The sequence below is a fragment of the Manacus candei genome, unplaced genomic scaffold (genome assembly GCF_025592945.1).
Source record: "Manacus candei isolate 608988 ecotype Guabito, Panama unplaced genomic scaffold, ASM2559294v1 h1tg000014l, whole genome shotgun sequence".
Classification (NCBI taxonomy): domain Eukaryota; kingdom Metazoa; phylum Chordata; class Aves; order Passeriformes; family Pipridae; genus Manacus; species Manacus candei.
Genome location: NW_026138062.1, coordinates 40,072,272 through 40,343,395, shown reverse-complemented (window position 1 = coordinate 40,343,395; position 271,124 = coordinate 40,072,272). Strand labels below are relative to the sequence as shown.

At 36.5% G+C, this 271,124-nt stretch overlaps 3 protein-coding genes across 11 annotated transcripts; 1 reads left to right on the top strand and 2 right to left on the bottom strand.

Annotated features, from left to right (window-relative positions):
• Positions 1-22,394: 22,394 nt before the first annotated feature.
• LOC127467655 (collagenase 3-like) lies at positions 22,395-32,806 on the bottom strand. Of its 6 annotated transcripts, XM_051779847.1 has the most exons (12): positions 30,988-31,101; positions 29,793-30,141; positions 29,451-29,692; positions 28,225-28,373; positions 28,007-28,132; positions 26,860-27,021; positions 26,158-26,275; positions 25,443-25,576; positions 24,949-25,108; positions 24,141-24,244; positions 23,447-23,552; positions 22,395-22,867 (listed from the first exon to the last, which is right to left on the bottom strand). In XM_051779847.1, exons 2-11 carry the CDS (start codon positions 29,913-29,915, stop codon positions 23,452-23,454), a joined length of 1,419 nt encoding a protein of 472 aa, XP_051635807.1. In that variant the 5' UTR covers positions 29,916-30,141; positions 30,988-31,101; the 3' UTR covers positions 22,395-22,867; positions 23,447-23,451. The 6 variants fall into 6 exon arrangements, with proteins under 6 accessions (XP_051635807.1, XP_051635809.1, XP_051635808.1 ...); XM_051779849.1 differs by lacking the exon at positions 29,793-30,141 and adding an exon at positions 32,752-32,806 and having other exon boundaries at positions 22,395-23,552; positions 30,988-31,104; XM_051779848.1 differs by lacking the exon at positions 29,793-30,141 and adding an exon at positions 31,730-31,812 and having other exon boundaries at positions 22,395-23,552; positions 30,988-31,104.
• Positions 32,807-73,201: 40,395 nt separating this feature from the next.
• Positions 73,202-86,651, bottom strand: DCUN1D5 (defective in cullin neddylation 1 domain containing 5). Its single transcript, XM_051779877.1, has 8 exons — positions 86,230-86,651; positions 83,528-83,610; positions 80,812-80,882; positions 80,315-80,406; positions 75,337-75,445; positions 75,138-75,242; positions 74,246-74,348; positions 73,202-73,513 (listed from the first exon to the last, which is right to left on the bottom strand). The coding sequence occupies exons 1-8, from the start codon at positions 86,307-86,309 to the stop codon at positions 73,458-73,460; spliced, it is 699 nt and encodes a 232-aa protein (XP_051635837.1). The 5' UTR covers positions 86,310-86,651; the 3' UTR covers positions 73,202-73,457.
• Positions 86,652-87,370: 719 nt separating this feature from the next.
• Positions 87,371-257,136, top strand: DYNC2H1 (dynein cytoplasmic 2 heavy chain 1). 4 transcript variants are annotated; one of them, XM_051779783.1, is made up of 89 exons: positions 87,373-87,820; positions 90,191-90,361; positions 91,292-91,427; positions 91,745-91,863; positions 92,421-92,565; positions 93,333-93,565; positions 93,802-93,936; positions 94,040-94,153; positions 94,351-94,462; positions 94,603-94,727; positions 96,153-96,328; positions 97,751-97,946; positions 98,980-99,075; positions 100,845-100,997; positions 101,108-101,206; positions 103,231-103,370; positions 103,461-103,689; positions 104,137-104,264; positions 105,497-105,612; positions 106,820-106,947; positions 109,934-110,083; positions 110,845-111,050; positions 111,975-112,130; positions 112,222-112,336; positions 112,877-113,047; positions 113,226-113,608; positions 114,346-114,478; positions 114,569-114,686; positions 114,849-114,961; positions 115,052-115,171; positions 116,667-116,817; positions 118,316-118,518; positions 118,966-119,148; positions 119,438-119,620; positions 119,733-119,956; positions 120,506-120,621; positions 122,560-122,759; positions 123,405-123,669; positions 124,006-124,213; positions 124,578-124,707; positions 126,246-126,401; positions 127,286-127,545; positions 128,194-128,440; positions 129,128-129,279; positions 129,796-129,940; positions 130,986-131,088; positions 131,492-131,638; positions 131,759-131,883; positions 133,026-133,274; positions 134,062-134,170; positions 135,174-135,287; positions 136,123-136,265; positions 138,385-138,466; positions 138,894-139,048; positions 140,730-140,867; positions 143,169-143,282; positions 144,719-144,879; positions 145,033-145,156; positions 145,724-145,845; positions 146,733-146,819; positions 148,153-148,279; positions 150,010-150,151; positions 150,697-150,806; positions 153,210-153,308; positions 165,968-166,091; positions 168,990-169,153; positions 170,460-170,579; positions 172,531-172,665; positions 173,309-173,452; positions 175,087-175,176; positions 177,113-177,178; positions 179,287-179,337; positions 181,425-181,502; positions 182,614-182,745; positions 184,126-184,198; positions 186,931-187,091; positions 188,987-189,112; positions 192,399-192,509; positions 194,329-194,484; positions 196,427-196,502; positions 197,965-198,176; positions 200,009-200,113; positions 217,379-217,495; positions 225,290-225,499; positions 228,400-228,489; positions 244,883-244,992; positions 245,325-245,406; positions 251,847-251,963; positions 256,558-257,136. In XM_051779783.1, the coding sequence occupies exons 1-89, from the start codon at positions 87,623-87,625 to the stop codon at positions 256,714-256,716; spliced, it is 12,897 nt and encodes a 4,298-aa protein (XP_051635743.1). In that variant the 5' UTR covers positions 87,373-87,622; the 3' UTR covers positions 256,717-257,136. The 4 variants fall into 4 exon arrangements, with proteins under 4 accessions (XP_051635746.1, XP_051635744.1, XP_051635743.1 ...); XM_051779782.1 differs by having other exon boundaries at positions 87,374-87,820; positions 131,471-131,638; XM_051779784.1 differs by lacking the exons at positions 244,883-244,992; positions 245,325-245,406; positions 251,847-251,963; positions 256,558-257,136 and adding an exon at positions 237,923-238,429 and having other exon boundaries at positions 87,372-87,820; positions 131,471-131,638.
• The last annotated feature ends 13,988 nt before the right edge of the window (positions 257,137-271,124 follow it).

Here is a 271,124-nt window from a genome sequence, read left to right as displayed (position 1 = left end):
CATGCAGACATGCAGATGACAGTGGTGACCCTTGGCAGCTTATGCAGCACCAAAGCAGCCAGAATGAGTCCAGGAATACTGCTCATTTCTTCCATTAGCTCATCAGAGACTCAGACTCATACATCCCATATTACCAGCAGTTAATTGTGAGCTCAGAGACAAGAGTGGGTGCTTTCCCAGGAAGACCCTTGCAGTAGAACAGAGCATTTCACTGAAAGCCTGCCAACATCTAGGCTGATACTCCTCCACTGTTTTCCCTCTGACAGGGTAAACTGTATTATCCTGTGGGGTCTAGCCCAAGTGCCAGGATCTTTAGCAGATTTGTTAAAATTCTACCTGGGAATTTTTCCATTTCTCATTTTCATATGATTAAGATTCCATTTAGAAATGTCATTCCAGTTCTGTTTGGCACTTTTTACTTATGGAAAGAAGTGGAAGGATACTTAACATAGTCATGTAAACAATTGTCATTAACTGTTTAAACAATGGCAAATTAGGTCAAAGGAAGCTTGAATTAAATAAGCACACACACGCACACACTATGATTTCACCTCCTAAATTTTTAGAAGGATCTGTACATGTCTTCTTTCGCACCTTCTCTTCACCTATACTGTTTCTAAACTCTCTTTCTTTAACCTACCTGTGCCAAAGAAGCAGGACATGGTATAAAGGACTTGGACATATCCAGATATGGAAGAAGCTGCTGGTTTTTCTCACTTGAATTGAATTGGGAGATACGATTCATACAAAGGGATTCTGGGACTTGAGGAACAATAACTAAACAGAAAAAGACACAAGCCCTTTACATCATTGTATGAGATAGTCTTTGCTAAATAACAGCCAGATCATAGGAAATAAGTGGTTGAGGAAAATAGGCAAGGAGAAAATTTGTGACATGGAAAAAAGCAGGTCTGCTATTAAAAGTCTCAGGGAAACCAGAGAATATTTACTGAAAATGAAACACTTTCAGTCTAAATGAAACACTTTCAATCTCTCTCTGTAAGACAGTATTTTGAGAGTATTGAAATAGAGCCTGAAATAGGTATTGACTTGAATTCCCTGATTTTGCCTGTCTATCCATATATTTCAATTTATCAGTGGGATCTCTTCATCCTAGTTTTATAATATGGAGCTGCTAATAGTAATAATGTTAGTTACTTTTCTGCTTCATCTGAGCATTTTGTCCAGGTTCTATTGCAAACTGAGAGATGGCATGTAGATATAGGCTCAAAGGCTGATTTTAATTAAACAGAAATTCAGATTCTTTTTTGATGTCTGTATCCTCCTCTTGAGTATTATCAGCAATAACAAAGCTGAAATCACTTCCGCACTTGTATTTAGTGTATAAACAAGTTCCATAAGTTGCATGTCATTTCCTTTCAGCAATGTGTGACTTGGTAGCTTAAAAGGCGTGGTCACAAAATGATTTCAGTCCATTGGTGTTATATCGTCCATCAGTGAACAAGAGTTAGGACAGAATCCAATGCCCAAGAATTCTGAGGTTTGCAGAATTAAACTGGAATACAAAAGTTTGCAATTATGGCACCCTTATTTCATAAGTGGCAATATATGGGAGCCATACTCTGAATTTAAACATGGCCTGAGCAGTGGGTGAGGCAGGAAGCTCTGTGGTTATGAGACTCAATTCATTCACTATTTCCTCTTTACCACTTGAAAATTTAGGTAATCAGTTACAGCCAATCTTGGTCTTTAGTTCATGTTGTATATTTTAATGTTGGAATTTCATACAGTATCTGTTTTCCTTCTTGTGTGCTTCTTAAGTAGAAAGTCTTCTGGGTACATATGACTTGTGATAGATTCAACATACTTATTTATTCCAGCACAGAGATTAGAACAAGCCTTTTAAATAACGATTAATGAACTTGACCAGTGCTTGGTGCAGTCTTAAGCTTCGTGTGGCAGGGGTCTATTTTTTGAAGGACACTTGTATATTAATAAACTTTGAATTCACTGACATCTTCATATTTCTTTGACTCTTTTTTGATCTGGATATGATCAACATTTTATATAGTGGTCTACACTGATCTTTAAATAGCTGCCAGTAGACTATGAGTACCAAATATAAGTTTTACCTTTGTGGCTTACCATCTTTAGCTGGAGATCAACATCATTTGTGCAATCCATTATTTCTTTATTTTGACAAATGCTTGTTAGAGAGTGTATAGTATTCCAGCCATCCTCCTCTACCCCCCTCTAAAAACTCATATGTGTGATCATCATATACATTGTAGACATTTGGGAAATATTAGTATGGATATAACAGCCACACAGTTTTTTATCTTGTCCTCACTGTAGATGCCTTATGCACTGGCTCTGACCTCTGAGTCAGGCTTTGCCAAAGAGAGATGGAGGTGGTAAGGGAACATACAGAACAGTGGAAGACACCATGATTTGATTCAAAATTCCTGGTGCCTCCACCACTGACAAAACCACATATTTTTCAAATGGCCCATACTTCTGAATCAAATGGCTTCTGTGCTTTCAGAGGGTACAAAAATCACAAGGCGGTGGTACCTCCTGTGGAGCTGCTCACCTGCTCAGGCATGCCAATAACCACCTCAGAGCCTTGCTCCAAGCAGCCCTGCACTCCCAGAGGTTTCACCTGGCAGAAGAATGTCTTTGAAAAATGTGATGAAGAGGGAAATCTTTAGATGCTACCAGAGCAGACAAGGGTGTAATTCATCAGCCTTGTAATAAAATTGGCAATTAGAGGTTTTTGGAGATGTTCTGACACACAGTGTCACAGACCAGAGGGCAATTCCAGACATGAGAAGCCAAAAGAATTGAATATTGGTTGTATGTCTAAAAGATGGGAAACATTTACTTAGTTTAAATTCTTGTAAAAGAGAAAAAAAGGCTAGTTAAGTTTCAAATCACTCCTGTAACAATGCTGACTAGTGAGGGTGTCGTCGTTTTGCATTTGTGGCAATGCTAAGCTAAAAGTAAATATTCAGCTTTTCACATCTCTATTAAGCCTGAATGCCAAAGAATACTCTTATTTTGAATATCAGTTCAAATAATCAAACACAGCAGTTAACACACTAAACTGCCTTGGAACACCATACCAAAATGTTTCTTGTCTAAAAAAAAAGGATGATTTTTAATAAATACTGCAACTATTAGATTTGAAATCTATTAAATTGATATTAAAAATTACTTTGAGCATATGATTTTTGTAGTTAACAGAGAACCACTTATGATCTCAGGAATGCAGACTCAGGCCAAAGTTAAATTACTAATTAATATGTCACTTTCTAACAGTGTCTTCCTCCAGCTGACCACTGCCTGCCTGCAGAGGGATTACTGCGCTCTCAGAACATCTAGCTGAGGTATTAAAATGAATTCAAGTTACCTCATCCAAAATAAGTTGAACAGTTAAACCTTTGTATCTTTAATTGTTTGATCAAAGTGATCTGAGTGAGGTGTGTCAGGGAGGGATGGTCTCTGCTGCAGAGCAGAGAGAGGGGTTGGTGGGCATCAGTTTCTCCAGCTGTCACTGCTGGGGATGGCACAAGAGCCAAGTTTGCACGGGCAGTCATGAACTTGGACAGGGATTAGGTTTCAGATGTTAAATTAAATTACTTTTTCATGCTCGCAGTGTTCTCAAGGAATTGGACTCACAAGAATTCATTGGAAATGATTATCCAGTGGCCTCCAGCTAACTAAAAAGACACAGTGTAGGCTTATCAGGATGATGCGTCACTAGAGTTTCGTAAGTCGTGATCAAAGTCTTTTCTCTCCAAAGTTCCTTAATTATCTTAATGCCTCACATGCTGAAGACCCACTAAACTGTTCCCAGATCTAAGAGAAGCTGATCAGGTGTATGTGAACAGGAGGAAGTTCTGTGGGTTGTCACAGAGGACATTTGAGGAATGAAGCAATAGGCAGCTGCGTAATTCATAATGACTGATTTTTCCCTAGAACATGCATTTACAACACACATAGTGCTTGTCAGTGCATCTCCTCTGTCCTTACTGCAAACACCTCATCATAAACCATCATGATTTCCAGATTGTACATGAGCTTCTTGAGTGGAAGACACTTCATCCAGTGCCCCGAGTACTTTCTCAGTAGCTATGGAAGGACAAACTAAGGAAGACGTACACAATGCCTTTCAAAGATGAGTTGGAAACCAAATTACATGGCTGTGCTGAACACCAAAATCCTCAGAATCAACACACACACACAGTTATAGCACATTATGATCTCCCTCCCAGTCACTACTCTACCTGCTGTCAACAGGTCAAAACTTGTCTTTCTCTTTTTTCCAGAGATATCTTTGGAATTATTTATTTTCCCAGAGAAATTTTGGTTAGCCTTACCTGTCTCTTACTAACAGTTTCTCAGCCCCCAAAATAGCAACTGTCTTTGCCTATGGAGATTGCATGATGTACCCATAACTAAACACTAAATAAATAATCTCATATTGCATTTGATTCTGAAGTCACCTGCTTCTCTTTCACAATCCCCCCCCCCAAAAAAATTTCTGGCATGAACATTTTGCTATCTAATAAGAATTTCTTTTATCCATGCTATTTAGCAAATGGATACCTACAACATTAAAAAAATAGTAATCAGATTCAGATTAATTAGAATTCCAAATATCAGAAAGCCATGGGGAATAGGTTCTAGTTTTTTCAATATATTTTGGACAATTTTTTTCACATTTTTGTGTTTGTTGAAGTGGTTACTGATCTTCTGACTTGCATTGCAAAATATAGGGTTAGAATTGCCCCAGGTAACACATAATTATCCTTTCAGACACTGGAATTCTTGAAGGAGCTACACTGTGGTCAATTTGTCATTGTAACATCCAAATTTTTTTTTTTTTCAGAAGTGAGATGATGTGTAAAATGGATTATTAGTTCATTCCTCTAACATCTATGTCATATAGTCTCTCCTCATTCTACCTGAGAACTCAAATAATATCTGTGAAGCAATTAAAAAGTCAATAAAATAGAGAGAGGTATTATCATTCTAATCACAGGAGATGTAAAATGAATAAAGGGAATAATTTCTTTGTTGTTCAGATATTATTATTGTTAGTTGAAGACATGAAATGAAAAGAGAGAAGGAACATTTAAAATTTTGATTTCTCTCTATTTTTCAGCTGAAAAACCTCATTCTTTTGACATGCCAATATTCTACAAGAACCAGGTTGATCTTCCTTTATGTTCTGGAAAAATGTAAAGGTAAGGAACAGTTCAACCCAATGCATATTGCAATACATCTGAAACCAGCTTCTAATACAACATCTAACAATTGTTTCCATGGTTTATTTCTTCTGAAGAGAAGTATTCTGTATCGCTTATTCTCAAGTCTTGCAAAGAAAGGACTTCTGTTTCCTCTGATGGGATAACACTAAGAAAAGTGTCATTGACATGAAAGATTGCTCATTTTATGTAAAGTGAGCAACAATCTGGTCTGAATTTTTGTTGGTGTCACAGAGATTTCACAAACGGGAGAGTGAAAAAAATTCTCCTGTTGCAAAAATGGCTCAAACATGGTTCAATTTTAATAAAAATCATAATTGGGTAGAAAATGAAACAAATTGCTGCCCACTTAAATAATTCCAGACAATATGAATTAGTCACTGAATTTGTGTTAACAATAATCGTACAAGACCCTTAAATTATTAATAGAGAATATTTCATTATTTCTCAAACATAATATTCTTGGCAACTGCTTGGTTTTTTTTCCTACAACAACAAAGTTTCTTTCCCTTTCCCTTAAAAATATATACTAGTCAAATACACTCAAAATTTCCCACATTATATTTTAGCTCTTCCAAACTTCTACACCCACTGTTACTTCACATATTTAGAAACCAGTCAAAAGCTGCCCAAAGCTGACAAATAAAGGGAAAGAGCTTATTTACAATAAATTTTAAACCACATTAAATGTGGAAGTTGTTGAGTGGCAAGAGCACTGAAAACATTTGAGGCCAGTTTTTCTCCTGAACTTGGCAAATTTTAATTTCTGGTTTTCACTTCTTCTTTTTTTTTTTTTTTTTTTTTTTTAATACTCTTAGAATTAAGGCATGAAATCCAATCAAGTATATATTGCTTGTAAAGCATATTTTAAATTTAGCTGGAAAAAATAATTTTTTTTCTTAAAACACAATATATGAAGGAGTGCTAATGTTCAGCTAAGTGCTCAGAAACAGAGATACATAGTTGCTAAACTTCCACTAGTACCACAGATGATACACACACCCATCCATCCATCCATGCTGTTTACCTATGAACATACCTCATATATAAAGCAACACAGTGAACGTAAGCATAGGCATGTAGATGGGTAATTATGGTGAAAGAATAAAGTTAGATCTCTGATGCTTCTGTCTAACAGGCTGCCTTTCCCACTCTTGGATCAGAACATCCTTACCACCAAAGTATTATATCACAGATGAATAACCACTCATACACACAAAATACTGAAACACAGCTCTAACAAAAAGAAAATGAAAGCAGCAATCTGACAAAAACTATCATGTAACTTTCCAAACTGCAATAACCATGTCCATCAGAGCAAGGGGAGACCAACGCTCAAAGCTGGACTTGTGATTTCTTCTATGACAACTAATGAGAAAACCTAAGCACAATCTGTGTGCCCAAAAACAGATGGAGAGCAAGGAGAGATGGACAACTGTAGCAGTTGCTTGTATACCTTGGCTCGTCCTCTCTACCCTAAACCTTTTGTAAAAAAATTAATAAGATTTCTGGATGCACAGTTGACCTTGGAGAGGAGAAAATTTACAGGTAAAGAGATTAGAAGGAGTATATATTCCTCCATTGAACTAGCAGAGCCTGAAGGAGGAAGGACATGAAGGAAGGTCTTTGTAGAGGACTGGAGTACATTGGTGCAGTCATGTCCTTCATTACTACTAAGACCCCAGCATACTAAGGATGAGCTTCATTTATACTTTCATCTGTGTAAAGGCAGGGATGGAGTTTGTTGGTAGTGTAGCTTCCATTACTCTCCAGAGGTATCTGGAGAACAGAATTCCCTCAAACTGCCAGAAATAACTCCTTTGGGATGACCTGAGCCAATCCTTAGAGTTTCCTCTGTTTGTCCACTAACCATAAAAAGAATTTTATAACAGTGAGATAAATCCTTCCACAAGAGACATTTCACATTTTGGTGCAGCCGTACAAATAATTTTGTATTTTTCCTTTTAGTAAAATAGATAGTGCCAAAACCAACTAGTTGTCATGATAACCACTGAATCATTAGCACAAGGAATGGTAAACATGGACAAGAATGTGTTCTGCTCACAAGCAATTTATAGGAGAGTCAATCTGATCAATTATAGATAATAGTGTTATTGGTATAAGAATAATAATGAAAAAAAGGCAAAAGCATCTTGTTAACTATTTAACAAAGAATAATGTGGAAAGTGTAATAGGATTTTCATTGTCCTATGACAATAAAAGAACCATATCTACATAATTTTTCTGGAGACCTTTCTAGGAAAAAAATCTCCAGTGCTGTCATTGATACCACACTTCATTTGGGGAATTAAGCAGAATGCACCAATATATCTCAGTCCCTCCCAGCAGGCATTTCAGGAAAGGAACATTTAACCTAAATTGTATTGCTGGAAAGTAATTTTTTCTCAGTAATCCATACCAGTTTTCTTGAAGGTAATTCTCTTGCAAGAATATTAAAATGGTGCATGACTCAAGTGTTTGTAATTTACTTAGCACAGTGATTCAATTAGCAGTATCTGCTTGAGGCTCTGTTTGGAGCAAAGTCTATGGGGAAGAATTTGCATTTCTCTGAAGCAGTCACGTACCCACTTCCACACCTGGCAGAACTGATCTGGTGGGGACTGAACAAATGCCCAGGAGACATAGGTCTGTGGGAATGAGGAAACAGGGGAATATTCTGAAAATCACATGTGCTCTAACAAAGGCCTGGGCACTGATCCTTCCCAAGAAGTAGCTGAGGCCAACAGTTGTTCCAGGAATTTGCTTGAGAGAATATATTCGGTGTGTATCGCCTTGATTCTGAGGAACATCTACATCAGTAAATAGTGCCGTTGGTATTAGTGCAGGTGAGGCAGCACCTTGTGTGTCATGTAGGCAAACATGACATGTCATGCCAAGCTGGGAGCAGCAGGTGGATGACAGCAGCCTCTGAGGACACCGACCCAAGTTAATAAAGACAGTCACCCACTGTTCCTGGAAAGTATGGTGCGCCTTGTGGCCTCCTACAGCTGAGCTTTCATGCCTTCCCTGCTCTACAACAATGTTTCGCTGGTGCTTTCAGTGGGGGTGCCTGGGTGTGCCCACAGGCTCTGCCTGCAGGGTGGCGACTGGCACTGGGGACAGGCTGAGCACCAAAACCCACGGTCAGTCATTCGCCACCCTGTCCTTGCCAGCAGAGCAACCTTGGTGTAGTCTCTTCTGATGGACACAGGCAATATTTTCCCCACAAGCCATGGCAGCTGCCAAAGATGGGAAGAAAATTAAGTTAGAAAAAGGTTCCTTCCCTACTTTTCCCAGTGCACTACTAGCCCCCATACCAGGAACAGAGCCTGCCTTCCGAGTGGCTGCCACCCCATACAGGGTCTCATTGCACTTGGCAGAGACACCACTGCCCTCTTCTCCTAGGCCCAGAACAGAGGAGATGGACTGACAAGCTCAGATGTAGTTTTCTGAGATCTCACTTTAGAATACTTAAATGGTGGGTTTTGGCACATTACTATTTACCGGACACCTCTGCAGAAGAAATACCAATCCTATAGCCAACTGATGTAACATTTACCTATCTGTAAATCTGAATTTATCAATTGCACAATACTGATGGGTCTGGACTGTTTCTTCTATTTGTAGTAGCACAGGTTATGTGAAAAAACACAGAAAACTGAAAGAGATGTAATCCAGTAATTCCTCTCCAGAGATCTACCTTTCCTCTTTTACTTTCCTGTTATCAAAAAGAGCAAGAGTTTGGCTTATTTCTGTCTTCTCCCACGTGTCTACCCTATTTTTCCAAGAGCATTATTGACCACAGAGGCTTTCTGAATCTTTCTGTATCATTCATTTTTTATGTCCTCAAGCGTAGTTTTAAAGCATTAGTACAATGGAGATTCACTTATTCAAAACAATTGCTTAGAAGCTAATATATTGCTTTTCTTCCTTTTTGCTACTTTGTTATGTATTTTACACATTCTCATGAATCCTTTTTATTTCTCTTTTGCATAATACTCTTGAATTTTAACTTGAATTTTTTTAACTCAACTCATCTTTAATTTTTGACTGTAAACAAAGACACCAAACATTTCAATGCTGAAGACTTTTAAATGTATTACACAGTATCTCAGAACAAGATTCCAAGGACAGAGTTAGCAATAACATGACAGAACAACAAGTGTGAGTGGAACATAATTATCTGCACGTTTGGGCAGATATAAGAAACCAGAAAGGGATGATCAGTTTGCCTTAAGCATTATGATGTGATGGAATAAAACCAAGCAATCCAGTTCAAAAGAAAAGCAATTTATCTGGATCATAATTGTATGCAGTTGAGTATCTGATTGCTGTTCCTATGTAGATTCTGAACATATTCTTTGGAATTCTTTTAGAGAAATAAAGGCTATGAAAGTGATCTTCAGGAAGGAAATCGAAAATTGAATTCCCTTGATGCTGGATCTCTCCTTTTGAATGATTAGCGTACAGAGGATGTCATTCATTTCACTCTAAAACACACATTTAAAATACTTTAATAGAGTTTTGTAAGAAGATTCTGCTGCTTTGCTTTAACTGTAACATAAGATTAAAGGTAATTAGCATGGGTCTGAACATTTTTGTTTAATCAGAAGGACTCACCCTAGCTTCCTAAGAAAAACAGTTGCAGGCTCCAGATGAACCTTGGTATTATAGTCAACACGGTATTTACCAACAATCATTGCCCCCATTATGAAGTATTTCTAATTTGGCTTTTGCTTTGCTAAGTACCAAGAGTATTAAGGAAGAGCTGACTACAAAATGTGTAATTGCACTGACTAAGTAACAGCATTTTAACTTTCATTGGGCAAAATCAATGAATCGATCAGAAGTCAGCTGGAGTGAAACATTCAGGTACTAGAATGAGAGATCTGAATTTTCTGAGTCCAAAGGCTAAAAGAAACTAGATGCCCAAAAAATAAAATCTTCAAGAATTACTTCAGCATATCAATAATTATTTGATTTAAAAAAAAAAAAAGTAGCTGAGGTGTTATATGTAAGGATCAGAAACCTGGCTAAATCTAAGTCTTCCATAAATGTAGATTCTTAATAGATTTCATTAGGTTAAGAGCATAGGCATTCAGTTTCCTTATTACAGTCAATGAAGAAAACCAGATGCTTTCAGACAGAAACTGAGATGTTAGTAGTTTGAATCACTTTCTGCCTATCTTTCTTCATTGACTATATGGGAAGCAGAGGATAATGTTACATCTGGCTTCATCAAGAGGCCTGAGGTTAATTGGAATGAAGGCTCTAACTGAGAGGTTAGGAAATACAGGGATAAAGTAAAAGCTCTCAAACCAAATTAGGCCTTGAAACAAAAATTAGGTAGCAAGAAAAATGTCAATCTTGTAGAGAGATTAAGAAAAGAGAACAAGAAGAAACAAAGATGAAAGGTGTAAAGTGGGATAGAAATTTAGGATATTCTAGGTATGGCTTGAAAGCAAAATTTTTCATTCCACTTTTCAGTAGGAATACTGACACTGAATGTAAGACAAATACCAGGCAGGTAAAAGGAGGTAGGTATGGAGTAGAAAGTCACATTTTTATGCTGAAGTATAATTCAGAGAAAAATAAATGAAATGAAACTCAAAAAAAAGTCAATAAGCAAATGCTGGAATAAATTTGTTGAAAAGGGGTGACAGATAATTAATAAAATTTAAGAAATATAACACCCATATAGGATGTGATGAAACAGCAATCCAGGTGAAAGAAACCCTGTTAATCCAACCATAGTATGCAAAGCATTAAATGCATTTGAAGGTGATGATAACTAAACATGGAAGCTAACAAAATATATGTATGGCATGAACTTAACAAAATAGTGTGATCAATGAGCTTCATATCCTCCTTTGACTAATGCAAATGTTTTTATATGCAATGTAAATGTGTTAGATCACATTTTCTTGGCTTCAGTAAAGCATTTGAAGCAATACCAAAGGAAAATAAGTTAAAATGGAGAACATGATGGTAAGAAGTAGAACTACAAGGAGAACAAGGATCTAACTACAGAGATCACTACATGGTATGCTAAGAGAACTGAAGATCTTGAGAGACTGACAAAGTCATGGGATCTTTTTTCTTTAGTAATATAACTTTAGACTAGGTTCCAAAAAACTAACTCAGAGGCATCATCAGTACTCAAGAAGATGATGCAGGATGACCCTGGGAACTCATATACAAGAGAAAGTCTGAAACTGCAAAATATGAAATTGAAGACTGTCAGGAGGCTGATGTGATTCCTTAATCATAATCCTTCTAATACTCTCAAAGACTTTGCCAAAGAGGTGTTTTCATCACCTGTCAGTACTGAGATTTCCCAAAGCATCAGATACAACACACTTATTGAAGCTGTAGAGATCTTCCAGATGTTACACCAGATGCAAGACACTTTTACAGTATGTCCATTTGCCTTTTCAGTCTTGTGAGGATGGAGCTTGTGCCATACAAGTCCCCTCCACTTAGACAATACATTTTGTGTCCAGAGAGCTGAATGTTTCATACTCGAGACAAGAAAAAAGCAACAAACAAAAAACACTTATGAAAGATACTGTAGTAAATTATACCAATCCTTCCTAGCTGGTATTCTGAGTTTATTGCTCACAGTCTCTTCAGAATCCTTTGTACAGTATCTTTTTCCTTTTGCTGTGGCAAACCAGAGAACTCAGTACCCTGACAGGTATCCTGTCAGATGGTGCTTACTGTGCGTGCGTGTTAAAATATTATATAACCTCTGATGTGAATCTCATTCACACAACATCCCTTATGTCCTAGGACCGTGGGGTTTTGTTGTTGTTGGGGTTGTTTGTTTGGTTTTTTGTTTGTTTTGTTTTGTTTTTATTTGTTTTTGTTTAAATTATAATTTTTAAAATTAAATAAAAAATTAATATTAAAAATGAACACTGAGTTATATATTGATTAGAAAACTTCTGGGATATACATAAGAAAATTGGTATCTTCTTTTTCTTTCATTCTGCTTATTGTGTTCAGCTAATTTTATTGTATTTTTACCTATGTTAGGAACAGCTGAGTCACCTTTAGATGCATAAATTTATCTCCATTGACTATACGGAATGTCTAGACAATTTGACCTTCAGATGACTAAAGTCAAGTAAAAATTAATCCTAAACTAAGGGTCCCAAAAGTAATAGTCTAAAATGTATGATATTTCAGGGGCTAGTTGAAACAGTTTTGGTCTAACTTCAGTTTCTTCTCTCCAGTCAGTCAAGATTCTTATTCATTTATGCATATGCCTCTAAAAAATTTAAACCAATTGAACTTAGTCTTCCCCTCCCCTTTTATCCCATTTTCTCATTATTTCAACTTCTAACAAACAAAAAAAAGAAAAATAAACAAAAATATTTATTCTGGTAAAATAGTAGACTATGTGTTAAGAAGCTGGTCTCCATGCAGAGAGGGTCTGTGAAGTGGACCCCAACAACATCCCAACACAGCATCACAGAAGCCCCTTGGCCTCCCAAAGGCTGCCATGTGCTTACCGGGAACATGTGCCCAGCTCAGACACGAGGAAGATCCCTCTTCTTAATACCATATTCAGTAGGTCATGAGGGCTCCAGCCTTTTACCTCTGCTATGGCTTGGTCCTCAATCTGCTCAAAAGGACATGCAAGAAAAAGTGAGCCACTGTTGAACTGTAGAGATGATTAAGCAATTTGTACAACTTTAGGGATACCCCAGGATGACGCAGAAAGAGAACAAGACTGAAAAATAATGAGAGTCCTTTAGGTAATGTAAATCAGGTTTAGCTTATGAATATGAATGAAGCATGTTGTCTTTATTTAGAGCGTTGATACCTTCAATAATCGCCAAAGACTTTTACTTTCCTTATATGTTTGGACAGCAAGTTAATATTTTTATTTTGCATTGTTTTGTGGTTTTGTTTCTGTGATAAGAATGAAAATTGTTTCATTTACGTAACTCCTGGTGCCAGTATCACCAGCAATATGACTTGAGGAAATGGAATGAAGCTGCATCAGGGGAAATTCAGATTGGACATTAAGACAAGGTTCTTCACTGAGAGAGCTGTAGGTCAGTGGTATAGACTGCCCAAGGAACTGGTCATGGCACCAAGCCTGCCAGAGTTCTGGAAACTAATTGTGAAGCCACTGGGGTTTTCCCTCAGATTAATAAATAATTTCTAAAACCAAACTAATTCTTTTAACAAAATAATTTATATCTTTTCAAAAGAGGAATTTATCTTTCCTCTCACAGTCAATCAGTTCTACTTGAAAGATACATCAACTCTCCCTTCAGCTCAAATTGAAATTTGTGTGCATGATGTCTGTTATTTGACAGGTGAAACTTGATTCAATGAATGAAAAGAAATTACACTAATTCAGAAGTGATTCAATGGATAGAAAAGTATTCATTATTAAAAAAGAAATAATTGCTGCAGTGTACTGTTTCTGCTGTTTTTTTCTCACAGCTAAGTATGAAAAAGGAGTTTTACAATTTATCCTGTAGTTCCATTGCACAAAAAGTTTTCCTTCTTTCTGACAAGCTTATTTTCTTTATTTTTTTTCTGTAATACCATGGAAACATTTCACCTGGTCTGCTGAAAAAAATCTTTATGCAAGCACACATTGTTTTCTGGATTTGTACTTTCTCTTAAGAGCCCTGTAGGTTCTCCTGTACCTTCCTTCACTGACTAATTCTATTTTGCAATCTTTCATTAGAAGAAATGTGCCCCTTATGTTCCATCATCTGCCATCATGTGTTATAACCTGTTCACTGCCAGGTGTTTTGGGGACAAGACTGTAACTGCGAAGGACATTTGCATTGCAGCTCCTTACCTGCAGGTGTTTTCTGCTGTATAATACTTGAGCCTTTGAAACTGAATGACATGAAAAATTTTAAGGCACTTGGAGCTGGGCAAGGGGGAAGAAATGAGTTGCTTAGTGAGATGCCTGATTCATGTCATTTATGTGACAGCAGAGCCCAGGGGATCCAATCAGAATGGGGGTCCTGCTTGCTTCAATGACATTGAAAGGCAGATACTGCTACAGAAATCACATATAAACACATTGTCAGGCTAGGGACTAAAGCTGCTCTTTCAACACTAATCAAAACTATATTAATCTTCACGCAAGTCCTAGCAAGCATTATTTCCTGTTACGTGATACACCATAGGCTCGTGTGTTTGTTCTTTTGCTGGGTGCAGAAAGGCCCTCCAGGTCTTCAATATTTACTCCATGCCATCTGAAGCAAGAATACCTGACACAACAAATGAGAAAGGGTTTGTGGCAGCTGAAAGCTGAAATAAAACTAAATTCGTGCAATCTGCTCAATGGAAACATCTAATGATTCAAAGTGAGGAAGTAGACTAGTCAACTTGATCATGCTAGACAAGTACTACACCCACACAATAAATCTGGGATGTTCCCAAGAACAAAACTCAACAATTACTTATTATGGTCTCCAATATCAGAAATAACTGAAAATACTGCTGAGCAGTATGGAACAGCAGTATGGATCTTTCTCAGATCTCCACAGAAAAATTGTTTGAATTTGAATGTATTTTAACTGTTTAAGTAACAATTAAACATAGTCTCAGATACTCCAGAAATGTAACATTTTTTTAATTCTTTCTGTTAAAAGCTGTGGAAGTGACCGCAATGACTCTGCCTGTGAAGGCACATCTCTGGTATCATCATTCTACCACCAACTGGCATGTTTGCTCTTTGCTTCTTATCATTGTAATGGGAAGGAATGAAGACAACACAACAACCCAAAGCTGCTTCTTAATTAATCCCACACATGGGGCTACACAGCTTTCCTTGGCATTGCTTGTGTTGAGTAGCCACAGAAATGTTTTTCAGGAACGTACGTTATTTAAAACTGAACAGAAAGTCCCAGTAAATCTTCCCTTTTGAGAGACTTGAGAATGCAGGATCTGGTAAACCAGCTCATGGAAAATGTTTACTGTTTATGTAAAAACAACTCATCCTTCATCCTCTGAAACTTCAAACAGGAAGAGTTCAGCCTGACTCTGGAAATAATCCAGAGAGAATAAACAGGCAGGCTTGGAAGCCTTTTCTCTCTGCAGCTCTGCATAAAAGCCTACCACTTTCTTAGCAGAGGGTCCAGTATAGACGATACTTTAAAAATAAAAACTTATTAACCAAGCACTCTTTGTATGAAAACCTGAAGATAAAATGTCATGCCATTCAGTGTTATCTATAAGAAAGCCAGGGCCCTTAAGCATCTTCCCTACATCTAAGAAAAGCCATCTGGGAGTAATTCCCAGCTCTCAGGTACCTGGATATGTTTCAGATTCCTCTGGGAATCAAATCAAGCACAAACTATATCTACCATAGAAAGGAAACTAAGCAGCAAAAGACCTGCTCTACATTTCTTGTGTAAGTGGGATGCATTATAGCATTGAACTGCCCTGCAGTCCAGGCAGTCTGAGACAGTTACCTGTCCTCACATCCTCTGGCCATCACTTGCCTCCTTCCCTTCCCTACTCCCTGCCAGGCCCTCTTCATGGTGGGCCTTCTCTCTGTCTTTGCTGTTCTGCCTAGTGCCTTCTCCAGCCAACGGTATGCCATTCAAACATGGGGAAAAGGAATACACTACCAACGGGCTCTGACTCCTGCAGGCTGGAGCTCTGTTCATGGGCTACTGCAGTTATACCTGCCAGCTCAACGTGCGTTGCATCTACGTGGAGCATAAACTCTTTGGAGGAGAAATTGACTCATCACAACTGAAGTTACGAAGACTGTTTTTACCTGGTCCACAAGAAACAGTATGCCTGTGCCAAAACAGAAGTTTTACCTCACGTTCAGTGGCCCCTAAAAACTGTCTCTGCTTCTTCTCCAGCATTTCAGAAGAAGCCAGAATCCCTTCTAGTCATTCTCAAAGCAAGTCACGAATGATACAGTAATTATCCTATCATATAGGCTTGTAGTATCTGTGTTGACTATGCAGACACAGAGTATGTTGTTGTTTAGTCATCACACACAGAGGAAGTGAGGCTAATTATGTCACTGAGACATTTTTAAAAATAGACATTTTACATGTGAACTATTTTCAGCAACAAATGGCAATGCTAGAAATAATACTGCGAATTGTTTTGATTATTTCATCTCATCAAAATTTAGTCTACCCTCTCTGAGCCTAAACACATCTGTGCCACCTACACAGCTGTGGTTGTTATAAGGTGTGTCGGGCAGTGGTGGTGGAATTACAGCTCTGTGATCTTGTAGCCTAATCTGTGATGATTAATCTACCCCTGCATTTCAGCATTGGACCAAAAATGTGGGTCTCACATATTTGTAAAAGTTGACTTGATGTTTCTTGCTCCTGAGAGTTTTGTTTTTACATATCCTCCCTTGTAAGGATAACAGCATTGGTGAGTTTTCTGGTAACAGTAACCTTTCCCCTTTCCTGTTGCCATAGTTTGTTCCTATCCTGTCCCCCAAAGTCTGCATTCCATACATTCATTAAACCTCTACCCTGTCATAGAGTAGGTTGTTTTCACAAATCCTTTACTTCTGAGAAGTGTATTTTCAGGCTGCATTTCTTCCCTTCTGGATGTTTTTAAACTTATTGTCTCAAATCTGGCATAGGTTGTCATCTCAAAATTGGCATAGTAATCTGCAGGGGAGTACCCCATGGTAAGATACATCAGGGAAAGGAAAACAATTGATAGTTTCACAAAGCCCTCTGTCTTTGTCTAACACTAATATCTGTTACTTTATTCCCGAGTGATTCCATTATAACAGGATGGCTGGGGTTTTTTGTGATTCAATACTGGCAGTAAGTGTTGATACATATTAAACTTGTAAGTCTCTGACCTTCAATAAACAAAGGATATGTGTTTATTGAGAAGATGGTAAATTGCAGATAACTAATCACTGAAGCAATATCTATGATGTCATTGACTCCTGCTTATTTGTCTGTAATTTTGGAGGAATTTCTTAAATTTGTGTTCCCATGGCTTGCCCTCCCTTATTAGATGGTATCTCTGATAACAGAGGTTAAAGTAAACCTGTTATAATAAGTAAAAACAAAATATGTCTATAAACAATAAGGTTATAAAGTGTAGAGAAAGAGATTGATGATAATTCAAGAAATATAACGACCTGATTCAGTCTGACCTGGATATCGTGTCTCGTTCTAGTCACATAGACTTACAGAACAGAGAGCAAGAAAAAATGTCTGCCAAAACTGTCAGGAGAATTAAAAAATATTACTCACATCAAAGGACAAGGAATTGTAACATCAGTTTTAAAGTTAAAACAAAAAAGAGGTCTGCTAAAGATACATAACCAAGCAACTTACAGAAAGTAGGTGCTCTTATTTAGTTTTTTGATATAAGAACAATGACACTGGTTAACTAGGGAAATAGTTTAAAAATACATCACAGAGAAGTAGCCTTTCATAACGAACTCACAATATCTGTTGAGTTTACTGTATTATTTTAAATTTGAGATTCAGTGGAGAATACAGATATTAAGAAAGCTTGTATCTATGCAAGAAAGAATAAAGAAAAACAATGAAAAATTCAGCAGCGCTTGAAATATCACATGACAGGGTCTTGTTTACTCCTCATTTCGATTATGGATAGAAAAAAATAGGACCACCTGAGATGGCCTCTGATTTGGACAGCTTGGTACTGCTGATATTCTGCAATGGTAATAATTAGATCCAAGGAGAAATGTCACTCTTTAAACACATGTCAATATAATGCAAGTCATTCCTTGGAATGCCATGAAAATTCTAATGGAGAGCTGTGAATTGAGCAAGAGGAACCATAAAAATTACAATTTCCAGTGTTTATTTAAGGCTGCACGCGCAGTCCCGGTTTGTTTGAGCCTGAACTTTTAACAAGCATTTTCCTTCTCGAGTTGATGCTTGTACAGCCTCTTACAGGGAGAGTGAGCACACATCCGATATTCACTTGTGCATCAAGTCGCCTGGCCACATCCTCACTGCCCTGGTGAGTCACTTTGTCAGGCTGTCCCTTGTTGAAGCTGCGCTCCGTGGCTCTGCAGGCACCTTCTAGTGGGCCTGGGACACCTGTACCACAGTTTGCCTTGGGAGACTTCAAAATGACATCTTATCCCATAGGTCCTTGTAGCTTTCCATGACCAAGTTTTTCTGGTATTTGTCTCACCCTGTCTTCTCTGCATCATGGATGTTTTAACCCAATCATGCAGCTCTGCATGGTTTACTCGCTGTTATATCACCCATGCGCTATAGCAAAAGATCGCATCATTTGGGCCAGGGGTAAGATTTATAAGATAGTGGGAAGGATACTATGAACTCTAGACCCTTCAGACACGGCTGGTTCCCAAGAGGATCCCACAGGTTCCTCTTAAGATGGCAGGCTCTGAAGAGGGCTGCATAATTTTTGTGTTCCTGTGAAGAATATATTCAGACAACAAAATCATGCCAATATAAAAAGGAATTTTTCCTACTTTATTCCTAGGGAGGTAGCCCCTGCGATGGGGAGTGTTGTAATAATGTCATTTGGGATGAGAAAGCAACACTTTACCCTGGAAATGACCTATCTGCCTCTTTTAAGAAGGGCAGAACAGGATCATGTGAAGTCCAACAGAGACTACACAGTATGGATATGACCGTTCTGAGTACACTGCTCCATAAGCCTCCTCCTGCCTGGTGGTAGGACCCTGGTGTAGTCTGTGCAAAAAGTCAAGACAAAATTTGGGTGGCTAAGTCAGATATACATAGAAATGCATCATCTGGTATTATTATGGCAGTTTGAAATTTGTTACGTGACATGTACATAAAAAACTGAAATCTGGTTCTCTGTTGCCTGGTAAGAGTTTTCTTCGAGGAAAATGTTCTTTCATTCATTTTCTGTGACTAAGAGCGCACCCTCTGTAGCACAGCACATGGGACATGTGGTGTACAAAGTTGAGGGGATAGGTGACGTGAATGCCAGAAATACTCCTGAACAGCACCGACTGGAAATTCAAATTGCAGTGTGTTATCAAAAGGCTGTGACTCAAACAGATGTACCAATCATATGAAGACTGTGTTAGGTAGAAAAGAGGAAGATCCCAGGCCAGACAGAGTCTCTGTGGGCTTTGTACTCTATGCATCATCTTAGGGAGAACTAGTGAGGTTTTCCCTGGAAACATTGGTTTTCATGAGAAACAGCATAAACATCAAAAGCAAAAACTGGTGTGGACTCACAGTATGTGCAGACACTTCACTTTGCGCAAAAAACTCTCCAAATATAATTAACAGAAGGTCTTGATCCTACATCCCAAATGAGCATTCTGGTTAGTAGGCTGTCAGCCTTTCCAAAGATTACTGTTTAATTGTATATGTGTAAAGGGAAAATATCTCCAGCAGGACAGATGAACAGACACTTATCACGACATAAGTGAATGTGCAATTCTTTTTCCTAGACTGAAGACTGAGGTCTAGACCCTTGTTTAATTCAATCTGAGCAAAATACTGAAACAGTAAGTTCTCCTCCCCAGACTCAGTAAGTATCTTGAAACACTATGTTCCCAAGAAGCTGGAACATGTCTATGTATGGATATGAGTAATTTTCCAGTGAATGAGGTTTTGCATTATACCTAGGGCATTGCACTATTCCTAGGAATTGCGTTATTGTTAGAACAAGTGTGGGGAAAGGGTTAACATTATACAGGAACATATCCATGGAAGCATGGGAAGTGTAGTGTTTGTGCCACGCCTCTGGAAAATGACTCTACGGAGCATGCCCATTATAAGGGCTCGCTCAGGACTGTGGGAAGTACCGCGCGTGAAAAAATGAATTTACAGCTGCACATGAATCTCATTTGTCGGGGAACTCAAATGCTACAAACAGGAGTATCCTGTTTTAAATGTATTGCACTGAATTTGAGAAAAGACTAAAAAATTAGTAGTCCTGACAGTGAATATATCTGGAAGTTTCCTGAACATTGTAATATCCTAACCTGTTAATCAGAGATCCACATTTCGATAGAATAAGTCATTAAATTCTACTTATTAGTATTGGAGGGTTTTATATCTTCACTAAATGTAAGAATTCACTGTAGTTAGCTGTAGCTTCTTCACTCACTATGTCATTTTTAGTTTTGTGCAGAATCTCTAAGAAGTAAAGCTGTCACTGCCATCTAGTGTCTTTAGAACAGGTTTCTGGTAACTGTACTAAGAAAAAAAAGAAAAGCGTTTTCATAAGACTGAATTCCTTCTCCGGTTTCTCAGCTACTAGTAAATCTCAAGTAGTTCATAGAAACTTGTAAACTTTGGAAAGTTTAAAAGATGTTTGCTTACTTTTTTTTTTTCTCTCCTGGAATATATGTTTGCATCCTCTAAGTTCAACTTGTTCAGGATCATGTAACCAGCAGAGAAACTAGCCCTGAGGAGTATCTGACAGATTCCTTTTCCTGCCTTATCCTTTTCCCCCCTTCGAATGACACATTAATCAATAACAGTTCATGTACTATTAGGTGAATTTGTGTAGTTCCACATAAAAACTAGGAACCTGGTGTGAAGTTATTAGTTCTGCTTATATTACATCCTGTGAGACATCTGTCTCAGCCTCTCATGATCCTTTCCTCACATCTCAGGAAAACTGTCAGTTCAGTCCCTCCCTTGGGAAAAAGACACTTTTCAATTCTTGATGGTCTTGGGAGACATCCCACCAGGCATCCATTCAATGTTATTCTCATGTGAGGGCAGTGGGTCCCAGAGTATCGGGTACTGTGGAGAGTGTTCCTTTTTGACTGACAGCAGCAGCAGAACCCCTCTGGCTCTGATCTCAACCTTCCCCTTCCACAGCACAAGCAGTATTTTCCATTTTTTCTTAGCAAAATGCCAGGAAGTGACAGCCTGGTACTTTTCTTAGCTGAGGTAGAGCTAACCGCAGAACAGCTCCCATCTCTTGCTGGGGGTGAAGATGCAGAAACTGGAGCTGTGGTTGGACTTGTGCCGAAGACTTCTTCCAGTCAGCCGAGCAGCAAACAGGAATCTTTCTGTTTGGGCTGGGTAGCAGCTGGATATGATCATGCTGATGGCTTTTGAAGTTCCAGCTTTCTATGCAGTACCTTTGTCTCCTGCCAAGTGTTTAACATTAACAGTAATTTGCATAGATATGAGAGACATTCCTTGACATCTCCTTACTTCCCTGTCCACCTTTGCATTCCCTTATCCACTGTGGCTCATGTCCTTCGAAATTCAGAGGACTCAGACTCAACAACTAGCCCTTGTGGAAGGCTCATTATTATTTTGACACAATTTTCCAGCAACTCTTTATACCGAGAATAACAAGGACTAAGTTTACGTGTCCAGACCCTTATTTCATTTCTGAGTAATTAAGTTAAACTGCAGCCCAATACCTAACATTATTTTTTCAGGCATACTGTGTCTGTCAAAAATGATTTTTATATATAATTGAACCAATTTTTTTTGTTATGCAGTGACTTTCCCTTTAGCAGTTTTTTCAGTATTTTATCATAGAACAGAACTTTGATTTTAGTCCACTTTAAGTTTTTTCATTTGTAAAGCTTTTTTCCAACTCCATTCCTGTGCATTTCTTTTACACATATTAAGGTCTGGAATTCATTAGTTCTCAGTTTTATGTTCAGAAGAGACCTCTCAATCTGTTAGGTTATATCAACTAACCATCTATGTTATGTAAATTACAGAATTAACCTCATCAAGTGGATAAGCCTGGTAATTTGAGTCTGTTTAAAGGTATTAATTGTTGATGGGCTTTACTTGGCAGGCCTGGCTGATTGATTAAGTTAGGGATTGGTTTTGAGAAGGCAGAATAGGACAATGTAGTTTCAATTAATTATGAACATTTAACATTCAAATTAACAGGGAACTGATTTTCCCAGTATTTCTTAATAATTTCTTGTTCTCTCCATAATGATAAGGACTAATTCCAATTTTATTCTTATTTTGCAAATTTGAGGAGTCTTTCCTTTTTCTTCTCTTTCTGTTTTTCTCTCCTCCTCTTTTCTATAGAATTAATTGCCTTGGAGGAAAAAAAAAGTAAATCACATTTTTAAATAGAGGTGAAAATGTTAATGAATAGAATGCACAGGTTAATGTTCCTGATTTCTTTTGTCCAATAGCTCTATCTTTTATGACAGGCAGAATATGGAATTTTAATAAAAGTAATTTCACAATGTCAGCTTATTTCTTCAGTTTATTTAATATTATTTTCTAAATTTGAAAAAATATTCACAGTCCCATATAATTTCCATTGATTAAAAAACCAAACCAGACCAAAAACTTACAATGTACCGAAGCAATTGATATAGATATTAAAAGAGTAACAAACATGAAAAAATATATTCTTTTCCATCTTTTGATTTGGATGTTCAGGTTCTCTTCTGGCACAGCTAGGCATAACCTCTATAGACGTCACTTCAGTTTACATAAGCTGAAAACATGGGCTGTGATACCAGATGTAGTATCATGCAAGTCTTCAACCTGCATGATTCTCTCTCTTGTTGCTGCTTCTTTCTGGTTTCCCCAGTATCATCCAGGCTGATGATTTCTGCAGGGAGTAGTTTTCCTTTTTCCTGTTTTCTGTCTCCTTTGGAATGGCACCTCACTGCTTCTGTACCTTCTCCTTGTTCTAACGATGACATGCATCTGCTTCCAATGAGACATTTCTAGTCAAATGGGGATACTTTCAAATACCTTTGAATTCCCTAACTTCATTTGTGTGGCCTGGTGTTACCTTCTCAGGGAGTCACCATGCAGTCCTCACTCATTCATTACACACCTGAATTCCTAGTACATTAAAAGGCATTTCAAAAAGAGATGAAGGATTACTTTAAAAATATAATGCTCCTGGGTTTATCAGGTGTATTTCTTGGGACATGCTAGGAGATCCTTGAAAGATGCTAGACATGCTCAGATTACCAGGAATTAGTAGTGTTCATGATCATGTGTGATGTATCCAGCATCTCACTTCAATACTAGACAAACTTTAAGTGGTGCAATGCCCCTTGAAATGCCAGTGATTTATTTTCTCCTTTCCTATTAAGTTAATTCAGTTCCAGACTGGCATGCAGCTGTATAGTTCCATATATACAGTATACATTTGGTGGTAGGTAGCCCAGTGCTTGTCCATGGAACCTTGCTGTCCTCTAGTAAACCTATATGCCCACATTATTATTATTTCCATGTACTACAAGCTGCTCTGCAGCCTATGACATGGCACTCAACTGTAATTAGCACCAAAATAGGGAGTTAGTGTGCAGGACACGGACAATTCTTTTGCTCCAGATGCTGTATTCAAACTGCAGTTGTCCATTGAAGAAGTAGAGATAACCTAAGGAAAAGGAATGTTAAAATCAATTAACACAGAGAAAACAGTGTTATCATGTTAAAATTATTGTTAAAATAGAAATTATCTTATTTATCTTCATTTTTAATAAGTCTTTTAAATGCAACATTTTAGTATTTAGAATGCTGAGCTAAATTTTATAAAGATCCTCGTTCCATTTGCCAGACCTGGATCAGAGTTTTAAAATAACTGATATTCTTTCATCTTGTGTCAAATTCTGCATTTAATTACCTATACAGAACTTGCTCAAGAAAATACAGTGTTTGCATGTTAATGGTTAAGTCTGACTTGGAAACACTCCTTGAAAAGTTGGATGGGAATAGGCTCCATTTGAAGGAACAGACGCATAATAATACTTCTGTATTAAGCATATCACTTTAGTTTATGTGGAGCAAGGAGGCAGGCCTTTTTTTGGCCCAGAGCATGATTTAGATTAGAAAACTGATTCAGCCAAGAAAAGAAGTGTTGATGTGAAAAAATCAAAATTACAAATGACAGAGTTTTCCGTAGGACATTAATCTCAATTTTCAAGGCCAACTGATTGTAATCAAGTTTCTTTATCAGATTATGTACCATTTCTTTCGTAGACCGCATCCACTTTATCACCAATTCCTGCGAATTCTTCCTCTATCAGCCTGGGGTAGCCTGCTTCCATAACTTCTGCCTCTTCATCATAACTATATTAAGTATAAAAGAAAAAAAAATCAGAGGATTTAAGCAGCCTGGGAGTTTGATCTGTACCCTTTATATGCTTTGAAGTTACTCACACCTGAAGCAGCCAGCAGCCTTTAGATGCTTTCTGTCCAGTGCAATAATGAAACTCAGGACAATAAACAGGATACACCTCCACCAGAAGTGGAATAAACACTAGAGTTTGTAGAGTTACATTTTCAGAACTGATCTATGAAGTATGTATTCCATGGAGATTATTGTACCTGGATGTACTGGCACTACAAGCCTATCCAGAGGCTGCTGGCACTGTGAAGTGATGATAGTGTCTTAATTATGCATGAGACCTGACTGTGAGCTGCACTCGTAGACAGAAAAAACCAGATACCCTGTGGTGAGACAGATTTCTTACTCGCAAAGTACTGATACCATTTCATGTCACACAAGCAACTCAAGGAAGCAAGATGGGAATTTTGTCTTGCAGACATGACCACAAATTCTCCTGGATCAGAGCACTTTATTCTCCCTTTCTTTCTTTCACTCATTCAACTTTTAAAGTCTGTGCCCATATGTTTATAAAAGTCTTGCATACACCTTTACAAGATTGTACACAGCTATAGCAACAATGAAAACCACAGAGCCAAGTTCCTGATTTGAACCAGCCAGCTGATCTTTTGATACGACTAGGGACACTGATCTGTCTCCAGCTTACCTCCAGTACTTATTTCCAGTAAAAAAGAGAGTCTTGCCAGTGTCTTTAATATGGACAGCTGCATCTATTCTTTTCATTTCTCTTGGGAATCCCATTTCATATATCTTTTTAGGAAAGTCTTCAACTATATCATAGCCATTCAAAGCCCAGACTTTCTTTCCTGAAAATAAGAACAAAGTATAGGTGAGTCTTTTGTAAAGACAGCTTTGAGAGCAGAATGAAATGAGGATGCTGTGACCCCTATTTTTATACAAAAATAAATTTTTAGGTCACATACTTTGAAGGTATTAGACTATTTATGCTATGATCCTATGCATTTGGATTTAATTGTACATCTCCTAATTCACTGAAAACTGTATAGATGTGCATGAGGTGAAATCAGCAGTTTGTTTTTTGAGTAAGGAAGTAAGATGTTTTGTTCGTACCTTTACACCACCTACTGAGCTTAATTAAATATCTATATTTTTCTACCGACAACAAAATTGAAAGCTCACCCTTAAACATAAACACAAGATCTTTGATGGGATTTTCATAAGCTGCATCTATTTTATTTGGAAGCTCTGGCCAAAACGACTTAAGTAACACCAGTTCTGCCTCGACCATCTGAGGGTGCAGTCTCCAGAAAAACCTAAGTCAGAAAAAGAAAGCATATTTTATGTTTCCTGTCATTCCATAAAATAGCAGTATTTTTGATGTGCTATAGTAAAAATTAGTTACTGATTAATTAATTTTTTTTCATAACATAGAATATTTAATACAAAGAGCTCCTTGTAGACCTTTCCTTTCCTCATAGTCATCTAGTTGCAGATAATTTCTGTCACTCCCACAGTGATCATCTCAAACAATAACAAATTTAGAATAAGAGAAACACAGCTGTCCCATGTAAAGTTTCTGAAGATAGTACCCAAATACATATTAGTAGATTTGTCCATGTTGAAGAAAGTCCCGTGAAATGAAAAATGTGTACAAAAAGTGTCAGTCTTCAGCCATATTATCTTCACTTGAAATTACTGGGCTGTGAAGTCTGCAGTTGTATTATAATTCCTGCTTAAAAAGATATATGATGTAGTTTCTTAGAGACATCTATATTGATTTGTGATCTTTTAAACTTATGTTCATTCAAATCTTTAGTAAAAAACTGAAATGGTGTTTTTGCTTCCTGAAAATTTTATCCAGTACCCACCATCTGTAACATGGAAGCCTCTTTACCTGTCCTTGAAGACCAGCATCTCTCCACGAAGTTCTGTTATTGCATCAAGTGATAATTCTACATCACATTTCTCTGGTGTTTTGGGATGTTTTGGGTTGGGATCTTTGTCTCCAGCACCTGGAACCATACCATATGATCTAAGCTTGACAATGTTATTTTCCTTCTGTTGTTCACAATATTGAATAGGACATGGAAGAGTTCCCAAAGAGCATGATAAATACAAACATAATATGCAAAACATTTATACTGGGGAAAGTCTATTTTCTCTCTTCTGTAGCCAAATACTTTCGCAGACTTTGCAGTTCAACTGTGCTGCCAAGACGTTAAATGGACTTTCTTGCTTTATCTCAAGTTTTAAAGGTCCCCCAAAATTTTTTTTCTTTCCATGATGAAACATAGATAGTTCTGTTTCTTGCTTTAGACTCTATTTTACCTTCTCTTTTGAGGCAGGTCAAAAAGTATAAAGACTCTGCCCTCCACCCCCTACCACCAGAGGAGACAGCACAGTGACCAATGGTCCTTTGTAGTATTACTTCCTTTTTTTCTTTCTGAACTATTAAATCTAAACCTCTTCTGTTCCAATTAACTGGTCTTAAGCAGTGATGACTGGTGTTATTGAGCATCTGCAGCTCTATAGTAGCTGTGCAGTGCATGTGTAACAGGTTATAATGATACAGGAGATATATATTATATAGACTTACCATAGAGTTCTTGGATCCCTTGCACATCATCATCAGGAAGAACAAAACCAGTTTTTCCAGTGTATGTGTAAATTGGAAACATCAAAGCTCCAGGGTCTCTAGAGTGTTCAAGTCCCAGTGAATGACCAAATTCATGGGCGGCAACAAGAAACAAATTATAGCCTATAAAAAAACCACAGCAAAAGTAAATGTATATCTCCTTGCATCACCAAAGGGGACTTGGAGTAACCAACTACCCTTAACACCGTGCTTTAACATATAGGACAATGAATGAGACAACTGAATAAATGGAAAAATTATGCGTAATCCATAAAATCATAGAATGGTTTGGGACCTTAAAGATCACCTACTTCCAAATCCCCTGCCATGGGCAGAGACACCTTCCACTAGAGATAATTGCTTGCCTTTTTCAAGCTACCATGGGTTCTGCATTAATAAGGGCCTAATCGATTTAATATCTCATAGCTGGTGTTTAGCCTAAATCTTATTTGGCAACATTGCTATCTAGGCAGATTTAGATGTCTTGAAATTTCTTAACAACACAGGAAAGCTCTGGGGTGAAATCTTGGTCCTACTCAAATCAAGAACATTTTTTGATTGGGAATTCATCTGCAGTAGAAAAATCCATATTATTTTCGGTGTTGCAGAAATTAGCTTTAATGGCAGCAGGGTGAGCTAATCCAGTGCTGAAAAAAAATAGTTGGGTTTGTTTGTTTGTTTGTTTTCTGTTTGTTCTATTAAAGTTCTGTCCTGCATAGGCAAGGTAATGAATTTTCAAGGTAAATGCAAACAGATAATTTGCAGCTGAGTTATGTGTTTTCTATAGGTGTCAGTAAGGCACTTCCCATCAGTCTGTGATCAGAACTAGCTGACCTTGACCTCAGTGAAATGCCAAAATGAAAAAATCCCTTGTTTGTGGCATTTTTTTAATCACTTCACTTACGAGCTTTATATTCTAGAATTTATGCTAGGCACATGTAAAATTTGTATTTATGACTGGAGGTTAAACCCAGCTTTCTGTGTGTGAACAGTGAAGATGACAAAGAAACAGTGAACGTGACAGGCAGAACAAACTGTTCACAGATATCAAACTGGGAAAAATTCTCCATCTATCACCATTTCAAATAATCTCAGGAACTTCTGTTACCTTTAGAATCATCTGACCAAGTTTCATCATCATCAAAATGGGCATCTCCTCCATAGTCTGGACCCGGGGGAAAAGCATGAGCCAGTAATCCAGAGGGTCCGTCGAAAGGGTAAAAGTCACCATGTTCTACAAAACAAAATTCAAAACAATTGAATTAATTACCCCATCTTATTTGGAGGAATACTACTATAAAGTGAAAACAATTGGTTCTGTGTTACCTTTAGTGCCAAAGGAGATCATGATATCAGCTATACCGCTTCGTATTCTGGTGAAGTTCAGTGGTGTCACATCCGACCAAACTTTAAATGCTTTTTTAAAAGCTCTGTCTACTTCAACACGTCTCAGATCTGAAGTGTAATTCATAATTCTGTCAAACAGATTAATATCTTCAGTTAAACTGTATGAATTGAAGAAAGGTGCAATGCACTTTTATCTGACTGTACACCTCATTAAAAGTTTTTGCTTTTTTTATGTTCTTATCACATAACAAAGAGCTCGGCAGCTGCATATGGTATTAAAAAAAACCCCAAACAAACCATTTCTATTTTCATTAACATAATTCAGAGACATTTAAAATGATCCAACATCTGTCTTTAATTTTTTTTTATATACACCAGAAGATACAGAAAATGACAGATATATTTGATATTAAGTCAAATCATGTCAGTAATTTCAAACTTTTTTTATATGTCATATAAAATATCTCATGACCCTTACTTCCTGGAGGAGCAAAATATAATCCAAAGAGATTTTTATAGGCTAGAATCATCCATATTAAATTAATATTTATCACTAGATACCAAACTAATAGAGTTCAGTGATTTCATATTTGGAACTGCTAAATAAACTCAGGCTGCAGCTTGCCAAAACCCTGGGCTGACAACCTTGCAGAATTAAAGGACAAGGAGCTACCATGTGAACTTTCATCACCTTCCCTTCCTAAGGTCAACTTTTGGGGGTCATGGTATGGTGATTTGTCTGACCAAACATAGATATCTCCATCTAGAATGTGAAACTGAAGAGCCTGCTCTCACAGCCACATTGCAGAGACTGGTTTACATCTACATTGCTTTGTCCAGGACAAGACCTCTGTGAGGCAGACACTAAACCAGGTCCAAACAGGTCACAGGAGTGACCTAGAGAAATGCATGATCTTAGTCCCTACTCTTCTTTCATTTGGTTGGATGAGGATTTACTAACTTACACCGTACCAGCTTTCCTCCACAAAAAAGTACAATGGAAAAAATTGATGTTTACTTCCTTGGGCTGCAGTGTGAGCTGAGGGCACCTTTCCAAAAGTGAGGCTGTAAGGGTTTTAAACTACAACATTAATTTTGTCAAACTCAGATGCGTCCTTCTCACATCAACCTCATATACTATCAACCTATTGGACAAGGCACCTGGAAAGAAGGTAATAACAACACTCAAAATACCGTGAATTTACCTGTATGTCAAATTCATTTTTGACCATTTGAGTTTTCTAGGGAAAAAGTTATATTCCCCCACATCTGGGACACCACATCTTGGTTTCTGCATCAGCTCATATGTTTCTTCATCTAGTTTGCCTGTCACCTCCAAGCCAAAAAAAGCTTGCATTTCCCGAAGTTTAGATGCCACTGTGTTACCACTCTTTCTTATTATGCCAGCAGGATTCAGACGGAGGTCATAGTGAGTTCTGAGATAGCGCTAAAAAGGGGAAAAGAAGTAATAAGACTAGTTTCCAAACAGTTGTAACTACACAACTTACTATTTACTAGACATGTGAATTAATTATTTTATACTGTACCTCTGCAAACTGAAGGTCTTTCTCTGTGAATTCATGGCTGTCTTCGAGGGGAATAGGGATTGTCAGGCAAAAGGACAAACCCAACAAGAAAAAGAAAACAGCTGAAAGTCTTGATTGCATCATGTTGGATTTCTGAAATCTGTAGCCCTGATGTTTCAGAGACCAGTTACCTTTACTTTTATAGTCCCAGCCAAATGAGTCACCACTTAGGACAAGTTAGAACTTCCTTGTCACTTGAAGTAAACATGCTTAGACAGCTGGTTTTTCTCTCCTCCCCAACACTGTGGTTTAGGCATCCGTTCTCCAACTGAGAGCTCTGAAACTGCATCCTTATATAAACACAAGGTCTCTGAATATTGACATAGGTTGTGGGATAAAATGGGCAGAAGCAAACCACACTTTTTGATTATTTTGCAGTAACTTACACTGGCAATAACTGGCAACAATGCTGCAATAACTTACTCTTCTTTGCTAGAAAAATTGTCTTTTTACTATTTGATAGACAATAAAAATATAAGCTTGATGATTTTTAAAATAAATTCTGTAACTTTTGAGTAGTTACACTCACGCAACAGAGATTTTTAACAGTCAAACTGATCACACACACTTCAGTTATTAATAAATGTTGCCTTGGTTGATAAGAAATAACATTATAGAATATACAATATAATATTTTGTTTCTTTGTTTCTGTAAAGAACTATAACTCCAGAATATTAACACAAGTTTTATTTCAGAGATCCTTACATAGAATTACAGAATAGTTTAGTGCCTGTGATATACTAAAAACCAGAAATGCTAAATATCAGGAAATAATTTTGAATATTAAAAAATATTTAAAAATATTTAAAATTAGTTAATTCAATTTATCTTTCTCAAAAACCAAGAATTTAATTTACTTTATGAGAGAATCACAGCCAGAGACTGATGAGACAGCTACTACTCTGAGAGAGGCAATTTACCAGCTACAGGTAGGCAAGGAATCTGTGTGTCTAGAATAACAGAAAAATGTGATTTTTGATTTATGAGGTGGATTATAGGATAAATCTGGCATTATGACAGAGATAGTAATTAATATACTTCAAAACTTAGAGATTATTTATGTCTCCCCAGGGTCACTACAATCTCAGCTTCTGCTAAAACTTGTATGCTGACAAGCATGGGTCCAAGGGGAGATGCTCTTTCTGCTGAACTCACCTTCTTCTTCCATGAATGCTTTTTTTCCTGTATGGAAAACATGGAAAACCTCAGTCAGCTTTCTGGTAGACACTGGTAGAGGCTTCCTGGAATACACTACCCTCACATGGATGTTGCCTTGTTGACAAAACAGGAAAAGGACACAAATCACTGAGGTTGAATGTGTAAAAGCTTGATTTGTTACTCAAATAATGATAGCCGTTTGTCTCATGATGACAAACAGCAAAAGCAAATAAAGCTGAGAGGAATTTGTTATGTAGGCTATTTCTGCCTCACTGCCCATCTCAACCAGTGCTAAATATGGTTACACCAATTAGGAATAGACAACTTCTGTTAAAGCAGTTTGTATATTCTCCTTTACATTGTCTGTCACCAGTGCTGAGACTTCTTTACTCAGCAATGGTGGCATAAAGGCTGTTAATTAGGTAATTCCACTTTCTTAAGAATGACAGAGTCACAGAATCAAACAGTTTGGAAACGATCTCTGATATCGAGTCCAACCCATGACCCAACACCAGCCTGTGAACTAGCCCATGGCACTAAGTGCCACATCCAGTCTCTTCTTAAATACCTCCAGGAATGATGACTCCACCACCTCCCTGGGCAGCCCATTCCAATGTCTGATCACTCTCTCTGTAAAGAATTTCTTTCTAATGTCTAACCTAAACTTCCCCTGGCACAGCTCAAGAGCAGGCCCTCTTGTCCTACTGCTGATTGCCTGGGAGAAGAGACTGACTCCCACCTGGCTACAACCTCCTTTCAGGGAGTTGTAGAGAATGATGAGGTCTCCCCTGAGCCTCCTCTTCTCCAGGCTAAACAACCCCATGTCTCTCAGCCACTCCTCATAGGGCCTGTGCTCCAGTCTCTTCACCAGTCTTGTTGCCCTTCTTTGGACGCACTCCAGCACCTCAATATCCTTCCTGAACTGAGGGGCCCAGACCTGGACACAGTACTCAAGGTGTGGCTTAACTAGTGCTGAGTACAGGGGCAGAATCACTGCCCTGGTCCTGCTGGCCACAGTGTTCCTGATCCAGGCCAGGATGCCATTGGCCTTCTTGGCCACCTGGGCACACTGCTGGCTCATGTTCAGCTTCCTGTTGATCAGAACCCCCAGGTCCCTCTCCACCTGGTTGCTCTCCAGCCACTCTGTCCCCAGCCTGTAGCACTTCATGCGGTTGTTGTGGCCAAAGTGCAGGACCTGGCACTTGGTCTTGTTAAACATCATACCATTGGATTAAGCCCATTTATCCAGCCTGTCCAAGTCCCTCTGCAGAGCCCTCCTACCCTCCAGCAGACTGACACTCCCCCTCCACTTGGTGTCATCTGCAAATTTGCTAATGGTGCACTCAATCCCCTCATCCAGACCATCAATAAAGATATTAAACAGGACTGGGCCCAACACTGATCCCTGGGGGACACCACTAGTGACCGGTCACCAGCTGGATGCAGCACCATTCACCACCACTCTCTGGGCCCGGCCCTCCAGCCAGTTCCTAACCCAGCACAGAGGGCCCCTGTCCAAGCCGTGGGCTGCCAGCTTTTCCAGGAGTATGCTGTGGGAGATGGTGTCAAGGGTTTGCTGAAGCCCAGGTAAACTACATGCACAGCCTTCCCCTCATCCACCAGGTGGGTCACCTGATCAAAAAAGGAGATCAGGTTGGTCAGGCAGGACCTGCCCTTCCTAAACCCTTGTTGGCTGGATCTGATCCCCTGTCCATCCTGTAGGTGTTATGTGATTGCACTTAGGATGATCTGCTCCATAACCTTGCCAGGCACCGAGGTCAGTCTGGCAGGCCTCTAGTTTCCCGGGTCTTCCTTCCAGCCCTTCTTGCAGATCAGTGTGACATTTGCCAACTTCCAGTCATCTGGGACCTCCCCAGAGAGCTCTTCCGCCAGTTCCCTCATCACCCTAGGATGGATCCCATCTGGTCCCATGGACTTGTGAGGATCCAAGTGGCTCAGCAGGTCACTAACTTCTTCCTGCTGGATAACAGGGGGGCTATTTGACTCCCCGTTGCTGCCTACCAGCCCAGGAAGCCAGTTGTCCTGAGAACAACATATCTTCTTGCTGAAAACTGAGGCAAAGAAGGTGTTGAGTACCTCAGCCTTTTCCTTGTCTTTGGTAATTGTTCCCCTCCATGTGCAACAAAGAATGGAGGCTTTCCTTGCCCCTTCTTTTGCTATTGATGTATTTATAAAAACACTTTTTGTTGTCCTTAACAGAATTGGCCAGATTAAGTTCAGATTGTGCTTTTGCCTCTCTAATTTTCTTTCTACATGACCTAACTACATTCCTAAACTCTTCATGAGTTGCCTGCCCTTTTTTCCGAAGGTGATGGACTCTCTTTTTTTCCCTAATTTCCTGCAAAATCTGCCTGTTCAACCAGGTTGGTCGTCTTCCCCACTGGCTCACCTTCTGGCACATAGGGACAGCCTGCTCCTGCACCTTCAAGATTTCCTTCTTGAAGTATGTCCATCCTTCCTGGACCCCTTTGTTTTTAAGGGCCATTTCCCAAGGTACTCTCTGAACCAGCCTCCTCAACAGGCCAAAGTCTGCCCTCCAGAAGTCCAGGGTAGAGGTTTTGTGGACGCCCCTCCTTACTTCACTGAGTATTGAAAACTCTATCATTTCGTGGTCACGATGCCCCAGATGGCCTCTGACCACCACATCTCCCACCAGCCCTTCTCTGTTTGTAAATAGCAGGTCTAATGGGGCCCCAGCCCTGGTAGGTTCATTTATCAGCTGCAACAAGAAATTATCCTCCATACACTCTAGGAATCTCCTAAACTGCCTCTTCTCCACTGTGTTGAGTTACCAGCAGACATCCAGCAGCTTAAAGTTGCCCACAAAACCAAAAAGTTCTCCCCACAAGTGCTTGAGGATGAGCAATGAATCCACACTGCTGATGCTCTTACTGCACTGCATTCCTTCCTAGTGCAGACTGTCAGATTATGTATATATCTCATTTCTTTCCTTCCAACACTGATATTTGCAGCATTGCTTTCATTAAGGTTGGGGTATTCAATTGTCAGATAAGCAGAGTTTATAGTGGATTTTGCTTGCTTTGTGTGGAGCTTAGCAGCAGTGGTGCTGCCTTATCATACTTTCTGTGACTGTAAGGAATGCTTTCTGGAGACCATGAGGGTGTGAGTGTCACTGTTCTTCAGAACAGTACCAGACATATCTCAGAAATCCATGATCAAAATGAATAGCTTGAAAGTCCACAGGTAACATATTTGTGAATTTCAAAGTCTCTGAAATTAGGGGTTTGTACCTAAACAAGCACAATTGTATACCATCATTTGTATATCACTGCCCTTTACCAAACAGCTCAAAGTTTTTTATTCTGTGTCAAGTCCTTAAACCACTACTCTTTCTCAGCTCAGATATTGGAATATTCTGGAATAGGAGAAATTAATTTCCTAACCAACTGTTACTGCAAAAATGTGATCAGTCCATCACACTTTAGGAGAGGATGATCCCAGATTATTCCTAAATGGTTTCAGGTTTGCCTTAATAAACATAGTTCAGTCAACTGCTAATTAAAGGTGAAACGAAATATTCAGAGAAAATATTTGAATTTTATAAATGTGGAATAACAAAAAGTATTAGCTAGGCACAAAAGTAAAATTAAAAAACAGTGTTAGCCTACCGAATGATGCTCCAAGGATGTATGGAGCTGTGTTCTTTAAAATCCTTAACTGCAGTTGTCAAAGCAGTAGTAAATATAATTGTATTGCATGAAGAGAATGATATCTTAGGCAGGGATGGACGATTTTTCATTTTCTGTGATTTTTTTTTTACATAAATGCTCTGAAGTCCTTTGAAGTTCACTATGAAAACTCTGTCAAAAACTTTGGGTTTGGTAGTCTTCAGAGAGCTGTCCTGAGATATTTCCAAGGAATATTTGAAAAACTGGACAAAGCAATTATAGCAAAAACCTAGAACAAGCAGCTTTTCTGAAAACAACTGATCTTTGTGTAAGAAGAGATGCTCAAAGTTGATCTTTGCTACTGTAGGACAATGAAATGAACAAGTGGAAGGATAGTCCACCATATTGAACAGATTCTGCAAGTGAGTAGAAAAACATACAAATAGAAAAAGAAGCAGGGAGTCTGTAACTATTTTGTCACAGAGAGTAAAACAAAATGCTAAATGAAATTGATTTCTGAAAGATTGCAACGAGGCACCTGAGAGTATATTATGGCTGAATCGTGTTTTCTGAACATTCAGTTAAAGACTTTGGGAGTCCTGGACATGTAAATATACAGAATCCAGTATGTTTTCTCACACATTTTATTCCTATTTATATTACACCATAGTGGCTAGAAGCCTATATTGAGGCATGGATTTTTGTCTTCTGTAGACAAACTGAAGAAACACTGGTGAAAGACTGTGCAAACAAGCAAATAAAAGGGGCAATGGAAATGAGCTGTATTCCCCCTTTTTTGGAGACTGCACCACAGATGTAGTGTATAATTTTTTTTAAAGGAGAGACAAAAAGTCTTGACTGGGAACTAAGTACAGACCTCTGAAATTGCTATTACTTTTATATACAGTGACTCTTTAAAACCTCCAACAAGTGAACTTTTTAAAACCAGCAATGATAAATGATGATGTCAAAGCCAGCCAGTGTTGGGCACTGTAAGATATGAAATCTGTGGCTGAGGTGATGCCACTATCTGAATTTAAAAAAATGAAGAGAAGTGTAAATGAAGGTAAAAACAGTCAGCAGTGGTTCACAGACCTTGTGCTGACCCCAGAGCAAACAAGCAAGCATGGAAAGTTATATTTGGAAAGCACTGAAACCCACAAAACTGCTGAATAGTAAGATTTCAACAAGCACTGCAGAATTTCTGCAGTTCTGGCATCTTGTGGGTGTGGGTAAAGTTAGCTGAACTGATGGTAATTTTTCACAGGCACAGCAGAGACTGGAATAATCATACCAGGGTTCCCCCCAAGGAAAAATGGAGGAGGAGGGATAGGAGATGTGATGAGAAGAATGAAGCAACATTTAGATATTATTTATTTGAAAACAGGAATTGTGCCAGCCATATGATTTCAACATATAGTTTGCTACCACAAATAATTGAAAGGTGTCATGTTTTGATTTACAGTCTGTGTTTGGTGCCCAAAATAGCACTATTTAGTGAATGTGGTGAATGTTTTGTGACCCTGAAACAGCAGACACTTCACTTAAGACAAATAAACAAAAGTCAATGGTGCCATTTGTTAATGTTTCTTACCAAAAGGTAGTTGTATTTCAAGTGGAACGTTTCCAGTTCCTGGCGCTATGCCATCATATTTCAATCAGCTTCCTCCGGGAAAAACCAAGTTATTCTGAGGCCCATTGTGCAGATGGGTAAATGGAGTCCCAGAGTAGTTCCAAACACACACTCTGGCTCTGCCTTTCCAGGTGGGACTCCATCTGTGGGACCTGTTGCAAGAAGGGGGCCAAGACCTGGGATGACAAGGGATGTTATACCAACCTGACTCCTTTTTATAATAAACAGCAGCATCTCTCTGCCATTTACTGGCAAAAAGGTGCAATTGGGGTGCCCAGAGGCATTCAATATGGTCCAGTGCCAGAAGCAAGAAATATATAAACATCTTTCCAAGAGACAATGGCTCTTGTTTGAATGTGACCATGCAGACCCTGTTGACTAGATGCAAAGGGCACCACAGATTGACTATCCTTTTCATCTGCAGAACTAAATTTGGGCACCCTCCTGGGTGCTATGTCTAAACTCTCATCATAAACAAAGAAATCAGTGCATTCACTAAACCCTAGAGAGCAGTTTAGCTTATACAAAGGTAGACAACTTGGTATTATTTCAGTTGCCCACATATAGATAGCTAAAGTTGTTTGAAGGACAGAGAGCTCTCATCGGTCCTGTGTCATATCTGACAGTCTCATGCAGATATTTTGTGTTCCCCTTTGCATCTCAAATGGCACTAGATGCCTTTTTTCAGGCTGCTGTGCTGAGTCCCTCACAGCTGGGCTCTGCTGACTCTAGTGGAGCCCCATCAACTGATAACCACAGAGATACTTCAGTTCAGGTGACTTTTTCTGGAGTAGAACTTCACGCCCAGTTTCTGCTGATGCCTGAAGAAGCCAGGAGCTATCATGTTGCAGGTGTTTGTTGTGTTGCTGTGCAAAGTAGCAGGTCTGCAGCTGGCAGGAAGTTGGGCGATTTGCATCCCTTCCAGGACAGTGCTCTTGCTCACAGCTGCATCTGATCTTGGAGAAACAGGGACTCCCACCTCATACTGACAACCAAACTGAAAGGGAGAAAATGCCTCACAGAGGTGTATGAATACAAATTTTCTCTGTCCAAACAGCTTCTTCATAGGTAGAAACTTGTCAGATTCAGGACAATTTCCCCAGAGAATTTCCCCAGCTGTTCCATGCAAAGCAGCAGCTGCAAACCGCAGGAGGTCAGGCCGTGCTTTGCTCCTCCCTACCACTCTGAAAGCTTCCCAGGACTGAAATTTGCCTCCAGTTTTGGTCTAACCATTCTATATGATCTATCCACAACTTTTTCTCCTTCTGTAGGATGCTAAACTACCTTTTATAACTTGGCTGTTGTTGCCTTTGCAATGGCAAATTTTTTTTGCATATGCAGTGGTATGTCACTAGATGCTCATCTACTCAAGACTTGCTCATTTGTTGTGCTTCTTGCAATCAGAATAGTATCCAGGCTGCACTAACCATTTGAGGAAGATATTTGTAGCAGCCACTGTAATTGCATTTTATTAATTCTTGAAAGAAATAGATAAAACATTTTAAAAAAAGATAATTATTTGAAGAATGATTGCAGCCATTATGTTCTGGTTCTTTCAATATGGTTACTTTATTGTTTTGTAAAATGTGGTATCCAGTTGTTAAAGTCCAATCCTCTTTGATTGGGCTTTTTCAGACAATACATACGTATAGGGTTTAATGCTTAATGCAAAGTTTCTGCACTTGAAATTATTTGGAATAGATATTCCAATATATATATATATTGTATTCCGTATAACATGCAATTTTGATCTAGCACAGTGATGTAGCAATGTCCTCAAATCACAATGTAAGTACAAATTGCATCTAGCAATTAATTGCAACACACAGCTGAATCACATACAAATGTGATAATCAGTCTCTGATAGATGCTCACTGTAATGACACTGGGTGTCCACAGTCTCTGGAATGTAACACATAGGTTGAATCCAACTCAAGATTCTTGCTCTCTTCAAAGTTCTTTGGCCGTTTTTCATACTCAGTGTGGTGCTGAGCCACATATAAGCTGCCCCCACATATACACCCCCGTGCTGCCCTGTCTAGCTCAAGAATCTATTTTGCACTCTTGATTAACTCAGAGATGCACAGTTACACATCCAGCTGATCCACTCAGCAGATGTAGTGTCCAGGCCCAATTGTGTTGAGACAAATTCAGCTTTCTTTGCAACACCGATGACCAGTCCCTTTTAGTATTCTTCCCTGCGATTCATGAGGACATCAACCTTACCCATTGGTAAGCCTTCTTTCATTGTAAGGGTTCAGTGCCTGCTCATATCAAGGTCAAGAGATCCAGTTATCTCTACTACTAGAAAACTGTAGGCAAACAATTAGTTTATGAGTTTGTGTCTAGCCAACAAAATTTTGCTCTAATGGGAAGGAGCTGGTCAGCAGTACAATAAAAAATAAAGGAAAATGAAACCCCAGGAATCTAGTTCAAAGGTAAAAACTTAATTTTCTAATTTTTTTTCCCTTGATACATCCATCACCTTACACTTATTATTTTAATCTTGATATTTAAGATTGCAAAGAGTCTCAAAAATGTATTTAAAGACTACCTTAATAGCACTGTGGCTCTCTAACACCCATAATTAGGTCTTAGCATGCTTTGATGTATTTTATTTCTTGTGTCAACCCAGAAATACGTACACTGTGTCCTTAAAGCATTTTAATTTTAGCTCTTCCATCATGGCAAAAAATGTTCTCTGTCTTGTCAATTTACTGTTTTAGTACTTTGCTGTAGCAACTTCAGCCTTGAAACTTAAGATCTCTTATAGCTGTAATAAAAATCAGCATTAGGGACAAAAATGTATTTGATGATTTACTTATAAAGTAATTCAACATTTCTTTCTAAAATTTTGTACACTCAAGAGTTTGAATAAATTGCCTGAGTAAAACAGGAATTTTGTATGTTGAATGTCTAAGTGGAGTTTGAACTTTAAATTTGTCGATTCTACACCTTCAGCAGGGAAAAACAGCCCCTTCAGGAGAGTGAAATAAAAAGTAATGTAATGTCCTCTGAAACATTTAAGTTCAGACTACTTATTATTTATGAAAATTGGGGCTAGGAGCCCAACAGAAACATATAAATGCTTTTCCTGCCTCCACAAGCCCTTTTCTCTGACGTATGTAAACACATTTACTATTGGCAATGAAGACTCATAATTTCTGACTTGGTTTTCTATTGATTACTATTTAAGAGCACTATATCTTCTATACCTCTTAAGTAATAACAAATCATAAAAAGTACTGTCCTTACTGGACCTACACATGTCAAACCAGTGATGTAAGGTATTGTAAGACAAAATGCATCAGAGGAAGAGTGCAGGTGAATTATGTGGATTTTGAGGGGGGAGAGAAATCCTCTCTTCAGAACCAATGAGAAATACAAGAATTGTGTCCATTGTTCACAAGATAATGATCTGTACTGAATGAGGTATTACCTGATACCTTCCAGATGAGTCATTCATTAAAAGTACAGCTTAACTGAACTGTATGTCAGATGCCTGTTATTTTTCCAGGACAATACCTACTCAAATTTTCACCTGGGTGCCCATAAATTTCTTTTCAGGATCAAAGCCTCCCATATATGCAGACAAGTAGTTCAGAATGATGTCAAGTAAATGAAAAAATTTGCATTGACATTATCCAAAAGAGACAGCATCACAAGCCCTAAGGACATGTGCTTGTCTCTCACAGACATACATGGAAGTGAAGTTTACTGTAAATTTTTGATTTGTAAGGAGTTTTATGAATAAAACCATACATTTAAAAACATTTAGGAAAGGAAGTATAATTTTTAAAGCCCTGTTTTTTCCTTGCCAACTACATTCATGTTGTTTATACAGCTGGGTTTTTTAAAAGCAGTTTCTCAACTCCATTGCAAAAGCTCTTGAGAATAAGGGGGACCTAAGCTAGAAGTCTGATGCATACAGTTTAAGCAAGTGCTGAGCTTAAAACAATGGTTTGAATTACTGGTAAGGGATTACTAAAGGTGGATTTAAGAAAATTCCTAGTGCTATCCAGCGAAGTGCATGTTTTCAACTCTGAAGTTACATGACAGAAATAAATGTCTAATCTTTTTTCATTACAAAGAAATATAATATAAATGTACATTTAATCAAAAAACTCTCTCCCCCATATTGATTAAACTCAGAGTAGGTCACCAAATTGGTGGAGGCTGGAACACTTGCTCTGTGAGGAGAGGCTGGAGATCTGGGCTTGTTCAATCTGGAGCAGAGACAGCTTCAGGGGAACCTAGCAGCAGCCCCAGTACCTAGGGTGAAGTTTTAAGGATTTGAAGCCAGGCATGTCGCTGTGGTGAAGAGCAAAAGGGTGACTGGCAGTGGATGTTAACTGAAACAAGAGGGGTTCTGCCTGGGTATAATGACAATCCTTTTCTCCATGAGGACAGTTGGGCAGTGGCACAGAGTGCCCAGAGAGGCTGTGCAGTCTTCATTTCTGGAGTTTTTCAGCACCACCTGGGTGAAACCCTGAGTAGCCTGGCCTGACTTCAGAGCTGACCCTGTTCTAGGCAAGAGATCAGACCAGAAGCCACCTGAAGTCTCTTCCAGGCTGAATTATTCTGTGAATTTTTACTTTAATATAAGTAACCAAACATCATAGTTAGGTATTTTGAAAACATTTTAGTGAGTATGCTCCTAAAGCTTCAGCATCCTCCAGTTTGTTTAGTCCACTTTTCTCTAGCCAGATGTGAAGTGGAATTTATTATATAAACAGATTAGAAAATATCTGTGCATAGTTGTGTCAGAATCTTTCCAGTTAATAAAAAATCTGGCATCATATGTTGCTTGGTTCCCTTAGCATAAAGAATGGAAATTCCTGTCTGAAAGTGAACCATGACAAATGTTCACTGAAAGTTTCACAGAGCTTATGCCTCAAGTTGTGCTATTTCTTTATGTCTTTGCGATGCAAAATAATTTATAAAACCTGTTCAAAGTTGACATAGGAAACTCTGGCTATGAAAAATACTTCTATTACAGTCAAATAATGACACCATTTAAATGGTTAAAAGTGTGATTTGTGTATTGTGTTTTCCTATAGTTCTGGATGAGGAAACAGGAACATCGAAGCAAAACTTTTTAGCCTTGTCTAAAAACTTAACAAAATGCTATGAAACATCAAGATTTTCTCTGAAGATTGCTTTTCTATAAAGAATTGTTTGAAACTAATCCAATAATTCTGAATTAAACATTTTTTAATCACTTCTGTTTAGGAAACATCACATGTAACAACTCCCAACTTACACCTGAAAAAAAGAATAAGTGTTGTTTCTGTGCAGTATTAATCTGTCACTGACTTCCAGAAACTGAAAGTCTTCAGACTGAAGAGAATGTTACAACATGGCAGATCTACTTTTGGTTAGTAGGGAATTTGACCAGGAGAAAAAATTTTACATCTATGCACCTAACAAAGTAGGAACTTGAGATTCACCCATATTCCAGATGAATGCCCTTGTCCTTTACTAAATGGCTGAATCAGTTCCTCTTGCCTTTGTGTGAGAAGGGATCAGTCCAGTTTTTAATCCTGTCTGATGGGCTACCTAATTAGAGCACAGAGCTTTGATTGTACCATTAAGTAAGAATACTTTCATTCAGTTTTGCTTAATTGCTTCAGTTTCTCCATTTAACATACAAATGACTAAATGACCTATCTATCTTAATATTCTCTTAGCAATGACAATAAGAGAAAACACCTAGGGAGAACATGAGTTTGATGAGTTTTTGACCAATGCTGGCTGCTTTCACAATCTTCTGTAATAGCAAATTCCAGATATTCACTTACTATTCTATGAGATGTTTTCATTTCTCTGTTTTAAATCAGGTTCTGGCAAGCCTGATTGAATGCCCCATACCCCTAATACTGTACAAATTGGCATATAACAACTTTATATTCTGCTGTTGATGTACCTTCACAATTTTGCAAATTTTAGTTATATCAAGATTTTGATCTCCTCCAAACTCCTAATTTTGTAGCTGGTCCTTTCATTTAATAATCGATATTGTCTTTCTGGGTACTTTCTTCACTGTCATATCCTTTCTGAGATTTGGAGAACAAAACTGCACAAAGCTCTCACGAATAGGACACAGGCAGGTTTGACATAGAGACAAAATTATGCTCTCTGTCATTCCTGCTCTCAGTACTTATCCTGATGGTGCCCAGCACTTTGTTGACTTCTTTTGGCTGCCACTGCATACTGAGCCTTGATTTTCAAGTGGAGATTTATTCTTGTACAGTTCATTCTTGCTCTTGTGCAATAGGCAGTTTACCTTCCAAATCCTGAAGCGAGAATGAATGTGAACTAACAACAGAATCAAAGCTGACATGATTTCAGATTTTTAGTAGCAAGAAAACAACTCTAGAAGTGCACACTGTCTTCTAACATTATCAAAACATATGAATTGTTTTACCTTATTGTGCATTTTTAGTTGCATTCCTTCATTATCATTTACAAGAAAAGAATAAATAACAGGAAGAAAAGATCAATTTCCCACTCAAAGCTGACAGGAACAAAAAACCCCATGCGGCTAAACAAACGGTGACTTAAATTATAGGATATATGATGCATTGTACACTAGATAAATGTGTGGGGTTTTCCTAAGACTGTGTGAATAACTGATGTTTTTGCTCAGTTGGAATAAGAAAAATTAAAAACCCCACTGATTTGGTACGAAGTTTTTTGTGTTTATCTTTCTTGTTAGAAGGAAAAAACCACCTTTATCTTTAAAGAGAGCTAGACTTAAGCAAAGCCAGTTTAAAACCCATAGTATTAGTATTAGTATTAATACTATTAGTATTATTAATTAGTGCAGCCATAAGATCCAGGGAAGTGATCACCCACTCTGTTTGGCACTTATGAGACCATATCTGGAGTGCTGTGCCCAGGTTTAGACTTTTTAGTACACAGAAGAGGTTACCAAGATGGTTAGGGGCTGGAGCACAGGATGTAAGAGGAAAGGCCAAGAAAGTAGAGTTTGTTCATGCTGAAGAAGAGAAGGTGAAGGGAAAGACTTAGGGTTACCTACAAGTACCTGACAAGAAAATGCAGAGAAGATGGTGACAGACTCTCCTTGGGTGTGCACAAAGGGCAGGAGGCAATGAACGCAAACTAGAGTGCTGGAAATTCCACTTGAGAGTCACGAGAGATGTAGGATGTTTGAATGGGCTGCCCAGAGAGGTTTTGGTTCTTTGTCCTTGGAGGCATTCAAAATTCAAATAGTCAAGTCCATAAGTAACATGGTCTCATTAAATATGAGCCAGGGGTTGACTGTATGACCTCTGAAGGTCCCTTCCAACCTAAATTAACCTATATTTCTGCAGTTCTTTGAATGACAGTTATTACTGATCCTGTAGATCATTGGAAGATCTTTCAGAAGGAACCTAGTATCTTCAGGTATGAACTGCTGAGAAATGACACTCAGCACATTGCTCATGGTTTGCTGACTTTTGTGAATCTAGTCTGGATCACGTTTCTTCCCTGGGTCAGATTTGTGAATATTATCAGGTCCACTGAAATTGTAATTTTTAGTGAAAAAATATTTGTCTAAAATTTTTTTTTAGCTCTGAGCTTCAGAGTGTTTCACAAGCATTAGATGTTTAATCCTCCTATATATCTATTCCTTAACTAAGCAGTTTCATTCAGGGTATATAGTAAAATTGAGAAAGATTGGTCCCAAACTTCGAAGTTATCTGTCAGTTTCATTGCATTCATTTCTGGCGCTTTGTTAAGTACCTCAATTTGGTCCTCAAATCCAGGTCAATGAAAATTCACTGGTATGTGTATAGAGGAGGATCCTAAGAGTATTGGTGAAATCCTCATTAAATATTAATTTACAGACCAGTAACATCAGCATTAACTCATTAATGACGGTCACAGATTTGAAAAGCCAAATTCTAGTGCATGATGCTCAATTAAAGTTTGCAAATTAATTCTTTAATCAGTAAATATGACAAAAAGATATCCACTGCTAATGGTTTCTCAGTGCAATCTCCATGTATTCATAGTGTGTTGATACTACAGCTCCAAATAAATATCAATTTGACAACCCAAAATACATATATCTTTGGTAGATTTCTTCCTTTAAATTCTATGCCAGGATCTCTACTGATTATTCTGTAATAAAGTAGAAATTCAACATTCTGTGATATGCTTAGCACATTCATTTGAGAAGAAAAAAAATTGTTAAAGTGACTAAAAGTTGTCCAAGTGGCTAAAAATGTATTGAAAATGCTATAAACAAAGGCTTCGTAAGAGGGTGGAGTGTTCAAAATGGGCTATTCTTAATGCCTTCATTCTAAAATTTAGATGTGTGAGTTAGCACCATGTATATGAGAGTTATAAAATGGTTGGGAACATAAAATGAGTAGGCACGTTTCCAAAGCTAACATGCAGTTGTTATTGTGCCCACTTTAACCCAGGAGAATTGAAACTGGGATTTGATAAGACTTGGTTGATGGTTATATGAGTCATCTAAAACTATGACTCAAGTCTGAGCCTGAAACTCAGTCGGTATTTTTAGATTATTAAAAAATGGGGAGACAATTGAGGCAGGGAACTCCTTTGCCTTGTTTACCTAAGGAATGGGGAGTAAGGTGTTTCCCAGACACTTGAAAGCAGAGGTCTTTCCAGTGAGTCAGTAGTGGATTTTCCACAACAGCTATTAAACAATAACTAGAAGCATAACAACAAGCACCTCAATTCTTAAATGAGCTGCAAGTTAAAGGCTCAAATTAATCTCTTCTAAATATTGTCTTTCTCTTTGAAGCAATGCCGACTTCAACTCTGCCCTCACACAATAGCGTGTTGTCATTTTCTCAAATCCCTTAGCCAAATGATCCATTTGATATCATATTATTTTTAGTGTCCTTTTTTCATGCACATGGCTGTAGACAGACGTTGCTCTGAACAACCTCTAAATCTCTTTGAAAAGAGTCAAAAAAACTGTGTTAAACTATCTGGAAGATATACTTAATTTATTCACACTAGTATTTGCAGACAACCTATATTGAATATATATGGTAACATGCAACCAACTTGCTCATTGTATCAGAATTGTTCCATAGTGCCAGGGCTCTGATGAGTCAAAGATTTTTCTGGTTAAATAAAAGATGTGTTTTCTAATATGATCCTATGCAGACAGTAATAGTAACATGATAATTATTCAGATATTTAGATACTCAGATATTCAGATATTTATTCAGAACTATCTTGTGAAGAATTTGGATATCTCTCCATGTCATTGGACTTGGCTATGTAGACACTGAAAATGTGTAATGGGGAAAATCCTGCTCAGTTTGGCCCAAATACCTTTTATCTTGGAACATTCTGTTTAGAGTAAGCATTTTCTGTTTCTATAACAGAATCTGGTGGTTCAGCCCTGACATTATCACAGAAGCTGCAAAACACTTTAATCTGGACATTCTTTGCTGATAGTAATGAAGCTACAGAGATGTTGATTTCTCTGAGTAGCTGACAAGTACCAGTACAATATTTGAATAGTGCCTGACTCAGACTGAAACCAAACCAAGTCATCACAAGGGGTAACCTTACTGTCAGTCATCTGTATAGGGTAAGTGGTTAAATTCCGATGCAATGACCCCTGTCTTGATTAACAAAGGGCAGACCTCCAATGCTAAAATGTTGAACGTGTACAGTTCTAGATTAAATCCCAAACCTGAGATGGTAGGACTGATACACATACTATTACAGTGGGCATGGTACAGGGGAGAATGAATAATATACTAATGAAATTTTTGATAGCAGCATTTTAAGGATAGGTCAGTCATATATTCTCCTTAATAAAAGCCAATGACCCAACAGTTATGAATAAAACAGTTATTACAGTCTACACTGTAGCATCCAATTAAACAGTTAGTTGAGGGGACAAGAAACTTTCCTAAAACATTAATGTGCCTTGCACACTGTATTTATAAATATATTAATTTTTTTAATGCAGAATGAAAGTTCCCAAGACTATCTCATTTTACATAAACTCAGATTTTAGACAGGCCTGGGATCTGAAAATGTATAGAGATGCAATAAGGGAGACCAGGTTTGCTAACTAGAGAACACCCTATGATTTAGGCATTAAGGACACAGGGCATTCGGATGAAGCAGTGAAGGAAAGCAGATAACAATGTACAGTGTTCATAAAGGGGCACAGACTTCTAAATAAATTAGTCGAATTAATTTGAGTGATTAATTTGAATGACTGTCATGGGACCAAGGAAAAAGGATTTGATGGAATTACTTCTTTATCCTGCTCCTGTGAAAGATGCTACAAGTTGTCCCAAGTACAGTCCCAGACTCAAGCAGAGTTAAAAAAGCAGCAGTATTGCTAGTGAATGTATTTATTTTTCCCACAAACAGAAGACACAGGAGAAAAGCTGATTTATGTGTTGAAATATTTTCCTCATGTATTTCTGTTTTCCCCTCCACATTTCTCTTGAAGGACTAGCACTTTTTATATGAAATTATGTATACACTAGTTGAAATTCACTGTGGAGGAGCATGTTAAAAATTAGGCTCTTTGAGAAAGATATGGCTCAAGAAATTTTGCTTAGTTAGATATTGGAAGGTAAGTTCACAATTAACCCTTTGTTGATAAAAACCCCTTCCTAAATAAACATAAATATAACAATAATAGCAAAACACAGTGCAATTGTGTTCTTTATCTGAAACCTCTATCAAGAACAATTAATATTCTTATTTGTTTGAAATTATTAAAACTAGAAGGGAAAAAAGGGATGATGGAAGGAAACTATGGCCCAAAATTTGGAAAGGTGAAATATCTGCAATCCTAGGTGTCCTAGAGCTGACCATCCATATTATGTCAGGAAATGAAATTAAATAAAAAGTCCAGTAAACACAACACAATTCACATCCTGGTACTGGACTCACAACAGCTAGAAATAAATAGAATAAGCAAAAAATATTTAATGACACAGAAGATCATGATTTCTAAGGTACCTTGAACTTGCTTTGTTTTGTCCTCCATCGGAATGAGTTTTTGCATTCCAGTGAAGAAATGTTTATTGCCTGTTACAGGATAAGACATTTAAAAACATTGGATATGAAAACCTCAAATCTTACATACAGCACTACTCATCACAATTTAATGATAAAGAAAGGAAGTGAAACAGTCACATTTATAGCAGCCCAACAGCTGTTAAACTACATGGCAGTTCCTACATTGTCAAGCCAGAGATGTACTTACTGAAGCATGTGTTATGAGTGGCTGTAAGTTCATGAAGTGCTCTCTCTCTAGGTCTGTGGCTTATGGAGAAGCTTGCAAACTTCAGAAATGTGGATTCAAGTTTAGTATATAGGCCCCATAGTTAAAACCCAAGTGTACGAGATTAAATGCCCGTTGAAAAGCTTTACCAATAAATACAGGAATTTGAGCAGTTTAAATACTGAATCAAGGATGAGCTTTTGTGGCCAAAGGGAGTATAAAACTATTGAGTCAGGGCAGTATGCTGTTCTCAGCCTCTGGTATGCGGGACAAAATATGGGTTAATCATCACATAGCTGTTTTGGCTAATAGAATTGGACATTTTAGGTAAGACTGAAGTTCTTGTAGAGGTTGCAAATGTTCCAGGACAGATCCTCTTGGCCATTTATCAAATCAGGGGAATGATGTCTCAAACATCTGCTTGGTAATACAGAAGCTGAAATGTGATGGAGTTGAAAAACTGCATTAAATATTAATAACATTGACAGTGCCTTAGAACTAATCATAGAGATTTCAAATATTTTTATTTTCTATTTGATTACCAGATGATTTAAAAAACATAGGTTATATTTTGAGTTTCTGGGCTTAATTAATGATGGTTATGGAAGACATTTAATTGTTTTAGATATCAGAGGTGATATTTCTATTCAGCCAAAGATAATACTTGTGCATACTATTACCAATATTTATGTTGTTCTAAATCAGTCATGAACAGAAGCCCATAAAGAATTTAAAACACCTGGCCTTAATACTGATGCCCCTATACATGTGAGTTACAGGGAAGGTCTTCTATGATATCAATGGATATCAAGTGAAAACTTAGAAGTGGAAAAAGAAGACAGTCTGAAATAGGAGGGAGATTTTTCAGAGTGATGAAATTCTACAGAGAAATAGGCTCAAGAGCTGCACAAGAGAGCCTTTATTGAGTATTAAATAATTTCTCTTTAGATCGGTATTTTGCCCCTTGGACTTCAGTAAATCTATATTTTGTACACATATGATCCTATATTTCTGTCATATCACCTCACTGATGTAAGAAACCAACAAAGAGTTATAAGATATGTAAAATTTTTCTTGGCTAACATGGTATATTAGTCTTTTTATCTTTAATCTTCCATTTACAATTATAGTATTTGAAGTGGGATTGAGAACTACATTTTCAGACTTTATCTTGGAAAAAGATACTAGAAAAAGAACAGATGATTTATAAACTCTTTGTTGTAGTCTGTTAAAATAAAAGATAATAATTCCATTGATTTTTTTTTTAATTCCACAAATTAATTTGTAGTAACTTCTTTGGAGTCCCATCTGGATAATATTTTTTCCATCACATACTGAGAACTTATTTTTCTGAAAGAAAAGACGGTGAGAGTACAGTCTGAAAAAAGAGATTTTAAGGTTTTGTAGGGCACATTAACTCCCAGTGTCATTCCAGCAGCTGCTGCAGAATAGCACTGTAGGTTTTCTCCTGCCTACAGATGATTTTGATATGTGCAGTTGTGGAGAGTGACAAGAATGAGAAGCAATTTGTGGCTTTAGTTCAGTCCTCATTTTGGGAAGTAAGGAATCAGCTAACTTTATCTTTTTTCTTGGCAGGGCCTAAGAAGGAAGAAAATGTCATTAGGTACTTGGGTAAATTCTTCCTTTATTCTAGCTCTTTTTTTTCCTACTGAATTGCTACATTGGTATTGGTAAAACTATCCAGGATGAACTGAAATTGAGATTGAGAAAGTCATCGTCATTGAATATCCCTGCCTTTCCCCTGTGCTGCCCTCAGGAAGTGGAAACTACAACTGTAATACCAAGTCACTTGTAAATAAAATGTTTGCCTTGAAATAATTTAGCCAGTTAAATAAAAATAATTCATCTTGTGACAGTAGGGAGCTATATAATCTTAGCAGAGAACAAAGCTAAAATTATGACCAGTTGTAGCAAACTCAGCCTCAGGAGAAGGGGGCCGGAGTGGCTCAGCCCCCTTTGAGCCCAGCATGGGCTGGCAGAAGATTCCAGAAGGTGCTGCTTTTTTTGGGCATGTCACAGGGAGTCTGCAGCCTGGGCCAAACCACAGCTATGGGAATGGCTTGAATGGCTTCCAGGCAGACTGCGTGGAAATCTTGCCTGTGACCTACTTCTTGCAACACAGAGTGCATAAACTTACCTCCCTACCTGAGCTCTAGAGTAATTTCCAAGAATCATTTCTTAATACTTTTCTCTTGATTTCCCCTTTTCTTTCCTCTCTCCTGCTGGCTGGCCTGAGGGTACCAGCCTATGGTGGTTTATTCCCCATCCTGTGCCTCCCTAGCCCTGTTCCTTCCTAGGTGGGCCAAACTTCATTTCAAACACCATTTAAGTACAAAAGTTAGTTTTCTCACAATTAAGGGTGACAGGATTATATTCCTATAAATCATCCAAATGAACTAAGATATTTATATTCATACACCTCTCTCCAGGGCACATTCTCCGCAACAGCAAAAGCCTTCTTGGATTCCCTGACTTCCTGCAGCAGGATCTGGAAGGCTTTCTTTATGGGAGGCCTTGGTGTTCTTCTTACCATACCCAGAGCAGTGAGAGACAGCCCTGTTCCCGCAGAGCCTGAGATGGAGAAACTTGAAGACAGGAGGACAGTGCCAGCAGATGTAGCAAAACCCTGAGTTCTGACAGGCACCTCCGTCACAGCCACAGGGCAGGGCACTCCCATGGGGGGACTCAGTGAGAGGAACAGAAAAGAAGTTCATCCTCATTTTATGAATAAGATGTTGTCATAGAAGGAAATCAGCAAATACAGGTTTCTGTTATGACCAGTAATTGTTTTTCATAGGAGAAGCACTCCACTAGTTACAAGTAAATCTCGAAATGAAGCGTTATCAGCTATACTGTCTGCTGGTTTGGTCATGTGGGGTAACAAAACATGGACACTACTGCCCCAGAGCGTGGAAATATATGTAAAATAAAAACATAAAACCATGAACATCAATTTTTCTTGCAAAGAACCATGAAAAACAAGGAAAATAAATTTCCCATGGAATCTCTGTATGTTCTCTTTTATCTCAAGGGTGCTGTTTATCTCAATTATTATCTTTTGTTGAACACGGGCTGCTTTCTCCAGTTTCCTCTGAGGGTATCTCCAATCTCCTCTGAGAGTATCATATTTTTGCTGAGACCTCTACTCCTGTTTATGGTTTCCAAGCATTCCAAGCAATTCCAAGATTTGTTTCTCAATAACAGTATTTGGACATCCCACTGGACTTCTGATTCTGAATTTTACCAGAAAATTAACTTGAATACATCAGTCATAAAAATTTCATTGAAGGGCCCTCACAGCCCCAAAATCACAGTTACAGTTAAGCCCTGCATGATGTGGATTAACCCTTAGCAAAGGCTTAAACATAATCATGTGGTGGTGAAGTGCAGATATTGGACTGTGAGTTATAGGACTGGTGAAGCAGCGATGCTGTGTGGGCATGTCTGTGCTGTGTGCTGCTCAGGGCAGAGCAGGAGACACCATTCTAGGCTATATTAATGGAGCAGTATGGCTCTCCTGCATTTTATGTGCTCTTTGTGAACAGTGTGGTATATAAAGCTTCACAGCAGACACAGAACAGAGTTATGTTTTCTGGACATACCTATGGGGGTACATCAGAAAAGACTGGGAGAGGCAGAAGAAACAGTCATGATGGCCCGTTTGAGAAGGCTGGCTTGGGGATGAGTGTGTAGGGAGGAGAAAATGCAATGTCAGCATACTTTGGCCTGATACCAGGTAAATTGAAATCTTTTCTAATCTGCTCTCTCTCTGGAGCTGTGGACCTGTTACATCTCACTTGGTAGCCCCAAGGCTGTGTCATACCTCTCCAAGAAATAAACTGCGAGATGTTCTTCCCTGTCTCACTACAGGGAGTGTAGTGACATCCAAAATCTTATCCCACTATCTTGCTGCAAGATTAATTCTTAATCTGTATAGGGTAGCATGCTGAGTTGGCAGAGGGGTTGGAGCACTGACCTGACATTAGGCTCTGTAAATCTTGTTCTTAAGCATTATGTAACTTATAAGAAGATTTTTGGATAACAGCATTGGTTTCAAGTCCATTCAGTACGGGAGTTGCATTACAGACTTCTGAGTGGCCCTCACTGCTTTTTCCTGTTTTTCAAGCAAAGGGGTTTTTGTTCCTAGAAGCAACACTTTTGCCAAGAATGGTAGCCACAAAAAATGCTGTTTACATCACGAATTCAGAGGGTACAGACAGCAAGTCTCCCTCTTGTCAGGGTAGAGAAGAAAAGAAATTTGAGGCTCTGGGTCACCTTAGTGGGGAGGTTTGAGTCAGCGTGGGAAGAGTCCACCACAAGGAACACAACACTAACAGTGGTTTTGCTGCTGCCAGTAAGGACCACAGGGTGCCACAGAATAGAGCATTTCTAGTCTTTCTTTTGTTTAAGTGAAAAATACACCTTCCTCACCTAAATAAACTTTGCCCAGTTTGAGAATCACAGTGACTATAAACAGCAGAACTGACAGTAGCTGCTGACAGTAATCTGAACTAATAACAAAGAAATCAGCTGTATGGCAAAGAGGAAAAACATGCCAACAGACAAATCATTAAAAGGCAGGAGGAACCAGAGAGTGCTTCTAAACATTTCTTCAGATTTGTGTCATTTGCTGTCCTGTTTAAGCTCTACAATACTGTTGGAGAGAAAGCAGGTTTGTACAACTACAAATTCATTGTGGGCTCAATCCTGCCATGGTGCCCAGCAGCAGAGCTTGCAGTGTGCCAGTGGATCTCCTGCAGATGTTAGGAGCAGGAACACAGTATTCTTCACTTCAGAGCTGAGTCCTTTGCTAAGAATAACTCTGATCATTCTGGAGAGACTGATTTCAAGTCAATCATAATTTGTTTCTCATCTATTGCATTAAAGTCAAAGGATCCAGACTGATTTCAAGTCAATCATAATTTGTTTCTTCATCTATTGCATTAAAGCCAAAGGATCCAGCACCTTTATATTCCCTAATCTGCAAAGCACATTTTAGCCCTTCAACTTTTCATGACATGTAAGTTGCAAACTTTGCAGTTTCTTTCTTTTTTCCTTCTTTGTTTAGTTGTTATCTTCATAACTGAAGTTGCCTCTGATCCCTAAAATCCTCTGAAAACCTTAATGAGAACACAGGTTACTATTGGGTTTCTTGCCCAAAGTATTTCCTTCCTTTCTTTTACTGTGTATCACTCGGATGCCTCATCTGACTTCTAAGTTCCAATAAATTCCAATAGTGTATAGACTTCATCCCTTTCATACTTTTATTCTGCTATTTAGCATCCTATAGAAACATTAGCATTCTATTAAAGGCAGTTAGTTATTTAATACAAATCACTAGTTGTTTTTCAAATGAGGCAGAAAGTATCCCTATCTGTTTTTTTCAGACACAGATTTGAGTAAATAATTATTTATCTGCATCTCAGATGTATTTTTTTTATAGAATTCCTATGGCTTCTACCTTACTAAATTTTACAAGGTTCTTCTGTATACCTTTAAATGTTTGAGAGATCTTTGAAAGTGAAAATAAAACATGATTATAACTGTCAAGAGAAATTAACGGTGATATCATGTTACATCCACTTATGCATAAGTGAAAACGTTACAAAACAAAACATTTGGATTAAAATAAAGCTAAAAATTTACTCTCAGATCTTATCACTCATCTATATCATTACCTATCAACTGCAGCTACTCTATATTGTTTGTCACAGTTTTCTTCTCTCTGCTGTATAGATTATAAAGTTGGTTTTGGAAAGAAGGAAGGGATGAGAGCAGTGGGAATAAGAATAATTGGTTTCAGGAAAGGAAACCACAACAAAATCAAGGAAGTGGTTGAAGCAATCTTTTGAGAAAATAGCCTAAGAAAATAATCTAAGAGTGTAGGACAGAGTTAACTCTAAGAGAAGCAAGTAAAGTATATAAATTGTAAAGGCAAACTCTTCTGAAGCAAGAGAACTGTCAAAAGAGATACAATTATATTTGAAGATACCTGAGAATAAGAAGGAATTGAATAAAAGTGGAAACAAACACTATGAAGTACGAATGTAAAGTAGCAGCAATAGCATTTGAGCATAAAATGAGAAAGATTAAAAGATTAAGACATTAAATATTGTTGGGAATCACACAAAGCAACAAGATTAGGTCATATAGTTAAATTACAAATAAAAGAAAGACAAAGGAAACTTGACTTTGCTGCTTAGCAGGTGAAGGAGCCAGGTGTGGAAGTCGATCATCAATGTATGAACATCAGCATGTGCAGGTAAGAGCACAAGGGGTTCCCAGTGAGAGTAGGAATTCCATGTATCTTTATTCAACATTTTCACCAAAAGCTTGATGGATGAATGGGGAGTGTGACAGTGTGACAGAATCTGTTACCACATGTGCTTATACATGTCCTGCGTGGTTTTCTCTATCAAGGAACTTGACCATCTCTTTCTGTCTTGGGGTTTGGGGTTTTTTTTTGTCATTTCTTTGCAAGATTGTTCATTTTGTTTTGGGGTTTTGTATGATTGTGGTTTCTTGTTTTGTTTTGTGGGGTTTTGTTTGGTTGGGTTTTTACCTTTTTTTGAGATATGTTTCTTTGCTGTTAAAGGTACAGAGGCACCATACTTGAGGTGCTGCAGGATTTGACAAACTCATGAATATATTTGTGTCTAAGCTTCTACATAACCAAGCACAGATGAGCAGGCTATAGCAGCATCAATGTTGCGCAGTTGCTCCTGGAAAATGTCTTGTTTTTCTGTGATAGAACCTAAAACATTAACATGAATGTAAACATGAGAAAGGCACTGTATAACCTCTGGCCAATCACAGAAGTATTAAAATTGGAAAAGATCTCCAAAACTATTGAGTCCAACCTTTGACTGAACACCACCTTGTCAACCAGACCATCGCTAAGTGCCATGTCCAGTCATTTCTTGTACACTTCCAGGGATGGTAACTCCACCACTTCCCTGAACAGACCATTCCAATCTTGAAAACAGTTTCATTGAAAAAATTCTTCCTTATGTCCATCCTGAACCTCTCCTGACACAGCTTGATGCTGTCTTCTCATCCTTTCACTTGTTGCCTGGGAGAAGAGAACAAGCCCCCTCTTGCTACAGCTTCTTTTCAGGTAGTTGTAGAGAGTGATAATGTCTTCCCTGAGCTTCCTTTTCTCCAGGCTAAACAACCTCAGTTCCCTCAGCCACTCGTCATATGACTTAGTCTCGAGACCCATCGCCAGCTATACCAATAAATGGCATCACATAACTAATGAAAAAGCAATCATCAAACAAGGTCTAATTTTATCAGTGACTGTATGCTTCAAATAGCAGTTACTCCCAGTCAGGTTCATAAAATATATGCAGTCAGGTCTAGATTCAGAGTATAGAGCTGTTGAACTGAAAACAGGCCTATACTAGGTGACCTAAGTTAGTGACAATACTGGAAGGGTGACCACAAGCTGCTGGACGCTGCTCCCACCACAGATCTGAAGACAAAGTTGGAGTCACAGAAAAAGGAGAAACCCCTTGTGTGTCCTCTTGCTAGAATTTTTGTTTAACTTGTGAGCAGTTGCTGCTTCCCCTCATGTCAGTTACAGATGCTGAAAATTCCCTTATTTTGCAATTTATGAATATTCTCAAAAGAATTTTCAAGGAGATCTTATGAAATAATGTACAGATGGACTTTGATTTATTGGATTTCTTACATCTTTACCAGTCCAGATTGCTGTACACCATCTCTAAGATCACAAGCTCTCACTTCACTCAGGAACATGCGGTTACTTATTGTGCCAGAATAAACTAATGACTACATGAAATGATTACTCTCGGAAACTACCAGTCATAGTGAAAGGAAGCCATTTTGGATCCAGGACTTTTGTGTTCATAAAAACAGCTACTGGCTTCTGTGTTCTGGCATGCTGAGTAGTACTTGCAAGTCAGCTCTGTTTAACGATGATTTTGGGAGTCTCTCAGTGTGCTATGGAAGATGCTGGTGCTTAGTTGTCTTTTTTAGTTATATAGATCCTACAGTATAGCTAATAGACCAGCAAGAAATACTAACACTTCATTTATGGATATATATCTTTGCCCAGGTGGCACAGAAAATACATGTATTTCTATAAATCAAACCAGTGACACTAACAATCTGATCTTGTCAATGCTTTTGAGTAAAAAATATATATGTATTAAAAATAATAAATATTTGGTCTTCCTAGCATTTCAAATCATTTGCCCATCATGATACACAGACATCGATTCAGAGTTGTAAGTGAGATAATGAAGCTGACAGCCACTGCTGAGAGGAAGGATTGCTAAGGCCCACAGTTTTGTGGAGGAGCTTTGCCTTCTATCCTTTCAGTGTATTTTAAGAAGAATACTGCATATAGGATATAATGTAGGTCCAATGGTCAATTCTTTGTTCATCTTCTTCAATGCACTAGGTAGGATTCAATGTAATTAATACAAAGGGCAGACATACAAGAGGGAATGTTTTTCTCCTCAATTATCAATCTATAACATTATTCAATAAATGAGAGTCATACTGAACATTCAGTTGCTTAGCAGTGGATATTGCAAACATTTTACCTTAACTTTAGCTCATATGGGCTGAAAACTTCCATTGTTCTGCTTTTTCTCTGGAATCCTTTCTCATCACATACTTTTGGAGTAAGGTCAGGTTTTGTATTAAAAAACAAACATTCACTAAATTATGATCTAAGAATAACTGTAAAAATATTAAAATGTGTGTTTACCAGTATCTTTAGAGCTTCCCCATGGTTGTGCTAATAATTAAGTCTGTTCTCTTTGGGAAGAGATTTTTCAGATGTTGGCATAATGTCAAGCACTACCAACCTTACCCCTAACAAGCTAATTCCAGGAACACCTGAGAACAAAATTTTATTGTTTCTATCTAGAAGTATTTTCAGTCAAAAAAGTGGATGTTGTAAATAGAACACATTAGATCCTTCTGGGCTCCCATTGATGGATGGGAGCCAAAGAGAACTGTCGATTACAACTATGCCGATCACTTAAAAAATGTCCAGGTATCTTCATTCTTCTCAATGGCATGGAAATAAGCTGATTATCTGGCTTTGGCCAAAACTTGTGCTCTTGGTTGTATGCTCCAGGCCCCAAGATATAAAGATGATAAGAATAACTGGGCAGTGACATATGAGCTAAGAACTTTGGTTCCTTAGGAATTATAAGACTTTATGGACACAGATCTATTTCCTACTGTTTTTTTTTTTCTAACATGGGATAATGAGCCACCTTGTCAAAGGTATCTAACAATTCAGACTTGCACCTAACTGGACTTTTAAAAATGAGGAGGCAGCAATGGAAGTTTGGTATCAAAGTTCTATACATATCTGACACCCAGCTGTAAGGAAAACACTGGCATATTTTTAAGACCAGTCATGTTCACCAATTCAATTACCAAGTTAAGGCAAATACTGAATGGAAACCTCCAGGAAAGATTGACGTTTGTAACTTCAAAAGCCTGTATTAATGTTTCTTACATCTTAAAGAGTACCCTAACTGCTAGTGATTTCAGTAGGAATTCTACATTATGTCCACCTTGGTACCTGAATACCCTGTTAGTCTCAGAGTTCTGTCATATGTTAACTTTTAATCTCCCACAGTCTTTATACTAAACTGATTTAGTTGTCTATTTTTTGTAAGAATAAGTCTACCAGATAATATTATCATATTGTTATGTCAATTATGGAGAAAATATGACAGATATGAAAATAGACTCTTTTAGACATCTGTTTTTAATAAAATAAATGTTATAGGGGTTAGGAGCACAAATTAGTAAGTAGGCATGACAGTTGACTGACTTAGCAGTCAGCTACCTATGAAGATAGAATATAGCAAGAAATGTAACCACAGAAATTTGACTCAAAAACATATTATTAAGCTTCTGGTGCCTTTTATTACCAGGTAATTAGGACTTCTTAGTGTGATTTTTTTAAATTCTAATTTATTCAGTCTATTTTTTGAATGTTGCAAAGTTGCTTCTATGACACCACTTGGGAGACTGTTTCTCAGACAAACAAATCTTACATTTTCAATACTTTTGCTAATAGGTCTTAAAATAATTCAATTCTAATTCATGGTTCTTAATAATAATCTAGAATGCTTCGCTACACCTGTTTTTGCACTTCAAGTTTATTTTTGGAATATTTATTCTCTATACTAAGGCCTGCAATCAGCTAGACTTTTAAATGTGTTCTGTATTTTCTTAAGCCTTGAGTGTGCAAACACTTTATACATGCATAGAAAAGCTATATGTATATAAAGATAAGCCCATGTTAAAATCTTTTGTGCAGCAAATCTAGTTGTTCTATTATACTCTCTATATATATTATCCAAACATTTTATAAACATATACACATATATAAAGTGTTTATATACTATAGTTAGGGAAAGGGAATTATGCTCAAGAAAGACATCAGGATTAATAAACTCTGGGTTTTAGTCCCATGTCTGATCAATTGTATCAGTGGAGAACCGTCCTTGAAGAATGAGTCTCTGTGTCTTTACACATATAAACTACTCTGTATCTGTACAGGGTGTTCAGTTCCTGACAGAAAAATACCCAGTACCATTTGGGAGGTCTCCGTAGTGCCTGAGACCCCCAGGCAGAGCAGACTAGCACAAGGCTGTGTTTATACCAGATTTTCCCTGTCTTAGTGCAGGGGCTACAGGCTAGGTAAGGCTCCACACAGCACCTAAAGTGACACTGCCAGAGCCTGTTTCTAGACACCTCTACCCTGCTCTGGGCAGCCATGTGTAAGCTCACTGTCCATGCACAGGGACAGCAGACCTCTAGGTATTACAACTGGGATTAATATAAACATTCAGCACATTTTTCCCAGGTCCTGTGTCCTGCCTGCCAGTATCACGCATCTCCACAGCATACCAGGCTGTGAGACAGCCCAAGTGGCACCAGGTCAGTGTGTCAAACCCCTCAGTGGCTCCCTGGTACTGAGACACCACACGTACTTTGTACCCTTATGCTGAGCTCCATCTCATCCTGCCACATGGCAGTAGTTTTGTTTATTGTTTGGAAACTTCCCTAAAACACAAAACTATGCAATTTTCCTATCTGTTTCTCATTTCCATTAGGAATCAGTTGCATATTCATCACAAGCTGCATAGCTCAGCAGTTGAATCAGCAGGGGAAAGAACGGTATTCTATTTCCTTTGAAATTCTGTCTACTGCAGCATGGTTTGACCACTTAAATCAGTACACAACTCAGTATATTATTCAATGTTTTCTAAAACAATAAAATCTTTAAATGTCATCCCTTCCTTCTGCTAGGAAGTTTGCAGAAGCACTAGAATTTTAAAGTACCCAGATGATTGTTGACAATATTATATTCTTGCAACAACCATGCCATATTAAAAAGTGCAGGATGGAAGTCAAGAGCAAAATGCGACTATATGGACAGGAACAGAACAGTGGTTTAACTTGCTTGTCAAACTGGTTTTATGGTTTATTTCAGTCCCTATAGTGGCAGTGCCACAGTTAGTCTACTATATGTAATTATACAGTGAGTACGTGAAGTGTTCAAATTCCCAGATTGCTTTAAATTCTTATTTTATTCTAGCAGTTGGGGTAGAGTTCCACACGAATTCTTAAGATCAGATATTTAAGATCATTGAACACTGGAATTTTGTTATGAAATCCTAGTTCATATTGATATACCACATTAATAAAGATGGAAAAGTAAGAACCATATTTTAAAATTTTTTTTTCAGCATTTCCAAATATTGGTACGAAGCAAATCCCAGTTCAGTGGAACAAGATGCTATGCTTTTTGTCCAAATAAGAGAGTATAAGTTTTTTCCTTCTCATATGATCATCATTTAGTTATAAGTAGAAATAGATATTGAATTCCATTCTAAATCTTATTTTCAACTTGTGGGGTTTTTTTTTCTTTTGAGGTTAGGGGCAGATCTATAAGTGTTTATGTTGTTAGGTATCGAGGTGCTTTGAGAAATGCCTGCTTCTGTGTCCTGTTGTGCTAAACACTTCGTGTTAAACACACAGGAGACCTTCACAGCAGGCTTTCAGTCAAGCCTTTACACTTGAAAGAGAAAAAAAAATGATCCAGAGATTCACTTTGTCTGTATCCTTGAGTTCTGCAAAGAAACCACAGAACCGGCTTATCTGAGGTGGTTTATCAGCATCAGAGGCGTTCATAAGGTACTGAATTCCGCGTTCCAAAACGAGACAACCCAGCAGCTCCTTTCAGCGCGGCAGCGGTGCCTGCCCTCCGCTGAGGGTCACGTAAAAGGCTGGTTCCGTCCGCGGTGTCCCGGTGCTGGAACAACCGGGAGCGGGAACGGGCATCGGTGGGGCCACGGCGCCCCCTGGCGGTGCTCGGCGCTGCCGCGCCGGCTGCGGCCCCGGCCCGTTCCGGTCTCTGCGCGGGTCTGACAGAGAGGCACCGACTGGTTGGAAACGCCCACGGCGCTACAGCGCTGCTCCGGTGCAAAGCAGCTATTTAGCATCAGATTCTACTCTTGGCGAAGGAGCTAAAAGAACATTTGCCTCCAGATCTGGAGGCATTATCTTTCCTGGGTTAGAAGTCAGGAGGTTGTTGTTATTTTAAGAATTACTCTACTTGCAAGTCTCAACAAATATAGAAATATCTTATATCCATTTGGTGATTTTATTTCAAAGTACAAAGTCGATGCATAAGACTCTTTGCCACCAAAATTCTTACCTTACCTATTCTACCCTCACCTATTTTTTTCCACTAAGTGTCTGCACCTACTTTCTGTCCAACTTTTGTCTGCTATTTCATCCCTCTTTAAATCAAGAATTACTTTGAGTCCCACACTGAGACCCAGGTAAGTTTGTCTGTTAGAGGTATGTTCCCATTTTCTGTGTTTAAATCTTGTATGAATCATAGAATACGCTGAGTTGGAAGGGACCCAGCAGGATCATTGAGTCCAATTCCTGGCCTTGAGCAGGATTCCCTAAAAAATCACACCACATGCCTGAGTGTTGTCCAAACTGAAACTCTTCTATTGATCCAAGAGAATCCAGATGGCAGTGGTCACTTAATAAGCTTGTACACCTCCAGAACTTAGAAATAGTTCTGGAAAAAATAGTTTAACCATGAAAATAGTCAAACTTTGTCCATACCACTGGAAAACACTGAAGCTGTGGTCTTTTGCTAAGTATTTTCTGCTGGAAAACCATGAACTCCATGCCTTTCATTTTTTTTTATTTCATGATTTCTTCATTTGTACATGTAATTTGCTTCTTTGAGTGGGACAAATACATCATAAGGACAGGAGCAACCAAAATTAACCTGGTTTGAACCTCTGGGTAACACTGTGAAGGGATGATTATCTACCTGGGCTGTGTGCAGTGTGGTCCCTTCAACAATGAAAAAACTCACCTCCTGAACAGAAAAGCAAGGAGTTTCCTGATAATGTTACTTCAGAAAAAAAAGTTCTGCATGAGATAAAGGAACTACTATTACAGGAGAAATTATGTGAAGTTTTTATTTATTGAGAAGCTTCACAAATGAAATGTTCCTTAGATTTTTTGAATTATATATAAAGAAACAAAGCAAAGGTAGGATTTTCTTTGAAATCAGCTCTTTTTATAAATATCAGATCAAGCCATGGGAGCATCTAACACTTTGTCCTACATAGATAGCAAGTAAAATTCACACTTAAGCAACATTCATTATGCAGCAGAGTTAAGAAACCCAGCATAGCCAGAATAGGCTAATCTGAATAGCAGAAGTGGGCTGTGTAGATGTGATTCTTCATGTGAAGTAATTTCTCCTGCTTTTGTTTTATTCTATTTTACTACAAACCATAGAGAAAAAAAAGTTCTTAAAAGTTTCTCTATGTCTATATGTCTCCTAAAATAGAACAAAATTGCAAGAGACAGTACAAAAATGATGAACGTAAATGTGTTTGATCGCACTCTTAGTGTTGTTAAAAGAATCATGTCTTTCTCCCTTGTGGCCTAGCTTCTCCTACCTGTGACAGTTCCTTTAATCTGTTAATTCCATTTTTATTACAGTTTCTGAATTTCTGCAGACCTTGGGTGCTTGTTTCATGAAAAACATTAAACTGAGATGGACTGGATCAGATCTCCAAGGAAATTCCAAGTGCTGAACAAAGTAGTTTTAGAAACTCTTTCTTCTGTACAGAGCTAATCCAGTATCCCCTGCTTCAGTTTGGTTGCAGGACAGCTAGAGACAGCATCTTCCACAGATATTGGCTAGTGACCCATCTGCTCTAGCTTCCAGTAGTCTGATGAATGAACTCAGTGCCTCTGATTCACTGTTTGCTCAGCTGACAGATTATGCTGAATATGTTCAGTTATAAACCTTATTTCTTCTGTTGAACTGGACTTATGAATCAGAGTCAAAAGTGATGTTGTAGAGTCAATTCAGAGTGTGCCTAAACCCCCTTTGGTAGAGAGTGCACTCATCAGAAATCTAAGCTCTGCTAAAATGAATATTTAAGTCTATATATCTGAGTTTTCCTAAAAGCCATAAAGGCTTACTAGGTTACTGGACAAAAGGAAGACCAATATCTCTGTTTGTGACTGTCATTTTTGTGTGGCTCAAACAATTAGGTAATATTCTGGGATGCCTCATCCATTTTGCCCAGAAACAAAATAGCTCCAACTCCCTGAACTGCCATTGAGATTAGATGTGATCTAGGCATCTACTTACTCAAACATGTCAAATGCAGCAGTTCTGGGGACACCCATCAGCAGATATTTGGAGATCTGGGGAGCCATTAGAAAGAAGCCTGGGTCCCTTAAAGCTATACTCACCTCTATGGTTAGATATTGCATCTAGGTATTCAAACTACTCCTAAAGGCTTGGGAGTATCTATGTGCTGACTCCTATATCTTTTGAGAGAGATACAGGACACTAATATCTGTTGAGAGAATTATGTCCTCAGGACCTCCCTAACATACCCTGAACACCAACAACCATTGGAAGAAACAAGAAGCTTCATTTACATATACAGAGTTTTAAGGTTCAATTCAGGGGCATAGGAAAACTACGTTGCTTTTGCACTACCACAGCACTCTACAGACCCACCTCTGTCCATTACACACAGTCCTATAAGACACTATAATGATATATATTTAAAGAGCTGGAAAGAAGTATTAAAATCTCATGGCTGTAAATATTGTGAAGCAGTATTTCTTCCTTTTCTCAACAGTAATCCCACTTTGCAGAATCTCTTTCAGCCTCTACATTTCCCCACATTACTGCAGTTAGCTGTGCTTTGTGCTTGTGTTACATGAACATGTTTACAAGTGTATTCCTTTATCTCTGATCTCAGGTATATCTGCATGTTCATGATAGCCTAAAGATAGCCCTTCCCAGGTCTCTTCTGAAAAGTGTTTTAAAATCTTAGTCCTACTGATAAGTCTCTGACATTGGCTTCTTGGCATGTGTAGCAGGACTCATTGCTCTTTTTTCTAGCATGTATTTTGCCAGGAGACAGTCTTAAAGATTGATGGGCTCTTGTCCCATTAAAAGATTCCACAGATCAAAGTTTAGGTGTGGATTTAATTTTTAATGAAATAAATCTGCATTTAAAAAAATTGCCTTTTAAAAAATCAAATTGTGCTCATGTACTGCAGCATACACAAGATGCTTGTTAAATGCACATTCTCTAATCAGTAGATAAGCGCTTGCTGATTCTAGTTATATTTACCTAAAAGTCAACTTGCTAAGCTGCGCTATTTAAAGCTCCAAATCCTTGCTCTGCGTTAAAACTGAAAATAACCTGTCATGTTTCAGTATTCCAAAATATGTCACATTTTCCTTGAAGTCAAAAATAGGAGAGAGTAGGGAGATGATTATTTCTACTTTCGTCACAACAGCAGCTTACACCAATGGCAAACATAACAAAAGCCCATTGTATAAAGTAACACAGTTCTATTAAACCTAATTAATTTTTTTGTAATACCCTCAGATCAAAAATACATTATTTACACACATTTTGACTAAATAGTTTAAAAAGAGGGAAAGCCATTATTTCAAAATAAAAACTTCCATTTCAGTTCAACTTCACATATCTCTCACTTAATTTTTTTAAAAATATTTTTGAAATGATTGTTCAGATTTGGTGCCACTGATGAAAACCTGAAATACTTGAACATGTTTATAACGTAGAGTCCACGTTCAATATTTTTGGTGGGATATTTTTTTAACTTGCTATAGCTAGAAACCAACTGTTTCAATAGTTTTCCAAATTATTAGTTATTAATACTCTCTCTGCTCTCAGTCTCTTGAATCAAAGAATTTTGCTTGACTATATCTAGCAGATTATTGCAGTTAGGTTTAACCTAATATTAACCTAATATGGTTTCTTATATTACCTAATGAGAAACCACTACTTTATTTTTGCTTTGTCCACCTTTTTTCCCAATGGTTTCTCTATGCAGAGAAAGGCTGAGAAAAATTATATGCAAAGTGTAATTCTAATGAAACAGAAACATTTGACTTTGATAGTAGCCAAATTTAAATATTTCTTTGAATGACAATTGATCCTCTAACATCTTTTGCTGAAACTAGGAAGAAAAAACCACAATTGTAACTATAGAAGCATAACTTCTCCAAGATGTTTACAACACTAATTGATACAACATACTGCAGTACTGTTACTTTAGTTTATTACACTTTGTTTCTAAAGCTTAGCTTCCAACTACATAATTTTCCAATCAACTTATTCCATAAAATGATAACTATAATAAAACTCTTACCTCTAGACCTAGTTTCTCTTCATTTAACTATTCTGAAATTTTTCTTCAGGATTTTTCCATTAATGTACTGGAAAGACACAAATTACAAAGTAAGGAAGCAGGATAGGGAGGGACAGAGGGGCACCAGATTTCTTGGTTGCGGGTGTCATTTCTAACCTTTGTCTACAAACTTGTGTTGTGTTTGTAAAAAATTGTAAATTTACTTTTTTAGCATATTGCTAATTCACTGTAGTTTGGCCATAAACATCAAACACTGGCAACATTTGTACCAATAAGGAATATTTAGTAACAACAGTAAGCACATACAACCCAGGGGCCAAATGTACTTCAATATAGGTAAGATGTAAAGCTCTCCTCTGCTTGTTGAAAAGATAGGCCAATAAACAAATTTCTAGACAAAAGTTGCAAGCAGCAGTCACAAGTATTGAGGCCATGTTACTGAGAACACAGCTGTGATGGGCAAGGCATGTCTCCAGGATGAAGGACCACCGCCTCCCTAAGATCCTGCTTTATGGTGAACTTGCCACCAGCTGCCGCATGAGGGGAGCCCCGAAGAAAAGATACAAGGACACCCTGAAGCAACATCTCAGCCTTGGCCATATTGATCACCATAACTGGTCTACTCTGGCCTCCAATTGGGAGGTCTGGAGACACACCATCTATAACGCTGCTGATGCCTTTGAGAACGCACGCAGGATCACTCTCGAGGAGAAAAGGCAACGCAGAAAGAACCGTGTCTTGCAGAATATACCACCTAAGGAGTCTTTCTGCTGTGCCTTTTGCAATCGGATATGTCTGTCTCGTATTGGCCTCATAAGCCACCAGTGTGCCTGTAACAAATGTGGATAGAGCCTTCCCAAACCTTTGTTCGTGAAGCCCAGCCATGATGATGAGACAAAAGTACTCCACTATCCTTAGATGAAATGTTGAATGATGAGGAGGGCTACAGAATACTAGATAAATGTACAGCACAAATTCCACCTGTACAACTGAGTCCAGGTCCTTTCATTTCTCCTTCTGAAGGCATAAAACCCAGAGAAGCTTTAAAAGGAGTTCACTGGTCTTATGACTCCTGTGGACCCTGTTAATAATTGGGAAACAACCAGCCATTAAATGGTTTCCTCTTCCTAACAGCCACCAGAACACTATTTAGGAGTTACATTATTACAAAGGAAAAGTGACATTTTTCAATATTCTCATCTTAGAAACAGGCCCTTCATGTAGCATGTTAAGAATCTATATCAAGTAATGCTCCAAACTTGAAAACTCAAACCAGACAATTTTGTTTGCATAATAACTATATCAGCCAAAAGCTAACTATCTCAGACACTGCCCAACACTTCCTTCTATTTCTCTCTGCCTTACCGTGCCCCCATTTTTAACTCTGTGAAAAGGTGGCATAATGTAATGTGACAGTCTTTATTTCTTACTGCAATATAACAAAAGAAAATTAAAAGAAATGCAGCTAACCTCACACTTGTTTCAAACTATAGCCCAACAGCCCAAGCCCAGCCTGCAACCCACCACAATCCACCTGGTAATGCTCAGCAACAGAAGCTTAGCAATCAGCATGCACTAGTGACTGCACCATTTCAGGGGTAGCAGAAAATTAATTTTAAAATACATTATAAAATCTAGGAGAGAGGGGTGTAAAAATAAATGTCTTGTCAATCATTAGGAATCTAGTTTCTGTAAAGATAAAATCCTAAAACATTTGGAGAGCTGGGCCTCTGTTATTTACTTCCAAAGGGCAAAATTTAACAAAAATAATTGTACAACTTGATTGGTATAATTGTTAGTGAACTCAAACTATGCTAATACACATCAGACCTTTGCAATAAAGTAGGCCAAAACATTCAAGAAACATATAAACTAAGTAATAAGTGGGAACAAGGTGATTTTTCTCTCTGGCATTTGTTAACATGAATACTAAAAACAAGTTCTTTGTTTAATAATGTTTTTAAGGAACACTGAGCAACTATAGATGATGTACTCAAATGGAAAAAAATATTTAATATTTTGATTGCAGGAATGTTCTAGTTAAAAGACAAGCACTATGCAAAGCATAAGCACAGTATTTATTAGTAGGACAGTAGTGTCATTTGTTTGGGACAAAAGTTTTATTAACAACACAGTACCCAGTACAACGAAATTGAAGCCTTACATGCTAGTACACTAGCTGTCCCACAAACTCTCAAACTGATAGGAAAATAATATTCTTTCTGTTATTAAACAAGAACTACAAACATGTTCCTTGATGAACAGTGAACTCTTAGGAAAAGAAAATAAGCATCAAAAAATAAAACAGCAAATTAAACTCTGTTTTGAAGCTTATTTACTGCTTACAAATAGCTACTGACACCAAGACTTAAGAAACCAGTGACTTTTCCATTGAGCTAAGCAGCATACTTGCTATCTTGCAAAACTATGTGAAGAAGCCCCACATACTGTAACACACTACATCGTTAAAGTCATATCCTTGTATATACATATCCATATGTATAATTTAAGAATTATACATAGTAATGAACTTCAGTTCAGCACCTATTCAGCCATACAGCATAGGCACAGCAATATCCTTACATGATGTAACACATGACCTAAAATCACAGTGCCATAAACAATTTAGAAACACTGGCAAAGGGTAGGCCTTGGGAGATAAATATCCCAGTTGTTCACTCAAGTGTCAGTAAGAATTACTGTCTTCCCATGAACACTGTTAGGTTTGGCATCTCCAATTCTACGAAGACATTTTTCCACATTGGAATATTCATTCTCTAAGCCAATCATTACCATATCAAAGGGAAAAAATCCCAACAAACCAACCTCAAATCATACAAATAAAGTCACTGGGTCTGGAATAAGCTTACTGAAGATTCAGAAAGGAAAAAGCATTTCACTATCAAAAAACTTTAAACTGGCTCCTAGGACAGAATCACTCAAATGCAGGAAAAAGCACCATCAAGGAAGATTTGCATGGGACAGAAAGGTGACCAGCCACTTCCAGAGTCCCGAAGAAGTACACATGCTATAGGACAGCTAGAAGAACCAAACCTCCTTTCAGCTTCAAAGTCTTTCTGGGCAATTTCCACCATGCTGAACAGTAGATGGGAAACATTTATGTACTTATTTTTATATGTAAAAATGTGCGTGCAGGTATACAGACTATAAGTCTGAAACACGGAGAGACCATCCCCTGGTTAAACCAAGAAGTACGGAAATACAGGGGAAAACAGTAGGATATGACAGTATTTTATTTTGAGATATACTTCCTATTCTTTGTCCCATGTGGCATCAATATTTCCATTTCACATCACTGCAAAAGCACAGTGCCATGATCCATGCCCAGTCCTTGCAACTCCAGCACTTTGTCTTTGCTTTGTATTATTACCAGTCCTGACGCAAAAAAAAACCCCAAACCATCAAATAAGCATGAGGGGAAAAAAAGCATTTTGTTTTGTAGATAGAATCAATACCTCAAACTACTACACAAAAGCATAACCCTGAATCAAGTGCCAGGTATGCAGAGAACCTACTTTTTATATAATGTTCCTCTTCCTATTGTTGCTGTAATCTGAAAAAAATTCAAGTGATTAAATTTCTCATGGATTAATAATGATTTATTTCAGATGTGTTCTGACTCATTCATAGAGGTGCCCCGACTAACATTTTGCCCAAGGTCAAATCATCATATGCTGAGCAGTTTGAGGATGTAATATAGCTGTTGAAGTTTATCATATTTCTTTGTAAGTTTTAATTATTGAGAAACATTACATCACAGGATATAGTTTCTTCTTTCATTAGAAAAACTGATTTAGTTAACTGATTTTGAAAGCAAAAATAATTTCACATGAAGCCTATAATAGTTAGCAGGTTAGATGCCCCATCTACCATTTTGTTGTATGATAATTTAAATTACTTTAATAGGCACAACAGCCTTTCCTGAAATATTCTAATACTTAAAAAAAAATAAAAGAAGAATCACCTCAGTGCTAGTATCAGAAAAAAAATTTAGCTAGCTAGCAATTCTATGTTCTAGCCCTTTAATTCACTACCATAAAATGAATGGTGAAAATAAATTAAATAATTCTAGAAACACTAAGGAAAAAACTAAGTCGTATATTAGCTATAATTGAAATCAGCCAAAAATATCTTTATCTTATAATCAGCACAAATTCACTACTGAGCTGATTAAAAAAATATACAGCAGACAAACCCTTGAAATATGAAGTCATTCTTTTTCCCCTTAAATTGTCAAAATTAGGGAAAAGTTTAATTTAAAAGCTGAAAAATTTTACATGTTTAAAGCATCTTTATCAAAAGGCATTCTCCTTTCCAGAGGAACAGGACACAACCACAACATTTTAATAACTTACAAAGTAGTAAGTCATTCAATAAAAATACATTGGAACCAACTTGAATTAAGAAATAGTACTTGGCTTGTTAAGATAAAAATCTGTCCACTGCAAGGCCTATAAAACAGAAATCCAGTAACTTACATCTCCTGTCATTGCTATTATGGTCACTATTCAGAGAAAAAAAACTAAGGAGATTCAAATATGTGGAGAATGTCATACTCTGATTAACAAGGACAAAAACAGGAACAAGATTAATGTTTAGAATCTGGATGAAGTGACACACAAGTCTGAGAAACTGATTCATTTTGGCGACAAGCCTGGCAGTGGCTTAACATAAAAATTAAGATAACGTAGGCAACATAATGTTGCACTTACACGTTCACTCTTTAACGCACTTATCTATCACTACAATGTCCTTTCTCACAGAAAGGAATACAGAAAGAATAATACAGAAGGGTAAAGAGAAGTAACAGAACTCTTGCCATCACCTTGTAGATGCAAGATGCCTGCTGTGCATATACCACTGAACTCCTACTGACTCAGGAAGGCATTAGGAAGTTCACTATGAAAAGATGATAAAGCAGAACCTAGGAGACAACAAACAGGCATTGCCTTAGGCCTGAGAGAGACTGAGGGAAGACTGTTCTGAAGCAGGTATGGCATCAGACCTCAACAACTGGAAAGTGTCAAGAGGGGAACAAGCTGCATCTGCAAGGAAAACAGTGTGATTAACTCAAACATATGACAGGATGTTATCTTGGATCCTTTCTGTAACTGTCTCTGAAAGACCCTATGGAAGAGTGCACTAGAAAACATTAAGTCCTTTCTGAAAATACAGATGAGTGACCAAAGAGATACAATGGGGGAAGGTGAAGGGAGGCATCTGGGAAAGACAGAAAAACTCATTCTTTCTTCATTCACATGCATTGCAACAGGTTGTTGGAACAGTGTTCATCCAATGAATAATTAATGGCAAGTTATTTCCAAGACCATTATGTTCTATCAGCACCTAATAACATGGGCTATAATCAAGAATGGTGTTTGCTGTTGCTCCCAGTTGAGATAAAGTTCTATTTTATACATCTGCACACAGAAGCAAAGAAATTCTTCAGTAAGGCTAACTTAACAATTAGACTGATCCATCTTGCTGGAATTAAGTCTCTCAGTGATTTTAAGAACAGTTACACATACTCAAAAACACAAAGAAAAACTAAAAGAGGCAGCATGACAAGAAGAATAAGTTTTCTGCCCTATGACATACCATTTTATTCATCATACTTAACAAAGCTAAACCTGTACAAGTTTGTACATATTGCATGGAAAGAACTGTTCACTAGCTCAAAAAATGACCAAAATTTCAGAAACATTAAACTTAATGGTCCTTTTGCAATTTTTGTGCAGTCAGTATCAATATATCAGCTCAAAGCTTTTGAGAGATACAAAAAAACCCCCCTGAACAATGGCCATAGAGACCACATTTGGCCAAGACAAGTACCAGGTTGGTGTCCATAGTCATCTCAAATGCCAAATTCAAAGTCTGCTATGTAGAAGTGTGAAACTACAGCCACTAGTAAAGAATTAGATGTTTAAACAGAAAAGATAAATTGGATCAAAACTACATAAATATATATGTAGTTTATATACATATACAGATAAAGACATAGGTAAACATAAATGACTGTTTAATTCAAGATCACATTTTTACACAGGAGAAATATTACATTCTGATCTACCAGTATGGCTTTTTCCATGAGCAGGTGAGTGTTTTCAGATTTTAAACCAAACTGTTAGTTGTCTAAGAACACCAGGAGTAATTAATTATGTTAGGAAGAATTAATATCAAGAAATGAAAGTGAAATCAGCGTGAAGTTCAGAACGTTAAGATAGACACCTTTGATTTAATTATTTGTCACACTGTGGCAGCATATTTCACCTGTTAACTCTCATCTTAAAAAACTGAAAGATAAGGTGTAACTTTTTTCTTTTAATTCAATAGACTGAAATGCACCTGAACAAAACAAAAAGTTGAAAGGCTAAAGAAAACATTTAGCAGAACTCAGTTTTGATTTGCAGACATGCACAAAATTGAAAAAACCCCAAACAAATTGACTGTTATTGGCACTTATGCCAGCCAGCTGTAAGGTAAAGTAATAAAAGACAGCTAATAAAAGTGATCTGCTCACAATGAAACTGTACAAGCCATTAATTCATATTGAAACAGTAAGTCTGATTGTAGTTTTGAGCACAAAAACATAACGTAAAATTCTATTTTATTCAAATTTGAAAAACTATATTGATTTTAACTAGTTTAAATACATTCATTCCCAGTTAAAGTTTTACAGTAACTGATGATTTTCAATCACACAGACAACCAAGTTATAAATCCCTGAAAAATGGATTTATTATAGGAATACTGATAAAACCTTAACAGCGATACAAATGATACATCACATAGTGTATTACACCTTAACAGTAAGCACTTGATCCCCTTGGATTGGTAGATGCATCACTCCTACTTTTTCTAGTCTAATACCATCCTCTAGGACCAACTGGTTTAAACTGAATTCACAACTGTTTGCAGTTACCTAAAAATGATGATTTTTTTATCGCACTATAAAATATTCTCTTCTAACCAGTATTTCAAAACTTCTGGAAAGAGAACATCCCAGTGGGGACTGAACACGGTACACAAGGAGAGTAGTTCTGGTGAATTTGAGAAAGTCATTTCAGAATCAGCATCCCTGAAGTGATTTAGTATACAGCAGTACTTCCCTTGACATCAGTTAATTGGTGCATGTTTATCTGCGCATCTTAGGACTTTACTGTACCAGTAGGCCTTGGGACTCTTGAAGTTAATCTCATTCTGGCACAAACTTTCTGTGGGGTTGGGCAATTTGCAAATGAAAGGCACTCTGTTATGAGTGAAATCAGAATTATCAGCAATGCAAATGGGCAACTTGTAACACACTGAAGAGAAATGACACAGCATACGTGAGGTCTAAAGTTAAATACTTCCTGTTAAATAAGTGGAAAAATATGTAAAACAGCTGTAGTGCATCTGTTTGCATGCACACAGACATAGCCATTGTACAAGCAGAGATCTTCCAAGCATCTCAACTGTTGTTTGTTTTTCCCCCGATGCTTTTTTCCACTTGGGTGAAACCAAGCTTCTAAAGTTCAGCATGACTTGCAGGACAGCCCCTGGCCCACCACTGCACTGCTTTCTGCAGCCCACAGCAAGCAGATCTGGAGTGTAAGTTGTAAGTGTGGTCCTCAGTAGCAGAACAACAGCACAGGTACACACCACTACTTTGCACCCCTGCTTATCATTTCTCCTCACACCTTTCCTTTTCCTTTTTCTGCTCTCCTTGTAAAAAAAAAAAAAAAATCATCTTGGGAATAAAGCTTTCCTTAAGGACAGGAAAACTCATGCTTGTTACTCTGACTAAGGGATGTGCAAAACAGAAGTCATTTCCCTGAGGCAAAGATCTTCAAGTCATGCCTAGTTTACATTATTCTTAATTCAAGCTGTTGAAATATTTGGCACATTGAGGCCTTGATCACTGACTGAGTCTCATGGCATTATCACAGTCTATATTATATATTTATATAATACAGTAGAAGTTACAAATGCTTCATTCAGTCATTTTGTTTTGGTTTTTCACATTTATTCATTAAAATCCCTTTCCTTCTCAAGGGTGGTGTTAGGCCTTCTGGGCAGGAAGGTAGAGTGACAAATTCCTACTGTATTTAAAGGTTGCAATGAATACTGAATGCCTAAAAGGGCAATTGCAGTAGTTACTGGACTGAAAACAGAGTAACAGGGTGAAAATTAATATCCTGTTACATACAGCCTGTTACATGGTCACAGGTAGGTGATTAAGTAGTCTCTTCTTGACTTACATTATAAAAAACATCCAGGGAGAGAAAAAAAGTCCTGTTGTGAGTGCTTCCAGTCTAAAACACATAAGAAGCAAACCTTGAAACCAAGTATTTCCAGCTTTCCCTTTTAAAATATAAATTGCACTTTTATACAAAGCAATCCAAAGTCTAAATAGTAGTAAAGGTCTGGAACTGCCTTACTGTACCAAAGAGTATCTGTGTTCACATCTGAAGTACAGGCAACTAGTTTTCAGCCATTCTGCACACAGAGCCATATGCTCTATATCTTTCTGCTTTAAAAGGGCCTGCCATTAAATGCCATGCCACTGGGTGGGGAATGAACAAAGAAATAAAAAACAATAACAGGAGTTTAAGGCCTTTATCTCCACAAGGAGCTGAAAACTGTGGCACAACCCATGACCAATACGTGATACAGAAAATAGCACACTCCCACCAAAGGCTTCATAAATCAGTCATTCTTTCTAACGTTTGCCACACAAGACAGTCATACCATCAGCAAGCAACAGTGCCAATTAAGCATTTTTAAGGTCTTCAAAAATTCACAGAAAGGGCACTTCTGAGAAAGATAATCTTACAGATTTGGTTTCAAAAATAGACACCACACTCACACTCAAGGGACATTCTTCACTTTTAGGCCTTTGTCACAAATCTGAATCTTTATTGTTCTGAAATAAATGCTATAAACATAAGACTCAAATCAAGAACTCCAACTTTCAGTCTCAGAAGAGGTGTGGTTCAATGCCCATATCACATGTAACAAGAAAGTTTCCTTAAAAAGGAAAAAAATCACTGTAAAGTCTTTCTTACGAACGAAAATGCAATCCTTTTTCTCATTACTTTGTGTACAGGCGGGCACCAAAAAAACTTTTGCATTTTCTTTTGAATTCTTGCTATGATGCTTGACGAACTTTTTGCCATTCAACAAATTCATCCAGAAGCACAGGCCCTGCAAATGGATGAAACTTGGAGTTATATTTGCCCATGTCTTTCAAATATCTTCTCTTAAAGTATGAAGGTTAAAACTACTGTTTTAGGAAACATTCATGTCAATCCTATGGCCAAATGCTTGTAGACTACTACAATCATTCCAACCCAAGGGTGGCAAAAAGTGCACAAAAAATGGTAGACAGAATTATGGAAAAAAGTGTTCCTGATATCTGACAGGTGCACTGAACTGAACGGAAAGCATAAAAATAAGGTTATATTGTAAATCAGCACAACTAAATCCTTCTTCCTAGAGCTTTCAAAATTGTAAATAATTAGAACATGTACCAAAATGGAATTAATGCAATTCAGTCATAGCATCACTGACTACTAGGTGTGTTCAGTTCCAAGTACCAGCAGGTAGGCAACATAATCCTTAAATTGGAGTTTATTATACATTAGTACAAAATGAGAGTTTGCTGTTTATAGTTGTACTTTCAAGTCTATAGTTTCATGCAGCAAGCACCTTTACTAGATCCTCATTGAATACAAGCTGGTTCAAGTACACCATCATACCACTACAACTAATATCTGCAGTTTGAAGATGGATGGTTATCAAGACTGTTTTCCTATGCATTGCTGGAGAATAATTACTTTATACCTTACAGTATTGTTTCTGTTACAGAAATGTGTTTTATGGAATTTTAAAATATTGTGCTAATAGTTGAATAAGCAAAACATTAAGAATACTTACATGCACCATCTTCATCATAGTTGCTAAGATCTGCATGGACAGTTCTGCTGAACTCTAGTACATTGTACCACTGATCCTTGTTCATAACTCTATACTTCGATTGCTAGGGAAAATTATTTCAGAACATTAAAATGTCAAATGGTGTTTGGTACTGTTGCATCTCATTTATCTCATTTTATCTTCAATCAGTTCCTAATAAAGAATTTAATGGAGAACAATGGCTACTATTTACTTGGTTTTTCATTTTTAAAAATACTACACATGTACATATTTCTTAGTTATGAAACTACATAAAATGATTTCTTGAAAGATCAGAGCAAAATTGAAATAATGTGGAATCAGGAAGTTACCACTCTAAGCTTCAAAAAACTGGTAAATTTTTGTCTGAAGTGGGGCATATCTAAGATCTATTTCCAGACAGAGCTATTTAAAAAAAATATCTTCTTTTCTCCAGGGTACAATACGTTATGATCATAAAGACATCTACTTTGCAACATTGGTACTGATTTGAAGCCAGGGAATAGTCTCAAGCCTAGCATGTTTCACAACCTACACACATCCACATGACTCATTCACTTACAGCTAAACTGACCAAAATCTTCCAGAGACAGCCAAAGATCAAGGTATCTACATACTGTATCTGAACAAAGCAAACTTGAAATTCAGCAGAGATGCAGCTGAAGAAACTAATGGAGACTATTTAATTTTAAATTTATCTTTACAGTATAAATATATATATATACAGCATACAAGAACACTGTTTCATAAGCACATTGAGCAAGGGAATGGGAGCAATATAGATGTATTCTTGAGTAAAACACAAATCCTGAAATCTTTTCACAGAACACTCCAACTACTATGCCATCATTCAGAAAGTCAAGGAAACTTGTACCTCCAGGTATTGATAAAATACTGAAAACAGTGGCCAAGTTCTTCCGAGCAGAAGAGCTAACATGGACTTCGCAGTATCAATATCAAGACTTCGCTGGTCTTTTTCCTAAGGTTGATTAAAGAAAGCACAGGAAACCATTCAAGTACAAGCTTGCTGAATAAACAACGTAAGAACTTTTCTAATGTTCCAGTAGTCTTACCCTTGCAAAATCAAAGGCATATCTGTAGATATTCTTAAAGGATGAAATGTCATTCAACTGTGACCGCAAGAAATCAAATTTACTCTGTAACTTTTCTGTGCAGTCACACCTAAAATAAAACAAAACACAAAACCCAACAAATAACATTAGAAGCTCAAAACACAACATTTAGGCAATGAAAAAAAAGGCCAGCAAACAAAAAAATTAAAGTTACCAAAATGCAATCATCAGATATACAGGAGTAATACTATAAAAGTGACTTAAAGAATATTGAACACACTTAACATTTGCAGTTGACTGAAATGATGAATTCTGGCTTCTGTAAGTTTTTTTGTTTTAACTATATCAGCAACATAATATGTCTGCTTTACTTCTCAAATAGTAGTCTTTTTATGTCATAGTCTGCAATGTACACTCATACCCAGCAGTACCTGATCCTTCAATCACTATGAAAGTTTGGAGAAAAAGAGTATTCAGTGTGCATTAAGTGGCAAAATCTAGCAGGAGTGAGCTGGCACTCTGCAAAACATAACAGCCTGCTCATATTTTATGACCAATAAATGCAAGCTCTGATAAACCTACCACCTGAATTAGTCAGTAGCTATTCAACTAAAAAAATCAAGGTCTGTAGGAGAATGTCCAGGTCTGCTAGTTGACAGGATAATAGTTTGGTAAAAATAACCCTTTGGCAGAAAAGATCTCCATGTATTTTACTCAGCAAGGAACTTTGTTTTCAAATAGAAAATGGGCTAGATTTCCCATAATGGCAAAGGAGAATGTAATTTACATTTGCTAATCCTGCAGGAAAGACTCACTCAAAAGAACAGTTGTTACGTCACATTTTATTCTTATAAAATAGCTGCCATGATTAAAAAAAAAAATAAAATTAAATAATCTACCTTTCCTTGTATCCTTTGTGACAGAAGCAATACTTTCAGAAATGCAGAGGTACATAAATACTTCCTTTGGTCATGTGTCCCCCTTTTCGCAGCCTGCCTCTCAGAGAATACATCTGCATCTCTAACAGCTCCACAAGGACTTGTCACATAGGCCCACAGCGAGGGCCCTTCTGGAGTACCAAAGCAGGTTGCTGAGATGCTGTACTTTGCCCACAGCTGATACTTCCTGTTCCCCAAGTCTACCAGCCTGTGTATGCACAGCTGTCTGTCTGTCTGTCCCTCTCAGACTTTGACAAGAGAAATGTAGCAATTCCAGTTGATGCAGCCTTTTGTTATTTCTTGTCTCTAGCAGTATCCATCTAAAGCAGCACTGAGTCCTAGCCATGATCAGTGCTAAATAAATAAAATTATTAGCTAATTAGGCTACATATTCAGATGACAGAACTAATATATTCTGCAATAAGCCATACATGAAGTTGAAAAGAACTCTAGTCAAAAAAGTTTTGGTAAATTTAATTGAAGATAAAATTACTTTTTTTTGTCTTCAGCAATCTAATTGGTCTAACCCTTAAAACAGCATTATGCTATGCTAGAAAGGAATCTCATCTTACATTCATATCTCTTCTTTCCATATTCAAACCTTCATACTTCCAGTAGAATGCCCTGTACGTCTGAGGACAAATCTACCTATTTAACATCTACGTAAATGCTCGTGTTGTTAGTGTACTAGTGACATATTTAAGCTACTTTTAAGGTGGGTTTACAGCACATTTTGCTAAATATAGTTTACTGAGATTTACCGTACCATCGGTAAACACAAATTTCAACATGTTTAAATTTCTTACAAAACTGTTAAAATTGTTCAAATTATCACAAATTTAAGTGCAAAGTAAAATGCCAGTTATTGTCTACTGTATTATTGGTTATGTGTATTTTAATGAAGAAGTGATTCTTCTGAAAAAGTTGGTACGAAAATGTGCAATTATTAAGCCTCAAGACTCCTGAGCTATTTATTATCATCATTTAAAACCAAACAGTCAAACAGATCACGCTGAGACAGGCACCACCAGCCTCTGGATCCCAATGCAGGGACACGTCTCTGTTAAAGCCATTCTGTACCTGGCCATAGACTTTCTTTCCAAAGGAAGGCAAGGAGTTGTCAAACTCCTCTTTTACAAAGATACAGCTGCTTGTGCAGTTGCACCATAAACAAGATGACTGAGGTCACCCATACTTCGAATAATCTAACAATCAGAACAACCTTCTAATTAGCACAAATGAATTAACACTAAACTTCTGTAGAGACTAGAAAAACATGTGATTTCTCATTCTGCCTTAACTGAAAAATAGCATTAAATAATGGTACCTTCAAGGTGAACAAAATTAGACATTAGCTTACTACATTCTCATCACATCCCTATGGCACATTTATAACAAAACTTAAATTAGCATCACAAAGCAGATGTATTTTAATCTCTGTTGAGGTAAAGAGATCATTTGAGGCATAGCTAAAATGGACAGTGATGATTCAATAACTCCTACTCAGATATTGAAATGTTTTATATTTCATAGTTATTCACAGAGGCTTGTCTTTTACTAAAGAGAAAAATCAGTAAGATGTATACAGAAGTTAAACCAAAAGCATTTAATGGTAGTATACATATTTCACCCTAAGGAGGTGTTTAAAGTAGCCGAAATATATTGCCCAGTAGAGGTACTTGTTTCTCTGTGCTCTCTATGGAAAGAGTTTCAGGCATCCAGCTTGCACATATACATGTACATATATATGTATATGCACACACACACACACATATATATGATAAGGAGCAGAATTCACCCTACATACACAATCTACTAGAAACTTCACAGCTTACTCAGGGAATAGTCTCAAGTCTAGTATGTCTTAAGTCTCATAAGTTGCTTAAGTCTCATAAGCTGTTGTTTAGTGCTCAGTCCACTCTTAATTTTGACAGGGTCTACCTTGTCATATATTTTTCTCACCTCTAAAGAACAAACTTCAGTATGTTACGAAACTACACACAAAAAGAATGTCACTTCAAGATTCAGGAACCCAAATGCTGCCATCTAAACTGTATATTAGATCTAGGTGGTTTAAGCTTTAGTCTTGTTATTCATAGAGGAATAGCCAAGCAGTCTGTAAGAGCAATTCAGGTAACCAGTCACTAGGTCTTTGGGCAAACTGAATACCTCCCTAGGCTTCGTTACATTGACTAGATCTCCAAATATTGCATTAAGAGTTTAAGAAATCCAGCTCTTACATATATACCACACATTTAGGTGTCTTACTATGGAGCTGAATTCTACCCAACCCTATTCACGCAATTAACTTATGTGACATTTCACATATTTTGAAATAAGGACTCTGTAATATAACTGACTAGAATACACTCTGGGCTTTTAATGCATTTACATCTTATTTCTTCATGCAAAAAACTATAAAAATGCTGTGCAAGAATGTAGTAATACTTTATTGCTTGGAGTATAAAATCTTTTTTCTTCAAAACTTCTGTCAAGCCTTTCCAGAGAAACTAGATTCCCCCATTCCAGACAGAATCTCATAATATGATCCTTCCTTCCCAGCAAGGAAGAACAGCACAAGTCTACAGATTCTTATTTTCTTTTATCATGGTTTAACCCTAGCTGGCAAGTAAGCATACACAGCCACTTGCTCACTCCCAGTCAAAACCAGCACCTCTTTTTAAGCCAATGCATCTTCAGCTGCTTTATGTGTCACTGCTTCATCCAGCTGCTTAGCCTACAGCCTGCTTATTAGAGCACACAGGGGAAGTAGAACATACAGGTTAACTGGTTTAGGCTTAGGCAAGTGGTCTGATCACAAGCCTGTTTATATAAAAATGCACAGCAGCACCATATTTTCAGTCTTAAACACATTTAGGCTACAGCATGACCAGTTCCGTTCTTAAAAGAATCAGAAGATTTCCAACCACAGAGGATTATTAGAAACAAAATCTATAACATTGGCTCGGAAAAGGTTCCTGATTTCATACATCTTTGTGTTTGAACTCTATGAGACTGGTTAACTCTTGAAAGCTTCAATTTGGGCATAAAAATTTAGTGCTTCAGAGAAATGATCAATACCCACTCACCATATCTGAAAAACTATGCAACCATAATTTAATCTCTGTCATCCCAGATTTCAGGTAATTTACTCATACCAGCTCTTACTAAATTTCTGCTGATAGTCACAAAACAATCAAGGCACCTACCAGAAGCCTGATCCCAAATCAAATGAGAGCTAAGAGTCAGGTCAAAGTAATGTATCCTCTGGTTACTTGAAACTATGGAGTATCTGCCCAATACAATTTCCCAAACTAATTCAGAACTGACAGGGCAATGGTCAAATCACCCTCTCTTTCCCGCTGTGCTGTAGCTGCAATAGTAGTTCCCTGACATTTTTAATATTAAATGCAGTGTCATAATAAGCCTCTCTTAAAACACTCAGATACCATAAGTAGTTCCATGAAGAACAAACAAGAAGTAACAACTGAACTAAGCCTCGCAAAAAGCTGATTAGTTTAACATAAGAAACAGTCTTTTTAGGCAGAACATTAATTCAACAAAAATTCTAGCTAACAATAGAGTAATAAGTTAATTTATAAATTGAAAAGGTGTTATTTAAACAAAGCATTAACCATGGTTTCTGACACGCATCTAATAAATAACACTAATAGCCAAACTATTATCAATGCTGTCCTTATCTACAAAGCTTAGAAATCAGTAAAATCTGTCCAGAATATCAGTGCTGAACTACGCTTATGCGCATTTCCAAATCTACTTATCTGTCTGCTAATTAGAATGATATTTTAACATATTTTTGTAAGAAAAATAAGCCACCAAAACCTGACTTATTAGGTTTAGACAATAACTTAATTATTTGAGTGAACTCATCAGATTCACTTTGTAGTTGTTGACCAGACCTAAAAGCAAGCACTTCTGTATCTTATTGCCAATGTACAAGAAACAGAGCAAGAATAATTAAGCTACTGGTACAATTATAAAATTAGAACATTCTATTATATATATAAAAACACTCTTACTGTAATGAGGTCATTCCTTTTAACCATTCTTCCTTGGTAAAAAATCCCATGCTTTCAGCCTCTAGTTTCCAGGCTAAAACTAACATAATAATCTAGGGAAAGCAAAAAAAAAAAAAAAAGGGGGCAGGGAGAAAAAGGAGTCAGTATGTAAGAAAAGGTTAATTTATTGATGTTCAAGAATAAAACTCTTAAGCATTCAAACATTCTAGGAAGTGTTGCACATGCTTGCACTTTATATTTATTATTATTAAATAATTCAGCTACATGCAATTCTCCCCATAATTTCAATTTCTGAAAATGAAATATTACTATAATAAAAAACCCCCAAAACCTCACACACCGAATATAATTGATGTATTCAGCTGAGATATCTTAGAACAGCTCCTAAAAGCAGGAAGATGAACTCTTCACTTAGTGGAGTTAAGAGTTTTACACAGAACTTAACCTCACCCAATATCCTCTTTTAAAATGCTATTAGCACCGTGCAAGAAACTTACATTTTCAGGCTCAACACCGATGTCTTCACAGAACTTTTCCATTCCTTCAGGACCCACAACTTCATCAGGACCTTCAAAGTCAAAACCACACTAGACTGAAATCTAAGTAACATTCACCGCTCACAAGGGTTATGCACAATAACTAGGCTATACTGCACACAGGCAGTTTTAAAAACACTGAATTACACTACTAAGAAGTTTTTATGTTAGAGCTATTCTACCACTGCAGTGTGGAGATGTGTGTTACGTACTACACCACAATGTTTGTGTTGTGCAACCTCCCTACAAAAGCAGACAAGCCATTGTAGTTTTTTATGTGAGTTTTCAAAAGACTCCATTGAGCTTCCTATTTATGTAGCTCAACTTCAATAACTGTGGCAGTCAATTATTTTTAAGACAACTTGGTTACCACTACTCTGTGCTGAAATTACTCTATGAATAATGTTCTTGGAAAAATTAATTTATGAACAACAAAAAATTTAATTCCATCTGAGCTATTACAGATATCACTCTTTCAATGGTGCTAACATTATGGGTTTGCACTAACATAGAAGAGGGTGAATCTGCAAATAATATAAGGTTATTTTTATAATGCTGAGTAATATGAAGAAAGTAATAACAATAAATCAGAGAAATGCTAAGTGTGTTAGTCATGTACAAGGTAGAAAAAGGTTTACAGTTGCAATGAAATAACTTGATTCAGACCACAACAGTTAGTGTTATGCTGTCACTTCTCCATTTTAACACAAAAAAAGCCTCCAAAATGCAGCAAAATAGCACATTTAAAGAGCGCATAGAGAGACACTCGACAGCACTTTCTTTCTCTAAATCTCTTTCTGGTTTCAGTTATTTCCACTAAGCCTGTTCCAAAAATGAGTCCTACTGGGCAGCCAAATATTATTAGAAGGCCTGTTGACACAGTATTTTGATGTGTCTTGGATCATTATGCTAACATTGTTTTAACAAATATGAACCCATGTAAAAGGAAAAGGTTTTATCTTCTAAAACAACATGTAATTTTATGATTTTTTGGCAAGTTTTACTACTTATATGTAGACAGAGCCCTTGATGATACTTTTTTTCACTTCATCTGTATCTGCTGTGGTTAGTGTAAGCAGAATTCTTTGTAAGAGTTTGAATAATGCACTTTGAATAACTTCTCACTGTGAGATAAGAACATTGTCAATAAAAACCATTGAGAATGGCTACTTATACAGGAAAATAAAATGCACCTGACATTTAAGATCATGAAACTGTACCTCTCGAAAAATATTGCAAAGAATATTTTGCCTAGGTAAGCAAGGCAAAACACTGTTACACAGAATGTGTTAAAAAGAAATACAAGTTTAAGTTATGAAGAGAAACACATACAAGGGTCCACTGGTAACGACAAGTATAAACTTGAATCAGTGTTTTTGGTCCAGAAATCATATGCACAACTCATATATATATATATATATATATATATATATGTATGTATGTACATACATGTCTGCATGTGTGTGTGTGTACATGTGTGCAGTTTTATCTTTCAATGAAAACATTTAATGTCCAATGTGGCATATTTTGATTACTGGTTAACTAATGAAGTATAACCTCCCACACTCAATTCTTGACTCAACAACAAAGACAAAATTTCCAGACATTAAAAGTAAGCACAACCATATTTACTGGAAGAAAATTAACTGAGAATTCTTATTTTCCTCAGGAAAGACTCTTTAATCCAGAGGTGCAGGCCTCAAACTTAAATTAAAAAGCAGATTACTAGAAATAAGAATAGCTCATTGCTGTGGAAAGACTGTAAGGAAAATATCAGTCCTGATAAATATAGTCAAACTAATTGCTGGCACATAAATCAGCAGTTTGTTTCATATTGAGAAGTGACCATTAATGAGTTTTAATTACTAATCAGTTATGATGGATCTAAAGTAGTGACTAGACAAGAAATTAATAACAATTTACAAATCCTGATTTTGTAACCATATATTTGGTAAATAAATAGCAGTAATAGTGTAATAAATTCTGCAAAATACACTGCATATTCACTGAAAGCAACTATTACTTGGATGGCAATTCTGAGTTACTTAAAAGAGGCTACTTCCAATACTTTTGGAATGAAACATTTGTTAATTAGAATATCAAAAATGCTAGGACAGATTCTCAAATAGGAAAAAACAGTATAAGTATCTATTATTTTGTTTTATGAAAGAGAAAACTATGAGACTTAAATCATGAGCTATAGCACTAGCCTTGCAATATGATCATAAAAAGGATCTAGTTAGCTAAATAAGCTTCTACCTAAACTATCTCTCGATGTCCTGACTTCTACTTGACAATTTCAAAGGAAAGAAGCAGAATCACTCAGCATATCCTCATTCAACACTGTACTGCCCAACATCAGGTATTTCATTTTAAAGCTATCATCATCATCATGGCTAGGCTTCACGAACGAAGATTTGGGAAAGGCTCTATCCACATTTGTTACAGGCACGCTGGTGGCTAAGGAAAGCATAAAGTCAAGTAAGAGAAAAAGAGCAAATACTGAGAAGGTACTAATAAAAGCTATACTAATTCAAGTGTATGTTATAAGGAAGCAAATATGGACATTTTTCTGTATATATCAGCACAAAAAAAGTAAACTGCAAATAGTATTTGATATATTGCTTTGTTTAAAACAAAACTTTATCATTTTTAATATGAATCCATTGCACATTACCTGCATATTCATAAAACCAAGCCAGGCACTTTTTGCTTGAAAAATGTTCCTCTCCACCTATTAATTTACCAGACGCTTGTGATCTGTAGTAGCATATAGAAACACAAGATGAACAGCATTATTTTAATGAGACTTGGGAAAAAATGTAAAATTAAATTCCTAAATGTTTATTATTAATTCAAACTATTTAAATTGTTTCACAAAGTCCATATACATAAACAATGAAGCTGAATATGATAGCAGGCAACTGTCTGTCATCCTATTTTAAAACCTGGAACACAAAACTACCTTGAAATGCAACCACCTCATAACCCAATTTATTGCAACTATTACTTTTTCTGAAATGCAAGAGTACTGTTATCTTGTAGATAATAAACAAAAAACTCCACATACAGATGGCCAGAATATCACTCCTCAGTAATTAAAATGCCTTATTATCTGCTTATATCTATACATACAGGCATTTAAAGTTAGGTCTCTCTAATAAGCAGCATGATCTTCAAGAGTGCTGAAGGTCAATAGGAGTTGCAGAGTTTGACATATTTAAGTGTCAGCCTATTTATAGTTAAGCATTGAAATTTGGGATGAAAACTTGATTGATTTGTTTACACTAAACATGTAACTAAGTACCTGTAAATTCTATAGATGTCTGGTACATATACCAGAACAGTAGTGTGCAATCTGTGTTAAGACTGAAGCTGCTCACCACACACAGCTTCCCCACTACATTGCCTTCATTATGTAACATACAACCCAGTTTGCCTAGGAAGTGAATTTTCATAATTCATCATTCATTAAAAGATGCACAGAATAACTGATTTACTCCACTAAAAACACTGACCATACAAAAGTACCTTTAGTCAGTAAGGAGCTTCAGCACCTTTCCAACACATGCTCTAACAAAACACTAGTTACAGACTTCTAGAACAAGCTCAGATTATTTCTAACGATGAGATGAGAGTTAATCATATGAGAGGATTTAAAATTATGCAGCTCCCACATTGCAATTTTAAAATTAAGACATCAAGTAGTAAAATAACAGTTCAATTCTGAGAGGGGTGACCAACTTTAACTCCTTTAAACTGTATCGCTTTAAGCGTCACTGGAAAAGAAAGCAACGCTCTCCAAGATGAAGCCTTCTGTGCTGAAAGCTAGAATTAAAGGTGTCCTACAAACATCCATCCAACTGCCACTGGGAACACAAGTCACCAGAAAGAAACCGTCATACATATGCTATTGCTTATTGGCTTTATACAGGTTAACACAGATCTATTTGTAATCGCTGCTTTTACTAAAGAATAAACCAATAAATCGCTGTATAAGAATGTAATGACAAAAATGCTTGTGTATCTAACATTTTGTGATCAGCTAGCATGAACTCTCATTTACATCACAGTTTTTGCCCAACAACTGCTAGCTTCCTGTAGAATCTCTTTTTTTTAAGGAGCTATCAAAAGATTTATTTCTTTTTAAGTAAAAGATATTAAGATCATAAAATTTTGGTTAAAAATGTTCAAGAAAGATGAACTGAAACTGAACACATGCAGAGAAGACCTATGATAAGCAAGGAAACTGAAAGCTGGTATTACAAACCAGAATAATTTAACTTGTTTTTAGGTTGTAGTTGAACAAAATGAAGTATGAAAAAACCAGAAGCACTCCCTCCAAATGCACTCTGAGGCAGAATCATGAGGGAGGAGTGTTGCATAGAACAGAATGCTGGCACAAGAATAGTTATTAACTGGCTATGAATAAACTGACTGAAACTAAAAGGTCACTAATGACCACAGAAAGCGAGTTCTGCAATAGTTATCCAAAACGAACAGTCATAGCAAAATAAGAGCCTGAGTACTTCTAAGATCAAGCTCAGTCAACCTGTGAGAAAGGCTGTACACCACAGTTTCTTGCAGTAGCCATTCCTGCAGTGCTGATTTCGTAAATCCTTTTTATCCCTAGGGCTTCACCACATTATTCCTAACTACTGGTTTACTGATACATTTAACAAGGTCTAACAGATGAAGTAGGTTAACAGTTACTTTAGAGAAGCCACATTGTAAAGCTCCTGCTACACCACACTAATAGCTTATAATTTTAACAGTATCTTTCGGGTATCATGGCATAAAGGAGCCTTTTAAAAATAGTTAAGAGACAGGATGCTTCAGACTTCTGTATTTATTAGAGAAATTTTTCCTGCTCTTCTTTTCGAGAGTGCTGACCTATCCTTCCAATTCACTGCAAAAAAACCCCACAAACAAAAAACAAACAAACAGCCCCCAAACACACACACACGTAAAAAAAAAAAGAAGAAAAAAAGGACGATTTAACGCAGACACTCTGACCACTAGCAAACGTAAAGCGAGTGGCGATCGTAAAGTGAGGAGAGCTGCCTATCTCAGGGAAGTAGAATGGATATGGGGTCAAATGTCAGCACTGACCCTACAGGTACAGCCCAAGGCAAAGCCAGCCGGGAACGGGGCCGTTCCGGGTCGTGCACAGGCCGCACGCCGCGCCCCGCACCTGCAGGGCCCGCGCCAGGACGTGCCCGGCGGCACGGCCCAGGCCCTGCGCGGGGCCCGCGGGCCGCACACGCCTTACCGCGCCCGCCGCCCCGGGAACCCCGGCGGTGCCGCAGCCCGGGCCCCGCGGGAGAGCGGCCCAGCCCCGCGGCCGCCGGCACCGGCCGCCGCGCCACCAGACGGTACCTGCCAAGTTTACACTTCTTGAGGCTGGTGTCGTCTGCCGCCGCCGCCCCCGAGGACTTCCTCTTCTTCTTCACCGGCATCGTCCTGCCTCGGGGCGGGGCCGCCCCGCTACCGGGGCCCGCGGCCGAGGCCCCCCCGGGCTCACTCCCCCGGCCGCCGCCGCCTCCCGAGACCGGCGGTGGAGAGACGAGAGGAGCCCCCGTCCCGCTCTGCTCCCGCTGCTGCTCCTGCCCAGCCCCTCCGGGCGCTGCCAACCCCGCTCGCTGCGTGCAGACGCCGCCGCCGCCGCCGCCGCCCTGGTGCGAGAAGCGGGTGTCGCGCTGGGGGCGAGCACGGGGAGCGAGGGCGAGGAGCGGGCAATATCGGCTGCGGAGCGAACGGCGAGAACGACCCGGACACAGACGGCGCCGGGCAGGAAGTGGCAACGCCGCGGGGCGGGGCCTCGCCGGGACCCGCCCCCGAGGGCGGGGCTGCCGCACGCCCTTCCCTCCTGCAGCAGGGGCAGCTCGGGAGCTGTGACTGGGGGGTGGTGGGGCTCGGCTGGGTCAGGCCGGTGTGCCCCTTACAGCCGAGCGTTTGCGGTCACATAAACGGGACAGCGCGAACCCTGCGTTAGTCACCAGGGACCAAGGGGCGCCGCGAGGTCCCAGCCCGCCTGCAGGCCCGTGGGGAGGCCGGGTGGGCAGCGCTGAGGACGGGCGCGGGGCTGCGGTAGCCGCCTGCTGAGAGGTGCAGGCGGCGGCCGAGCCCAAGGACAGCTGTTGGGGGAGACCCTCTCTCGCCTGGACAACCCCCTGGAGGAGCAGCTGTGAGCGCGGATCAGGGCGTTGATCGCTACGCCCGCGCTGACCCACGAAACCACGGGCATACAAGCCTGGGCTCCCGGTGGGGGTCGCACGGATCCCTAACGGAGCAGGAAGGGCTGTGGGAGGGTGAAACACCCCAAGTACTGCGGCGGCTGTGACACCGTGACGCAGCTGATGGCAGGAGAGGTGCTTCGGTGAACCCCGAGGAAAGCCCGGCAGCACGTGTGGGCTACTGCTGCGGTGGTGAGACGAGCGCGGGGCCTTCTCCGCCTCCGCCCCTCTCCGCCCACTGTGCCCGCCGACCGCCGAACGCGTCACCGCCGCCTCCCTCCCTCCCTCTCCCGCCCCTCCGCGGGCAGCGGCCCTTGCCGGGCGCCACTCGGCCCGACCCCGCCTGCGCGCTGGGGCCGCCATCTTCGGTCACCATAGTGACGGCTCCCGGGGACGCCAGTGCGCTCCGGGCCTCTCCTCCTGTGCTCCGCCGTCCTTCCCGCCAGCTCTTCTCCCGGCAGTCCCTCCATGTGCTCCCGAGGGGCTCTGGATCCGCCTCTGCCTTGATCCTGCCTGACGGGGTGCGCCCGGCAAGCATGGCCGGGGAGGGAGACCCGAGGAAGCGCTTTATTTCAGCCACGGCTGCGAACTACTTCGGGCTGGATCCGGCGGGCTGTGCTACCCTGGCGGCGGGGCTCCACTCCCGTCCGGAGCTGAGCAGCTTCCTCGACGACGGCAACGAGTTCCTGCTCGTGGTACAGCACTCGGGCGCGCAGCTCACCACCTCCAATAAGGTACCGTAGTGTCCGGCATGGCCGGGTCCCGCGTGTCCACCGCATCCCGGCGTGCGATTGGGAACGCAGAGCCCGCAGTCATCCCAGGCTTACTGGCGGTAAAGACTGGTATCAGATTTGGGAGACATCTCCCTACTGCGAATATCTGTGCAGGTCTCTGTGTCTGCGAGTTACTGGCGGCTGCCGTGTTTTTAACCCCGGTCGGCTGCGAAGTACCACTGAGTGGCCCCCACCCCGCGGTGGGGAGGAGAATCGGAAAGCAAAGGTTAAACCCCTTTTGGGGGTTGAGATAAGAACAACGAAGTAAAATATAATAACAGCAGTATAATAATAACCCACTACTAATATGCTAGTAATAGTGTTAATAATTGTAATGACAAGGGGCGAGAGAGCCCAAGTAGAATAAGCGATGCAAAAATATAGTTGTTCACCAACTATGTCCAGCCCATTCCCCAGCAGTGATTGGTGCCTCCTGGCCAACTCCCCTCAGTCTATATACTAAGCATGACACTCTGTGGTATGGAATATTCCTCTGGTCAGTCTGGTTCAGCTGTCCTGGCCATGCTCCTTCCCAGCTTCCTGTGCACCTCCTTACTGGCAGTGCACGAGGGACTAAAAATTCCTTGACTTCAGATAATCATTGCTCAGCAACAACCAACAGATCAGTGTGTTATTCTCATTCTAAACCCAAAATACAGCACTGCCCCAGGTACTAGGAAGAAAATTAACTTTATCCCAGCTAAAACCAAGACTCTGGCCCAAGAGTCTGTGAAGACCATATGGTTAGCTGGTGATCCGTTTTTCAGTGGATCGTACCCATGCTGATGCAGTTTTAGTGTGCTGTATATTGTCGCTGTGTGAATGTAATGCAGCCTGGAGGATGGCATGTTATCTTACTGCAAATTGCAGGTGGAGTCTGTTGTATGATTTCTTCCTGGTCATGGGTGTATGGAAGGATTGTGTGGCCAATGTCCATGCAGGGAATGTGACCCAGTATATGGCACAATGACTGATATTTGACAAGTCCCAAGGTGGATGTTTGTCTAAAGCACGCATTTTTCAAACTGATATGTCCATCTGTGAGCAAATCTTAGGTTACCTGTGTGAAATATCCTGCCTTGAGTGTTTGTGTTCAGTGAGTGACTCATCTGAGTGATACCATGTGCACTGAATGTCACTATATAATCAGACCATGGTGTAGTACCTGCTGCACAGAGTGTACAGGCAAAATGTGGGTCTTGGCATGTGTCCTGTCGTTCTGCTGTGAGACCAGGGATGTGGTGTCCCTTATGTCAGTGACAGATCTTTTCTGCACTGAAGATGAGTGTAATGTGTCCTTAACGTGTGAATTGTGGACCAGTAACTTACGTGCCTCTTTGGTTAAGACTAGTGCATTCTATATTCAGGCAAAAGTGAACATTTATGTGTACCAATTTTGGGGGTTTGCTACTGAGCCACTGTCTAAAATACAAAGCAGCTTTCAGCATCTGTGGGAGATCAGATTCATATCAGTGCTACACTGCATAGCTGTTATCTCGGTGAAGATGTCTGCATGTGTTGAGCTAAAGAGCTGATAAGAAAGCAAAAACTGATACTGTTCAGTAAAACTGAAAGCTGATCTTCCTATCCCTCCATTTCTTTTAACAGAAAAGAGCGTACAGATGTTTATAATTGTGCAGAATTTGAGATTTCAGCTTGCCTATCTTCTTGCTATTGATTTATCAAATGTTTAATAATATTTTACTGTTTTATGAATTCTCCTCAGCCACAAATCGTTTCAGTAATTGATTTATGGCAACATTTGGAACTTTACCCATAAATTGGGCTGTGAAGGGAACATGAATTGTGACTGATGACTAATGAAGGACCATACCTTTCTCTATCCATGAGAAATCAATGAATTGCAATAGAGTTACGTATTTACAAACTCAGGAGAACAATACCGAATAGTTAGAATATTTAGAAAAATATTCCCAAAGGTATGTCGCATAAAAATACAATTAAAAATATGTATATTTTTCTCTAGGCACAAGACAGAGTTTCTGTTTTGTCTACAGAAAGTGGGAAGTGGAGTTTTCAAAATAGAGTAAGAAAATATGGTATTTACAGACATTATATGCTGAAAGAGGCTTTATGTGTTTGATGTTGGAAGTCAGGTTCCTATGGGCTCAGAAATGAGTATAATAAAAATTTTCATTTTCTGTGCAAATCAGATACTACCAGAATGTTATCAGAGCCCAAAGGGAGTAATATGATATTTTATATTTTTTTCTTGATACAAATTGTTTGTGTAAATGGTGTACATGATTTAGTATAATATGCAGTCACTGACAGTTTTCTAAACAAATCCTGTGTTCCTGATTATTACAGATTGAGGCTACTGATTCAGAGAATAACGTGTTGGTGTTCTTTAAGCTGAGACCTGATGTAATTACAGAAGATAATCTTCATAGTAATATTCTTGTGTCATCTATGCTAAATTCACCAATTAACACCCTTTATCAAGCTGTACGTCAAGTTTTTGCACCAGTGTTACTGAAGGTGAGCAATATACCAATTCTGTGGATTTATACTGAGACATTGAAATTCCATAAGATGTTAACTAATTTTGAACTAAATATTTTAAGAGATTAAACAAGGGTGATTGTTATTTCTGAGTTATAGAAAGTACTTCACCTCCTATCAGTAAGGAGGAGAGGAGGATTCTGGTCATACATATGCCTGACTGGAAGCATGGAATACATTGTGAAGGGGTGGTTAATGAAGAAAATAACTCCTTACCTCCTTTCCAACAGTAATGCCAGCGTTGTGTCCTTTACTTGTTTTTAGATACTCTTGGAGTTTGTATGAAATGCATAGGTCTGTGTCATGCATACTGTGATTCTTTAATAAGTGGCAGATAGGTACACTAGACTCTAGGTTAATTTTTACACCTGCATTTTTCATAGTTTTTGCTTTTTTTTAAATTTTCGGTGGCTTTTTCTTCTGTTCTATTGAAGAATATTGTGTGAAAAACCATGGCCACTATATTTCATAAGCTGAACAAGTGGAGTTTCAGCACTTAAATATTTTTAATTTATTGTATGTGAGAATGTTAGTAAAATAATGTTAGAAAAACACAGCAACTTTTCGTATTTGATTCTAGCAATTTCCAGATTATGCTATAGTAGTCCAAATTTATTTAAGACAATTAACTAACAAATGATTTTGAACACATTTTCAGAGTGCCTTTATAAAGCCAACAACTGACTTGATTTTGTGATAAAAATGTTTTTTTTTGCAGTATTATTCTGAATTGTTAAATGAAGAGAATGAGGTCCTTTTCTTTGACTTTAAGAAAAAAATATTATTACATTGTCCTACCATGTGGTTGGTTACTTAATCTGATTTTTTTTTTCTTTTAAGATTAATGGGAGGAAAATAGTAATTACTCAATCATGTGAGTCACAATTTTTGAAATTTTCATTACAGGATGAGAGATGGAGTAAAACATTTGATCCTAAACTCCAGAAACTTTTAAGTGAACTTGAAGCTGGCTTGAGTACTGCTCTCAGAAGATCAGATCCTAATTACACAGGAACAAAATTCTGTGAAGATGATGTGCGAGGTTTGTTTTGCAGTTATATCTTTTTATAATTAATTTTAAATTAGGACTAAATAATTTATTTACAAGTTGAATTTTTAGACTTCCCGGTGACTGCATAGTGTGAAGTATAGCAGGCTGTGGTTAGTAGATGGAATTAGTGATGGTTCTACCAAGAGACCGGAGTTGACCTTTACACTGTATCTAGTCAGAATCAGAAGTTGAAAGATATTTACATAACTACATAGTAAAAGCCTGCTTTATAAAGGATGTTCTGACTGAAAATATTTTATAACAATCAATTTATTTCATATATAAATATTTTCTGTTGTTATTTGCAGCTATACTTACACCAACAGATGAATTTCAGTTCTGGATAGAATGTGCTCGTCATGGAAGTAAATGGTGTAGTAAAGAGAGAGCTTCATATTTTAAAGACCTATTTGAGGACATTGCAAAAGTATGTTTTATTTTGTGCAATCGGCGATATATTTCTAGATTTAGTAAAAAATATTCTTCCCCTGAAATTTATGTCAGTATATGTACATTCTTTTTAAATATATGAGTATATAACTATTTAGTTATTTTTTCTTAGGCAAAATTTTACTTTAAATGACATTCATGAAGTTTGTAGTGACAGTGGTGCGTGAGGATGCCAACATGTAATTGGGAACAGATTTGACCATTGAGTACTAAGATCTGCTGTAGAAATACAACAATATTCTACAGTTTTTGAACTAGAGATCAACTCATAAGGTTGTAAAAAGGACGATAATAGTACTATCATGCAAAAATTTTAGCATCCATAAAATGCTTTCTTGAACAATGCTTCAGATATCAATGAATTCTTCACATGAATAAACTTACATAAATGCTTGTTTTTTAAGAGGATTATGACATATTCTTTTATGCAATAAACCCTAGGAAACTATACCGCTTGCCAGCTTCAGAAACTTATAAATGTTTCTACAATACTACTTGCAAAGTAAACATATTAAGGGGCATTTTTTTTTCTAGGATTATTACAACTTGGATACTCTATCATTATTTGAAGCTGTGGATTTGGTGGAGAGTACCAAGGATACTGTTGATGGTGTGTGGAGACAAACAGAACATGATCCTTATCCACAGTCACGCATGCATAATCTCTTGGATGTAATAGGTAAACCTTTATGCAGTCTTTATTGAATGAACAGTTGAGAAAAAGTAGAATGATTCCTTGAGCAAAAGCCTTCTTCCTTGTAAAGGCACCAGTAATAGCCCACAGCATTAAGGTGCTTACTTCTTATAATTATGATCCATGAATATTATTTGCCTTCTAGTATGCAATAATTCAACCAGTTCTGGTAGATGCCTTCACACATGCTTGGGAAGATGATAGATAGTAAGAAGATGGAGGTGGATCCATTTCTGCTGGTGAAGTAGATTTGTCATACTTCTGTTGCACTCCCTCTTTCTCTCAGAGGAGAAAATTTATTTACATAAACCCCCATTTAAAGGTTGATTTCGTCTTTGTGGAGATGAGAGCAGGATGTGCAGAGAAGTTGCTTCTTCTCATTCCCTCAACAGCAGCCCCACGTTTGGGGACAGGCAATAGGCAGTGAGTTTGCTGCTACCAGATATGTGTGTGCATGAGGGCAAGGATTGCAGGGGGAAGTCAGGTACTGCCATTACTGCTGATAAGGACAGGTGCTTGTGTGTGGAATTCAAAATCCAAATCCATCAGCTTCTGATATTGGAGTAACCTCTGTTTAACTCAGAGATATTCAAGAGATCTGTTGAATCTAAAACAATCCGTTATTGGTACATTTGTGTGGTTTGAAATCAAGACATTACACTAGTTTTTTAAAAATGTAATTGGAATGTGGCGTAGGAATTATTTTAAGCAAACATAACATCTTGCTTTTCTATACATTTTTTGTCTTCTAGGTGGCTCGCTAGGTAGATATGTTCAGAGAAAATTAGCAGCTTTGAATTTGTGGGAGGATCCTTTTCACAGTGTTAAAGAAAGTATAAAGGCTGGCATCTTGATTTGTGAGCAGTGGGTATCAACTTGTGAATACTTAACTGGACAGCTGTGGCAACGTTATACTCTACATCCATGGAAAAATGAGAAATATTCCCCTGAATTGCTAGCCAAACTTGGCAAACGTCTTGATGAGGTAGAGATTTCAATTATAGAGATCAGTTTCATTAGACACAGAATTAAACAATATTGTTTCAAGTTAAAAAGAGAGTTAAACACTTTTATAATCTTTACAGAGTCAGATAGCATTCCATAATCTATGTTTGCCTGAGCCTTTCAAAAGTTTCTTGTAAAAAGGAGAGAGATTGGTATTTCTAAATGTAAGTTTTATGTAGAACTACTTTGGATATATCAAATACTTTTTCCCCATAGGTGCTAACTGTTAGAACACTGCATGAAAAACTTACATTCTTTTTGCCAGCTGGAGAACAAAATTCTTTACATCCTGCTCAAGTGTTTGAACCCTTTACTGGCCTAAATCCTGTACACTACAATCCTTACACAGAGGTATAATGCTTAATTTTTAATTTTTAATTTATTCTCATTTTTTCTGTGTCTTTCTGTGATGTATATGGATAGTCCTAAACTAATGTGAACTCATTATCTCTAGCCATTATGGAAAGCAGCCATCGTTCAGTATGAAAGAATTATTGCACCAGCAGAACAAAAAATAGCAAGCAAATTGAAGAAATTTATTTCAGAAATTCAGGACAGTCCTCAGCAGGTATGGGTATTTTTGTAGTCTGAAAATTTTCCTGAAGATCAAGTTATTGAATTCTTAATTAGTGAGTTTAGAGCACAGGAATAAATACTTAGAACCAGAGACAGTACTACTTATAAGCAGCAGTAATCAGTAGTGTCAGAACATGTTCATTTTTTTTCAGTAGAAAGCAATAACTTCTTTAAAATTTCATATTCCAGCTTCTTCAAATATTTCAGAAACATAAGGAACTGATAAAGCATCCAAATATAAGCAAAGAATTGCTTTTTGAAAGGGAAACATTGCTGGCAGGACTTCAAGATTATGTCAAAGGTATTTAATTGCTTTTTTTTTTTGCAAATACTAGGATCCTTTATTCTTGAATTATGTCAGTATAACTATTATATTTTTATAACTACAACTAAGGTTGTTCTGTTAGATTTCTGGACTAATGAATCTTTTGCTTGTATTAGACTACCAGACAGACTTTGAAACTCGATGCCATGGTGTACCTGGTGATGTTTCTGGACCACTGTCAGGCAAGAACCTTTCTGAAGTTGTCAATAATATTGTGTGGGTACGGCAGCTGGAACTGAAGGTAACAGATTCCACTACTGTTTAGAGACAGTATTATCATAGAATGTAGGACACGGTATTTGACATTTTTGTGGGGAATTCCACACAGAAAAACTGTGGGCTTCCCAAGAGTTGCATAATCAAGATTCATTCTCAATGGTGCTACTTGCTAAGTTGAATTTTATTAATAGACCCAGAGGACAGTCTTTTTATAATAAACTGAGCTGCCTGCTTTTATGACTTAATTTTTTTTTTTAAAAAAAGCCCAACAACAAAAACCCCCACAAACAAACCAACCAAAAAAACCCAAAAACCCCCAAAAACCCCAAACCCAAAACCAACTAACCAAAAAAAACCTCAGAGAGGATGAATTTTTGTTCAATTTTACCTTCCTGTTTGCATTTTTAAATTGTATTTAGGATTCATAGGTAGCCAGATTCTGACATCATAATTCTCACTTGTTGTTACCAACCTGTGTATTGTCCTCTTGAAATTGAAGGGATTTCTTAGTAGTGCATTTTGAGTTTGCGCCTGCTGGGAAATTTACTACATGGACAGTAAAACTTTTACTTTACAGTAAAAGTAAATGTACAATTCAGTGTTCTTTTACAACAGATTGTGTTTAAAACATATTTGACCGACTTATGTTGGTTTTGTTAGTTTGTATTTACACTTTAGTTGGAAACTTTGAATATTTTTTGGAAAGCATTGACCCATGAAAAGCAAAATGCTTTTTGTGAACCGAAGTGCCATCTACAATAACTATAGATTTTAATGAGAACAGAAGTTATTTATCCCAGAATAACTATTAACGCAGTACTATTACCCCATTTTTTTGTCATTTACCTGTGATTTGCAGAAATCTTCAGCTGAACATGACAAGGGATGGAGGCATTAAAGGTGTTACTTTGTTATGTCCCTTGCAAAGAGAACATCAGCAGCTCAGGTTTATTTCTTCTGCTTAGTCTACCAAAGACTTAGCTTAGTTTACATGTATCACTTTTATGTCTGATGTAAGTTGTGCTAAATTTTTAAGTTGCTCTCAAATCTCCACTGATTGTATTGACTGGGATTTTGATTAATTTGTCCACACAAAGATGTGAAACTCTGTTTCAAATACCTTTGAGTACTGTCATGGACCTTTTAGATACAATGGACTCATGGGAGATCTGTACCTTTATGGAGTATTAACTGAAGACCAGGTGGGATACTCTGAGGTGTCTTAATAGTGGTAGACACCTGCGGTGGACAAGTTATTCAGACCCAGTTTACTGTAATGAGAATTTGAACATCTGGGACACAAGTCAGGATTCACTTCTTTTTTCAATTTTAATCGGTTTTTCATCCCACTTGGATGTTTTGTAATAGTGATTTTTATTGTGGTGATTTATCTTTTCTGATCAAATACTGGGAAGTTAAGCTTCTTTTCTCTGCGGTTGTGTTTAAGGTGGATGATGCTATCAAGCTGGCAGAGGCCCTTCTGTCTGACTTATCTGGATTTCAAACTTTTCATCAAAGTGCAGATTCTTTTCTGGAACAGTTAAAAGTGTATGAACAAGAGCAATTTGATGACTGGTCTAGGAATATCCAGTCAGAATTATCAAATTCCAAGTCAGGACTTTGGTAAATACATTCTTGTTTAAATAATGTTTATTAAATAAATTATGTTTATTAAATATGAAATCTGTAGTGTGGTGTAATTCATTAGAACTCAACAAAGGAGATTAAAAAAAATACAGAATTGAGAATGAATGGAAAAACAGAATAGAAGAATTTATGACAATTTCATCATCCTGCCAGTCTTGGTTGGTAAGGTGAAGTATAAAGGACAGTGTTAATAACAAATCTTGCAGTTTCTGTTAGCATCTGGAATGAAAGACATGTTTTGTTTGCTTGCTGTTATTACTTGTTATCCACTGTAATCCATATAGTGATTATATATAGAAACCAGATGAGATTAGAGAATAGCTGTGATATACAGATGACACATGTAGAGTAACAACTTAATTGTTATTCACAAGAAATTCTGCAGTCTAAATAGGACAGATTAAAGAAGAGTAAGCAAATCTGTTTAAACTTCATGAATTATGTTCCCCAAAATAATGACATTTATTTATGGGATATTAAAATATATTTTACCAATTTTTGTTTTAGTTTATTGGCCACATAGCTTCTGTGTGAATCTCTTGTGTTGCAAACTTCGTTTGGAAAGAGTTTGTCTACAGTTTCAGAGGATAAGGAGTTGATACTTATGTGAAAACTTTTATTTTGCGAAAAATGCTCAAGTATGGCAAATAACCAGATTCATCACTCTAATATAATTATATATAAACTCCAATATAATGGAGCCATCTAATTTTATTAGTACCATGAAATTTTGTTACTGTGATATTTTAAAAGATGTCATGTGATTAAAAGGACAAGAAAAGAGGTAGCTCACTAAAAAAGGGGAATACAATGGATATGGAAACTAGAAAAAAGATGAGAAAAAAAGTAAAAATGAGTAAAGCTGAAGTTTTTATGAAAGAAGCCTTGAAGGATGGTAGTAGAAGCATTACTAAAGTAGAAAAAAAAATGAAGTAAAATCTGAAGACAGGCTGATGTTCTTATTAGTATTTGGTTGCATATATCAAAGTGCTTTACTGATACAAGTCCTAGTTCTTGGACTGATTCCCTCAGATTATTTTTCTCCCTTTGTAACGCTGAAGACTGGGGCCTGTAAAGTGCCTGCTTGAGAGATTATGATGGATACAGTGTATTTGAGAAATACTGTCTAGCTGTGAGCTACACGTTCACTATTGTCACAAAACAGAAGGACTTTGTAAGCAAATCCAATAGGCATTGTTAATTTCTTATTGTCTTCATTGGCTTTGAATTAAAAGAAAGGTTACTGGAAAAAATTCTGAGTAAATTAAAATGTTAATAAATGTAGAAAAACATAATAGGGTGACATCAAGCTTTTTAGAATAGTTTATTATGTTAAAATGCATCTAAGAATGGATAAATATCACATTACATTCAGTAATCTGCTTTATTTTGGTTCAGTATCCAAGCTAATAGCCCTGTGATGGAGTTGGATCACATTTCTGGAACATTGAATATACTTTATTCTGATCGTTTGGTGACTCTCTTAAGAGAAGTACGTCAGCTATCAGCACTTGGATTTGCTATACCAACTAAAATACAGCATGTTGCAAACACTGCACAAAAGTTCTGCAAGCAGGCAGTCATCCTTAAACAGGTATAAGATTAAATTAATAACTTCGTGTTCTGACTTCCCAGCTTTAGTTTGTGGAATTTTTCTAGGCTGCTGTCTTTTCTGTCTTTGTGGTTTCTTGAACAAATTAGCTAAGTCCATAAAAGAAAACAAAAATAAAGAAATGCTTTACTATTTCAGAATGTATCTTCTTTTGAAATATAGTATTAAAACTGTGTGAAGTTACTGCATGAATATACAAGAATAAGACAAGTAATTAATTGATCACCTGATTTTAGTCTCAGTTTTTGATTATTGTGACTGAAAGGAAAATGTCATAAAATGAAGCAACTCGTCCTCACCATTGCTAGTTTTCAACTGAAAATATGTTAATAAGTATTTTAATGGAAATATGTGTAGGTTTTTTGGGGGGAGTGGGTGGTGTATTTTTTTGATTGCATTCAATGCTACGAAAGTTTTTATTCACATGAGGTGTCATTGATAGCTGAGATACCCGTACAGCTAAGGCAGAGATGACATAAGACCTGCAAGATACCCACACATCTGGATCACTTACAGATGCCCAAGTAGAAACCTTACTTATGTCAAAAGGCACTAAATGTTTATGTGTGGACAACTAAAGCAAGTTGTAGGGTATACCTCTTACTCCAGCTGTCCATCTGGAAGTAAACAGATATTTTTAGCTCGTGTCATATCCTGGCGGATGTCATTGATACGTGAAGGTCTCTGAAATGGCACTAGATGCCAACATTTGCATAAAATAATGGAACTAATTCACTTATAACAAATCAGAGACTGAACCTATTTCACTTAGGGTGAAGCATAATCACCTCAGATGTGTAAGAAGCGGCCTTTTTTCTATTAGAATTCATTACTAGAAGAAGATAGAACCACATTAGCATTATATGTATATATTTCTAAAAATTTTACTTGTGTAGTTAGTTCTCATTTCTTAATGAGATTGATTGGGCAATATTTTCAGGAATGTTCTGGGTTACAATTATTTGCATATAAATATTTTTATCTGTTCTTGTACATTTAATCTCTATTTTTACAGGTGGCACATTTTTATAATTCTATTGATCAACAAATGATTAAGAGTCAGAAGCCAATGATGTTACAGTCTGCTCTAGCATTTGAACAGATAATTAAGGTGAAAGAATTATCCTCTTTTTGTATTTTTAATTTCAATGGTATCTGTTCTTATTATGTGCCGCTTTTTTCTGCGTTTATTGCTGGACTTTTTAACTGTAGCCTTCCCATCCAAGCAACACCACCTATTTAATTAATGTTTATTGAAATCATTTGGCCTTTTTTAAATATATATTTTCATTTAAACAACTGCTTACTCCTTTTTAACTTGGATATTAGCATAATATACTCTCTCAGGAATTATTTTTAGTGTTTGAATTGCATCTGAACTATGATATGGTCAATTCCTCAATAGTTGGTAACATAACTCCTGTGTTAGCTGTTGTAAATAATATTATTTTGATCTGCTTAATAAGATTGGCATATGCTTTATTCTGGAGATAAATTAGTATTAAGGAATGGTTTCACTGTTTTGTCTATTATTAAACCTCTCTGGATTTTGTAATTCTCTTGAATATCTCTAATTTGTGTTTTGAGCAGGTTAGAAGTAGCCAGCTAGTTTCTGTTTTAGGCTAAGAACAAAGAATCTGTGCATCTATCTGATTATTGACTTATACATGCAGTTTGTTACAGTGGGTTGCTATTCAGAAATAATATAGTTGCTCTGAGAATAGTGTTTCTTTTCTTTTCTTTTTTGCTAGGAAGTTCACTGCCCTTAGGTTCTTTTAAGGAATTTGGGTCAATTTGGAGGACTTTATTTTAATTTTTCTGCTTTGGAGGGACAATATGAACATTACTACAATCCACATTTTTTTTAACAACATATCTCTATTTTATGTCTGGAGAAGCATGTCTATAATGAATTTCAGTTTACTGGTTTTTCTCAGTTTCAAGCACTCCAGCCTGTTCTAATGCTCTTACAATGTGAGAATGGCTCATGAATTATAACATGCCCATAAACTCTGTATTGGAGAACGGTGCTGCCGGAGCGAGCATTACAGGAACAATTGGAAACTCACTCCTGAGAAACGTTTTGCAAGACAGATTATAAGAACTGGGGCTGGGAGTAGAAGGGATGCTTGTGTTGGGATTAGTTCATAAAAAATGGTGAAGACTGCAAACCAAACTGTAGATTCAAAAGTGTCCTGGAAAAAGTTCCCAAACTGTTAAGTTTTGCTTTAGCTGATTATAGATTATGCTACAGATTCTTTCAGTGTGCAACCCCTAAGATAGTGATGGTGCACAGGTGTTCAAAACCACAACATACTCTCTCCTATGTAATGTGATTTCTACCCTGCATCTTTTAGGAATAGATCTAGCTCTGGAACTTCAGATGCTTTTGTCTTCTGATTTTCTACTGCATAAAATCACCAGAACCTTGATAAAAAGCCCAGAGAAATGAAACTTCCCAAATCTGCTTATGTGAAGTTTTACACTGTAATTTAAAAAAAAAGTATTTAATGATAAACAGATGAAGTTGATTAGCAATTATTAGTGTCACATTTTTGGTTTTGGTCTGTGCAGAACAAAGAGAGAGAAATTTAAGATTTCCTTTCATCTTGAGCTGTCTGCTTATGTTTGTGGGGCAGAAGTCTCAACATAATTTATTTCAAACTCTGTTAAGAGTCTGTCATTAATCCTGCCCCAGTGCATTGATGTAGCTATAATGCTATGCCTACATGTCTGTGATTTGCCAGATTATTTTGTCTCTAATGCAGTTAGGGAAAGGAAGGTCCTCCATTTTTTACTTTCGCATATTATCACTTCCTGTATACTAGCTGGTAGACTATATTTGTCAATAAATCTGACAAAGTTTGTATGTTTTTAAAGCATTCAAAATCTGGTCCTGGAGGAAAAGCTCAAATAACATGGGATAATCCCAGAGAACTGGAAGCTTATATCCAAAAACTTCAAGCTGCTGCTGAACGGCTTTCCACTGAAAATAGAAAACTAAGGAAGTGGCACACAAACTTCATTGAAAAGGTACATTTTCCATATGAAATGGAAATTGTGTCTCTTATAGCTTACCTAACCCTTTCTTTCATTTACATGGTGATGAGTATGTTTATTATTCCTTAAAATTCTTTTAACAGGTTATATCGCTTATGAATATTGATCTACTTCGGCAGCAGCAGCGTTGGAAGGATGGACTCCAGGAACTCAGAACTGGTTTTGCCAGCCTCGAGTCACAGGCAGGGTTTCATTACCACACTGCAAACTGTGAACATTTGACTTTTCAACAGTAATCAAAATTAAAGACTCAAACATGGCATGATTGAATTAATTTTAATTAAGGAGTTACTAGCTGGGTCAGGAAAACCAACTGTGTACTGGTTAATGTCAGGTGTGAGGTAAAATCTCAGATGAGGAGGAGGAAGGCAATCTTTTTGATCTCACACTAGTCATAGGAGAACTTTTGGTCAATGACATGTGTTAGATGAAGAAATGGAAAAACCTTAGATAATGTAGATCAGTTATGTCTGAGCCATTAATGCAAAGTAAAACAAAGAAATTGGTACAGATATGAGTGATCCCTGGATAGAATAGAACAAATGTATAAAATTTAGAATTAAAATGCATTTCTACCTGAAATAATGAAAAAGATAAGTTTTTTTTTTGTTCACTTATCAACTGTCAACTTTTAGAGTAGAATCACAGAATCATTTGAGTAGCAAAAGACCTTTAATATCATTAAGATGATAAAGATTTTGTTTAAGAATGTTTAAGTAGGTAGGTAATATTACATCACCTAATCTATTTTGAGGTATTATTCCAGTCAGTTTAATTTTTCCTATAGCCTTCAGCAATCAAAGAACTGTATTCTTAGATGGATGTGTTGTTCTTAACCTTTCTAATGCAAACCCAGTTGGTATTTGCCAGTCAAATAAATGCAGTATCTCTACAGTATTTTACTTATAATTTTGTTTTCATTTTCTAAGGATAATAAGAAAAATAAATAAGTGTATTGATTCCACTTTTAGTTTGTAATTTCTTTTGAAGTTTAGTTTGCAGATTTTTATTTTACGAAAATAATCTATATTTGCCTCAGGATCTGTTTGAAAATTGTTTTCGTATTACAGAATTTTTTTAGATGGAAAATTAACAAAACTATATTATCGACTTTGTAAATATTTTTGACTGAAGTTATAAAACTTAACCAAATATATCTTTTTCACCGTCCAAAAATTACAAGATGGTATAGCCTTACTCCTGTTGTCATCAAGATTTTACATATTTCTTAAACCCTATTTATGATTGTCTGAAGGCTTAATTGAGACAATTTCAGATTTTCTTAATCTGTAGAATCTTTCTGTTGGAAGAGTTCCTCTGGGCAGCCTTGAATTGTAGGGCAGGCCTTAAGTGTGTAACTTTCTGCAGCAGCCCTTGACTGCCTCGAAAGCCCTATCTAAATCACTATTCAATTAAACAAGAGAACCTGTTAAACTGGAAGAAGCTTCTAATTTCTTCTCTAGCTTATGTTGTCCTTTTAAAAATCCCTGGACTACTTGTAAGAGACCATTTACAGACTTGATAGATAGAGATTTACACTTTCTTACAGTGCAGTGTAGCAGATTCTAACGAAAGTCTGAATTCTTTTAGATAAAATCTTTGCTAACTTTGTAGTTAACATTGGTCTGTGTAAACACACAAAATTTTTTTTAAATACTGTTTAAAAGGTAGCTTACATTGTAATATAGGTTTAAATCTCTCATTCAACCAACTCTTTATCTTATTTCTAGCTGAGTCCTGTGCATTTTAGAGTAACCTTGAAGAATCTTATAGTAAACCTCAGTGAAGTTCTTATACTGAACTGCCATAGAGACTCATTGATTTGTGTTTTTTTTTTGTTATTCCTATATTAATTTGAAATAAATGCAATAACTCTAGATCTTCCTAATGTTCAAACTGGTCACATTACCAAAGAATATCTTGAGTTAGAAAGGTCCCACAAGGACCATTGAGTCCAACCCTCTGCTCTTCACAGGGCTACCCAAAACTAAACCATATGACTTAAGTATGTTGTCCAGATGATCCTTAAACTCTGACAGGCTTGGTGCCATGACCACTTCCCTGGGAAGTCTGTTCCAGTGGTGTGATACTTCAGTGAACTTTACTGAGGTCCTAGTCTTCAGACATTGTACTGTGTGCAGTTTCAGCTTATAATTGTGGTTTGAGAAATAAAATAAAATAAAAAATTAACATTGTTAAATTTTAGGGTTTCAAATCGAATGATATGAAAGCTTGGAGACAACACTGGAATCATCAACTTTACAAAGCTCTGGAGCATCAGTATCAAATGGGCTTAGAAGCACTCAATGAGAATTTACCAGAGATAAATATTGATCTAACATTCAAGTAAGATTTTTTTTTTTTGCCTTATAAGAAAGTATTTAGGCTCAGGTTACATTAAAATATTAATTTTTCATTATCTGTTTCACTTCTTAGACAAGGCCGGTTGCAATTCAGACCTCCTTTCGAAGAAGTACGAGCTAGATATTATAGAGAAATGAAGAGATTCATCTCTATTCCAAATCAGTTTAGGGGAGTAAGTGAAGCAGATGATGAATCTATATTCACTGTTATGACTGAAAGAAATGCAAATGGATTTCTGACTGCTTTCAGTAAAGCAGAAGATTTGTTCAGAAGGCTGACAGACGTTTCTAATCAATTCAAGGTATTTTCAGTATTGGACTGACTCATACTTTTTTAATCTTAGATTTGTATTCGTGTATGCTTCGGACACCCTAGAAATAATTGAGCATTGACGTGTGCATTATTGTCCTTTTCTGCAAGGCATATAAGCAAAACCTTAGTAAGTTGACCCATGTTAGTCAACCACTTAAGCATATGCCTACCTTGAAATATATGTACAGTTCCCATCGAAACCTGTGTATTATAGCTGTCTTTTCAGTCCTGCTGTTTTGATTATCCTGAAATGTTTGAATATGTAAAACCATTTTGTATTTCCTGATTTTTGCGCGAAGAGAATCTCTAGGTAATTGAAGGGGCACTAAGGTTAAAGAGAATGTTGCTTGAAAACATTTTAATATTATTGAGAAACATTTTTTTTTTATTCTGGAAAATATTTCTTTTCCATGAAATGAAAAATGATGTTGGGAAGGAATGGATCGTAATTGGCCAAGTAGATATGGAATCTTTGGTGAAGACGCATCTTTTTAGCAAGCAGGACTGGGAAAAAAACTTTAAGGCATTAAAAGTGAGAGGGAAAGAAGCAGAACGTCTTCCAAGGTATAGTGTAACTCTATTCTTTTGTTTGAACACTGTATTCTATCAGATACTTTAAAGGTAGTAGTAAAATAGAGATTTTCTCTTTACGTGGAGATATAGATAGAACTTCTAGAGTTTTTAAAATATTGATGTACTTTTTGAATGTTTAGGTTTTCATTTTTCCATTTTACTTTTAGACACTTACTGTCTTTTATCTGTTCAGTCTTCTCTGAAAACTTTTAATTATTTTGTCTGATATGATGGGAAACTCCATCAAAATTCAGGGCTGATTCTTAAATATTACAAAGTGTGATATTTTTAAAAATCTTTTAGCTAAGTCCTGTACATGAGAAATATGTATGGCAGTTAGCAAACGACACAGTGAATGTTTATACATGAAATAATTCCTGTATTGAAACATTTGATTACCTCTTATAACTTACAATTTAAAACATGCTAGTGTAGGCTTTTATTCTTACATATATTCCCATGGAACTTACTGTGCTATATGGTTAGAGTTCTTAAGTGAAACTAGAAGGAGTTGTTTTCAGAACAAGGAAAAAGAGGTGACATTTCATTCTGGAGAATGGACTAGTAGAACTTGTTGGCTAAGTGATATTCTGAGTAGTAAAGATCTCGTCAGTCTGGACAGGCTGAGATAAATAGAAGAGAAACTAACTGGCTGATATGTCTTATAGCCAGAAGCAACGTGTTGCTAAGAAGTACTATGAGTTGAAAATATTGGTATGAGGGAGGATACTCTGGAAAGTATCAAATAAGGTAGACTTTTTCTTAGTGTTCTTTAGGCATCTACTTGTGGTCACTGTGAGATATTAGATGTGGGGCCTTAAAATGACTCACTATGACTTTTCTTCTGTTCTTAGGACTATTGAAGGCAGGGTTAGTAAACTAATGGAAATTTGAGATTTAAAGACATAAATGTACAAATAATGATAGTATTTTTCTTTTGATTATGGTAATAGCCTTTTTGAATTTTGTGGCGCTGGTTATATTTAGAGAAGCAGAGCATTGGACCTCAGTCCCCATAAAACTGCATATATGTGCATAATTGGTGTAAATATTTCAATAGTATGAGTAATTTTCCCAATAAGCTATGACTTTTAGTTGTAGAATTATGAGGCAAATTTTTTATTAGGCAAAAAAATGAGGGTAAACTATAGATGCGCATAGATCTTAGACAGACTGACATTTAGGTATGCTACTGAATATTTGCTGTCTTTTTTTTCTTGAAGCACTGTCAGGATAGATTGTTTAACTGTCAATTGCAACCCTGTCAAAACTGTAATTGATGATTTCATCCAGAAGTTGTATGATGTTCTAGTCATTTCTTTGAGGAAATGTATTCAAGGTAAATAACTTCAATGATAGTATTTTTGGGTTTGTTTCTATTGTACTTGGGGACATTTGTGTTAATGTAAATACTCTTTTAAAGAAATATTTTACTCTCAGACACAGTGAGCTGCAGAAATCACAGTGCAGAGAAATTAATCTGTTACTACTGTGTGCTCCTCAACATTACTTTTTCACTACAAGCCTAACCTAAGACCCTTTGATGTCCATGTGTGTCTTTCCTGTTCACTTGCTTAGGCCGCATCTCTTCCAGATGTAAAAGAATACATGTGAACGTTATTTTGCGTGTTTATTTTATCTGAAGGAATATTTCTTTGTTGTTTCAGAGAGGAAAATTTATTTGATGTTTGAGAGAGGAAAGTTACTTAGGTGCTTGAGGAGACATCATAAAATGTTGTAATTAAAAATACTAGATTTTTCTTTTACAAACTGAAATGCTTCATGAAGAGTCTTGAATAACGTAGACTTATTTCATAGAGTTACTTGTCACTTAGACTGTCAAAACACAGAGTGTTAAAGAATGTAAAACATTTCCCTAATTTCGGGTTGTCTATCTATATCTTGAGGAGTAGGACAAAATGGAATAATGTGTAGATGATGAGAAATAACCATGCTTTGTGCTTTAAAGCTAACAATCATCACAGGAAATACAGAACAGGGGTTATGCAGAAATGTACAGCTTCCTTCTCAGTATCAAAAAAGATCTACCTTGGTAGGAAAACAGAACATTATAGCTTAATCAAGCTTTTGTTTTTGAGTCTTTTCAATATGTAAAGCAAGGTGGCTTTAGTTATTTACCTTCTTTAAAAGAACCTAACCAAAACCAAAAAAAAACCCCAATAACCCCCTGAAGAACTCAAAGGCAATTTTAACGTCTGTTTCTGTTTACCCAAAAAAAGACCTATACAGCTTTTGAAAGTATATAAACAAATACCTTATGTATTTATGTTTAATGTTCAGAAGGGGCTCTGATACTTATGGCCTAAATCATACATTGAGTGCAGTGGTTTACATTTAAAAAACTATGTGTAAACACAAATGTGCAATTTTTGTTGAGGTAGTATGTAAGATTGGAGTCTGCAATTTTTTAAGCAAATACTTTGCATACTTATGACAATGTTATATGATTGTGCATTTGTCTGACTTGGATATTTAAAACTACCAATATTTTCTCCATGATAACTTTGTTTTCCACCATTATGTAGCTCACCTTTGTGATGTTTCTTCATTTCTCACCGATGCCATGGAAACATTAGTGATTAGGCCCCAGACTGTAGAGGAAATAGCAGAAGACAATTTAAAATATTTAAGCCTACATGAACGAAAAGAAGGGGTAAGATACCATTTTATCATATCTAGAACAACAGCTATAAAAAATGCAATTACTTTCTAGTATGAAAACTTACATTGAATAATAACTAGTATAGACCATGCAGTGGCCATGCAGGGGCAAGGCAGTAGTCCATGTAGCACAGTAATTTGTGTCCAGCAGTAGAGTGGCTTACCTATGGGAAAATATAAAATCGGGACAGAGTATCTGATACTTGTCCTTACTTCTAACCTCCAACCAGAACCTTTTTGAGTTTTATGTGGTTCCTAAACATATAGTAACACTCAGTGATTTCTTCTTGACAGCCTTACCTCATCTTCTCTTGATTGCAAATACATGTTTGACATCCAAAATATACTCTGGTAAAATGTAGATCAATTACCCATTACATGAAGGACCCTTTCTTTTATATTTTTTTCACCTGCCATTTGCTAACTTCATACCATTTATGTCTTATATTGGAGAGATATGGACCTTTTCATGACACATGATTGTATTCTTCTTTTTTGTGTCTGGTATCAGCTGTGTCTCTTCTAGATTGAAGAGTGTTAGTTTACCTAAGCTTTTCTTATGCATAAACCCACACATAACTTTGATCATCCTTGTTGCCTTTTGGTAAGTCCTTTCTTTCTGTTTCACTTTTCTGTGGGACCAACAGAATTTTTTCAATGTTTAAGATATGAATAAACCATGGATTTATATGATGAAATAGAAATATTACCTCTTTTATTATTTTTTTGACTCCTGTGACTCCTAACATTTGATTTGCTTTCTCCTGCTTAGATTAAGCTGACATTTTTTTAAAATTAGTTGTCATAACCCCAAGATATCAAACCTGAAGTTCAGTTGTTAGCTTAGAACTCAACTTGTACATGTAAAATTTATTTTTTCATGTTTACATCACTTCATGGCTGTCTTCCTGAGTTTTTGTCACTGGTATCATTAGCCCCTATTTCTTTTAAGTTCATTCTGCAGTACTTCACAGGTGAAGTATTTTAATGCTTGAAGTGACATAATATCATCAGTAAACTTTATCATGTCACAGGTTGGTCTCCTTTTCCAACTCTTTTATAAAACACCTCAAGCAGTCCAGCACAGGTACCTACAGAATTCTGTGGGTGACGTTTTCCCATTGCAGGAACTAGCTGTCTCCTCCTAATGCTGTTCTCTGTCTTTTACCCTATTAATTATCTGTGCAAGGCCCTTTGTTCTTTTATCAAGGTTATCAGTTTTCCTTAAATGCCTTAGGTGAGGGTTTGTGTTAAAAGCTTTTTGGAAATATATGATTTAATTTGGAATATATGATTTAATTTTCCTTCATCCATACCCTTACTGATGTCCTTAAAGAACTCCAGTTCTACAAAATTGTGGAATTCTGCAAAACCCATATTAACTCTTCCCAACTGGACAATATTTACACTTTGAAAGATTCAGTTCTAAATGAGTACATTTGAGTTTAGGTCTGTACGTGCAGGTGTCTGCAGTGCGTGCGCTGTTAATATACTCAGCAGAAGTCTAGTCCAGTTGCCCAAAAGTGCAGTTCTAGAGTTACTGAGATGCATTTCCAACATCCTCACAAGGCTGGCAGACATAACAGAGGAGTTCTGTGAGGCCTCTACCTTTCCATAGTTGCAACTGGAGGCCATGCAAGTGCCCTAGAACATCTCAGATGGCCCGAAACATGTGTTTGTGAGGAACTGAATCAAGTCCCAATGATGAAGTCAGCTGCTGGGTGTAATTATTTACATTTTGTAGGAACTCTGGGAGAGTTTTTGGATGTTGAAGAGAATTGCTTCTTAGCATTAGTGCCGCTTATCTCTTAATTTTTAAAGGAAAACGTACATAGCAGACATTTTGGTAAATGTGTAGAACTGTGTGTATCTCAGATGACTCTTCTGGCTTGCATAGTTTAAAAGAGTTGGTTTGGTTTCTCTTTCAAATTTTGTCGGCTCTTAATATGTGGGGAAAAAAAGATGAACTTTTTTTTCTGCATTATCAGGTCACAAAAACCAGTACTCTTTTATATGAGTATAAGAGAAAAAAAAGGAAGGAGGGAGAGAAGGAAGGAGGGAGGGAGGGAAGGAAGGACGGAAGGAAGGAAGGAAGGAAAAGGGCAGTATTATATGGCATGGAATATCTCTGCCTGGTTGTATTTCATGGATTGAGATAAAGACAGTTAAATAGGTAAAGCAAAAACAGTGCAAAATCAAAGCAAAACAAGAAATTCATTCACCACTTTCCGTGGGCAGGCATATGTTCAGCCATCTCCAGAAAAGCAGGGCTCTATCATGTGTTACAGCAACTTGGAAAAACAAATGCCATCACTCTGAATGCCCCCCCTCTCATCCCCTTCCTTCTTTTTCCTCCAGCTTTCTATATTGAACCCAATGCCCTGTGGTCTTGAATATCCCTTGGGTCAGTTGGGCTTAGCTGTGTCCTGGCTGTGTCCCTTCCCAACTCCTTGTACTCCCCCTGCCCATAGATTGGTAGATGGGGTGAGGAGCAGGAAAGACCTTGACTCTGTGCAAGCCCTGCTCAACAGTAACTAAAACATCCCTGTACTACCATATCATTTTCAACAAAAGTCGAAAACATGGCCCCATAGCAGCTACCATGAAAAAAATTAACTCCATCTCAGCCAGACCCAGCACACACATAAACATGTTTATAGAATTCTGTTGCTTTGCTGCTGTTCTCCAATTTGATTGAGTCATCTGTGCAATGTATAAGGAAACTTATCTGTTTCATAGTTATCATTCACTTCTTTATATCTCATGGCAGGATCAAGATTTAGAATTTCTCTAAGTAAATCAGATACTACTCTTCCAATGTTTTAATGTTATTCTATAAGCAGTATTAAAAAAGCAGCTGTATATAATCTTATTATCTGTGCTTACATGGTGATTCATATATATTTGCTTATAGTTTAGATAAACAGGATTTGCTGAATTTTTGCATACACATTTATTTTTAATCTTTCTGATTTTAGATTTTTCTCCTATTTCAAGAGGCTGAAGATAAAAACAAACTTCTGCGAACTGTGGCTGGTGCAGGTTTGAACACTATCAGTAGCCTAAGAGCTACATGGGATAAATTTGAATTAATGATGGAAAGCCACCAGCTTATGATTGCAGAACAGGTAACAATGAAAGATTAACATTTTACCTGAAAATGTTGAAATTATTTTGAATAAGTCTGGAAAAATACTTTTTTTCTTAGGTTAAATCTGTAAATATTCTCAATTCAGTGTTAAAACCAGTGTTACTGGGTTGAGGGAGAGCTTTCAAAGGAAGAATAATTAAACTCTTAAGCAGCAACTAGGTGAAACTTCTGCTGAATTGATGCTGAAATGAATGTTGCAATGTTGTACTTTTGTCTCAAAACAACTGTCTCGTAACAGAAATGACTTAATAAATGCAATGGTTAACTGAAGGCAACAGGATAACACTTAAAGATAGCGTTTTCATTACTTTATCATGCTTTTAGTACTGGAGCTGTTTTTTTTCTTTTCACATAACTTTGCTAAACTATGCACAGTCCTGTAATTCCAGTCTATAGGCAAATTGCTGAACTCATTTGGAGTTCTACTGAGGATATCCGTATGCCATACAAATATAGCAATTTTTCTATCTACTATAATGTGCAGGCTAGATAGATAGCATAGCTGAATAAATAGGTCTCAAATACCAGCATAATAAAAAAAATAGTACCCCTTTAAAAAAACCCACAAAACCAGGAGAATAGAGTTGGACTGTTTCTTGGGGAATTATACAAGAAGTTTTTTGAGTTTGATTTTTGATCATATTGTAGTTACCTAGTTTTGAAGTTGATATTTTGGTTTTGATCATTGTTGTAGATACAAACCATTGAAGGAATGTAATTTTACCTCTTGCTTTACAGATTGAAATGATGAAAGGAAATGTGATTTCACGTATTAATATGTATCTTCAAGACCTGGAAAAATTTAAAGCACGCTGGGATCAGCTAAAGCCAAGTGATGATGTCATTGAAACGGGGGATCAGGATGTACTTGAGAAAAGTGCTCAGATCATAAAGGAAAAAAAAAAAGAATTTGATGAACTTGAAACTGTGAAAGAAAAACTCATGTATGTATATTTACTTCCCTGTATATCTTATTCACTAATGTATGGATCTTTTGCAGCAATAGTAACTCAGAAAATGTTAACTAATTTTTATCACAACAGTTAATATAAGGAATTTAATTTGTAATACCTGTTTTTCATTAGCTTTCCAGGGTCCTTTTTGTTGATTTTACGTAACATGAATTTCTCAAGCCAAGTTTTTCTAGAATTTTTTTAATGAAAAATTTGAGAAGTCTCTTAAGCTTTCACATGAGGAGGTTTGATGCTGACTTCTGAAATTCTCACTGAGAGAGAGTTTATAATATTGGTCCAAGAAGGACCTCGATCCTCTTGTAACTTAAGTGGGCAGGAACTCACGTCTCCTGTTTCTTGAGTAAGTGTCCTATCTGGTAGACTTGTGCAAAAGGAAAGGATTTTTCTGGTATGGCTGTCTACTTTCAGTAAACAAATAATAATTAATAAATAAATATTATAAAAATAATAATTAGTAAATTATTAGAGATCTTGAGAGGACAAAGTTTTCTATTTAACTTCTTACCTTGGCAAGTAAATGATAGTAAATAAAATTAGCATATTCTTTTTACCCAGCAGAAAGAAAAAATCAATTCAAAATTATTTTCTTTCAAGTTTTCTTTTTGAAGGAACAAATTAATTAACTTTTCTTGTAAAAAAATGAATGGCAGTTTATGGAAAATAATTGGCAATATGGGAGAATATTACTGTGTAGGAGAGTTATCCCTCATATTCCTTTATTATTTCTATTCAAGAAGGAGACTACAAGGAAATTGGATTTGGCAGCAGTGTTCTTCAATAAAGCCAATAACATTTCTTAAAAAAAGTATGATTATTTCTGTAGGATACCATTTCTTAAACCATAAATGTACAGTAGAATAATGTAATCCATAATACAATGATCTTTTTATTCAGTGAAGAATGCCATCATTTTAAATTGGAAGAGCCTGACTTCTCATTGTCAGAAGTTGTAAGTCAAGATATTAAGAGTTGTGCAGAAGTCTGGGCACTGTATGAAGAGTTTTATGAAGGTTTTCAGGAAAAAGCCAAAGAAGACTGGATTACTTTTAGGTATGATTTTGTTACTTTATTTTTAATTGACATACATGTGTGGTTGTAGTACTGTGCTGTTATGACCTTTTTATTTTTGATTTTCATGCAGAAGTAAAACACACCTATTTGAAGAATTTTTGTTTCACTGGCATGACAAAATGAGGAAGATGGAAGAACATACTGTAATGACAGTAAAGTTGCAAAAAGAAGTGGACAAATATAAAGTAAGATGCTTATTACCCTGGAAGTGTTCAAGGCCAGGTTGGATGGGGTTTTTAGCAGCCTGGTCTAGTGGAAGGTGTCCCTGCCAATGGTAGAGGGGTTGGAATGATCTTTAAGGTCCTTTTCAACCCAAATAATTCTATGATTCTATGAATTGCAAAAAGGCCTATGAAACAAAAAATGGTGTGGTATTAGTGGGTAGTGGACTTCATTCTCTAGCTCATTGTTAATTTCTTACAATAAAATCAGTTAAAATTTAACAAAATATATTCTGATACTGTTTTGCACATTTCACTTACTTTTGAGAACCTTTTAGTTCCATACAGTGAATAGGAAGATCATTGCAGCTTACATAGACACACATTTAATAATGAGTTTTCTTCAGAATTATAATCCTAAACTTTAAATCCAGGAATTGGAAAAAATGTACCTCAGTTTACAAATTTAATTTTTTTTTTGTTCGAATAGCATGTCAGTCTATAATCAAAGAGGTACAATTTTCATAAAGACTAGATGGATTCACATGTGCATTTTTTCTATAGATGATAATTCCACTCCTAAAATATGTCAGGGGAGAACATCTTTCTTCAGACCATTGGCTGGATCTCTTTCGTCTTCTGGGTCTTCCCCGAGGCACTACACTGGAGGGCTTGTTATTTGGAGACCTATTGAAAGTGACAGATGCCATTATAGAAAAAGCAATGGAACTTAAGGTATGAATAATTTCAGATAAAGGAACTATAGTTTTTTATGGTTTCTGTTATGCCGTATATGTTGTTCTGTGCATACAATGCTATTACTATAGGAGTAGAGCTTGCATTATATTTTTGAATGGAAAGTTTATTGCAAGCTCTGTAGTTTCATATGAAATCTATTTTTGCTTTTAAATAGGATTTGAACTGTCGAGCCCAAGGTGAAATCACAATCAGAGAAGCACTACGTGAGCTTGAACTCTGGGGAGTTGGAGCTGTCTTTATGTTAACGGATTATGAAGACAGCCAAGGCAAGACTATCAGGCTTATTAAAGACTGGAAGGACATAGTCAACCAAGTTGGAGATCATCGCTGTCTTCTACAGTCTCTTAAGGACTCTCCATATTACAAAGGTTTTGAAGATAAAGTGTCCATCTGGGAAAAAAAGCTAGCTGACTTGGATGAGTATCTGCAGAATTTAAACCAAATTCAAAGGAAATGGGTCTATTTGGAACCGATATTTGGTCGTGGAGCTCTACCCAAAGAACAGGCTCGTTTTAACAGAGTTGATGAAAACTTCAGGTTAGTGTTATGGAGTGAGACTTATTTATTTCTAATATCTTTGACATGTGTAGTCTAGAACTTTTTTCATGGTGAAAATATATGGGAACAATTGGAATATGTATGGAGAGGACGGTCAACAACAGTAATTCAGTAGTTATATATGTGCGAGAGTGACATATCTGAATAAAGGTGGTAATGTTTTCATTTAATGTGGTGCTTGTGAAGAAAGGAATCACATGAAACATAAAAGATCATAAACAAGGCAGCCAAATACAAGATTAGTTTTGTCAGCAGTAGAGGAGATATAATTATTTTTTCAAGAATCATGTTGAAGACAAGCACTATATTCACTAAGAAAGTACACAGATAGACTTTTGGGAGAGACAGATGCTTTATCTGATCCGAACAAGTCAAAAGATAAAAAGGGAGTAGATTTTAGACATATAGTAAGATATGTACCTTTATCTGTCTTGGTTTGAGTTGAAATGATTTATAAGGAAATAAAAGACAAGAACTGAATTTTCTTGGCTTGGAGTAGAGAAATTTTAGCAAAAAACAGTTGGTTTTAAATTACAGTGGAGGGATATTGATGTAAATTCTGCAGTATTTCATCATTAATACTGAAAACTGAAAGTTATATATCAACTCTTTATATTACTTCCCTGTGTGTTATTTTTTATTTACATAACTAATATATAATATTTAAATTACAATTATAATGGTTTTATTAATTATTCTTTTTTTTTTCTGTCAAGATCCATTATGTCAGATATCAAGAGTGACAATAGGGTAACATCACTGAATGCCCGGACAGGAATAAAAAATACTCTACTTACCATACTTGACCAGCTTCAGAGATGTCAGAAATCTTTGAATGAGTTTTTGGAGGTACAGCCAACATTAACAGAATTTTTTATAAAGAATGTCAGTAAGTTTGAATTTAAGTCAACAAAACTGATTTATTTTGTTTTAATATAGGAAAAGCGCTCAGCATTTCCAAGATTCTATTTCATTGGTGATGATGACTTGTTAGAAATTTTAGGACAGTCCACGAATCCCCTGGTTATTCAGTCTCATCTTAAGAAACTTTTTGCTGGTAATGCATCAATTTTCATTTGTGAAATGTACTTTTTTAGAAATAAGCTTCTTCAAAGCTAAATAATATGTTGCGGGCTTTTTTTCCCTTTTTTTTCCACTACTAGACACTAAGGAATTAATGTTTGACTTTGACAATTTATTGATGTTTTCTGATTATTAGGCATTAATAGTGTGAGCTTTGATAAAGAATTTAAAAACATAATTGCCATGAAGTCTGTAGAAGGAGAAACTGTGCCACTTAGAAATAAAGTTCTTCTGTCAAATGATGTGGAGGTAAGAAAATCACATACCAGTCTGGTTCAAGCGTCTTTGAGAAATTAATTTGTAATGTAATTTTTGAGTTTTTTTTCATTTCTTTGTCAGGTGTGGCTAAACAGTTTGGCTTTGGAGATGAAGGAGACCCTGAAAAAAATGTTAATTGACTGTGTTGATGCTGGAAAAAAATCACAAGGTTCAATTGATCCATCCCTCTTCCCTTCCCAGGTAGTAGTTCATCCAGTAATGCCACTATGTAGTCTTAGAAGTTATTTTTTTTTAATCTCATAAAGAAGCATATATTTGGATTTGAAAGAATATAACCCTTAACAAATCCATTTTACTCATTTATTGTATAGAGAAATTCTTAAAGATATGTGGTCTTATAATTCCTTTGTAAACATTTGAAATATTCAAGTCTTTTACATGGCACCTGATCTAACATCTGTCTATTTATTAAATTTTATCTTAGTTGGTATTGAATGTTACATGCAGGGCTGCGAAGACTTAGTAACATTAAAAAGCCCTTTTGGATCTGATTAAAGTAGATAAGAGTTTCTGAAGCTTAGCTGCCTAAGCAGGAACAGTAATGAATATGAAATTCTTTTATTGATTTTGACCAATAGCAGAGAGCATCATACAGAAACACAGAGTGGCTGTGGTGGGAAGGGACCTCTAGAGGTCAGCTGGTCCAACTTCCTGCTCAAGCAGGGCCATCTAGAGCTCCATGCACTTCAGCTGCTCCCTTATGTAAAGGGCAACTCCAACTCCTCGTGTTCCCTGCCTGTCCTTCCTAAAGAGCCTGTACTGCCTGATTGCAGCACTCCAGCTGTGGGAGTCATTACACCACATCTCCATATTCCCAATAAGATCAGAGCCCTGCAACTGCACACAGATCTCTAACTCATTATGTTTGTTCCCATAATGAGTGCACTGCTGTACAGGCACTTCAGAGGAACCGAGCATGTTGAATTCTTGGAGATGGTTTGAGAGTTCTCCATACTGGTGCCCTGTAGGTATTTCCTTGCTGACATGGAAAGTGTTGAAGTGACCCTGCTTGAGCCCCATTTTGTTATTTTTTGTGGTCACTTTCTGTCATAGGCCCTTTGCTCAGTGATCCTCTCTGTCAGTCGCTCATAGGACTTCTCGTTGCTCTCTCCCTCTCCCAGAATGTAGTTACTGTTACAATCTTCAAATTGTCACAATTGCTGGAATTTTTTGTTACAGACCTTTCTAGTTCCAAGTTTGACTGAACCTTCATAGCTCAAACAGGGCTCTTACACTGAATGTAAAGTAGTTAGAATATAAGTGGAGTGCTGGAAACTAGAATGGAAAGTATTGTAGTAGCAGATCAGTGACACAAGTGAGAGGTGCTCCTGAGAGTGTGTAATATGGGCTCAGCATGCCCACAATGTGGTGGTTTCCATCTGACATATCATTTAATAGAAAAAGAGACTTATAAATTTTGCTACTGCATGCTTTAGAACAGATGAAGGACTTGCTGTATTGGATTAGATTGCAAGTTTTGGCAAAATTTTGTCATGTTTTAACATGGCTGTATTTGTTTTTAAAAGCGTAGCAAAGGTATAACTTTGTTTAAAAATTATACAATAAAATATATAAAATATCAGACATAATAAGCAATTGCAAATTAATTGAAAAATGGGTTGTTTTTTATGTCTTCTGTATTTATAAAATATAACTTGGATTTCTTTTTCCAAAGATTCTTTCCTTGGCAGAACAAATTCAGTTCACTGAAGATGTTGAAAATGCTATAAAAAACCATAATCTGCAACAATTAGAATTAGAACTCATGGCTAAACTGGACCATTATACTAACATTGGTAGTGGCATAGAAAATACTGGGAGTACAGGTATAAAAACGATAATTAATATAAATTTTTTTTATTACTTTAGTTGTGTAATATTTTACATTCTGTATATTTGAACAGGAAATTGTATAAATCCGTCTCTGAGTTCGCAAAGTTGAGTTACATAAGGTTACTCATCTATTACTGCCAAGATTAGAGTTTTTAATATATCAGAATGAACAAAGGACTTTTATTTAGATTAAAAATTATCTTAGACAACTTATGTATTTGCAAACATATTTTCTTTTTAATAAGTTTCTATCTTTTGGTTTATATATCTACTGATAATTCGTTCTCATCTACTGAACTGTGTCCTAGTTTTATGTATCACAGGAAGTGATCAAAAAGCAGTTGAGGTACCTTAAGGCAAGCCAATATATACTGTACAACTGTGTGGGTGATTTTCTATGTTAGATGTATACATGTACCTCTGAACTAATAATTCCTGTGTACCTCTGAGGCAAAACAAATAAGCTAGTTATTCCCAAGACATGATTATTCTGAATCTTATATACTCCAAATGGGTTTGAATAATTATGCCTCTGAGTGCTTATTCCTCCCTTTTGACCAGAGGTGGGACTCTGAGTGACCTGAGATACAAAGTTCCATAGTGTAGATTAGGTGAGATGGCTTTTACCTTAATATGTGTAAAAAGACTCAATTTGACATGTAGTTGACAGTCTTCCACCACATTTGTATAGCTGGTTACTGCATTAAATTCTAGTTTATAATTCGGGAACTGTAAGCATCTGATACATTGCTTAGGATTCATATCACCTACCTCCAGCAGTCTATGAGTGTGCTTCTTTGTCTAAACTCCTTTTCTGCGATCTTTGTATACCCATTTGAGAAATGTCATCAGTTACAGAAGAATGTTCGGTCCATCTATTGTATAATACATTTACCGTAACTTTTTAACTTAGACAATAGGTGTGATTTTGAACTGAGTTTCTTGATTATTCCCACTTACTTTGGTTTAAATCCCATCATGGGGTGGTCTGGAAGCACACAAACTGGATATCTTTCAAAAGGAACTAAATTAAACAGTGTGTTCTAAGAATACACTTAATGCATGCAATCTGCTAATGAACATTCATTACTCATCACCTTAATTATTCTGAGTAAAATCTCCAGAGTGTGTGTAGTGTGGGTTTCAGATCCTCAACTGATCACTCAATAGGTTACACCACCTCATTCCTGAAGTAAACATTCCTGAAATAAATTGCTTTGCAGAAAAGCCTTTCTCTCTCTTTTGAATGTAGAGGCAGACAAAATCACTTCAAAATGACTGAAGTTACACAATGATTCACACTGTCTGTCAGGATCTCGTGTTATGCTGTTTGCTTTAGAAAATAAAAAACCTTTCTATATATAATTCAAATAAAATCTAACTGAAATCTACTGATAATAAAAATCAGCACAATGAACTTGAGAATGGGTGATGTGTCTTCCTTACTACACTGTTGTGATTTTTTTTTCTTTTGTATGTGATTATTTGCAGAATCAGGAATCCTTGAGCTTAAGCTTAAAGCTCTGATTCTTGATATCATTCATAACATTGATGTGGTGAAGCAGCTGAATCAAGCTCAGATTCACGATATTGAAGACTGGGCTTGGAAGAAGCAGCTGAGATTTTATATGAAAGACCAAAAATGTTATGTTCAGATGGTAGATGCTGAACTCCAATATACTTATGAATATCAGGTGTGGTATTTTTAATTTTTACCTAGTGGCTTTTATAGGTGTCCAACACTTTCTCATTTGATACCTGCTGCTGTTGTCATTTTTTTTAAACTTTGTTGTGTCTTTAGCATGCTATTTCACAGAAAATATTAAAAGATAGGGTAATAATTTTCATTCTTATATTGATGGGGTAAGTGTAAGTTGTATGGAAAATAGCTGTATTGTCATATAAATATTTTCTAATATGATTGCTGCTTTTATATATTAATGCAGTTTCATCTGTAATTCTAAAAAATTTTTGAACAATGCTTTGGCATTTGGTGTAAAATCAGGAAAACTTTGAAACAAATTCATAATCTAGGCTGTTGTGTAATATTTCCAAATGAATTAGTTATGAATGAAATTATTGAAATTACTTTGTCAATACTTTCTGTCTCCCAGTCAATATAATTTGTTTTGTTTCTGCAGGGTAATTCCCCTAAACTTGTTTACACACCTTTGACAGATAAGTGTTACCTAACTCTCACTCAGGCCATGAAGATGGGCCTTGGAGGAAATCCCTATGGTCCAGCTGGAACTGGGAAGACAGAGTCAGTAAAGGCCTTGGGTGGACTTCTCGGAAGACAAGTTTTAGTCTTTAATTGTGATGAGGTGAATATGGTTCTGTTTAATTTAGGAAATGGATATCTATGCCCATACTTTGTAAAGCGATATTATATTCTAGAAATAATATTAACAATATCAATTATTATAGAATTATATATTATTATATTTATTATTATTAGTGTTAATAATATTATTCTAGAAATAATTTTGATAATTTATCAATTGCCATTAGAAATTTGTGGATATTTCTAATGATGTTTTTCAGTGGATGGGAAGACAGTCTTTTATATTTTCTTGTTATTTGAATTTTGATAGTATTCTTTTTAATTTTAAGGGCATTGATGTGAAGTCAATGGGGCGCATATTTGTGGGCTTAGTGAAGTGTGGTGCCTGGGGCTGTTTTGATGAATTCAACAGACTTGAGGAAGCTGTATTGTCTGCAGTATCCATGCAGATTCAGACAATTCAACACGCATTGAAGAAACACAGTCCTGTATGTGAGATGCTTGGCAAAAAGGTACTGGAAAACTTACTTAAAAACTGACTATTCTAACTAAGCATAGTCTCCCAGCATTTCTCAATACTGTTTTATTTGACAATATACTATTATAATGCACTTCTAATGCTAGGTTGAAATGGATCATAATTCTGGAATTTTTATCACTTTGAATCCTGCTGGAAAAGGTTATGGAGGAAGACAAAAACTACCTGATAATCTCAAACAACTTTTCAGGCCAGTTGCTATGACTCATCCAGACAATGAACTCATTGCAGAAGTGATTTTGTATTCAGAAGGCTTTAAGGATGCTAAAATACTGGGTAGAAAATTAGTGGCTATTTTTAATCTAGCAAGGTAAGCTTTCACATACCCCACCTCCCCCTAGTAAAGTTACTTTTTTAATTCTCTTCCCTTCTACCTCTTAAATCTAAACAGTATATCATGCAAATCTCTGTGGATACTAACTTAACATAGAATTAAAATACTGCAATATATTGAGAGGTTGAGGTGTGAAAGTGTATGGAATGCAATTATAATCTCAAGGGGACAAATTGCATTAAATATAAATGTGAGCATGTGAATGTTCAGATGCATTGTGTTGATTTTAGGCTCTTGAAATTGTTGAAATGCAAGTAACTATTCGGTTAAAATATGCACATTAGAAAATACAATATAGTTAGTACTGTTAGGCACAATAATAAATACATTAACTGTAGAATATAACCCCTCTGAAAATTCAAGAGTGTCATTGCTTATATCTGAAATGCATTTCAAGTGGCACTACAAGTACTCATCAGTTTCTCTTTTGCCCAGAACCTTATTAGAAGTATGTTCATTCGCCAAACCAAAATTTCAGATGCTGTAACCTAAAGATTATTACGATATTGTTGTTTTCAAATTTAGGGAGCTTCTGACACCACAGCAACACTATGACTGGGGTTTACGAGCATTGAAGACTGTTTTGAGAGGCTGTGGCAGCCTTCTTCATCAGCTGAAGAAAAGCAATGCAAAGCAAGAAAGTAAGATTGCCCATGCCAAACTTTTGATTCTTTAGGATCTTGTACAAATAGAATTTACTGCAGACTTCTTGTTCACTAGAGTTTTGAGAAGCCATGGCTTGGATCTGGAGGCAATTTAGAAAAGAAAAAAAAAAATCTGTGAAAGCCCACCTTCACTAGGAGATCACAAAAGACTGTTGTCATATTGTGGATTGAGCTTTTCTATGATGATAAGAACATAAACACAGGACTTCATTCTGGAATGATTTTGAATGATTCTTAAAGACTTTTGTTTTCGTTTGGCTTAGAACAGGAAAGTTGATCCTCTGATGCGCAGTTTTTCATAAGTTGTCAGACTATTTTGTTTCTATTTGAGGTTTGCAAAAATTATCATATGGTATTAGATTCTGATTGGTAGACTGAGAAAAATATAAGGACAGGTAGAAATTATAGAAATATATTGGACTAGACTGAGTTAATATATTTTTTTAAGCTTTTGAATTATTGTTGTTTAGGTGTTAATTGAGCGGGAATTAAGAGTGTGGAATGGATGAGCATTTCACATATTTAGGAGACAGCTACTGCAACCTGTTTGTTTAAATGACATATACCTGAAAGTTTACGTGTCTTAATGTAAAACAATTGTCTGAAAACTTTAAAGAATTTGTACTTGACTTTAGTATGGATCTACCAGAGAAGGATTACCAGTGACGTGTTTTAGGTCACATTCCTATCACTGTTTCTTGCTATGACATTTTAGCTTAATGTTTAGATATGTGAAATCTGCTGAAATTTTTTCTGGTTTAAAACATAATTTTCAATAGCTCTGCCAAAGGCAAGGTGGATGGATTTAACTTATGATTTAAATCCAGAAATTTTTATTTCTGTTTGTTTGATTGTTTTTTCATGACCTACTTCGAGAAGCTTAAGACATTTCCAACAAATGCAATTGCCTGTTTCTTTATGTTTCCTTGTATTTTTGAGTCAAAATCCTTTGGCATGGCAAAATGCTACTTAAATTTTGTATTGCTTCCTTTAGTAAAGCAGTTCAACCTTTCTAAATCAAGTTCTTTAATGTCAATGTTTTTCCTGTTAACTGTTTATCATGCTATTTAGAAATATTACCTGTAGAAGCACTTGTATTTAGGACATTTTTCAGTATGAAAACCTTTGAACTTATTCCAGACTTTAGAAGGGCATGCTAATATTTAACCTCTGGAACATTGGGAAAAAGACATAGGAAGAAGGGAAGTTAGAGAATGGACACTTTCTGTCCCCTGTGTTGAATCTGGACATTCTGGTTTTGGGCAGTCACGCTTTCAGAAGGAGGGCAGAAACACAGGATGATTTTCACCTGTGGTTCCTAGTCCTGCTTTCTGGAAACGTACATGTTTTACATGAGAATGTAATTCAATTAAAAAATGAAAATAACCGAGAGATGAGAGCCCTGTGCCATTCCCACCATGAGTATCTGTTTTTCTCTCAGAGTAAATAATTTATGTGACTTTTTTCATTCTGATCCCAAAATGCTTACATTTCCATGGTATTTCAGATTCAGGAGTAATTGTGGAAAGTGTTTACTTGTGGAATATTCATAGTTAATTAGGATGCACTTGAAAGATGTGACTTCAAACTGCCTCTAGCAGAGTAAGGTCTGGAATCCAGATTCTTAGTTTCTTTCATGAGTTCTTTAGCAAGTAATCATTAGGCTATTATGTACTTTTTGGCCAGCATCATAACCATCTCATATCTGTATAGAATACATTGGTGGGCATATATTATACTTACAGTAAAGCACTTGCCTAACTTCCTAGTAGAGTGGTACATGAACTGGAATGAAGTCTGTGCTGCGATTCTACTTTCAATGTCTTTGCATTCCTTTGAATGCTGACATATTCAAAGGAAAAAAAACCCAACAAACAGCTTAAACTGATCTGCCCTCTTTGTTTTTATTTCCAGTTAATGAAAGTCACATGGTGGTTCAAGCTTTGAGGCTTAATACCACGTCAAAGCTTACATTTGCAGACTGTGCACGTTTTGATGCACTGGTTAAGGATGTATTTCCTGGCACTGACTTTCAAGATGTGGAATATGCTGAGTTAACTACAGCTTTACATCAAGTCTTTGAAGAAGCAAACTTGGAAATTATAAGCACGCAGGTAAGCACCGTCTACAGCAACAAAACGAGTTATTCTGAATTAGAACTTATTTGTAACATTCAATTAATTTCTGTTTTCTTTTGAAATAAATCTTTTATAAAGAAGTGAGAATAACTGATAGTTAGATTCTAGTTACATGTATATAAAAAATTGGATGTGTGTTTGAAGCACGTAGATGTCACTGAAAGTAAAATAGTTCAAGGAAAATTAAGATCTGAACATGTGACACACAGTTTCATTCAAGCCAGGTACTGATGTCAATGAATATTTTGGACAGTGAAAGAAGGAAATATGTGAATATTTGGTTTTATCAAGCAGTTCTTTGTCATGTTTTTGGTTATTTATTGTAGAACTAGATGAAGTTCTGTGACTAAGGATTCATAAATTGCTCAGTAAAAATATGCCCAAAGATGGCTAATATTTTTATTTTAATAATTTAGTGAAATACTTCTAACATGCAAAATAAATTTCTTCATATTCTTTAGTAACATAATTTTAATTATTTCTGAAAATATCTATTGTTTCAAAATTTAAAATTATAACAAGAAAATGTCTGCATGCAAAGTAAATTGGAAAAACATTTAAAAAAGAACGTGTGATGTAGCTTTACAATTTCACATAGCCACTATCTCTTTTATTATCTAGATCAAGAAGGCTTTGGAATTATATGAACAGCTACGTCAAAGAATGGGTGTAGTTATTGTAGGTCCGAGTGGTGGAGGTAAATCAACACTTTGGCGGATGTTAAAGACAGCACTTGGTAAAACTGGCAGAGTAGTGAAACAGTATACAATGAATCCTAAAGCTATGCCTCGACATCAGTTGCTAGGCCGCATTGACATGGACACCAGAGAATGGTCAGATGGTGTGCTTACAAACAGTGCTCGACAAGTGGTACGAGAGCCCCAAGGTATGTCTGTGAGGAGTTATACATCATTATGCCTAAATTACTGAAATGGTTCATTTTCAGTTACGTTTTTATATTGTATCATCAGTTGTGGATAGCATAAGGTAAGAAAACCTTCTGGTAACAATTGTAGTCAAGAGCCCTGATACAGACTTTTCAAATTTTTTTATAAGAAAACAAAAATAGGCACCAGAAGGTAAAGCATTTAAGGTATATCTTGATAGAACTTTTCTTTAAGTTATAATGAAGAGAGAGCTAAATAGTGTTAAAATAACAAGGGCTGATATTTTTAAGTGGTTTTCTTGTATTTTTTTTTTTTATTTTTGTGCCTGGAAATAGATATTACATCATGGATAATTTGTGATGGTGATATCGATCCCGAATGGATTGAATCTTTGAATTCTGTTTTGGATGACAACAGACTGTTGACTATGCCCAATGGAGAAAGAATTCAGTTTGGCTCAAATGTCAACTTTATATTTGAAACTCATGACCTTAGCTGTGCCTCCCCTGCTACAATATCTCGAATGGGAATGATCTTTCTGAGGTAAGTCATGGGAGTATTACACACTTTCAAAGTAAGCAAATATACTTACTTTTCTTGAAAGGCATTCTCAAGTGGATGGAACAGTTGATTGTAGCTTACACTTACAAAACCAATCACTGGGGAAGTTTGCTTCAGGTTGTATGTCCCTTCTGTGTTGTTACGTTATAATCTTTTGGCTGATAGACCTCAGACTTCTTCAAAAACACATGGTGGATTCTTTGTTTTTATATGACACTTGAAGAGCCCAAGTATGGGTTAGAAATTATTAAAATATCTCCCTGAACTTTTTCTGGAATTTTGAACCAGTCCATTTAAAGGTGTGGATGCCTTGTGTTTATCTGAATCTTGTTTTGTTTTGGCTTAGTGATGAAGATACAGATCTTAATGCTTTGATAAAGTCTTGGCTAAGAAGTCAGCCTGAAGAATGCAGGTACAACCTCGAAAACTGGATTGGTGACTATTTTGAAAAGGCTCTAAACTGGGTTGTAAAGAAGGTTAGTAAATGAATACTTAAACAAATATCAGCTTCTGTTAAGTATGATCTATTTTTGTAATTTAACATTGAAGAGATAATTCAGATTAATTTTTAAATTGTTATTAAAAAAATCTCTACTTTTTTGATAGAATCGTAGAATCATAAAATATCTTGAGTTGGAAGGGTCCCATAAGGATCATTGAAGTCCAGTGCCTCGCCCTGCACAGGATGACCCCAAGAATCACAGCATGTGCCTGAGAGCATTGTCCAAGCACATCCTGTACTTTGGCAGGCTTGGTGCTGTGACCACACTGGTCACAGCACAATGGAGCTGTTTCCTTAATAAAATTAATACTGGAACTGTTCTAATAAATTTCTGAAAACTGATTGGTGTACTTAAGGTTTTGAAACATTCAATACCATTTAAACTAATAAAAACAGATATTAAGGTTCACAGAAATACATGCATTACATTATTCCATACCAGGTATTTTTCTTTATGTTTTCAAGGATTTGAAAGACTTGAATATCTAAACTAAAAAAGTGAAGAAATTTTCTAGATTGATGTTATTGTCTATAACACAAAAATGGCTAAAATTTGACAAGTTGCTCACTGGAAGCTGAAGCTTGTTAAAGGTTGAGGAGAAATTGAATGCTAGATACCTAAAAAAATTGACAGAGACATATCTAAAAAAGTATTTCTGTTGTTCAGAATGCTAAATTATAACAGCTTACACTAATCTGTCCTGGAATTAAGTATATAACTTCAGCACTTTAGGATTCTACTCAAAACCTTAACTGAAAAATGTTTGAATAGGTGAAAAGTAATATGTAATTAAAATATTAAAAAAAAGGATAGTCCAAAACTTTGTAGATTATCTGAATTCTGGGATGTATATCATGGTAATTGTTTTGTATATGCTAGATTTTCTTAAGGACTCTAGATGTTTCCCAGCCTCCCCTTCTTCTGAAGGAGTTGGATTTGCATTGATCAAGTAGCTGATATTGCACAAAATATTATTTAGGAGACATCCCCACTACTGTGGCCACTAAGCTAGTCTTTAGGAGATCTGCATTATTTCCCCTTGGATAACTTATATAGACCTGTTATGGTTTTGTTATTATTTTTCCTCTTGGTTCTTTCACCCATGGTGACTTTTAGACTTCTAAAGTATCTCCAGGTGGATAAAGAGAAAAATTTGATCCCAAGGCTCAAATTCCCTTTGGTGCTAAAGAGCAAAGTTCAAAAATGATCTGTTCAAAAGAAAGAATTCCAGTATACAGTCATGTTTATTTCTTATAGATTCTGAAAATCTGTAAGGAAAGTTCTGATTGCTTATCCTAAATTACATCAATTCGTAGTCTGCAATTAAAACCTCCAAATCAATTCTTAGAAATAATTTAATGTCAAGTGAATTTTCTGGAACAATAACACTGTTGAGATCTTTCCTTATTTGTGGAAGTGTCAAAAAGCAATGAGTAATAGCAGTCTATTAGCAATACATCACATTTATATTGAGAAATATATTTAAATCTACTACAATTTGTGATTTACAGAATGACTCTGTGGTAGAAACAAGTTTAGTTGGAACTGTGATGAATGGACTGTCTCATCTTCGTGGGTGTACTGATCGTGGACAGTTTATTATTAACTTGTTACGTGGTCTTGGTGGCAATCTCAATATGAAATCACGACAAGAATTTGCAAAAGAGGTAATCTTTGTGCTCTAATTTGATTGTAATCTGTGTTGTCTATAGGGAAATAGCTGAGAAGTAAAGGAGTGTTTCATATGTCACTGATAGACTGCTAAGTGCATCCATCCCAGATAGGAAACCTCTGTCCATACTGCTTTCTGCAAGGACCCACTATAGCAGACTGTGTGTGTCTATATGTATTGTATACGTAATACAGATTTATTTTTGTGGATTTTTTCTGTTCAGAAGACTTGAAATGATAATGTGGGGACTTTGTTGCACCTCATTAGGGAGATGTTCTTAGAGCATTACTTTGAGGTTCTGTATTGTATGTGCTAGTGTGTGATTCTCTGTGTAGGTACTTGAGGGCACAAGAGCTAGGCAACAGTATTAGAAAACTGTGCATATGCTGGTCCATAGTCAGAAGGTTGACCCTGGAGATAGATATTTCCACAATCACACTTGAGTTTTGTGTTGGAGAGAAGAAAGTAGTTCCTTCCAAAAGGCAGCCAGGAGCTATAGCATATAAAGTGGGCAAATGATAAAGGTGTAGACTCAGCCTTAGGAATTAGTTATTGATGCATGTGAAGGAGTTATCTCATTCTTACAATTATTATTGTTATTATGTTGCCTAGTCTAAAAAAAAAAATTATGTATAGCTTTTCAAAATACAATTTGTTTGAATTTATATTATGAAAAGTGGAAAAGTAATATGTTACTATTTACTTAAGGACTTAAAGCACATGCATAACATGATTGAATTTTCAGAGGCAGCCTTAAACTATCAAAATGTGATTTTACAGAATTATTCTTTGAACATTCTTTAGATTAGCTTGAAATGGTAGATCTTGTTTTTAGGAGTATGGATTTAATTGAAATTTTATTTTTGTTTTTTTCTAAAGCTCTTCAGTTGGACACAAGAGTCTCCACCAGACCCGAGGAAGCCCCTGGACACATATTATGACACTGACACTGGACAGCTAATGCTGTATCAGCTGAAAAAAACTGAAAATCTAACAGCTGATGACTTCAGTAATCTCCAAACACTTCCTGTCATCCAAACCCCTGATATGCAGAGAAGTTTAGATTACTTTAGGCCCTGGCTAGACATTAATAATAAGCAGCCATTTCTTCTTGTGGGTCCTGAAGGATGCGGAAAGGGGTAAAAAGTAGTTCCTATTTTAAGTAAAATATACTTCTAGTTATTTGACAGAATTTGTAATATTTTGTTATAATGCTTTTATAATACGACTTTCTGATAGAATATCACTTGTGTAGGTTACTAATTAAACAAATGTTCTGTAGTGGCAAATAGGTAAGTTCTTATGAAGTTCTACAGGGAAAGTTCAGACCGCAAGTATGCATCTAAGACATCTGAATGCGGCTTTTAGATATGAAACAGGACCTTTGGAAAACCTGTGCTGTCATGGAGCAACAGCTTTAGGCACGAGGTATCCAGTTTTATTTCAAGAGACACTAGGTGCCTGTGTGCAGGCAACTGAATTTAGCTCCTTCTCTTGTCCATATTAGGTTCCTTATTTAGATGTGTTGGATCACTATAATCAAGGCATTTATACTAGCTGTTTGTTTTGTGTAGCTGTGTACACTACACTTTTATTGAATTTTGTGAATAGGAAATAGCACAATTTTAAAAGCAAGAATGTTGAATTCAGCAAACCTCATGCTCCACCTATTCCATTAATACAGGATATAGTATATGCATTTTAATTCAAAAACTATACAATATATTTGGATACACAGCAGTTTAATTTACTTAAGTTTGTATGTATGTACATGTTTGCTTTTCTAGGATGCTGCTTCACTATGCATTTTCTCAACTCCGATCCACTCAGATTGCTACCATTCACTGCAGTGCCCAAACTACTTCTCAACATCTTCTACAAAAATTAAGTCAAACTTGCATTGTAATCAGTACAAACACTGGGCGAGTATACAGACCAAAGGACTGTGAAAGGCTTGTTTTGTACTTAAAAGACATCAATCTACCCAAACCTGATAAATGGGGAACAAGCACTCTCGTGGCTTTTCTACAGCAGGTGAACACTTGTGTCTGTTATCTAAAAAGGCATTTAAGTATACTGTATATAATTTAATGTATGTAGTAAATAACTACATCGATTATTTTCAGAGTTAACACCCTGCATCTGCATTGGCATTAGTTTTGCTTCTACTTGGGTAGACTATGTAGGTGTCAGCCAGAAATAAGATACCATTTTTATTTGCCTTATTTATGTAAGTAAATAAAGACGGTGCTTGTCTCAATGAGTTATAATGCAATAGGCATATGAATGACAAGAAAATCACCAGGAGTAGTCAGCGTGGATTCACTAAGGGTAAGTCATGTTTGATGAGGGGAGAGCAGTGGATATAGTCTACCTGGACTTCACTAAGACTGTTGATGCTGTCTCCCAAAAGATCCTCACAAAAAAACTGTTGATACGGGCTGCAGGTAGTGAGGTGGGTTGAAAACTGACTGAAGAGCCAAGCCCAGAGGGTGGTGATCAATGGCACAGGGTATACTTGGAACACAGTACCTGTTTAACATCTTCTTTAATGATCTGGACAATGAAGTCTGCAGCTGATGCAAAACTGTGAGGAGTAATACACCTCTGGCAATTAAGAAAAGAGAAATAATGGTATACTTATAACTATTTTATTGTATTTTATTTTGTATGATATTCTGCTGACTTTCTTTTAATGAAATATTTATTTAATTATTAAAGGTTCTTACATATCAAGGATTTTATGATGAAAATCTGGAATGGGTCGGTTTAGAAAACATCCAAATCGTGGCTTCCATGTCAGCTGGAGGAACGTTAGGAAGACATAAACTTACCTCCAGATTCACTTCTATTGTTCGTCTCTGTGCAATTGAGTAAGTATGTGAAAATTAGTCTAACTCTCAGAACTCAGATTCAACCCCTGTTTATAAGGCCCTTGCTTCATGTAGTCTTTACCAAGGTGTGGCTGTTCTATTCTTTCATATTTTCCAGCAGTTTGGGGTCATCTGATTTGGTGCTGTTTGGTACCTCTTGGCACTAGAAGCCAGCTAAGAGCAATCTGTCGCTGCCTGTTGATAGCGAAGTGTTTGAAATATGATTTTGGATGATTTTGCTTTCAGTAATCTGCTTTCTGCAGCTTTATATTAAGGTGGTGTTTGGTTACAAAATTAGAGAAATTGAAAAGAAGTTTATTTGTTTGTTTTTAAGTACATCAACAGATGTATTTAGAAATTTCTGACAGTGGCCTGTTGCAATAAAATGATAATTTTACTTAGCTGCTGGATGGAAATGCTATTCATTGAAATTTCTTAGTAATTGTGTATACAAGTTTGACTCATTTTTAATTAAAAAAAATTGATAGTCCATAATGATTTTTTTTTTCTTTTTAGCTATCCAGAAAGAGAACAACTGCAAACTATTTATAGTGCCTACTTGGAACCTGTACTACAGAAAAACCTAAAGAATCACCCTGTTTGGGGTTCTTTACCAAAAATACATCAGCTAGCAGGATCTATGGTTCAAATATACGAGCAGGTAGGGAAATATTTTTTCATTTTTCAAGTAGTTGGACAATTCAGGCGTTTTTTTAAAAAATAATTACCTTTTGATATAATAAGTGAATAAAAAGGTTTATCAGTATTAAAATCCAAGTTTATTTATTTTTAATGAAATTGATATCAATGTTAGAGCTACTTATTTGCAGAGAATCCTGGGTATTAGAGGTAAATACACCTGCTTTCCCACAGATTTATTTTAGGATTTTGGTGTGCATCTTAACCCTTCTATACTTTCAGTTCCTGATTTATAAAATGTGGATTAATAGTATTTTCCCACTTAATGGGTAAGGAGGAGACAGTGCAACAGATTGTTATGTGCCCAGTTGTTATGGATGCTGTTATGAATAGAGAAGAGAGATATATGGGTGGAGTGCTTTATAGACATCAAGGACTAGCTATTAAAATTTTACACTGTTAAAAATAGATATTTAGACACAGAATTTCATTTTATCCTCCCGCTTAAAATTTTGTGGACTTCTATCAAGCAAAACACTTAAGTACTTGCTTTTCTTAAGCAGTACATAACCTTACTGGGGTAGGTACTGTGGGGATGTCGGTGCTTGCTGTATGTTCCAAGAATGTATGCACGCCCCCATCTAGGCAGAACCATGACACAAAACCGATCTTTGTGACTGGAATCTGGGTTTAGTTACTCGCTGGCATGCACCAATTAGCAGGAGTTTCATATGATGTTATCAATGTATTCTAAGAAATCTGAGTTTAAATCTCATCACATGATGATCCAGTAACTGATGAAGGCAGTTTTTCTTCGAGTTAAAGCAGTTGTATATTCAAATATCCTCTCTGGGAAAAGAGTAAGTATGAAGTCTTTTGCAGTGAGAAAGTGTTACTAATTTAGGTAGGTGTTTATTACACTTCTATATTTCCTTTGCATTTCATATTTAGTATTTCTTTAAAAAATATGTATTTTGTCTAATAATACTGCACTAACAGTGCAGTAGAAAAAGTGCTTTACATTTTAAAACATCACTTTTTTTCTCCCCCTTAACTCCCAATTTTAGGTACGAGCAAAATTCACAGTTGATGATCACAGTCATTACCTTTTTACACCATGTATTCTTACTCAGTGGGTTCTTGGTTTATTCAGATATGATTTAGCAGGTGGTAAGTCACTTACTTGGTTTTCATTGATAAAATGTTCTATAATGGCCTAAGTTATTATTGATGTCAGTCGTACTGTTGACTCCACATGCAGTTCATTCATCTTTTAAAATTGTGAACTATCTGTAATTCAGTAGAGGGGGAAAAATGCATAACAGTTCACTGCATAAAATTAATAGAATATGTTTCATTTTATCTTATAATGATCCATAAAGATTATTAAAAAGCACTTCATAATGTTTACTTTTTCTCTTCTTTCTTCCTTACCAATGCTTTCCTGCTGGTATGTAATTTCACTTGCTTATTTTCAAGCTCATATTTTGAAATGGAAATCTGAGAATTTATTATAAATATATAAAGTTATTTCTCTCCTTAAATTTTGTAGGATCATTGATACCAACTGCAGACTATGTACTGGAAATTATTGCTTATGAAGCACGTCGTTTGTTCCGTGATAGAATTGTTGGCATGAAAGAACTTCATGTATTTGATAATGTCTTGATGAAAGTGTTTCAAGGTGATTGGGGCTCAGATGTTCTGGACAATATGCCAGGTAAACTATTTGAAGCATACCATACAAACTTGCAATATTTGTTTAGGAATGGCCTAATCAAGTCAGATAGCATATGAACTGGACACCTAAAGTTTCGAATGTTTCCTTTTGTTTTCACAGATACCTTCTATGTAACTTGGGGAGCTTGTCAAGAGGCATTCACCACACCAGGACAGGCACTGCCACCGTATGGGAGGCCACTTGGCAGACTAAACTCAACAGACCTAAAAGATGTTATTCAGAAAGTGAGACACATTAAAGAATATATGCAACAAGGGTTCACAACAACGATTCGAGACATTTTTTGCAAGACGTAACATGCAAGCACCAGTTTAGGGTGGAGTCTGGTTCTTGTTCAAGGGATCATCTTTTACATTTGGTGAAGTGAGGGAAGGTTTGTGATGCTATGTGGCAGGCAGTAAGAAGTATCATGTAGCAAGGGTTTTTAATGAAAGGGCATCAGTTGCATTTGCTGCTGATTTACAACAGTTTGATGAACCAATATTTTGAAAAACATTTATCTCCATATATGTTTGTGTAGTGTTTGAGTACCTAAGTGTTTTATTAAATGTTTACTTTTTGAATTTGTGATTTGGTAATGTAATTTTTATTTGAAGAAATACAAATGGACTGTTTGGAGATCTGGCATGGTTTTAAGCAGTAAAGTACAAAAATTGAGCTTAATGAGGAAATGCAAACATTTTAATTCTGCTAGGGTATCTGATTTTTAGGATGAGAGCTTTGAGATCATCTCCCTTAATAGTGTTTGATGGATTGCTCTTGCAGATGGGAAACTAATCCCTCTCCTTGATTGCCAACTTGTGACCAATAGACTATATGGGAAATGATGAAATTCAATAACCTCAATTAGCAGAGAATTTGTTGTTTTGTTTTTTTTTTTTCTCCTGACTACACAGTTACATTGGGCTTCAAAGAGATTTTAATTAGTATAACAATGTCAGAATTTAATTTTAGGATCTGTTATTGTGTGTATTTCACTAGGAATTTTCATAATCTGCAATTATGCAGCAATTTGCTGCCTAAAACATCTTCTAAGTTATTAATTAATTGATCTGTAGTCAGAGACAGCTCAGACTTTGTTCTGGTCCATTATTCAATTTTAATTAGTTCAGTTGTAGATTCCTATTTTAATATATTAAAGACTTTTAGGGTATCCTGGTGCTGGGGGTAATGTGAGATGTTCATTACTGGTAAAGGTATCTAAATTCTGTCACATAAATAATTTATTTGTAGTGAATATCAGTGTGGTCTTAAGTTTTCAAGCCCTTCTTTTCTAAACTTTTGAATGTTGGATGCTTTCATATCTCACTGCTTTTATTTATTGCTAGTAAACACATTTCTTTTTTTTCTCTCTTTTTTTTAATAGGGTATCATTCATTATGGACGAGACAAAAAAGAGATAGAGATTTTACTGTTCCAAGAAGTCCTCAGTTATATGTCTAAAGTGGACAGAGTGCTAAGTTTTCCTGGAGGATCACTTCTTTTGGCAGGACGGAGTGGTGTAGGTCGTCGAACAGTTACCTCTTTAGTTAGTCACATGCATGGAGCTGTTCTGATTACTCCCAAAATTTCCAGAGGTTATGAGGTGAAGCAGTTCAAGAGTGATCTTAAATATGTAAGTCACTCATTGTCTTCCATTTTGTAACGTTGAGGTGTATATTAAAGAAAAAAAAAAGAATATGGGAATTTTGAAGGACACAGAAGTGTTGTACGAAGACATATTTTAAGAGAAGAAAAATGGCAACAGTCTAAATGAAACAAGTAGATTTTTAGAAGTTCTCTATATCTAAGTGTGTATACTGTTCTTTATTTAATTGATCGAAACTCCACTTTTTTTAATACCAGAATTCTCTTTGAGTGTTGTGGACTTCATAAATTCAAAGTTTATGTGAATATACATTTTTCATGTATATTTTTTTGTATTTGTATATATTTTTATTTTCTGTCTCCACTATGATCTGCCAGTAGCTGAATCAAGTAAAATTTTAGTGACTGATGAAAGGGAACATGTTATTTAAAATCAAATGCAAACCTTGAATCAAGAGTTTCTCATTACCTTCAGCAATGCTAAAGAAAATTCTAGAGCTATGCCTACACAAAAGAGTGATACAGTTTTAATATTGAGTCATATGTGTAAATATACTCTATGAAAGAGGCTTTTTTAATTATTTTTTCATTCACAAGCTGTACATCTAGGTAGAATGCTCTTTATATTTGATATCTCATATAACTGAATCACCTAGAAATCTTTTGTGGAGAAAATATCTATGTCATATATAATCAAGGAAAGATTAAGATCCTTGTTGGTCCCTTCCAATTCAGGATATTCTATGATAATCATTATCTATTGAACAATACATATGTTCCATACCCTGAGATTTAAATGTCTTTTCTGCTTCTAGGTGATGGAGCTTGCAGGCATTGAAGCACAACAGGTGGTATTGCTGCTCGAAGACTATCAGTTGGTTCATTCCACATTCCTGGAGATGATCAACAGTTTACTGTCATCAGGTGAGGCAAGTCCAAGAAGATTAATGGTTCTAGTTTTACTGTACAGGGTTAGCTAATGGGGCAGAATAAGATGATGTTTTCTAACTTTATATCTCTATCAGACAGGTTAGTTACCTTGCTATGTTGTTTTAGGTAGAGTGCTTGTACATGAGAACATGACTCAAAGTTCGCTTAGCTGTCCTTTAACCTACCCGATAGTACAGGAGCTTTCAGTTCCTCTAACTTGTTTCAAGGGAGTTCTTTATTATAGTATAACAACAAAATGAGAATGCATTCTACTCTACAGCTTCTGTTTTATAATAAAATTCAAAAGTGAGAAGTGTTCCAATGCTTTACTAGATTGTATAGGTTGAGTCCTTTACTGAAATGAACACCAGCAAAGCTCACTTTTCTGAAAGGAGTGAGATGATAAATAATAATAACAAAAGTGACTTTATTTTGCTGTCCAGCTTTGTTCCTGGATCAGAGAGATCATTGAAGGACTGAGTCTAACTTGCTAAATGCTTTTTTTGATCTGCAGTAGTTTAAGACCTGATTGATAAGAGCACCAGATTTGCCTGTCTCTCAGGTGCAACCACAAATCTCCTTACAGTATCAGATTTTTGTCATCCACTGTTTAATCTCTGTGTCTGAGGATCTAAAGAACTACTCACTTTCACATTACTGTGTCCTGGTACATGACAAAGTCTGGTTTGATTTGTTTTCTATGCAGTATTGGGTCAGCATCTATGCAGTATTGGTTTGGGGTAGATTTGAATGAGCTTTTGAAATACATTTCAGCATTATGAACAAAGTAGACTGTTAAATAGAATCACAAATTTGGTTTGTTGTTTTCACTTCATCATGAAAAGAATGATGAAGTGCATGGGATGATACTCATGGAAGTATGGAGGTGAATACTGCCATAATCAAAATCTCTATAGAGAGGATTCAAGGGAATCCTTCAAGGGAATTTAAAGAATTATAGTGTATTTTATCTGACGTAAATTCATTCTTGAAATAGGAGAAGTTCCTGGGCTATATAAAACAGAAGAATTAGACCCATTGCTATCTCCTCTGAAGGATCAAGCCTCACAAGATGGATTTACAGGACCAATTTTCAACTATTTCACATACCGTATGTCAACAGAATTATGTTATAATTTATTACTAAGTGTAGGAAGTGGTATAGTAGTGGACAAATGATTTCTAACATGGTCCTTCTATTGTGTGTGGGTTTAACTTTCAGTTAATTATTGAATACCAGATAGGAATAATGATAACATTGTGATATTTGAGGGCACAGAACCCTCACTTTAAAATTTGTTCTTCTATCTGAAATTTTGTATTTATGAATGTTTTACAAATGTTATGAAATCTGCTGTTGAAAGTAATTAGAAGGAAGAAAGGTTTTGTTCCCATTGTTTTCTGGTTTGTATAGCTTATATATATCTAGTACCATATATATATATATTATATTTGCCTATTATACCTACAAATCACTTTGGATTCTGAGTAATCAGCAAGTTTACGGGTAGGTTTCTTAATTATTTTTCTTCTTCCTTAGACCAACAAGAAGATTAAATAGTTTACAAATAAATCAAATAATATGACTGAAAGAATATAAATGTTTACAGTCAAAGTTTCAGGCCCTGAAACTACTCTTCTAATTGGTTCTGTTGGTCTACATGAATTGGAATGAGAACTAGTGATATCTATTTAAATACTGTCAGCTCTTCAAAATTAAAACATACACTGTAATATACATAATTAGAATCCATGATCATAAATTAAGTTTTATTTGTAAGCATTCCTGTCCTAGTGTGATCTGATATTATAGGCTCTTTTTTCCCCAGAAATTACCATGTGATAAGTATTTGAAGGACACTAAATTATGTTGTATTTGCAATAAAATTACCATCGTGTAGTCAGATTATTATGTACTAAAAATTTAATATGTTACTTTTTCTTAGGGATCCAACAAAATCTGCATGTTGTCTTGATAATGGATCCTACTAATTTAAATTTCACAGTAAACTGTGAAAGTAATCCAGCACTGTATAAGAAATGTCAGGTTTTGTGGATGGAAACCTGGTCAGAAGACAGTATGAAAAAGGTAAATTGCATTAATTGTGACTTATTTAAACTAGTATCTCCAAAAATAATGGAGCTTTGGTAAATAAGATAAAGATATTTAAAGTTGTGAAGGAATAATTGTCACTGTGCTTATTTAATTGATTTGTGAAGTTTTAAAAAGACAGAAAATTCCTCAGAACACTTAAATATTATTAGCATTATTATTTTACCAACATTATGTTTTGTTCTCTTTGTGTGCTGACTTGAACAACATGCTGACAACTATGACTCTGGTCAAACACAGCATTTAAGAACAAAATAAAAATAGACTGCAAGCAAAATGGTAAAGCCAATTGTATCAGGTCTGTGTTGTGAGCTTTTGATAGTGGCGGGAGCTGCAGGGGTGGCTTCAGTGAGAATCTACCAGAAGCTTCCCCTGTGTCTGACAGAGCTGATGCCAGCTAGCTCCAGGACAGACCCGCTGCTGGCCAGGGTTGGGCTCATCAGCAATGGTGGTAGCATCTCTGGGATAGCATTTAAGAAGGGGAAAGAAGTTACTGCACAGGAGCAACTGCAGCCAGAGAGGAGTGAGAAAGTGAGAATAGGTGAGAGAAACAGCCCTGCAGACTCCAAGGTCTCGAAGCACTGGAGCTGAGGTTCCTCTCCAGCCTGTCGTGCAGACCATGGTGAGGCAGGCTGTCCACCTGCAGCCCACGGAGGTCCACAGTGGAGCAGAGATCCCCCTACAGCCCATCCAGAACTCCACACTGAAGCTGGTGGAAACAACTGAAAGAGGCTGTGACGCCAGAGGAATACCGTGCTGAAGCAGGCTCCTGACTGGACCTGTAGATCTGTGGAGAGAGGAGCCCATGCTGGAACAGATTTGCTGGAAGGACTTGTGACCCTTCAGGGGACTCCTGATGGAGCATTTTGGACCTCATGCTGGACTAGCGGAAGAGTGTGAGGAGTCCTGCGCTGAGGAGGAAGGAGGGGCAGAGTCAGTGTGTGATGAGCTGACTGCAGCAGCCATTCCCCATCTCCCTGCGCTGCTGGGGGGAAGGTGTTTTGAAATTTAGTTATTTCTCTTTACCCTACTCTTATTTGTCTGATAATAAATTAAACTAATTTTCCCAAGTCAAGGCTGTTTTGCCCATGGCAGTAATCAATGACTGATCTCTTCATGTTGTTAGCTTGACCCATGAGCCTTTCATAATGTATTTTCCCTCCCCTGTCCAGCTGAGGAGGGGAGTGAGTGATAGTCAAGCTCTGATGGGTACCTGGCATCCAGCCAGGGTCAACCCACCACACCAACTATGCTGATGATATCTGTTTTTACTAGTATGTTAGACAGTTAGTTTTAAAATAGATTTGTTAGGTGTATATGAAATGCTATAGATCTAAGATTGCACTGTAAACCTTATGTTCTTGAACCTTTACTAAGTGTTTTGCTTGATGGAACAGCGTCAGTGTGTTCTTTTTAGATTTAAAATCTGTTTATTTCAGGATGTTCGCAGTGTGAGTTTGAGAAGCATGTATTACTTCTGTATGTTGAGATTACCAAATGCAGTACCCTGATAGGGGCAAGGGTGTCACAGCTTTATGGCCCCAAGGTGAACCAGTGATGAAGCTGAGCATGTATTCTCAGTAGGCACACACACAAACACATATACAGCACATATATACATGTGATTCTCACACAGAACAACACAAACAAAAACCCTAAGCACAAACATAAACAGCACTGTTGCCATCATCCTGTTCCCCCGTCTCTGAGTGATCTCAGTGAAGGTCAGTTAATGGGTAGTATGTACATATACAGAATGTGGATTAAGACTGTCTGATTTCCTCTTGAATTGTATATTTTTGAATCTTTGACATTTGTGCTATTGTAAGAGTCCTCTGAGAACTACTTGGTCATTTATATGGCCAGCAAAATTTCCTCTGCTTGAGAGAGCGAGAAGTTGTCAGTGACATGGAAAGGCAGAATTTATCTTTCTAATCCTATAAATATTCTGTAAATTCCTTGTTCTGAGTAAATATATCATTTTCAGTTTTTCCAAATGAGAAGCTGGATTTAAGGTTGGTTTGAGTTTTTTTAATTTTAACTCAGATTGTCATTGTTCGTCATTTTCATGAAGAAAATCGTGGCTTTTTTTTAGATACCTGAAATGCTTCTCTGTGATTCAGATGAACAAGAAAAGACTGGAAAAACACATAAGGAAGTTAAGAAAAAACATTCAGGTAATATTTGGGTAGACACACTAGTTACTATTACTTATTATTAAACACTTACTCAATGTTAGATACCAGATCAGTAATTATTGGGTCAGAACCACCGTGTGGGGTGTGTGGGTGGGGGTCTGTGTGGGGGGTGTGTGTATGGGGGTGTGGGACTGTGTGTGTGTGTGTGTGTTGAGAGAGGAGCCCAGGCCTCCAGCTTTTTCAAACATCAAACAATTTCAGTATATTTTTTTCTGAGAAATATGCATTTCAAATGTAGTTGCATGTTGTTTCCGTGACAGAACTTTAAAAAAAGTATGGTCTTTGTGATATTTTTGGATGCTCTTAATTCATATCTCAAAAAACATTCTATTGCTCTTCCTTAGTTATTTCAATGTGAGATAAAATTGAGTATAATATTATCTGTGTAACAAATGATGTTGTACAGGTGATTCTGATTTTCTGAAGTCATTTCTGGCAATCCATGAATCATGTAAAATATACGGAGCAACGCCTAGCAGGTATATGACATTCCTTCGTGTATACAGTACCATCAATAACAGTAAAAGAAGAGAGCTAATAAAAAGGCAGAACCACTTGCAGGTATGTGTTTAAAACACTTTTAACATATGGCTTTTCAAAATACTCCCATATTTGGAAATGTCTTGTGTATTAATGGGCTGTAGCTGCTAACATGGTTGCGTGATGTGTCCTCTATTGGCATATACTCACACTGTGATTTCAGGAGAGAAATATCATGAATCCTAATGCACTTGTCTGTTGAAATGCCTGAAAGGGAGAAAAGTGTTTTTCTTATTTTGGTAATAGTTTTCCTCAAGAATGTATGAGACTGGGTATGTTTTGTGGCAGAGTAAAAAGTACTTGAAAGCGCTGTAAACTTTTTCACCCATGTGTATTGGAATTGTGTTGCTAAAAACCCATCATCTTTCCATCAATTAAAGTCCTGCCTCTGCTTGTATAAATGTTCTCTGTGTAGCTCCATATTCCATCCCTTTCTTTATATCTTGAGAATAACTTCCTGCTTTGTAGGATTTTCGCATCCTAGTTTGACAGACTTATCTTTAACCTCATGGTGTTCTTGTGTAGCTTTGACCAAGATTCCTTTTGTTGTGATTGTCTTTCCTTTTGTGTTTTGGAATGATTTTGAATTCCTTTGGCACACATCAGACCTGTGGACAGTTCTGGACCAAATGCACAGGTGTCACTTTACTCCTGTTTTGTATAACATCTTATTTTTGAAACCCATTTGTTATCTTTCCAATCCTATTTAGTTCCCTTCCTCCAGTATATTTCTGGAAAGATCTGTGTCGTCCTTTAGGACAACTTTTGTCTTTGCCTTTCTCCTGTCCCTTTCAGCTCCTTTTCTCAGTCACCCGTGCTGATATTCTGAAACCGCACTTACAAATCTGTATTTTTTTCTTAAAGCATCTGTCAAAACCAAATTACTTCCTTGCCTTGTATTCTACTCTATTTTTACTCTGTCTGCCAATATTTTTCCATCACTGTAGTATGCAATTTAAGAAGATTTAAATTTGTAGCAATAGAAATTGCTTTTTTTTGAGTATATTTAGAATGTAACTGGTTTGTTTGTGACAAGCACTCATTTACTTGTTAAATACTCTGTTTAAATAAAAGTAATAATTTTCATGAAAATTAGAGATGTGTATCCTCAGTCAATATATCTTCCAGGTATTTTTTTTCAAATATATCTTGAAATAATTCTATTATATAATTAATATAAAGTAAATAAGGTAGAAAGTGTGATTAAAGAAAATAGTTAATCTTAAGCATAATAGAGACTTTGTTTAGTGTACGTCTGTGTTCTTTAGAGTGTACAAATATGTAGAAGTAAGCTAATCTATTTTGTTTCAATTTGTTGAATTTTTATAGATTTGTTTTTAAGGGAGATATAGTTACAATGAGTTAATATCAGTTAACTTAAATTCTATTGAATTATTGAGAAATAGATTATGTGCTAGGTACTGTTTTGTTAAAAGTTTGTTAGTTTGAGAATTTTCTTATCAGCTTTTTGATATAGTAATACATCTTACAGTGACACTTCTTAAAGTGTCAGATCTCATTCTTAGGTTAAATAATACCAACAAAATGTAAATAATATCAAGAAAATGTGGAACAATAATTAAAAAAAAATAGAATAGTAGTCTACATCACTCTTAATTTGTCCATACTATTTGTAACAAACCTTCATTTAAATCTACTAAATATTCACTGCTAAATATCTGCTTGTTTAAAACTTTTATAGGCAGGCGTTTCAAAGCTGAATGAAGCTAAAGCTCTGGTTGATGAACTGAACAGAAAAGCTGGAGAGCAAAGCATTTTACTCAAAACAAAGCAGGATGAAGCTGATTCTGCTCTTCAAGAAATTACAGTGTCTATGCAGGTGGTATATACAATCACATCAAAAGTGGAAAAAACCCCCAAAAACCAAAACAATTTTTTTTTGTTTTTGGTGTCCATAACTGCCTGTGCTTTGTAATCTCTTCAAGTGTTACAAAATGTTATGCTTTTGCAAGAATTTGCCTAAGGGAAGACATGAGCCCTGAGGCTTGAATAAGGTTGCAACAGGACAGAGGATTCTATAACTTAAATCATATTTGAACTGATCAAATAGGAAGAGATCAGTGCAAGTTTTGCAGCTGAGTAGTGTTTACTGCTGTAGTTTAGTCTATCTGAAAGTTTTCCTAGAACTTCATAAATTCAAGCTGATGCGTTTTATGTTTATCACAGATAGGAACTTTCAATAAAATATGTACAGGTAGCACTATTTTAAGTAACAAATACCAGGAATTAAATTTGTGAACTCTTAGAAAGCGTGTATTTCATGAGGTCTGGTCCTCAGAATTTAACCTCAGAGAAGATTAAATAATACCTCCATGTTCATCATTCCTTGAATTTTTATTCTTCAGCTGAGAGGTAGACCTTTTTTTCAGTATTCTGTACTTTCTTTAGTAATGTTTTCTCAGTCAAGTAAAATAATTGCACAAACAATAGGTTTCCACATTGATACTTCCTGGAATCATAAACGTAGGTTAAGATGTAATGAATCTGCTGTCACTGCACTGGGTTTTTTTTGTTACTGACTTAGTCTGATTGGTTGGAAGTTCAATGCAAAAGACATTCTCTGTATGCAGTAAAGTAAATGCCTGGTCTTTTAAACCATTTGGTTCACAGTGCTTTGAAAGTATATTGCTTCCATTTTTATGTCTTTTGCTTTTGGCAGTTTTTAGTACTTTTAGGCTCTATCTGCCTACTGTACATGAATTTGAATAATGATGATTACCCTGGTGTGTTCACTGATGTCAGTTTTGAATCTGTGTCTGTTGTTATCTAGAAGAGTTACAAGTATATGGGTAGCACATATTACATTGTAGGACATAATCAAAGAATAGGTCAAAAGCAATGAAACATGATGGTCCCACTGACATCAGAAAAATTACAGTAGAATTTTGATTATTTAGATTAGCATAAAGTATAGGTGCCCGCTAACATTTTAATGTCACTTCAAATGTTCTAGTTTATGTAAGAGATAGTGCTCTAATACATAGAGACTCTTTTAATCTCCTTTCAGAGCAAGGCTTTTGACCTACAACTGAATTTTAAGGTTTTCTTATTCAGAGCAATCATTCAGTACATGTTCATTTGCATGAAATGTCTAATCTAGTTTCATGTAGCTAATGTTTTATGTATTTGAATGTAATCTTCAATGACATGCTGATCTACAGCTTGGGTTAAGTGCTCAGAGAATTATTATTATCTTAAGGTTTTCTGTGCTTATATGCATCCATTACCTTCTGCTGCAACTCAGCTTGACAATTACTGGTGATAATAATGTATTATATATCAGAAAAACATAAAATCTGGGCTTTTTTGACTTTTATTTTTTAAGTACTGAACTTAGAATGTTAGTCTTTTATGCATTTTATACATTTATCCTCAATGATAAAAGACATGTAGGTCCTTTTTATTGTTGTTTAATACACTAGGTATTAATTGTTGTACTGAAGTTTTTAGGATTGGCTTAGGATTGGAGATAGCTAATAGCTACTGTCTGCTGTGTGGTAGGCACAGTACAAATCCAGAAAAAAAAAGAGATGTAAACCCAAACAACTTACAATATGCATGTAGGACATACGTATCCTTACAGACAGATTGGTAAAAAATTTAAGTAAAGAAACCATTCTATGATTAGTACTTTTAGACTATTAGGCTGTAGTTCCAACACAACTGCTGCTTTAATGAATATGATAGAAAAATAGAGTTTTAATGGTGTTGTAAAAGAAATTGAAATAGATATGGGAGCAGCTGTAAAGACAGTGACAACACGGCAGTACTTTCAAATGTAGTAAGAATGTTATGGAGGCTGTCACTCATCCTTTTAGAGGAAGACTGACATGTTGGTAAGGAATGGAAAATCAGAGGCAAAGAGAAAAAAGATCATAATGAGCCTCTCAAAAATAGAGGTACAGATTCTGGTCTGTGGTAAAGAAAGGTGACACAGTAAAAGCAAATGATACTTATTCTATAAAGTTTATTTACCTAGTCTGCCCATCTAGTATCAAGTAGACTCAGATATTTTACTGTAATTGGTATTGTGCAAATTATTATAATGAAGACTAAAAGAAATGAGACCTAAGGGAATAAAATCTGTGTAAATTTGCAAGCTGAAGGTATTTTTTTGCAGAGTGCTAGTGAGCAAAAAGCAGAAATGGAAAAAATTAAACAACGAATAGCAGAAGAGGCTGCAGAAATAGAAGAAAGAAAAAGAAAAATTGAAGATGAACTAAAAGAGGTTCAGGTAAGAGCTGATAAGAAAAAGGAATATTTTGCAGTCTGATTTTATCTGAGTTACTCAAGTCCTGCTGTGCACAATGGTTTTGCAAAATTTATCCTTGCAATTCTTAAATTTTACTCTAAATTATTTTGATATTAAAACTTCTTGCATTAGGAAACAGTATTCTATTTGCCAAATTTAGGTTGTCATTTTGGCATTTGTGTTCTCTTAGATATTAATTAGAGAAAGAATTTTCAAGCCAAATCTTACCAACCACTTGCTATTTCTATGCTGCTATGGTCTACAGCTGAGTTCTGCTGATTTTATGGAATATTTTTCAATTACTCATGTCTTATATAGACCAACCACATTACTTTGCCTTGATCAAACTGGTAATGTCATAGGGTTTGGTAGTCTCATCTGAATGGAAGTAATTTAATGAGAGATAATTTCCAGTTATTACTAAATTCTGAAAATTATATATCCTAATGGCCCTCCAGCAAACTGCTTGTTCAAGAGACCTTACAGATAGTTGAGTGCTGAAACAGGCTCCCCAGGGAAGTGATCACAGCCCCAAGCCTTGCAGAAGCATTTGGATGATATTCTCAGGCACATGGTGTGGCTCTTGGGGATGGTCCTGTACAGGGTCAGGAGTTGGACTTGATGATCTTTGTGGGTCCCTTGCAACTCAGTGTATTGTGATTCTATGTTGAGCATCAGATTTCTTGCGTGTTATGTGTGTACAGTCATTGCTTTTAGTCTCTATTTTTCATCCCATCCATTTTAAGTTTATGCTGAAGCATAAGGGAAAACTACAGCAACTTTTTGTTTTTCCTTTTAAATATTATAGTTGCTAAGGAATTATATCCTTGTATTGAAAGTGACATAGAACTGCAGGACTACACCCATTTTGTGACCTTTGATAAATATGAAAGATCTGTAAGGTGTGCACAGTTTTTAAATAATAATCTTTAACTTCTCTTATCATTCTATTTGTTGATAAGGGCAAAGGCTATCTGGATTTGTTTAGCTACTGGAAATAGAAAGCTTTTGTGACCTGTAGTTCTGTGTGTGTTTACACAGAGATCCTCACTCATGCCTATAAATAGTAATTAGCATAATTATTAAAAGATACCTGTATCACAATGAACTTCTAAGTAATGAAAGAGCAAACATGATTGACACTAATATCTATGTAATGTTTATGAATTTCAGTGCTGAATGAAAAGCTAGGGTATGTCAGGATTATAATATGCTGTTTTATGGGGAAATATATTTATTATCACTTAGTAAACATGTGACAATTTTTTAATAACTTGTAAACTTGAATATGCATCAGTGATAGTTGGTTATGTAATAAAGTATTTAAAAAGAACAAGAAATTGTATGAAAACTGAAATGACAGATGTTCATTTTTTTGTATCCCCATCCCTCTTTATAATGTGTTTTTATATTTCAAGCCACTGGTTAGTGAAGCTAAATTAGCTGTTGGAAATATAAAGCCAGAGTCTCTGTTAGAAATCCGGTCACTACGGATGCCCCCTGACATAATCAGAGACATACTAGAGGGAGTTCTGCGGCTGATGGGGATTTTTGATACATCATGGGTGAGCATGAAGAGGTGAGGATTTTATTTAAACTTTAAACTTCTTAAGATGAACTACTTTCATTTATATTCAGGAATAATGCATGTTCAGAATTATTTGGTTTCATACAGAAATAATCTTTTTAATATTTGTTTCTTCTTTACTTAGTTATTTAATTCTTTTTACAGTTTCTTGGCCAAAAGAAGCGTAAGGGAGGACATAGAATCCTTTGACGCCCGTAATATTCCAAGAGAAATACGAGAGAGTGTTGAAGAACTTCTTTCTAAAAATAGAGCATCTTTTGATCCAAAGGTAATTCCTGATTGCATTATATAAAATGAGAAAAGACCAAAAAAAAGACAAAAAGAATAAAAAAGACGTGGTTGTCTGATTTGCCAACATAATTTTTAGAATGAGCTTAAATTAGAGAAAAAGTGATGAATTCTGCTTGCAGATTTTGTTAGAGATAAAGGTGTAGCAGAGATTACTCTGTTGCATGCTACCTCTAACCATGAGAATTGGTTGGTGAGTGGGGAGCTGTGGGATGAGAAGACATTATGGAATCGAGTCCTCTACCAAGCAATAGTAACTGGCTTATTCTGGCCTCCTTGTAACAGTAAGAGTCTAATAAATCATGCATTAATTTAAAACTTCTTGATTTCAGTGAAGCTACGTAGTTCTAAAGATACCCACTATGTTTTTTTTATGCAGATCGCTGGCCTACAATATAATCTCTTAGTAACAATTTAAAAGATTAGTTCAGTAGAAGAGCAGGCTAATTGGCATATTTAAGTTGGTAACTAGTAAATCTGTTGCAGTATTTATCTTTTCTGCATTATACTTCAAGGACTTTCTTCTAACTGTTACTGAATTTTTCAGAATGCTAAACGAGCCAGTGCTGCAGCTGCTCCATTAGCAGCTTGGGTGAATGCCAACATCCAGTATTCCCATGTCCTAGAACGAATTCAGCCTTTGGAAAAAGAGAAGGCTGGCTTGGAAGCGTAAGTTAGACCCTATTACAAAACAAGTACTTTTAATACCAATGATGGTAGGCAAAACTAAAACCTTCAAGAAGGAATCTGAATATGAGGAATAACTTCTTAGAGGGTGGCAGAGCACTGGAACAGGCTGCCCAGAAAGGTTGTGAAGTCTCCTCTGAAGATATTCAAAATGTGCTTGGACATGATACTGTGCAACCTGCTCTGGGTGAACCAGCTTTAGCAGGGGTTTGGATTAGATCATCTCCAGAGGTGCTTTCCAACACCAACCATTCTGTGATTCTGTGTGGATTGAAGTTTATTAAAAAAAAAGATAAAAGAAATTATACCTCATCTGTAGGTAATAAAATGTTCCTGCTGATACAGAAAAGTAAGTGCGCAATATTTTCTTCTTCCTGGAAGCTATACCTTGGTTGTTTTTTGTACAATCATGAGTTACCTGTCCAGCTGAATAGTGTCAGGGAGAAATGAGCATCACAGATATGCTTAAAGTGTAGTCTCTCAGTAAAACCCATGCTATTTTATGAGATGTATGGTTCCTCTATTTTCAGTCATGTACCAAGCATAATCAGGTTCTTCTTGGGATCAAAAAGATAAGACATGGTCTTATGACCATCCATAACCTTAGGAATCTGTACTGATTGTTTTGCCAGGTTTTAAAATTCTGTATTGGAACAACTTGTTCTGATCTTTTAAGAATAGGGTGTTTGATTTCCATTTTTAAAGCTATGTGATGAGAAGTACTCAAAGCTTTTTTGTATGAAAATATATTTTTTTTAATGTAAAACAAAAGGAAGAGCTGTCTCTGAACTACCTCTATGTAAACTACTTTGCTGTTTTATTCACTCTTTTTTACCCATGGTCTTAAAATAAATGTTACCTTTTTGTAGTAATCTCAAGAAAACTGAAGACAGAGAAAAGAAGTTAGAGGGTCTTCTGAACTCTGTTGGTCAGAAAGTATTGGAACTGAAAGATAAGTAAGTTGAGTTTGTTTATTTCAAGATATAAATACAAACATAGACTATTTTACATTATGAATAATGACATTTATCTAACCAAATGTAGCTTCCTGTTCTGCAAGATATTTACATCCCAATTAGTGGTGCTTAGATAGATAGTCTAAGTGTCTATCTATACACTCAGTGGAGATAAATACTGTTAGAATACAGCTCATCTTCTTGATCAGATGAAATAAATGCTCCTTAAAAGTACCTGCTTCTCACTACTGATGGTGTTGGTAACCTTTATTGTAGCCATTGATGTCAATGGTAAGCAGTATTGTTTCTAACCTTCTAAATCACATAAGACTTCAATGACTCCTTAGAATTTTGGGAATATGCCTATACAAAACTTCTACTGATCACAGCTTGAATAAAGGCAGTTCTATTTCTCTTAGGCTGGCCTACTTTTTGACAACTAGTTAGCTATCTCCTTTTTTCTTGGCATCTCTTCAAGTACATGACTCACAGTCACAGTATAAAAATAGGTCTGGTGAACTTTTATACTTTCTTCAAATTCAGTTTAATCTAAGTTTTTTAGTTTGATGGTTTTAGTATGTACTTAGTATAGGACATACTTTATAATCTGACATACGTACATATTACTAAAAGTCATGTTTTGTAGTCTGCAAAAAAAAAAAGGGAGATTCTTGTCATTCAGCTATAGAGTGATTTCTTAAATTAGTTATATACTACAGATTACAGTTAAATATATTACTTTAAACTGGTCGATTATTAAATGCATTAATTATTTTAAATATTAATCAAACTATTTAGATATTGAGCATTACAAAATAATACCTAATCCTTGCCTGTTTTTTAGGTCATGTTCTTACTACATATTAGTTTACAAAGTAGACTACTGTGCGTTGAACTGGAGTCATTCATGCAAATTAGCAATATTCTTTTTTAAAAATTTCAAATATCAAATTTACCAAATAGTTACAAATGTACAGTATGGCATTGAGCCTGCTATTTTCCTGACTAGGTGCCAAACAAAACTTTACACAGTCCCTAAAATCAAGTCAAGCTGTTTAAGTAAAAGAAGGAATGATTTTCAGACATTATGATCTGTATTTCAAATGTATTTTTAAGTCTCGCCTGTGTATCTATCTAAATTTTTTTAGTTAAAAGTCTAACAAGTTCATCTGCCAATTAAAAGCAGAAGGTACAAAAAAGAACTGTAGTTGTGTTCTTCATTAACAATATGGAGGAATTCATTACAAATTCAGTCAATTAAACTGCCTTGAAACTAACTGTTCATAAGTTTAGTAGTTCATGATAGTAATTACAAAGAGTATTTGTTTTACAGGTTCCAGAGTAGAACAACAGAAGCAGCAAAACTTGAAGCAGAACTAAGTAAAGCTCAGAAAACATTAAAAGCTGCAGAGGAACTAATAAATCAACTCGATAGGGAACACAAAAGATGGAGCACTCAGGTTAGCGAAAATTTTCATAAATATATCTTATAGCTGATAATTTGAAAATACAATTTTTGCACTGTTTGGAGAATGTGAGTTATTGCCATTCTGCATGTCTCCCAGTGTACATTTATTTGATTTCTCATTAGAAATTAAAGCTTTTCTTCCTTCTGAAACTTATTTTTACTTCACCATACAAGTTATATCACCTTGCTACAGAATGTGTAAAAAATCCCTCAGTATTTAATACAGAACATACAACATTCTGTGATGGTTTTCAATCACAATAATGTAATTGTTATGATGGCTGAACATGTCAGCAGTGGGACCCTCCAAGCTGAGATCCAATCAAAAGGGACAGTTTTTGGGAAAACATTAAACAATCACAGTCTTAAAACATATATCCTTTTATGGCATCGATGCCGGAAATGCAAATGTAGATCTACCCAAAATATTTTGTTGCTTTTGAAGTCTTCACTTAAATGTTTTAGGCTCTTCTGAGTAGGGAAAGTAAGCATATTTTATTTGCTCAAATGAAATATTTGAGAGAAACTGGCAAGTCTTTGGACACGTAGGCTCCTCTTTGGTCTGAAACAAAAAGGAAAATCTCGAGATATATACAAGCTGAAAATAGCTGTCACCTCCAGAAAGCAATCTCTAGTTTTCTTGTGTATTTTAAAGTGGAAAAAATCTCCATGCAGAGATACATGGTCCTGTCTCTCCACTGATACTAAAAAAAGCCTAAACAAGTAGACTAAGTGCCTGCATTTTGAAGAACCAAAGTTAAGGTTAGATGAATCCTTTTTGTAGGTTGACCAGTATGAAGGAAAAAAATAGAAGATTTTCCTTTGAAAGTAGCTTTACAGCTATTTCATCTGCTATAGTAAGGATTGGATGTATTTGAACCCCAGAGTCTAAATGCTTCTAAAAGTAATTCCTCCAGTTTTTCACCCTGATGCATTACCCTCATCATTAGAAAGTTCAGACTATCTGTTAATGATATGCTGTAGACTAAACTGACAGATAGATTAGTTAAGAAGTATCCCATGTTGCGGACAGTGAAAAGGCAGTATTTGTCTCTCTTTAAAGTAAAGAGGAAGCAATGAAAAGTTGCTTTTTTTGTTTGTGCATCAGCTTTTATTTGATGTCAGTTTGATTATAGCAAAAAAAAAAGAAAGACAATACTTTGAAACCAATTATGGCAGTCATATAGTATTTCGATATGCTATCTTTTTCTCCAAGATACTGGAGCATTTCAAAACAGAGGTGATGTAGTGCAGCTAAATTATTTGAAGATATATGATAAATGTATTTTATCATGTAAGTGTGCAGCGAATAACAGTAAATGTAATAGTTACATATAGTATTTAGTGTCTGTTTATATATTATATACATACTTACTACCTGACTGTGACTGGGATCACATATTTCTTATTTTTCTTACTATGATACTTTTTATTCATTTGCTTATAAATTGAACTGAAATTCATAGATTTTTAGCAGCTACATTCTCAGAAATATCTGTCCATGCCCTAACCCAAGGCTAAAAAGAATTTTTCCCATAATTTCTTGTCTGTGTTGCTGTGGGTTAGCTAGGTATAGATACCTGAAATGCAAGCACAGAGATTGTCTCAACTGTATTCCCAATGGCAGGCAAATTTAATTATGACTTTTTAATAACTGATGAGACATATTAACATAGCTTTTGTTTGCAAAACACCTATACAGTCTTCACTTTTTTTTTTAAGGTGTCAGAGATAACAGATGAACTGGCTACATTGCCTAAAAGAGCTCAGTTAGCAGCTGCATTTATTACATACCTTTCTGCTGCTCCTGAGGATCAGAGGAAAACCAGCTTGGATGAATGGACCAAATCAGCAGGCCTTGAAAGTAATTTCTTGTGTGTGTCTGTCAGTGTCTGTGTGTAAGTAATTAAGCTTGATTGAGGAAGTGAGAAATGCCAATGAGTTCTAATGAACAGTTTCAATTGTCTTCATGTTTCCAAATGAAAAGTGATGATGTTTTCTTACTCAACAAATACTTTTTTATACAGACAGGCTATTTCTTAGGCTTATTCTATTAAATTATAAAGATTATAAAAACTTATAAATAATTTTATTTTTGTAGAATTTGCTTAAAAAGAAGAATTTACAAAAATGAATTCACATGAACTATTGTAAATTTGCCAATGCGTTTTGAATGCATCTGCTTTTTCAGCAAGCATTTTTATTTCTGCATTAATAATATAATTAAATATTATTATGACATCAGCTAGTTATTAGTAATAGGTTCAAGCAATAAAATAATAGATTAAAGGGAAATCTACAGACCTGCACTCTGTTAGACAGAGTCTCCGCTGTATACAGAGGGGTAAATGCTTTATAATTATGCAGACTATAAATGCTGACACAAAGTTGCACTCTTTCATTTATCAGAGTTTGATTTACGGCGGTTCCTATGTACAGAAAGCGAGGAATTAGTTTGGAAAAGTGAAGGTTTGCCTTCAGATGATCTTTCAATAGAAAATGCTCTTGTCATCTTGCAGGTAAATTTGCTTTTTTTATCTTGTCTTGGAAGTATTTAAATTCCTACAAATTTCAGTAACATGACATCTACGTGGAATTTTGAATTACTTCATTTGTGTTATTTATTGGCATCACAGAACACACACACACAGAGAAATAAATACTTATGTACACTGGGTATTCTGTAGTACAAAGAAAAAAACAGTTAAAGAAAACATGTTTTCCTTTTTGCTTTTACAGTTTTCTTCCATATCAGTCTATTCCAGCTTAAAGTGATAGAATCAGTGGAAGATTATGTCCCATGTTTGTTGACTTTGACATATAATTTCTAATACTTTTTTCTCAGAAAAAGGAAAGGCTATATACAGATACCTTTCGAAACCTATATATATATTGCTAATAATACTTGAGAAAAGAAGTGGGAAAAGATTCAGTTTTATCATATAATTATGTATAGATATATAATACATAATATTGCGTGATTATGTACATGATATTGTAGTCATTTATCAGATCTCCTAGCAAGTAAGTATTTAATGGCATGAAGAGAATCTGCATTTACTACAGGTGATTTGCTTAGATTATTGATGATTCTCTCAAATCAATTGCAACCTTTTTTTAATTTAAATTTATCTTGCTTTATCATCTTGATGGTAGATCAGTAGTAGATCCTTTCTCAGTTTGATTAAAAAGGTTTTCAATAAATACTGTCTTATACCCTTAAAGCCACTTATGTGCTATAATAAGATCTTATTTTCATTATTTTCCTTAGTTGAATAGATTGAACTCTTAAAAATCTCAGTGTATAAAGAGCTTTATGAAGTGCTCCCTTAGTTCAAATAATTTTCTTTGTGTACAGTTTTTTTCAGCATCCTTATAAAGCTGAAATTGGACGTGATATTTTACCAAGGTGGTCTACAGTATAGTTCACAAGCTTTTGTATTCATCATCTTTTGATTCTTGAATATTGTCCATGTTTCTCTGTCTTTCAGTTTGAGATCTGTGCAATTACTCAGTTTGGAATACTGGAACTCTAAAAAAAGCCCCACAGCTTGGAAGCATTTATCTATCAGACTCAACTAGAGAATTGTTGAAAATATCTGTTTAAACCTTCAGCAAGTTTGCTGACACAAAACTGGGAGATATGGCTGATATACCAAGATAATCAGAGGGCTGGCACTCCTCTGCTATAAAGATAGGCTGACAGAGCTGGCGTTGTTCAGCTTGGGGAAGAGAAGGCTCTGGAGAGACCTCATTGCAGCCTTTCAATACTTTAAAGGGACTTATAAAAACGAGGGAGAACAAGTCTTTATATGGGCAGATAGGACAAGGGGGAAAGGTTATAAACTAAAAGATGAGAGATTTAGATTAGCTTTTAGATCTGCTTTACTTAGAGAGTAGTGAGGCACTGGAACAGGTTGCTCAGAGAAACTGTGGAAGCCCCATCCCTGGAAGTGCTCAAGGCCAGATTGGATGGGGCCCTGGGAACCTGTTCTAGTGGGTGGCATCTCTGCCTGTGGCAGGGGCTTGGAACTAGATGATATTTAAGGGCTTTCCAACCCAGCCATTCTGTGATTGAGTCTATGATACAGCAGAAGGTCAAGCTGCTGCCCAGAGGTTCTTCATGGACTGGAGAAATGGGCTGACCGGAACTTTGTGAAGTTCAACAAGGGGAATTGCACAGTCCTGCTTCTGGAGAATAACAACCTCATGTACCAACATGTGCTGGGAACCACCCAGCTGCAAAGCATATTTGCAAAAAAAGACCCTGGGGGTCCTGGTGGACACCAGGTTGTACATGAGCCAGTAATGGCCCCCTTCCAAGAAGACGACCAATCGTATCCTGGACAGCTTTAAGCAAAGTATTGGGAACAGGTCAAGGGAGTTGATCTCGGCACTAGGAAGGCTACACATGGAATCCTATACCAGTTGTATGATCTTCAGCACAAGAGACATATGAATGTACTGGAGAGAGTTCATTGTAGCTTTATGCCTGCAAAATACTTGTATTCCTGATTTTTTTCTAAAATGCATTGAGGTCTAAAACAAGAAGTACTGTACCTTTGCCCACTAGAGGAAGAAGAAGGAAAACTAATACCTCTTCTTCTAAGTTTAAAAGCAGTTGTGAATAACAAAAGCTGTAGATTATAGTCACTGAATAGACTCCTGTTTATAGAGAAGGTGAAGAATGACCTAACTTCAGCAGGACGAACACCTGAGAATTTTGGATTGCATACTTTTTTTTTAAGAAATAAAATAAAAGACATAAAATTCCTACTCTATTTCTCTAAGCAGTTTGTTAATGAAAAAAAAGATTTTAAAATATTTATGCTGTACATTTGGTAAAATAATAAAGGACTCCAATTTTATTCTTAAACAAAATAGATTTTAGTAAATACACATGTATATTTTTTTCACCCTAGAGTAAAGTTTGCCCGTTTTTGATAGACCCTTCTTTCCGGGCTACTGAATGGTTGAAGACACATTTGAAGGAATCACGTTTGGAAGTTATTAACCAACAGGTGCAGTATTTACTCTTGGTCTTACAATTCTGTTTTGCTTGAGCTTTCTCTATTCCAGACTTTAGAGAGCAGTTTTTAAAGGGGTGTGGTAGCAAACACCAAAAATGTGGCTGTATTCTATGAAGCCTATAACTTCTCATGAAAATTTGTTTACTCAAGGATGAGATCAAAGTACTGAAAATTAGAGGGTCAACATCTGGTATTACTTCTACAAAGTTTACCTCTTTGTGCCGCCCTCTCCAAGGATATCATATTTTCTACTGAGAGCAAGATAATAACAGATTTGTAAATAGAGAGGTCTTTTGTATTCTTGGCAGTTCACTAGATTTCAGGAGTATGTGTACACTTACTCCCTATGATTTTTGTGTTGTATTATCTACATTGGAAAGAGTAAGTTTGATTTCAGTTTGAGACTAAGGTACCTAAAATTAATTGTCTACCTGTAACTGTTTTTGTGGGTGGTGATGTGTGGCTTGGTTGTACACACATAGGCAGGCATCTAGTGCTGTTCAGAAGTCCCTTATTGAACCCCACCTGGCCTAAAGTTATTGCTTCAGCAGAATGTAGGTCTTGCACAGAACCCTGCTGTCCATGACAGATGGTTGGACTGTGTTTCCACCCCTGGGGCAGTCGATTCCAGGTGTATTGAACGCCCCTCCAGGTGAAAGCAAACTGTGGCCTGCACTCTGCCGCTAAAGGAATGGAGAAAAACGCGTTGGCTATGTCGATGGTGGCGTACCACTTTGCTGTCTTGGACTCCAACTCATATTGGAGCTCCAGCATATCTGGCACGGCAGCACTCAACGGTGGCGTAACTTCATTTAAGCCACGATAGTCCACAGTCAGTCTCCACTCTCCATCGGATTTACGCACAGGCCAGATGGGGCTGTTGAAGGGTGAATGGGTTCTGCTGACCACCCCTTGGCTCTCCAACTTTCGGATCATTTTGTGGATAGGGATCACAGCATCTCGGTTTGTCCGATACTGTCGTCTGTGTACAGTTGTTGTGGCCATTGGCACTTCTTGATCTTTAACTCGTAGTAATCCTACAATGGAAGGGTCTTCTGAAAGGCCAGGAAGGGCAGACAATTGCTTGGACCCCTCTTCAATCACCGTGGCTACACCAAAAGCCCACCGGTACCCTTTCGGGTCCTTGAAGTATCCTCTTCTTAGGTAGTCCATACCAAGGATGCAAGGGGCTTCTGGCCCCGTCACAATGGGACGCTTTTCCCATTGGTCTCCCGTCAAGCTCATGTCCGCCTCTACTACTGACAATTCTTGAGACCCTCCTGTCACTCCAGAAATAGTAACAGTCTCGGTACTCTTATACTCCGAAGGCATTACAGTACACTGGGCTCCAGTATCTATCAAGGCCTGGTATCTCTGAGGATCCGATGTGCCAGGCCATCGGACCCACACAGCCCAGTAAACCCGGTTATCTTCTTGGTCCCTCTCCTTCTCCTGGCAGAAGGCAGGGCCCCTCTACTGGTCTTGATCAGAGCATTCGTCGTCAGAGTTTGACTTTGACTTCTTAGACTTTTTGCCATTGTCGAAGTGGACCTCCATCTTCTCGTGTTTCGGCGATCGCAGTTTCTCTTCTAAGAAATCTCCGTCTACTACATAGACAACTTTCTTGTCAGTCTTCTTTCGCTTCAGCTCCCTCACTCTAGCTTCAAGCTTAGAAGTGGGTTCACCATCCCACTTCTTCATGTTTTCTCCTTTACTACGAAGGTATGCCCATAGTTGGTTACGTGACCCACGCTTAGAGTTCTCTTTCCTTCGACGTGTGAATGACAGGGACCGTGAGCAAGATCGAGACCAGGATCGAGGTCTAGGCCGAGGTCGTCTTTGTCGGTCCCGCCGTGATCTTCCCATTGGCCTTTCTTGGTAATCTCTATACCTTCTGTCCTCTCTGTCTCTAAGGTCGTCCTCATATCTGGAATATTCATAATCTCTCTCCGTTCTTTCCCTATCGTAGGTGCGTCGGTACAGGGGATTGAAGGAGTCTTCCATATTTTCCTCGATGGTTCTTATCCAAGCACACATAGTGTCCACGCTTGGTTCATCCATCTTTGGATTATATACGGGTATCAAGCAGGAAATATATGGTTTAGGGGCACCTTGAATTACCTTTTTCCACATTGGTTGCGTGCAGGGAACATTCTCAGGAACTTGGATATCATAATAATCTGGATCAGAATAGATGATCTCCAGCATGGCCAATTCCCGTAGGTATTGGATGCCTTCTTCCGCAGTCCTCCACCTTCTTGAAGAACTCTTCAGGGACTCCTTAAATGGGTATTTCACTCTCACCGCGTGGAGTATTCGGAGCCAAAGACTGGATGCCATTTTCTCCCTCCCCATTTCTTGCTCTATCACAGGGTCTCGAGCAATGGATCCCAACTGTCGTGCTTCATCACCTTCAATTACATGACTATCAGCTCCCTTGTCCCAGCATCGCACCAGCCAGGTGAGGACTTCTTCACCAGGCAAGCGCATATAATCTCTCCGTAAATCTCGAAGCTCTCTTGTGGTCAGTGATTGTGTAATTTCGCTTTCTCGCATAATTTCTTGTCCATCTCTCCCACGTAGAATCTTTTCCACCTCTCTCTTTACTCTTCCACTCCTACGTGGGACTGCTCCCACTTCCTCCCTATATCTCTCATGTGGAGGTGGAGACTGAGCATGCCGTGGGGATAAGTTTCTATATTGTTCACGCCGCGGAGATGGTTTCCTATGCCGTTCATACCGTGGGGATGGACTCCTACGCCGTTCACGCCGCGGAGATGGACTTCTACGTCGTTCATACCGTGGGGATGGACTCCTACGCCGTTCACGCCGCGGAGATGGACTTCTGCGTCGTTCACGCCGTGGAGATGGACTTCTATGCCATTCATGCCGTGGGGATGGACTCCTGCGTCGTTCGCGATACCCAGCTGGTGGAGGTAGTGAGTAATCTTTCACGTGGTGAGATAAGGGCCTCTTCCTCCAATCATTCACACCTCCAAGAGAAGGTTGGGTCTGGAGGGGTAGGGATAATTCCCCCTCCAATTGAGGGGAATGCTTTGGCTCCTTCTTTGCGTCTTTTGTAACACTGAATGTGTAGTCAGGATATAAATCATCAAGCGACAATATACCACCGGCCGTTTGTACTGTTGCTTTCTTTTCTCTTGATGCTGTTCTGTATTCCTTTGGGCGTGCCCCTAGTTCTCTTGGACGTGCTCCTTCCCGTGTAACCGTTTCTTCCTCTCTGGTACCTGCTTCTTCTCTTCCAATCGCTCCTTCCTCAGTCACAACCACTACTTCCTCTCTCGCAGTCGCGCCTTCATCACTTGCTGTTGCTCCTTCTCCCATTGCTGCCGCTCCTTCGTCCACTACATCTTGAGTGAATTGGATAGGTTCTTCTGTTCCTTCTTCTTCTTCTTCTTCTTCTCTTTCTTCTGTGCGTTCTGGTTGGGGAGATGAGTCTGTAAGTTCCTTGATCTCTCTTACCCACGTCTTCTTCTTCTTCATAGGGGCAATGATGACCTTCCGGTTCTTAGCTTGAGTCCCGGTTCTAGTGGGCTTAGTAGAAATGGCATTGACTTCAAGTTGTGTTTGGACCCCAACTTCTGTGGACCTAATAGGGACATCACTGGTTTCAAGTGGCGTGGTTTGGGTTTCTGTGTCGACCTTACCCCTTTGAAGGTGGTCTATGGCAGCTCGATAAGCATTAGCCAGGCCCCAGCACAAAGCGGAGAATTGCATATTCGGATCTTTGTAGGAAAAACACCCTTCTGCCAAACAGTGGGCCATCTCACCAGAATCAAACATTTGTTCTGGTGTGAACTCCCAATTAATGGGGGGTGACACATGTCCTACTAATCTACCGAAATCTTCCCAAGCTCCATGCCACCCGGGGACTGGCCTGTCTGCAGCCCTTTCCAAAGTTCCAGCGAGTCCCTTTGAGGTGTGATCTTTCCTACAAGAGGGAAGGCAACGGAACCCCATTCTTCCAAGTTTAAGTAGCACTTCCAGTACCTTTATCAATGACAGTACTGTTGCAATAAGATTTATATAGTAATTAGAGCCAATTTTAACCATGGGGATTTCCTTTACCAAATCTTCGATGTCAAAATTAAAGGATGGAAGCAATTTGTTCCATCCATCCTCAAGGTCTGGACGTCTCCCTATACGGTAGCCTAACACAGGTGTAAAGGTGGCTAGAATTATAAGACAAATTAATGAAATAGCCATTGTTTTTTGTTATTATTTCTTCTTGATCCCAAAACAAACCTTTGTTTATATAAACAAAGTTTCCTTGGCTGCTTTCCCAGACTCTGGCAGTGTTCCCAGACCTGTTCCCAAAACAATAGATTGGTTTTGCAAAACAACACCGAGCTTGGCTGTCTTCCTGGAAAAACGTTTATCAAAACAAGCCAAACTTAACCAAAATATCCCACTTCTGACACCAAAAATGTTGTGCAAGTTTCGAGCTGGCTTCCCGCCAAGTCCCCGAAACTCGACAACAAGGACCCGCCTCCCAGAGAGGGAAAAGAAAACCAAGCAGCCAAAGCTATAGCAAATATATATATATATATATATATATTACATATGAGACAGATACACAAAAGGAGAATACCACACACAGAAGGGGGGGGGGGGGGGGGGGAAGGGGAAGGGAGAAGGACAAAAAGGGGCAAGGACCGAACAAGCCAACCAGCCGACCGAAGGCAAACTAGCAAAAAATCTCACCACTTCCCTTCGAACAGGCAGGATGGCTAGACACGGCCCAAGGCTCTCCCCTCACGCGTGGCAGATAACGGTAGTCACTGTAGGCCTCGGCTCCAGATAAACCAGACCAAAACAGGGACCCGCCGTTCTCGAACCTCGCCGGAAAGGAAGAGAGCGAGATGCCTCCCGCTGGCCTTATTTATACCTCAAGTTACGTAAAGGAATAGCATGGAATACTTCCGTGGTCACTTTTCTAGTTTCCTTCCTGGTTACAAGTTGGTCTCCAGGAAGGCCTAGAGTGAAACCACCACATTCTCCACCCCTTATTCCATACTATTTCTTTACGCAACACCTATGTCTCACGTTCGTCTACATCCCGCGCATATATATACACATTTGCATATATATATATATATAGTTCTTGTTGGTCTCTCGGCACAGTTGTCTCGTCGTTGGAAAATCAATACAGATGTCAGTTCAGTCCAGATCTTTGGTCTCCTCAGTCACCATTACAATTCTGATTTTATGGCTGTTTCATCACTGGACTGTCTCATCACTGGATACCAGCAACAGCTTAGTTCAGGTCTCTCTCTCATCTGGTGACTGGCTTCCTGTAAAAACACAACTTAGGACATACAATTAGTTTTTCCCCAAGGCTAAGTTTCCTTGAGGCACACACTGGATGACTCCATCCTTCCTCATTACCCACCACGTATGTCCTGGCCCTTGAGCAAAGACAATCCCACGAATGGGTTTGTCTTGGCCTGAGGCAGGGGTAACCCAAACAGCTTTCCCTAGCATTCCCCTCAAATGGATTGCTGGAACTTTATCTCCATCAACAATGTGAAGGGATTCTGCCTGTGCAGGGCCAGCTCGATTGACAGAACCCCTGGTGTTAACTAGCCAGGTAGCCTTGGCTAAGTTCTTGTCCCAGTTTTTATAAGTCCCCTCACCTAATAACTTTAGAGTGGTCTTCAATAATCCGTTATATCTCTCAACCTTCCCAGCAGCTGGTGCATGGTATGGAATGTGGTATACCCATTCGATACCATGTTCCCTCGCCCAAGTGGTGACTAATTCATTTTTGAAATGAGTCCCGTTGTCTGACTCGATACGTTCTGGGGTCCCATGTCTCCACAAAACTTGCTTTTCAAGGCCTAGAATGGTATTTCGGGCCGTTGCGTGGGGCACTGAAAAAGTCTCTAGCCATCCGGTTGTTGCTTCCACCATGGTAAGTACATAGCACTTACCTTGGCGGGTCTGTGGCAGTTTGATATAATCAACCTGCCATGCCTCTCCATACTTATACTTATCCCATCGTCCACCATACCACAGGGGCTTCAGTCTTTTTGCCTGCTTAATAGCGGCACAAGTTTCACAATCATGGATAACTTCAGAAATTACATCCATGCTTAAATCCACCCCTCGGTCTCGTGCCCATCTGTGGGTGGCATCTCGGCCCTGATGACCGGAAGCATCATGGGCCCATCGAGCTAGAAACAATTCTCCTTTCTGCTGCCAGTCTAGGTCTACTTGTGACACTCCTATCTGTGCAGCTCGGTCTGCTTCTCTGTTGTTATTGTGTTCTTCATTAGCTCGCTTCTTGGGCATGTGGGCATCTACATGGTGGACTCTCACATTCAGATTCTTCGCTCTGGTAGCGATGTCCTGCCACAAGTCAGCAGCCCAGATGGGTTTTCCTCCACGCCTCCAGTTCATCTTCTTCCATCGATCCAACCATCCCCATAAGGCATTGGCTATCATCCACGAGTCAGTGTAGAGGTAGAGCCTTGGCCATCCTTCTCGTTCAGCAATGTCCAGGGCCAATTGGACAGCTTTGAGCTCTGCAAATTGACTTGACTCGCCTTGACCTTCAGCAGCTTCTGCCACTCGTCGGGTGGGACTCCAAACGGCCGCTTTCCACTTCCGGTTCCTTCCTACAATTCGGCAAGAACCATCAGTGAAAAGGGCATAACGCCTTTCTTCATCTGGCAGCTGATCAAATGGCGGAGCTTCTTCAGCTCGGCTCACTGGTTCTTCCTCTTCTTCTGCCAGGCTGAAGTTCCCACCTTCAGGCCAATTTGTGATAACCTCCAGAATTCCAGGGCGATTTGAGCTTCCCAATCGTACACGCTGCGTAATCAAGGCTATCCACTTGCTCCATGTAGCATCCGTGGCATGATGCGTAGGGGGCACCTTCCCTTTGAACATCCAGCTCAAGACGGGTAATCGGGGTGCCAGGAAGAGCTGTGCTTCGGTACCAATTACCTCTGAAGCTGCTCGTATACCTTCATACGCCGCTAAGATTTCCTTTTCCACAGGGGTGTAATTGGCCTCAGAACCTCTGTAGCTTCGGCTCCAGAAACCCAGTGGTCGCCCTCGCGTCTCGCCAGGCACCTTTTGCCAGAGGCTCCAGGAGGGACCTTTATCTCCAGCTGCAGAGTAGAGCACATTCTTTACATCTGGTCCCATTCTAACTGGTCCAAGAGCCACGGCATGTGCAATTTCTTGCTTGATCTGCCTGAAAGCTTGTTGTTGCTCAGGACCCCACTGGAAATTGTTCTTTTTACGGGTCACAAAGTAAAGAGGGCTCACAATCTGACTGTATTCTGGGATATGCATCCTCCAGAAGCCTATGGCTCCCAGAAAAGCTTGGGTTTCTTTCTTGTTTGTGGGGGGAGCCATTGCTACAATCTTGTTGATTATGTCTGTTGGTATCTGGCGTCGTCCATCTTGCCATTTCACCCCTAGGAATTGGATCTCTCGGGCAGGTCCCTTGACTTTGCTCTTCTTGATAGCGAAACCGGCCTCGAGGAGAATCTGGATGATCGTCTGTCCTTTTTTGAAAACTTCTTCTGCTGTATCCCCCCATACAATGATGTCATCGATGTACTGGATGTGTTCGGGAGCCTTACCCTTCTCTAGTGTGACCTGGATCAGTCCATGACAGATGGTTGGACTGTGTTTCCACCCCTGGGGCAGTCGATTCCAGGTGTATTGAACGCCCCTCCAGGTGAAAGCAAACTGTGGCCTGCACTCTGCCGCTAAAGGAATGGAGAAAAACGCGTTGGCTATGTCGATGGTGGCGTACCACTTTGCTGTCTTGGACTCCAACTCATATTGGAGCTCCAGCATATCTGGCACGGCAGCACTCAACGGTGGCGTAACTTCATTTAAGCCACGATAGTCCACAGTCAGTCTCCACTCTCCATCGGATTTACGCACAGGCCAGATGGGGCTGTTGAAGGGTGAATGGGTTCTGCTGACCACCCCTTGGCTCTCCAACTTTCGGATCATTTTGTGGATAGGGATCACAGCATCTCGGTTTGTCCGATACTGTCGTCTGTGTACAGTTGTTGTGGCCATTGGCACTTCTTGATCTTTAACTCGTAGTAATCCTACAATGGAAGGGTCTTCTGAAAGGCCAGGAAGGGCAGACAATTGCTTGGACCCCTCTTCAATCACCGTGGCTACACCAAAAGCCCACCGGTACCCTTTCGGGTCCTTGAAGTATCCTCTTCTTAGGTAGTCCATACCAAGGATGCAAGGGGCTTCTGGCCCCGTCACAATGGGACGCTTTTCCCATTGGTCTCCCGTCAAGCTCATGTCCGCCTCTACTACTGACAATTCTTGAGACCCTCCTGTCACTCCAGAAATAGTAACAGTCTCGGTACTCTTATACTCCGAAGGCATTACAGTACACTGGGCTCCAGTATCTATCAAGGCCTGGTATCTCTGAGGATCCGATGTGCCAGGCCATCGGACCCACACAGCCCAGTAAACCCGGTTATCTTCTTGGTCCCTCTCCTTCTCCTGGCAGAAGGCAGGGCCCCTCTACTGGTCTTGATCAGAGCATTCGTCGTCAGAGTTTGACTTTGACTTCTTAGACTTTTTGCCATTGTCGAAGTGGACCTCCATCTTCTCGTGTTTCGGCGATCGCAGTTTCTCTTCTAAGAAATCTCCGTCTACTACATAGACAACTTTCTTGTCAGTCTTCTTTCGCTTCAGCTCCCTCACTCTAGCTTCAAGCTTAGAAGTGGGTTCACCATCCCACTTCTTCATGTTTTCTCCTTTACTACGAAGGTATGCCCATAGTTGGTTACGTGACCCACGCTTAGAGTTCTCTTTCCTTCGACGTGTGAATGACAGGGACCGTGAGCAAGATCGAGACCAGGATCGAGGTCTAGGCCGAGGTCGTCTTTGTCGGTCCCGCCGTGATCTTCCCATTGGCCTTTCTTGGTAATCTCTATACCTTCTGTCCTCTCTGTCTCTAAGGTCGTCCTCATATCTGGAATATTCATAATCTCTCTCCGTTCTTTCCCTATCGTAGGTGCGTCGGTACAGGGGATTGAAGGAGTCTTCCATATTTTCCTCGATGGTTCTTATCCAAGCACACATAGTGTCCACGCTTGGTTCATCCATCTTTGGATTATATACGGGTATCAAGCAGGAAATATATGGTTTAGGGGCACCTTGAATTACCTTTTTCCACATTGGTTGCGTGCAGGGAACATTCTCAGGAACTTGGATATCATAATAATCTGGATCAGAATAGATGATCTCCAGCATGGCCAATTCCCGTAGGTATTGGATGCCTTCTTCCGCAGTCCTCCACCTTCTTGAAGAACTCTTCAGGGACTCCTTAAATGGGTATTTCACTCTCACCGCGTGGAGTATTCGGAGCCAAAGACTGGATGCCATTTTCTCCCTCCCCATTTCTTGCTCTATCACAGGGTCTCGAGCAATGGATCCCAACTGTCGTGCTTCATCACCTTCAATTACATGACTATCAGCTCCCTTGTCCCAGCATCGCACCAGCCAGGTGAGGACTTCTTCACCAGGCAAGCGCATATAATCTCTCCGTAAATCTCGAAGCTCTCTTGTGGTCAGTGATTGTGTAATTTCGCTTTCTCGCATAATTTCTTGTCCATCTCTCCCACGTAGAATCTTTTCCACCTCTCTCTTTACTCTTCCACTCCTACGTGGGACTGCTCCCACTTCCTCCCTATATCTCTCATGTGGAGGTGGAGACTGAGCATGCCGTGGGGATAAGTTTCTATATTGTTCACGCCGCGGAGATGGTTTCCTATGCCGTTCATACCGTGGGGATGGACTCCTACGCCGTTCACGCCGCGGAGATGGACTTCTACGTCGTTCATACCGTGGGGATGGACTCCTACGCCGTTCACGCCGCGGAGATGGACTTCTGCGTCGTTCACGCCGTGGAGATGGACTTCTATGCCATTCATGCCGTGGGGATGGACTCCTGCGTCGTTCGCGATACCCAGCTGGTGGAGGTAGTGAGTAATCTTTCACGTGGTGAGATAAGGGCCTCTTCCTCCAATCATTCACACCTCCAAGAGAAGGTTGGGTCTGGAGGGGTAGGGATAATTCCCCCTCCAATTGAGGGGAATGCTTTGGCTCCTTCTTTGCGTCTTTTGTAACACTGAATGTGTAGTCAGGATATAAATCATCAAGCGACAATATACCACCGGCCGTTTGTACTGTTGCTTTCTTTTCTCTTGATGCTGTTCTGTATTCCTTTGGGCGTGCCCCTAGTTCTCTTGGACGTGCTCCTTCCCGTGTAACCGTTTCTTCCTCTCTGGTACCTGCTTCTTCTCTTCCAATCGCTCCTTCCTCAGTCACAACCACTACTTCCTCTCTCGCAGTCGCGCCTTCATCACTTGCTGTTGCTCCTTCTCCCATTGCTGCCGCTCCTTCGTCCACTACATCTTGAGTGAATTGGATAGGTTCTTCTGTTCCTTCTTCTTCTTCTTCTTCTTCTCTTTCTTCTGTGCGTTCTGGTTGGGGAGATGAGTCTGTAAGTTCCTTGATCTCTCTTACCCACGTCTTCTTCTTCTTCATAGGGGCAATGATGACCTTCCGGTTCTTAGCTTGAGTCCCGGTTCTAGTGGGCTTAGTAGAAATGGCATTGACTTCAAGTTGTGTTTGGACCCCAACTTCTGTGGACCTAATAGGGACATCACTGGTTTCAAGTGGCGTGGTTTGGGTTTCTGTGTCGACCTTACCCCTTTGAAGGTGGTCTATGGCAGCTCGATAAGCATTAGCCAGGCCCCAGCACAAAGCGGAGAATTGCATATTCGGATCTTTGTAGGAAAAACACCCTTCTGCCAAACAGTGGGCCATCTCACCAGAATCAAACATTTGTTCTGGTGTGAACTCCCAATTAATGGGGGGTGACACATGTCCTACTAATCTACCGAAATCTTCCCAAGCTCCATGCCACCCGGGGACTGGCCTGTCTGCAGCCCTTTCCAAAGTTCCAGCGAGTCCCTTTGAGGTGTGATCTTTCCTACAAGAGGGAAGGCAACGGAACCCCATTCTTCCAAGTTTAAGTAGCACTTCCAGTACCTTTATCAATGACAGTACTGTTGCAATAAGATTTATATAGTAATTAGAGCCAATTTTAACCATGGGGATTTCCTTTACCAAATCTTCGATGTCAAAATTAAAGGATGGAAGCAATTTGTTCCATCCATCCTCAAGGTCTGGACGTCTCCCTATACGGTAGCCTAACACAGGTGTAAAGGTGGCTAGAATTATAAGACAAATTAATGAAATAGCCATTGTTTTTTGTTATTATTTCTTCTTGATCCCAAAACAAACCTTTGTTTATATAAACAAAGTTTCCTTGGCTGCTTTCCCAGACTCTGGCAGTGTTCCCAGACCTGTTCCCAAAACAATAGATTGGTTTTGCAAAACAACACCGAGCTTGGCTGTCTTCCTGGAAAAACGTTTATCAAAACAAGCCAAACTTAACCAAAATATCCCACTTCTGACACCAAAAATGTTGTGCAAGTTTCGAGCTGGCTTCCCGCCAAGTCCCCGAAACTCAACAACAAGGACCCGCCTCCCAGAGAGGGAAAAGAAAACCAAGCAGCCAAAGCTATAGCAAATATATATATATATATATATATATTACATATGAGACAGATACACAAAAGGAGAATACCACACACAGAAGGGGGGGGGGGGGGGGGGAAGGGGAAGGGAGAAGGACAAAAAGGGGCAAGGACCGAACAAGCCAACCAGCCGACCGAAGGCAAACTAGCAAAAAATCTCACCACTTCCCTTCGAACAGGCAGGATGGCTAGACACGGCCCAAGGCTCTCCCCTCACGCGTGGCAGATAACGGTAGTCACTGTAGGCCTCGGCTCCAGATAAACCAGACCAAAACAGGGACCCGCCGTTCTCGAACCTCGCCGGAAAGGAAGAGAGCGAGATGCCTCCCGCTGGCCTTATTTATACCTCAAGTTACGTAAAGGAATAGCATGGAATACTTCCGTGGTCACTTTTCTAGTTTCCTTCCTGGTTACAAGTTGGTCTCCAGGAAGGCCTAGAGTGAAACCACCACATCTGTGCAGGCCTTGAAGATTGTCTGTGATGGTAGTATCTTTGGGTAATTGATTGTTTCTCCTGCCAACTGATTAGCCTGATTACCTTTTAGACTCTGTTGTCTGCATTGACTAATGTAATCTTAAACACCAAAAACATGTTTAAACACCTACAGCAAAAGACTGCATTTAGTCTTCTTAATACCAATGTGAATCCTGTCTGTAGATCTTGATTCAGTTTTCAGATATAGCTACATACTAACATTTGAAGTGTGTTAACTGGCCAGGACTTCTAGGTACACCTAACAGAAATGATGGTAGACCTGCTCTTTTCTGGTGCAGCACTTGAAGATCTAGGCATATTAAATAGGTTTTCTTTATGTCAGTATCTGAGTAGATCAAATTTATTTGAACTAAACACTTGTGGCTAAACCTGAAATATCATTTGATGCCTGTAATAGAATTTTTCAGCTGTACTATGGATTTTTAGATTTAGACTACTTGTTATAATGCCTTCCTACTCATTCTGAGGTGTTTATGTTTTTCAAAAAAAAAAAAATGAATCGAAGGAATTTATATTTATTTGCCCAGGACACCAACTTCGTGACTGCTCTGGAGCTGGCAGTGAGATTTGGGAAAACACTTATTATACAGGAAATGGATGGAGTGGAGCCTGTACTTTACCCATTGCTAAGAAAAGATCTCATTGCTCAAGGTAAATGACCAAGATCTTTACAAATGCTTCCTCAAAGCTTTTGTAGTTTACATCCATATGGGATGTAAAACTTGATTTTTCTGAAAACTTCAGTATTGTGCAATTTTTTACCTCTTTAGTAATAATCTGTTGCTAACATTTCAGTGCAAAAAATATGTTGGAAATGTGTTCTTGTTTAGTAAGTGGAGAAATACTGAAATGTATTTAGAGAGTTTTTAACTGGATTTAGAATAAAGTGTTTTTATCAACCCTTCAGAATTTTAAGTTAATGTCTAGTGATAATTTCAAATGCATAGTTTTACTTGGAAAGTTGGACCTTAAATAGACCAGAAGTTACACAGCTGGCTGTGCAATTAGAAATCAGAGTTTTAGAATATTGGTGTTGCTGTTTCTCTTTCAGTTGTCTGAAACTAAAGAAGGCACACAGGTCTGTCCCTGATGTTTCTTTGGAATGAGGAGGGTTGTAGATAGCAGCAAAATGGTGGAATTTGGTGAAAGGTGTCCCTTAACTGATGCAATGAAAGGGAAACCCCCCAGCATTTGTTATGCAGTATCTCTGCTTTGGACAGATAATGTACTCTATATAAAACTTCTTTGGATTTAGTTGCTTTAATAACAACTGATATGAAAATTCGTGTTGAAAGTTTAGCAAAAATAAATAGCAATTATATAAGTATCTTAGCATGAATTTTGTTGAATTATATTACATGTTTTCAGATTAAATCACAAGAACTGGGTGGATTAAAAAATACAGCAATATCTGTTTTAAATACTGTCTAAGTTACTGTAATTATAATAGTTTTACATTATCCTTTGTAATTATATTTCTGCCTCAAGTTGTAATTCCTCAGCATGTACCACAGCCTATGCATGTAATTTACAGTATGAGCTTTGGCTACTGAAAAAAGCTCAAGACTTTTTTTGTTGTTGTTTCATCAACCATTGAGATCTAATAATGCATGAGGTAACAGTAATGCTTTAAATGTAAGTACATTTAATGTACTTATTATTAATTAAAGCAAATGTAATAGGATTCTTATATACATTTATCTCCAATATCAGAAAGGTCTGTTTAGTGAAAAGGAAGTTACTTTAAATCATTCTTCCTTTACAGATGTACCTGCTTGTTTATTCTCAGTAAAAGAGTACCAGCAAAGTGGTGACTTCAGGGTTCTGTGGGGGGTTAGGTAGAACATCGTTACAAATTTTTTTTGCCCCTCCAGTTTCTGCTGAATTTTGGAAAGGAGAGATACAGTATTGCAGGCATCTTAATTGATTTTATTCAAGAAATCAAATTGAGAGATGAATATGTCTGCAAAACTGTGGAGAAAGTAGATTAAGTTCAAATATAGTCATTTATTCAGGGAAATTGCTTATAACACTCAGACATCCTATTTACTTGTTAATGGGCTGTGTTAATGCTAAGTCTGTGCAGGTCCAGTCTAGGGAGCTGTTATTTGAAAAGGAGAATGGGTCACTGTTTGAATCTTTTCTGTCACTTTACAAGCAAGCACACACTCCTTCTCTTTGTCAAAATGTGGAGGTAGGAGCCTATCTGCATTATTTTGCTTGTGATGACTGTACATCTCTTCATTACTTGGAATGAAACATTAAGAAAAATGTGAATATATATACTGCAATAAATTCGTCTTTGTACAGCTTCCATTTTCTGTTTGACATTTTTACAACACAGTCCTGAAATTTATTGTGATCCTTGGCATAGAAGCAAAATTGATATGTGATTTTCATCTCTACCAGTGTTTTAGCAAGAGATTTATATTTCTGATGTACAACCAGTGCTAAAAATAGAGAAGCACCTAACTATGCCATCTTGGAAATTTTTCTGGAATGGGAATTTTCACTTGTTAACTTTTCATCTTATAATTCTGTTCTTATTTCTTTTTCAGTATCAGGAGGCAAAGTCTTATTCTAATCATATGATTGTTTGAGTCTATTCTTTTCTAACCCTGCTAGAATGGAAATCTGGGGTTGGAGGGGGATGGTGAGGGGTCATACATGTAATTTTATTCTGTGACAGGCATATTGAGAAATATTAGGAGTATAAACAGATTGAAACCATGACATCAATTATTTAATAAATTGTTTCTTTCATATTATGATTAAATTAAATGTGTTTATAATAAGACAAATTTATGAGACATTTCTTGATGTAATATTTTTTTTTTCAATCTAATATCTAGATATCCCAACATGTTTAGTTTCATGGACTTGCTCTATAACAATTATCATAGAAAGTAACATTTTAATAGAATTATGATTATACAGCAACATCAACCTTCTACAAATAAATGTAACAGATCCAAAGATGAAATCTAATGGGTTTGGATCATATTCAGAAAATGTTGAACCATTTTAATTATCAAATATAAAATTATGGCTAGTATGTTTTGCTAGAGTGGTATACAGTTGTGGAAATGTAAGTGAATATGTTTAAATTATGACAGGTTTCTTACACGTAAGGGGGATTCTCCAGTGGATCTTCTGTGTATTTATGTCTCCTGTTCATGGTTTGAAGATTTCAAAGATTCGTTAATATTACTTTTACTTCAATTGTATTTTTTGCCATTTAGTCTTTATGTGATGGGTAAGGATCATTAAACTACTCAGGTGTATTAAATATTCTCACTATTTAGCTGTCCTATACTAGTGCTATCTTATTCCTTTTTTTCTCTAACAACGCAGGTTAGGATATGTTCCTTGAATTTTTTAAATTTGTATTCCTTTCAAAAAAGTTTATAAATAAATCTTCTAAAATTCACTTACATCTCATCGTCATAAAGTATTACACAAATACCATTATTTTACATTGATGTTTCTTGATGATGGTTTTACAATGTTCCAGTCAGAGTGCATATAACGTCTGCTTATTATTTACAGGACCCCGTTATGCTATACAAATAGGTGAAAAAATGATAGATTATAATGAAGAGTTCCGTCTTTTTCTGTCAACAAGAAACCCCAATCCCTTCATTCCACCTGATGCTTCTTCTATTGTTACAGAAGTAAACTTTACCACAACAACAAGTGGCCTAAGAGGACAGGTAGGCATTTAGAATAAAAATAGTGTATATGTATAGTGCACATGCATAAATGCATCCAGTGTCTGGAAGAAGCCCTATGGTGCAGTTTGTGTTAATGGTCATGGAGGTATTTTTTTAGCTCACAAATATAAATAGTAAAATCAAAGCTAAGACTAAATTTAAATTTTAAAATCTTGTTTTTATGCACTTTGGAACTAAGTAGTGAGTTCAACAGAGAAAATTAAAATTGTCTCGTACTTCAGTTGCAACAGATTAATTGCTAAGCCTCTGCTTTCTGTTCAGGATACATTTATGGTACCATGGAAACATTTCTGTTGCAGCTCTCTAGTGTCCTACTTAGAGAATAATGCTATTCTGTACCATCAAAATTTTGTGTACAGGAAAAACGTAGTGAAATCAAAACACTGTATATTTTACTTCCTCCAAAATGCTAGTAGCTTTTGAGGTTTTCTCTGTAAGGTTTAGGAAGCAAAATGTAACATTCAAATGGAAGAAAGAGAAAAAAAAAGGGAAATTAAGGGAAATAAACCCCCTCTTTATTTGGTATAAAACAAGTTTTTCCACACTAATGAGGCTTAGAATAGGATGTAGGTAAGATGTTGATAAGATGCAATTCAAAATGTGAAGCACAGATATCTGTATCAATTTTCTCCTTCCACTGGAGGTAGGGAATTGACATCAGGCAATGTAACCATGAAAATTGACCCCCTTTTGAAGTGGAAATGCAGAAGAACGAACTTTGTTTTCTCTCTGTTAGGAGGAGAGAGGTTTGATTGGTAGGCATGCTGGAAAGAAATTTGCTGCCATTCTTTCCAGTTTGTGCTTTCCTACGTCACCTGATGTAGGAAATACATATCTGATAACAATACATGCGAAAGTGAAGACTGCCAGTCATTTAAACATGCATGTAATTCAGATTGAGGTGCAAAGGTTTAGGTCTAAGCATGAAACATTGTGAATGAATGTCCTCAATAAAGTCATCCAGAGCCTCCTTGAGATGCTCTGGAGTATCTCACCTGGCTTGCATCTGCTGTTATACTCAAGGCATGATTCACAGTAGTTCCTGGATTATCCTGACCACTACAGGATATGCTGGATATGTACATAGATTTAAAGCTATTCGATGTCTGCTGGAACTGAGTAAACCCTCAGAAATCTACTTTCAAGTAGATTCTTTCAGAATATATACTTTCAGTATATGTTCTATATGATGAATGAGTATATATTGTGCTATATAACTAATGAATACATATTTTGAAATATTAGAGTGTTTCTTATCCTGCTGAATAATCTTCTTTGTTTTTAGCTTTTGGCTTTAACTATTCAGCATGAAAAACCTGATTTGGAAGAGCAGAAGACGAAACTGTTACAACAGGAAGAAGATAAGAAGATACAGCTAGCTAAGCTTGAGGATTCTCTTTTGGAGGTAAAATAAATTTACATCTTTTATATCTGTTATACCAAAAAATAGTGTTCATATTGTTATGTATTTGAATGAAACTATACTGTTTCTTTTTCAAATTATGAGTTTTAACTGAAGCCACATTTTTAGGCTTGTGAATCATGTCAAATGATACTTTTAAGTTGAGAAATGATCCTGTGTAGTGAAAGGAAAAAAAAATCCCAGTACAAAATGGAAGGATTGTTGAGAGACATTTAAAATTTTAAACCTCCACAATTATTTCTAACTAAGCTGTTAGTTTTTATAGATTAGACTGGCCATTTATTAGTCTGGCCTACAAGAGAGCTGGAGAGGGACTTATTACAAGAGCATGTAGTGATAGGACAAGGGGGAATGGCTTCCAACTAAAAGACGGTACTTTTAGATTAGATATTAGGAAGAAATTCTTTGCTGTAAGGGTGGTGAGGCACTGGAACTCATTGCCCAGACAACTTGTGTGCCTCATCCCTGTTCAAGTGTTCAAGGCCAGATTGGATGGGGCTTTGAGCAGACTGGTCTAGTGGAAGATGTTGCTGCTCATGGTCCCTTCCAACCCAAACTGTTCTATGATTCTATGATTGATAGCTCTGTTTTAGAATTTTGTACATGATTATCTGATGTGATTTGAATTTCAGCATTTACTGTCCCTATTAAACTCCTTATTAATTCTCAAATACTAAGCCCTTTCTTAAAACTGTGATAGGGCAGCTTTCTCTTATAGGAAGAGGGAAACTTGCTCTCTAAAAAAATTCCATGTCCAAATTTAATAATTTTTAGCATCTTATTTTCTACCAGAAACTGAGACTTCAGGGATACCACTATTTGACCTTTTAGAACAGACTTTTTTTGTTATATTGGAACTCCAAGATTTTTTACATTTGTCTGATCTGAGTTACCAAGCACAAAACTTAAGATAGCTGATACCTAAGATATTTGCAACAAAAAGTGGCCAAGTATTAACACCGAGTTGGTTTCAACTTTGGAATTCTATTTAGCACTGGAATCAATACTCTTTGACCCCAAAGATAGAAAGCTAAGGCTCAGTGGAAACTGGCAGATGCTACATGGACTTTGTCAACAAAGAAATCAGTGCTGAAGGTGGTCTAGCTAAATTCAAGTTAAAGCAACATTACCATTCCATCTGAAGTACTGTACTGGTTTTCTTCTGAAAGCCTTGGAGTAAAGACATAGGTGCTGTGGTGATCTCGTAGCTTACAGTGTGATTCCTTGTAGCAAAATTGGATTCCTTGAATGCTGTCCTACAGGTAGTTGTTCAGAACTGACCTGACTGACAAGAAGCCAATTTTCTGTTGCTGTCTGACTAAAAAAAAAATGTATTGAAGTATATTTACTGAGGGTTAGTAAAAAACATGTATTATTAGGGAATCATTCAAGCTTTTGCCACTTCTTGGAGGTGAAATTAATTGCACGGGAGAACGCAGGGAAAATGTGAGGCAATCTCAAGGATTTTGAGGTAATCTCTGATTACAAAAGTGAAATTGTTGTGATGTAAATATTTGTCTCAGTTGAAAATGAGAACTAGATTGTATAGGGGATAGTGGAATGTTTTTGAAGGAAAATGAATTTTTGAATGACTGGGTACAGGAAGTTGTTACGAGTAGCTTCAGGTTAAATTGGAAGTTAAATGGAAATTTACCATGGATTTTTTAGTGCCTAAGACCCTGATCGTAGAAAGCATTCTGAAAAGCTTGCTGATGACTTATGTTTCAGAACCTGGCAATCTGGATTTTTGGAGTACCTTCTTGAGTTGTATTTTCCATGCTTCTTTAAAACATCATCTGAGTTTTTGGAATAACCATCTGTTCAGAAATATGTACAGGTCAGAAAGATGGACAGCTTCCAAAATAGTTACTTTACAGGATTGTTTGTTGGTTTTTTTTTTTAGCGTAACATAAATTACTTTTTTTTTTTCCAGACACTTGCCACATCACAAGGCAATATACTAGAAAATAAGGATCTGATAGAGTCTCTGAATCAAACTAAAGCAAGTAGTGCAGTCATCCAAGAATCGCTGGCTGAATCTCACAGACTTCAGACTTTCCTTGATAAGGTAGAAGAATATTTTAATCTTTTATTACTGTTTTTTTCCTGCTAAAAATAGTCATCTTCTATATACAGAAGACACATACATCCACAGGAATATAAGTAACATATTAAATTAACTTTTCTGAGTAAATGATATTTGGGATAAGCAAGCACAGATAGTATTTTTGTTAATTAAATTGCTTTGTTTTACACATGCTGAATAATTACACAATTTAAAGTCCACCAGTTTGAGTTAAAGGGTGTTTGGCAGGTAACGAGGTTTGACTTCATTTTACCATCCTCTGTTGCAAACATTCTGGATCATATTGATGTTTTTACTTAATATATCCCTTTCTGTTGGAAAAGTTTAGTTTAAAATTTTCCATTGAATTTTGAGGTATGTTCTGTTGTGAAAAGAGACCTCAGTGCCCTAGGGATTTATTTCCATCATATTCTTAATTTTAAAAAAGTTTCCAATTTGGATATCAAAAAGCATTGAAGTCTTCAGTTCTGGTCCCTCAATTTGGAGAATTGGAAAGGATACGGTTTCCTAAAACAGTGGGAATCATCCACATGTTTTTTTGATGGGATGAGTAATAGTTTATGCAATAAGCAGTAGGTGGCAGTAACGCACCGAGTTTTTATGTGTGTGTTGTTTTTCTCTGCAGGAGAGGGACTCCTATCTCCCTTTGGCCGAGAGTGCCAGCAAGATGTACTTCATTATCTCTGACTTGTCCAAAATTAATAATATGTACCGCTTTAGTTTGGCGGCTTTCCTGCGACTTTTCCAAAGGGCTCTGCAAACCAAGCAGGTATTTTCTCTTCTGAAGCTGCTAATGCTGCAGAAGAATCAATCTGCTTTGATCCTTAGAATTTATTAGCTTCTCTGGACATTTTAAAAAAAATTATAATAAAAGTTGATGAAATGTATAATAAGTAGTTATGCTGAACTGTTGTGCTTTAGATATTCAGAATCCATGCACATGGAATTTTAAATTATTTTACGTTGCATATAAATCAGGGTATTGCTGTGCCATCTGAAAGCAGAATAACTCCTATTTGTGATTTCAGACTTCCTCTTTGTCTAAGATGAACTAGGAAAACAAAGGTTGATTATAACTTTACTGAAAGCTTTATTTAAATAAATTAATGATCTAATCTGCTAATAATGCTAATTTTATCAACAAAGGGTAGAATAAGAAAATACCTATATATCTACAGGGCTCAGTTACGCAAAGGAAGATCAAAATTTTGTCTGCTTTTATACAGTTTGTAAGCATGCCTTATTGAAAATGTAATTTCTATTTTTCTGTGTTCTGATGGCCTGTATATCCTTATTAGAGCACAGAATTAATTTATTCCTTGTCACCAAACTCTTTAGATCTAAATAGCCACACTGAGTAATGATGCGTTTTCTTTTTATTCAGGGTCTCCAAAATTCATCGTATTTCTCTTTGTTTTTACTTTAAAAAGACATTCACCAACCTTTCATCATGTCTCCTTTGGATTCCCCTTTATGGTGACATCCATGATTTACAACTTTCCTTCAGCTTCAGTCATATCAGGAACACAGTTCTAACTATGTGAACTTGCCCTCTTTAAAGTTCTTATTTCTTCTTTTCGACAACATGAGGTTTTAACTTCTTTTTTCTTACTTCACACTTCTTTATAATTTCTTTCTTTTCTGCCTATTATGTTACCATATTAAAGCTCAACTTCTGGTTTTGCCTTCATTACCTTCTTTCTTTTTCCTCTATCCGGTTCTTAATTTTTGAATCATTTAGGCATGGGAAAGGTATTAGTCAAATCAGTTGTCCAGTTGCCCTCCTTAAACTCATCTTTTTAAATTCCAGCATGGTAGAAAGGAACTTATACTATCTGTTACACATTCCATGCCTCCCAGCCCCTTTCTTCTTTTGTCCTGTCTTTTTTTCACTTTTTTCATGTTAGAATTAGTTTTTCAGTCTTGACCTTTGAAGGACAGGATACACTTATTATTTTCTACAACGTTCATTTCATTTGGGCCAGATTTGGCCAGAAGTTTAGTAACTACACTTAACATCAACATACCTGTTTAGTAGTATTAAATGTAGTAATTCAATGCCTAAGCAATTTTTTACCTAGTGAAAACTATGGGATTTCAAGAATATTAATGTTAGGAGAAGAAACTGTTCTCTCATTCTTTGTATATTTACCTTATACAAAGTTGTATAATGTTCATAATCAAAATATTCAGACCCAAAATATTTATTTCTTAATACTTCAGCATGAATTTCTCAGTTAATCATCTACTGATTGATATGTGCAGCTGAATTTAATAATATGTTTTTAGAACTGGTGTCATGTAGCATCCAGATTATTTGTGTCATTTTTCTGAAATTTACAAAGTACATAAAAAAATTTTTACTTCCACATGAATTTTTGGAACCCAAAATTTCTTTTTTAGGATTCAAGTAACACTGAGGAAAGAATCAAGTTGCTTATTGGCTCATTGAAACATGCAGTGTATGAATATGTTTGTCGTTGTTTGTTTAAGGTAAGATTGTATTTTTTCTGACTTAAGACAGTGCACTGGGTTTGAAAGTATTCTTTCAGCAGCCAACACTTGATCTACTTCAAATAAGCAGTACTGTGTAATAGATACAAAAAATTACACTATCAATATTTAACATGCAAAATGAGGAGGACTAACAATTAGGATATGACAAAATTAATATTGCTTATGGACATTTTTCCCCAGAGCTCCTCATTTTGGCTTCATAGCCAGTCCTGGGCTTTGCCGTCTCCTGAGCACTTTTTTTTTCCTGTTTGCTCTTACTTCTTGCATTCCTTAGTATGAGTGTTTGACCTAGCTGTCATGATAAGGTTTTGTGTGATTATTTGGGGGTTTTTTGTATTTTTTTTTTAAAGGAAACAGAAGTGATTGTGATAGATTGACAGTTGGACTTGATAATCTTAAAGGTCTCTTCCAACCCTGATGATTCTATGATTCTAAAAAACCCCCACATTGTGATATTCTCCTTTCTCTTTTCTCAACCTGTCCCAAATCTCTACCTGCTACCTTGTTTGTTTCCATCTGTTCCCTTGTTCCTCCATGTAATGTTCCTAATGTGTTTCTTCTTTATGTCAGTCAGGTATCTTTTCTCTTCTTGCTTTCTTATTGAAAACCTAGGATAGATATGCCTTTGATTTTCTGGTTTAAGTTTTACTTTCGCATGGAACTATCATGACAAGAGGTATTTGTCTCATAATACCAGCCTGAAGAATGCACAGTAGGTCTGCATAGATGGTTTGAGTAGTAGTAGAAATTACACAAGTCTGGAGTTTGATCAGTGAGAATGGAGAGATCTTGAAAATTTTACACCAACTCCTCCCCTCTCCCCCAATCTAGCAACATTTTATTTAAGGTACAGAGGTAGCAGATATTTCTTAGAAATTTTGTTTATCAAAGTCCAAGGGGATTCTCATGGAATTTTCTCATCATATTTAATGTCTGCATTTGAAGTCATGAGTATGTGAAGCGTTCCACTAAGTCATTACGTCTTGTGAATATTGGAAGGCAGCAATTTTTGCACATAAGAAAAGAGCAGAGATTTCAAGTGTAGGGCACAGAGGAGAGATTTCTAGTAGGAAGGATTTTAACTGTGAGCATTCATATTGGAGTTTAGAAAATACTGAAAGTCTGTTTCTGTGCAACTTCAGACTAATGGTCCATCCAGCTTAATATTGTGTTCTAATAGCTGAGAGAAAAAATAAGCTCCTCACACCATCAATAATTCACTACTACTTCCACCTTTTATCCGTGAAAATTTTTAAAGACTGCTGTGACACTGAGGCTTTACTCGTGTCTTCATAAAAGGTATAGCTGATACAAGTTTATATGTTTTTAACCATGTTAGAATTGGGAAGGATGGTTTTTTGTCTGTGGTTTTTCTGTCTATGTTTCTGTGTACCTAGGCTTCAGCTGTGCCCAGAAATTTTCCTGAGCACTGGAATTCACCCACCTGTACTGTTAATTTGTCAAAATAGTTTCTGTTACAGTTAGTATTCTTCCAAACAATTTTCATTCAAATTTTGGATACTGAATCATCCAGGGACTATCCTAATAGGCAGTTTGGATTTGAATTTGCTTGCAGACCTTGTCTGAGAAGATGAAAGAGTTGAGTGGTGTAGTTTGTTCTCAGTGTCATGTAATGTTCATGGATATATTTTATTTATCAGTAAAATGAGACCTCCAGTGCCTTACAGAGTTTGGCACTAATGCCTAGTAGGGACCTATTTGTCTCCCACTCCACTGACCACTTTGCTTTAGTCTCTCAGTTGCAAAGGTACGTAGCAATTTTGCATTAAGGTATATGTCATTAAGTCATTACTATGGAATTAGAGATCACTTATGTTGCTAATGTTGCTTATAAAAAAAGCAGGTGACTTTTGCCGAACATATAAATACATTTTTATTGCTTTTATTTCAGGCTGATCAGCTAATGTTTGCTCTACATTTTGTACGAGGAATGCACCCTGAACTTTTTCAAGAAAATGTAAGTGCTAGAGAAGAAAATCCCCAAGTATTTTGCTTAAATGTAATATGAACAGTAAATAAGTAGATAAAAAGTTTTTGTCAGTAAGTATAGGACTTACTTATATTTGTCTATAGTGTAGTTGAATTACTTCTATAAAGTCTGACTGCAGTGAAACAATATGCAAAATTGACTTAATACATTTGCTTAAGTGTGGCTGATTAGCCTGAGTCAAGACATATTTAATTTTCTAAAATATCTACATGGAATGGAGAGACAAAACTATGGCTTTGTGTACTAGAAGCTGGAGACCAGAAGGAGTCGATGTAGTAGATGACAGTTCAATAGAGGAGAGTCCATTATAGGGTAAAAGGTAAAAATCAGACAATACCTTTGAAGGATGTAATGGAATTTGATTATATGAAGCATATGAGCTTGGTTGAAACCTCTCGATGTTATGAGTGCAATGTAGTTTTAATGCAGACATATGGATTGACAAAGTAAAATCCCACTCTTTCAGCAATGATAAAAATAAATTAATCTAGTTGGTAAGAAGCATATCCTGTTTACTCTTCATTATTAGAAGTTCCCTATTTCATCTTCATTATTTCTTTTGGGCTTCTGAAAATATCTTGCTTTGTCTTTCTTAAGTTTCTAAAGTCATGATGGCAGCAACTAGCAAATAGTTTTCTGACTGATTTAAAACTTGGCTTCTTAAGTGTTTTTAAGTACAGCCTTATGTGTTGGTTTCTATTGTTTAGCATGCATTTCCATCAGCTGTTAGAGCTCTTAGAGAGCTTAATCTAGTTTATATATAATACCCATTTCTACACTGAGTACTCAAGGATGAAACCAGGCAAATAATATCAGTAATTTCTTACTTCTCTGAAAGGTAGAAGTTATTTTAATTAAATTGTTAAGAGAAGAGTGCTTGTGCGAAATATTTAGTGACGAAAATGAAGCTGAAATGGTTATTCTTTTAAAGTTATTTCTTTTAAAGCTTTTAATGTGATGAGACTAGAATTTGATTATTATGCTGCTAAAGAATTTAGTATTCTAAGTCCCTCTCCCAAAAGAGTTCAACCTTCTGCAGTTTTGAATTTTTTGCATAGTGATGAGAATTTTATAGTACAACTAAAACAGTATATTATAGAATGCCTTGGGTTTTAGTAGAAACATTCTCTTTCTGAATCAATACGTATAGATTTTTCTGCGGTAGTTTATGTGCCTCTACAGATTATACTTTTGCTTTTCTTCATAAAAATATTACATAATTTTTGGTTTTAAAAATACTTCATGTATTTTTCTGTGCACAAGCATTTTCTTTGTCATTGGGAGAGGAACTTCAGTTTGTAACTGAAAGGGGGAGCTGTTTCAAGACTCAACTAGATGGATGTAAAAAACTATTCTGTGGTTTGTATCAGTAGTACTACTACTAGTCAAAAACCTTTATCACAGAATTATAGGTTCTGATTATACAAAAATTTCGATACTTATGAAAAAATTTTAGTATATTTCTTGCCACCTCCAAATAGAGCATTATGTATTTTGTGTTTTTAAATAATTACCTAATTACCTAATCTGTTTTAAAATGATTAAAAGCTGCCGTCCTGGATACATATACCAATTCTAAAAGATTTAATCATATATAAATTTAACTTAATGTTTCTCTTTTTAGTGCAACCAAAGCATTTGTAATGTCATTCTATTATATTAAGTATGCCCCCTGTTCTAAAACCTGCAATCTGCTGGATACTGTAACATGAAACACTGTTGAATCATGGATTCTGTAGCTATGTGTTGTATGTGGGCTGCTGATGCCCTGTCAGGCCCTGTCCTTGCCAGCAACATTTGTTACTTCTTGGTAGTTGATAGTTAGTCTATAGGGTGGGAGCTGTGGGTGCTTAGAAGGTATAGGACTTCCCCTCTGCTTCTTTATCTTGTAAAGCACTGCAGTCACTTAGCCTGGATTCTGCAAAGGGAATTAGCATTTTTAAAAAGTCTTAGAACTCTTTCAGAATCTAGGATTTAATTTGTTTATCATCCTGGTCTGCCTACATGAATTACATATCAACCTTTATTCTTAAAGATATCTTGTGACTGATCTGAGTTATTATTTATTCCCCTAGGAATGGGAGACTTTTACAGGTGTGATCATTGGAGATACCATAAGAAAATCAGTAAGCTACATTTATTTGCATATTTTGAAATAAGGAATATTTACTTTAATCCTAAAAAATTAAACTTGTATTTTTACTATATTGTTTAATTATTTGTATTCATACATTAAAGAAATAAGTAGCTTCTCACATAGTAGTATAAAAATATGAATTTTTAAAAACCTTTTTGTACATGGAAACTAATTTTCTAATTTACATAACTTTTTACCTTTTTTGCTTTTCTTATTTTCTTTTTCTTTTACCAGGATTACAATTTGTAACTGTATGTTTGAGGAGGTTTTCAGCCCTCTTCTGTGACTAAAATCAGCATTTCTGAATCCCTCTTTCTCTAGGAGTCATATATGAGTTGTTTTTGCATGAATTAATGGAATTGTCCGCACACTTTGCTGACTTTTACTTGCCTTTTCCTTAGTCTTGAGTTCTACATCTGGAGATGTATTTATATGTTTTCCTAGGTGACTGAGCAAGCTTAAGAAACTTTCTTTGCATGCCTGATCAAGCATGCTGTAGTTTACTAAGTGTCTCTCAATTCTGTACACTTTTAACATAACATTCCAGTAGAAAAGAGTAGAGAAAAAAGCTGAGGTTTCCATAATCTTGCCCATTATAACTCTTCTTTGAGCCAAATATTTTGGCAAAGGTTTTGAAAAATGTTTTTAGGAAACAAGAGCACAATCAGGAATCATGAGTCCAGTCTTTGCCTCCTGTTTTGCTTTTCTCCACTTTTCCTTCATTCATAGTCAGGCTAGCTCATTCCGTGAGGCTCAGCTCACAATTCATTGTTCACAATTACTTTTAACCTATAACCTTGTTTAAATACTTATCAGGGTGTCTTGTATGTTAAATGGTACAAGACGATGACCAGTGTGAGGACCTTGATTTTAGACACTCGTGACAGTAGGTGTGTTCCCATGCGTGGTGGCAGAAATGGCAAGTCACTTAAAACACGATGTATTACTCAGGTTTTCTCAGGCAACTGGTTCCTGAAATGATCCTTAAAGTCCATTTTCTCTAGCCATTAGATGACTCTACTACAGGTTTTGCATTTCAGTGTGATTGCAGAAGTTCCCCTTCATCTCTATGGAGTCTTTGTAATTCAATTAAATGTCAGTGAACTGGGTGATTGTCAAGTATTTTCTTGTGTAGGTAATTTTCAAGCTATGTGAGATCTGATTGTATAATGGAATTTAATACCAGTCTTACCCACCTAACACACAACCCATAGATTTTGGAAAGACTGTGCATATGCATCCATCACCCCAATTGTAACTGGAATGTATGTTACAGACCTATCTCAAGTTTATGTCTACAGTTGCTTCTGAGTTTTCTGGTTTTGTTCTTTCTCAGACTTTATGACTCAGGGCCAAGGTATCCTTTCACAAGAAACCTTCTATTTTTTTCTGCTGAACATTTAAGATTACTTTTGAAGTTGCTCAGTGGTTGAGAAATCCGAATACATTTCCATGCAGAGACCGTCAGACTGGTTAATGAGTATTGTAAGATTTTTTAATAAAAAATGATGTAATGAATACACTGGAACTTAAGCTGTGTTGTTCATCCTTAGAATTTTTTCCAACCCAAAAACCTAAAGAGCAGAAAAACAGAGCTGTGGCCAAACTTTATCAATGCAGAGATGTTCAGAAGTGATGTTTTGCCTAGTGAATTACCCCAAAATTGCTCTTTGTGTGAAGAACCATCTTCTTCGTGGCTGCAAATATGTGCAATGGAGTTGTTTCTTGAAGTCAGTTGCTCAGAGCGCCTATGCAGATAGGCAATCATTTCTGTCAATTGTTTTTAATGAAAAACTACTTAGAATTGAGCGCATCATAAGGATACCCTAAATAATAAAGTATTTTCAGGCTCAAGTAGCTAAGCAAATGTTACTGTGAACAGTATGTCTCATATTTAAATCTTTGGTAGCTTTTATTTTGTTATACCATTTACGAACTTCGCAAAATGCCACAGAAAGATTGCTGTTGTGAATGGCATTTTTGTTAAAAAAATGAGTTTCATCTTCTTATTACTGAATATAGTGTTTCCCAAAAATTTATATAACTTACATGTGTAACATAACTTGCTTCAATAAGGATTCACAAAGAAGTGTTCGTGACCAGATTCCCTCTTGGATAGAACACGACCGAGCCTGGGCAGTAGCATCTTTGAAGGTATGCATCGTATGGTGGGTTGAATTTAAATTTAAAGGACTTTGGTTTTGACAAATAGGAATTTGGACTTGAATACTCAAATATGTATTTGTCAGATGGAAATATTTTGCTATTTTAAGGTGCTTATTCTATCTTTTAGAAACCATGGCTTAATACATACCCACTTGAAAAAAAATAAAGTATTTTAAACTCATTTTTCTGACCCTTTTTCTTGAACATTTCTACCCCATCTAACAGTGAATTTCAATGTTTGTAAATGAACCTGTCATCTTACTGAGATTAGAAAATGCTCTAAGTCTACCCAGAGTACTTCAATTTTTTTAGATAGAAAAATATACATAGGAAAAATTGCAAAGAATATTTGAGTTCTGCTTTTGTAATGACCTTCACAAAACCACCTAATATTGTATTAAAAGTCGTTAATTGAGAAAATAGTCTTCTCTTCAGATTTCCCTGTACATCTTTGCAAGTGATTCAGAGTTTGTGATTGCTCAAATTGAGTAATAATCACACTAAAACAAAAATGCTTGTGTTCCTCCTGCCACAGTCAATGTTGAAGGGAACTAAAAGAAAGTACTGGTGCTTGAAATTCCATCTTAAGCTCTTCTCCTGCATGTAGCTGAGCAGCAAGAAGGAAAATCTTGACTGGTCTTTGGCAAGAAATGTTTTTGCTAAACCCAGAGTCCATTATTTAATTTCTTTTCAACCCGAGATCAGGAACAATCACAATAATGATGTGGCAGGCATGATAGTTAGAGGTTTAAACAAACAAACAGAAAATGAGTAACTGAGTGAATCAGTAGCACATATTGATAGAAAAAGAACCTGATCGTAATTAAAGCAAAAGACTTAAAGGTAGAGCCCAAAATTTAAAACCAAATAACCTTTAAGTTTAAAATCAAAAATACAATGCAAATACATTTCCAGGGAATAGTAGTAGTAAATAAATGGTTAATTTTAAAATGTACTCTTCTTTAACTCCAAGGATAAAATTGAATTTTGTGATGTGCACAAGTAGTGGTCATAACTGGTATTTGGAAAGTATTTAAAATATACAATGTCCAAATGGCTATTCTTCTTTATAGTTAATTATACCTTATTTGTTTTGTAGATTTCTCTCCCGGGTCTTTATCAGATACTCTGCTTTGAAGATGAAAGTCTGTGGCACACTTTTTCTCAGAGTTCTGTATGTGAACAAGACTTTCCATCTACTGTTGTAAAAAGAATTTCCTTATTTCAGCAGGTAATCTTTTCATTTATTATATTAATTATAAGTTCAGCATTAAAAGCAAATTTTACATCCAGGCCTGCTTGAATTATAAGCAGTGACAGTATCTACACTGTCTTACAGTTTAACTATTTTTTTTAGTCTAAAGGTTATGTATTTTCTTTCACCATAATGCATATTTAGTTCTCTGTTATCTGAGTCTTTTTTTGTGTTGGTGTATTGCCTGCAACTGAGTATACCCTGTAAGGTATAGTAATATTCAGAATTAATTTCAATAATAGGTATTAAAATTCTTTCATGGTTGCTTTGTTACTGGTGGATGTGTCAGCTTGTTGAGTATCTTTAGTTTAGTTCATCATTTAACGTACAAACTCACACATCTGACTGAAAACCGCAGAACACAGTAGCAGCCTCTTCTTTTTTAGAATAGTAGTCACGAAATATTGCTGTTCTTGAAAGCCTGATGATGAAGAACTCACCAAGAATATTGGAGGAGAAAATCCCTTCCTCTACCTGAGGGTCCTTCTCCACTGGAAGGGGAAACTGTAATCCCTTTTGTGTTTATGGAAGAAAGCATGTCATTACTTACTTTCAAATGATGCTGTGATTTTTCATTTGAAGTCACTCCACATAAAAAAACAAAGGCCCATTCCAAAGAAAGGATGAGGTAGTTTCATGTAGTTTCATGCTGATTGGCTCTTAGCAGCTGTCTATTTGGAGTTTTTGATGGAGGAGGTAAATTTCTAAAATAACATGCATGGAATTAAGGAACAAACCATTTTGGAAAGGAATTTTTCTGAGTCATATTTGATTCTATGAAATGCAGAAGAGCACTTCTTATATGTGCAATGTATTGTCGGAAAAATTCTGCATTTATAGGAAAGTAAATCTGGAATGATCAGTATATCTAGTTCCTTGTACAGAAAGTATTAAGAATATTTCTCTTGATGAAATGTAATGAAACTACGTGGTGAGATTGATGCACCACTCGTAAATTAATTTGCACTGAAATCAGAAACATTAGTATTTCAGTTAGGACATTACTGCCTGTATACGTGCACAGAATTTAGATTACTAGTATAAAGCTAAGTTTGCTTCTAGCTACCCACATAGCTACCTTTTTTCTAAAACATTGTAGGAAAGGTTGTAGCTTCCAAATAGACATCAGGTATAGATCTATTCTCTGATTCTATTAATAGAAAAGCTACTTACAAAAGAAAAATTACAGTAGGTTATCTTGGAAAGGAATGATCAGATAGCTTTATATATTCAGGGAAGATAACTTTGTTCTTAAGAAAAGATTAAGGAATTCAGCCGTCTTAGAGGAGTCTTGCATTTTAAATTGTCACTATATACTTTTATAGACTCATCTCCCAGAATATATTTTATTTTAAGGTACTTGTGGTCCAGGCTGTCAGACCAGATAGGCTACAGAGTGCCATGGCTCTTTTTGCATGTAAAACCCTAGGTAAGTTAATTTTTCACCAGATTATTTCTGCATAACAATTAAATATCTTTTTTTGTCCTACGTTTTGCTTTTATTTTATAGTTGTTGTGGAATCTCTAAGTTTCAGGATTTGAAAATATGTTGTAAATGGACCTGCTGGTTTTGTTCTTTTAAAGTATTGCTAAAAAGTGCTTTTAAAATTGTTCGGTTTATGCTGCATAGTGATTGAAAATACTGTAGAAGATCTGTCAGATTCTTTTAATGAATTCTTGAACACTGGAATTAATTAAGAAAAGAAGATAACTGGTTTTCTTAAAGTTTTACACTGCAGCACTTTCCTTAAGACACAAATTTTCCAAAAAATATTACTTCATTTAATGTCATTAGATTTGAGATTTTGTAGATTGAGTCTCAAAAGATTATTTAATAATTTCAGTAATTTTTGTCTGTCTCTTGCTGCGTAATACTTTTTACTGTCTGTTTAAAAATATACTTGATTTAGAGTGATTCAATACTATGGTTGTCTATTTGTTCTAGTTAGTCTATTTCCCCTCTGAAGTCTATTGTATTCACAGTTTGAAGTGGATACTGTATGCCAAATAATCTTAATATTGCAGTATAGCCTTCCCTCAGTTTTTAGCAGTTAATGGGTATATGGAAGATGAATTATGAGTGTCTCATCGAGGTGGACACTGTAAGTTTTAAAAGTCACTTTATTTTACTCCTTTATGCTCCCTGTCTGTGGGCGTTATTTGTTGGTCAAAATTGGCTCCATATCTGCAACCAAGACTGTTATTTTCAGGATTAAGGTATAGCTTCTCTGTCAAACATTATTAGTAGATAGAGAAGATACTTTGTTGAGGGCGAGTATAAAAAGCCCATGCTGACAATGTCCCTGCCTGTTGGAATCAAATGACAAATGTGATCTGCAGTGCCATGTGGCTCAAAGCCCAGCAGAGACCTGAATGCAGAGTGAGTTTGCCTGCTTACTGTCTTCCAAATCTTAATAAATTACATAAATTGCTTATTTTTATACCACTTCCTTGGAGGAATGCTGCACGAGGGGATGGTTTTAGGTGAATGAAGCTGCAGCCTCACCAAGGAGGGCAGAATACCATTATCTTCATTTGGAGTTTCAAAACCAGCAAGTCATCCACAAATCATCCACAGATTTTTCATGCATATCAGTGAGGTTTTATTTTGAGATCATGTCATAAATCATGACTAGCACTTTCTAACAGATAAAAGATGTCACACTTGTATGAATATTTTTTCATAGTTTTTCTGCTGGGTCTTTTTCAGGATGCTTGCCCTGAAACTACTTAAACTTTCCTTTAGTTTGAAAAGGAGCTGTTAAGTTTCCAATCTACTTTGGCTGCTTTCCTGTAAGAAAAATGAGTTCCAAAAGAACTCTAATAGCCTACAAGAAAGCCTTTCACTTCTGTTTTATCCAGATATGGGGGTTTTTGCTTCATCTTTTACATATATTTTTAAATTTATGGATGAAGAGGGATTAAAATAATTTCTTTTGAAGATAAGGTTCATAAGAACTTTCTAGGAACGTATTTTGTGGACACTCAAAGCATACTTATTTCTTTATCTTACATGCTATACTGAAACGCACCGTATTAACTGGAACCTCGCTCCTATGTATTGAGAGTTGAGGTTGTTCAGCCTGGGAAGAGAAGGCTCTAGAGAGACCTTAAAGCAGCCTTTCAGTATCTAAAGGTGGCCCACAAGAGAGCTGGTGAAGGGCATGTAGTGATAGGACAAGAGCTATGGCTTTATACTGAAAGAGAGTAGGCTTGGATTAGATATCTTGAAGAAATTCTTTACTGTGAGAGTGGTGAGACTCTGGAATAGATTGCCCAGTGAAATTGTGGATGCCCCATCCCTGGAAGTGTTCAAGACCAGGCTGGGTGGGCTCTGAGCAAGCTAGTCTGTGGAAGGTGCCTCTGGCTATGGTGGGAACTAGAGAATCTTTAAGGTCCCAACCCAAATTAATCTATGATTCTGTGGTACAAATTATATACCATATTATATGTTGTTCTACAGGGAACGTGTAATAGCTCAAGTCGGAAAGCAGACCATGCCCTCAAGGAAGTGTGTATGGCATCATTTAGTAGTTGTGGCATAGTTGTCACTGATTTGGGTTCTTCTGCCTTGCTTTATGTTGTGATTTCCCATTGCACCTAAAGCTTCATTACTTAAGGACCAGTCTAAAGATGCATGAAACTACATGGCTAACACAATTTATTATACACATAACTTTGGGCTTGTGTATAAATACCTTGCTTTAACTAGGTCAACACTTAAGTTGTATATTAAAACAAATAATAGACAGAAGTAATCATAGTACCAAGAACTGTGTAAGTCTAATAATTAAGGCTCTTAGGACAATAAGGAGAGGTGTTGTACAGGCAGACATACACACTGCAGTTAGTCTCAGCAAATAGCATAGCTTCTTATTCCACTCCTCTCTTTTTGTATGTTTCCTTGAAGACTACACTCTAAATAAAGACTGCAGTTTATGTTTCTCAGGCTGGAAATCCAAGCACCATGCTTGTTTATTTTTCTTATTAATATAGGATGTCTCATACCTGCATATTGTAAGGATTTTGTTCTCATTTTAAGACTGGTTTTCTGGTCTCCATGGAACAGAACTCTGACTGCCAGATGACCTCTAAACTGGTTGAAGCACTCCATCATGGAGAGTCACTTTATTTCCATAATAATTCTAATTCTAACTATAGGCATAAAGGAATTATCTCCATCACCTTTGAATATGAAACGTCTGTATAAAGAGACTATGGAAATTGAACCCATCTTGATAATAATTTCTCCTGGTGCTGATCCTTCTCAAGAGTTGCAGGAACTTGCCAGTGTTGAAAGAAGTACTGAGTGCTACCATCAGGTCAGTCTTAGACAAGCATAATGATTAAAAAAATGCAATGTGTAAAATTTTACTGTAGTAATATCTGTTTTACCTTGTTTTTCAAGGAAGTTAATATGTAAAAACATAGTTTGGTGTCTATGTGTTTGTTCTTACCTGTCTTGACATTAACTTCTCATTCCATTTGCAAAATTGGTTGGAGAAGAGAGACACAATTTGTCATCCTCACAGAAGCAGAATCCACATGATAGGCATTCCTCCAACATGGAGAAGGAAAAATTGAGAAGATAGATGGAAGAGAACAAAAGAGGCTGAGAATTGTTATACGTGCTACAACGTTATCTTTTTTTAGTGTGGAGTAATTGAAATATAAACGCACTAGGCCAGACTAGACTTCATAATTTCCTCTACTTATAGGACTTGCATTTTTTTTTTCTTCAACTGAACAAGTAAATCAGATGTTCAGTGTTTTTGAATACTTCGGTATTTTGTGAAATTCTGTAAAATATTTTGAGAAATTTAACATCCTTGAAGGTTCCCAATAACCCACTGGACAAAGCCCTCAGCTTCTCGTCTGATCTTTCATAGCTAGCCCTACTTTGAGCAGGAGATTGGACTAGACACCTTCCAGGATCCATTCCAATTGAAATTATTCTATGATAAAAGTAGTTTCCTAATATTCCCATTACACAGTAACAATGTGCTTTATACCTTTCTATAAAAGATTGTTTCCTTCTGTCATTTGAAATATCTGTGGGGGGGGAAGTTGTTATCTAGACAATCACTGGTTAACATAGAAATGGAAAACGTCAAGTTTAATGTTGCTTTTAAATAGTCCTTGAAATTGTTCCTTTCCTAGAATATACACTGATGTAATATATTTTTCCCATCAAACTGTAAATATTAAGAACCTACTGCCAGCTTATCTAGCTGTGAACGTTGTGGAATGCATATTTCTTACTCTGCCACATGGATTTTTATGTTTATCTCTAAATATTCTTTACATGTTGGACTTTTAAAATGTAGCATGGTATGGTATTCAATTAAGGAGTGGTACTCAAAGCTAAATAATCTGAAAGGTGTCCTACTAATGAGAATATTGTGGGTTTTTCCTGCACTTTCTCATGTAATTTAAATAGAACATAAAAGATCAGATTTTTCTTCTCTCTTGAATTACTTCTCATATAGGATGAAGAACAGAGTGCTAAATTTGTCTGCTACCTTATCTTCTTTTGGCTGTTTTAAATTATTTCAAGATATATTAAGTTTTATTTAGGTAGAGGATAATAATGCCAAGACAAGACTTTTCAGATTGGCTAAGACCACTTTATTTTCAACTTGTTTGGTTCAGGGTTTTTGTTATGTATAGCTTCTAAATAGATTCTAAGGTAGAACTAATATGGTGCTATAAAACATGAAGAAAGGACTGTATGTTAAACTATTCATATTTCCCAGTTGGAAAGATACCAGCCTTAGTTTTTCACTCATCTTAATATAACTGAGTGTTTCTCTTCAAAGGAAATATTCCTAACTTCCAGTCAGAAGAAACTTTGTTCTCATTTATCTCTTGTTTTTATTGTATCAGCAGTTCTGCAGTAGTACAGTTTAGTCACTGATATTTAAATTACTTTTTGACTTCCCAGGGAATACCATTACTGTCACCAAAGGATGTATGTTTTTTGCCATAAAAAGACTAGGTAATAGTTTTTTAACAAACTCTGATTAGAGAAATTGTGAAGGAAAACTGTTTTCCTTAATCTTTTCCCTACTTTAGTAGCCTATCACGTTAGAGAAAATTCTAGTTATCTTTAGCACTCCTTTTTTACATATGCACCCTAAATTGAAAACATCATTTTGTATTTAGCTGTTAAATGAGGTATGATAAGTTCTTGATGCAACTGTGTCTGTCATTTCAGATTGCAATGGGCCAGGGCCAAGCTGACCTGGCTATTCAAACTCTAAAAGAATGTGCACGCAATGGAGAATGGCTCTGTTTAAAAAACCTGCATCTCGTTACATCTTGGCTTCCTGTGTTGGAAAAGGTGAGGGCAAATAGAGAAGAAGATATTGGAAACCAGACAAAATTAGTATGCAAAATTTCTGAAACATTTTAGACATTTCCATGGTGATGTTTAAAATTCCAGTTTAAAAATACACCTTTGCAGTTTTCTCAGTCATGAATAAGGTAAACTGCTGCAGATCTAAGCAGCTCCTTTTTTGTGTGAACATTTTTATACAGTACATTATTTCTACCATGATGATTGGGAAAATGTTCCAGTTAGGACTTCTAGTACTTTGAGATACTGCCCATGTTTGCTGAACTATGAATCTATCTATGCTTGAATTTAATTTCTTTTTCCCTTAGTTCTAGGACTTAATTTTTAGCAGTTCTTGTTTTTGTGAAGTATAGCTTGTGCCTGAGTTACTAAGAGGTTTTTGCTAATTTGAGATTAAAATGTCTATCTAATGTTTTCTAGAAACACACTCTTCGTTATAGCATGTTAGATCATTAACTTGCTGACCAGAAGTGATTTTATATGACATACTTTTCATGTATATCACTGTGAAATCCTCAAAAGAAATTAACCAGAAGAAGATTAGGGAATTTCTATCAACAGTAACTACAGTCTTAATTTTCCAGTTTTCTGTGATTTTTTGTAATTTGTACTCCATGGATGTGATCTTGGAATCTATCATCTGTCTCTCAGTGTGGCACACATGTACCTTTAGCATTCCAATAATCCATTTTGAAAAAAATGCAGAGGCAAAGCAAGATAACACTGATGTATGTCATCTAATCTGAACAAACTAGTGAACAGTAAGGAAGCGTTTGCAAGCCTCTCGCTGATTACAAAATTTCAGAACTTACAAGTATTAAAATATGGATATGTGTCAAGAGGTTCTTATTCTTTCCGAAAGAATGTAATACTGAATGTGTTAAACTTTCTGCTGAGCTTAATATAGACTGAGATTTGCTGATGTTTGACTCTGCACATTCCCTTGTCTATTTTGCATATCATTAACAAGTGTGAGACTATGTAATTCCTATGCTTGAACATCATCTTAAGGCACTTCTGCATATTTATAATTCAGTTCCATCCAGGTACATAAATTTAGTTCTCACAATCTTTCAATTTAAGAAGATGAAATATATCTTCTGGTCAATGTGAACTTTATCAATAAGAAAATGATACCTTCACAGTTTACAGCTTCCCCCATTAGCTGTCTTGTAGCCAAACACAGAGTATCAGAGGTTGCATACTGCAGATAATGATGCTTGAGCTAGCATGCAAATTCTCTTGTTTTCTTTTTCTAAAACTCCTGCTTCCAAGGCTGTGGATCATTATCAAATCTTGGTTTGGTTCCCATAGCATCCTCATAGACAAGCTGATGAAATATGGACCCCAGTGTACCACAGTGAGGTAGATTGAAAACTGACCTAGTTGTGTTACTTGAAGGGTTGTTGTCAACATCAAAAAATCCAGTCAGAGGCCAGTCATCAGTGTTGTGCTCTAGGCATTGGTACTGTGGCCAACATGGTTTAACATCTTAATTAATGATATGAGTAATGGGACAAAGTGTATCCTCAGCAAGTAGAGATGATAAAGATTTGGAGGAAATTATTGATGTAACAGATGAGTGTGCTTTCATCCAAAAGGACCTTAATAAACGGGAGAAGTAGACTGAGGAGATACCTCATGAAGTTCAGCAAAGGGAAATGCTAAGTGCTTCCTGTGAGGAGTAGCTCCGGCCACCCAGACAATCTGGGGACTAACTGGCTGAAAAGCAGTTTGGCAGAAAAGACCTGGGAGTCCTAGTGGGTAAGAAGGTGACACGAGCCAGCAAAGTGACCTTGCAGCAAAGAAGGTGACTGGCCTCCTGGGCTGTTATAGACAGAGCGTTGCCAGCAGGTTGAGGGAAGTGATCCTTCCCCCTTACTCGACACGGGTGAGATACATCTGGAGTTCTGTGTCCAGTGCTCAGCTACCCAGTACAAGAGAGACATGGGCATACTGGAACCACTTCAGTACAGGGTTAGGGTGATAAAGGAACTGGAGCACGTATCATACAAATGGAAACTGGGAGAACTGGGACTGTTCAAGCTGGGAAAGAGAAGCCTCAGGGGAATCTTAGTTATTTAGTGTGTATTGGCTGATTGGAAAGAGTAAAGGAGACAGACCCAGACTCTTCTCAGTGGTGTCCCATTACAAGACAAGAGGCTATGGACACAATAAATATTCCTAAAATACAGGAAATGCCATTTAAATAAATGATAAAACTTATTTTAATGTGAAGATGGTCAAACACAAACAGGTTGCCCAGAGACGCTGCAGAGTCTTCATCCTTGGAGATACTGAAAACCTGACTGTATACAGGTCTGGACAACTTGTTGAATCTGGCTCTGCTTTGAGCCAGGCTTTGGACTAGGCAGGCTCCAGCAGTTCCCTCCAAGCTCCATGATTCCATGACTCTAGGTACCAATTATAGTTGTCATTTTTCAAAATATCTGGACAAGTAATGACTTTTCAGAATTTTTTTTCTTTACTAAAAACACCAAAACCAAAATGATAATGATCATGCTTTAGAGATTATGACAATGAATGGATTGTGAGAAAATCTGTTGAGTTTTTTGACCTATGTTTCTCCCTACACATGTACACAAAACTGTTGACATTGTTCTGAAGTCAATTGTCAGACAACTTTGATGTCTTCAATGGAAAATATGTCTGTTTCAGCAGCACCTAAAGCACCAGCAGTGTGTGTCCATATTCAATAATTACATATTTTTGTGAAACCTTTATATTTGAAATAACTTTTGACAATATTTCTCTTAGAACTCATTTTTACTAATCTCAGTTTTTTCCATGAATCATGATAACATGAAGGGTTCATACAACAAACACTTGAAGAGAAAAAAATGAATATAGCTATACAGTTGTTGAAAGTCATTGAGATTTGTTGATATGCAGCCCACATTGCAAGCCTTCATCTTTTGAGATGCAGCCTTCTGGTGTTTTTGTACTTAAAAGAAGTAAAGAACTGCTATGTATTTTTATGCCTCCAATTTAGTATCTGGGGGAAAGGTGCAAATATTTTGACACAGCTAGGATGAACTTCAAGTTTGAGCACAGCGATGACGTAGAATGTGTGGAGACAACACATCTTGAACTATAGTCTTTTGAATAACCTTATATGTAAAAGCAGCTGTAGATTTTTTTAGATAAGCCTAACTTTCTAATCCAGGGTATTATAATTTTGTAAATACTGTTCTATATATTAAAAAAACCACCTCAAAACCTTTTTCAATATATATCATCTTTTTAATAGGAACTGAATACATTACAGCCTCAACCAAACTTTCGTCTGTGGCTTACTACCGAAGTTCATCCAAAATTTACTCCGATTTTGCTTCAGTCAAGTCTGAAAATAACTTATGAAGTAAGATTTGTTTTGAAAGTTTTTATTTGATTTTTACATGAAACTAATCTAGATTTATAGTAAACTATATGTTTAAATAGAATAAGTGACTTTACCTTATATTTCAAAAAATGCTATGAATTTACCTTGAGAGATGAATTTTTTCCTAGATACTTTTTCCAATTGAAAGTTTGAACTGAAAATAAGTTTAAATAGGGAAAGTAGTTGTTCTATCTTGTGCTCCAAATTCTTTTGTGCATTTAATCAGTGTTTCTTAAAAGCAAAAACCTACACAGATGATATTACATGGATGACAAACAAGGAATTTCTCCTTTTTGATGAACGTCCTCATCTGAAGATCACAGAATCCCACTTTCTTATTTTCCTTTTTGGCCCCATAGCTTTATGTTCACTGGACCCTTTCAACAAAAACGACTTTCCTCCTGTACAGCAGAACATACAGTTAAAGGCCTTTACTCAAAATTGAGACCTTTGCTTTTGAAATGGTTCAGTTTAAGGAATAACTGGGACCGTGTTCCTCCAAATGATTGGAAAGTAGTCTAATCATGAATGCACTGAAGCAGTAGTGTCCATTATGGAAATCATTGATAGGAGTGCTACTAAGTCTTTCATTCATTATGGAGTGTGGAGATTTTGCCTACAGCTAAACTGAGAAACTCTGACCTTTAGAGTTCAATGTTGCTGACTTTCAGCAATCCAAAACTGTTATACTTTTATATTGACTGCAGGTATTTTTAAGTTTCTGGAGTACCCTCTTGCTTATATTGAGCCCTTCAGTGGTACAGAAATTGCAAGACTGTGTAGGATCATCACATTTCTTTTCATCTAACTTCCGGAAGTTACTCATCCCACTATCTTTGGAATAATTGGAACTTTGCAATATTCTCAATCCTTTCATTTTCTTTTCATTTTTAGTAAATATTTTGTTATCATGAAAGGACAATGATAGACAATGACTTGGTGAATTATATTTGATTATTATGTGATTATTTGATTATTATTATGATTAGTGTGTCCCTTAACTGTTACCGATCAAGATGCAGATATGAAAAGAAAAAGTCAATTTACTACAGTATTTTGCAATTATTTTTCAGAAGTGTGCATAAGCAACATATGGAACTATGTTAATCTTATGGAAACATTAACAACCATTTCTCAAAAGAAAGAAAAAAGAACATTCTTAGAAATACGAAAGTGTAATTTAAATCTCTTTAAAATTTATGTTTACCTTCACACTTGGAAATAATTTGAAAATGACTGAGTATCCAGTAGTTTTTACTTTTAAGCACTGTAATTTCTGTTATTATATACACTTTAAATGCAGTTATTTCTAGTGGTTGTGAACATTACCTACCACTTAATCAGAGAACCAGCATTTTGTCGTTCATCTATACCATATCTGTATGCTAGTTAACAGAGTGAGGTGATGGCAAAAGGCAATTTGACACTCATCACAGAATTAATTGGTAGTTGAACTTTAAAATCAGATGAAAAGTTGTATTATTGAAAACAGTTGAATTTAGTTTATGCTTACAGATTTTGATGGTGTTATTCTTTCGCTAAGTTCTTTTAGTGTGGTACAGTCCTGTCAGTTGGTCCGGGTTACAATTTCCTTCAGTATGCTGATGTTATTTTCCGTATGGAATCATTCTATTATTAGGCCATTTATTACAAACAAATATTTTTCTTGTTAAATTTTATTCTATTAAACACTGTTTGTCATTTCTTTGAGTTAGAAATTTTAGGTTAGAATTTAAGAAAATAGCACATAAAAATACCAGGTTTTCTGTCTAGAACAGTGTCTTTCCTTCTACTGCAGGCACCTCCAGGCCTCAAAAAGAACCTCTTGAGAACGTATGAATCTTGGACACCAGAGCAAATTAATAAAAAGGGAAATTTGTCTCGAGCGCAGTCTCTCTTTTGTTTAGCATGGTTTCACGCTGTATGTCAAGAAAGAAGAAACTTTATCCCTCAGGTAATATTTTATTTGCTACCTTTTTAAAAATGTACCCCATTTATTAACTTCTGTACTTGGAAGTATTTTTCCTGTTGGGTCATGTTCAGAAATGAGAAAAATTTGGACACTTTTGGTGCCTACCTTCATTGTCTCTGAATTCATTGCAAAATAAGATCTTGGTAACCTCAATTCCTGTCTGTCTGAAAATTGTTCCTTCCTGCATGGGGTTATTTTGTGATTTGTGTACTAACTGATACTGATGAAGAAATGAAGTCACATGGAAAAGATTCTGTGAATCCTGTTTGCTTGGGACAGGAAAAAGTATTATGGAAACACACAACTGAATGGGAGATGAGAAAAGAGACACTTTGGTAGGAAGGAGGAGGTGACATTATCTACTCTTGCTATACACAAACCCTTCTCAGGGAGAAGGAAGAACAAGGGAAGGTATTAATTTCTTGTGAGGATTATAATGGTTTTCAGAGACTGTGATTTTTTTCCTTAGACAAATTATTGTTTAAAGTAAACATTTCTTTATGGCTGCAGATGCTTAAATTGAACAGACAAAAACCCCTCAACCAGCAAACTGCTGTATGTTTTGTTTATTTTATTCTATTTAGACTAGGGATGAAATTACCCTGTCATCTGAAGGATTTGGTCTGGCATAGCCTGGAACATTAGAGTTTTTTGCTGCTTTTGACTTTGTGATTTGTAAGGTTTTTTGCCTGTTGCAGTAGAAGGCTTTTGAATATGGTGTTAAAGAGTACAATAGGTGAAAATATTTAAAGTACTAAACCAACACATGAATTTTCCTTTGTCTTTGTTCAAATTCATGTTCATTTAGCACCAGTTTTTCAAGTAACACAAGATAGGATTACTGCTTTCTCTTTAATTCTTCTGTAATTGCGTTTGTCTCATGTGCAAGCAGTGATAGTTTTTCTAACATTGATGGACTGCAGTCAATCTCAGGTAGAAGCTTTTGTATTTTGTAATGAATTTTGAGTTGTTTTGGGATCTGTAAAAAAACCCCAACATGAACACTGTTGAGCATCTTTCCAGTATATGACCTTCTGGGTGACTGGCTGATAGTTATTTGAGATCTGTGGAGCAGCCACAATCTTGACCTGAGACTGTATCCATCTCACTGAATGTGTGCAAAGTTGTCTGACATGTTTGTGCACTTCACGTCATGAGTCATATGCAATGTTGCTATGATACGATCCATATGCAAAGGTACAGCCGTAAGAAGATACAACAACAGGACATATCTTTGAGATCTGTATTTCCTAAATTCTGTATCATATATCAATATTTATTTGTACTTATCCATTTATAATGAAAGCTTTTTATGACAATTACATACACACTACACATTACTGGTACGTAAAGAGTAGTGCCACCAAGAACAGAAAGGAGGTACAAACTGCAAATGATTAAAATATGCATATGACAGTCAGCATTTTCACTGTAATAGTAGCAGTAATTGCTTTTCTCACAATTTTTTTAGTCAAAAATGAAGTGATGTGAATTAAGGAGTAAGACGATGAATGTATAGTAAAGACTGTTTGAAGAATCAGTCCTATTTATGAAAATCCTTTCTGTATCCTGAAATACTGAAAGACCCTCAGAAATAAAATCATAATTCAATGAATGATCTAGTCACAGATGTCAGCAAATTTTAGTTGAAGTAAATAAAGTTAGGAAATAAAATAAACTTAAGTTTACATTCTTCATACTCGATGGATTTTGGTTTGTGTAAGTATGTAAAACTAAATGCAGTGGTAGAGCTAATGTTTAAAAATGAATGTTTCAAAAATTGCACTTTAGAGGGCACAGGTTGTTTCCTTTTCATTCAGTATTTAGTATTATACAGCATTCAGTAATCACATAATACTGGTATTTTACTTCATGATCATCATTGTGTGACTAATTAAATTCTTTGGGTTTCTTTTAATGATAGGGTTGGACCAAGTTTTATGAATTTTCTTTATCTGATCTCCGTGCTGGTTTTGACATTATTGACACACTTTTTGAGGGTAAGTCACGTCCTAAAGGAAGTCCCATTAGTAGGGATGTTGCATGGAGAGTTTTATCTTTCTACAATGTTCAGATAAGAGTGGAGATGCTGCAGAGCTCATCAAAAGTGAGCAAAGCTAGAAACATCACAAATCCGTTTCTCGGTAAACCAATAGTTTCTTGGTGCCCAAGAAGTATTCTGCTCAGCTTCTTGAGTGCAGAGGAACAAATAGGAAATACAGGGCTGCCTGTAAGATGGAATCTTGTGTCTCCATTCCTTCCCAGTATGAACTCCCTGTATATCGAATAAATGAATCGAATATGAATGAATTCTTCATATTGAAACTCTATATTAGATGGAGCCCACTTTATTGTTCTATTAAGTAGTGTAGGAATTTCTTAATATTAGTTATTTTGGTAAAGGTAATTTTTTTTTTAAATCTTTGCATTTTGTTAATTTCAAGTAAAGGTAGGAACTGATATTTAGAGCTAATTTATGATCATTGACTTAAATGGGATTTATGGATTATTAATACTTCAGAAATTAGAGCTCAGTTACACAGACTTGAAACATACAGAGGTGTAAAGAGATTGAATCATTAACTAATCAATAATCATTAATCTAATCAACATTATTGCTTTTCTTATGAAAGAATGATTGAAGTGTTAGGAAACAACATTTACCACCAATAAACCCCCTCTTCAAGTAATTGCCACTTCCTTTTTTCAAGGGACTTTAATAAGTACCTTTCTAATCAAGCTTTTACCTTCATATGAAAGCAATAGGATATAAGTAGATCATTGTGCCATGCAGTTATTTTGGACAACTGTGACAGAATGAAGGAAAAATAAGATATTTTGAACTTGTGGGTTATAGCTAAGCCAGAATAATCTATTGCAACATCAATCTGGTCAGGAAATTACGAGTAACATGCTTAACTTTATGTGTTATGTTGTGTGATTTATAATTTGCAAAGTATCTAGCCTGGACCTTTTTGTGTTTGAAAGATGACGTTTTGAGTAATCTTATCTATTTTGAGCATGGTCTGCTTTTGATTTAATCAGTTAGTTTATTTTATGAGATCAGATGGTACCATCATACAAAATGGTGTATAAATTTTTATTTATGACAAAGGAGCACGTAATTAAAGTTTTAATAGCATAATTTCTGAAATGCATGTAACTAATGAATATAACCAATTGGTTCAAAAAGCACTTCAAGACTTAGGTTATATTTCTAATAATTCATTTTGAAATACAGTAAGTGTTCACTTTATCAATGACAGATATTTGCAAACTCATCCAACTTTCTGCAACTTTTACTATTTTATAATATAGAAGAAAAATAATTTGATATTAATTATTTGATGTGTTCATGTCTCTTTTATTTTGCTAAAGAACTACAGTGACAAGAAGAAATGCTTATAATGTGATGCTATCCAGTGTTATAAAACTAATAATAATTAATTAATTAATTGATAGGTTTCAAAGATTTCCAGTGGGAATTTGTTCATGGCTTGTTTGAAAATGCAATCTATGGAGGCCGTGTAGATAATTACTTCGATATGAGGGTTCTTCGGTCCTACTTGAAGCAACTTTTCAATTCACGAGTCATTGGCAGTTTAAATGCTAGAGGCAAGAAGATGACTAGTTTCCCATGTTCAATCTCTCTACCAAATTCCTGCAGTATTTTGGTAGGTATCCATCTTCTCTCACCTAGTAAATAATTTATTTTCAGGAATTATTCTTGAAATACTTCCACAAAGTAAACCAGAGTTACAATCCAAAGGATACCTCTATTTCTTCAGGACTTCTTTTGTGTGGAGCACTAACCCTTAAGTGCTCATTCAATGTTCTTTTTTATGGTATGTGATTGGACCGTGGTGCAGAGCAGCATAGCTATGAAGAATTGAGTATAAAAGAAATTGGGTCAATTTATGAAAAAGGATATAATTACATTTTTATTTAATTAGTATATTAACAGTAGTTTTGTAAAGACTGCCAAACATTCCTACAACTTCTGGATGAAATAGGAAAATCTAAATATATCTTCATATTTCCAAAATATATCAATATTCTGACATAATCTACTGACATGCCGTGGAGGGTATATGACATTTTATTTGGTGATAAATATGGATTCTGATTCTTCTTTAGTATTCCTTTAGCATAAATGAGAGGGAATTCCTCAGTCTAAAGAAATGAACTCTCCCTATGCTTTCATATACTATTATTGTTACTACTATGATTAAGATTCATTTGCATTTTAATTTAGGACTCAATCATAGACCTCTAATATGAGTTGATGTAAACAGAATTATCCCAGTTAAAGTAAATTGCTGTCATTGACATTCTCTACCTGGCTTCTGACTGTTTCGGTTTGGGGCTTGGTTTTTGGGGTTTTTTTGTGTTGGTTTTGTTTTTTGGTTTTTTTTAATCTAATATGACCAATATTTTTTATTTTCTATAGATATGCTGAGTTAATATCATAAAGAGGGAAGGAATAAACAAACCAAGCTAGTCTCTCTTCTTGTAGATAATATGGTCAAGTAGATGAATCTTTTTTCTACCTTACACTGCATTTAATATCTCTTGATTTCTTATATGATTATTTATGTAAGAATTTATAGTTCTGTATCTTCAGTAATTTTCTGCAAGCAGTTTTGATTAGTAGAACATAACTAAAAAAAAAAAGCTAAGTTTGTTTCCTTAAATTATTTGCAATGATATATCTTACTAAATTAGTGTTCCCTCAGTGTTTGGTGTAGAGGTCTGCTCCTGTTGTTACTTCTGAAGTGAGATTCCATGTTAAAGTGTGTCTATCTAGCACATGCTCCTGCAAGCAAAGACAGACACAATGCAAGAGGATGCAGCCAGACTTTCAAATAGTAAATATTTTTGCCTTTAAATCACAATAAAAGAGATGTCCAACACTATTAGTCTACCTTAGGCTGAAAATCCTCTTTCTGTTTTGTGCAAGAGGGCATCTCTAGTGACTCTTACTTTATAATCACTATTGATGCTATTCTGCATCTCCATATTATGCAAGCCTATTTTTATGGAAATTATTTTACTTTCTTTGAGTGATAATATCTTCATAGATTTAAATAGAAGTGAATGCTCTTAATTTTATAAATATGTATTATACTTTTCTTAGAATTCCAGATGGGGATTTTTTTTTTTTATTTTGTCATTAATCTTACTTTTAAGTTTTCAACAGAAGTATTGTAACTACTTTTCAAGGACAGTCTTGGCATATTTTTCTTTTCAGTTAATACCATCACTGTAATCAGAACTGCTTTTTGCTCTTTTAGAGTGGAAATGCTGTATAAAAGAAGAGTTTTTGATAAATAAAATGAAGAAATCTGTAAATAAGATTACCAACATATCTCGTGTCTTATATATTTATTTTAATCTTTGTGTTATACAGTGCACCTAATGAAATTTTTTTCAGCATACAGTGTTAATTGTCATGAGCTGAATAAAAAGTTCCCCTAGTTATATCTGTTCTTTTCTTCTAATGCAGGATTATCGCAATATTATTGAAAGCCTTCCAGAAGATGATAAACCTGACTTTTTTGGCTTGCCAGCTAATATTGCTCGTTCATCACAGCGCATGATCAGTTCCCAGGTAAAATTAGCATTTTTCATTGCCCTCTAAATATTTTCTGCAGCTAGTATAAGCTCAAGAACCCAACCACCTGTTCATAAATGTGCTTCCATAAGAAAGTTGGAGTAAATGGATGGGGTTTTTTTGATATATTGACATTTATCTGTAGAATATTTTAATATAGTAACAGTTAATCTTTAGTTACAAGAATGAATCTAGAACTTAAATAAACAAATAATTATTAAGAAAGTTTTCAATAGTACAATTCAGTTCACACTGAAGAGTGACACGATAGTTTTACACATTAAATAGGGGTAATATTTATGCTTTTTCTGAAAGAGAAATTCTGAAGAATTCTTTCAGTAGTCAAAAAATTCCATCTTTACAATTAGGAATATGATTTTCTTTAAAAAAGTTGTTCTCACTGGAGAATAACTACTTAAGCATGTCATAAGGAAATTCTCAACATAATGAAAAGGAAGTTTGAGGGTGTTTGATGGTAATAATTTAAAAATTCACTGATTTTAAATATTTCCATTATTGATTTAACTGCAACATATGGCAGATGGCTATATCATAGTAAAGAGTTCTCAGCTGTCATTTAATTTCAGTCTAGTCCAGATTTGAGTATATATTTAGTACATGAGAATGCACTAATCTTAGTGCTGGAATAATAGGCAATGATTAAAGATTTTTCACCTCTTTGTTTTAGAGTTCTATGTAGAAACTGCATCTTGGGTGAGTGACATGGATCAACATTATCCTGGGTACTAATAAGGAAACAGCTGGGGCAGCTTTCCTTCTCACCCTTTGGGAAACCCAAAAATACTGACTGTCCCTTATTCTTGTCATAATTTCTGTTTTGTCAGTCTAAGAAAGAAAAAGATGGAGTGATTTGAATTCCATATGTCTTTCTCATCAATACAGTTCTTGATTCGTTGGACAAAGCTTTTTGTTGCTAGTATTGCATCACTTCTCTTAGGTGTCAATGCAGTTGCCTAAAGATTGGTATCTCGTATAATCTGGATATGCTCTAGTGTATTTAAGACATCTACGAGGAACTGCCAAATACAACACAGGATCCAAATGAATACATGTTCTACTGGGCCAGTGACTGGAATTCAGGACAAAATGGCACTAGAAGCCAGTGTTTTAGCAACTTGATTCCCACTGCTTGTGCACTTAGATCCAGTAAAGCATGGATCTGGAGATCCTTAAATTCTTTGTTCTATATTTTTCTTTCATTGCCTCAGTGAAGTCTAGATGAGAGCACATGATTACTGTATTAGTGCAGTACCAGTCTTTTAATTATTCATTAGCATAGTTTGTTTGACTGGTAATAAATTAGTTGTGTCAGATAACATGAAATTTGATTGAATTGAGATTCTTACATCAGAGCTGTGAAGTGAACTGGTCTGTAATTCGTGGCTCTCTTTAATTTTCTGTGCAGCCCTAGCATGCTGTCTTAAGTAAGGATAAGTTATAGGGGGGAAAATTTAATCATAGAATACCAGGTTGGAAGAGATCTCAAGGATCATCTAGTCCAACCTTTCTTGGCAAAATCAATTGGAATTTCCCTATAATTGGAATTTCCTATAATTTCAAGACTTAGAATAACAGTTTTTAAAAAAAGTATCAAATTGTTTGCTCACACTCACCTAAAAAGGGGCTCCAAGCAGAAATTTCTTATTGGTATAAGACCTTTGATCTATTAAAAAAAATAAAATTGCCTTTGAGTATTGCATTTGTACTATCAAATACAGTACTGGTAAATTTGTTTAAATATATTTGTTTACTTAAATTCATAGCTGTATTGTCAAACTATAGGGTAATAGGGTAATAGGCTGAACTCAAGAATGTATCTCTTACAAAGCTAAAAATGCACTAAGATTCAATATAGCTCTATTTGGTGTTGCCGTAAAGTCATTTATATAAACAACAATTTAAATGCTTTTGTTTCTGTCAGTTACACTGTCCACTGCTGATTATTTTATTTATTTCAGCTATGCTTACTTGTTAAAAGCTGCAGCTGTTAAAAAATGCTAGTATTTGAAAATAAATCCATAGTTAACCTCCACAAAATCAGAACAGATTCAGAGTTCCTGTGTGAAGGGAAATAGGTAAGGAGCGTATGTACATGCAAACTCACTCTCTGCTGGTCTGTCACAGCATTGATTATAAGCTATAAATTATGGATTATAATCTTCAAAATGTGAGACTTGTAGTTGCAATCTTATGAGATGATTTTTTTGTCATGTGAGAGATTTTGTCATCCTTCCAATAATAGTTTGTGGTACTTACTTTAAGTCCTAGGCAATGTAAGTAACAGAAATGTGAGATTTCCTTTAAATTGTGCTTCTGCCTAACTGTGAATCCTACTCCCATTCCATTTCTGGCAGTTTGGCAGCTGTCTTAGATCCACAGGTGATCCCATGGTTCACAATCTGAAATTGAGTGATTGCTTTCTAACAGGAGTGTTTATCAGAAATCCATTGCAAAGCTAAAGCAGAGAGAAGGGGAATGAGTAAGGTGGTGAGAAATGAATTGCTACCAGCTCAACAGCCATGTCTCTAGCACCAGAAAGGTGAAATGTAATACTGTGTCCACTACTTCACTGATTTTGTAGACTTTCTCTGAATATTATTTATTTTTCATGCCTAGGAGTGATAGTTTGTATTACTGCAGCAACACACTTTACTATAGTAGAAATTTACTGTAGCACAGCGCAGTATTTTGCAGTCATGCAGACATCTTTTCTGTAAGCTACTGCATTGCTAATGTTCAGGTAAACCTAAAACAGCAATGAAAAGATAGGGACTTTTTTCAGAAATTTTTCAAATATTGATGAAATTCACAGCTTCTTACAAGCAGAGAACTTCTCTAATTGAAGAGCTGAATATCGCTAGCAATTTTATTTTAATACTGCTAATTACTAATTGAATTGTGTAGAAATTATGTCTTACAATGTTCTGTAGTGTAATTCAGAGAGTATTCATATTTAATCTGTACTGGTGAAAGCCATTTTGTTTTTAAGAAAATATTTTATGTAAAAAAACATGATCTTTTCAGAAACATGACTTACATTTTTTTCTGAAGTTTGTCCTTAGTTGCTCTATGTAGGTAGGGCTAAGTAAATTTTTAAAACCTGGATTTCTAGAGTTCACTGTGTCTCTTTGGTTCTACCTCACCTAATGTTACAGCAAAGCTTTGACACAACATCTCTTAGATAGAGTATGGTCATGAATAATCTCCCATCTCTTGCTATGTTCTCTTTGCAGAACAGTATGACTGGCATTCAGGTGGTTCAGTCTCCCAGTCTAAGCTATAACCAATGATTAGAGCAATCAGAGTATGTGGAGCTTTGCTTTATGTTTCCTGTGCAGCGAGAAGTCTCTTCTAAGTTAGATATCTCTCCAGTCACCTTCTTGCAAAACGAGCTTTTGGTACCAGTGTACTTGTTTCTTATTCTTGGATCCATAGTTCTGTTCTTTTATGAATTCCTATGAACCAACTTCATCCTTTATTATAATTTTAATAGAACCATACATAAGGTGTCTTCATCAAAATAAAATTTATCATATGTGATAAATGGAATTTTTACAGACTGAAACAGACAGGCTTGCATATGTATTTTTACACCTTAGGAAAGCAATAAGAACTATCCTGTTCTGTGAAGGATTTACCATACCTAATACAACTGATATGACTTATTGCCAGTAACCACTCTAGGAAGATGAAATGAAAATGCAGAGCCACTGTTTTGTCTCCCTCCCTTCTTTGCACAGCAGACATAGTCATTGCAGGCACTCTTTAGGTATTGTAACATTTAAAGCCTTCTGTGTTGTGTGATTCTAACAAATCCTGCTGAATGACTGTGCCTGCGAGTGACTGCTGTAAGTAGTAGCTATGTATGATCAGTTGACTGGTTAATCTAAACATTCTCCAATAATATGGTAAATAATTTTGAGAAAAAAAGCCATTTGGTAACTGGCAAGTTATGCAAGATTCTTCAAATATGACTGCCAGTGATGACTATGGCTAGCACTTAGTTTACTTAATGCTAATTTCTATATAGAATATTGTGTTTAGTAATATCAATAATATCTTGTCTTAGGAATTCAGCATTCTTTTACACATACAGATTCATAGTGCTTCACAGAGAGTATCATGAGACAGGTGAGTCTCAGTAAGGTTGAAGAATAGGTTGGTTTTGATATTTTTATAGATGAATGAGTATGCTCTCTGACACAGGGGAAGAGGAGGAAGGAGGGGCAGAGATAACGTGTGATGAACTGACCAGAGCCCCTGTTCCCTGTTCCCCTGCACCACTTGGGTTGGAGGATGTGGAGTGAAGTTGAGCCCAGGAAGAAATGAGAGATGGCGGGAAGGTGTTTGAAGATTTGGTTTTATTTCTCATTATCCTATGCTGATTTGATTAGCAATAAATTAAATTCATTTCCCCAGGTCAGGTCTGTTTTACCCATGGCAGTAACTGGTGAGTGATTTCTCCCTGTCTTAGCTCGATCCACAAGCCTTTCCTTATATTTTCTCTCCCCTATTCAGCTGAGAAGGGACGTGATAGAGCAGCTTTGATGGGCACCTGACAGCCAGCCAAGATCAACCCAGTACATCCTCAAAGTGCTTAAGGACATCAAAAATGTAAAATAATCCTTTGAACCTCAGACTGTTGAAGAGTTCACAGATGGTAGCTTCTTACCAATTTTTCAATGAAATACTATAAAATTATTTAATTGTAGATTTTATGTACAAATTAAAATGTTGAGCTCTGAGTGGGTTCCAGTTCACTTCAACTGAAGTTGCTGGAAGTACTTCTCCTCCTATATGTTGTTCTTTGAAATTTTATTTGCTTTTCAGCCATGCCAGTGATACTCTGCAGCTTAGGCAATTCAGATTTTGCAACAAAATTACTGTTTTTAAGAACCTATTTCATACTAATTTTATCATCTCAAATAGAATCCAAATCTGACTAGCATTTTCTGTGACAGGGTAAAGGATATGAGGTAATTTAATTTTCCCAGATATGTTTCTCTGAAACCCAACTGCATGCTTGTCTTTGCCTGTTTTGTCTCAAATGAGTGATGGGAATCACTCTCACTTCTCCCAGTTGGCAACACCATTATTTTTATTATCTGAAAGTAGTTTCTTGAGATACTTCTTTTTCTGTTAATCCTTAATATTTATCTCAGCTCTTTTAATAATAATAATAATAATAGATTCTACTTTTCTGTCCCATCTAACTAATCTCTTTGTGAAGTCCATCTGCTATTCATGAAAGCACCCTAAAGAGTCGAAACAATTCCTGTAACTTCATTGTGCTTCTTTGTATTGTTAACAAGAGAACTGACTTGCTATTTGACATATTTGAAGAAATACCTTTTTCATCATGTTATACTCTAGGTGCTTTTTTCCAACCCTCTGTCCCACCATTTCTCTTTGGACTTTGGTCATCACTGCCTGATAAACCTAGTTTAAGGCTTTGCTGGCTAGCAGCAAACCTGTTGACAGATACTCTTGTTACATTTTGTCATGTGGATTCTGTCTACCCCTGCCTGTCAATCTCTCTCAAACAAGGTGTCATAACCATAAGATACAAAGTAATGTCTGTGACATCCCAACTTGGAAGCCATGTTAACATTCATCCATTCCTGTCCCATTCCCTTCACTAGCAGCTTTGCCAAAGAACACCACCTGGGCCCCCGTGTCCATGGGCATCTGCCACTTTCTCTGGATGGCACTGGTTCTGATCCATGAGACAGGCTCAGAAAGCCCACATGCTGAAGAACTTTTCCCTCCTCACGTGTTTCTACTCATTCTGCAGTTGCACATTTGCAGATGGAGAAGGAGCCTTTTCTTCTTGCTGGAAGTCACAAACTTTCCCTTTTATTTACCAGTATGGATCTATTTTTTTGGATTGTCACTACAGGTTGGCAGCTAAACTAATATAACAGAAAAAATATTTTCTATACTAAGGGTGATAGTTATCTAAGAAAGCTTTATTTTTCTCAGAGTTAGGTGCCTAATCTAATGGTTATCTAGGCTCCCTGTATGTTATAGTCCATCTCCAAAATATCAGATTCATACCTGCTGTAGAATGAATTATTTAGGTGTGTGAAATTCTGTTTTCTTCACTAATATTATCTTGTTAGTGTTTTAGTATTTCTTAAAATACCTTCTGTGTTAATACCAAATACTTTATTTAGATGTTATTCTAACATTTCCCAACAAGTCAATGGTATTTAAAAAATAGATTTTGTGAAATTAAAGTTTATCTTTGAAATACACAGAGAGGTTCTGTCAGATTCGTAGTTCAACTCTTAAAGGGTATTTTCTTTAAACCCTATTAGAAAAGACTTGTGATGTACTTATTGATTCAAGCTACTTCAAATTCCACTGATCAATACTGGAATAATTTCATAGGAGTTTGTTTTTCTTTTAAGTGTTTAGGTACTGTGATAGAAAAATATGATAAGCCCAATTCAAAGCCAATTGAAGTTAAAAAAAAAGAAACCCCTCTGCAGTACTTCTAATCTAGCTTCAATCATTCATATTATCCACTTCATCTTAGCTAGTTATCCATTTTTTTTGTTACTAAAGTAAGACAAGCAGCTACAGGGAATAATTTGTGCCATTCTTATATAGGCATCTAAAAGGAGTGAATCACCTTTTGGAATTAGCTATTTCTTACTATTGAACTTTGGATCAAGCTTTGTAGTAATATCAACAGCATTTCTAAAAATTGTATAGTGAACATTTTAATGAGCATTTAAAAGATTAAAGAAAACTGCCATAACTACCAAGCTGTTGGTTATCCAGAAAACAGGAGGGGTTCTTTTCTACTGGAGACTGGACTATTTAAAAAATTGGATTTTTATTGGGATAGGATTTAGAAAATAGTTGGTTTTCCCATTTCTACATGAGTATTGTAACAATCTAAATATAGTTGTCACACTTGCATTTTATATTTAAATATTCAGTTTAAAGAAGAGTTCAGGAGGAAGAAGTGAAAATTCAAACATCTTTAAGCATGCAGGTTATAGTACCTGTCTCAAAGAAAAAAAATGAATTTTATTAATTAGTAGACAGATTTTTTTGTTTGTTTTGTGTTCCAGGGCAGCTAAAGACCAACACATTTCAAATTTCATTTTTTTTGTTATAGTTTTATTTTATTCCACTACTAAAGCCATGTGAATGGTTCAGCTAATTGTTCATCCTTAGGCAAGGCTATAATTCACATTAATGGAAAAGTGTAGGCTTGTGAGACTGATCTGTTACTTGCCCCGTGTTTACCAATGTGCACATCCACATAACTGATAAGATATTAAACAGAATTGGCCCCAATACGGAACCTTGGGAGCTCTGCTGGTGACTAGCTGACAGCTGGATTGAACTGTGTGTTAATGTTATGAGTATGTTCGTGTTGTCTAGGTGATCTGTTTCTCTCCCAGTATTATCTGCTCCTTTGCTTCCTAAACCTTGAACAGAGGCTACTGAATACTTCAAGTTTTATTTACCATGCCTCACTTATGTTCTTTTACATTCAGAAAATGCCCCATGTTTTCTTTGAACTTTTTCATATGTGTTGGAACCCATGTTACCCTTAATGTTCCGTGCTGGTCTTATCTCCAGTTGGCCTAGGCTTTTCTAATTTCATTGTGAATTGCCCAAGCAGTTCTTTCTCTGTCCTTGATTTTGCTTCTTGTATGTTCCCTTTTTTTTTCTTTTTTTTTCTCTGTCTTTCAATTCAAGACACTCCATGCTTACCCAAACAATCATTCTGCTAAAAATGCTGGTCTTTCTGAAAACTGAGGTGATTAGTTCTGAAACTCACTCAAAAGTAATCCTTTATTCCCCCTTTTAATCAAACAAAATTAATGTGCTGTCCACTATATAATAGTCTCAAATTTTCCCTCTCCCTTATACTCAGTAAACCAGTGTCTGCTTTCCTAAAGTCCAAAACTGTAACTCTGCAGTTTACCTCATGGCTATCTGCAGCATATGTATAAATAAGTTCTACCTAAATTTGCAATGTTGGCTGTTAATGAGCAGTTCAGAAATTTCCTTCAGTGTAGTCATCATTAATAATGCAGCTTTTTCATATACATTTTGAAACATAAAGATACACAGTTGAAAATAATGGTATTAAAAGGGTTTCTGTGACTAAAAGGTAACTTAAATTGACTTAAAATTTTGTAAGCTATCAGATCTGACATGAATTTTATTCAAGCTTTTAATATATAAATCCTGTGAAAAATTTGTTGATGTAGTTCTTTGTTGAAGTATAAAGCTTGTGTGTTTTATTTCTCACACAGTAAAAATCTCGTCTTGTAGATCACCGCTATAGATTTCAATTTGTTTCCAGAACTACAATGCAAAGTGTTATAGAGAGTGTTTAAAAATGTGTAAAAATGATCTGTACCCATATTCATACTTATTTTTGTGTGGGAGGAGTGACTGATATCTCAAAGTGCTGTGATGCCATTCAGTGAGACCTTTACAGGTTGGAGAGTTTCAGTTCAACAAAGGCAAATGCAGGGTCCTGCACATGGGGAGGAATAACCTCATGACTCAGTATGGTCTGGAGGCTGACCTCCTGAAAAGCAGCTCTGTGGAGAAGGACTTGGGGGCCTGGTGGACAACAAGCTGTCCATGAGCCAGCAGTGTGACCTCGTGGGTGAGAAAGGCCAATGGTATCCGGGGGTGCATTAGGAAGAGCACTGCCAGCAGGGGGAGGGGGAGGTGATCCTGCCCTTCTACTCTGCCCTGATGAGGCCACATGTGGAGTCCTGTGTGCGATTCTGGGCTCCCCAGTTCGAGAAAGATGAGGAACTACTGGAAAGTGTCAAGTGGAGGACTAAGAAGATGATTAGGGGACTGGAGCATCTCTCTTATGAGGAAAGGTGGTGAGACCTGGGCATGCTTAGCCTGGAGAAAGGACAACTGAGAGGGATTTTATCAATGCTTACAGATACCTTAAGGACAAGTGTCAAGAGGGTGGGTCCAGACTCTCTTTGGTGGTGCCCGGTGACAGGACAAGGGGCAACAGGCACAAACTGAATCCCAGGAAGTTCCATCTGAATATCATGAAAAACTTCCTAACTGTAAGGGTGACAGAGCACTGGAACCAGCTGTCCAGAGAGGTTGTGGTTGAATATCACCTGCCTGGAGGTGATCCTGTGCAGCCTGCTCTGGGTGAATTTGCTTTGGCGGGGATATTGCACTAGATGATTTCTAGAGGTCCCTTTCAACCGCACCTGTTCTGTGATTCTGTGATTCATGTATTCATACCCTGGCATTTCATACTCGTCATGAATGGCAGCTGAATCATTTGAAAACTTAAGTTTGTTCTAGCAGAAACTCTATGCAGAGAAGTAATATTCACACATTATATCAGGACGAGTTAAGAAAATTGTGGTATCTGAACAATGTCAGGTTTACAAAATCAGGCAAAAAGCGTGTTGTCCAATTAAAACTGCTCTTTCTTCCTAAAACTGTGGTCAGATGTATGGTTCTAGTACAGTTCCAGTGCTCATTTTTACCTTACTACTGACAGGAACAGGTAGAGAAAGTGTAGAGTCCTGTACAAGGACACCCCTAACTCTTAAATTACTGGATCACGCTTGAGACTGTACACCAAGTCTCGATGACTGTTATTACCCAAGTCAGATAAAGAAAAGTTAGGGTGAGTATATCCACCAGAACCTACATCTTACTGCAGTATTTCTACTGTGTATAGAATAAGAGGGCTGTGGTATGTGGTTATTTTTCAGGGTGCAACTGTAATATAATGATAGCTGCAGCATCTTGTGTGCTTGTCAACAGACTAAAATTTTCTCTTTCAAAATCTTCCTCAACACAACTTGGAACACTAATTTTATATTTGCTGCTTGTCCATAATTCTAGTCATGCCACATAGAGTAATATGAGTATAATTATTGAAAAGTATGCAATGTATGTTATTCTTTAACTTCTTATGTTCCTCTGACATCTATAGAAATAAATCTATTTTCTTAAAATAATTTAGCATTTATATAACCCTTGTATCAGCTGTCCAGAGCATATAATTACTGACATTTATTAAGTGCATCCCACATCACAAATACATGACTAACAGTCTCTAGCAGAAGTTGGTGAGTAATGGCAGCCTGCAATTGAGAGATCTGAGTACTTAAGAAGAATTTTTAAAATATGGGGAGTATTTTATATACACCTGTGGTGATGCATGAAAGAAATGTGCTGTGCCATTCATGGAGTGGAAGTCACAGAATTGTGCTCTAGCGAAAACCACATCTCTTTACCAATGCAGTGAATCAATGCAGTGATTCAAGTAGCCTTATTAATTCCCACAGGATTGGTACTATGTATATGAGAATATATTGGTGCTCTGCATATGAGAAGTTTTTTCTAAGAACAGGCTGCAATCTTCCAGTCTTCTTAAATTTTATCAGGATCTAATTGGTTAAGGTCAACCACCTGTTTGGCCTTCCTCTTAGCATCGTAGTCTTCAGGTAATGTGTATCCTGTGAATCTGTAGGAAGTAAAACTCATAGTTATTTTTTTTGAAGAAGGTTCAACTGGAATACTGGCTATGACAGTACTGGCCTCATGCTGTCCATCTGCAGTAGGCTGCTGATCTTCTTCTTCCTTGGAACCCCTACTCTAGGGAGAATCTTCCTGTTGTCGGATGTATATGATATATGATGCTCTTCTGTATAAAGGAAGATACAGCTAGTGTCAGCATCTTCCCCTCATTTGCTTAGTATTTTGATTGAGAAGGCCTTTATCTCTGTATGGAGTCCAATCCTGTTTCAGATCCTTACTGAGTGAAAGCGCAGCTTTGAGGTGGCCTTGAAGGAACAACAAAAGAGCAAGTGTAGACCTATACTGTCTCTTACTCATCCACATGCAGTAGGAATGATTTGCTTATGAGTGCCATTAAAGTGCTTTTGTCCCAACAGCATCCATGGATCCTGTTCTTGCAGAGAGGGTAAGGGACACAGAGAGACTGAAAGTCAGAAGTTTCATTGGCATCTCGATCTTAGGCTACTTTAACAGCTATGTGGGAACTGCAGCCAAACTGAGAAACAGTATGGAAGCACGTAGTTCTGACAGGAGGCATGTCAAACAGAAATCTGTTCCCTCTTTATGACACAATGAAGACATAGTTATATTGCACTGAGTTAGTATTTTAACAATATTTACCCGAGTAATTAAGTTATAGCTTCATATTTTAGTTTGAGCTGTAAAGTCTTATAAAACCAGAAATATCTCCTTGAACGGTTTTGTAAAGGGATATATTGTCATTCAGAGAAATGAACCATAAAAGTGGTTTCTGTGCTAAGACTACATCCTTCTAAAACTGGTAGATGGCAGTAGAGTATCTGCTTTGACATCTTTAGATTTACTTAGGCATTTGCTAGATTTTAGTACAATAAAAATCTATTTTATCTGTTCTGTAGTCTTGAAAAAAATACCAGTTACCTGACTAGCAAATCTTTTTAGCTTTGTGTTCTTAGAAGAGTAATCATATTTAGTTCAGAAATTATTGATTTGAGGTGTTTTGGTGTTTATTTTCATTCACTGACATAGAATTTCGCAATATATTTTTGACTGTATGACTTTTCTCTGAAATTGTAATACTTTGTGTAAAATTTGATTTTGTCGCATGATTTGTAGGGCATATTGCTTCTGAAATGAATACAAAACTTAACTATATCTTATACAGATATAAGCCAGTGTTTATTGTGTTTGTGAAGTAGCAGTTTTGCAGTAGCTATGAATGACTGAAGGCAAGACTTTTTCCTCATCTTGTACATGAGTAAAGAACAGAAATAGATTTTGTCTTCCTAGAAATCTGTATTATCTAAATTCCAGAGAAGGAAGTTAAAATCATGGCATTTTCTCATTTTTATTTGTTCCATTAATTTTTATTTTAATTTTCAGGTCAAACATGACTTTCTAGTAGTTCCATATGAAGCTACATGGGATCATTGATCATTGTCTTTATAGCTTTCAGTTCTCTTTAATCTCTCTCATAATTTTTCTAAATGCATGTGCTGTTTACTGTAATGTGTTGGTCAATATCATAGCATATGTCCACAGAAAACACAGAAGTATGCAATAGATAAAAAAGCTGAGATGCACAACTAACTTAATAACTAGGTAAATAAATATTGACATTTTAAGTTTGACCGCCCCACCTTTATTAATATATACAATTTGTATTTTTCTGCACTGACAACTCAAAAAACATACAGTGTTTGAATTTTCCACAAAGAAAGCAGTTCCTCTAGGCTGTTCATAGGTATTAGATGCACTATTCACAAATAAATTGTTCTATTGAATTTTTTATATAAATACTGTTATGATTAGTTAACATTATTTAAAACAGACAACTTCTACAGAGAATTGTGGTTCTGAATAATCTTCTCACCCCTCTTTAAACAGACATTATCGGTGATTGATTTTATATTTTGATTACCTTTCTTTCTATCCCTTTCATATTTTTTATGATGGTACTGTTTTCTTGCATTATGGTAGGTTTTTACACTTTTATAATTATTCAGAATATTTAGATGTGTATTTGGTCTGGACTAGCACATCATGTAAGTGCTTTTAGTTTATAATATATTAAAAGAATATGTTGCAATAACAAAGGAGAGCATTCAAAGGCTAGGTATTGAGTACCCTGTATTATACACCTATGATTAAATTTTCAGTTTACTTAGTACTGTAAGTACATACCTGGTTAGAGTGCAAAGGCTATGATTCAACAGACCTAGATGTGTGCATCTGTGATAGCCACTTATAGTCTCTCTTTGTGGTCATGGAAGCATTGTATTTAAGGCAAGCTTAATCTAGAATAAGTATTTGAAGTTGATTATAGGTTGACTTGATGGTAATGTATATATAGTACAGTGAGAGGAGCTGAATTCTTCTTAAGGTTTGTAGTTAGCTCTCAAGGAAATTAAATTAAAATCCTCATTATAATTTCCACAACATAGACCTGAGGTACCTATGTAAGAAACTTAGTTTTCCTATGTGCTCAATACGAGGGTCTTCCAAATGACAAGTTAACCCACTTACATAGGAGACTAAGGTGGTAATATTTGTAATTTGTGTAAGTTTTAAGTAAGCTTTAAGTTCCTAAGGGTAGGTGGGGTGAATTTGTGCTTGTCTGATGTGACTGTGTGCCCTCTCTCAACTCAAGAATTATTTTGTCTTCTTAAATACACATTCCTAATCATATTTCCTTTGTCATCTGAATGGAGGTCTCCTTATAGGTACTCATCCAGTGTTTTCATTCCTGTCCTGTTGCCTTATAGAGCCATTTCTGTTTCTCATAAGGCCCTCAGGAATGTATTCCTGATACTCCTCTTTCTTTTAAATCCAATTTTCCTTCATTCAACTCCAAACTTGTTTCTCTTGCCTGGAGGTGAAAACAGTTGTGTGGAGCAACCGCAAACATACCACCATACCTTGGACACTTCTGTGATACACCTGGTAATTCTTATAGGGATAGATATCCCACTCCTGGTTTTATTTAGGTCCTTCCCAATCTTAAAACATTCTTTGTCCCGACCCATGCATGTGACTCTCTTGTTTTTACAGGACATAAACTGAAACAAGAAAGGTACAGATTGGGTATTAAGGGAAACCTTTTCAGCACTATGGCAGTAAAGCAGTGGAACAGGTCATCCAGGGAGGTTGTTCAGTCTCCGGACTTTAGACTTTTCCAAGACCAGGACAGATAAAGTCCTGAGCAACCTGATCTGACCTCAGAACTCATCATACTTCAAGCAGGAGGTTAGACCCTCTTCCGGGGTTCTTTCCAATCTGAATTGTTTTATGATCCTATTAAAAAAAAAAAAAATCCTCTTTCATTTGCATAGCATTCAGAAAGAGACTGATTTGAGAGTACTGAGTAAACATTTTCTCAGGCTTTAGCTGACTTGAAGTAGCACAGACTGGCCAATACAATATTGGGTTTTGTGAGAATTAAATACTTAATCAATTCAAGTTCTAAAATCAAACTTTTAACCATAGATAGGCATTAATATGAATTACTATTTTACAATCTCTAATTCTTCCCTAAATTTGAACTGATTTCATGGATGTAAAAAATGGTGCACAAAAAAAGTGTCCATCAAAGTTTCAGTCCCTTAGCAAAAGTTTGGGGTGCTGAAGCAGTTTAAAGGTGAGGTGAATCTGAGTATTTTGACACAAATCAAATGTATTTTCATCTGTTTCTTGAAGGTGAATGACTGCTCTAGGCTACAATTTGCAAAAAATACTTGGGCTGAAGGAGCCACCAGTACACAGAGTTTCAGCCTAACCCATTAAAGAAAAAAAAGATTACAGTGAATTGGAAATAGTTTGCTGTCATGGAAACTTTAGTAGTAAATTATGCTACCATCATACCTGCTGTACCTGAGAGAAGAAATGGAATTAACTGGAGAATGTTAAAGAGTTTTCATGGACATTTGATGAAGATCACAGCATGTGATCAAGAGTTAAAACTTGATTTCTTTTGATTCAGTACTTTTACTTTAAGTGTGTCATTTTGAGAATGATATCCCAATATTTTTTAACTACTTTGATAAAATATACAAAGCAGAAACAGATATAGGTGCAGTGAAGAAAAAGATTAAAATAAAGGTTCGATAGTATATTTCCTATTTAAATTATATTGACAAATTCTGCAATTAGATAACTAGAAAGAGACAACTAACCCCCATACACTATAGTTAGAAAAATATTTTAATTACTTGATCTTGCAGTCACTATTTTGCAAATTCATTTCAGCGATCTGGAGATACGTGTTTATACCTCTAAAGGCACTTAAAAAAATGGATACCAGAGTTAATATTTTCAATTTCCCGTATTCAAAAAGCAATCATATAAACTTTTGTGAGCTTTATAGCATGCATTATATGCAAGTTTATATGAAATATTGCACACTGAATTACCAGTAAAAGTATATTTGATATAAATGTTTTATTGCTTAGCAAATGATGGCAGGCAACTATCCAAAAACAAAAGTCAAAGCTGTAGCTAAAAGAATGGTATCTGGAAGGCACAAATATGTGCTTATTATCTGTATTGCTTGTCAGAACATTTGCATATGTGCAGAATGAAAACAAGGAAGAATAACAGTAATGATAAAGATACTATGATCAAAACATTCATCAGAGAAAATAACTTTTTTTTGAAATTAAACAAGAATCTTTTTTGATATACACAATAGCTGGAGCACACAAAGTATTATTAAAATTTAATATTAAGTTATGAGAATGAGAGGATGAAATGTTATTTTACATAACAGAAGCTATAAAGAGCAGTAGATCACATTTTTTTTCAACTATCAGAATACTTGCCAGAAACCCATTTAAGCCTTTGCATCCACTGCTGTTTTCAATCCCAGATGAGATTTGGCTTTCCTCACTCGACCCTAACACAACTGAGCAATGCCTTTATATCCCTGCTGGCTACTGCATCCCTGCTCCCATCTTCTGTGGGAGACCTCATAGCTGTCTACAGGTTTCTTAGAAGAGAAAATGGAGGGGCAGGCACTGATCTCTCTAATGGCCAGTGACAGGACCCAAGGGAATGTCATTAAACTGAGTCAGAGGAGATTCAGGTGGGATTTAGGGAAAGGTTCTTCACCCGAAGTGTGAGTGGGCACTGGAACAGGCTCACCAGGGAAGTGGTCACAGCACCAAGCCTGACAGAGTTCAAGAAATGTTTGGACAGAGTTCTCAAGCACACAGTGTGATTCTTGTGGCTATCCTATACAAGGTCAGGAGCTGAACTTCAATGATCCTAATGGGTTCCTTCCAACTCAGGATATTCTGTGATTTGAGATCAGAAACTTGTTTTACATCCATGTTGATTTTCTGCCATGATTGCTTATCATGCTTGTTTCCTGTGCATCAGAATGGACTGTTCTTGTGCTTTGAGGAAATTTTTCTTGACAGTTTCTTGAAACTCTCCTGGCCCTGCTTTGCCCTCCAAAACATTTGCCAGCTGGGTCCTGCTAAATAGGTCTCTGACTAAGCTAAAATCTTCTTTTCTGAGATCTGGGGTTGTGATTCTACTACTGGCCTTGCTGTCTTCTCACAGGATTTTGAAGTCCACAGTCTCATAGTAAGTGCTTATTATAGATGTTAAAACAATGGTTTTACTGTCATTTTGTAGTGCTTCATAGTCCCTATCAAAACTGATTAATAAGAAGCTGCTGTTTGTTTCAGTGAAAGAAAATGAAAAACAAAAGAAAACACTTCATCATTGCACATCTTTCAAGAACAGAAAATAAGTCAAAACCCAGCAGAAACAACTTGACTTTCTCCCTCATTCTATGTAACAATTAAATAGTCCAGTCCTTTATACATTTTTTATTATCAAACTTCATTCTTTATTGTCAAGCAAAAGAGGAGAGAATAAGTTGTTTTGCAACATGTCTTTAAGAAAATACACTGTGAAAAGTAACTAAAATTTAGCTAATATGCCTTAAAATACCAGGGGATTTATATGCAGTTTAAGGGACCGACATCAACATCACTGAAGAATTTTAATTTTAGTGTTCTTTCTTGACAAGTGTATACATATATTTTATCCGTTTATGTGTGGACTTACCAGGGTTGCTAACAGTGAAACACAGTTGGACTTAAAGAACTGGAAGCTCCCCTTCTTTCTGGAAGTTTTGCAGTTATTCTTTTAATTGCTTGCTTTCTTTCTTTAATAAGTATGCATTTAAGTAGTTTGAGGTAGCATGAATATCTAAATAAAAGATCCAGGTCAGATCAGAATGAATTGACTATAATTATCTTGAGTTTTGGTGCCTGATAGTTACTGTATGTATTTAGTAACATATTCTGGTTCTTTATTTCCTTTAAATTTTTAATTACAGATGGAGCCTAGTTTAAGGCAGAGCTTGAGTTTTTACTCTAAATTTTGTGGAAAAGAGGCTAATTAATGAATTATACACCTCATTAGTTTTTAAATTATAGTTGAACAAAGTCAATTACTGCAATAAGAAAAATATGGATTTTTTTTGTTTGTGGCTTAATATGAATGAGGCTCAAGTGTGTTCTCTACTTTAATATAGGTATTGTTTATGTTTTGATCAGACCATGATCAGTAATTAAGTATGCAGGAAAGTATAGTTCAAAGATAAATTGGAGAGTATTTGCTATTGTATCACATTTTTGTACTGAAAGAAGTTTGTTTATCCTTCTTCAAGATTGCATTTGTACTCTCATCACTCAGGTAATTTCACAGCTTCGGATCCTGAGCAGGTCAGTAACTGCTGGCTCCAAATTTGACAGAGAAATATGGTCTACAGAACTTTCTCCTATTCTCAACCTATGGAAGAAACTTAATCAGGTAGGAATGTACCTGATTTGAAATGACAACTTATTCTTCTTTTTTTCCTGGTAACTACATAAAAAGTAAAGTCTAAGGAATTATCTCAAATATTGAAACACTAGAAGTAAAAAAGTAAATTAAATGCATTTGCAGGGGAAAATACATTTGGTGTTTGTAATTAGCTATGAAGTCTGTACGTGATGTCGCAGGCTATCACTTTTTTCTCCATATGAAGGTGAGACCATACTCAAGACATGAGACTAACATCTTGTATGTGTTTTCAAGAAAAATACTAATGTATTTTAGATTTTAATTTATTCTTTTCATTTCTCTAATATACACAAGACGATGTTTAATGATTTTAAATATAAATGAAGTTTTTCCTGTATAGTCTTGAAATATGGTATTAGCTTTAAACTGAGGTTCATTAAAATCCCTTCTACGTAGATCACAGACATCGTGGCCTAAAACTATGTCTTCTACACAACAACACTGGAATAAGAAAAACCTTTCCCTTACTCAAATAATCGCATACAAAGAAGTGGCATGAGGTGCACATTAGAATTTACCATTACATTGTGAAATATCTCATTAAATTCTCATTTAATCCATTCTAAGTGTATGATACATCATGTTTTTGTCAAAATAGTCCTTTGGTACTAAATAAGTTTGTGTTGAAATCTGTGGCCTCTGAACATGGTCTGTGATCCTATAAGAAAAAGGATATTTCAATGCGACACCTTTCATGATCTCTTACTAACTAAACATACTTTTAGGTTTGCAAATCTTCTTTGCAAAAGCTCAGATGAAACTATTGCATATATGTATGTATACACCATCAGAAAATTAGAGATTTTGGTTGTAGTGTTTGGAAAACTGATAAATGAAGCCAGTTTTAAACAGCAAAATAAATTGCGCTACATTAATATCCATTATCAGCACACAGTGCTAATGGCCAGTTCTTTATAATTGTTAATCGTTATCAGTGCAAATTCAAAGTACTTATTCCTTAAAACTTGAGTCATAAGTTAGCTGTGAGTATGCAGTACCATGAAGCTGAAGCCACATAGTTGGTGCTTCTGGCTGGTCCTTGGTAGTCTTAGTCACCCATATGGAGGTAACCAGTTGCCCAAAAGCTCTTTGACAAGGGAGGCTGGACCTGACAAAGGCCTCTTCTTTCACCGCTAACATTACCCTCAAATCTGAGATCTCTCATGATTTTGTAATACTTCACCTCAGCTCCTGAGGTGACACTTAGATAGGGTTATTTTTCAGGCTGTAGCAGGTAACTTTATTCTGTCAGTTGTCTGTTTTACTTTGTTGTGTAATTGCTTCTTGTCTAAAAGCAACAGTAGTCTTGCCAGTTCTTAATTTTGCCCTTTCTCAATGATGAATATGTGACCATCAGCTGTTGTTCATAGTTCTCGGGCCTCTCTTTTCAATCTATGCCCATCCTTTCAAGACCTTTGCTATCCCATGCTAAAACTTCACATTATAACAGCAAACACCTGGTACTAAATTCTTCTTCAAACAGCAAGCTCTCCTAACAACTTAATAACATGTCTAGAAGGTCAGTACTGGAGCCTTGCGTGGTAAGTGTAAGACCTAGTTAGCATGACCTATTCCTCGCAAAAGCAATTTGTTTTTTTTACAGAATCATTGGGTACAAAAATTTTGTATATTGTTTCCTAGGCTCCTCTCCTGTGAAGACAAGCTGAGAGAGTTGGGGTTGTTAGCCTGCAGAAGCGAAGGCTTTGGGGAGACCTTATAGTGCCTTCCAGTATGAGAGCTGGAGAGGGACATTTTACAAGGACATGTAGTGACAGGAGATAATGCTCGGGCCTGAAGAACCGGCCCTGAGCCAAAGTTGACCTATAAGCTGAACTCTCCATCCTAGTATTGTATTTAGACGTATATCTGCTTATTAACCGAGATGCTATATAATCCTTAAAAATGCTTTAAGAATATGCATTTGTGCTTGTTAACACAGTATATTATTAATAATTAGTAAGGCTTGAATGTGTTATAAATATGCCTTTTCTTTCCAACCATGACCATGAAAAAACGTAGGTCTCACATAGTCACGGGTGGTTCATATTTGAGATATTAATGTAGCCATAAGTTCTGTGTTTAGTGACTAGTCAAGGCCATAGAGCATTTGATAGTAGATGGTTCAAATCGACTCCCTCGGTCTCCCTTTGGGCCTTGGCTAGGCCTAAGGGGAATACCAGTGAAGGAAGAAAGCCAGATAGTTTTGCCACACCAATTGAGTAATGTAAGCTGGTTCGTTTAACATTGTATAAGATGGATCCTCTCGCAATGAAGATGGAGGCCTCACCTGCGGGTGGACACACTGTGTAGGATTTCCCATTTACTGGGAAGAGGTTTTCCAGACCTTAACTGTGATGGGGGACTTTCCAACTGAAGTGCAGTCTGGATGATGATGATGGTAATATATTTAGGGTAACTGGTGATGTGTCTGTCTCTTAATCACTATAAGACTTTTTTTGTAGTAATGATTAGATACATTGCTAAGTGTATCCTTTCATAAACCACTGCTTCTTTTGTAATTCTTTACTGTCTTGCACTATAGTAAACTTATGCACTTATTCTTTAAAGTTGGTGTCTGTGTTCCTTAAATCCATCCTCGTTACTGGGGGAGGGAGGCAAAACAGATTGGCAAAACACAGGGCAAGGGGGAATGGCTTCAAACTGAAACAAAGTAGGTTTAGATTGAATATTAGGAAGAAAGTCTTTACTGTGAGGGTGGTAAGACACAGGTTGCCTAGAGAAGTTGTGGGTGCTCCATCCCTGGAAGTGTTCAAGGTCAGGTTGAATGGGGCTTTGAGCAACCTGGTCTAGTGGAAGGTGTCCCTGCCTGTGGCATGAGGGTTGGAACTTGATGATCTTTAAGGTCCCTTCCAACCCAAAACATTCCATGATTCTGTATTATCTTGAAGTTTCTTTGATTTCTGAATATTTTTATGCTATTAGGAGGTAATGAATCTAATCTTTTAAGGGTCCTTTTAGAATAGGAGAGTTTCTGACCTTGTGTAGGGTTTTTTTGGGGGGGGACATTTGCTCGAGTGTTTAAAAAAATTTAAATAACAATGTTCTTTATTAAAATTAGTTTTCATAGTCTGTTCAACCAGTAATTGCTTTAAGCTTTGAAAAGGTCTAGGCAACTTTAATATTTCCACAGACATTGTTTACAGTTCTAAATTCTCATTCTACACTGATTTCTTAATGAAGGCACCATGTTTGTTTTCAGAAGTTTTAGAGACCTGGAAATTGAAATGAAGATAGTTAAATTGCTGCTTAAGTTAACAACCATAAATTATATTATTTATGCATGAATGGGCACAGAGAATGAGCTAAAATTATTTCCCAGGTATGAAGAAGTAGAATCACAAAAACTATTCTAGAAGTGTGTAAAAATTTTTTTTCCCTTCAATTTTGGAATTAATCTATTTATAGATTCAAAGCTCTTTTTAAAAAATCATCTACTTTTTATTCCAGAGGCAAAAAAGCATGTTAATATGTAGACAAAGATTAAGTATGTTTTTAAACGTTTTTGTTCCCATACTGAGTATGTAAATCAAGGATTAATTCAAAAAGGATTATCCTACAAATACCTTGAAAATAGTTGTTGTACACCTCTGTGCTGATAGTTCTGAAGCATAACAAAATTTACACTTGGCATAGATATGTCCTATAGAATGTACACTGGAATGTGTACATTCTTTGAGATATTAGTCTTTCACTACTTTTTACACAAACTTTTAATTGCTGAAAATACAGAAAAGAATGACCCAATATTTCTGTTTCACTGATTTTCCTTCGTGCAAAAAAAACACAATCTATGGACATATTTTTATCTGTGCACTCTCAATGAAACTCCCAAGCCGACTAAACCTGATCCACATGGAAGTACCAGGAGGAAATGGAAGGGAATAGTAGTGAGCAACTCCCTGTAGCTGGGAAGAGGATTGCTCCCATTTTCTGACCTCATCTGTTGTCTAGGGAGTTTTGCTGCCTTTCAGGGGCTCGGATTTCGGACATTGTGGAAGGACTGCCGAGGCTCGTCTGGCACTCAGACTATCACCCCTTGATACTTTTCTACATAGCCCCCTGTCATGCTGCCAGGGGTAGCATGGAGCATATGAAGCATGACTACATGGGTCTGGGGATGGTGGTTAAGGGCAGGGGGCCCTAAATCTTCCTTCTTGATCCTTACCGTGAAGGTGGAGGACATGAGGAGGAGTGGACAGATCCTACAAGTGGTTACACAACTGGTGTCAGCAACAGGGGTTTGGTGTTTATAACTATGGGGGACACTTTAAGGATTGATGATAACCTGCTGGAAAGAGAAAGGTTCCACCTGACTAGAGGGGACAACAGACTGGCCTTATTGGTGAGAAGACTTTTGAGACAGAAGTATCAAGGTACGGAGAGGACGACCACAAATTATATGAGGAAGTAGTCATCTATCAATCTGCTTCAAATCAGTGTGATCCTATGTTGAAATTACACAAGCAAACTTCTCTTTTTATGTAGCTCTTCTGAACTAATACAGAATGTCTTGACATTTTCATCTATATTAGCTTAATTTGAAAACATACTTTTTAATTCTTGCCATTTGAAAGCACCCTTGTAATGAATACTGTCCTAAAACTGCTTCTGCAGTCTTTTTCAGCATGATTTAATAACAGCTTAACAGTAATCAAATTAATTAAACTCTCATAAACCTGCCATTAAATTAAAAAAAAAAAAACCCACACGCTCAGATGCTAACTCTAAGTTTGTATGAAAGACTTTTACTCTATAAAATAAAGTCTTCACTGAACGAGTTGTCAAATGTTACACAAATTTTAAAAACCCTTCCTGAATGTGGAAGAGTGGCCCACTACAGACTGTTGTCAGTGGCTGGGCCATGAGAGTTAATTCAACCAGTCTCTGTCCTGGTGTCCATTCTTATCCCACATAGTCTTCTGCCATGACAGGGTGTCAATTAGGACCTATATAAGCACTATATAATCCCTCATTGTCACATAACGGGATCAGTTGGAAATTAGTGTCCAGTGGAACTCAGGCATTGCCCATAACATACTACTTGTCAGAGAAGTACAAGAGTATCAGGATGCAACTGGATTGTGTGTTTCATTGTATCCAAATGGCTTTCTCATGAGGAGAGGAATCAGTGCTATATTTTTGTTGTGAGATGGTCACATTTTTTCCTTGTTTCAGAAAAACTCTTTAGCAGCTCTATGAAAAGAGGCCCACACATAATAAAAATTCAGCAGCAACTGCTTCAAAACTGTTTGCTGAATGTATGAACATAAGCTGTCATGTGTTTTGTGTCTTTTATTGTGTTTGTAAATTGTAACTAATTACTTTCATAAAGTTGCATAATGCTGCAAGAAAATTGCAAAAGTAATTTTGAAATATAATGAGTTGTTGCTCTTTTAACTAAACCATTATAGAAGCATAGAAAATATCCTGAATTGGAATGGAGCCACTAGGATCATCAAAGTCCAACTCCTGGCCCTGTACAGGACAGCCCCAAGAATCACAACGTGGTACCTCATTAGGTATCTCAGCTTTAATAAAAGAACGATTTTTTTGCACAAAGGAAAATCAGTGAAACAGAAATATTGGGTCATTCTTTTCTATATTTTCAGCAATTAAAAGTTTGTCTAAAAAGCAGTGAACAACTAATATCTCAAAGAATAGGCAGAGAGACTTGAAGGAGGAGGTAGAATAGATACATCAAAAGGCTAATGGAGTTTTCTAAAACCCACCACCACCACTAACACTGAGTTTTGAATCAAATGCAGAACTAGTGGAGGTATATGACTTTCATTATATTTGTTACATTTCTTTGGGGGCAGTTTTCAGAAAATACTGGAGTTTGAAAAAGCTTGAGTTTAAGAAGGTAAAGCTCTGGAACAGCTTAGGTGAGACTATGAAGTCTTACATTGTACTAAGAAAGCAACACTTACAGAACTGAAAGGGAAACTGATCAAAGTCTCAAAATACATCTGATTTAATATTGGTAACATAATATAGTATTTAATATTAAAGATTAGAATCTATCTTCAATTTCTTATGATTAGGAAAATCACTAAGTATTTCAGTAGTTCTTCATCTTAGTTCTCGAGCAGGTCATGAAGATATTTTAAAGGCTGATTTGAGTTATATATGTAATGGATTTTAAGGGAATGTAATAAGACATTAAATGTATAAGCTGATATTGGCATTCATGTTTAATTTTCCTATAAAAATGACAGATGGGTTGTTTTATCAAATTCTCCGGGGAAAGCATTGGAAAAAGTGATGAAATGAATATATGATTTATAGGAGACTGTTATGTAAAGGACAGTTTTGAGGAACTTAGAGGCCTTCTCTTTCAGTAAATTTGTTGTGAATTGAGTATATGTGAAAGATTGAGCAAAGCTTGCAAGTTGCAATGTCTTTGTTCTTTCTTTATTTTATGCAATTAAATACCTCAATAAGAAACTATCAACTGGTTTATGCAAGTTTTACGTTACAATTTACATATACTCAGCAAACTATGGTCTCAGAAAAACTGAAGTGAAACTGGTACTCTGATTTTAGAATGCATGCAAAATAAAAACACAAATCATAACAATTCTAAATACTGTATGCTTCTTATAGTTTGAACAGTAAGTAATTTTGTGGTATACCTTTTTAACAATGTGGGAAGGAAGACTTTATCCTTCATTTCTTTGTCAGCCATAAACCAAAGTACTCATCTTTCACTTAGCTTTTCTCATATTTTAGCTTGGTAGTTTAGTGCAGTATGAGCTTGAAATGAAAAATATGAAAGTTCTGACAAATGTACGGTGCCTGGGAAAGATAATAGAGGTAGATATCCTGTGTGTTCTGGAAAGCAGGACGCCATGTGACAATTCAGAAGTTTATTTAATCTGAAAAATAGTCAAAACTACTTGTTATTTTAAGAAGAGATATTTCAGAGAAAGTAAAATCAAATTTTACCTGTAATAAACTACTACAAATTGAAATAGCAAAAAATTTTTTCCTCAAAGATGAGGGATTTCTTTTTGCATTTGTGCCATGTAGAATTTTCCAATAAAGTTTTTAATTCTATAACTGGAATTCATTGCAACCACTTGTCACATGTCAGGTTGGCAGTTTCTGAACACCTGCTAAAATATATTTATGTAATAAGCTGCATATGAATTAAGATTTGCAAAATAATACCATCTCTTAAAATTATTGAATAAATTTGGGTTTTCAGTGGCTGTAATGGAAGGGGGAAGTAAGTAGTGAAAATGGCAATGTGAGAGCAGCACTACCTCTCAGAGTCTGTTACCCAAGATTTACACATAATATTATACTTAGTTTGTATTTATTATTCTATTTAATTTGCTTCCATGTTGAACTAGTCTTACCAAAGCAAGAACTATATCTGGCAGCATATAGTACCCAATAAATTCTGGTTATGCTGAGTAGAGCACTGCTTTTTATATTGACACATTAACACAAATACTAAAAGCAGTGATTTAGCTAAGTAAAGATTTTTCAGAAATTCAAGTACTTTTGAAGGAACTGGGTAGACAGAGTTGTCTCAGAAGAGTGATGTCTTTATTGAACATTTCAGAAATGTATCACTATAGTTTTAATCCAGTGTCAGAAAAAGGATGATATTCAGTATTAATTCAAAGCTAACAAGGTCATATGAAGTAATACAAATGGAACAAATAATATGTTGTATAACGCTATAGTTTCCCTGAGTTTATTAACTGGATATCACATATTCTTTTTTAGAATTCTAACCTGATCCATCAGAAGGTGTCTCCTCCTGCAGAGCAACAAGGATCTCCAGTCTTATCCTTCATTACTCTGGAACAATTCAGTGCAATTCGCCTTGTGCAAAGTGTCCATCAGTCTCTTGCTTCTTTAAGTAAAGTCATCAGAGGTACCTCATTACTGAGTTCTGAAGTACAAAGACTAGCAAGTGCTCTGCTAAACCAGAAGGTAATTTTGTAATTTTGTATACATTATAATGCGCGATATAAAAAACCAAGGAAACTGAACAAATTCTGATACACATTTTCATGTCACCATTTGTTCTAAGTTCTTTTATTGATAAAGACTCTAAAATTGAGTTCTTTTATTGATAGTAAGTCTTGAACAGAATCAGGATTTTTCTGGAAAATTTTTCAAAAAAGTACGGCTTCACGTACTTGCAGAAGTTTCTGAATATATTGTCCTTTTATCAAGTTTTCTCTTAAAGACAATTCCAATAAGGTTAGAAGTTGTGGAATGCTATTTCAATTTCAAATACCAAGTCATGTTTGATAAGTCAAATATATTAGCCAGTAGAACATGTAAATCTGACCCTTTACTTAGGTTTTACATTTTCTTAAAATTTAAGTTATAATCACAATTCGCTCTCTGCATTTATTCAGTGTGGAATATTGCCCTATCACACCAGACAAGCTGTACCTATCATACCAACCTATCATCTCACCCTATATTCTTGATAAGATGAGAAAAGCAATCGGAATTTGCACATGTACTCTCTAGATCTTTTTTGGCATCAAACTGGGCATATTTATAAACTGGTACAATTAGTGACTGCAAATTTACATACTCCATCATTAATAGCCAGATAATTGGATTACAAAGATAGTCAAACATGGATTTGACCTGAAACTCTGGTTTTGTTTCACCTGAAGCAATTGAGAAATTCTGCCGACACTAATGCATAGATATTGAGATTTGTTCTGCGGTGAATGGTAATTCCTATTTATATCTTGCTTATCTTCATTGGAAGAACAAGTACTGTTAAAAAGATTTTTATGCATTTATTATTCTATGAAAACAATTATTAAATTTGTTGTCTTTTTAGATTCACAAGACAGCATTTGTTAGCAAAATTGCGTTAAAATTAGAATAAATTAATGTTTTCATGTTAGCAATCTCATTTCCTTTTTAAACATGTTTTGACTGTGTGGTAGAAATTGGTACTATGTACAAGTCATAGCGAATGTAAATGATACGTGTAATGGTCATTCTTTAGTACTTAGAGTTATATTTCTTGTTACTGAGCAAGAGAGAATGACTTGCTTGTGTGCTTAAGATGCACTCAAATTGGAAGCAGCGGGAGCTGTGAAACTGATCACTGTCACAAAAATGTAGTTAAAAATTCTGTGCATTTTTACCTCTTACAAACATCAGTTCAGTGCTTCATGATGTATTCAGTGAAGTGGTTCTGTCATTTCATCTGCTTACTTACCCACTTACCTTGACACAGATCACTTGACTGGATTGTGACTGTACAGCAATCTTTTCAGCAGCCTTCCAGAGAGGATAATGACACATTCTTGGCATGGCAGCTAAACCTCAAGACAGCTAAACCTCACTATATTTATCATCCTAAAAAGATTTGTTTCATGGATCTTCTATACACTGTTCTTATTTAGTTTAGTGTTTTCATGTGTTATGTAACAAGACTGTTTTTAAAAACGTGAATTTTAAAAGCACCAAGATTGTAGTTCTTTTAAGATTATAACACCTGAAGAAATTGCTAGATTAATAGAAATAAAAAATGAGGAAATGTACTACTTCTAAGTTTTCAGCAATGTACTTTATTTGTGTAAAATTGATATATTAACCCCATAGAAGCCACTGTGAAGAAAATTAACTCTACCCCAGCCAAAACAAGCAGAAGTATACATCTGAAATATGCTTACATAATAACAATTAGCTAAACTATTTCTTTAAACTTAGAGTTATTTAGAGTGATATATTAGCAATGTTAGGTGAATACCTTCTAAATGATAGATTGGTGAGCTGTCTGTAAATGCATATCTAGCAAAGAGGTCTGCAAAAATGCAAGGTTAAGAGTTTAAAATAAAAAAAAGTTTCAAAAAACCATAATTACGAAAAAAAATGTGCAGTTAACTGTGCTTTATTAGTTGACTTGAATGTGTTCTAATTTATTCGATTCATTCTTAATTAGTGTCCCCAGACCTAGTTATGTTCTAGTTTTTATCTATAAAAGGTACACATGGAGTATTTACTTTGAAAGATACCTTCTCTTACAAACTTACGTAATCAGATTTTGAAAATCTGTTCAGTGTATGTGCTGTGAAAACCTGAACCTCCTTGAAAATGCAGTGGTAAATATTAAAAGGATAAGGTGTTTATTCTATTCAGCATCTTCAATATTGTGCAGTATTCTACAGGTAATGATTTACATCAGTTCTCTTTCTCTTAAGTAGGAGAATCTTGCAGAATCACTTTCCCTGTGCTTTATAGGTTCCTGTGGAGTAGGTAAAATTAATGTTTTTACACTTGTTTTATAAGGAGGAAATCTAACAGAGGACCTTCTAAGCCTTTCATTTTGAAGTCGGTGAGAAATTTGTATGGGGAGGTCTTGTAGGATTTTATTCTCAGGTTTTGCTCTACAAAAACTGTAAAGTGATGAGAAAATAATCATGCAGAGGAATTGTACCAGCTTCTCTTCACCACCACATAGCCACACAACTGCCTGTTCAAGTCTGAGGAGGTAGCAGCACAGGAGTGGGGAGCTGTGGCTGCTCTTGAAAGATGACATTGTGGCTTTTCAGGAAATAATCTGCTTAGGCCTTTTTGAATTGTTCATGGAAAAAACTGATGTTTCCTTATTGAATACCAGAGGTTCTTGAAGGTTCCCCATCAGCACTGTATCTGTGTGGGCCACAAGAAGAATTAGCAGGAACATGACCTTTCTATTAGTGGTTCTATATTTTGGTCATTTTATTACTCGTATTTCCTTTTTTCTTTGTAGCTATATTTGATCTCCAGGTTGTTTAATTTCATTCAAATTGCTAGTTTAAAACATAATGGATTTGAAATGGATACTTTCAGTAAATATATTTTTATTTCAGTGTCCTATAACATGGCAAAGCAAGTGGGAAGGTCCAGAAGATCCTTTACAATATCTTAGAAGTCTTGTTACTCGAGCGCTTGCTATACAGGTAATTTTAAAGAGTCATTTATTTACCATAGTATACTGGTATTCAGTGACACAGTATATCATATAAATTACTCTACAGTAGACCTTTACAAATACCAATCCCAAAGAGTTGTAGATGTGTGAAAAGGCATGTAAAAATTTAAAGGAGTAATATGGTAATGTTGTTGGTTGCTTCACAATGGATTTACACCTTAGATTTTAGTCACTAGTCTTTATGATGAACTAGAGGGGAAAGAAAATTTATGCAGATGAAACTTTACATCTATGTCAACACACACTCTTTCATCTGGTAGAGAAATGCCTATCAAGGCATAAATGAAGCATTTCTAATAGAGGTAATGTAGATGACTAGTCTTTAAAGCAAATAATGAAAACATCTGCATTCTCCAGGTTTACAAGAGGCTATAATAGAAGGTGCAGTATGACAACAGCTTTGTCAGTTTACAGTCTGACAGTGAAGAGGATAATTTTTAGTTAAGGTAGATCTATGTGTACTTTGATTGACAGAAGCAATGTACTTAAGATAATAGGCAGATGAAAAAAAAAGTCATTCATCTAAATTAACTAGTTTTTAAGGAAATAGATTTCATCATGTTGCATACAGAGAGAGTAAACTGTGAGAACCTTCCAGAGAGGTAGGAAGGACAGATCTTTATTATCTCCGGGCAATAAATAGAAAGCTTACTGTTTTGACTTTGACTTTGTTTTGACGCAGTCTTGTCCAGCAGGATACAAAGATTTCTGTCAACATTGGTGTTGACTGTCAGATTCAGAAGGAAGATTTGAAGGGCACATGATTTCTAGGCATTACTTTTTCTAAAGAAACTATCTGATGTTTTCAAAGTAATAATAACATTCTTGTTATGCAAACAGTTTCTTTTGGCTAATGCTTAGTTTTTGTTTGTCCTTTCCTTCAAAAAAGGCTTAAATTATAAACAAAGAAAGTGTAAATATGTCAAGCAACAAGTGATAATGCATGTTCAGATGTTATTTGATCATATAACTAGGGCTGAACTTAGTCCCATCTGACTATTATTGTCTTTAGTATTAAAAAAACATCATTTGTGGCTGAGTCAGTGTGTTTGTAAGCTTCAAGAGTACCTTACTGTTTGCAGCTTGCATTTTCATTTGGTTGTGACCAAACTGCATGCAACTTTCCGTACTTATATGGGTTTTTCTTAATTGAAGTCTGAGATTACTGTTCAAGCTTCTGTGTGGACTGCACCTCCCATACAAAGTTGAGATAATGTGACAGAGTGTAACAGAATGAAATTAGTGTTAATAGTAATAAATGATTTTCAACCACGCATATTCAGAAAGTTTTTATTTTCATATATTACTTTAGTCAACTATTGACAAATATGTTGCCTTATATTACCATGATAGTAATCTTCCTTTCTCGCTGTTTAAACTGCTGACAAAATGTTACATTTGGATTACTCATTTTTATGAAAGTTATTATGAAGAAATCATTTACAATTTTAAACAGCTATTTTTTGTAAGAGAGGGAAAGATTATTAAGGCAGAGCTTTACAGCAGATACTTAACATACATAATTGTATCCAGAAACAGTAAATTACATTAATTTTTTTGTTAGTGACAACAGTTGCTGGTTATTTAATTTTATTTTTTTAATGTGAGATATGTAATATGGTTGTGTTTGAAGCAATTCTTAATAATACATTACCAGTCTGTTTTGCATCTCAAGCTTCTAGTCAAATCATGTCTGAAATGCAATTTCTACACTTTTTTTGTGTATAGTACTAGAAAAGTCTTGATTTTTTCTAATTATGCATTTCAGTTGAATCATCTTTTTCCTTAAATATGATTCCAATTCATAGTTGTGCATATTGCAGCAAGATTTTGATTACTTGTGATAAGTTTTTAATTAACTTTTCTTTTTTGTGACTTTTTGTTATTGATTTTATAAATGTAATTTATCATTAGTTAATTCTAGGTTTAGTATTCAGAAAATCAATGAAGGCTTCAATAAAGGTATTCTCACAACTCTGAAAATTATCTTCAGATTTATATTTCAATAAATGCCGTATTTTGGATTGGTTTAGTTTTATATGACCAACTCCATCATCTTTGTTTTGATAGTTACCTTATCTCCCTCAGTTTCATCAACTATGAGACTTGTACTTTCACTGTATGAGACAGATTTGATTTAGGTATTTTTTAAGAGGAAATAGGAGACATTGAAACATCGAATTTGTACTGAAGGGTTACATTTACTAAGGATGAAGTAAGTCTCTACCTAGGTTATTAGTTAAAGGCTGCCTTGTCAAGAGGTTTGCTGCCAGTGTAGAAAATAATAAAAGCAACTGCATTGTTACAAGCATTTATTGGGAATGGAGAGGAACACAAAATATAGGCCAGATGGTAAAATATTTATAGCAGAATTTATAGAAGTGTAAAGATGTTCTGAGAGCATTACACAACAACAGACAGAAAAACAACAGTTGTTGCATTTCTCAGGTCTGAATTCTCTCAGTAAAAAGCAAAATTAAAAAAAAAACTGCCTACTGAAAGTGTGAGGAAATATGTATATGCAAAATGCAGTAGAGACTTGTATTGCTGTGTATTATGTTGTTGTGACAGAACTGATGGAAATAGATGATTTCTTCCCAGATTGAAGTTCTGATATTTGGATGTTAACTTTTGCTTTAAATTGAAACAAAAATGGTGTATTGAACATTTTTCTAAGATGGAGTTCTGAATACTTTCAGTTAGCAATACTGACTTTGAACTTTACAATAGCATGATTTAGCTTGTCTTTCCACAGTGATATATTTGCTATCAACATTAAGGCATGAAAGAAATGAATCATCATAGATCATCATTGTATTGGTTTTAAGTCTTGGTCCTTGTACTGCCAGTTTCCTCATGATGGCATCTTAAATGTGTTCTGTGGCTTTCCTCTCGGTTCATGATTATAGCTCAGGAATAGTACACATTAGCATATAATGCTCTTAAGTGAATTCCAGTCTGTAGATAAGTGTCTTCTCATGGCTATGGATACCAGCAGGAGAGAAAGAGAAGAGACCCTGGACTATAGCTAGTAAGAGCCAAAACACCAGCCCAGGCAAATGTCAGATGAATATCAACCTTAAAAAATGTTTCAGGTCAACAAATTGGAATTTAATTTTTGTTTCCACAACAACTAAATGTAGAGCTTAATTTCACCTTTAAAAAAAAAAACAAACCAACCCAAAAAAACCTCACACTCTTCTTATTCCAAAAATACCTTATGTTTTAAATTGAAACATTTATTTATTCTTTTGAATGGAGCTGGTTTTATGTCATCTGCAAAAACAGTTCTTCCTTTGGATGACTGTTTTATCAGAGAGAGCTGCTAAAAGGCTTACAGTGTATATTGAAAATGAACACTGTTGGACCTCAGAATCATAAACACCTATTTCAGTGTTCTAACCAAGGAAATGTTTATGAACACAAAAGTTTTTATTTGCCTAATTTATGAAAGGTTTTGTTGAAAATGTGCGTTTATCTATAAAATATTCCTAGTATATAAAAAAAGTTATATTTCATACTTCTTCAAGAGACTCGTATTTATCTCACTGGGATGCTGCTCTCTTGTCCCCTCCCATTCTGAGTGAAATCTAGGGTAATAATATAGTGTCAAAGCCAGTTGGATCCCTTTGTAAAAGAGTTTTGCTATTTTATTGCTCTTTTGCTATTTGAGGAAAAATTACTTTGTTTCTGTTTTGGAACCCTTATTATACCTCTGTTTCAACAGTTAGGTCCCCAGAGAGATAGATAGGACACCCAAGGTATGTGAGATTTGAACTCCTGGAAATTGCCTGCTGAAGACACTAGAAAACTTTCTGGGAATAGGAGACACAGGATCCTTCCTTCACACCCCAGGCATCTAGGCAAAAATATTAAATTTTCTTTCACTCATAGCAGGCAGAAAGTCTGGTTATTAGAAAACCAAGGAAGCCAAGTCCTCTCAATTTTCACCAAGTTAAAGAACTCCCATAATAAATCTTGTACAAACTCAAAATTTTCATGCTCAGTCCCCATATCCATCCACTTGTGCACTCCATAATAACACCTATTCCCCCTTTAAGTAATCACACTTACTTTGCATAGCATGTCAGTTTTTTCTAATACATTGCCTTAGCAGATTTTGCAGCAGGGACAATAGCTTAATGGTTTGCCTTTTACAGTTTTAGGAGTATCTGATTTAGATGAATTAGGTTGGCTGGTTCCTCACCTTGTCATTGATCCTCTCATGACTCTCTATTTGAACAGCTGTTACCTAGGTATCTGTGCAGTGCAGAATGCTCCAGATTTAGCATGATATTAATGCACAAGAATTCATTGAAGTAATGTTTTAAATCAATGCATTCTGTTATTTTAATTCAAATTTATACCTTATTCTGAAGAATTAGCATTTTTCTGCTACTTTTTTTGGCTTCTCCTCTTCAACTGTCATGAATATCAAAACAAAAATACAGCTGCAGTCTAACATTATCTGCTAAGGAACTGATCCTTAATTGACTCCCTTAGCTCTCATCATGTTGCAGCATGATTTCATTTTGTTCAGAATTTATCAGCCAGGATACATTTTTCAATACCTTTTATCTCAGGGATAACTACTTGGTAAAAATTGGAAATTTGCTAGTACTACTATAAAATATGGGGGTTTTGTATCTCATTTAATAGGAAAATTTGAAGCTCTTACAGATCCAGCTGTTGTGTTGTGTCCCTTTTTAATCACTGTCTCAGTTAGATGGTATTGATGAAGTAATGGCTGAGTGTTTTGTAAAGATACACCATCCAAACAGGGTGCCATACAGAATGTAAGATCGAAGTATCGGACTTGTGCAGGTCATAGGAGCTGTCCATTGAAATAAGATATAATTTCCAAGGAAACTTAAGCAGAGCTGAAGCACTTTTTGCGCACAGATAGTTCACATACTCTTGTGACTTACAGAAAGCTGTATTCCTGCACAGGTACCTGAGTTGTAAGGATTGCTGAAGTTTTCTTTTTATGCATCAGTTCAACACTTCACTTTTGAGGAGTTTTGAATCATAAAATCATAGAATATCCTGAGTTGGAAGGGACCCATCAGGATCACTAAAGTCCAACTCCTGGCCCTGCATGGGACCATCTCAAGAGTCGCACCATGTCATGTGCCTGAGAGCATTGTCCAAATGCTTGTTGAACTCTGTCAGGCTTGGTGCTGTGACCACTTCCCTGGGGAGCCTGTTCCAGTGCCCAACCACCCTCTGGGTGAAGAACCTTTTCCTAATATCCAACCTAAAATTCCCCTGACACAGCTTCAGGCCATTCCCTTCAGTCCTGTCACTGGTCACCAGAGAGAAGAGATCAATGCCTGCCTCTTCTCTTCCCCTCACAAGAAAGCTGTAGCCTGCAATGAGGTCTCCCCTCAGTCTCCTCCAGGATGAACAGACCAAGTGACCTCAGCCTCACAGAGCTCCCCTCAAGGCCCTTCATCTTTGTAGCTCTCCTTTGGACGCTCTCTAATAGTTTTATATCCTTCTTATATTGTGGTGCCCAAACCAGAAAATCCCTCTTTCTTGTAGTGAAATTTTTACTTTCCTGCAAAATACAGTGCATTTAAACACTAAATCTGCAAACTGTGCTAATTTAAATGGAAATAATTTTGGTTGCCAATGAGAAGGATTATGTCAAGTTTGGGAAAACAATATGCCTTATGCATGGAAAAACAATTTTTAAAAAGCAGCATTGGAAAAGGGAAAAAATCTCTACCCGCATTTCATTTGGTTTCATTGTGAGCTGTTGAAACTTAGTCCCAATGAAGGCTAGGTGCTCTGTTAAATTGAGGCATTGACAAGTTATGAGTTTTTCAATAAACATAAGGCTTAACTGTTATGAAAAATAATCTGTTTCAAGGGAATTCAGTTCCTGTTCATTAAACTCTTGGAATTCTAAGCATGTTTTGTGAGAATGGCTGTTCTGTTTAAATTATGAAATACTACCTTGTAAGGAGAAGTTTGAGCACATCCCTTATATTACCACTAACCATTTGGTCAGCACTCTGATTATAAAATATTTATTGCAGAAGACAATTACTCATAAAAAATATTTTTAGAAGTGTTGCATAAAAAAGAACAACTGAGGTCATTGTCTTTACAGACATTGTCTCTCTGAGGAATTACCTTTTTTTAAAGAAAATGAAATTTTTTCCTAATCTAAGTTTAATTTAAAAGGGCAAGATTTAGTAGTCTGTATTTCTTCTATGGATGTAAGATAGTATTTGTATACACAGTAAGTTACAATAAACTGTACTATATATTATATAAGATTTAAAGCTCTAGTTGATATACTTTATTTAAAATAATAAAATAATCATTGTTCATTAATTTTTCTCTTTAAGGTACAAGATACATTTTCACATGGAAGATATCTGAAAAGATACAGTGATAAAATATTAATAAATTGTATGCATTTAATTTGTCAAAATTAAAAGTGTAGATTGCTCTGTTTCTAATAACTTTTTTTTAACTCTATCTCCTTTATCATGGACAAAGCTGTCTGCAAAACAGAAAGCCGACTAAAATGGATAGTCTTGTTTGACAAAAGCTCAAGCAAAAAAAAAAAGTTAATTTTAATACAAATGGTACAAAAGGATTTTATTATCATTTACATATGAAAAAGAGTCCTTATGTTATGCTCTCAAAGACTTGGGTAATTTTAAATTCCAGACATTAATATATGAGAAGGCTGCAGCACATGCTAATGCACCAGTTTGTAGGTATTTCCATCAATCTGCCTAGCTTTTTCTAGACAACTTAGAATGGTAGAAAGGTTTGGGTTGGAAGGGACCTTAAAGATCATCTAGTTCCAACACCCCTGCCATGGGTAGGGACACCTTCCACCAGCCCCAGTTACTCAAAACCCCATCCAGCCTGGCATTTCCAGGGGTGGGGCATCCACAGCTTCTCTGGGCAACTGGTTCCAGTGCCTCACCACCCTCACAATGAAGAATTTTTTCCTAACATCCAATCTAAACCTACATTCTTTCAGTTTGAAGTCATTCCCCCTTGTCCTATCACTACATACCCTTGTAAAAAGTCCCTTTCCATCTTTCTTGTATCCTACCTTCATGTATTTGAGGCCTCAATTAGGTCACTCCAAAGCCTTTTCTTCTTCAGGCTGAACAATCCCAATTCTCTTAGTGTTTCCTCATAGGAGAGGGTGCTCCATCTGTCTAATCATTTTAATGGCCCTCCTCTGGACTTGCTTCAACAGATTGATGTCCTTCCTGTGCTGGGGACCCCGGAACTGGATGCAGCACTGCAGGTGGGGTCTCACCAGAGCAGAGTAGAGAATACCCTCCCTTGACCTGCTGGCCACACTGCTTTTGATGCAGCCCCGGATACAATTGGCTTTCTGGGCTGCAAATGCCCATCAACAGCTCATGTCCAGCCCCTCACCCACCAGCACCCCCAAGTCCTTCTCACCAGGGCTGCTCTCAATCCCTTCATCCCCCAGCCTGTACTGATACTGGGTTTTGTGCTGAGCCTGCAACACCTAGTGCTTGGTCTTGTTAAACCTCATGAGGTTCCCATGGGCCCACTTCTTGAGCTTATCCAGGTCTCTCTGGATGTCATTTTGTCCTTCAGGTGTGTCAACTGGACCACTCAGCTTGGTGTCATCTGCAAACTTGGTGAGGGTACATTCAATCCCTTTGTCTATGTCATTAATGAAGATATTAAATAGCACTGGTCCCAATACAGACCCCTGAGGGACACCACTTGTCACTGATGCCCATCAGGACTCTGAGCCCTTGACCACTGCCCTCTGGATGCGACCATCCAATCAGTTTCTTATCCATCTAACAGTCTGCTCATCAAATCCGTCTCTTTCCAATTGAGAGAAGGATATTGTGGGGGACCACATCAAAGGCCTTACAGAAGTCCATATAAATCACATCTGTAGCCCTTCCCTTGTCCACTGCTGTGGTCACTCCATCATAAAAGGCCACTAGGTTGGTCAGGCATGACTTGCCCTTGGTTGCCTTGCTCTTCCGACCACCACTATATTGACATAAATATTGTGTCTACTAACAATAAGCAGTCTATCCAAAATACTTTTTAAAATTTACAATTGTGATTTCATAGTCACACGTATATAGATATAAATAAGTTGCTTAGAGTAGTAACACAGCCTTGTAACTAAAAAGTAGATGTGATCGTGGTTCTGTTTTGAACAGGAGATGGTTTGGTGGAAACTGGCTTAGTGTAACAGTTTGCAAAATATTTCATCTCTTTGTTTTGAGGTTTTAAGTGGTCAGTGTCAATGGTAACATGCTATTTCTCAAATTGCATTTGCAGATATCTGTTAAAAAATAAGCTCATTTTATAATAGAAACACACTGCTATTCCACAAGCAAGCATCATCCCTAATAAGCAATCTTTTGGGCATTTCTTTGAGAGAAGGCAGAAACATAGCTGCATGTTGACCTACCTTTCTCTCTTTGAAGGAGATTCCATATAACTGAATTTGAAATTACAACATAGTTTTATACTGTATTCCTGTACAAATATTAAAAATAAAATAAAATTCAGAGCTGTTAAAGTTTCAGAGCTGTCATCTCAAATTTAGCTTGTGAAGAAAAAGCTTCGTAAGAGTAATTCTTGACTAAATCCTTCTTTTTCTGTTGTGTGTGCGTAGTTTTGGGAATTCACAGTCAAATAAAGTAATCAGTGCAGGATGCAAGTGCACTCAGCAACTCTGTAAACAGACATGACTGTACTTTAAAACTAGAGTAAATAGGCATTCAGGTTTGGGGTTTTGTTTGTTCTGTTGTTTGTTTTTTTTTCTTAGTAGAGTTCCTTTTGGAGTGGTCTTTTGTCTCTAAATGTTCAGCAAGGTACATAATTGAAGAAAAAAGAAACCAAACCTTGACTCAGAGGAGAAGAGTTGCTAAGAGTGATAGGAAGCTTAGATCCCTATTTTAGGCATGTAAGTGATGCTTAAAGGCAGGAAGGGTAAATACCCTACTGCTCTATGTGTTTGCCAGTATATTCAACTGAGTGTTATATATAGCAACTTAATTAGAATGTGTGCCCATACATGGAGAAGAACATGTAAAAGCACATTTGCAGGCAGTAATGTTTTTATATTGTTAAATCCACATAGTCACTCTGAACTAAGAGACTTCTGATGCAATGTTCTTTACATCAGAGCTTGAGTTTCAAAATGCCCATCAGGTTTGTACTGTTGTACAGTGTTGTATATGCTTTTCCTTATACATACAATGCATTTCTTATAGTTTTCCTATAATTTCCATTTTTAGTGTTATTTCTAGTATTTCATGATCTCATATGATAAATTTATCAATGGAAATTACCTACATATCAGGCAAAATACAATAAATAGTTTAGAAGTAAACCAAATATTGTTCATTATTCAGATATGTATATTATGAAGCTTGGAAAAAGAATTATGCCATCACATGCTCATGTATTTTATTATCACACTGAGAAAATAAAAAGTTATGATTTGAATATATCCATAGCAGAATCCGTCAAATAAAAAATACAGAAAGATATTGCTAGAATAATAAAACTAAAACCATGTTGCTTATTAGCTGAAAATTTGATAAACATATATGTTTATACCACAATACCACAATACCATAGAAATGAAAACTTCTTAATGACCTTGTTAAAGGTCAAAGGGAGTTATTTCTTCCTGTTCTGCAGTTTTGAGGCCACATCTGAAACACTTGTCCAGTTTCTAACTCTTCAGTTGAAAAAAGCATTGCCCAGGTTACCCAGAGAGATTTGTGGAACTTCCACTTTGGAAATACATAGAACTGGAGTAGACAATGCCCAGAGCAGCCTAAACTGATTTTGAATTTGGCCATACTCTGAGTTGTATTGGATACCAAAATATTTAACTTTATGAATAAATTATTTCTATAATGGAATGCTTAAAAAACTAAAACCATTGTAGCTAAAAAAAAAAAAAAAGACATTTAAAAATATAAAAAAGTGTGCTGTTTAACAAAATGTGCAATAGTTTTTCCTTAAATTACTTCCAAATATATGTTTCTCTGGGTTACTACCTGAGAACAGGTTTGAATGAGGCTTCATGCTATGCTAATACTCTTTGGCATTCTCTTAGCCCTCAAGTGTGACAGGACATCTGAAAGAGAACTACAGCCTTTGTAATGAGCTGTTCTTTTGGGATTGGCCATAACAAAAAATTCCTGTTCTGGTTTAAAGAAGGGTTTAGTGAGCTTCAAATAGCTGATATGCAGCACTCACCTTCACGCTAACTGCCTTAGCTTTACCATGTAGGAACAAACAACAATCCATACCAGCTTACTGCACTAATTAAAAAAACCCTTCATTATATTCTGTGTCTACACAAAGTTGTGCTTCGTTGAACAAACCATTTGATAGTTTGAGCAGTAATCCCATGTTGCAGTGTTCTGTTTAATGGAGTGTAAGTAGCTTTAGCATGAGCCAGCATGGTGTCATGATGACATGGCCATGCCATCATTAAGTTTCTTTGTTTAGAGGGGGTTGCATGAGCCACTGTTTCTGTTCTGTGATCTCTATTTTCCTGTAGAAAAAAAATAGATTTCTTTCTCTGCCTTTTAATTGTGGTATCTTTTGAGTATTTTGGGATATGTACCCCACAGAGTTAAACAATTTCTGGTTAGATTGGTTTAGTATGTTTGATAAAAATTGCATAGGTATCTGATAGGTTATGCCTTAATAGTTACTAATAGAGTTCTGTAACATACGCATGGCTGAGACTTTTTCTGTTTTGACAGCCTTAAGAGAGAGTGTTAAAAAAAATAAATGACTAGTAAACAGTAAAAAAAAGTTAAAGAGAGAGACTGGTGACTTCTGTTCAAGGGGTCATTTTTTCAGAAGAGGAATAAGAACTGTGAGGGAGATGCTTAATGGAAAATCTGTATCTCATGGGATGTTACCAGAGAAAATGAACCATAGCAAAGTAAGCAGTTCTCTGTTGGTTGTCTTTATTGTAACATAGCCTTCAAGCTGGTACTATGAAACAAATTACTGTGGTGCATCCTGTTATTACTAGTGCCTAATAAATTGAGTATTCTGTACCCCTGTTCAGTCACACCAGCACCATCACTATATAGATTTTAGCATCCCTGCTCCAAAGCTCTGCCAAGGGTTTGTCTGATGTAGTCCTGACTTCATCCAAGGATTATGGTAGGGAGTCTAATATGCTAACTGCAAATGAATATTGTGTGTTATTGTTTTCCCTCCCCTGCAACTTATCAGTGGAAGTTCCACCAAGGAATAGTTCCAATTCTTATGCTTCCCTAGCCAGTAAGGGAACTGCAAATGAAATCTAATGCTTGGTAACGGATGTGTTTAGTTGTGGAGAAAGAAAAGACTAGAAGGCATGAAGCATAAGAGTATTGGATTTTAGCTGGATTCTGTGTTTAGTTATTATACAGGTGAATATCTGAAAGTTAATCTGAAATATAATTTTGGCATCAATCATGAACTTGTCAGTATGTTGTTATGGTTCTTATGGATCATCACCATTATGGTATCTGAATTAAATGTAGAAAGCAGCAGTTTATGGAAAGTTAAGTTCCTGTTTTGATAAAAAAATAAAGTCATAGGGTAACCAGAATGCAATCACATTTGATAATGCTTCTCTCAGCTAAGCCTTACTGCATATTTGCTTCTAGTATATCGGTAGCTAACATGCTGATGCTGATGGACTCAGAACATTCATGCTCTAACACTGTGCTATTGTGTTGTTGTTCAGATTTCTGAACAAACTGGGGAGTTCTGAGGTATTTCAAACTGAAATAAAGAAATAGTAGTATTTTATTTAAAGCACTAGCCAGCAGTCTTGGTCTGAATGAAAGAAAGAAGAGGGGAGGGGAAGGGAGGGGAGGAAGAAAGAAAAGAAAAGAAAAGAAAAGAAAAGAAAAGAAAAGAAAAGAAAAGAAAAGAAAAGAAAAGAAAAGAAAAGAAAAGAAAAGAAAAGAAAAGAAAAGAAAAGAAAAGAAAAGAAAAGAAAAGAAAAGAAAAGAAAAGAAAAGAAAGAAAAGAAAAGAAAAGAAAAATTTTAAACTAGACATAAACTCCAAATTAAATTACTGTGTTATTTATCATTTGATTACTTATTATTGCCAGATATATACCTGAAATACTGCAGTATTCAGAAATTCATTTAATAAAGGATAATGTCAGAAGTAATGGCTCAAGGATTTCACATACAAAAAAAAATTACCAGAAGGGAGCAAATTGTTGTATACCGGTTGTTCCTTAGAACCTACCACGTTACTGCCTCTGGGATCAATGCCTGAAAAAATGCCCATATTTCATTTCCTTGAACTGTAATACAGTCACTCCTGCTGGCATTAACCACTGAAAGCCAACACTTAGGAACACACCTATAGAACAGCTGCTGCACTGTGAGGAAAATAGGACTGTAGCTTAACTTCTTGTTTGACCTTTGTTCAGTCTAAACTCTCGTTAGCTGCTTATTTACTCCCCTATCAGTGGTACTCACCATCATTTACTCTCAGAATTATCCAAAGTCCTGCACTTTTTTCCCTCAGTAATGTTGAATCCATCTAAAACTAGTGGAAAAACAGAAATCGTACTGCGTGGTTTCTGGCTATGCATATTCATGTAGCACTGAATACAATTTTCCATCTAAGCACAGAAATGAAATCACTTCTGTAGTGATTTATATGATTTTTTTTGTTGTTTTCTTTTTTTTTTTTTTAATATAAGTTCTCTTCTGGGACTACAGCAACAGAAAAATATGATAGAAGAAAATACATTTGGAATGAACTAAAACTGGTGAAGGAAGAGTACTTGATTCATTTTAGAGGAGTTCTGTGATCCTAAAGTTGTATAAATGATAATGTGAAAATCCAGCAGCCTCCTTATTCTTTCCACTGTTCAATGAGGTGCTCAGTTTGCTTTGGGATTAGAGATGATAAGGAAGGCTTCTCTTTGAAAATAGAATAGATGTTTCTTGGATATTAAGATATATGAAAAAATATTATTTGAATCTCCTGAGGCCACGTAAGAAAAAAAAAAAAGGAAAATCTTTTTATTATAGCAAGCAGAACCTCATATTAATTGAAGTTTTGGAATATCCTACTAGGAATTTGTTTTCAAGCATTTTGGGTATTGCTGATAAGTTTTGGTATTATATTTATAATCATAATTTGCTAAATTAATCTATCAGAGTTCAGACAAATTTCTAGTTTAATTGTAATAAGAAAGATTCAGGAAATATTGAAATAATGAAAAACTGACATTAAATTTTGAAAGAAACAGTTGCAAAGAAGAGTGTATGATAGATTTTTAATTTTATTTTGTAATAAAAATATTTTCAGGGTTAGGATATTTGGACTTATCGACCACATTGTTAGAATGATAGAAATTATTGATACAAGGTTAGTTTATTTTTAAAAATAAGTTATACACTTTTTAAGCATTACTATACCTTTTATAGCTGCTGTATCTAAACAAAAATTTATTATTAATTGATACACCAAAAGTGGCCTTTAGTGAATTTAGATCCCGATTATTAGCTGTTTTGAAGAAGAAAACCTGAAATGCAGCAAACCTCTTAAAGACCATGTTACAAGAGTTAGGAGTGAGGAAGCAGTTGGGAAAGCATCGGTACCGGCATGAACCACAAAGAGACAGGTAGCTAAATTTGGTACATTCTTGGAGCTGATAGTAGTCTTCTTACTACAATGCAGCTAAGAAGTTACAAATGCATGCATTATTGTGGGCTACCTGGCAGGAAAGGCGAAGTTTTCTACTGAGTTGGTCATGGAAGAAAGCCCTTCAGATTGAAATGCTACATGGCAATCCAAGACGAATAAGAAGTCAGACAACTTTGCATCACTTTGACAAATGCAGTCAATACATGTTTTTATAGGAGCTGGAATGACGGGTAACTATCTGTTACAGGATTTTTCCTTTTCAAGAAACATCAGTCTGTCTACAGCTTAGCTTAAACTTCCTTCCCTTTAATAGCTGGTCTCTTCCAAGCCTTGTTGCAGTGGGTGTACTAGTGACAAATGATCCATTTAATAAACTGATGTCTTTTGAGACTGTAGCTCTTCACTAACATGCTGCCATGTGGTCATATAAAACTAAAATAAGCATAAGGATACTTTTTACAATTGTGTTGTCACATACATTCTATTACCATTTTATTGCATTTAAATCTTAAATTATTTATTAATTGGCTATGAATGAGCTACATCTTCAGCTTTATGTAGAGAAGTACAAGCCATTATGAACTTTGCTTTTGTGACCTAATGAAAGTTTTTGTTATTGTGTATATCATAGTGCTAATTAAATGAGTTCAGAATTAATATCATCCATACTCATCTTTTAATTGGGTGGAATATAAACATCTGTGTTCCTGAGTGTTTCTCTTTAGCAGTTACATTAAAAGTTTATTTGTTGACAGCAATAGAACGATTATATTAAATATAAGTTGAAATGAATGTCTACTTCTATTACGTCCAAAAATTTACAAAATCTCTCCTAACAAGAATGCAGTTACTGCTATATGATAAAAGAAATTGTTGCATAAAGTCATTAAAGGAGTCATGCAGACAAGAGTCGCTAACTGCATACATTAATCTAATGAAAATGGAAAGCAAAAATCTGCTAACTGATTCTTAATCATTTGGGTTGAGGGCTCATAATCAGTGATGTGGCAGATAAAAAGATCACTGATTAAAGGTTTGATCATGGTGGAAACATTATGGAGATGTGTGTGACATGCTGACAATATAAAATAAAATTCACTGAGTGATATTTACTTGCATTTTAGATGATTTTGTCACTTCCCAAATGCTTCTATGAAATTATTCATCAGTCATTAGTTTAAACAATATAGTAAAATAATTTTTAAATGTGATATGGATGTTTGGCGGGTGCATTGTGTAATGAGAGTGTAACTTCCAAGATTTTTTATCCAGTGACTAGAGCAATTTTATCATCTGCAAGTAGTTGGTATTTAGAAAGGAGTGGGACTTGTCTTTCTCTATTTAGTGATAGCATGTGGAATCTTGGTCTTGATGAATTTCTGGCTTAGTATTTGTAGAATCACAGAATGGTTTGTGTTGGAAGGGATGTTAAAGATCATCTAGTTCTAAACCCCCTGCCAGGGGCAGGGACACCTTCCACTAGACCTGGTTGATCAAAGCCCTGTCCATCCTGTCATTGAACACTTAATCTTTCTGTGCAGAAGCATATGGCTTGCAACTGCTTATAGAGTAGGTTATACAGTGACTTTAGGTTTATACTGCAGTACCATGGTCAGGACTGTGACTATATAGTGTAAAGAAATTGTACCAAAGAGCTACATTATAAGAGTTTCAAAAGAGGATTTTGAGCGTGGACCGTTGCATAGCTACTCAGGTACCTAAATAACTTGTCTGAAGGTAACAAATTCTTTAGTCTGCAATTATTAGTATTTTGAGGATCAAACTCAGATTGCATTACTTAGGATACATGGTTTATCGTGATTTTAAGGTGCAATGTGTGTCTCTTTTCTCATATTGGCACATAATGTGTTGCATTGATGGGAAATTCCAAGCTTGGTACTCCAGTAACAGGCTTCATAGTTGCATAGTTGGAAAGGGTAGAAGAAGGCTGAGACATGTTTTGTAAGGATAGTTGAGGACAGTTATTCCCCTGCCCTTATTAGTTTCATTTATTACCAAATATAACAGAGCCAATTTTTATCTTTTGATAAATTCTATGAATGCATATCTCAAACTACTACACTAAAAATGACAGCATAAACCTAATACTAGGTAAAATTTTTTTCAAATAAAGGGTAAGTACTTACAGAAACTCTTAACTGCAGATCGAAAATTAAGTGTTTCCTGAATATAACATGCCATTTATACAAAAGAATGATCTTAAAGCATACTTGAAAGGAATGCAGTTATTTGCCTGAACTTATTAGAGCAAAGACAGCAATGGCAGCCATTTTGATGGAAAACTGAAACTCCCCTGTAAGTAAATGTGAAATAGGGTTTCAGCAATGATAGAAGCTTGATAAATTTGCACTCTACAAAGTGAGCTGCACTGTATAAAGAATGAAATAGAAGTTTATTTAGAATGGATGAGTCATGTCACAGATATACTGCTGGTATTCTGTATACTTTCAAATGGTGTTAATTTCCTTTTTACCAGTTTTAATTTATTGAAATTAATAATAATCTTTGAGGTTACAGTATATTTACACAAACATTTTTCATTAATCATAATAATTGACAAACCTACATTAACTCAAAATGTTGAAAAATCAAGCAATAACTTCAGGATTCCTTTTTTTCCTTTTTTTAAAAATGATTTTTTTCTTTTAGAATTGGGTAGAAAAAGCAGAGAAACAGAAACTATTGTCAGACACCCTTGACCTTTCAGAGCTGTTTCATCCTGACACATTTCTCAATGCCTTACGCCAGGAGACTGCAAGGTGGGGGAAAAATATTTGTGCTATTTGTGCTACTATGCCATTGCTCCCTATGTGTGAAGATGGTTATTTAATTTTCGGGACACAGATGCAGCATGTTATGTCAATTGCTATAATTAATCATCTCATTTGTATTTCTTACCTTGAAGTAAAATAACTGTGAGTTACTTGTATAAATGCTGATTGTTTTTTTTTTTGATTAAAATAAAGATGTATTTTTCTTCAAAGTAAGAGTTAGTATGATATGGTGCGCATTGAAAATACATTGGGTTTAGTTTTTTGTTTAATTTTCTGTTACATGTCCAAGATTTACTGTATATGTGTTTCCTTTGCAGAGTAATGAGCTGTTCAGTGGACAGCCTTAAATTTACAGCTTCATGGAAAGGGCGAATACAGGAAGGCAAACTCCAAGTTAAGGTATTTTACCGGGATGTTTTACTAGAATTTTTAGAATGTTTTGTTAGCATAGTCCAAGTCATCTGTCCATAAACTTTCTGGAAAACTGTATACAGCTGTATACAGCTACAAAAGTGGTTGACAAGCCACAAAAATTAGAAAAAGATGGCAGTAATTAACAATTTAATCTTAGGCCTACAGCCAGCAGCCATGAAGTAACCACTGATTGCTTAGACAGCAAATTCTGGTTTAATTTAGCTTCTTAACATTTCATGTAGAATTGCCACTTTGGCTGAATCCAGATCTCTGTGCACCTTTTTTATACCTAATTTTCTAGACAATTGACAAATAAGTTTTCTACACTATGTGTTCCAACAGGTATGTTGGTCCCATGATAATCCTGCACAGCTCCAAGTTCTGTGTTCAGCATAGAGCAAAGCACTTAAAACTGCATCCTCACAGAAACACGTGACTAACGCAGGGCACTCACCACGTGACTTTTTTCCTCATGTGCAGCTAAAGCAGACAGATTGCTAGACTAGGAAAGCAAGTGGCAGGGTATGTTCTCTAGTCTGATAATGCAGGCAGACAGAAAGCTGTGGGAGATATTTGGGATCTGGGCTGGCCGCTGACGCTGTCTAAAATTATTAATACAGAATGTGTAAGAATTCATATTCCTAAAATCTTAATAGATTGTAAGGCCAGTAAAGATAACTGTAATCATCCAAAGTGACCTTTATACAATACAGTCTTTAGAACTTTGTTGAATTAATTCCTGTGGAACTAGAGAATATTCTTTGTAGAATTATTCAATCTTAGTATTTAAGTAAGAGTAATAGTTGCCTACTTCGTTTAATGAGAAACAGATAGGAGTCTAGAACTTGGACATAAATAAACCAAGGGACTTTTAGGGCAATTCAGTTCCTTGAAATAAACCTGGTATATGACGAACCTTGGAGCCTGCAAATCACATGTTCTGAGGTGACAGATTCATCAAAGAGTTCTACCAATAAGCCAAAACTGAGTTTCACATCTCAGGCCACTCATTCTAGTAGGCTAACTATCAGCTGTAGATTCTAGGAGCCTGAACTTCTTCAAAACCATCCTAATATCTTTGAAATATGTCAGAGGTCGATGTCAAATACCTCAACTCATGCATGAATAATTTTACCTCAGTATTTCCATATATTAAAAATAATCATATTATTTTACGGTTGCAAGATTGAAATAGCTACTTGGAAAATAAAAAATTAGAGGAAAGAGTTTTATGACAGTACTCAAGTTGTTATTAAACTTCTAATTGAAGTTTCTACTATGTGAAAATTTATGTGGTAAATTTTTGGTAACACTAGTTAAAGTATACTGTTAGCAGTCTATGTCATATGTAGGCAAAAAGGTTAATGTATATTCTCTATTGCCTTGCAAGAATGAGTCTTATGTTCCAAGAGGAACCAAAAATAAAAACAGAATTTTGTTTAAGAGCAAATTCTCTGCCACAGGAATAGTACAAGCAGTTAGATGAGTGGTTACTTTTAACAAAACATAAGAATCCTGTCAAGTTTCTTCATTTGGTTTGAATATTATCTTTACCTCTAAGAGCAATATTCGTTTAATCTCTATTAATAAGTATTCACTAGTATTTTCACTGCTTCTTTGAATCTTTGATGAACAGAAAGGCTTTGAAACCCACTGCAATGCTGAATATTTAGATTCCTTACCTTTAGAATCCATCTTCATGCTCAAGGAAAACTGGAGAGAAACTTTCACATTAGTAAGGCTAAATACCACATGCACTGTAACTAGGGCATAAAAATGTCATTGATTCAGAAAAATCGTTCTCTAAAATGTGTCTTGTTTGATAAGGATCCTAAGGATTGCACATTAGGCTTGGTTCATCTCAGCAGTATGAATTTTAAAACTGATAAAGTAAACATTGTATCTGCAGTTTCAAGAATTCAGGCTAACCTTGTGGAATGGGGAGCTATTCTGAGGAGGGACTCAAAAAAAATCAGTCAGCAGAATAGATAAGTCCTTATACACATGCTGTGGAGAGATAACTGGGACCTTGTTTTTATCCCACCTAAATCAGAAATTGTAGTTTACCAGACTCCCCTGCAGGAACCAGACCATAGTATAGGCTATTCTGAGGTTTATCAGTCTCAATTTATGCTAATGGTGCTATTTCACTTCACGTGACTAATTCCACTGAGAGACTTGATTCTGTACTCACATGATTGGGGGACTCTCTTTTAGGATATGGGAGAGTTGTGCTCAAGTCCTTGAATCACCGAATATTTAATTAGTCTTATAGAACGTCTTTTTTGAAGAATTGAGACACATAGGAATGCAGATGAATTTAAACCTGATATTCACACATACTTTGTATAACTTTCTTATTCACACTGTCAGTTAGGGAGTGATTTGAAGACACATTCTTTGAGACTTTTTTCCTTGCCTTTAGTTTTAAAAGTTTTTGATGGCTTAGAATTTGTTATTATAAGGAAAAGGAGTAAATTACTTTATTATCTGTATGATGAAAATGCTTTCTCAGTCTTGCTGTAATTTTAAAAAATGCATCATGCTTCAGCAGTTCTAGACATGTGACCCTTCTATGCCAAAAAATGCAAATAATATACCCTGTGATCATCTGTAAGTCAGAAGCATGCAGTGGTAGAACTGTCAGTGGTAGAACTATCAGTGTACAAACTACAAAGTAGACAGAAGAACACTCAATCAGGCCAAGAACACATCTTAGTATGTATGAATTATCAAATCAGATGGTAAATTATCAGTGTTAATTCAGGTGATAATTTAGATGTATGATGTGGAGTAGATCTCTTCTAGTAGGATGTGATGTATATTTGATTTAGAATCAATCTGTGTAAAATTACACCTTCTTTAATATCCCTTCAGACTTCTTTAACAAAAGGTACTGAAAATGTATGACTATTGCACGTTTATCACATACTGAAATGCAAATACATCTCTTCTGTTTGCTTTGTGCACTGATTGTGCTGTTGTACAAAAGCAGGTAGTCATTCCTTCTGGCATTCGATTTTCTGTTATTGTAGAAAAGAGGGAAAGGAAGAAACATGACAAGAAATTATTCAGTAGTAAGTACTATGAGCTTGCGTAGAACTTAATATAAATAGTGAAAAATAAAAAATTATTGCAAGTCTCAAATACATAATATCAGTATTAATATTGAAACTATATACTCTTAGCAATTGACAGATATACTATTGCAGGGCATCCTAAGAGGTCTTTTTTTACAGTATGCCCTCATCCTGAAATACCAATAAATTAATGATGGAGGCCTGTAGAGTTAATGAAGTGAAAATATGACTTCCAGAAAACTGATGCAGTTTGCATCATTTCATAGGAAATTATGGCATTAATTGGTAAGGGAAAATTAATTGCAGAAATTTTGAAATTTTGGAAACAGACATGCTTTGGACCATGGTATCAGCACACTTTCTACAAATGTATTTTAAAAAAAACATAGTCTGTAATGTTTAAAAATAACTGTTGTGAACTTGAACTAGTACCAATAGTTGTGAAATGCCAAATTCTTTGTAAGAATTCAAATTTTAAAAATTATGGTCAAGTCTAGCCATTACTCTCAGCTGTGTTGCAAAGATACTATGATTATATTACAGATGCTGTGAAATCCATGTCCTTCATAGTAATTGTAAGTTCTCTACAGTGTTTATAGAGCAGTGAGCACATGGCTCTGGAGTACTCAGCCAGACAGTATCAGAAAGTATATTGTTCTGGTGTTGTTGGGTTTTTTATTTAATGTCTTTTAATATTGCATCAAAGTAAAAATTTTGGTCTTAATCTTAAAAGGAGTTTCTAACATTGGTTGAAGTTTTCCAGGAGACCAAATGATATTATTTTATGTAACTATCATGTCAAAGGAAACACCAATATCAAAAGAAGTAACGTGGAGTAGAAAGAGATTTTTCAGTAGGTGACCCACTTCTATAAAAATTTCTTTTAGAGATATTCAGGATGGCCAGACCTTTGAACACTCCAACACTAAATTTTAAAACCTCTTCATCAGGCCAATCTTCCCTCAATAACTTTGCCAAATTCATTTATTTATCAAATTAAACTTCATAACAAAATTCCCTGCAGAATGCAGGAAGGGTAGAATGAAGAACACAGGAGATGAATCTTTCTGATATTAGTGTGATAGGGATAAGTAAGAGCTTTGAAAGCATTCAATCAGAAGTGTAGTGAGATAAAGTGTAATCTAGGACCTATGCATATAATAAAGTGAGGTCTTAAGTATCAGTGTTAACAACAGAGACCTGTAGGAAGGAGTCTGTGAGAAAGCCTCAGTATAATCATTAGTAAGACTTTCTTCCTTTTGTGCCATTTATGGTATTTTTATTCATAATCTTTCTTCTTGGAAGACAGAAGTGGCACTGGAATGTGTATCGGCTATTGTTAAAGATTACTGACACCCCAAATTCTTTTTTTCTGCATAAAACCAGCTTTTCCAAAATCTCTCTGAAGAGATTTTGAGTCTGAAAAGAAACAGTGGAAAATATCGAATGTTAACTTTGTATCTTAAAAGCAACATACCTGAAAAGATCACAATAAACTTGGCAGGAGAAGTGAGAATATTGTCACATTTTCATAATGAAGAGCAGACCTTAAGCTTTTGAAAAGAGATTGAAGGAGAAAAAACATTTTTGCAGTTCCAGATAGTAAGTATGAAAAATGTAATTAATTTCACTGAGGGCTTCTTATAATAATTTGTGGAAGTTAAAGATAGACAAAAAGTCATACTACTATGAACTTTCCATCTGGGGTTGTTTTGTTTCAGGTTATCCATAGTTTTGAAGGCTTTACTGTAAGTTCTAGTCTTTATGGAGCACAGATTTCTCCAAAGAGTGTTGTTGACTTCTCTGGTCACTGTCCAAGGAGAAACACAGCTTTGTTCTATATATTTTTTAAAAGCCATGTTTCATAACCATTTTTTTCATATTAGAGTATGTACATCTGCATTTCACACATTGTAAGGATGAGTCCCCAGATGAGAGTTAGACAAAAATATAAGTTTAAAGAAGAAAATTCTTGAAGAGTGCAATGCCTGTCTACAATCAAAAGAATAATTAGATATTAAAAATGCAAAATGTAATCTTAGCTAGTACACAGTTAGTAGACAATTGACAAAAAACCCCTAACACCTGGGAGGAAAGTGTTACTTTGCAAGCAGGACAGTAACTCCCATTGTGTTACTGTTTAATTCCAACTTTTCTTATCAAATAATTTTAGAATATTAAAATTACCTAAGAAAATTATTTCCATTATATCTCCTATGATACTGATCTTCATTGTAATATCATTCTTTAATCCATTTTAAAAATCTGGTACACTTTTTAAAATTTCTTGCAAGAGAAAATGTATTTAGGAAATGATATTTTTCTCCATTTTGGTTATGTGGTCACTCATTCAGTTTACAACAGCATTCTATTTCTTATTCCAGCGCTGCTTTGTTAATCTTGCATTTGGTGAAAGCTGACCTCAGTATTACAAATTTGGTTCAGGGCTTTAGTATGATAATATAATAGACAGATGATTTTCAGACTGTGGTTTCTGTTAGAGATCTGCTGCAGCTTGAGTTAGCCTGTTAAAGTTCTCACTTCAGCAGGTAAACTGACAAATATTATTATTATTTATACTGGCAAACTACTATTATTTGTACTGGGAAAATAAAATGATCAACAAATATTGAAAATTTTAGTTAGAGGAAATCCAGAATAGATATCACTGTCACTAATTTATGGAAGACTTCAGTGAAGAAAAAAGGGAATGTTTAGTTCAGAGGCTGAAATTACTTACTAATCAAAAGAAAAAGCACTTGAAACATGTTACATATGCATAGTTACTTACAGAAGCATCTGTGATTCTTACTTTTTTGCCAAACAACAGTTAATCTAAGAAATCTTGAGTTTTGTTAAATAAAATTTTCTCTTGTGTTATTTCACTATATTTTGTTTGCCTCTGCAGAAGCTGTGTAACCACACATTCCATTCTTTGAAAGCTGTGTTCAGACTTCCAAGCAGGAAGCCATGCTTATTTCAGTGATTGTTCTTCTCTTTTCTAGGCATTGTAATGATTGTGTACTTGGCTGTTGCTATCATAATTCCATTAATCTAATGCCAGGCAACTGAAGTTTCATAATTGATTACATTTACAGCTGTTTTTCTCCTGCATTTTAAAGAATGTGAATCCAAATCAGAGGAAGTTCATGCCAAAGTGTGGTCCAGATCTTGCTTTTAAATCATGTTTCCTAGTCTCATGCAGAACATTCCAATAATTAATTTCCTGTTATTTAAAAATTTGGTCACAGTAAAAAGGTTCATCATTTATTAAAGCACAGTGTAATCATTATTGACATTTCAAATCTGTTCTATATGTTTGAATATTTCATATTTCCGCGGCAGATCAGTGGCTTACAACTGGAAGGTTGCCGTTTTGATGGAAATCGACTTTCAGAAAATCTGCATGATTCTCCCAGTGTGTCATCTGTTCTCCCTTGTTACATGGCCTGGATTCCACAGGTACTAAATTATTAAAAGCCCTAAACTATCGAGACCCATAATTTGATTTCTTTTCTGTGTAGTAGCTTTTCAGTATGATGTTGCTGACCTGTTTTCCCCTTCATTTCAAAATAAAAAGCCCAGTCTTTACTAGGAAAAGCAGTTACTTATTTTATTTAAAACAGGAACTTATTATAATTTTGTTGATATCCTTTAGCTTCTATTGCTTAGATGAAAGCAAGGACTTTATTTCAGTCATAGATTTTTTCCTTGTCTCTTAAAATCATTAGCATATTTTCAAAAGTCTATTTAGTAAATGTGTTTGGGATTTCATTCCTAGAATATATTTTCTTTGCATTTTAAACCTTAAATTAAAACAAAACAGCACTAAAAAGATAATGGTGTGAGCCGTAAGCAAAGAAAGCCTTTCCCCTACTTAAACTAATTTAAAAATATGTCAATGCTTGCAGATTTTAAGATAAAAGTGAAGTAATCCAAACAGTAAAAATTGTTACTGCTTCAGTCCTCCAATTATCATAGCAATCTCCAATAAGTAATGCAAAAAGTTACATAGAAAATATTCAAGGATGTGTCTTGTGACTGAAAAAGAGCTTACTGTAGAATTCATCTCACCTAAATTTAGGTGTCTCAAAGTTAATTGCCTGGTATGACTTAGTCGCCTTAGCTCCTTCTTTGGTCTCAGTAAATGCTAGGCATCTCAGGAAGCCCATCCCATCCAAAGGTAACTGGGTTAAATCACTGTCTAGGTGTGACTCTAAAGACAGCCTAGCCCCCTAACTCTGGGACAGACAGGTGAGGAGAATCCCACAGACAGTTCTAAAAGAATATATATTAAGACTTTCACACCAAAAATCAAGTGAAAAATAGAAAGTGAGAAGTAGGATGAATGCAGTTTTTTTTTCCCACATCCTGTAGACATTAATTCATCATGCAAATGAATTTATTAACTGTAGTCTATTATTTGGCAATCCACATAATTCAGCAGTTATCTCTTGAGAAAGCTAATTTTGGTTAGAAGACTGTCAAAAAAAATGTTCACTGGGCCAAAGAAGTTGAAATTTCAGTTAGAATTGAGTTTATTAATTGTCATAGATTAGGACAATGATTAGATTTGTCATATATTGTGATAGATATTGTTCAAGGAGTTCCATTGCTATCCCGCTACTGTATCCCAACTTTTCTCTCATTGGTATGTCCTGCAGTGGAAGTATACCATTACATTATAGCATAGCAGCACTGTACTAAGATGTAGAGCTTGAACACCACAGTAAATGCTTACCACCATCTGCACCAATGCTCCCAGCTTGGATGGGATAGAAAACACTGAAAATTTAAAAAAAAAAAAAAAAGAGGATTGAAAACCAAAACACAAAACCTGTTACAAAGTTGACCAGTGAAAGATTTTTCAGTTCTTCAGTAGTTGATAAGGTTTATTTTGTTTAGATAACTAAATAGATTTGTAATTTACTTGAAAGGTAGTACATGAGATAAATATGGAATTGGCAGGCACCTTAATATATTGGCTCAGAGGTAGATGTAGAAGGGTGGTAATATGCATGGTTTTCCATGGTAACACCAAATGGAAAAATATTGGAAATTAGTATTGTAAGTAACCTTCCCATTGTTCTGAAAAACATTCCTCTTGTCTTAGAAATAAAACAGATTCCTAAGTATTTTTCTGAATAACTCTATATTTAATAAACTTCAAAGATAAGATCCAAAAGTTGTGAGATCAGCAGAGAGCTTTATCTATAAAATATAAAAGTGAGATAGTTCAATAATCAATTAATCAAACTTCTTCCAATGTACTTCATATTTGAAATGAATAGCAGCTGAAGTCTTTGTGCTGGAAAAAAATATAGTTCTTATAAAACACATACCAGAAGCTGTCAACTGCCCAGATTTTAAATTCAAAATGTCTCTAAGGAAAGCTTTTCTGAACTGTTCTACTCTTGACTTGTTTTGCTGTGAGCTTCACTGTAAAAATTGACCATAATCAAACACTGTGCTCAGAAACCAGGGCAGAATTGGACATTATGCATTTCCCCTTATTTCATTACCTTTCCTTAGCAGAAGAGTGAAGTTGAACATATTATCTTAGGATTCGTAGGTTTTGAATTTGTTTTCCCCATAAAATCTGTTCTTAAATCCAGTGAGCAAAAATGTATGTATTTATAATGCAATGCTTTGTGGTAATTTTCAACTAAAATAAAATAAACGTGAACTCTCTAAAAAGAAAAGGAAAAAGTAGCCTACATGATTTCTCTGAGAGAATCCCCTCAAAATGCTGCAGTGAAATATTTTGGGCTACTAACATGGTGATTATTCTCATTAAACTGTGAAGGTCCTTTCCAGTTTTAATTCGCTGATAGATCGCAAGCTGTGAAGGGTGTCACTAAAGGGGATGGAACTGTGTTTCAGGCAGTCTGACAAAAGAGGATTTAAGCCAAGGACATAAGGATTTGTGGTTCAAAAAGACTTTCACAGAATGGCGTTAACACTCAAATAATGTGATTCCTTAAAACATCAGTGCGATTGAGAAAGGCACAAGAACAGATATTTTGACCCTAGAAGGTGTAAAAAGAGGTCTTTGAAGGCAAACTGGCTGACTTTTGGCTCCCAGCTTTGGCAAAACTTAAATTCTCTGATTAACATTTTAATCTCACACTGGCAAGTGTTTTGTCTGTTTCCCTGGGTTCAGTGTTAACCAAGGGATAAATGGGGTAAGTATAATCCTTCTGAGAACAGCTGAACTCTCTTTACAAACTTCTGATTATTAAGTTACTCTATAGAAATATTACAGTGCATGGACCTTCTGTAAAGATTTAAACAGTGGCGTCCAAAAGGCAGGGGAAGTTGATTTTCAAAAGGGACAACAAAATTCTTCAGTAATGGCAAGGCATGTGCTTTAAACAGTTATTGTTTGCACATTTCCCATTTCCTGTTTTTAGTTATTTTCCAATTTTGGAGCATCACTAACTCACATTTGATGTGATTTGCATTAAAATGACACGTTTTTATTTTAAATTCCTTTCTGACAAGTGTGCTACTTTGTTACTTGGTGTTTTAAAATCTTCTGACACTTTCCAATTGACAGGAAAGACATTTTGAGTATGATGGAAAATGCACTTAATATATATCAGTTCAATCAAACCCTGAATTATTTGCTAAATAAATACATAATTGGTTGAAACCTAAATTACATACTACAGGAGTCTAGACTGATTCTTTGAGCACAAGTCTATGGTCACACATATGAACAATGCCCTGTGCAGAGGCCTAGGAGGAAACTGCATCCAGGTCGCACACAGTTTGTGGTACAGACAGTGAAGAGGAGCTGTTCCTGTTCTCAGAACAGGGCACTTCTTGTTCATCAGGGCACAGACTGAGAGATAAAGCCATGGCTTCAACCAAGGTCCTTCCATGAGTAGTGTTACAATATAATTTTAACTGTGTAAATAGCAGTACTGCTAATGCTGGGTGAAGTATGTGTATAGGAGAATAAAAATTATAAATTAATTCAAATGGAAGTTCAAAGCTCTCAGTTCAAATCTGTTTGCTTAAAGTTAAATTGATAATTTCCTACTTAGGCATTTAATGCAATTGGCCTGTTTTCCATAAGTACCAGAGAACCCAAACTGTGACTGTGATCAGTATTAGTAACAAAAGCATTAAAATAAATAAATTTTAAAAAAAGTCAGTAAACTTACCTTTTTTTTCCTCTTTTTTTTTTCTTTTCTCTACCGTAACTATTTACATGTTCCTACATGTCTAGAAGTGCTAAAAGTATTTGGAAAGGACTAGGGAATTTAGGCTTTTTGTTTGTTTGTTTTAAGTTGTGGTCGAACTAAACTGTGGGTTTCTCTCTGGGTTCCTCTTAATATTGTGCATTAAGTGCAGGCCCTGTGAGACTATAATGTAAGGTATAGTAGTTCTCTCTGTATCAGAGAACCGTTTTTACAGTTGGATTCCATGATGTTAGAAATCATTGTTTAAATCCATAAAGTAGCCTGAAAAGTGTGGGCTAAGATTTTTTTGATTGTATCTCCTGAAATATCCCTCTTGCAAATATCTCAGACTCAGGTCACAACATGGGCTGTGTCACAGGAGCAGCACAGGGTTGTACTGCAGGGATGGAGGAGGCAGAAGGGTTGCCAAGAGTACCGGCACTGCCCACACCAGGACTCCAGCCTGCCAGGATTGCAGCTCCATGCAGTACAGCACGAGTGCTTCTGAGGGGCCTTCTCCCTGCAGGAAACTGTTCAGCACTTCCCTTGCCCTGGTTTGCAGACACTTTTGAGATGTAATTTTAAAGGGCGATTTTTAACTGAACAAAGATTTTGAGATGTACTTCACAGGATCACGCCTGTTAGATACTTTCTGGAGTTTTAGTTATGGAGCTAGCAATTTTTCTGAAGTCTGCTTTGTTGGTAATCCTTGGTAATCCTTCTCCTTTGTCACCTGGACCAAGACTTTCCTGTCCAAGGCTGTAGTGTCTAAACTGTATGTTAACTTTAGATACCAAACCATTGGAGATTATTGCTTTCTCATGTTTTGTTGTATAAGTGGTAACTAAGTGCTTGCTTATTGACAGGATGCATATGGTCCATATTCTCCAGAGGAATGCATATCTTTGCCAGTCTACACTAGTGTGGAGAGAGACCGTGTGGTGACAAATATTGATGTACCTTGTGGAGGAAACCAAGACCAGTGGATTCAATGTGGCGCTGCTTTATTTTTAAAAAATCAGTAATGTGAAACTGCATTAACTTGTGAAGTTAAAAATCATTTAAATATCTAATTTCTTACTTATTAAAAGAAAACTTTAGATTTATCGCTTCTGTGTTTTTAAAACAATGGTTTATTAATTCCTGTTTATTTTTTTTAAGATATATTGAAGTAATTCTACTTGAATAGAATTTCATTGTATCTTTGTGGGATATTGTAAAAGTTAACATGACACTATTCATCAAACTGCTAATTTGGTTTTTTTCTCTAGATTGTAATGTGTTCCATTTCTTTCTCAGACTTGCTGAAATCTCTTTTGTTCTGCCCAGAAATATTGAATATAAGCTCATAGTCAGCATTTTTTCTTTGACCTTTTTTCATTATCCTTTTGGAACTCTTCTTTATATATCTCTGTTATTTAATAAAATAAAATTATAAAACCTTCTGTAACTGAAATTGAATGTTTTACTTGAAGATAAAAGTCAGGATAAACGTTTCATTCTGCTTTAATGACGTTTTACTTGTAATTATATTCCTTTATATTGGTAGGAAATAATAGGATTGTCATAAACTTCAAGTGAAGTTACAAATTCAGTTAGACTACTATCACAATTGCTATCTAGAAGTTACTGAAAAAAAATATTTATGAAACTGTGCTAAATTTCAGCAAGAATGTTTACATAAAGGCCCAAGATAGAAAAACAATTCCTTAGACAAACAAAAGAGGTTTTCATCCAGTTATTAAATGAATAACAGAGGGATATAATAATGCTTTTGATCTGTGATGCGACAGTTGCCTGGAGTCTTGTTCTTAGTGCAGGATACTCATTTGATTTCACTGGTTCATGATGTATCATGTTGGGATGCTGACATAGCATTGGTGTGCAATTAGATAAAATCCCAAAAGAAGGAGGAAACCCAGAACCCAGCAGTAAGCAGCATTACTGACGAATCATAAAGTCTCAACATAAGAATTGAAAGTGTCTAATTTTTAACTGGAATTACAGAGTCACCACGTGAAGATATTTTTAAAAGCCAAAGGCAAATAAACACTTTCTTAGTTTGCTTAGAAAACAAAATAGATGTTTTGTTTATATCTGATATATCTGATATATTTTGTATTCATTTGGAAGTAGTATTTAAATTAAGACTATATTTCACTTTCCTTATATTTTTCATTGATGGCTTGAAGGAGGTAGAAGTAAAGCAGAGAAAAGATTGATCACATCTCCAGGTCGACTTCCTGAAGAAACTATTTTTCTCTCTTCTTCTCTATTGTTCATTATTTAAACTTGGTCTTTTGTCTCTATTTAGAAAGTTCCTACTTTAGTTGTTCTTCTAATAAAATGCTGTCCTAAAATAATTTGATACAAGTGCACATACATTTTTAAAATTGAATCCTGTCTAAAAGAAGACTAGATTTATGTGATACTTTTCAGATAATTGTGTCATCTTCCTTTATACATTTAACTCTGATTCACTGAGGAATAGAAATGTAGCAGATTTGGAAAAGAGTTGTCTGTGAGGAAAATTTTGGAAGAAAATGACAAAGTCTCCAACAGAACAGCAAGCACTTGTATAAATGTATGCGCGAGCTTTGTGAGAATTTACGGGGTGATTTGGCCAGAGAAAGGATTCTGCTATACTAGACTTTCTTGGAGATGAAAAGTTTTGCTGAAGGCAACTTGGGCTTTCAATTCCCCTAGACACATGTAAAGAACACGTTGCAACTTTACCTTTGGTCCAACATTTTTCCATAAACTAGACTGGATTTCAGCTTTCATGTATCTCAAAACTGAGGGATCAACTGACTCTCATTAGTTCTGGCTTCTCTTTTGTGGACAGGTAGAGAAATACAGATACTCAGCTGTTCAGATAACTACCTATGTTAGGGCAAAGGTGTCTGAAAAGTAATACGTTGTATTTTAACCTAACTTGCCCAGAAAGTAAAGACCGGAGATGTAGTAGGTGGCTTTGATGACCCATCTTGCTTGTTACAGAAAAGAAAAATGTACTTTAATGAGTTGTAGAAACTCTGAAATAAATCATTAGTAGAACCTTGTGGGGATTTTCATGTTTTAGTTTGTAGGGTTTTTTTCCCTCTCCTAATTGTAAACTTCAAATGTGCCTTCCATATTGCCAAGTGTAAATATAAATATTATTTAAAGTCTCTATTTTCAAGTCTCCTCTTTGTATATATTTAGTCAGGAAGTCCTTACTGATTCTACTAATATTCAGATATTGATGTTGTCAGAAAGAACAGATGTAAAGGAGACTCCTCCAGACCTACCACACTATATTTCTATTGCAGGGCCAGGTACTGATTCAGTTTCTTACTAATAGCTTGTCTGATAGGCCACGTCAGAACTGGCCTATCTCTGGAGGTTTGTTACTTCTTCTGTCATTTACTTCTGCCACAGACTTAGAACTGTGTAATATTTCTCAGCTCACAGTATCAGGAGTTTTGTTCTCAGGAGATGCATTCATGCATTTCTTTCGGAGCACCTTCTCTCTCTTGAGTGCAAAGTACTGTTAGCCGGCTTGATTAAATCCTTTGGTTCTCCTCTTGGTTTAGAGCCCTTCCACTTTACTAGAACTGTCTGTTTGCTTTTGCTTTTTCTGAGACCTTCTATGAGTGATATGAAAAAAACCCCAACCTTCTTAATGTTTAGCTATAGCTAGAGCATCAAATTATATTTTTATTTTGACAGAAGTCCTCTGGGAGCCTGTCAAGACATGTTACAGATGTAAAAGGCACTCTCTTCCTAGGTGTCTGCGATGTCTTTATTTTTTTCAGCATAGGACAAAAAACTTATTTAAATCCCAAACTAGTTTGTCAGCTTGAAATCTATTAGATTTTTAGTTGTGTAGTATTATTGTCAAAACCAAAAAATAAACCAAAACCCTGAGAGCTGTATATTACATTTGCCATGTATTAAGCAGTATGCTTTATACTTATTTTGATTAAGTGATTCACTAATCTTTCTTTCTCATGTCTCTAGTTATAACCCTGATGTTTTGGATGGCTCCCAGGTGACCTAAAGAGGAAAAAGAATTTACTTCTCATGTGTTCCTTGATACTTATTGTCTGTTTGCCTTGTATAATGTGTTTTCTTTCTACCCAATACTGCAATCTAAATGAAAGATGCTATAGGTAGTTGCTACTCTATATCACAGGAATTATATTTTTGGCAGTAAAAATAGAACTGTAGAGTGTTTATTACCACCAAAGTGCAGCTGTATTGCAATCATAGGCCATTCACAAGTATGAATCAGGAAACATAAGAAAGAAAAACATTGGAAATGCCTTAATGCTCTGACTGTGGTTTGAGGGAGTCTGTTCTGCTATTCAGTTTCAAGGGTATAGGAACTTGTAAGACTAAGTTATATAAAGAGATCCTAGAAAACACACATTACTGCTCTGTAAGCACTCTCTTTTGAATACTTGAGAAAGGCATATATCTTCAGGAAGTGTAAATTGTTATCAATAGAAATCAGTGACAAAATGCAAAGTGAAAAAACCTTTAAAGAATAGCAAAACCTTTGAAAATAATGAAGATTGTGCACTAATATCTGAATGTCTTTAAAATACATTTCTTTTTTGTTTTATAAATGCCTTTATTTTATATGTTAAAATGAACAGTTTCTTCCTTTTACAATTTATAGCAGTCAAATTTCTGTCAGATATTGGTGCTGTCATCCATTGCAAGACATGCTGTTTGGTGCATTTAGCAACTTCACAGCAAGTCTGCTGTCACAGAGCATGCTGTTACAAAACAGAAAATTATGTGTTTGTTGAAGAGTCAGACTCACTTTCTGTTACTTGCAATAAACCACCTTTCAGAAACAAGACCTACAATGGTGATAGAGTACCTCACATTTTAGTGCTAAAGGGAAACTCTTTAGAGTTGAATAAAGATTTTTTTCTCAGAAAATTTTTTAGAATTTCACTAAAATCCGAATGCTGCAGTAGAAGGCAAGTTATGCAAGTTATGCTGAGTACAAATAGAACTGATCATGCAAATTGTCTTTCCCCCTTTGTTTCTCTATTTCAACTTTTAGAGACCAGTACTCAGAAGAGCAGTAATTTGTCCCCAGACAGCTATATAATTATTTGAGCTGAGGGGGGAGAAATCTGGAGTCCATGCCCAAAAGCATTAATAATAAATCATATGAGTTCTTAAACTGATAGACCGTCTTTCGTTGACAAAAATGGGTTTACGTAAATTATACTTAATATTGGTTACCATACTAAAAATGTGCAGGCTTGGCTAGGGCTAGAAATTCCTATAGGAAGTTTTACATAGACATTTTTAAATCCCTTTAATTTTTACATTTTCAATCCTTTGAAAATTAAATATGTGAATAAGAAACTAGATGTGAAAGAGTCTGAAGACGAATAAAGAGTGGGTCACTTTTGAGAAAACAAGCTCACCTGTTGTGAGTTCTTATGCTACATTCTCCTTTGAAGGTGTACAGCTTCAACTCGAGTTCTTCACAGGTTAGAACCTTCCTTGGAAACCTGGCTGCCTGAGAGGCCATCCTCCTTCACCTCAGCTCATCTCTTCCAGTGTGTGACGCTGCATAACTCAGCCCCATCTCTTGTTCTTTTCATTTCAGCCACTGAAGCTGCTTGTATCAGAGCTCACTAATTGGATGTGTTCTAAGAAATGCCAGTCTTTAAGGTCTAGATTTCTTATTTCTAGTTCTCATAACCTTTCTGTAAGATGCCTAGAAAGCAATAGAGGAAGGTTTTTTCACTTTCAGTATGTTTGGTACAAACAAAAAGACCTTTCACTTGTGTGTTTTAGAAAATCAAAACATAAATTGTTGTTACTTCTTTGAACAGCTTCACAATAATTGCTGTTAGTATAGACTGCAATTTGCCTCAGATATAGTTCTTAGGGGATGATCTTTGCGGAAATTGGAGTGGTTATTTCCTTTTAAATTTAATTTAATTTGACTTAATTATAATGCATAAATAATCATGGTAGAATATACGGAAAGCTTTGCACGGGCCAATTCTAGAGTGGGTGTGTAGGTATCAGAGGCTAGTCAATGCAAGAATTTGAGTATTAGGTGTTAAAATACAATATTCTACTTTTTTCTTATCAAACCCATCTGCATTGCAGTGTTCTTGTCCAACACATAAATTCACTGAGAGCAGAAATCATTTGAGGACAGTGTAAATGCACTGTCCAGGGTTCATTCCTGCTTGATGATCCTGTAAAGGAAGGTCCCTGAACTGCAATAAGCAATTGCCCAAGAAGGAGTACGCATACCAAGGTCAGATACGTGTACTCTAACTGCGAGCAGTTTCTACAGAAGGGTGAGAATTGCTGCTGGCTTTGCATCTCAGGAGAAAGCAAGCTGCCCCTGCTGTCTTCAGAAGTCTCAGATACATTCTTCATATCTTCCCCAGGGTTAAACCCACTTAATTTTACAGAGCAGTAAACATGAATCTTCTTAACAGGTCATCTTCGGGAAAAGTAATCACAATTATGAAGTGTTCCAGGTAGGTAATTTCATCATCAGAGCTGTATGACTCGTCTCAATCCCTGACAAGGTGAGTTCTCCTCATGCTATCCCACATGGTACTATTGCCACGCCTACAAAGGAGGATGTTTCATACACTTTTCTCTCTCTACGGAGATCAAGAAGAAATGTCAATGTCTAAGAGTGTTTTTGGGATGGGCACAGTCATATCACTGTCTCCCACTAGGTGGTACTGTGGGCTAGACCCTGGTGAGAATCTGGCACAGGGAAGTTTACAGGGCTTTGGAAGACAATTTATAGTCTATATAATATTGCATCAGCAGTCTGTTCCAAAGGAAATTTTCTTATCAGCAGTGCGGGATAAGCATCTACATCTTAAAAAAAAATACTTCTGGTTAGTTGTGATGTGGTTGTTTTTAGAAATAAGTGATTAAGCAGATGTATTTCTTGGTCCTCCATGCTTTGGTTGTGGAAGTGGATAAGGTACTGACTGACCACTCTGGCCTGTTTGGAGATATTTCTCTACATCCTCAGTGTCTGGGTGGGAAGAAGGAACAGTGAGGAGAAATATGCCCTTGCATCATGGAAGGTCAACAGCTTCCTAGACTGCATCAGGCAGAACATGGCCAGCAGATCAAGGAAGGTGATCCTTCCCTGCACAGTACTGGTGAGACACATCTGGCATTCCAGGCCCAGATAATTCCTCCTGTAGTCAGAGTTCCATGAAGAACTAGCAGCAGAAACAAGTGAGCTTATATAAATGTGACCATTGCTTTTTTGCCCTCCATAATAAATGGGAAACAAACTCATCAGTAGGATTATCCACGGAAGGCACTTCACTCCTGGTAGTCACACCTGAAAGCTATGATTAAAAAATTAAAACAAAAGCAGGAAACCATGTCATGACTGCCTCTCAGAGCATCACAATCATATCTAAGGTCCTCTTCTGACTTCTTCATTAGACCTTTTGGAGTTGGACTTTCAGTAGCTGCACACAGGGGAATAAGAGTCCCCACTCCCTTTCACATCATATGGGTAGTGCCTACACATACCAAACAAGCTACATCATATGGCAAATTACTGTCCAAGTTTTTTGCTCTTTTCTGTAGAAATTAGTATGTGATAGAGTGCCTGATGCACAACACATCTCTCTCATTGCAAGGGAATGTCCACAAGGGGACTTGGGCACCCTTCTATCTTCCCTAGTTTAGACATAGCCTTAAATTCTATGGCTAATTTTGGCCAAGATTGTAAACTACTTAGTAGTTGCATTAGAGAAAGCGAACATCTTTCAGACACCAAAAAATGTGGTTGACTCTTGAGAGAGAGTGGCACAAGCCATTAATTTGCAGCAGCAAGAAAGGAATGCTTAGACAAGAATTACTGGATATTTGTGAGCCTTCCAATACAAGGAAGACATTGGAAAGCTTGAGATAGTTCAGTGGAGGCCATCAAGATGGACAAGGGGCTGGAGCAAATGCCTGATGAGAAGAGGCTTAAGGAACTGGCCTTTTTCAGCCTGGAGAAGAGACAACTTTACTGGGAGGGACTTATTGGCAGCTTGCTATTGCCTACAAGGAAGTTATCAAGTTCCATGGGGGGAGGACAGGGAACAGATGATGTTATAACTGCATATAATGAAAAATATTTTCCCCATGAGGGCAGCCAGGCAGTGGCACAGGTTGCCCAGAAAGGTTGTGCGGTCTCCATTCTTGGAAGTACTGAAAATTTGACTGGATAAACCCCTGAGCAATCCATTCTGACTTCAGAGCTGATCCTGCTATTGAGGACCTTCCAGAGTCCCCTTCAACCTGAAATGTACTATACCTCTGTCTGGCAGGTTACTTATATGTTCATCATTTTAAGCAAAGTGTATCAATTACAGTAAGAAAATAAAGCTCTTTCTACTTTGTGCTCCATATAGAAATGACCTGCAAGTCCTTCAATTTTACTGCTGCCTCATAAGCCATCAGCAAGTTCAGGGCTAAGTCAGTGGAAAATGAAGCATTCACAAAATAAATGGATGAATGAAGTGTTAAACCATAATAGGGCAAGCCAAAAACAATTTAGAGGGACCTCACTTAAGGCATAAAAACAAAAATAAATGTTCTGAACACTTCAGAAGCAGGACGCTTGCCAAGGAGAGTATTGGGTTATTAGATGAAGTGTAAAATGAGTACTCAGGGAAGGTAAGACCACAACACAAACCTAAATTCTTTATGTGAAAATTCCTTTCAAAAAAGCTGTGTAGTTCCCACACTGATTTCTCTCTCTCTGTTTTTTTTTAAATAAGGGATGAGCCTTAGGGATCATCTTAAACTGATCTGTCAAAATAAGAAGTCTTGGAAGAAACTGAAAAAATACTAATAAGAAACAAGCTGTCAGGTCCTCATCTAGGAGTCCTACAGGGGCTTGAGGAACTCAAGCGCAATATTGCCTTGCTACTCAATATGGTGTCCAACCTATCATTTAAGTGGGCTGTGGTTCTTGGGAAAGGAAAAGGTCACTTTTTCAACAATTCTCCATAAATTACTGAAATTATAAACCAATAAAATTAAAAATCTATGCTGACCTTTCTTATTTTTAAAATAGTTGAGTATTGTCATATTTGTTAATTATTTAAAAAGCTTGAACTTTTTGATGGAATCAGAAAAATACTTGATACAGCATCCAGGGATTTGCACAATGTGGAAAAAGTTGGGAAAAAATAACTAAGCTGTGCAACAAGAAAAAAAGAGAAAGATGGAGGGAGAGAGTGAGTAGTGTTGTGCCATTTTACAACAGCTGAGGATCTCAATTTCCTACTTGCTCTTTACCAGAGCAGGAATCTCAGGCCAGAATATTTGCTGTCACTCTTCAGTTCAATGGCATACTTCTTTAAGGAGAAGTCTGCATTAATTTTACTGCTTTTATTACATTCAAATATGCTGTGCCCAAGGGCAGGTTATCTCTTAACATGTATACGCTTCACGCCTCTCTCTCAGATGCTGAATAATTGATCATCCTGAAAGGTGGCAAAGGAGTAACCAGCCAATTTTTATTTTGCTCATATTGCTTATTTGTCAAATAATTGGTGCAAAGCATACTAAGAGTAAGAAGGGAGATGCCTTCCTTCCTTCTTTCCTTCCTTCCTTCCTTCCTTCCTTCCTTCCTCTAACTCAACTGATATCTGGTTGGACATTAAAGTGTTAGGAGACAATGAAGAATTTTTTTCTCTTGGCAGTTCTGATCCAGTTCATATAAAAGAATAGATGGTATCACACCTGCTTCTGGGGCTTGCCTAGAGCAACAACAACTGAATCCCAAGAATTAATACAAACAACAGTATTCTGACTGCAATTCCTGATGGACTCCTGAAGTAACTAGAAACAGACCTGAAGGTTTCAAGCTGATCACTTGCATAAAGCTGCTTCTAGGAGTGAGCTGATGAGATGCGAAATTTGGTTTGCAACAGGCAAGTCAAAATTGCCCTGTCATATGTCTGTGATGCCAGTGTAATCCCTGTAAATCTCAGTTTTAAATAGCTAAAACTAAATGTTTGAAACACATTTTATTCTACTGTTCATTGAATTAATTCTCTTTCATTGTATGGAAATGAAATTATCCAAACTGATAAAACTGGAAACCAGCCTTAACTGAAGCACAAAAAAGCTTTTTTCTTAGCATATTATTAATTGTCTGGTTTTAACATTACAGAAGACATTTACAAAGCATAGAAAGACCCTCGTGGTGATTTTCTTGGAAAGCCAAGAAGGGAGCAATACATTGGCCAAAGGACCACCTTTGCACTCAACTCAAACCATCTGTTACTGAATGTTGCTGGAGACAAAAGGAGGATGGGGAGGTGGATCTTTGGCTTGACCCATTGTGTGGGTTTATCTCACTTGTTTAATCCAAGCGAGATTTTACAGTAGATCTCATATGACAGAAATTGTTTGTTTGCTATATTCCATTATGACCACCTTGAAGACCTGTCTAGGGGAGGCTCATTAACATAAATCATCAGGAGGCATAAGTGCCATGGAAAACTCAGAAAATTTACATGGACACTCTGAGCAGCTGTAAATCAACGTGTCTCTGTTGTCTTCAGGGAAACTGCTGTTTCACATCAACTGATGAAATGCCTCACTGAGTTACTTTGACCTTAAACAGCTCTGTGCAGCAGAGGCAGTGGCTGGTTTGGTTTTTTTTCGTGGAGCTGATTAAGAAATTTATGCTGATTTTTTTTTCCATTGAAAAATGATGATTCACTAGAACAAAAATGCAAAGTACATTGAAACCAGTCCTAAATAAAAGATTAAATAAGGTTTTTAACACTTTAGAGTATCCCTCTAAGACTGCTGCAATACAGAAGATTTTATCTTTTACTTCATAGGAATTTTCTGTTTTGAAATCTAAACATATTTCTTCATATCTAAAAGAGTACCAAAATAAGTTCAATGATACATCTAGGATGAGTCTAATTCAGTTTATTTAACAAATTGTCCAATCACAAAATAAAATGTCTTCAAGCAGTTAACACAAAAATTACATGTCAAGAGAATTAATTTGCTTTGTAAACAAAGATTTGATTTAACCAAAGATCCTGCTCATGACTTGAAAGCATGTGGCACTGGAAATTCTTTTCCCAGATTATAATAGTATTAGTAGTATAGACCTATGATAGGAGATAGGTTGTATTCTCTGTTAGAACATGTGCCATGGTTTATCACGCTATTTTATTCCTACAGACTACTATGATATTTGGGGTTTGTTCAGGGTACTGGAATGGAAATATAAAAAATATGTATTTTTAGACAACCAAAAAGACTAACAAAAATTTCAAATTCAGTTACTAAAATGGCTAGTGCCCACAACAAAAAGTACAGAAAATAATCTGAAACCACAGACACCAATATTTCTCTTCAGAATTCAGAATATGTGGTGTGATATTTTGATAATTATGAATGGGATTTTGGATGTACCTCAGGCTCACTAATCCTTTGGAATTAGGAACTTTATAAAAAATCCCATCTTGCATTTTTAAGGATTTCATGAGAATTTGGTACTCAACAAATCCCAGGTCTATCAGATTTTTGCTGGAGTGTTGACACAGGCTTTTACTTGGAAATAATACCAAGGTATTTTTCTCTACATAAAATTACTCTCTTTGGTATTTGAGTGTTTTCCAGTCTAGTTTTCTGGTCCAAACTGGGACCAGATATGGCTTTCACCTGGCCTGGCAAGTCATCCTCAACTGTCAAGATGTGACCTAAAATCTCAGTCTAGCTGTCAGTCCCAAAAGCCTTGCCCCAGTTCCCAACGCTGCCTAAGAGGAGTGGCAGGGCAGATAGCTTTGGCACCCGCTGTCAGAGAACACTCCCTCTCACTGGGGTTCACTCACCTTTATTTTGCAGCCCTTTTTTTTTTTTAATTGAAAGTGTAGCAGTCCTTACATCCTATGTTAAAATTAGTTAGTAAAGTAGGTGGACTGAAGCATCTGATGACTGATGCATCAGAGGATCCCAGGAGCTAGAGTCCTGTCAGCCTAACCTCAGTGCTGAGGAAAGTTATGGAACAGAGTATCTTGGGTGCAATCATGTAGCATATGCAGGACAACTAGGCAATCAGGCCCAACCAGCACAGGCTTAGGAGAGGCAGGTTCTGCTTGACCAACCTGATGTCCTTTTATGACCGGCTAACCCTCTTGGTAGATGAGGGAAAGGCTGTGGATGTTGTCTGCCTGGATATTAGTTAGGCCTTTGGCACCATTTCCCACAGCATTCTCCTGGAGAAGCTGGCTGCCTGTGGCTTGGACAGGTGCACTGTTCGCTGAGCGAAAAACTGGATGGATGGCTGGGCCATCCATTCAATGGTTCACACACCTTTCAGTAGAGATGGGATGACTGTTACAAGCAAATGGGTTGTGCATACCATGCTTTGGTAGTAAGAGACAGGCCTTTTAATGTCTTTTTAATCCCAACATAAATGACATTAACTGGCTTTGGAATTATTTTCTTTAATTTCTCATGTCTAACTCAAAATTTGTGAGGTCCCCAAAGCAATAAAGGAAACACTTCAACTACACTTCATTGGTTTCTCCTTGATCTGTTGGGCACTGAGGGACATTCTGCCAGAAATACTTGTAAATGGTACTATCCCTATAAAGGACATTGAAAATTGTGTTTTTGAAACCCTTCAGTTGTGACCAATTCTCCCTAAAGACCTCCTAGGGGTTTCTGCGGGAAGAACAGCTAACAGGATATAGAGAGGCTATAAACACACTTAAACATTGTCAATACATCAGGCTGCAGAACCACGCAAGCAGCAAACCCCCAGTATCACAGCCTGACCATGAATTTTGACTGGGGTCCTTCATGGCTTAGAAACAGGAAAGGGTACAGGAAAGGGTGGAGGCAGTAAGTGCTACCACTGTCCATTATAATGAAAACGAGTTAGAAAAGGCAGAGGCTTCTCTGAAACATGGGCACAGAAGAATGCAAAACATGGCAGGTAAAACCCAGTGCATGCTATTCCCCTCTTGTCCCTTCCTTTCCAATGGAGATTTATACAATGGAGATTATGTACCTCAGTAGATTGCTCTATTGTGATCTTTTATGTTGTATTGAGTTAGATTTTATGCTCTGTGTAACTGAGCTAAAATAATAGAGGATTGCTGTACACAAATAATAATTAAAAGGGATAGCTTCCTACAAGTAGAGCACACACTAGCAGAAAGTTTTCAAGATAGAGCAGTGAGACAATGTATTAAAATTATTGAATAATTGTAATATACAATAATTCTTAAATAATAGATACTTTTGGGTTAATTATCTGTAGTGATTTAATTGGAAAAAATGGATAGCAGCAAGGAAGACTACGGAAGAATACAGTAGATGAAGCCATATAACTTCATCCGGCAAATGCTTTACTGCCATCTCACAAGCTGAGATCAAGTATGAAGAGGTATAAGCTCATGGGTCAGAGACAGGATATGACCTTGCCTGCAGTGTTGTAAACTGGATTAACTCCCATAGTCAACACAGCTGTGCTACAAAAATGAGATCTGATGTTGGCTCTGAGAAGTGTCTTTACAATGTACTGAGCTGTACTCAGCTAATCTGAAGCAGGAAAACAGTTAAGCCAGGATGATTTGCACCAGCTGACAGTCTGACACACTAACTGAATGGAAACTTGATAAAAACCAAGGACTGTAAGAACATATTCAATATTTAGGAAAAGAAAACCACAAACCACAATATGAAAACATAAAATGCAGCAAGATATCATGGGGCCATACTTGCACCTTGCAATGTCGACTATTTCTGTATTATCATAGAATCACAGAATCTTAGAATATCCTGAGTTGGCAGGGACCCATAAGGATCATCAAAGTCCAACTTTTGGCCTTGCACCGGACGGCCCCAAGAATCACACAGTGTGTCTGAGCTCATTGTCCAAGTACTTCTTGAACTCTATCACCTTGGTGTTGTGACCACTTCCCTGGGGAGCCTGTTCCAGTGCCCAACCACTCTCTGGGTGAAGAACCTTTTCCTAATATCCAACTTACACCTCCTCTGACACAGCGTCATGCCTTTCCCTTGGGTCCTGTCACTCATCACCAGAGAGAACAGTTCCCATTCCTCAGCTTCCCTTCATGAGGAAGTTGTAGACCTCAGTGAGGACTGCCCTCAGTCTCCCCTTCTCCAGGCCGAACAGACCAAGTGACCTCAGCCGTTCTTTGTATGGCTTCCCTTCTAGACCCTTCACCATTTCTGTAAGTCTCCTTTGGACACTTTCTAACAGCTCAATATCCTTCTTATACTGTGTGTCTGTCCTTGTTCCTACAGCCTCACTTTGCTTTCAGCAAAACAGAACAGAAATTGTATTACCTGTAATGTTTGTCCATGATGATGATAATGGTTCCCCATCTTGATGGCTGTCTAGGCACTGCTTTAGAAAGCAGCATTATTACATGAAAAGTAGGATGCTCTATTTCTCTTCTCTTACAGCTTTGAAAATACATAATTTTCTGTATGTTTGTTTGCCTTCCTCAGGATGCATGTTGTGATATAAGTTTAACCTTCCTAGTAATTGTTAAGGTTTCATCTGTGTCTGGATGACTCAACTACATTCAAGTTGCCTTTAAAAAACAGAAGTTAGCTTATTTTTATGCAGAAATGGAGGAACTTTATACTTAGGACAAAAATATTCATGAGCACAACTCCAGATGGATGTGCTTTGTAGAGAAATATTTTTGTCTTGTTAAGGAAAATGTATTAATGCAAATGCTAATATGAGAAGTTATAAACATTAAAGGTAATCCCATCTCAAAGCCACTTACAGAGACAGAAATTATTAGACAGTCTTTAGAATGCTTTAAATTAGGTCTGATTTGAACTTCATTTTAAACTCCATAGTGAAAGAGAAATCAGAATTTTCTGTTAAATACAAAAGCTTAAATGAGAATTCAGCACACAGGAGACAGCGGGCTGACAATATACAATCCCACTGAAGCTTGAGTGTGCATAGACTAGCACAGTTAATCAAAAACTCCGCTCATCTGCCAACTCTTTATGCATTCATCAAAGCTCAGCAGAGAGTTATCAGCATAGAAGATTCATACATCAAGGCTTCAGCTCTGGCTTCCTTGACATCCCAAGCAGATTAGTCTGTGACAGATTTCTGTAGTGCAGCAAGCATCGTGAAGTGAAGCTACAATGGAGATGACAAGCAAATACTTGGCATCTGATGTCGTGTCCACTTGTTCCATCAAAGCCAACAAGGCTCCACTAAGGTTATTGAAGTCATGCAGGTTTAGGAGCTGTGTTTTGATTTAGGCAACGTGACAGGACAAGTTCTCAGCAGCTTGATGCAGGAGATAACCTACCGATCCTTTCAGAGACCACATGAATAAATAAATCCCTTTCAGACTCCTTTCAAAACAGCCGTGTGTCT

What these genes read in the sequence shown, in the direction of transcription:
- LOC127467655 (XM_051779845.1), bottom strand. Translation starts at nt 29,915, where the DNA reads ATGATGCAATCAAGACTTTCAGCTGTTTTCTTTTTCTTGTTGGGTTTG. An exon ending in AAGACCTTCAGTTTGCAGAG is followed by an intron (nt 29,693 to 29,792) that starts GTACAGTATAAA and finishes TCCCCTTTTTAG; the next exon opens with CGCTATCTCAGAACTCACTA. An exon ending in TCTTGTGTTTATGTTTAAGG is followed by an intron (nt 25,109 to 25,442) that starts GTGAGCTTTCAA and finishes TCTTATTTTCAG; the next exon opens with GAAAGAAAGTCTGGGCTTTG.
- DCUN1D5 (XM_051779877.1), bottom strand. Translation starts at nt 86,309, where the DNA reads ATGCCGGTGAAGAAGAAGAGGAAGTCCTCGGGGGCGGCGGCGGCAGAC. An exon ending in AAAGGAATGACCTCATTACA is followed by an intron (nt 75,446 to 80,314) that starts GTAAGAGTGTTT and finishes GTTTTATTTTAG; the next exon opens with GTGTGACTGCACAGAAAAGT. An exon ending in TATTTTATCAATACCTGGAG is followed by an intron (nt 74,349 to 75,137) that starts GTACAAGTTTCC and finishes AATTTTCCCTAG; the next exon opens with CAATCGAAGTATAGAGTTAT.
- DYNC2H1 (XM_051779782.1), top strand. Translation starts at nt 87,623, where the DNA reads ATGGCCGGGGAGGGAGACCCGAGGAAGCGCTTTATTTCAGCCACGGCT. An exon ending in GAAGCAGAACGTCTTCCAAG is followed by an intron (nt 104,265 to 105,496) that starts GTATAGTGTAAC and finishes TTTTTCTTGAAG; the next exon opens with CACTGTCAGGATAGATTGTT. An exon ending in AGAGTTGATGAAAACTTCAG is followed by an intron (nt 113,609 to 114,345) that starts GTTAGTGTTATG and finishes TTTTCTGTCAAG; the next exon opens with ATCCATTATGTCAGATATCA.